Consider the following 288,358-nt stretch of genomic DNA (forward strand, 5'->3'; position numbering starts at 1 on the left):
ATAGCTTACCCACACCGGTAGAGGTTACAATGCTTTAGGTGCTCCCTCCATTTCGCCCTCTTGTGGTTATTCGCATGCAGTCTGATGCGTTGGTTAATGTCTGTTATTTCTCTCACAAGAGTTGCGGTATCCGCTGGAAATTGTGGCTGGATTTCCGCCATTCTTCCGGCGGTAATAAAACGAGTCGAAGCGATTTCGATGACCTTGCGGAATACGCGCTCCCCTTGATGGGTATCAGACGGGATTGGGAGGGCAGCGAAGCGATTGTCGGTGAACGTTTTGTAATCTTGCCATTTTCCCTTTTTGAAGTTGATGAAAGCGTATAATTAATATATAAAGATAATATATACGTATGAAAGAAGTATAATTTTGTTCTTTTGTGAAAACTGTTGCCTGCTCGTAACGCATACACCATTGTAAATTTTACCAAGTAGCGCAACTAACAGCTGATCGGTGAAATTCGCACATTCACACGCACAGTTCTCGACTCGGTTTCAAAAAAAAACTTTAGATTATTTAGCTTAAATTTTAAAGGGAGATAAACCTTACCAATTGATGTATATATAGAATATATAAGGCATATTTGTGGTTTTTAAAAGATGATTTTTATTTATATTAAATTTTTTATCATTTTTTTTTCAACTTTAATTTAACAATTTCATGCGTTTTTAAAGCATTTTCGTGCATTGAAATACAACCATGTGCATATACGTTTTGACATTATATTTCATAATCGTTCGTATTTGCCATTCTCATTGTTTCTAAATTCGTAAACAATAACTAGAATTATTAGGTGTAATTTTTGTAAAAAATTAATTATTTATGTAAAATTTGTGGAATTGTGGTGGTCAAGAGGATTTTATTCAAAAATACTTTGCCTTATATCTTAATGTCGAAGTACGTGATGTGGAAAGTCGGGATATAGGGCGTGATATGCACTTTTATCAATCGTGTTCGGAAGCCTTGTGGGTAAAAATCTAGTTGAGGGGTCGACTGCTAATACGTGTCATAAAATATCGAAAAAGGTGTCAAAAGACGCGTATGAATCTCGACAACAATTATCCGAAGGCGGAAAATAAAATTTGTATCTCTGTCCGGAGATATTTGCAGTTGAAGTTGGCGATTTTCATGTGGTTGTTGAAATTTGGTGGGTAAAAGTCTAGTTGAGGGGTCGACTGCTAATACGCTACCAAAAATATCGAGAGAGGTGTCAAAAGACGCGTATTAATCTCGAGAACAATAATCCGAAGGCGGAAAACAAAAATTTTATCTATGTCCGGAGATATTTGCAGTTGAAGTTGACGATTTTCATGTTGTCGTTGTTTGTACCCACAAAAAAAGTGTGCATCACCGTGGTGGTAGCCACGGTTATACCACACACCCGGACTTGGCATGGCGTAGCCCAGGGTTATTTTTTGTTCTGCGCAAAAATACTATGGTTCCCACCCCCGGTTTCGGAGGTACCCGCGGGTCTTTTTTCGGTTTTTCGTTAATATCTTTTGAACGAGTTAAAATATATATTTTCCGCCTTCGGATTTTAATACTGATGTCAAGACACGTCGTTTGACAACTCTCGATATTTTTGGTAGCGTATTAGCAGTCGACCCCTTAACTAGACTATTACCATTTCGGATACCCACAAAAAAAATTGTGAACATAAGTCTTTTGCGCGGATATAGTTTTGATCTCCAAAACAAGCAGTATACATAAACATATATTTTTAAGTAATTTACTGTCTAATTAATTTTGTTATTTTACTCAACAGCAAGGGTATCCTCTACAACAACCAGGTGGTTACATGGGTCAAATGATGCCATCAACACAACCTGGACAGGCGCCAATGCCCAGTCAGCCATCCATGCCGGGTCAACCCCCAATACCCGCACGTCCTGGTTATAATGTATGCTGATACAACTAATATATTTCAAATATTGCTGATGATTATTTTTGTATTATTTTCTTTAGCTACCACCTGCACCTGGTACTGGTATATATCAACAGCCGCAACAGTATGATCAAGCCCAACGCTGTTTAGATCCCGATCAAATGCCAAATCCGATAAGCGTTATCATTGAAAATAAAAATTGCGCTGGTTGTGCTCTTATTACTAATCAACATGGTTTATTACCACCATTGGTGATCACAAAATATGTGGTACAAGATCAGGATAACTCCTCGCCACGTTACGTTAGGTATTGATATTCGAAATTAATGTTTTGTTTGGTAATTACATTAATCTTTCTCGTTTGCAGGTCCTCTTTGTATAGCTTACCTGCAACAACTGATTTATTAAAAACAACAGCTTCTCACCAATGGCACGCACGGTGAATATGAGACACTCATATCCAACATCAATGCCTCGCAATCAATTGTGGACGATGTACGCACTACATTGGGTCCACCCAGTATGGACAAGCATATTGTTTATTCCAGTTGTAAGGCGACAATTTCAAATGATGGTGCAACCATTATGAAACTATTGTATATTGTGCATCCAGTCGTAAAACTCTAGTCGACATCGCCAAATCTCAAGATGCTGGGGTAAGTTTTTTGTTATATTAGAATGTGTAGAATAAAAATGTTTCTCTTATCAGGTCGGCGATGGCACCACTTCAGTAATACTTTAAGTAGGTGAAATCTTAAAACAAGTTAAGCCATATGTTGAGGAAGGCATGCATGCACGTATCATCATTAAAGCTATATGCAAAGCATTACAATTATGCATGACCAAAATATGACATGGCTCTACATGTCGAAGCGCCAATCAAAGGAACAACAATGTGCTTTATTGGAAAAATGAGCTGCCACAGCAATGTCCTCCAAACTTATTCATCAACATCTTTTCTAAAATGGTTGTGAACGCTGTACCTTCTTTTGATGGACCCAAAGTCGCACAAAATATATAAAATCGTATTATTAAATATAGAATTGGAATTGAAGACTGAGCGTGACAATGCTGAAGTACGTGTTTATAATGTTCAAGAGTATCAGAAAATTGTTGATGCTGAATGGCGTATTCTGTACAATAAGCTAGCTAAGTAAGGCGCGATTGTTGTGTTATCTAACCTACCAATTGGTGATGTTGCTACACAGCATTTTGCCGATTGCGATATGTTCTGTGCTGTTCGTGTACCAGAACAAGATTTGAAACATTTTTTTTGCCGCAACATACATATTTTTCATAAAAGTTACTTCTTTATGCAACGCGTTGCCCACATGAAATTATAATAACTGTTGCTTTATGAAAGTTGAAAGATTTTTGTACTGTTTATTATATAAATTTAATGTTAACATTCCATAAATATGTTCAAATATACTATAAATAAATATTTTTGTAATTACATACATATATAGGAATAACGATGTGTAAAACTAACAATATGTTATTTATACATTAATGTAAGCAGTTAATAAATAGTTTCTACAATCAATCAAGGTTTTTTTTTCCTTATTTAAGTTATTATTTAACTATTTTTAATCCCTATATGTATATAGTCACAAAACTTATAAAAAATCTTAATATTGCTTTTCCACACCACCTATAAGCATATTTGCCAACTTTTAACCATGGCTATTTTGTTTGTGTTTAAAGTGTTCATTTTTTTTATATTACAGTGTTAATATTTTATGATTTGCACATTTTAAACAAAAAGTTGACAAGTATGCCTATGAGGTTGCAATATAGGCGCGTTACCGATTTTTTTTGGGTGTTCGGTTCCCCTGGAGGCCTATTTTCACCCATATAAAATATATACATTTATATACAATATTTACAAGTTAAAATAAACTTAAATAATAATAAAACATAAATACATGTTGAAACAAAACATTGCACAAATACTTCAGGTACTTTCAAAACAATTATATATACTTAATAAATACTTATAGAATATAGTCAATAACTTAAAATCATTTTAGAATTCATCTAAAGTGGAACTCAACTATAATACCTACATAAGACAAAGGCCCGTTTCGCAAAAATACAAGTCTTGGAAAAAAATTCAATTGAAAATTAAAAAATTAAAATTTTATTTCAGAAAAAATTAACAAAAGTTATTAAGACCATTTTCTTGTGAAACAGTCCCATGGTGGGGATAGCAGGCCTATGCTAAAAAAAAGTACACGAAACCGCATATTGAATAGAAAATAGAAGCCACAGTTCACAATTCAAATAGAAAAAAATAAACAATATGTGAAAGCAGAATGTGTTGATACCACAAAAAAAGAAAATAAACAGCGATTACCGATGTGTCATACACAAAAACTTTATATTTTTAAATTGAGGTTGCGTTGCATCTTTATTAAATACGTTTAACAAAAAAAAAGTTCTTATCCGAATAAAAAGACACTTAATAGCATCGCAATTGCAATTTTCGCAACAAGAGTATGGGCTTACCCCTGACATTTTATCAAAAAGAATTTGAGAAAAGCCCACTCTATGGCAAGTGGAGTCGAAGTTCTCTGAAAATATTTGTTCTATGCTGTCAATGAAGTTTATAAAATTGGAAGGTGGTTTAACTAGGTGACAGTTACTATATTGTTTTTCTTTAGTAAAAAAAAAATCTTTTTCTGTGACTTCGACTTCGAATGTAGGCAAAATAGTTAAACATGTATGCAGTTTGGCATATTTATGATACAAATAGCCACAAAAGTAAACAAACGCGTTCCGATGAAGAAAACTGCTTTCATCAATATCGATATTGATTTCTATTTGAATATCATGAAGTGTGGGAAGGGAAGGTCTAGGTAGACTCTGAAAAGTTTGCCACGAAGTATCCTGAACCAACCTATCGTTTCGAACTCGTTGAAGGACGCTATTAGAAACAAGTTCTAAGCTATCAGGTAAGGCCTCGCAGTTACCCTTGTTAACGCAATCAAGATATCCCACGCTCCAGGTCTGCCTAAATAGATAGGTGAAACGTTGCGGAGTTATTCTCGAATCATATCCCCCTCCTCTACGAATTTGGCCGAAGAAGTTTTCTATTTTATCCTGGGTGAGTTTCCTAGTCATGAGATGCGTAAAGCCCTTTTGGGACCAAAAACGCCAAAGGCGCTTCAAACTATTAATATTATTAACCCACCCGTCTAAAAAGGAAAATGAATTCGTTACATCTTTCCCGTTCCTGAAAACTTTAATTGACTTTATAAAAACTTCGGCTTCTTCGAGAAAACTAAGTTGTTCCGCAGTTGCTTGAAAAGGTTCTTTAAAGTTTCCTATTGCTCCAAATCTATAACTATTAAAAATATTGAACAATTTATCAAAAAACAGGACAAACTCGGCCGTGTTGAAAAACGATGGAGACTTAGAAGTTTTTAACGACCCAGAGCTATATAGGGCAAACATAGCACTTGGAACAGAATTGCTAAAAACCTGCGAAGCTAATTTTACACTCATTTTTTGAAAACTATTTGGTCTCAGGTGGGCGGGAGTCAATTTATGAGTGCATTTTATACTTGAAGTGGAGCAAAGTCCCCATAGCTATACTGACAATAAATACAGTGAAACAAATTTCAGTAATAGAAAGTCTAGAACAGGGCTCTAATGCTAATATGCATCCAAAAATACCGGCAGGTGTCAAAAAACGGGTCTTGATATCAATATTAATAATCCGAAGGCGGAAAATAAAAATTTTAACTCATTCAAAATATACTAACGAAAACCCCAAAAATGACACCTGATACCTACGAAACTGGGGGTGGAATCCCTGTATTTTTGCACAGCCTTTCTGCGTTGGCGACCTTAGGCCACGCTTATAGAAAAATTATTTCAGTGCTTAACGTGAAAATTGTCAACTTCACTTAACTTTCTCGATATTTTTGGATGCGTATTAGCGGTCCCCCCTTGTTCTGAACTCTTACCCAAATTCTACACTATTACCTATAATTATGGTAATTCTATACGACAGCATGACACTGCTAATACGCGTCCAAAAATATAGAGGTGTCAAACGACGCGTCTTGACATTAGTATTAATAATCCGAAACCGGAAAATAAAAATTTTAACTCGTTCAAAAGATATTAACGAAAAACCGGAATGACCCACGAGTCCCTCCGAAACCGGGGGTGAAATCCATAGTATTTTTGCGCAGAACACCTTTTTGCATTGTCGGGCTTCGGCCGCGCTTATAAAAAATTACCCTGGGTCGGTCCAACACCGGTTTGGAGACCAAAAATGTATTCGCGCAAATCACTTATGTTCACCTTTTTTTTTGTGGGTAAACATTACAACAACCACTTGAAAATCGCCAACTTAAACTGCAAATATCTCCGGACAGAGATACAATTTTTATTTTCCGCCTTCGGATTATTGTTGTCGAGATTTATACACGTCGTTTGACACCTCTCTCGATATTTTTGGTAGCGTATTAGCAGTCGACCCCTCAACTAGACTATTACCCAGAAGCCACTCACTTACCTAGACATTTCTTCTTCCGCAGGAAACTCGTGAAGGGTGGTTCCCAAAGGACAGCCCCGGACGCATCTTCGATATGGCATTATGCTGAAAAAAAGTATAATAAATATATGTTTCTATACAAGTATATTTAATATTCTATACTTACATTGTATAAACAATAAGTTGTTGTGCAACGACAGTCCAATGGATCTCTGTAAGAAAAAAACGATTAGTAATTGCACTATTAAATAAAATGGAACGACAAATACCCTCATTTAATCTGAAAATATAAAGAAATAATAATAGGTTAATAATATAATGTTTTCAAATAATATAACATGAAAATTTAGAAATACTTTACCGGCAGTTGGATGAATAATTAAATTTTGTCCGTCCATGACTTGTCAAATGCATGTTGCATGGTTGCATTTTTTCAGAACTAAATTTTTTTTAAATAATGAAATAGTAGTATGCAAGCGACTGCAATAGTAGTAGACATGTACATAAATATTTCCAACAAGCATTTCTGTAAATGTTTTTCAAAATAGCTTATAGAAAACTTGCTTTGTAAAACGATATAAGTGCGTTTTCAGTATTAAATATTTTTTACCTTCTTTCAGAAAACGTTTTGTGAGCGTTGGACACAAAAGTATATAAATAATTGAATTCTGAAAGCGAATTGTAAATGATTACAAAAAACGCGAAATAACTATTTGTCAATGTATTTTAACTTTGAAGGTTTCAAATAATTTTGAAAAACGTTTGTACATGGCAGCGAATGGCTGCTTTAAACCGCTCCTTGAGTTGTCCAAGAACTCGTTGGAATTGCAGCCATACTTCCTTTAATGAATATATGAAATTAAGAATTTATGTTTGTATATACATATATCAGGCATTTATCATTTCGTTACGATAATTAACGTTAATAAACGAAACAAAGTCATTTCGTTTCGTTTATTAACGTTAAGAACGTCAAATTAACGAAATGATTTTGTTTCGTTTTCTGCCATATCAAAACGAAATCAAATCGTTTATGTTGATTATTAATTTCAAACTATGCTGGCAATGCTATATTATCCATTTTGATGGCGGAGTCATTAAAGGTGAAAGCATTATCCAAGCTGATTGCAACTTTTCTTATGAATTTTGACAGTACGAACATTTTTCGGAGTATTTTTAACATTACCACCAACGAATTACACAAACAAATTGCATAGAGTTTGTATGTATGTCCGCTCGCTGTTACCGCCTTACGGCTTCACCATGGCTATAGCATTGCCAGCACAATTCAGACATAAAGTATCACGTTTTGGCAACGTTTTTAACGTTAACGAAAACTTTTCGTTTCGGTTAAAACGTGATACAATTTATCTTGATAATTTCTTTATCGATAATATTTCGAAGTGTTTCAACGGAAACGGTGGAAATTATTTGATAAACGATTAGCTTAACGTTAAGGTGCATCCTTGACTTATATTATTGTATGTACATATATAATATTGAAATTATTAAGTGAAATAAAAAATTAAAAATGACCTTTAAGGCGACGTTTGCGTTGTTTTGGCGCTTGCGTTGCATCTACATCTTACTTTGAACAGATGCGCTTTAATTATTATGTTTCCAATCCATAAGCAACGCAACGGCAACGTCAAAGCAGCATACAAATAATTAAAAAACTGAAGTTTTTCTAGTTGTCCATAAATTCTTGAATTTTCATTCATTTTCTGAAAAATATCCCAGCTTCTATCGCCGTTCAACTAAATAAAAACATAATTTTGTATTCATGTATCTTTTGTGATCGATCTGCAGAGCCTGCAGAACATATCCTACTGGAATGCGACGCAATCTGATAAGGGCACAACAGACCAATGGTCGCAGTGCAATCCTCAATAAATTTTCGATCTATCTATGGCAGGGAAACTCTTAACGTGCTTTATTTCAAAATGACACTTTATTTGACAAATAACTAGACGATTTCTTTCAAACAAATAGCTTGTTAGCGTTAACCGAAGATGGTAAAAACGGCCCCTGGAATTTTCACCTTATATAGCGAGAAAGTTAAGATGTAATGCATAGGTATAAAATGCTTGCATGCATTAAATCATTTTTATTATATAAAAGTAGTATGACATTGAGATTTTAGTTCTGCTATTTTTAACATAAAATAAGAAGTAAAAAACATGATTAATGACGTGTTTCATTTATTTTCATGAGGAATAAATCGTAAAAATAAAAATCATGTTATTGTAAAGATTATGCGAAGCCCCATAGGTAAAATGAGTAATAAAATGAACATTGGTTTGTATATTACATTTTTAAAATGAAAATATTCTGCTAAAAAAGATATAGAATGAGCATTGGTTTGTACATTACATTTTTAAAATGAAAATCTCCTGCTAAAAAAGGAGCAAAACCTAACTACATTTTTTTATTTTCGTACTTAACTACACTCCTTTTGTGATTCAGGATTTCGGGCAAATTTTCAAAAAACTCCGAACATCAATTCCTTCATTATATGACATTCGACTGCCTAGTCCACTGCCTTCCACTCTATTCGCAACATAAGCTCAATTTAAGCTGCCAAACTATATAGTAAACAATGGCATACACATTTACACATTTGGCGAAAATAAATATCAGCTGACATTTGTTTACAAATGCGCATCATTCATTGTGGCGCTGTTAAGGCCCCATTACTGATACTTATCATAGACTTGACTTGACTTGGCGTAAACTTGGCAACTTAGCCTTGATTATACTCCACTTAGCGCATACAATCTGGCATCATAATCAATAAATATCAATTTTTATGACAAAATGTCAAAAGGAAATGAAAACAAACAAATGGCATCTCAAAATGTAAGCGTCACTTAGAACTTACATAGAAAATCAAAATTCAACAGACTTCTAAAGCCCCCATTACTGATACTTAGCCACGATTATACTCCACTTGGCGCATACAATCTGGCATCATAATCTGCGTTGAAATTTATTTTTAAATAAATGTCAATTTGTATGACAAAATGTCAAAATTAAATGGAAACAAACAAATCGCATCTCAAAATGTAAACGTCACTTAGAACTTACATAGAAAATCAAAATTCAACAGACTTCTAAGTCGAGTTAATGTTGCCAAGTTTTGAGTAATCAGTAACATGCAATGTTCATTTAACAGAACTGTAAGTGACAGTTCTCAAGTCAAGTCAAGTATATGCTAAGTATCAGTAATGGAGCCTTAAGTCAAGTTAAGTGTTGCTAAGTTTTGAGTAAACAGTAACATGCTATGTTGATTTAACAGAACTGTAAATGACAGTTCTCAAGCCCAGTCAAGTCTATGATAAGTATCAGTATACCCTGCAAAAATTGTTGGATTACGTGTTCCATTTTCTTCATGTTGGAGTACTCTAACAATACTCCTTTGCAATGCGTTTGCGGACCACCATCAGCCGATCATTGCTCGTTTTTTAACGACAGTTATCACAACACGATGACGATCGAACAGCGTTGCCAAAAGTAAAATATTGCATGCAAATAACTAATAATAAAATTTTACTTTTGCAACTCTGATAAAATGCAACAGCGCACTGGTTTTATTTATACCCTGCAAAAATTGTTGGATTACGTGTTCCATTTTCTTCATGTTGGAGTACTCTAACAATACTCCTTTGCAATGCGTTTGCGGACCACCATCAGCCGATCATTGCTCGTTTTTTAACGACCGTGATCACAACACGATGACGATCGAACAGAGTTACTAAAGTTAAATATTGCATACAAATAACTGATAATAAAATTTTACTTTGCAACTCTGATAAAATGCAACAGCGCACTGGTTTTATGCATACATACTATAGTATAGAGAAATATTAGTTTCTTTATTCACGCAAATGCTAAATAATATAAGAATATTCGTAGTATAAAATATAAAAGTTGTATTGCTCCTCTTCATTTACTTTCATTTTAAATTAAATTCACTTCGATAATTCTTTCCGAAACAATTCCTCTTTAGTACTTTGGCATATGATCCTCTGTGGGTGCTCCATGGAGTACTACAGTGAAAGCACTTTGGAAAGTATTCTCACGTATGTACTCTATGGAATACTCACAAACAAAGCGAGAGTGGGATCACCTACTCCCCTCCTAGGACATCCCAATGTTAATTGGAGCACATTTTTTGTATGAATACAGATAAGATTTGGAGCAGTCCTATACTTCCAAAGGAGTATTCCTTACATTATTTATAGAGTACTCGCGTTTTTTGAAGGGTAAACGGCACTCTATTCATTACCACGAGTTTATGTGGTACAACACTGGAATTCATCTTATCAGCTGATTGTGAATTCCTTACGAACATTTAAAATGCCTAAAGCTGGAGACATTGGTGCTTTATCGGTAACCGTATCGGTAACCTTATAACAGCTGATTCGACCAACATTATGAGAATCAATACAATCGATTATTGTTGCCGCTAAAGTCGTAACCGTATCGTAGCCAACCAATTGGGTTTTGGTTTACCGTCGTAACGATAAACAGCTGATTACGTTAGGGATACGGATACAGCGATACGACATACGGCACCAATGACTCCGGCTTAAAGCAATTTGTTATAATCCGTAAAAATCAACGGCACTCGCAAGTATAGCTGGAGACATTGGTGCTTTATCGGTAACCGTATCGGTAACCTTTTAACAGCTGATTCGACCAACCTTATGAGAATCAATGCAGTCGATTATTGGTGCCGCTAAGGTCGTAACCGTATCGTAGCCAACCAATTGGGTTTTGGTTTACCGTCGTAACGATAAACAGCTGATTACGTTAGGGATACGGATACAGCGATACGACATACGGCACCAATGACTCCAGCTTATATCGCTGAAGCATAGTGTACAAGTACAAGTGTGTTGACTTATCTGTCAAGCATTCTGACAGGCACTCGCTGGATTCGGAATGACAGCGAATTCAAAATGGATACCATTACAGAATGCTCCGAATGATTGAAAAATTGAAAAAGTCCATACGATTGGTAGTCAAAAATGTTGTCGTTGAGACCAAAAATGCGACTCTAGACCTGAGATTTCCATCAGGTGAGCGAGGCTGTTTGTAGTTTTGACGTTTATCGCTTAGTGAACACACTTGGTATAGGTACACTATGCGCTGAAGAAGCAACATGGTGTTTGTGTAAAATGTAAAATTTCGTGTAATTATTACATTTTCGGTTAATGTAGTATTTTTGTGCAAAGAAAAAAAATGTTTTGTGGAACTTAAAAGAGTTATGTGTTAAAAAAATAAACGTTCGTTTATGATTAAGAAAATTTACTACTCTCGTTTATTAAAAATGCAATTTTGTGCAATATAAAAAGATTATAATGTCATGATTAATAAAGGGAAAAGGAAAAAAAGTAAAATTAATACATATGTGACATTAAATATAAATTGAAAAGGTATAAACTAACTGGACAAAATTAATATAAATTCAATAAAATATGACAATGGAAATGATGAAGATTCATTACACATATACATAACTGTGATAAAATTTGAGTGCAAATAACGGAACATACATATGTACATATAATCAGATTTTGCATAAAATTGGAACATAAAAGTATGCAAGAAACGGTACATGTAACGGGGTAGAGATTACCTCATATACAATTTATTTTTACAATTTTACGAGCAAGCAATAAATATTTGGATTTTTTGAGGAACGTATGGCTTAAAGCCCCGCACGGAATCGAAAATGATTTTGAATTAGAAGGCACCTTTTTCACACTACTAGACTGATAATTATTTACTGAATTTGGCGAATAAAAATATGTATATATGTACATATATAATCAGATTTTGCATAAAATTGGAACATAAAAGTATGCAAGAAACGGTACATGTAACGAGGTAGAGATTACCTCATATACAATTTACAAAGTTACATACAAAATCACTGAGGACATATAACGGAATATAAAACATCTGTATTTTTTAATGTACAGTCTTGTACACATGATGAATTATACCTGACATATAAATGGTGGTGAGGAGAATTATGGTAAAGGCGAAAAAGTTGTATAAAGAATTATGAAAAAGATAAACAAATTAAAGTGGACAAAAAATACAAATAAACTCAATTTTTACGACCATAATTGCATGATAAAATGATGTGACAAAGTGGAAAGTATGACACCTTTTATGAAGAATATACATCTGAAAAAATAAGTTTAAGTAAATATTGGCAAAAAAAGCATAAAATAATAACTATAACAAGCGCATTGAAGTGTAAATATTAGTAAATAAGCATAGCATAACAATTATAATAAGCGCATTATAATACCTTGTCTAACCTGTTTTCAACTTTACAATTAAACAAATTTCTACGATTGGAGCTACAACGTTACAATTAAAAAATTAATAATCCACATAAAGAAAACAAGTCACCACTGGAAATTACACAAAAGCTGAATTATTTAACAAACAACATGACACAAGATGACTATTTTAATATTATTACAATGGGAGGATGCCTGAAGCCTCTGGCTTGGGCATGATGGGGGTATCACTTGCTGGATGGGAGTGAAATTATGATACATACATACATAAAAATATAATTCACGATGAATTGCAAATTTTAAAAAGCACATGGTCATATATTTAGCAATTATAAGGAGAAAAATTGTGCTACGGGTGTTTACTTTGTGACATATGTATGTTAGCTGCTTATGCACGTCTAAATGTTGCAAGTATATTACCCTTATACGTTTGTTAACCTGGCGATTTAAGAGGCAATTTAAAGGTCCTCTTGCCATTTATTGGAATTGAAAGATTAAATTCCCAAAACTGGAAAAAATAAAATAAAAATCAACGGTTATATAAAGGAATTCGGGTCAAATATACTTACGACTGATGGAAAAATATTAATTTGTGCTTACTGTGGAATTAAAGTAAATCACGACAAGAAACACCACATTCAACAACACCTACAAACGGAAAAGCACAAAACAGCTGTATCATTGAAACTTTCTACGAAGGTGGAACCTGTTACCTCATTTTTAAATACACCGGATTCAAACGAATTTTTCCGAGATATCACCAAAATGATGGTAGCCTGCGATATACCATTATTCAAAGCTAACCATACGGAATTCAAATCGTTTATGGCAAAATATGCCCAGAAGAAGGTTCCTTATCAATCAACTATGCGAACACATTATTTAAAGGAAGTTCACGAAAATGTTTTGGAAGAAATTCGGTCGAATATTGGAGATAGCAGTATTTTTGTATCAATAGATGAGTCTATTGACAAAGCCGCCAGATATGTCTGCAATGTTGTTGTTGGTCCTTTGCGTCAAGGTGGTCGAGGTTATCTCCTATCCTCCGAAGTAATTCCAAAAGTGCCTCAGAAATTGCTAAGCTTTTTGATAATTCCTTGAAGCTGATATTTGTAACAGATGCCGCACCATATATGAAAAAAGCGTAGTAGGGATTTAGTTATTTTACCCACGAATAATCCATATTACATGTATTGCTCACGGAGTTCACAGGATATGCGAAAAACTTCGAAACCAATACGCAAACGTTGACTCCTTAATCGCTAATATAAAAAAAGCATTTTCAAAAAGCCCCTCAAGAATTCGTTTTTTTAAAGAAAATCAACCGGATCTCCCTCTACCTCCTCAACCTGTAAGTTGTAAATATTTAAAATATATATGCATATATTGTGATTAAAAAAAATTTTGCTTTCAAGGGTCTTAACGCGCTGGGGAACTTGGCTTGAGGCAGCATCTTATTTTGCAAAATACTTCAACGAGATCAAAGAAATAGTTGAAGGTCTTGATGACGATGCGTCCTGCATTATTTTTGCGAAAAAATTGTTTGCAAATAAGGGCATCCGAGAGGAGTTGGCTTATATCCAGGCAAATTTTGGTTTCCTATTAAGCGAGGGAAATGCTTCAGAAAAGAGGTATTGTGTTATTCTTATACCTGTGTTTACTCGTATATATAAAGTTTCTAATTTATTGGTTTGTATTTACATAGGTGAACCTATTAGCAATCCATTGGCAATTCTCAACAACATAGAAAACAATTTAAAACAGGCCAAGGGACCAGTAGCTAAAATTATATTAGAAAAATTTTATAAAATATTCCAATCGAATCAAGGCCTGCAAGTTATAAAAAAAGTTGCCGCAATTGTGAATGGCGAAAAGTTTGTGGAATTACCAGAAAATATAGCTATAAATGAAGTTGAGGTTTTGAATTGGGCACCATTGGTATCTGTAGATGTTGAGAGGACAGTTAATTCCTTCAAAGATATGCTTCGGGATAATCGCATGAGATTACTGCCCGAAAATTTCAAAATGCATTTAGTAGCATTGTGCTACTATGAAACCACCATATGCGAAAGCAATCAACCAGTTTAAATATGTAAATATTTTTGAATATATATGCATACATGTATTTACAATGTACATTGTACATATCGAGTATTGTCGGATTGTACACCCATACTTAAATATGTACCAAACAAGACTAAAAAATAAATGCCTTTTTTTTGCCTTTTTTTAAAACTAAATTTGCCTATTTCTCAGGTTTTAGCGCCTATAAATCCTATCCCTGTTCATAACACACAATATTCCACTTCTGAAACAGTTTATAAATTTTTGTGTAGAAATTAAATCGAACGTCACTTTTCCAACAGATGTACATGACAAACAGGCTTAACTTAAAAATAATAAAACAGTAACAAAATTTTAAATAGTATTTTGTGTAAAATAACTGTAATGTATCGTTTAGGTATATTTTCAAAATACATTTCAACGCATAATTTGACCAAATTTTGTAATTTTCAACTAAAAATGTGAGGCATATGACGCTACCTACAAAACTTACAAGACAGCTTATTTTATATGTAAAATTTTCATAATCAATAGAAATCATCATCGTATTCAGCGGCGTTTGATTTTTGATTTTTGACTTGATCTTGATTGCGATACATGTAAGCAACTTGTTGAGCAGATGTAGCATCCTCTGCCGATTTATCCTCTCTTATGCGTATAAAGCGAGGAAATCTCAACGATATACCTTTCTCTGGATCAATAACACCAATACCAGCCTTGTGTACAGGGCTTAATGAAAGATCTGCACATTTTACTTCCCACACTTGTATCGCCTCGAACCACGTATCTGGCGCTAGTGCGTTATCAAACCTATAATAGGATTTTGGTGCTGGTATTATGTGCTCTTTGAAGAATTTGGCATGTGCATTTAGATCCTCATCGCTAAGACCTTGAGATAATTTTATGAAATATGTATATTAAAAATATTACAGGAAATTATTATCATTACCTGTGCCAATTTTACAAATACTTTGATATTCTTCATTTTCCTCGTCATAACACGCAAGCAGAAAACCACCATATACTCCTGTGCGCTTGCCTTTTCCTATGTAGCCACCGATAACTACAAGATCTAGAGAGTCGCCAACGCCTGTCAAATAATCCTTTTTCAGTTTTAACCATTTATGTGATCGTTTCGCAATTTCATAAGAAGCGTCATTATCCAGCGACTTGATCATAAGACCCTCACAATTTCCTAAAATCAAAGCATGTCTTACATATTTTACATAAAGTGGAAACAATCTTGCAACTAACCTTTAATCGAACTTTCCAAAAATACTTGTATTTCATCAGGATCGTTAGTGTCAAGCGATGTGGCAAATTGGAACTCTCCCTCGATTTCGTTAAAATTGTCCTTTAATAATTGCCTCCGTTCAATGAAATCCTTAGATGTTAGTGCTTCGCCATTTAGATACAACAAATCAAAAGCATAAACGCAGACTTGTACTTTAATCTCCTCTAAATCAACATTTTTCCGTTTCCTAGTACTGAGTACTTGGAAAGGTAGGATTTGCTTTTGCTCAATATCCCAAGCAACAACTTCGCTATCAACAATGTATGAGTGTACGCTCTCCTTTTTGAACTTTTTAATTCCATTTATTATATCAGGATATTTTGTTGTATTATTTTCTTGATTACGCGAGTATATATTTACACATCCATCTTTATTGCCATGTATTTGGGCACGTTCACCATCATATTTCCATTCACATGTAATGTTGCCCTTCAAACGGTCCATCACCTCAGATACACCACGCGTAGGATGGGCCAACATTGGTTTCAATGGTACTCCAGGTTCCATTGTACAATACTTTAGCATATCATCAATACCATGAGTGAGAAGGGTGGAGATAATTTTGTCGAAATTCGGGCATTGGCTGCAGTGTAAAATGATGTAAAATATATATGTATGCTAATATTTATATAAGTAAATTTATATAAGTAAACGGCTGATTGACTGTGTTGTATCTTATAAGAATGTACTCTGATAACAGCAAAAGAAAGGTGGAATAATTTTCCATGTAAAGCCTTAAACTCAATAGGCCTCGTGTCCTTTCTCGCCAAGACTATACAATGGAAGACCACTCAGCATAAGTAAGTGGAACTCCTAACAGCCAAGTTCCTGCTAACGGTTAGCGAGAAAAATAATAATATCTATTGATAGTCGTAAGTAAGACCAACTGAACCTTAATCAGGTTATGCTACGCCTCACATTTTTAGAAATTTCACGCGCCCAATGCTTTTATTTAATTGTCTGATCAACGCCCTAGATTGATGAGGAGTGTGATGACTAGTACCTAGGACCTACCTAATTATTTTCTATCTTTTAGTATTATTATTACTTAATGTAAGTATTGCTTTCAATAAAACCGTTTAACTTAAAAAAATTTTTTTTATTTATTTTATTATACTGAAATTTCACTAGCAAAATTTGAATTTTTGCGCTCCAAAGTTTTCTGACGTCACCTCTAACGGGAAATGAATTTTTGTAATGAAATTTCACTAACAAAATTTAAACTTATGTGCTCCAAAGTATTTTGACATCTCTTCTAACGGGACTAGAATTTTTATACTGAAATTTCACCAGCAAAATTTGAATTTAAGTGCTCCAAAGTATTCTGACGTCACTTCTAACGGGAAATGAATTTTTGTAATGAAATTTCACTAACAAAATTTGAACTTCTGTGCTCCAAAGTATTTTGACGTCTCTTCTAACGGGACTAGAATTTTTATACTGAAATTTCACTAGCAAAATTTGAATTTATGTGCTCCAAAGTATTCCGACCTCTACCGGGAAAAGAATTTTTGTAATGAAATTTCACTAAAAAAAATTTGAACTTATGTGCTCCAAAGTATTCTGACGTCTCTTCTAACGGGACTAGAATTTTTATACTCAAATTTCACTAGCCAAGTTTGAACTTATGTGCTCCAAAGTATTTTGATGTCACTTCTACCGGGAAATTAATTGTTTACTAAAATTTCACTAACAAAATTTGAACTTATGTGCTCCAAAGTATTTTGACGTCTCTTCTAACAGGACTTGAATTTTTATACTGAAATTTCACTATCAAAATTTGAATGTTTGTGCTCCAAAGTATTCTGACGTCACTTCTAACAGGAAATGAATTTTTGTAATGAAATTTCACTAACAAAATTTGAACTTATGTGCGCCAAAGTATTTTGACGTCTCTTCTAACGGGACTAGAATTTTTATACTGAAATTTCACTAGCAAAATTTGAATTTTTGTACTCCAAAGTATTCTGACGTCACTTCTAACGGGAAATGAATTTTTGTAATGAAATTTCACTAACAAGATTTGAACTTATGTGCTCCAAAGTATTTTGACGTCTCTTCTAACGGGACTAGAATTTTTATACTGAAATTTCACTAGCAAAATTTGAATTTTTGTACTCCAAAGTATTCTGACGTCACTTCTAACGGGAAATGAATTTTTGTAATGAAAATTCACTAACAAAATTTGAACTTATGTGCTCCAAAGTATTTTGACGTCTACCGGGAAATGAATTTTTGTAATGAAATTTCACTAAAAAAAATTTGAACTTATGTGCTCCAAAGTATTTTGACGTCTCTTCTAACGGGACTAGAATTTTTATACTGAAATTTCACTAGCAAAATTTGAATTTTTGTACTCCAAAGTATTCTGACGTCACTTCTAACGGGAAATGAATTTTTGTAATGAAATTTCACTAACAAAATTTGAACTTATGTGCTCCAAAGTATTTTGACGTTTCTTTTAACGGGACTTGAATTTTTATACTGAAATTACACTACCAAAATTTGAATTTATGTGCTCCAAAGTATTCTGACGTCACTTCTAAAGGGAAATGAATTTTTTTAATGAAATGTCACTAACAAAATTTGAACTTATGTGCTCCAAAGTATTTGACGTCACTTCTAGCGGGAAATGAATTTTTTACAGAAATTTCAATAACAAAATTTGAACTTATGTGCTCCAAAGTATTTTGATGTCACTTCTACCGGACTGTATCTAATACTTGTTCAAAGAGCCAAATCGGACAGACAAGTACGATTTTTTTGAATATCTCATTTTTTGCGACACCTAGCCTGAATTTTTTTTACTAAAGCGGTTTCTATTTCTGTATGTCAAATATGATTTCCAAATATGAGCCAAATCGGACCATAAATACGATTTTTGTGAATATCTCGATCCTTGCACCACCTAGCGGCGATTTTTTCATAGGTCGCTTTCTATTCATGTATGTATAATGTGTTCCAAATATGAGCCAAATCGGACCACAAATACGATTTTTGTGAATATCTCGACCCATGCGCCGCCTAGCGGCGATTTTTTCTTATTATTGCATTGTCATCGGGTTCTGAACTATATTCCAAGTTTCAAGCTTGTAGCTTATCGGAAAGTCACTTAAATTTTAATTACAAAATTCGCGCTGGCCGTGCAGCCTGTCAAGTCAACCTAAATAAAACCGTTTAAAAAGGCTATGGGCACCGTACGCTACTTGACTGCTGTATATACGACGACTAGCAGAGTTTAATTGCGAAGGTGAAAAAGATAGCATGCCATTGCATGTAAGACGCAATCAACAGAGCAATCGCAACTTCCGCGAAGACGATAAAAAATTTAAACATTATCTGGCTTAACTTGCTAGATTATGTTACGCGAATGTATGAAGACACTCCGCCCCAGATTTGTGTATCAAAGCAATAGTCGTATTGGTTTAGCAGCTGCAGAAACAACAACCTAACTTTGTGCTACGTGTATGTCATAATAACAATAAATTGTGTTTTAGATCTTACCAGTAAGCCGTTTTAAGTATAAAAGTAATATCCTCGATATCTTTTTTTTTATCACCTTCAGATTGTTTCTTCTTTTTCGTTTTCTCATCATATGCTCTGCTATGCACTAATGCTGTGGCCAATGCTTGAAATAAACTTTTTTCTGCAATACCTATTCTCATTTTTCCAATTAATGATCGTATAATATAACGTGCCTCAGAATATCGCGATGCTACGAAAAGATCATGTATAATAGGTGATTTAGCTTTACCAGAACTTTTTGCAATTGTTCGCAATTTTTGATACACATTTTGCACCGTCAGTGGCTTTGGTGTAAACATCATGCGTTGCGAAACTCTTGAACGTTCAGCAACAATACCCAAGTCGCCGATTTCTTGAGTTTGTGTTTTTATAAATTTTAGCTCACGTCCGGTGGATACAGCTATAACTTTCATTAGTGTAGTTTCAGCGACACCCAGCTCAACTCCTGTAAATAAGTAATCAAATTTATTAAATGAAGTAATTCCGTAGTCATCGAAAAATGATTTATTTCCAATTTTATCATAATTCAGTTATTTGGTTTAATCTGTTTACGGTTTTGAAGAGGTTATCTACTCACCATATGATTATAAAAAACATTTCTGAAGACGAGATCTACAAACCCCCAGCGTATTAGGGGGTTTGGAATATACCCACGGCAGGTATACTTGTCGTAAGAGGCGACTAAAATACGGGAATGATTCAAGGGGTCGCAAGCGCAGTTTATAATTACCGTGATTGTCGGGCTTGTGCCTTAATGGTGCTTGTTACCTACCGGATCTAGGACCATCAACATCGATAACACTCTTTATCGCTACAACAACAACAACAACAACGAGCTCTATCAATGTTTACTTCCTTGGGAAATCTTTCATTCGATTTGTTATTAACTTGACGTGGAGATAGTAAACTTGGAGCATACTTCAGAATCCATTGAAAATTTAACATAAAATGAAATAATGTTTCACTAGATGGCGCAAGGATCGTGACATTTAAAAAAAATATTGTCCAAGCAAGTTTTAAGTAAATTCCCGGTGAGGTAGAGACTTGAAACTTTAAACACAGCTTGGACCCCTATTTAAATGCAATAAAATATGTTATTGAAGAATCATATGCGATTGGGAATATTTTTATGGTTGTTGTAGCAGTGCTTATGATTATGATCGGTTTTTATAACCTAGGAAGCCGAAGATTTGAACAAACCTTAGGCCACTATTTGTTTCTAATATTCAGGATAAAAAAATCTTTTAGATGGGCAGAGAGAGAGAAAGGTCGGTCGATTTTTATTTAACTTCTTAATGCGCTTGAGACTTGAAACCCTACAAAATATTTAAGTAGCAATGCAACAAAAGTAGGAAAGAAACCTGGGCATCCCAACAGACGACTGATTGATGAGGCCATACCTCCCTGGGGCTTAAGGAGTCATCTCCGTAAGCATTATGTGGTAATATGGCACCTAAAAACACAGCCGTATGGTGCAAAAAAGCACAAGCAGGTCCTCAGTGATATCCACAAACAGGCGTTGTTGTTGTTGTTGTAGCGATTAGGTTACTCCCCGAAGGCTTTGGGGAGTGTTATCGATGTGATGGTCCTTTGTCGGATACAGATCCGATACGCTCCGGTAACAGCACCATTAAGGTGCTGGCCCGACCATCTCGGGAACGATTTATATGGCCACATTAAACCTTCAGGCCATCCCTCCCTCCCCACCCCCAAGTTCCCTGAGGAGCTTGGGGTCGCCAGAGCCTCGTCTGTTAGTGAAACGGGATTCGCCGCTCGAAGGTGAGGTTGACAATTGGGTTGGAGAAGCTATATATTGCGCTACACAACCCCTTGAATCCCCACAAACAGGCGTCGGACCTATTTGCTACGAATTGCCCGGCGAATCCAGTTCTTAAAGATAAATACCCAGAACTTGGTGAAGAGGAACGCACTCTCCCCAGGGATACGCGCGTCACTCTAGCTGAACTTCGATCTGGGTACTGTAACAGAATCAACCCCGACACACATGATGTATGTCCTGCTTGCAGTGTCCCCACATGGCACCAACCATCCCTTCAATTGTAATGTGGAACCAACGCCCTAACACCCCTCTCATTATGGTCTACCCCTGTTGAAGCTGCAAGTTTCCTTGGACTCCCGTTAGAAGCGGTTCGATAGAACTCTAGAATTGCTGGTTAATACAACTTTCTTATCTGTACGATAAATACAAATTTTTGGTTAGTGGTTTTTATAAAAGCTTTCAAAACCTGACTTTGTGGAGAGAGCAATTTTTTTCAATATAGGTTGTTATAGTATGTTATTAGAAAGGAAATTTTCATGCACTAGATATTGTCTATACAAACCTTCATATGCTGGCGCCAATTGATTTATACTTAAATAGATACAGTAAAGTAAATCATCGGGGTTCAACAATAACACCGAAGATAAAAAGTTCGCAAGTATTTCTACCATCGCGTAGCGGCCTTTGGTATCCTCGATCAGTTCAAAAGTTCTAGCCAAAGCCAAATAAGGTGTACTGTAGGAGCCAAAGTAAATTTAGAACATGTAAAAACCTTACAGATTTTAATAATGTGCTATATCTTACTTTTGATTATCATTCCAGTATGCATCTTTAATGGGATGATACTTTACCGCTGCAGGATTATACTCTGCGCCGCACTGGTTTGATTCTACCGAAATTTTTTTGACATTTGTAACAGCGTCCTTATTTGTGGTATGTTCTCTTTGTTGCTGTTGTTCCTTATCTTGGCACTCTGTCACCTCCTTTTTATCATCCTGCGTTTTGAATATTGCTGCTATTTTTGGTATTTCGTGTTTTAATGGACTTGAACTCGGCTTGCTTTTGGGAGATTCTATAGATTTTGTTGGCGTCTCTTTTGTCTTTTTACTCGCGCCATTAAGCTTTGGACCTCTCTTTATCTCGTTTTTTGGCGACACATCAGATTTTCTCTTGACCTTTTTGTCAGGTTCGCCATTTTTTGCTTTTGATTGCGGGCTTTCCTGTCTTAAATCGAAGTTTACTTATTGCTTAGGGAATATTAAATGCGCTTTAATCGCCTTATTACCTGCTACGTTTCGCGCTCACTGCATCCTCCGTATTTCCACCAGCTGCTGGTTTGAAAAATGACCTAAAAACAGATGTTTTTGAGCAATTAACATTTAAAAGTTTATTTCCTATACAGCTAATAACTAACGTTATGGATCGTTGAGCCATTTTATGGATTTAAAGTCTATTTATTATTTCCTTGCAAACAAATTCTTGTACTTGCAAATTTGTCGGTAAAACTGTTAGATGAAAAGTACCAGCGATGCAGGGTGGTCGACAAATATGGGTTTAGTGCGTAGGTACACTGAAAAAAAGTCATTATGCCGAAAAATGTGAGGGTACACCAAAGTTGGGTATTCACCCTTATCGCGAAGTTCACGCGGAAGTGTTCGCCTTCACTTCTTTTGTTCGGGTGAACTTTTTCCGCCTATCGGCAATTTCGGGCGAACAAATGATTACTTCGATCAGCTGATGCTCTATTGTGAATTGGCAGTGAACAAATAATTTACTTACAATTGTGTAAATTTTGTAACTAAGCATATATTTCCTTCAAATACAAAAAAATAGAAATAAAATAATGTTTAATATTGCACTTAGGTTGGTATTGATTCAGCGCGAGGAGAATATAAATGTGAAAGCGATTCAGAGGCAATTAAGGGACAGTGTTAACCCTTTGGAGCTAAGTGGATCACTGTAAGCTAAAAATTACTAGTTTTAACACTTTGGAATAACAAGTTAAATTTTTTTTAATTAGCTTTCGCTAGTATTAAACAAGCTGACATTTTAATATTTGCTAGATATTCTTACCAACTCTTTGCCACCATTGAAGCAAAAATTTGGAGTTCCACCAATTGTAAAGTTGAGTACATGTCTTCGTTTTTTCGCATGGGGAAAAGGCGTTGGAAAGGACCACGAAGTGGGTCTTAACCAATCTTGTTTCAGTGAGGTGCTCAACATTTTGGAACCGTTGCTTTGTCCACAATGGATAACTAACTTGGCCAACTGATACGTTGTCATAAAAATAGAATTTACATACTTAGCAATACAGGAATTTCGCTTTTTTCCACTCAGCTTCCGATTGGGCATTATATATTGATTTATTTCTAACTAGAGGACAGAGCTGTAAAAGTGTGCAATCATTTGAAATTTTAAATCATTGATTTAAGAATGCTGTTTCTTCATTCTTTCATTCCTTGTTAAGGAATGTGGCTTAAAAGTCAACCCATTCTTCATTCAGTAATGGGACAAAAAGAATGCACTCTTGAACTCTTCGAAGAAAGAATGAAGTAATTGAATGAAACACAAACATTTGTCAACACGGAATAGGCATTCAAATGAATACAGCTTTTGCTGAGTGTGCACACACTTTTCTAGTACCAATCAATTATGAAAAATGTCGTACAAGCACAAAACCCGCTCAAATATCACATGGTTGCATTTAATTAAAGCCACTTCAAAATATCTACACAAAAATTAAGTTTTTGTCCGTGATGACCAGTTTTTTCCATATTTAAATTACAATAAAGTACGAAGAAGTTAACTGGAAAAGTTTTCATATTGAAATTTTCCTAAACATTTAATAATAAAAAAAGCAAATTACAAATATTTCAACATCTCTGTTCCGAAAATTGTCATCGTTCTAAATGAGTGTTGCCAATATGCCATATCAAAGGCTTGCATTAAAAAGTACTAGCCTTCATTTGCACGTCCTCAATTGGTGATTAAACAATTGAAGAAAAGGCAAGACGTTATAAAAGCTCTTAAGTTCCTCCATATATTCTTCCTTGTGGTATATGGTCAAATATTGTATCTATACTGGTTTGTGAGTTTGCAAATTACAATAGCAATATCTTATTGTCTAAGAAAAATATTTTTCTAAACACAATAGTTTGTAATTACAGCCATTTAATGTAGGCTCTATAGGTAGTTGTAGCCTTTTTGAGAGCAAGGAAATTAACTTTGAATACAAATCTGATCAAGTAAGATAGAATTCAACCAAAACAATTCTTCAATCTTTTACCAATGCCGTGCTATAAAAAAACTTTAGTCCGATGGAGCCAGTCAATCTCTTTGTGGGGACGGAAATGAATAACCTCTAAAGTTTCTCCCAATGGAACATTTTTTTTTTGGCACAAATGAAGGAAAGGTGGGGAAAGGTGAATAGAAAAAGCCTGAATCACCGTAGGACGATGCCATGGAAATAGACATAGTTTATCGAAATTCTCGGAATTAGGAAGCTCCAATGAAATCGCCGATGGGCCTATGCACTTAGATGTATTTAAGTGACTTAAACTCAAGTATCTGTTTTTGTTGTATTATCGACAAAAAATATCCACAATTTACTCTTTTTGTTCAATGCACAATGTGTTCATTTACAAAATCCATTTTACAACCATAGCAAGTAGTAACATTTTGACATATAGCAAGAAAGCAATAGATTGTCTTGGCGAAGTTTCAGCCAAATTCGACTATATCTTCATGTCTTTTGAATACTTTATATAATCAAGAACCCTATGGTTTTATGTAAGCGAGTTATCCGCGATATTTACCTAAAAAGGAAACCAATCAACTCACAAGAGCCTAACATTTTTTGATCTCACTCGATTAATTAAAAAAAAATCAACCCAATTGCAAAGTATACAAAATCTGCTATGAAGTACTATTTCTTGTATGTCTTATGTTCGGACACCATGAAGATGAATTACCGTCGCAATATACCAGTAAATGCTTCTTTCTTTTCAGTTGCTCTTAAACAAACATAATAATTCATATTCAATATTTATAAGCCGGTGTTAAGCTCATGAATTCTTAAATATTAATTAATTTTGTTATTGACCAATTTTACGCCTTTTTTGCAACAACTCCTAAATTCATTTAACATATCTGATGGCAATGAAAGTATACAAAAAATTACCTTGGGGAAAAAGTATTTAGTACTGAATGAAAAAAAAGTGTGCATTCATTTCAAGTTTACATTCATTAAAGATTGGGAATGGTTCCTACATTCACACTCTATATTGAATTATATTTTACCATTCAATAACACACACACACTTTAGCTTTGAGTTAAAGTATTTTAAGCCATTCAGGAATGTAGATTTATAATATGCAACCAAAAAATCACAAATTTTTAAAAGAATGCTGAGAGAATACACACTCAATTGATTCAATCTTTTTACTATCTCTGCTACTCGCTGACTGTGAGTTTTAAAGTGTACACAAGAAATTGTGTTAACTTTGAAATTCTGATTCTGTGAAGCAAAACTGTGAATAAAAAAACTCACTGATAAAAACTTTGTGAGTTTTCTTGGCAGCCGGTGTACACTATTGTGACATTGAAAACTCATACGCACTGTTGCAGAATGCCTTTTTTGTTTTCATGGTGTTTGATGAATATTTTTTCACTGACATAAGATTTTTTACATTCAGCGCTTATTCAGCAAAACAATGTGCACAATAATTTACAGAATCACATGAGAATTTCAAGTGTAAATGGTTTGTGCAAATGAGTTTTCAATGAATGTACATTTTCTGTTTTTCACAGTTAGAGAATTGACCCCCCTGGATTAGCTATTACTTTTTAGTAAATATCGTTATCATTTCAGCACCACCCTGTGACAATACATCGTTTATCGGTTTGACTTCATATCGAAATGCTTCCATGTTTAGATTCCATCACTATTGTAAATTTTTACAATGTCCATCCCTAATAAAGGCATAAGGTTTCCAAATTTGTTCTATCGTTTTGTTTCCTTATCCGTTTTGCACAATACACTACAATAAAATGGGCTACAGAAAGAAACCCAAACCAGCTGCGCGTGATAAAACGTTGAATAAAGCAGGTATAAATCTTAAATTCAAGCGGAAAGCAAAAGATATGCTAGAGCAACACCGAAAACAGGCGCTATTGGAAAAATCGTACAGAGAAAAGGAAGAAACCAGAATTGATGATGTCGAAGGCAAGATTTTAGAGTTTGCTGAGAATGAGATGGACGAGGAAGGAAATGTATTTGATGAACTTATGGATACGCTTTCGATAAAAGGTAAGCTTGGTTTAATATAATGCTCAATAAAAACGTACCTACTCACCAGGGAAGAGACACATGCAGCATGACTTTTCAGATGATGATGATTCAAACGATGATCAATTAGACAGCTCAGGCAGTGATCACCTTGAAGAAGTGATTGGCGATGATGGCGAATTAGTGGGTGTCGATGAAGTTGAAACGGAACAAAGGGATGATACGTTTGCTCAACATTTCGATTTTGAATTGCCGCTGGAAAGTGTTGATAATATATGGACCACACAGACAAATATTGAAAAAGTCGTACTTAGTTGGAGTCAATTGGGCATAATGAAAATGCAAGTACCAAAAATTGGATGCACCAAGCAGCCATCAAATGAAGTGGATTGGAAAAGTATCCATAAACGACTAAACTCGATTAGTTTACGTACAATGGGCATTCGAGCAGCAATAGTTGATAATTTTGCTAAAGATATTACACCGTTTCGCTTAGAGGCTTTCCAAATTATGAATAATTATAAAGATTTCTGCCATCCCAATGTCCCTAGGGATCAAGTTGGTGATTTGCGTTACTGCTATACAACACATGTATTAAATCATATGTTAAAAACTCGTAATAGGATATTAAAACATAATGAGAAATTAAAGACAACACCAAATCTGACCATACCGGACAATTATAGAGATCAAGGATTAGCGCGAGCCAAAGTGCTCATAGTATTACCATTTCGAAAGTGTGCCTTTCAAACGGTGACAAATATGGGTCGATTATTGTACGGAAAAAACATGGGTATGTAGTTGCATGTAATCAAATGATGCTGAAATATTGATTTTTATTTGTACAAGCATATCCCAATCTCCCTATGGTCCGCCCTGTTGAAACTGCCAGTTTTCTTGGACCTCCGTTAAAGGACTTTGATGATGATGGTCGCCCCATTGAATTGGGCGAAGCACTGTTAACACAACAGCAACAGGAAAGTGATAGGTGAAAAAACAGAACGGATTTAAGTATTTGAATTTAAATAACATAGTGACAATAGTGCTACAGTTAACCATTGCAGCAATAGTAATTTTGAAAATTTCAATTAAAGATAAATATAGTTTCATTACCATCTAAGCGGGACCGAAATGAACTTAGTCATAACGCCTTCTTAAGCAACTGGGGAACATATCAGAGCCATAACACACTTTTTTCTTCTTTTTTTTTTAACAGAAATCGTTCAGTAATCATTGTATACTATAGGCTGGATTGGTTGCAATCAACTACTAGTCAGAATTCGATCAGACTAGACCGTAGATCTATACATGGTTTCCTGTCAATGTGATAGAGGTAACAAAACTGCCGATGAGTTGGCAAAGGAGGGTGAAGCACTCGATGAATATAAGGTAGACGTCCCGATCCGCTTGTAGGGAGCTCAAGAGGGGTTTTTGTTTTTTTTTTTTATATTTACAAATACCTCATCTCAAAACTTACCTGAGATGGTCGGGTTAACACCTTAATGGTACTAGTTACCGAAACCCTCCGAATCTATATCCGGCAAAGGATAAAGACCGCTAATACCCCGGGAGAGTATCTAAAACAACAATACCAGCTTGGGAAAAATTAAAAGGAGGCACACTAGGTAGGTGAGGTTGACAATTGGGATGGAGAAGCTAGAAACTGCGCTGTCAACCCTTAGAAAGGGTTGCGCTACACAACCCCTTGTTGTTGTTATAGCAGTGATTCGCCCCGCGACCGATCACAAATTGTCATCAATGTCCTCTAACGGGAGTCCAAGGAAACTTGCAGTTACAACACGGGTGGACCATAGTAAGAGGTGTGTTACTCGCCCGATCATTTCGGGAACGATTTAATGGGACCACATTGTTCTCTCCTGGTTCGGTACTTTCCGGTAACTAATACCTTATCGGGAAGAATTTGATATGACGCTAAATCTTCTAGGTCATCCCACCTCCCTGCTTCGTTCCTTTGAGCTTATCATCGAATAGTTTTTTTCAGCCCAGTCTTATTTCATGATTTAATAATCGGGGATTGCCCGTATTGCTTTTTTTTTAAATGTATGAAAACATTCAACGCCTTGATTTACATATCTTTGAACATATTGGCATCAAAATTCCTAAAAGGCAATAAATAAACCTGCCTGCTTTTTGCTATATACGGCAGTGTACACTATGATTATACGGTCATAGTATGGTTATAAGCAGTTATGGTATGTAACCAATAATCGGTTACATGGATTTCCCTAAGTGAAATTACCATACGAAAAGCATCGCTCAAATACTGGGGTAAGTATGATTATTCTGACTGCAACAGCACAACCACTTACTGAAGATTTGATGGTAGAGTGACATTTCCTTGTTGGACTTGACAACGGATCCCTACGATGCTTTAAACCAAGTTGACTGAGATTTTTTAGCGAACCACGAATTTGTAAGCCAGATCCACCTACTGTGTTTTTTTAGCGCTTGTACACTTTATTTTTAAATTTTTAGGCAGCTTTACTGAATTTTCGAGGAGTCTTTGGCCGAGTGCTTTTGTATGGTCCCACTGAACTTTTGTTGTTACCAACGTGATCCAAAATTTTACGCAAGTAATTAAAGTTATATAATTAACCTTAAATAATTTTTTTTCCAGATGGCAAAATTATGAATTTCGCTCGATTTACCGACGAATATACTGGTGATAGTCTACGTTTTCCCAAAAACAAACCAAAACCAGAAGATTATGTTGAAACTTTTAAAGGCAATATTGACGATAATTTTAAAATTGGTATTTCGGTCACCAAGAAGAGCTTAAAACTTTACACTGACTTCAATGCTTCAGATATAATAATCGCATCGCCGTTGGGTTTGCGTTTAGGCATGGCTTCAAATAGTAACGAATCTGGTGCTTTTGATTTTCTCAACTCAATAGAAATCGTTATACTCGATAAAGCAGAAATGTTCTTGGCACAGAATTGGGAAAACTTACTTCATATAATCGAACATTTGCATTTGCAGCCACAATCATTAAGTAATGTCAATCTACAACGCGTACGCCCTTGGTGTTTAAATGGTTTATGTCGCTTCTATAGACAAACCATTCTACTTTCATCACACGAACTGCCTGAAATACGATCGCTCTTCCTCAACAAATGTGTTAATTATAGCGGCAAGATAACTGTATCGAATCCAATCCTTCAAGGTGACATAAAAAATGTATTCGTTGCTACGCCACAAATATTTCACTTAATGGATGCCACAAGTTTGGATACAGTTTTCGATGCCCGTTTTCGTTATTTCATTAAAGAAATTTTGCCGCGCTATCGAAAGCCTTCATTTGCACATTGTATGATATATGTGCCAAGTTATTTTGATTATGTACGTTTGCGTAACTATTTGAAAACGGAATCAATCAGCTTTGCACAAATTTGTGAATATACTAAAAGAGACAAAGTGGCGCGTGCGCGTGATATGTTTTTTCATAGTGGTGTACATTTTCTACTTTATTCAGAACGTTATCATTTCTACCAGCGTACACGCATAAAGGGCATTCGACATTTGATAATGTATCAACCACCAATGTGGCCGCAATTATATTCGGAAATGGTTAACATGATGAATGATTGTAATCAGAATTCTGCTGATGGCTTAGATGATGAAATGAGCATAACTGTTATATATACCAAGTACGACATAATGCAGCTGAATGCAATTCTTGGCACAGAGTCGGCGGCAAAATTGCAAAGATCTGACAAAATTATACACAGCTTTACAGTTACAAACAAATAATTACATTACAAGATGGAAAATAAGTTTTTTTTTTTGGTTTGTGTCTCAGAATAAATTAGATTTAGGCTATGTAAGCTATTGTAAAAGCAATACCCAACTTATTTGAGCTAAAGAAATACATAAAATTTTTCGTAAAATAAATACTGAGTGTGATGGCACCCTGTGCATTCACATTTTAAATTGTAGTCAATCATATGCGCAACATTGTTACCTTTCAGTGCGAATATAAATACCACCACAACAAAAGAAGACCAGAAAGTCTAAGCCAACAGCCAACACAGAGACAACACAATTTGGAAACACAGCAACCGCCAAAGAAAGAAACTGTCATACATATATACACTTAAATTGTTATTGTTTTGTGAACCGTTTTTTTTTCTTATACATTTCAATAAACTAAAATTGCAATAACATCATCTTTCCAAAATAACTGTTCTCCAAATTATTGTGATTGGCTGTTGGATATCGTGCGAGTTACGGAATTTTGTAAAACGGAAAATTTTTTTGGCTAAAGTCGCGTACAGTTGCCGCGAAATAGAAAAATTTTGTAATTTTGCTAAAATAGATATCGTGCCGTCAAAAGAAAATTGAGTGATTGTTTAAAAATTGTCGTACGTGCCCGTAAAAAATATAATTGTTGTCCACCGCAATTAATACTTATAAAATAATTGGTCTTATTGTCGTCCGAAATTTTGTGTAATAAAATTTAATCGCACCGTCTAACACAATATATGAGCAACATGCCGGGAGGCAATGGGTATAATTTGCGGAGCCAGGATAGTACTCAACATGATCCAGAGGAGAATACGGAGGGAGCCGTAGGAGCATCACAAATTCATCTTGCCTCAATTGTAGAGAGTCTGAATGCACTTACCAATGCAGTATCAGAGCTGAGGGTGGCGACTGAAGAAAGCCAGCGGGATATTGAGCGTTTGCGAAGCAATATAGAACGGGAGGCGCAACAAGTACCACAACCTCATCTTATAGAAGCAACGCAGCAAAGTTCACCAGTGTCACTACCAGAGCCACCGACACAAGATACAGTCTTGGCAAGCAATGAATCGGTGACAAAATTATATGACCTGCCAAGTTTTTTGGCAATCCTGCCACTGTTCTTAGCGAATTTCAAGGACACAACGCAGGCATTTCGCTACATGCGCTTGCATAAATGCCTAGTTGGTCGTGCCAAGGAAACTGCATCCATGCTAATATATCCTAATGATGTGCCAAATGCCATAGCAGAGTTAGAATTTCATTTTGGGCGCCCAGATATTTTAGTAAGAAGCCAAATAAGTAAAGTACAGCAGTTTTCCAGTATCAGCGAGAATAAGGTAGATCAAATTATAGCATCACTAAAACAAGAAACATCTTCGGATTTTTAACATCGGTAAACATCATATTTCAAATACCACACTATTGGAGCAGCTGGTCATGAAATTGCCACCCAGTAAACAATATGAGTGGACACGCCATGCCATCAATATAAGGCCATATGCAACGGTGAATGATTTTTCATTATGGTTAAGCGAACTTGCCAGGGTGGTATGTCTCATTCCGCCGTCAAACACGACCACTAGAAGTCATCAGCCAGTGCCTCAACAACAATCGTCGCGTCGAATAATGCACGTTGGAAGAGAAAAACAAGTAGAACGCGGAGAGGGTATCAAGTGCTACGTATGTGAGGGCGCTCACGTAATCTCCAGCTGTGAATCTTTCAAAAACATGAGCGTGCACGATCGTTGGGAAAAAGTAAAGCTTTGCTTCTTGTGTCTACGTAAGGGTCATAGCACAGTCAAATGCCGTTCAAAAAGAATGTGTGACGTTGATGGTTGCCGCCGATACCATCATCGCAGCCTGCACGAAAATTCGAGTTTGTCTCAAAATACAGCTGCTACATGCAATACAGGTGAGTCCCAGCCAGTGCTAATGGGGCCGAACGGTAGTGTAGACGTTTTCGCCCTGGTGGATGAGGGATCAGCCGTATCCTTGATAGAAGATAACTTAGCTAAACGTTTGGGTCTCAAAGGTCGGAGACAGCCACTAACGCTTCAATGGTATGGCGAAAACTGCACAACCGAGGAGTTATCGAAGGTAAATCTGGAAATAAGAGGCAAAAATTCCGCATCAACATATAATATTCGAAACGTGTGCACCCTGCGTAGCCTTGATTTGCCAGCGCAATCATTTTCGAAAGCCGATTTTGCCCACTTAGAGTTCCTGCCATTAGAAAATTATAGTCGTGTCAAGCCGTCGTTGTTGTTGGGTCTTGATAACACCTCGCTAAGTGTTCCGTCCGCAACTGTTCAAGCCAGCGAAAATAGCCCTGTAGCCATTAAGACGAAATTAGGTTGGATAGCCTACGGTTCAACCAGTTCACTGCCACAAGCACCAGTTGTATTGCATATCCGTGAGCGAAAATGTCTAACATCACTAAACGCATTGGTAACCGAATACTTTGCCGCCGACAACTTCGGAATAGGTGAGTCAATAAATCAAATTGAATCTGAGGAAGATCAGATAGCGCGCCAGATGCTACACAACAACACGACGTTTGGGCAAGCGTTTTGAGAGCGGACTACTATGGCGAAATTCACCACCAGCACTTCCGGACAGTTACGACATGGCGTACAAGCGCTTGCTGGGCATAGAACGCAGGATGAAGGCCGATTCCCGTTTTGCCGCCAAATACAAAGAGGAGATCGACAAATATTTGCGCATGGACTATGCCCGAAAGCTGTCTGATGAAGAAGTACGTATGAACTTGAAATTTAATTTTTATTTACCGCATTTTGCAGTTAATAACCCACACAAGCCAGGGAAAATGAGAGTTGTGTTCGATGCAGCTGCCCTAGTAAATGGCGTATCGTTGAACTCGTGCCTTCTTAAAGGGCCCGAACATGCCAAACCATTACTGAACATTTTATTCAAATTTCGTGAAGGGGCAGTTGCAGCCGCAGCCGACATTCGTGAGATGTTCTCGCAAGTACTCATTAACAAGCGAGATCAACAGGCGCAACGATGTTTATGGCGTGATGGGAACGCAAATCAGCCAGTCGAGCACTTTGTTATGCAGTCTATGGTTTTCGGAGCCATATGCTCACCATGTATAGCGGAATTTGTCAAAAATAAAAATGCCGAATATTTCCGTCAGCAGTATCCAGAAGCCGCTACAGCCATCGTCGAAAGCCATTATGTTGACGATTTCGTTGCCAGTTTCAAGAACGAACAAGACGCTGAGCGGATTTGCAATGACATCGTTTACATCCATTCCGAAGGGGTTTTCAATTACGCGGATTTGTATCAAACGTCAAACGTCCCGCAAGATAACCTGAATGCAGAGCCACACATACCACAGTCTATAAGTCTAGAAAACGGAGTCAGCTATGAAAAGGTATTGGGAATGCGCTGGAACACCATGACAGATTCATTTGAGTTTATGCTTAATTTTCACCGAGTTTCAAAAGCCGTTTTAGAAGATCGTGCTCCAAGCAAGCGTGAACTCCTCAGTATAGTAATGTCGGTGTTTGACCCATTTGGCATTATCGCCGATTTTGTTTTTTTTTTTTTTGCCAAAATGCTAGTACAAGAAGTGTGGAGACATTCTATCGAGTGGGACGAAGCGATTCCGAGCAGCCTGAATCACAAATGGTTTATGTGGTGGAGCGAACTAAAACACGTTAATATTGTTAAAGTTAAACGATGGTATTCACCGCAGCTTCAATCTACAACTTCCATACAGTTGCACGTAGTGGTGGATGCCAGTCAATCAGCATTCGCAGCGGCTGCGTACTTTCGAATCGCTAGTAGTGATGGTTGTGATATCACATTTGTCGCGGGAAAAACCAAAGGCGCCCCAGAAGTTATTATCCGTACCGAGATTGGAATTGCAAGCCGCAGTGTTAGGCGTCCGAGTTGCGAATTTGGTCACCCAAGGTCACAACGTCCAAGTAAATCAAACATATTTTTGGTCGGATTCGTAAATCGTACTACACTGGGTCAACTCGAAAGAACGAAAATTTAAGCCATACATTGGTCATCGCATAGCAGAGATTTTAGCATCAACTAAACCTTCACAATGGCGTTGGATTCAGACCGATAACAATAGCACAGACGTCGCCACTCGTCCAAAGTGGCCACCAAAGATTGAGGAGCGTGGGCCATGGTTGTGCGTGGGCCCGAGTTTCTGCTACATTCAGTTGAGGATTGGCCAGCCACATCTTGCACACATATGCCCGAGCTACCCGAGGAGGAGATTAAGCCAAACCTACATATACAAGCCAAGGTAACTCGTTGTTTACTAAAATTTAATCGTGTTTCTTCATATTTAAAGATGAAACGGGTAATGGCATGGGTTCTGCGAGCTGCCGACATATTTTTGAAACTACGTAGCACCTATCAGACATGTGATGGAGGCGGTCTGCAGTCAGAGCTAAGCGCCGCCGAACTTAATAAAGCAGAGATATACATAGTCAAAGCCGTTCAGCGCGAAGTTTACGCAGAAGAAGTATCAGCCCTATTGAAAGACGAGCAACTCCATAGAGAAAGCAGTATTCGTTCATTAACGCCGTATCTAGACAACGATCAGATCATGCGAATCCAAGGTCGCCTGGACGCAGCTACGGTTTTGCCAGTAGAGACCAGAACACCAATTTTAATGCCATCCAAACACATCGTCTCCGAACTCATAATGCGTCAGTATCACGAGCGACTACACCTTCAGAATTTCGCATTGACATTGTACGAAGCCCGCCAAAAGTTTTGGTTTACTCATGCCAAGTCGCTGCTGAAGTCCGTGCAACGTACATGCTTAACGTGCCACATAGACAGAGCTAAACCAGCATCGCCTCTGATGGGTCAGTTGCCTGAGAAGGCATTCCAATAAAAATCAGAGCCGATAACGGCACGAATTTTGTGGGCGCTCAACGGGAGCTAAAGGAAGCTGATCGCATGTTAAATTTCGAGCGCATATCAGATGAAGCCACCAGCCGCAATATCGATTGGAAATTTAATTGCCCTTCCACCCCAAGTTCAGGGGGTTGTTGGGAGCGCCTTATAGTTGTAAAAGAATGCTGCTAAAGACACTTCGTGAGGAGGCACCGAAGGAAGACACACTTCGAAGCGTGTTGATCGAAGCTGAAAATATTTTAAATTCGAGGCCACTTACCGACGTGCCTTTATCATCGGAAGAGGACGACCCAATCACTCCTAACCCTTTCCTTATGGGATGCCCCAATTCCATGCAAACAGCGCAGCCAGCCGACCAAACATTTGCCTTAGATAACAATGGCGTATCGCACAAAATCTGAAAGATCGCATTTGGAAGCAATGGGTGAGACATTATTTGCCCCAATTACTTGTGAGGCCTAAGTGGCAAGACAAGGTTAAACCAATCGCCATCGACGATTTGGTTCTCGTCTGCGACGATCTTCAGCCGCGAAGCCAGTGGAAGAAGGGACGAGTTACCAAAGTCTTTCCCGCTAAGGATAGGCAAATCCGCCTCGTTGAGAATTAAACAACTAACGGAGTACTGCGTCGGCCGGTGTCAAGACCTGCCATCCTCAGAATAAATGGTGAATCGCTATGCGATTCACGGTGGGGTGGGGTGTGATGGCACCCTGTGCATTCACATTTTAAATTGTAGTCAATCATATGCGCAACATTGTTACCTTTCAGTGCGAATATAAATACCACCACAACAAAAGAGCAGAAAGTCTAAGCCAACAGCCAACATAGAGACAACACAATTTGGAAACACAGCAACCGCCAAAGAAAGAAACTGTCATACATATATACACTTAAATTGTTATTGTTTTGTGAACCGTTTTTTATACTCAGTTGAGCAGAGCTCACAGAGTATATTAAGTTTGATTGGATAACGGTTGGTTGTACATATATAAAGGAATCGAGATAGATATAGACTTCCATATATCAAAATAATCAGGATCGAAAAAAAATTTGATTGAGCCATGTCCGTCCGTCCGTCCGTTAACACGATAACTTGAGTAAATTTTGAGGTATCTTGATGAAATTTGGTATGTAGGTTCCTGAGCACTCATCTCAGATCGCTATTTAAAATGAACGATATCGGACTATAACCACGCCCACTTTTTCGATATCGAAAATTTCGAAAAACCGAAAAAGTGCGATAATTCATTACAAAAGACCGATAAAGCGACGAAACTTGGTAGATGAGTTGAACTTATGACGCAAAATATAAAATTAGTAAAATTTTGGACAATGGGCGTGGCACCGCCCACGTTTTAAAGAAGGTAATTTAAAACTTTTGCAAGCTGTAATTTGGCAGTCGTTGAAGATATCATGATGAAATTTGGCAGGAACGTTACTCTTATTACTGGATGTACGCTTAATAAATATTAGCAAAATCGGAGAAGGACCACGCCCACTTTAAAAAAAAAATTTTTTTAAAGTAAAATTTTAACAAAAAATTTAATATCTTTACAGTATATAAGTAAATTTTGTCAAGATTCAACTCCAGTATTGATATGGTGCAACAAAATACAAAAATAAAAGAAAATTTAAAAATGGGCGTGGCTCCGCCCTTTTTCATTTAATTTGTCTAGGATACTTTTAATGCCATAAATCGAACAAAAATTAACCAATCCTTTTGAAATTTGGTAGGGGCATAGATTTTATGGCGCTAACTGTTTTCAGTGAAAATGGGCGAAATCGGTTGATGCCACGCCCAGTTTTTATACACAGTCGTCCGTCTGTCCTTCCGCATGGCCGTTAACACGATAACTTGAGCAAAAATCGATATATCTTTACTAAACTCAGTTCACGTACTTATCTGAACCCACTTTACCTTGGTATGAAAAATGAACGAAATCCGACTATGACCACGCCCACTTTTTCGATATCGAAAATTGCGAAAAATGAAAAAAATGCAATAATTCTATACCAAATACGAAAAAAGGGATGAAACATGGTAAGGTAATTGGATTGTTTTATTGACGCGAAATATAACTTTAGAAAAAACTTTATAAAATGGTTGTGACACCTACCATATTAAGTAGAAGAAAATGAAAAAGTTCTGCAGGGCGAAATAAAACACCCTTAAAATCTTGCCAGGTATTACATATATAAATAAATTAGCGGTATCCAACCGATAATGTTCTGGGTCACCCTAGTCCACATTTTGGTCGATATCTGGAAAACGCCTTCACATATACAACTACCACCACTCCCTTTTAAAACTCTCATTAATACCTTTAATTTGATACCCAAATCGTACAAACTCATTCTAGAGTCACCCCTGGTCCACCTTTATGGCGATATCTCGAAAAGGCGTCCACCTATAGAACTAAGCCCCACACCCTTTTAAAATACTCATTAACACCTTTCTTTTGATACCCATATTGTACAAACAAATTCTAGGGTCACCCCTGCTCCACCTATATGGCGATATCTCGAAACGGCGTCCACCTATGGAACTAAGGAATACTCCCTTTTAAAATACTAATTATCACCTTTCTTTTGATGCCCATATTGTACAAACAAATTCTAGGGTCACCCCTGGTCCACCTTTATGGCGATATCTCGAAAATGCGACCACCTATACAACAACCACCACTCCCTTTTAAAACCCTCATTAATACCTTTTATTTGATACCCATATTGTACAAACATATTCTAGAGTCACCCCTGGTCCACCTTTGTGGCGATATTCCGAAAAGGTGTCCACCTATAGAACTAAGCCCCACACCCTTTTAAAATACTCATTAACACCTTTCTTTTGATACCCATATTGTACAAACAAATTCTAGGGTCACCCCTGGTCCACCTTTATGGCGATATCTCGAAACGGCGTCCACCTATGGAACTAAGGATTACTCCCTTTTAAAATACTCATTAACACCTTTCTTTTGATACCCATATCGTACAAACAAATTCTAGGGTCACCCCTGGTCCACCTTTATGGCGATATCTCGAAACGGCGTCCACCTATGGAACTGTGGATTACTCCCTTTTAAAATACTCATTAATACCTTTAATTTGATATCCATATCGTACAAACGCATTCTAGAGTCACCCCTGGTCCACATTTATGGCGATATTTCGAAAAGGCGACCACCTATAGAACTAAGGCCCACTCCCTTTTAAAATACTCATTAACACCATTCGTTTGATGCCCATATTGTACAAACAAATTCTAGGGTCACCCCTGGTCCACCTTTATGGCGATATCTCGAAACGGCGTCCACCTATGGAACTAAGGATTACTCCCTTTTAAAATACTCATTAACACCTTTCATTTGATACCCATATCGTACAAACGCATTCTAGAGTCACCCCTGATCCACCTTTATGACGATATCTCGAAACGGCGTCCACCTATAGAACTAAGGCCCACTCCCTTTTAAAATACTCATTAACACCTTTCGTTTGATGCCCATATTGTGCAAACGCATTCTAGAGTCACCCCTGGTCCATCTTTACGGCGATATCTCGAAAAGGCGTCCATCTATAGAACTTAGGTCCACGCCCTTTTAAAATACTCATTAATACCTTTCATTTGATACCCATATCGTACAAACGCATTCTAGGGTCAACCCTGATCCACCTTTATGGCTATATCCCTAAATGGCGTCCACCTATAGAACTATGGTCCACTCCCTCATAAAATACTCTTTAATGCCTTTCATTTGATACACATGTCATACAAACACATTCCAGGGTTTCCCTCGGTTCATTTTCCTACATGGTTATTTTCCCTTATGTTGTCACCATAGCTCTCAACTGAGTATGTAATGTTCGGTTACACCCGAACTTAACCTTCCTTACTTGTTTTCTTATACATTTCATTAAACTAAAATTGCAATAACATCACTGAGCAAGTAATAAAATTACAATCACGATTAACTTAAAGAATGCGCGAATACTTGCAATACAAAGAGGAAAGTGCACGGTTCAGACTCATATTGGTTCAAGGAGTGTCACGCGGTCAGCACACATTAAAATTGTCAGTGATTGCTTTCAATGCTAAATTAAATAACATTTCCTCCAAAGAAATTTGGGCGAAAAGCAGATTGGAAAGATATCGACGCACCGCTACCTAGCAATTTGCACACAATGATCGAGGAAAAAAGAACAAGAGCCTTTTAGCAGCTCACTTTTCAGTGTAGTCGTGTGTTATTGAATAATAGTTGAGCTTATTCACTGTTGTTGTTGTTGTTGTAGCGATAAGGAAACTCCCCGAAGGCCTTGGGGAGTGTTATCGATGCTTAATAGTCCTTTGCCGGATGCAGATCCGGTAGCAAGCCCGACCATCTCGGGAACGATTTGTTATGACCACATGCGACCTTCTAAGCCATACCGTCCTCCCACCGCCGAGATCTATGAGGAGTTCGGGGTCGCCAGAGCCTCTGCTGTTAATGAAACAGAATTCGCCACGGATGGGTGAGGTTGGCAATTGGTTTGGAGAAGCTATATATTGCGCTAGCAACCGCCTAAAAGGGTTGCGGTACACAACCCCTTGAATCTATTTAGTATTTTAGTCGCCTCTTACGACAGGCATATCTACCGCGGCACAGTGTTTCGTGTAGAACAAGCTAGCTGGACAAAATTATTTTATGAGATTTTCCGTTTCATATGCAGTCATTTATTACAACTACGTCATTTTTTCAGCCATATCTTTTTTTTTATTTTTTTCCAAAATTTTACTTCATATGCATATGACATTTGCTTATTTCATATACAGTAACTCATGTGAATAAGTGACATAGATCCAAAAAAATTTAAAGGACTTAAGAATATTACTTTGTTGTACTTAAATTGAATGGACTACAAATCTCAATACTCTAAAAAATTCTAAGAATTCCGAAAAAAAATTAAAATTTTTTATGAAAATTCGTCGAATTTTTCAAACATTTTTTAAATATAATTTATTTTTTGTTATCGATCGTGACAAATTTTCTTATGTGAAATTAGTTAAAATAAATTTGCGAAAGCGAAAATTGTAAGAATTGTCCAAAAAGGGGTGTCTACTTATTTATGTGAGTGACTGTACATATGTACATACATATTTTGTATTTGTTTGAGTATTTATCCTGGTATACAATTTTTACAAAATTATTTTACAGTACCAGCCAGGAATGTAAAAGTGAATTACAATAATAATAATAACAATGTAAATAATTAAATTAATTATGTGAAAATCACTTATTACAAAAACTTTAAAGTAAAGTATCATACAAAGTAGAAAAGACAACAGATTTAAACTAAATAAAACCCGATCCAACAAAAAGTTGTAGGGTAGGTTATCTTTTATAATTATGTTATTATTCGGTATCATCACTTTCATTCGATGAGTCACTTGTGGAATAGTCATGAGCATCAGCAACACTACTGTGAAAGCTTGAAACAACTGGGGTATTTATTGACTCCTCAACATTATCGGGGGACAGTAAATTTAAGACTTCTGAAGTCAGACTTTTAAATTTTTTCTTATGTATCTCCCTAAAACTGTTAACTAAAGGATCCGATGTTATAAGCCACATATTCATAAGATCTCTATTCGTGGCTTCACGCGACTGCTTTTGTGTGTTAACATCCCTGAATCGTCTCAAATCTTTTTTTCCGGCTTCCTGGACTTCCTGTGCTTCCTCAGAAAGTTGACCAATAGGTAAAATTGCTGATTTTATAATATCAGTACTATGCACTAAGATTTTATGAACTGTAACAGGCATATTAATCTATGATTAGTTTTTTAGTCTCGACCGCACATTTTTCAAATCTTTGGATATCGGTTGTTTCTTTAGAAAAAATAAATTTAATTGGACGACAATACATGGTAGAAGAAGGTCGAGGATTCTGCCAAACAATGTTACCTTTTTCATCCTGTAATTGAAGAGGAAAAACTCATCAGTGTCAGAGCTGCATGTAAACTTTTGCTTATATGTGCTATGGCCAGAGCTTCCATCGCAACCCTACTTGCTGATTACAGTATACGTCAAGTTTGTAGGTAATAAACTAACAAAAACTTCTTGATTTGCTAAAACTAAACGCTCAACAGTTTTATCTAATACGGACTGGACTTTAATTTCCGCACGTGTTTCACTCACATCAATTTCATTTGGATAGCATTCTGCCTTAGCTTTTCTTAGACTATAAAATGATGGATAAACCTTATGGCCTGCCTTGATGCTCCACTTCCGAGTCGTTCTGTACCCATGAGTCGTCGACTTGCTATCTACGTAGTATGCTAAAGCTTCTACATTGCTCAAGCATCTTGCGTCTGGCTCACATGTCATCTTTTTGCCGGATATTTGAGTGGTTTCCTGTGGTTTTTTTTATAATGTTAGCAACATTTCTGTTGCCGGACATACGCGTTGATACTTCTGCCGCATAAAGTAACTCACCAGGACTTCTAGATTGCAAGAGGTCATCAACTCGACGCCGTTTGGTTTTTTCACTGCAGCTAACAAAGTCCTTTCGTCTTCCGGGGCCGGGGTTGCCTGAAGAAGTGGTTGGTTTGTCTGATGCCAACTTTGAATCCAGCGTTATTGTAAATGTGAAATCTGGACACAAAAGCCACTCCGAGTTTTTATTCAAAAATCGCTCCTTATGTCTTCCAGAAGTGTTCCACTTTTGATCCAGCTTCGACGAATATGCCGACATTTGTAGGCTTAAACTTTTTATCGAATACTCGGCTGATTCGCTTAAATCGTACTTAAGTACAACAAAACTCAATAATTCTTTATATCTGGTTTCCTTCGAATGTTGAACCCAAATGTCAAAAAACTCCGTTCTAACTAAACTAAACTGCTTTGTGTTGTTGATTTTCCGACAGGGTGAATGGTTGATGATTGTTGTGCTGGCATCTTAAGTGTCGTTGATGGTTCTGATTTGTGATCAGTTGTGCAGTATTTATATTACATTCAGGTATTGGCGTAGATGCTACCAAATGGGGTTGTTTTGTGTAGCGTTCCTGTGTGGTTTTACCTGCATTAGGATTGCTTTGTATGTACCTGTTTTTATGCCTTGGTGACTGGTGCGGTAGGTTGTGGCAGGTTGAAGTCAGTGATCTTCACCTTTTTGCTTTTGGTGTGCTCTTGTTGACCATGCGCATTTTTTTTGTGTGTTTTATGGCTACGTGTTTGTTCCCTGTACCTGGGAATTGGTTTTGCCGTTTGTAGATCAGCTTTAAAGGTTCAAATATCTCGTCGGAGCTGGTACGTACATACATCCTATTTTATATGTAGAGATAACTAAATCTACAAAAAAAAAAAATTAAAAATAGATGTGCAAAGAATTCGCAATGGTTTTTTCTTTCGACTATTAAAGAATACTTGCGACTATAACATATTGTTACGAATATTAGCAAAACTAAGGAGTGCTGCCAGCTCTAAGCCGATCTAAGCAGTAACGTGAATGCACATCAATAATTCAATCATTATGTATCTACATAAACGAATCAATAATTGCGTCTACACATATGTACACATTCCGACGAGCAACATTTACATACAAGGCAGCGAGAGATGAGATGTCACACACCGATGAATTTACTTATACGCTTATGTGTTTGCGGGAGACTGTAAACTACAAACACATGCATATACCTTATCTGAGTTGTCACAAGAGAGAGCAATAATTTGTGCACGTAGTTGTGGCTGGCGATTTTGTAGCCGAAACAACTAGTAACTTCTGGAAATCGAAGAGCCTAGAAGTATGCAGCGTAAACTATAAAAGCGATGCAGGCGAGTAAGAAGTAATTCAGTTTGATTTGAATTGTCAAGCAGTTACGAGTAAGACGATATCTAGCGAGCAATAGCACTATTATTTTGAAAGTCAGTTTCCTTTAAGATATGAGTTTGGTTATTAAGCTATTCGTTGCACAGTTTGAGTGTTATTGTGAAGTATTTTAATAAAGGCCATTTTTCCGTTATTCAATATTGGAGTTATTTATTCAACAGTTTAGCGATACGATCCTAGCAAAAGGGCAAATAAGAGGATTTGCAAATAAAAGTTCGTTACAATTGGTGTCAGAAGAGGAATTGTTGAATAAATTCTAGAGGACAACAAGGACATGGCAAAGTTAAGTGAATTGAAGATCCCGCAACTGAAGAAGGAGTTGGAGAGCCGTGGATTGAATACAAGCGGCGTTAAACTCGAACTTCAGGCACGGCTACGAGAAGCAATGGAAGCAGAAGGAATTGATGTGGAAGAGCATGTCTTTCATCTTGATGGCGAGGAGACAACAAAAATTGAAGAGAAGAACGAAACATCGCAGACGGTTACCAGTACAGACTTGAACATGATTTTAGCTGCAATATCTGCTCAAACATCGACAGTGTCATCTCAACTGGCAGAACAGCAGACATATATGGAATCGCAGGAGAACCGTATAACATCCAAGATGGAAGAACAGAAGACATATATGGCATCACAACTAGAATCGCAGGAGACACGCATAACATCCAAGATTGAAGCACAAGAAACGCGTATGTCAGAAATGTCGACACAGATTACATCGAAGATTGAAGCACAGGAAACGCGTATGTCAGAAATGTCGACACAGATTACATCGAAGATTGAAGCACAAGAAACGCGTATGGCAGAAATGTCGACACAGATTACATCAAAAATGGAGACACAACTGAAAGCACAAGAGGCACGCATAACAGTACAACTCGAAGCACAAGAGGCGCGTATATCATCAAAACTCGAAGCACGTATGGACGAGAAAATAACGCAGTTTGAGGAAAAAATCGAAGCCGAGGTGGATGCTTTGAGAGGTCGTATACAAGAGTTGCAATTAAACCGCCCAGCTGTTTCAGCAAGCAATACAAAGGTAAAAACACCATCCTTTGACGGTTCTGTTCCTTTCCAGGTCTTTAAGCTACAGTTTGAGAAGACCGCAGCAGTGAACAACTGGAATGCGGAAGATAAAGTTGCTGCACTATTCGTGGCATTGAAGGGGCCAGCAGCGGAAATTCTACAGACGATTCCCGAAGGAGAGCGGAACAATTATGAAGCATTGATGGCTGCTGTAGAACGACGTTATGGAAGCGAGCATAGGAAACAAATATTCCAAATTGAGTTGCAAAACCGTCACCAAAGAGCGAATGAGACTTTGCAGGAGTTTGCCTCGGATGTTGAAAGGTTAGCTCATCTCGCAAATGAGGACGCACCCGTGGAATACACTGAAAGGGTAAAGATTCAGAGCTTTATAAATGGCATACGGGACGTCGAAACAAAGCGAGCTACATACGCAAACCCAAAGCCAACATTCGCAGAAACGGTGTCACAAGCTCTGATTCAAGAAACAGCGTCGCTTCTGTGTAAGCCAGTTTTCAAAGCACGCCGTGTGGAAGTAGAAAGGCCAGAGTGGGTAGACGCAATATTGGAGGCACTGAAAGGATCGCAAAAGCGAAGTGAAAAAGTTATCAAATGCTTCAAATGCGGGAAGTCCGCTCACATAGCACGTCATTGCGATCTTGGTCTTAATAGTTCCAACAATGTGGGTGGCCGTAAACGCAAAGCTGGAGGAGATGAGCAAGAGCGAGTAAGAGGTAGAGAGCTAGATCCAGCTATTGAATGCCCTGTGATATCTGTGTCGCAAATTGGAAGGAAATCAAGCAGTCTTACCGTCAGAGGGAATGTGGATGGCAAAGAACGAATACTGACTGTAGATACGGGCGCATCTCATTCCTTGATCCGATCTGACTTGGTCAACAGGAGAGTAAAACCGTTACCTGGAGCAAAGTTGCGTACGGTCACTGGCGAGTATAACCAAGTTCAGGGAGAAGTGATATGTGAAGTATTGATTGGGAAGGTCATGGTCCTACACAAATTTGTTGTGGCGGAGATTGTTGATGAAGTTATATTGGGAGTAGATTTCTTGGTTGACCATGACATCAAGATCGATATGCAGAGAAGGGTGATGCGTTATGAGAACCAAGATGTGCCACTTAACTTTAGTTTGGAAAAAGGGTTCAGCAGTAATCGGGTACTGGTGGAGAAGACTCGACGAAGGCCACGGAAGTCGAAGGCAAAGGTTGATAGATCGAATGGGCCAAATAAATCAAAATCAAAAGTACCTGCGAGAGAAACACTGGCATTGACAAAACCTAAAAGACGCAGGAAAATGAAGCAACGAATTTTCGAGAAGGAATGCGAGGGTAGTTTCAATCCAGAGCGCACTACTGTGGGGAAACGTGGGAACGATACTGATTATGCAAAGCAAATCCGTCCAGCGCAAGCTCTACGAAGTAGTTCATCGGCCAAACAACAGAGTGTAAAGGAACGAACCAGGGTATTGAGTGGTACGATGAAACACAGGTACCATGAGAACAATAATTCGAAAAGTTTCTTGGCGGGAGATTTGGTACTGTTATACAACCCTCACCGGCGGAAAGTTGTTCCATCCAAATTTCGGTGCAGTTGGGAAGGCCCGTACAAGATTGTGAAGAAGCTCAGTGATACCATCTACCGCATACAAAGCATTGAGATACCACGGAGTAGAAGAGTGGTACATTTGGCGATGCTAGCAGCGTTTAGATCGAGAGATTTGTCTGATCGGGACGATCAGACTTAGGTGGAGGGCAGTGTTACGAATATTAGCAAAACTAAGGAGTGCTGCCAGCTCTAAGCCGATCTAAGCAGTAACGTGAATGCACATCAATAATTCAATCATTATGTATCTACATAAACGAATCAATAATTGCGTCTACACATATGTACACATTCCGACGAGCAACATTTACATACAAGGCAGCGAGAGATGAGATGTCACACACCGATGAATTTACTTATACGCTTGTGTTTGCGGGAGACTGTAAACTACAAACACATGCATATACCTTATCTGAGTTGTCACAAGAGAGAGCAATAATTTGTGCACGTAGTTGTGGCTGGCGATTTTGTAGCCGAAACAACTAGTAACTTCTGGAAATCGAAGAGCCTAGAAGTATGCAGCGTAAACTATAAAAGCGATGCAGGCGAGTAAGAAGTAATTCAGTTTGATTTGAATTGTCAAGCAGTTACGAGTAAGACGATATCTAGCGAGCAATAGCACTATTATTTTGAAAGTCAGTTTCCTTTAAGATATGAGTTTGGTTATTAAGCTATTCGTTGCACAGTTTGAGTGTTATTGTGAAGTATTTTAATAAAGGCCATTTTTCCGTTATTCAATATTGGAGTTATTTATTCAACAGTTTAGCGATACGATCCTAGCAAAAGGGCAAATAAGAGGATTTGCAAATAAAAGTTCGTTACAATTGGTGTCAGAAGAGGAATTGTTGAATAAATTCTAGAGGACAACAAGGACATGGCAAAGTTAAGTGAATTGAAGATCCCGCAACTGAAGAAGGAGTTGGAGAGCCGTGGATTGAATACAAGCGGCGTTAAACTCGAACTTCAGGCACGGCTACGAGAAGCAATGGAAGCAGAAGGAATTGATGTGGAAGAGCATGTCTTTCATCTTGATGGCGAGGAGACAACAAAAATTGAAGAGAAGAACGAAACATCGCAGACGGTTACCAGTACAGACTTGAACATGATTTTAGCTGCAATATCTGCTCAAACATCGACAGTGTCATCTCAACTGGCAGAACAGCAGACATATATGGAATCGCAGGAGAACCGTATAACATCCAAGATGGAAGAACAGAAGACATATATGGCATCACAACTAGAATCGCAGGAGACACGCATAACATCCAAGATTGAAGCACAAGAAACGCGTATGTCAGAAATGTCGACACAGATTACATCGAAGATTGAAGCACAGGAAACGCGTATGTCAGAAATGTCGACACAGATTACATCGAAGATTGAAGCACAAGAAACGCGTATGGCAGAAATGTCGACACAGATTACATCAAAAATGGAGACACAACTGAAAGCACAAGAGGCACGCATAACAGTACAACTCGAAGCACAAGAGGCGCGTATATCATCAAAACTCGAAGCACGTATGGACGAGAAAATAACGCAGTTTGAGGAAAAAATCGAAGCCGAGGTGGATGCTTTGAGAGGTCGTATACAAGAGTTGCAATTAAACCGCCCAGCTGTTTCAGCAAGCAATACAAAGGTAAAAACACCATCCTTTGACGGTTCTGTTCCTTTCCAGGTCTTTAAGCTACAGTTTGAGAAGACCGCAGCAGTGAACAACTGGAATGCGGAAGATAAAGTTGCTGCACTATTCGTGGCATTGAAGGGGCCAGCAGCGGAAATTCTACAGACGATTCCCGAAGGAGAGCGGAACAATTATGAAGCATTGATGGCTGCTGTAGAACGACGTTATGGAAGCGAGCATAGGAAACAAATATTCCAAATTGAGTTGCAAAACCGTCACCAAAGAGCGAATGAGACTTTGCAGGAGTTTGCCTCGGATGTTGAAAGGTTAGCTCATCTCGCAAATGAGGACGCACCCGTGGAATACACTGAAAGGGTAAAGATTCAGAGCTTTATAAATGGCATACGGGACGTCGAAACAAAGCGAGCTACATACGCAAACCCAAAGCCAACATTCGCAGAAACGGTGTCACAAGCTCTGATTCAAGAAACAGCGTCGCTTCTGTGTAAGCCAGTTTTCAAAGCACGCCGTGTGGAAGTAGAAAGGCCAGAGTGGGTAGACGCAATATTGGAGGCACTGAAAGGATCGCAAAAGCGAAGTGAAAAAGTTATCAAATGCTTCAAATGCGGGAAGTCCGGTCACATAGCACGTCATTGCGATCTTGGTCTTAATAGTTCCAACAATGTGGGTGGCCGTAAACGCAAAGCTGGAGGAGATGAGCTAGAGCGAGTAAGAGGTAGAGAGCTAGATCCAGCTATTGAATGCCCTGTGATATCTGTGTCGCAAATTGGAAGGAAATCAAGCAGTCTTACCGTCAGAGGGAATGTGGATGGCAAAGAACGAATACTGACTGTAGATACGGGCGCATCTCATTCCTTGATCCGATCTGACTTGGTCAACAGGAGAGTAAAACCGTTACCTGGAGCAAAGTTGCGTACGGTCACTGGCGAGTATAACCAAGTTCAGGGAGAAGTGATATGTGAAGTATTGATTGGGAAGGTCATGGTCCTACACAAATTTGTTGTGGCGGAGATTGTTGATGAAGTTATATTGGGAGTAGATTTCTTGGTTGACCATGACATCAAGATCGATATGCAGAGAAGGGTGATGCGTTATGAGAACCAAGATGTGCCACTTAACTTTAGTTTGGAAAAAGGGTTCAGCAGTAATCGGGTACTGGTGGAGAAGACTCGACGAAGGCCACGGAAGTCGAAGGCAAAGGTTGATAGATCGAATGGGCCAAATAAATCAAAATCAAAAGTACCTGCGAGAGAAACACTGGCATTGACAAAACCTAAAAGACGCAGGAAAATGAAGCAACGAATTTTCGAGAAGGAATGCGAGGGTAGTTTCAATCCAGAGCGCACTACTGTGGGGAAACGTGGGAACGATACTGATTATGCAAAGCAAATCCGTCCAGCGCAAGCTCTACGAAGTAGTTCATCGGCCAAACAACAGAGTGTAAAGGAACGAACCAGGGTATTGAGTGGTACGATGAAACACAGGTACCATGAGAACAATAATTCGAAAAGTTTCTTGGCGGGAGATTTGGTACTGTTATACAACCCTCACCGGCGGAAAGTTGTTCCATCCAAATTTCGGTGCAGTTGGGAAGGCCCGTACAAGATTGTGAAGAAGCTCAGTGATACCATCTACCGCATACAAAGCATTGAGATACCACGGAGTAGAAGAGTGGTACATTTGGCGATGCTAGCAGCGTTTAGATCGAGAGATTTGTCTGATCGGGACGATCAGACTTAGGTGGAGGGCAGTGTTACGAATATTAGCAAAACTAAGGAGTGCTGCCAGCTCTAAGCCGATCTAAGCAGTAACGTGAATGCACATCAATAATTCAATCATTATGTATCTACATAAACGAATCAATAATTGCGTCTACACATATGTACACATTCCGACGAGCAACATTTACATACAAGGCAGCGAGAGATGAGATGTCACACACCGATGAATTTACTTATACGCTTATGTGTTTGCGGGAGACTGTAAACTACAAACACATGCATATACCTTATCTGAGTTGTCACAAGAGAGAGCAATAATTTGTGCACGTAGTTGTGGCTGGCGATTTTGTAGCCGAAACAACTAGTAACTTCTGGAAATCGAAGAGCCTAGAAGTATGCAGCGTAAACTATAAAAGCGATGCAGGCGAGTAAGAAGTAATTCAGTTTGATTTGAATTGTCAAGCAGTTACGAGTAAGACGATATCTAGCGAGCAATAGCACTATTATTTTGAAAGTCAGTTTCCTTTAAGATATGAGTTTGGTTATTAAGCTATTCGTTGCACAGTTTGAGTGTTATTGTGAAGTATTTTAATAAAGGCCATTTTTCCGTTATTCAATATTGGAGTTATTTATTCAACAGTTTAGCGATACGATCCTAGCAAAAGGGCAAATAAGAGGATTTGCAAATAAAAGTTCGTTACAATATGTAAAATTTAGCCCGGATGTCCGCGGATGTATGTAACTTTTTTGTCCCTAAAGTTAAAAATATAAAGACAAAATACCTTTCCTTCTTAATAACGGAATGCTACATATATTGAAAATACTCTAATTGCGAAAGAATTACTATTAAAAAATTTTACTTACCTTCGAGCTTAGAATCCATTAAAAAAAATTATATAAAAGTGTTCACTTAAAAGAAATATGAAGCTTAATATTCAACAAGAATTTTGCAAATTAATCAATGCATTTTACGGCCACTCCTGATTTCTTACTTCAATTACTCAATATATATGAACAAAAATATAAAAAAAAAAAGCAAAAATCCCGCTATTTTGTTTGTTTTCTTTCATTTCTCATTACACTTTTCTTGGAATAAGAACTTTGTTTTTGTCCAGCTAGCTTGTTCTACACGAAACACTGTGCGCGGGTGTATTCTACCCCCCACGCTTGGTGAGAGCTTATTCACTCTAAATGGTAGGTATTTGCGTCGCGTCTTCACTGCAAAATTAGGGCATTTGACAATTGAAAATATGCCGTAGGTTTCAAAATGTTCTTAGGCGCAAAACATAGCTACATAGCGTCACATGAAGCAATTAATTACACAGCGTTTATTGATTTGCCATATCGTCCATAGCCGTTAGGGGCATTTGCATCGTTTCCAATTAAAAATATATCGCTTTCGAAATCGGTTAGCGAAATGTTGGCTGCCCTATAAATATTATCATCGTGTCGTACCTAGTGCCTACCCATTTATTGAAGTATGCTCAGGATCTGTACCTGTTCTATTAATATTGGATGATTGTCATTTTGACGTCGCTATCACATTATTTAACAACAGTTAAATAAGGGAATTAACTCAGCCTATACTGCACTTAGGTTTAAGATTTGCTACAGTGCCATAATTTAATTAATTTTATTAGTTCTAATCCAATATTATTTCCCACGGTGCTTTCACCGTAAACCGAATTGTAGGTTATATTTCGTATGCCAATTAATATACATCCTCTTTTACTCGGTTGCTGTCTGCTTTATGCCCGATAGTTCATGAATGAGGAGCTGGAAATGTAAAGAAAATAAATAAAAATTACACAAAAGAATGAATTAAAATTTGGACTCAATAAATATTAATTTTCTTTCTAAAATCATGACACAAGCTTTTGACTTACCCCCCAAACATAGGCTTTGGTGCATTTGTTGGATTATTTGTGGTTTGTGCCAAATTACCAAAAGATAAACCTGTATCCGCTGAGCCCAAAGCTTCAAAAATATTACTGCCTTGAGCGGTAGGAGAGCCAAATGAGCCTGCAGTGGGTGTAGTAAATGAACCAAATCCTTTGGGGCTTCCAAAAGAAGGTGCACCTCCAAAGCTGGGTTGAGCGCCAAAAGCTGGTGGACTACCAAAAGTCGGTGCACTTCCAAAGACGGGGCGCGAAAATGCTCCTCCTGCTTGTGGCTGTTGTGTAGGCGAACCAAACCCAGTGCTAGCAACTGATGTAGCTCCCTGTGAGAATGAACTAAATGGCGAAGTGGCCGGGGCGCCAAAACCGCTCGCTGGCGAACCGAATACATTTGATTGTTGCTGTTGGTGTGCATCACCTGCAGAGCCAGCACTGCCAAATATGGATCCTCCTGGAGCCACTGTCGGTTTAGCGGCCGAGCCAAAAGCTGAGCCCACAAAACTAAAACCAGCTGCTGTTGGTGATGTTGTCTCTGGTTTGCTAGCAGCGACTGCTGCTGCGAAAATGCTACCACTCGACTGACCCAAAGCCGATTGACCGAAAATGGAACCACCGCCCCCTGCCGCTGTCGATGTTGGTGAACCAAAAATATTTACATTTTCCGGAGGTTTAGCAGCAGCAACCCCCGCAAATAAAGACCCGCCACTGTTTTCTCCACTCTTAGCAGCAACATTTCCAAAGATGGAGCCACTAGTGTTCTCAGCTGGTTTAATATTAGCTGCACTGGCGAAAATCGATGTTGTTGCATTACCCATTTTAGCGGCTGTGTTACCAAATATGGAACCAGCAGAAGAATTGGGGCTTGTGGGAATGACTCCTGTAGCACCACCACCAAATATGCCACCAGGGGGACAGGCAAATCCGCTACCGGCGTTACCAAAAATATTTCCTCCGCTAGGCGGGGCTGTGCTACCCAATGACATGCTGCCAAATGCTGCTTCATTAGTTGTGATTGGTTGTGTAACATTATCTGATTTTACTGCTAGAGTTGGTTGTTGGCTTGAATTGCCAAATAATGAATCACCAGGTGCTTTAGTAGCGTCAATAGTTGAAAATAATGGGCTTGTAGTGTTGCTGGTGGGTTCTGCGGATGCAGTTGAGGGTACGGCTGTTGCTGCTGTTGGTGATGGCGTTGCTTCTACAGCTTTGGGGGTTAATGCTGGTGTTGCTGCCGCAGCAGTGGGTGTTGCAGCTTCAGCCGTTGGGGTTGCAGCGCCTGTTGATATTACGGCGGCAGGTGTTGGTGCGGAAGTTGAGCTTGTACTTGATGTTGCTGTCGATGTAGTTGTTTCAGCTTTTACTGTAGCATTTACACTGTTTGCACTATCGGCGGTGTTCGACGGTGCTTGATTTTGGGATGATGGCACTTGCTTAAATATGGTTGAGTTACTAAATGAAAAAGCAGGCGTGCCAACGCCACTGCCACTTAAGGAAACGGTCGTAGACATTGTTATTGGCGTTGCTGTTGTTGTGCTAGATGTCAAAGAGTTGCTGCTGCTGACAGCTGTGCTGCCAAAGGCAGGCACATTTATGCTGGTAGCCCCGAAAGGCGAAAATTGTGCCGTTGACGTTGTTACACCTTTACCACAGAATGGTAATGGCGATGATGCGGTAGTTGTTGCGGCAACAGTGCTACCTTTTGACTCTGACATTGACTGAAAAGCGCCCCGTGGATTATTTTCATCGTTTGATGTAAAAGAAAATACGTTTTCTTCTTTAGGCTTTTCGGCTTCTAAAAGAGAGTTAAAAAGAAAATTGTTAGACAAGGAGTGGAAAATAAATATAACATTGTTAATCCACACCAAAACGCAACATTTACGAAATTAAAAACAAAAAAAATCATTGATTTATGAAATGCAACCAAGCATTTGTTACGTTGATTTGAAGCTTAAGTGAAACAATTACTCTATAGTTTCAATTAACGTAAAGATTTCCACTACCTTTTGTTAAGATAGTAATGTCGGTTATCTGGAGATTATATAATTGTTCCAAACATTTTATTTTTTCTCATTTGTATGTGGACTAAAACGTAACATACCACTTTCATCTTTAATAGCTTTTTATGGCTAAAGCACCATGTTAATTTAAAACACAATTATTCAATTAGTTTTATGCTTATTAAGGCGGTTTACCACCATACATAACAAAAACAACTTTTTGGGATCAACCATAAAATAAACTTGGCCAATTTTCTCGAAATTACGTTCATTTTGGTATGGACCTCCACACTTGTTTTTGTATACCTTTTGCTGTTGGTTTACAGATATTCAGAGATTTTAAAACTATATCATCTGCAGTCCTTTGATTTTGCATTGTGTCACTATTGCTGGTGCTAGAAATATGTGCCGGCTCCACATAAGTGGGGTTTGCTTGCGTATAGCCTTTTTGCGCTTGCGTGTCTTCAGAGGCATTTTTTTCCAGGCTAAAACTAGCAAAAAAATAGATTGGTAAAATGTATATTAAAATATTTACCCTGCTTACGAACCTTGTATCTGCGAATGGGCCTACATTTTTCTGCTCATGTTGTTTATTAAAAACGTTTGGTTGCATTGTGGTCGAGCTAATTGCAATTGGTAAACCTGTTGGTTTTTGTGCAGTATCAGCTTTTGCAGCAATATTTAAATCTGTTGGTGAATTAAAAGTATTTCCAAAACTAAATGTTTTTTGAATGGGATTCGGTTGATCCACAGTATTATTTGATTGAGGATTGAATATATTAATTGCATTTACTGTCGGTTGTCCGAAACCAACGAAGCCCTTTGAAGCTACATTAAATATATTAGACTGCGCAGATTTGGCCATTTCTGCTCCATCACTTTTTGCTGTGAATGAAAAATTTGCTGCAGGGCCTGAAGGAGCTTTCTCTTCCGCTTGGTTTTTCGAAAACTGTGCTTTATTAGATGTTGAAACCATATTTGGCTTAACATCTGCAACATCAGTTTTAGCAGTATTAGTATTTGTGCCAAATTTCAAGAGCTCTGGTGGGCGTTCACCGCTTTTGGTTCCAGCAAATATGTTAGCACCTGAAAAGAGTGTTGTTTGGGGTGGTGATTGTCGCTGTGTGACATCTTTTGGTAATTGAAAGTTTTGTTGTAAGCTACCAAAAGGCGTAGTAGCTGGAATTGGTTGATGATGACGCTGTTGCGGAGGCAAGTGACGAAATTGGTTTTGAAACTGTGTTTCAGTCATTTGTTTAGGTTGCGGCTGTTTTGGTTTTAATGTGGGGTTCGACTTCTCTTTCTCAACTGCTTTACTTGCCTTATCTTGAATCTCTTTTCTTTTGATTAATTGCTTTGTTTCTAAAATAACCTCAGATGTTAACTCAACACGATTTGGACGCTGAGGTTTTATTATCGTTATTTTTCCTTGCTGCCTGGTAAAGTTTCGCAATGCATTTAACTTGTTCTCTGATAATTTATTGCTTTTCGCATCCGTCATATTGTTTATGCTCATCGATAAAATTGAATCAGCCAATGACATCATGGCGCTAAATTGAAATTTGTTTAAGAAATAATAGTGATAGTGAAAGAGCTTAAGTACCGAATACACAGTCACCAGTAATAATGCTAAAATTTGTAAATAAAGAAGTTGGTTGGAAATGGTTCAGTGAAAAAAAAAAATTCTCGTCAATAGATTGTGAAGGCACGCTAAATTATTTGTGGTAAAAAAAGAACTGCAGCACCACTTCGTGTTTGGTTGTATTCCGGAAAATGGTCTGCCATATCAGCAACTCTCCCGCTTTTAAAGAGCTATGCATTACGAGTATATTCTAGGAACCTTACTTAAACCGCTGGCCGTTCGTTTTCACGTTGGCATTATCTACATCAACCTAGGCATTCAAGACGCAGCTTCTATGCAAGGCATGACAAAAACTGTTGGCACAATAGCAGAAAAAGTACATTCATTTGGAATGTGGATACAACGACTCAGTAAATTCTTGATGGTCCAGACCTGTTGAAACTATGAAAGCGTTTTGTTTTCGTTACTGCAACTACTTAAAAACAATAAGAAAATAAGTCGAATGGACTACCGGTTGTTGTTGTTGTTGTTGTAGCGATAAGGACACTCCCCGGAGGACTTGTGGAGTGTTATCGATGTTGATGGTCCTTTGCCGGATGCAGATCCGCCACATTCCGGTACCAAGCCCGACCATCTCGGGAACGAGTCTATCGTTCGTTATCATATCGTATCGCTAGCCTCGCGAAACCTGACATTGTCACCGACCAAATCATCGACGACCTTATTTACAACATGGACGCTCCAAATGTCGACCATATTGAACATCCACGGCGATGGCACTACGCTACCGACTGTCTTACACCCCAAAATCTTGGGTGTGACGTTCGATGAGGATCTACATTTTGGAGAGCATGCAGCCGCTATTGTACTGAAAATTCAGAGACGTAATAAAGTCCTTAAATCTCTTGCTGGCAGTACTTTGGGTAAAGATAAAGAAACCTTATTACCACATACAAAGTAATTGATCGGCCGATTGCATGATACGCGTCCCCGATATGGTCGCCAAGCCTGAAGACTACTCACTGGAAGAAGATACAGGCCTGCAAAAATACCGCCCTCAGAACCGCTACGGGCTGTCTTCTTATGTCCCCAGAACATCATCTACACAATGAGGCGAGAGTGCTCCCCTTAGAGTCAGAAATGAAATGCTGAACAAACAGTTTCTGTTGAATACCCAGAAACCTGGGTATCCCAACATACATCTGATTGATGAGGCTACACCTCCCAGGGGCTTAAGGGGTCATCTCCGTAAGCATTATGAGGAAATACGGCACCTGAGAATACAGTCGTATGAATATAAAAAGCACAAGCAGGTCCTCAATGAAATCCACAAACAGACGTAGGACCTCTATGCCAAGAATTGCCGGGTGAATCCAGTACTTAAAGAACAATACCCAAAACTAGCAGAGGAGTAACGCACTCTCCCTAGGTCGCAACTATTGGATGAGGTGAAGCACTGCTACAACAACAACAACAATCTCGGGAACGATTTGGTATGACCACATGTGACCTTCTAGGCCATACCGCCGTCCCACCCCCTAGATCCATGAGGAGTTCGAGGTCGCCAGAGCCTTGGAAGTTATTAAAAAATCGATTGCTAGATTTGTATTGAAAATGCGGATAAAAATTCAACCCACCTAATATAAAAGGAAATAATAGTGATAGTTCAAAATATTCAAACTACCATTTAATTGTTGTTAAACTATGCCCAACTACTTTTAACTTACCCATCTGATTTAAAACTTTGCGTGCCATCTTTACGCCAATCATTGCTTAATCTACCACAACCCAGTTCTCTTTGTTTAATAATAGATTTTATGTAATGCAATTTTGTTTGCTGTTGTGTAATAAGATTTTTCAATTTTGTCATTTGTTGATAAATGCCATCTAAGCATGGTATACGCATATGATATTTCGAATTGCGGCGTACCATATCTTGATAACAGGACCATTGCGAGTCTATTTGTTGTTCAAGATTTTTCATCATACTTTGATTAATGACAAGATAATTTTGCAATCCCTTCAATTGACGCTGACTAATACAGTCGTATAATGTTAAATATTTTATGCCAACTTCACTGTAATATACAAATGAAATACATACACAGTTGAATATGTCGAGCATACAAAAACTGCGGTACAAAAAATCTTACTCTGGATTTTTATACATTTCTAATTTTGATCTACACTCATTTAACATTTCATATGATTCTGTAAGCGAGTTACGCAAGTCTTGAACATCCATAATAAAATCACGTTCATTTGCTTGTTCAATAATTTCTTGTAAGTTTATCAAACGTTTACTATAACCTTTCATGGTGCTAACATCGTCATTCTAAAAACATCAAAACAAGAATGAAAGCTCAAAGTAAGAATATTTATATTGTCATAAAGTGTTACTCTACTCACTAGTACGAGTTTTGACTTTTGGCCCAATTGTTTAATTTCTTTTTCTAAGGCTGCAATTTGCATGAAGATCATTTGTTGTATTACACTATTTGTTTCGTTTAAATTAAGTAGTTGTGATTTTGATTTTCCTGCAGTATCCTGTGCCTGCTGAGATTTTTGCTGCATTTGTTGTTGTTGTATTGATGGTGGCGCGAATTCAGGTGATACAGTATATAAAGGCTTGAAAACCTCGGTCGGCTGTGCCGGTTTTGAAGTAACTGCAGCCACGCTTGTGTGTGCTGTAGGTTTGGCTAAACAAAAATTTATATTTATATATAACATTTCAAGTTCTATGCTGTCCTTAATTTAAAACTAACTTATTAAATTACGCTGTGTATCATTTGAGGTAGTTACCACTCCGAAACTCAAACTTTGTGGTTTTTGTTCCCATCCAGCTGAAAATAAAGCTTTGTTTGCTGGTGCGGCAGATGCCGGTATACTCTGATTGGTTACATTCGTTTGAATGTTACTTTGTGGCGGTGGAGTATGGAATGGTGGGGGTGGTGGTGGCGTCTCAATTGTTGGTAGCGGTGAATGTTCACTGCTCTCCTGGAATAGAATATTAAAAATTGATAAAATCAATTCGAAACAAGAGCAACATTTTAAAGAGCATTGTCTAAGGTATGAAGCATTTAAATGCGAATAAAGAAAACAAAAACAATTACAACATATTTCAATGTTCTATCACCTAGCCAAGACTATCTTGTAACATAACAAGACGGGATTTCGATTTTACCAACAGAGCAAACCAAATATTTTGTTTGTTTTTGAAAGTGTTATATCTTACCCCACGTTATTGCTTCACGCAATTCAATACACATTTACTACTCGACAAAATTTACAAGTAACATTTTACTTTGACGTACTACTGCTGATAAAAAATCCAAAAATGCAGGATGATTCAGTTTCTTATGATAAGAACTCACCTCTACACTTTGAGCAGAGTTAGACTTCGTTAAGCTTTTTTCATCCAAGCGACTGAACTTTGCTATAGCATAGTTTTTTGACGCTGGTGGTGAGCAGATATTCAAAGCGCTTGGTGTTAAATTCAAAAAGTTAAAACATAGTAAATGCCCATTTGTTGAAAGTACATGAATTACGGGCATCGTTTGCAATTTTCTTTCGCCTACAGTTAACTCGTGAGTTGGAGAGGTGTCTAAAGCTAAACCAATTGGATAAGTTTCATCGCTAGCTTCAGTGAGTGGCATTTCAATACGTGCTTCATCCAATAGCATATAATGTACCCATTGTGGTTGATCACTACTATCCTTAGTACCCAAAAGACCAATTTCAACGCCATTTGCAGATGTTACTAATAGTAAATTCCATTGTGCAATGTGCATAAATGTAATTTGTTGTTTTCTTGGTTCGGAGCCACTATAGCACACATCATTGTAATTAATATAGACAGGTGTACCACCTTTAGGTGCATTTACTATATACATATTCGGCAGTGTACCCTCACCATGTTGCAAAAAGCTTACAACAAACTGAAAAGTCGATAACCAGTGTAATGATATAGTATCAAATGGACCAGGATGTACATCCGGCGGGCAAATAATGATTTTTGCAGGTGTAAGATCGGGTTTAAATTGTTGTAACTTTCCATTTGGATGACCGAGCACGATTTGCTTGCCTTTTGGCGACCAGCAGCCACATTGTATTTGTTGATTTTTTATTGAACGCATTTCCATTGCACCACCATCTTTGAGGGTATATAATACAAAGCTACCATTACTTAGCAATACTCCAATCACTGCCGGTAATACTGGATTCCACAAGAGCTGCAAAGCATACACATTCTGATCGGGTAAACGTATACTATATAAAATCTTTATATCCTGCAATGAAGAAAATTTATTTAAAGAGCTCGTACTATTAGCAACACGGACTTACAGATGTAGCAAATGATGGTACATGATACATTTCTAAAACTCCATAACCTTGTACAGTATAATTAACAGCCAACATTGAACCATCTGCATTACATGCTATTGTATTTGGTACGTTAGCTAATTTGGTGGTCCGGTAATGTACCTGTTGGCCCTTAGACTTGGCATATATAACATCCGGTAGTATAAGAGCTTTTGCATAAAATAAACAGATCGATCGATATGTAATCTCATGTAGTACATCAGAACACTTACCATGCATCTCAGGTGCATTTGGATTACCCACAAAGAGTAGGCCATGATTGCTGGCGCATGCCAATAAGTTGATATGGTCACGCAACTTACCATTATCATTAAAAACTTTGTGCTTGCTTTGTAACTTAAATTGTATATCCTAATCAGAATGAAGATTAATTAATGACCTTGTGGTTTGTATGTCAATTCATGCAGATTTCATTTACAGGTAATGAGCTTAAAATATACTTACAGTAACATCTACGGAAGCGGGACATTGTTGCGCCATATCCGAAAGCAACGAAATTGGGGTAAGACACAATGACAAGAAAATTTATGAAATTTGCGAAAGTTTGTAAAAATCAAAATATTTCAGGACACTACACACATTTCCCGCTAGAGTAGCAAAATTATCGAATGCTTTAATTTTCTATTTTTCGATAACACAATCGACGGGTAGATTCGTCTTCCAAACATTAAGCGCCAAATACACGACACGAACATTTCCGCGAACATTCCCGTTATGTCATGTTTCTGCGACGTTTTCTGTCGTGTATGGTGGTGTTTGCCTGTTCGCGCAAATGTTCGCCAAAAATCAAAATATTTTAATTTTTGGCGAACATTTTCGCGAACTGTTCGTGCGTGTATGGCGAAATAGCTCATAATCATAGTAATTTCTGAACGGAACAGACGTGCGCGGAAAAGTAAAATGGACAATAAAAAATTTCTAAGTGAATTTATTGAAATGTATAAATCTTTGCCATCATTGTGACAAGTAAAAAGCAAAGATTATTGTAATAGAATTAAAAAGAATAATGATTATGCGACTTTAATCGAAAAATTAAAAGAAGTAGATCCTGATGCCACAAAGGATACAGTTATAAAAAAAATAAGTAGTCTCTCATTATTGTATCCCGTTTCGTTATGAGTGGCAAAATTTTACTGAAGTGGTCAAATGTTGCCTTGCTCATACGAACGGAATTTTTAAAATCATTTTGTGACGTGAATTCCAGTTCTTTAATAAGCTCACTTTGTCCAAGAACTGCTCGTTTTTTAAACCATTCTTTGCACCAAATTCTTTTTTTGCGATCTTCTCTCTTTTTGTACGCTTAATTGCCACAGCGAGCAATATTGCTGCAGCACAATTGTTGTCCGTATCCATCGATGTCTGAAAGAGAACTAATGTTCGGCCAAAAGTTCGTATGGTGTATGGCCAAAGCTGCGAACAAGATTGCGGAATGTTCGCGGAAATGTTCGTGTCGTGTATTTGGCGCTTTAGTTACTGGTATATAATTATAACTACAGATGCGCGTGTGTAGCTCTCATATGTACGTGTATTTGTGAGCGACACTTCCACAATTATAATTGCATGCTTTTGGGAGCATCTCAGATAAGATATCTGCATGTGTTTGTGCGTTGCTTCTCCGCTGCGTGTACGTACATATGTGTAGACATAATGATTGAATTATTGAGTGCATACAAGTCACTGCTTAGTATCGGCTTAGAGATGACAGTACCCCTTAGTGTTTCTAATATTCGTAACAGTATGTATGGGAGTTAAGCCGGAGTCATTGGTGCCGTATGTCGTATCGCTGTATCCGTATCCCTAACGTAATCAGCTGTTTATCGTTACGACCGTAAACCAAAACCCAATTGGTTGGCTACGATACGGTTACGACCTTAGCGGCACCAATAATCGATTGCATTGATTCTCATAAGATAGGTCGAATCAGCTGTTATAAGGTTACCGATACGGTTACCGATAAAGCACCAATGTCTCCAGCTTTAAGGGCGAATTAATGGTGAATTATAACCAGATAAAACAGCTGATCACACCTACCTTATGGAAATCAATGTAATCGAGTTAGCGTTATGGTATGGCACCATTAATCGATTACATTGATTTCCATAATGTATGTTCGATCAGCTGTTTTATATGGTTATGGCTTTATGGTTATAAGTCACCATTAATTCGCCCTTTAGGCTGTTATTCCTTATGACGCAATTTTTTGGCGATGGAGTTTAAACGTTAGCGAAGGTTGGAATTTGGGTGCAGTATAACGATACAAGGTGGCAGCACGGGATAGCCGATTATAAACTTTTTATTAGATTTGATATATCAACTTCTTGCGGAGTGCGATTTTGACATTTGTCCATCGAATTTACAAAAACAAAGTACACGAAACTTTTATTTATATTTGTAGGTATATCACTATGCTGCCACCTTGTGTCGTTCCGCCATGGGTACAACATATGTTTTGTAGGTATTTGCCGCCAGATGGGTCTCTAAAAATCCAAATTAAACTTCCTTAAAGCGCCAAATAGACGACACGAACATTTCCGCGAACATTCCGCAATCTTGTTCGCAGCTTTGGCCATACACCATACGAACTTTTGGCCGAACATTAGTTCTCTTTCAGACAGCGATGAATACGGACAACAATTGTGCTGCAGCAATTTTGCTCGCTGTGGCAATTAAAAAAATTAAAAAAAGAGAGAAGATCGCAAAAAAAGAATTTGGTGCAAAGAATGGTTTAAAAAACGAGCATTTCTTGGACAAAGTGAGCTTATTAAAGAACTGGAATTCACGTCACAAAATGATTTTAAAAATTCCGTTGGTATGAGCAAGGCAACATTTGACCACTTCAGTAAAATTTTGCCACTCATAACGAAACGGAATACAATAATGAGAGACTACTTATTTTTTTTATAACTGTATCCTTAATCATTATTCTTTTTAATTCTATTACAATAATCTTTGCTTTTTACTTGCCACAATGATGGCAAAGATTTATACATTTCAATAAATTCACTCAGAAATTTTTTATTGTCCATTTTACTTTTCCGCGCACGTCTGTTCCGTTCAGAAATTACTAAGATTATGAGCTATTTCAACATACACGCACGAACAGTTCACGCAAATGTTCGCCAAAAATAAAAATATTTTGATTTTTGGCGAACATTTGCGCGAACTGGCAAACACCACCATACACGACAGAAAAGGTCGAAGAAACATGACATAACGGGAATGTTCGCGGAAATGTTCGTGTCGTGTATTTGGCGCTTAAGTAAATTCTGGAAGCGCCTAGAAGATGCAACGAGGAAATCACACAGTATAAAAGCAGCAACAGTAGAGGCGCGACAATCAGTTTCATTTAAGCAAGCTATTGGTTGTGAAGTATCAGTGTTATTGTGAAGTACTTTAATAAAGGACATTTTGCATTATTAAATATTGGAGCTATTTATTTAGTGATTCGAACTTAGCAGAAGGTTGCAAATAACAGGATTTGCAGTAAATTCGTTACAATATGATGGTTATCCCTTATTACCACATAATATTAAGGCCCGGTTTTTCAGTAGTTTGTTAAGCTAAGCTTAAACTAAGTTTGCTTAAACTCTAGTCAAATTTAAACTCCAGAGCAGTTTTTCAGTCACAGTTTAAGGCTATTTTGTACGGGAACATTGTTTTTTTATTGTCTAGATAATTTGTATATACGGCAACAGCTGGATTTTGCTTACCCAATAAACATGGGCAAAATATTTCTTCAGCCTTAGAGAAATATATATCTAATTCTGGAGCTGATATACAACATCATGCTCTAATTATTCTTAAACCAGATAGTTATCAAGTTGATATCCAACTTCATTCTCCAATCACTATCCAAGTTGTGAGAAATTTTGTAAAAGAATAGTTCTCGAGTTTACCTCCAACGTCATTCTCAAATTATTTTCCGACCTTTGAGAGATTTTTAGAAATGCACAGCTTTCAAATGCATATCTAACACATTTCTCCAGCTTATATCCTACTTTGGATATCGAACTGAGGTGGGTTGCAAAAAAATCTTCCACGAGGTGGTACCACCAAAGCTGTTTATTGTGAAAAATAAATACCTTGTTGATAGCAGTAAAAAAGCGATATTAATTAAAAATAATTTATACATATTTTGTTTTATTTTCGTGAAAATATTGTATCATTATAATCTTACATTTGAGTCAAGTGAGAGAACCACACATAGATACGAGTTGGGAACTATCTTTTTTCAACTTACATAGTTAATGGCATTTTTCGCTTTATAAAAATTTCCTGATTTGCTGAGAAAGTTATGACTCTCAAGTTGAGTCACTCTTTCGAAAAAACTTTTGAGATTTTGAAGTATGCCTTATTCCTCGTGTTCCAATGAAGCGTGAACCAGATACGGATAGAGATTTAACATGCAAATGTAACAACAATGTGAACCATATGGATATCTAAGGCCGAGCTTCTCTTCCAATTTGCGTCGTGCTCCTCTTGATTTTCCATACAAATTGGCCGGACCTACATGTTTTATGCCGACTTCGAACGAACGCAAATAACTGATAGTTTAATACTGTTTTCACACAGACGGCTTATTGAATAATAAAGGCAGTTTTCTACATTAAGACGCTTATTGAGCTCAATCTTCCCTACAAAATTCGAATATATTATTATTTCTTTAGTAGCTAATCGAATGCCTAATGAAGTCAAAAGCACAATGCAACTCTGTTGGCAGCCTTCCGCTTCCGTTTCCGCTTCTTAGTTTTTGGTGTGTTCAGTGCTTAAAAATGTCATTTGTCAAAGCAAATGTCATTGTCTGCATGGCGGAACGATACAAGGTGGCCGCATCGAACAGCTGATTATAACCTTTTTTATTTGATTTGATATATCAACTACCGGCGCAGTACGATTTTGACATTTGTCCATCGAATTTACAAGTACATGGAATTTTGTTTGTTTGTAGGTATGTCACCATGCTCCCACCTTGTATCGTTCCGCCATGATTGTCTGTCTCATCCTTCATACTAATCGAGCAGTTACTTCTGTGTGAAAGCAAAAAATTACGATTTCATTAGCAGGTGAAATGAGATCATTAAGTTTCTGTGTGAAAACAGTATAACCCTGTCAGATCGGCCGGTTAAGCTTAGCTTAAACTTCAGTTGAAATATACTGAAAAACTGCAGAATAAGTTTAAGCGTAATTTAACTGACAAACTGCGTTGAACTTGTACTGAAAAGCCGGGCCTAAATGTTGCATGATTTTCTGCGCACTTGATCATTGTGAATCAAACTAAGTGTGATATCTTCTGCATAGACGTCAAAATTCCAAAGTGATTGGATCACCTGATTTGTAATTGACTATTGCTGTCTCGTTTTGATGAAAAACTGGTCTGTAGTTTAACTGGAGTTTAAATTTGACTAGAGTTTAAGCAAACTTAGTTTAAGCTAAGCTTAACCAACTACTGAAAAACCGGGCCTTAATATTATGTGGTAATAAGGGATAACCATCATATTGTAACGAATTTACTGCAAATCCTGTTATTTGCAACCTTCTGCTAAGTTCGAATCACTAAATAAATAACTACAATATTTAATATTGCAAAATGGCCTTTATTAAAGTACTTCACAATAACACTGATACTTCACAACCAATAGCTTGCTTAAATGAAACTGATTGTCGCGCCTCTACTGTTGCTGCTTTTATACTGTGTGATTTCCTCGTTGCATCTTCTAGGCGCTTCCAGAATTTACTTACTCTTTCTATCACCCGCTGAAGATAGTCGGCCCTATGCGCCGCCATATTGAACACCTCGTCAAAACGCTAAAAAGTAGCCATATTGAACATCCTGTCAGACAGTTGACAGATAAGATATCACACTTAGTTTGATTCACAATGTACTTGATACTGTTTTAGAGATTTTTAGCGATGGAGATTTAAAGTTAGCAAGAATGTTGGAATTAGGGTGCAGATATACGTAAAAATATTAGTAGATACTTTTGGCAAAGCGGATAAATATAATAACAGTCTGCTACGAGTGGCGAGTAACTCGCTGGATATTAAAAAAGTTGATGCCAACCCTGCAAAAATTGTTGGATTACGTGTTCCATTTTTTCATGTTGGAGTACTGTAACAATACTCCTTTGCAATGCGTTTGCGGACCACCATCAGCCGATCATTGTTTGTGTTTTAACGACCGTGTTCACGTCACGATGATGATCGAACAGAGTTGCCAAAAGTAAAATATTGCATACAAATAACTGATAATAAAATTTTACTATGGAAACTGTGATAAAATGCAACCGCGCAACTGGTTTTATGTATACATACTATAGTATAGAGATATATTCAAAGAGGAATTGTGTCGGAAAGAATTATCGGAGTGAATTTAATTTAAGAGACAAACAATTTTATTGGTGAAAAATAAAATAAATAAAATAATTATAACCAAATATATAAAGGTAAAATATAGAATACACCGCACGTCACAAAAGACGTATTCAGAAAATGGAGAGGGAAAAGTTTGCGCGTAGATTGAAAAATGGAGAAGATGCTCCAAATTGAAACTCCAAATTATGCCGCAGGATCAGAGGTTATGGAATTGGTCAGCTCTCCTAACATAGCACCAGAAGGAAATTATTTTTCATCTTCGGAATTTAGTTTGGATGCAAAAAGACGAAAATTAATGATCTTATGCTATTTAGCATTTGCGTGAATAAAGAAAGTAATATGATTTTTTTTATAAATTTTATGTTTTATTTTGGGTGGCTTCTTCTGTAGCGATGGTTTTAAAAGTACTATTCCATAGCTACTCCAAGGAGTAATGTTTTGAGAGCAGTTTCGCAAGTAATCTCTTGTCGGTACTCCATGGAGTAATATTTCAGGAGCAGTTTAGAGAGTATTGTTCGGCAGATACTCCATAGAGTAGTTTTTCTGGAGTACTTTAGCATATGATCCTCTGTGGGTACTCCATGGAGTACAACACTGAAAGTACTTTGGAAAGTACTACATGGAATACTCAAGCGAGAGTGGGATAACCTACTCCTCTCCTAGGTCATCGCAATGTTAATTGGAGCACATTTTTTGAAGGGTAATGTTTTCTAAGAGGGACATTTTTAATTGTCTCGCATTTATCCATGACGTTAGGCACCTTGGCGGCCACCGTGGTGTGATGGTAGCGTGCTCCGCCTATCACACCGTATGCCCTGGGTTCAACTCCCGGGCAAAGCAACATCAAAATTTTAGAAATAAGATTTTTCAATTAGAAGAAAATTTTTCTAAGCGGGGTCGCCCCTCGGCAGTGTCTGGCAAGCGCTCCGATTGTATTTCTGCCATGAAAAGCTCTCAGTGAAAACTCATCTGCCTTGCAGATGCCGTTCGGAGTCGGCATAAAACATGTAGGTCCCGTCCGGCCAATTTGTAGGGAAAAATCAAGAGGAGCACGACGCAAATTGGAAGAGAAGCTCGGCCTTAGATCTCTTCGGAGGTTATCGCGCCTTACATTTATTTTTTTATTTTTGTAGGCACCTTGTGCAACTGTGTTTTTGGAAAGATAATTAATTAAATACAGTCGGAAAAATAAACACAAATACCCCATGAAAATGTATAGAAGACATTTTATGCACATTTCGCCAAAAAAAAAAAAAACCAGCGACTACCTCGAAGAAAACATTTAGCAAATGGCTACAAAGTAACGAGTGACGTCTGTTATTGTATTTATTCTCTTTACTGTTGGATCCAATATCGTATCGGATATGGAAAACTTTGCTTCTGTCAAAAGACAATCCAAAAAAAAAAAAACAAAAAAACTACCCCGGACCGCTCCAAAACACAAAACTCTGCATTGTGAAATATCTTTTTAAACAATTTTAGGCAATTCACATCAACTCCTAATAGGTGGCCAAAAATATCGGAGCGGAAAAAAATGTTCACTCCGTGAGGAGATAATTAATCAAGTTGAAGCTGACAATCTTCATGTGGTTGTTGTAATTTTGTTGTACACATGGAGAAAAATTGTGTTCAAAGGGATTTGACACCGACTTAAGTTGAAACCAGGCATGCTTAACCAACGAACCGATATCATTTCGTTACGATAATTAACGTTAATAAACGAAACAAAGTCATTTCGTTTCGTTTATTAACGTTAAAAACGTCAAATTAACGAAATGATTTTGTTTCGTTTTCTGCCATATCCCAACGAAATCAAATCGTTTATGTTGATTATTAATTTCAAACTATGCTGGCAAAGCTGATTGATGGCGGAGTCATTAAAGGTGAAAGCATTAGCCGAGCTGATTGCAACTTTTCTCATGAATTTTGACAGTACGAACATTTCTCAGAGTATTTTTGACATTACCACCAACGAATTACACAAACAAATTACATGGAGTTTGTGTGTGTATGTCCGCTCATTGTTACCACCTTACGGCTTCACCATGGCTATAGCATTGCCAGCACAATTCAAACATAAAGTATCACGGTTTTGTTAACGTTTTTAACGTTAACGAAAGCTTTTCGTTTCGGTTAAAAACGAGATACAATTTATCTTGATAATTACTTTATCGATAATATTTCGAAGTGTTTCAACGGAAACGGTGGAAATTTTTTGATAAACGATTAGCTTAACGTTAAGGTGCATCCCTGGTTTAAACCCACACCATTGGTGAACCGGTAAACTTTTTATAAGAACCGTCGAACGCCGCCAATGCAGTAAGGTGTTTTGCGCAGAGCTACTACGGATTTAACCTCGGATTCGAAGAGACCCAGGGTCATTTTTTGGGTTTTCGTTAATATCTTTTGAACGACACTCCTCCCGATATTTTTTGAAAAAGATACAGATGAAGGAAAGATATTGAAGTACTGCTGATATAATTGATTTAATATTTGTCAGCAATTTGTCACTATTATTATTTCTATCACGTATATATATGTACACTAGGGTGGAGTGAATTAATTTTTTTTCGAAATAGCTTTTGGCTGACCTCCAGAAACTTGCCTTTCTAGACCAGAAATAAGGTTGAAAATTTTTATTTCACTCATCGTATGTTTAGAGGTGCCCCAACGCAACTAAACTTTGAAAAATACGGAAGGTATATTTTTTTTGTCGTTGATTTACTTTCGCTTGTTATTATTGTGCTCACTGATTTCAAAGCCTACTGATTTTCATGGCTTCCTATGTGCCTGTAAAACTCTTACTTATACACTTGATTAGAAACATACTATTATCAACAAAAAACTGTAAAACACCATTTAAAATTTGTCGTTTTTAGTATTAATATGTAATTTTACTAAAGTTATGTATATTAAAAAATAAATAAAGTAAATATGTAAATAATGTGCTGTAACGTACACCTAGTGTGAATCCGCCCCTTTTCGCAATCAAGGTGGATTGCCCCCAGCTAGCTCAGTGTGAGGGGTCGGGGCCCTTAACCCTTGTCAACCTTGATGCGGGGCGGATGTTACAATCATTTCCTCTTCATGTAGAGATACACACACCTCGCAGGAAGCCCACCCTACCTTGGACCCCTCGATTATTTCGGCTTTAAGCAGGTCCCCTTTTCCTTCCGCTCCGCTTGACTCCTTTTACCTACCCTAGTGCCATCTTCCCCCTCCCCAACCGATTAAATTTTAGCTAGCCATTCCAATTTCTTTCAATTCACTGTAACATTTTTTATTTAAATAAAAAATAATAAATAAATGTAAGGCGCGATAACCTCCGAAGAGATCTAAGGCCGAGCTTCTCTTCCAATTTGCGCCGTGCTCCTCTTAATTTTTCCCCACAAATTGGCCGGACGGGACCTACATGTTTTATGCCGACTCCGAACGGCATCTGCAAGGCAGATGAGTTTTCACTGAGTGCTTTTCATGGCAGAAATACACCCGGAGCGCTTGCCAAACACTGCCGAGGGGCGACCCCGCTTAGACAAATTTTTCTTCTAATTAAAAAACCTTATTTCTAAAATTTTGATGTTGCTTTGCCCGGGGTGCGAACCCAGGGTATACGGTGTGGTAGGCGGAGCACGTTACCATCACACCACGGTGGCGGCCTATACAATGGTATGGATACAAAAAACGAATCTTACGGCTATCGAGCCAAATAGCAATGTTCAAAAAAAAAATGATTTATATCAAGACAAAAAAACCTATATCCTGCTAGGATCAATACATGTATATATGTGAATATCCACAGTTACCACATAAAAAGAAAATGTATAATTATTCACAGGTTCAACAAAAACCACAAAAAAAAGACACACGGAATAAAAATTTAAACCGTTTTCCAAAAAAAATTGATTGCGGAACGGTATATGTATGTACATATATATATATATATATATAGATAAACATACGTACTTTCAAAACTTAAAACGACACATATGTATTTTTAGAAAAAAAATCGTTTTACGACACTGTACCAAAAATGTTTGCATTCGATTACATCCAACAAAGTTTAAAAATGTATATACAAACAAAAACTATTTATGGAAATTTTAACAAAATGTCGGATCGCAAAGTGAATGCACCGTTAAAAGTAAATTTTTGTTCGTAAGTTTTTGGACCTTGGATGAAAATTTACAGGACGTGATAATTTACACAAAAAAACCATTATACAAACATATGAATTCGATACATATTTATATACGGAAGTTCTGTTTATATAAATCAAAAAAGTCAGCTGGCAACCCTGCTCGTGTTAATCTGCAAACAATACGTCTGCCGAAAATAATCAACAAATTGTGTAAATAAATACAATTTAAAGTAAATACAAGGGTAAATTCCATACGAATTAAATATAGTGTCCTGTACTGTGATACATGTTATAAAAAGCGTGTATTGACATTTTTCCGGCAGAAAATGTAAGTTTTTTAACTTCGTTATATACATACATAACTCTGTAATAACGCCAAATAAATTCGCTTAAGAGAATAGCGACCATGGCGGAACGATACAAGGTGGCAGCATGGTGACATACCTACAAACATAAATAAAAGTTCCTTGTGCTTTGTTTTTGTAAATTCGATGGACAAATGTCAAAATCGTACTGCACCGGAAGTTGATGTATCAAATCAAATAAAAAAAGTTCATAATTAGCTGTCCCATGCTGCCACCTTGTATCGTTCCGTCATGATAGCGACGTAAGCAAGTGCGCAAATACTTTTTATTCGTACAGTGTTCAGGGTTGCCACCCAGCTAACATATATTAAGGTGACCAGGTGCGTCAAAGTTGTTTTCGATATTGGATCTGGTGTCTTCGCTTGGGTAATATGCCAAACATTACTCCTCCCGCAGTAAAACGTCGTCTGAGCAAGGGCTCCCCCGCCGCGAAAACACAAAAAGTTGATGGGGCTGCAGCTATCACCCTCTCAGCAGTGTACAACACCCTGAAGGAATTCGAGTCGAAGGTGCATCAACAGACTGCCCAGTTGCGGCTTTTGGTAGAGGGCGTCTCGCAAAGATTAGATGAAGTGGGGAAACAAATAAATAAACGTATCGAAGAGGAGATCTCGTTACTAACTACCACTCTGTCTGCCTCATCCACGCATATTTCTTTGCTGACGGAGAGATTAGAAAAGTCTGAGTCCGAAATAGAAAATCTCAAAAAAGAGTTGGCAAAAGGACTTCAGCAAAAACTGACTGTTGATATCGCTGCTGATGCTGTCGCTTTTGATGTCCCGTACAAGGAGGGCGAAAACCTAAAAAGTATTTTTAACGTGGTGTGCATGTCCATTGATTTTCAGTCACCGCAAATAAGGAACATTTTCCGCACGAGACCCTCACGTGCAGGCAACAACGGTGCGATTGTGATCAAGTTCCATTCGCCGCTGGATCGCAATCGTACTCTTCGTGCGTTTGGGGAGCACCATAGGCGTATGAAAAGCGCTGTTTCTCCCCCCTTGGTATCCAGGGAAAATTCCACGTATACGAGAGCCTTACCAAGGAAAATAGGCTTTTGCTACAAGTGGCTATCCAATTAAGGCGGCAGGGAAATCTGCAGGCGGCATTCACGCTCCGTGGATGCGGCTACGTTAGGCATGGACTTGATACATCCGCACAGCCAACAAAAGTTACTAGTGAGGCTGATCTGGATCGATTTCGCCAACCTTAAGTTCATATGCTTATTCATTGTTTTTTGTTATGTAAAGAGTGCGCAAACATTAATTTATTTTTTTTTTCTTTTTCTTCGGCTTTGGCTATACCTTACTTTAAAGTTGCTTTTAATTCGATTGTACTCGGTGTTTGGAGATAGTAGAAACGCGAATAGCATTGCGAATAATAGCCTAGCTTTGCTTAATGTCCTATGTAGGCACCATAAAGGTTTCAACGTGGTGCACTTTAATGCTCGTAGTTTAAATGGTGAAAAGATGGATGTAGTCAGAGCGATATTTGAACAATCTAGTGTTGATATCATTTGAGTTTCCGAGACCGGACCGTTTCATCCATGTCTTCAAATTGCCAAACAAATAGGAAGAGATCTCGTTCAAATTTCTCATAGCTGCAAATCGTTCAGTAGTGCCAGTGATTACCGAATCACCGATCATCAAGAATGTATTGTTCTTAAAATCAGACTCTGGATCATCCGTAATCATCTCATTTCCATTATCTTCAAAACGTCTTTTGGGTTTTCTTTTTCGAATGTCCGGAAACTTTGGCGAGATGTTCAATTGAATAGCAACTGTTTTGCATTCGTTTAAAATTGTCTCCCATTGGTTCCTGATCAACTTCAAATCAGCTTATAAGGCATCTGGATTTCGTGGTGCCACCATAAAATCAGAAAACAAAAATTCAGAAACGCATTTTTTCCGAAAACATTAGTCAGAACCCTTTTTGAGAAAAACAAAATTCAGAGGTAAAAACTCAGAAGTCAAATCTCAGAAATAAAATTTCAGAAGTGAAAATTCAGAAGTCAAATTTCAGAAGGCAAAATTGAGAAAGTAATCAGACGATAGAAAAAACATAAAATTTTTCTCAAAATTCAGAAACATTTATTTATTTGAAAGGAATTATGTATAAAGAAAAAGTAGTAAAATCTAAAATTTTAAATTGTGTGCAATAGCAAGCATGTAATTAATTAAATCTTTTCGCGTTTATCTATTTCAAATGAATTTAAAATATTAAAAAAACGAAGTCTTTATATTTTATCTTGCGTTTCCGATATGGCTAGCTTCCAGCTGAAAATTGCTGCAGTTTTGTTTCTGTTATTGCATGTTCGTTTTTTATTTTATTTATGAAATTAAATATGTTAGGGTGTGTCCCAAACGCACTTCGAATGACGTTGTGCCACCTTTATATATAATTATTTGTACGGAATTCACCCAATTTGGTGATATTATATAACGCCTTCTTTCGACGTCGCCGTGTTCCAGGCAGAAAAAAATTTCAGAAGTCAAAACTCAGAAAGTAATCAGACAGCAAAAAAACATAAAATTTTGCGCAAAATTTGACTTCTGAATATTGATTTCTGAATTTTTGTTTCCGGATTTTATGGGGGGAAACAGATGTCGAACCTCAAAATCTATGGTGGCGTCTCTAGCTTGGAGTACGACGTTTCTTTCATTAATGGTAGTCAGTATTTTGAACCAAATTGAGGACAGCAAGATACAATCGAACTTGTTGATGTACTTGAGAATGCCGGAAATATCTCTGTATGATTGTGCAGTCAAATTTAGCTTAAGTAATGCGTTTAGTGTTCCTGTTATTCCTGGAACATAGTTTGCGAATGGTCTATTTGCCTCAATTCTAGCCGACCACCTAGTGTCTGAAAGACTGGGAAGAGAGCTCGGCACATTTTTTTTGAGGATGTCCCCAGTAATTGCAGCCGTACAACAACATGTAGCATCAAGACCACATAAATTTAGACTGTGGTTTGGACAAGGCGAGTAATCAGCATTCGAGTTTTTGTCGAGAATGTCACGTAGTGCTCCTTTGTAAGCTCCTTTCACATTGGCGCCGTTATCGTACCCTTGTGCACGACAATCTTTTAATAGGATTTCATGTTTATCTAGAGCAGGGATGGGCCTATTTACGGCTCCTAAATCAGTTTCATTGCCGGCGAGTGCTAGGTGAGACGTTTGTGTGTTTTGGCGAGTAAAAAAATACATTGGAAATATCATACGCTCAATCTCAAACGATATTCATCGCAAGAAGGTTGCGGAAACACTAAAAAACTGAAATGAAAATATTCTCTCTCAACTTCGAAAACCAACTCCCAAACTGTGTTGCAATAGTACGAAAACAAAAACATACACTTTTTGGCAAGAAATACGAAAAACGGAATAACCATAGACTGAAGTCGATTTAATATTAAGCAGCGCATTATTGAGATTCATTTCGCCTTCACATACATTTATTCATTTGCAATATATACATAAAAGTATTTAAAAAAGTATTTTTTAAAGTAGTAGCATTAGAGAAAGTAGTAGTAGAAAAACGTACTAATGCACGTTTCGTATACAATCGTGGGAAAACGAAACCCTTTTCAGACTTGTTGGCAGTGTTGCCGTGAGCCTAGAAAGAAATGTATTAGTTTACAAATAAAAAAAGGTACCAAACGCAAAAACAACGACTAATTTTACCAGTTTTATTATAAACATAACTGCTTTCATTTATAAATTTCAAATTATGGAGAAATTTTCAAATTTCTTCAGTTCACATACACATATCGTTAAATCCACACTGCAAAATTGTTGGAGCAAGTATTGCATGTGTGTTTAATTTACGGCGACCATTTTTCTAATTTTAAAACTTGCTTTGCTTATGATTTGAATCATAAAGGAAATTTTAAAATTACAACTGAAAATTCAGTTCGAGATTACATATTTGTGGCCTTTAGTGCGAGCGAAGCCGCCGGTAAATAAAGGCTAGTTTATCCTAAAACGCTTAATAATTTGAACAAAATAAGAGCGATGGCAGCTCTATTTTCCAGATATGTATAATGCCAAATACTCTCTCTTTATCAATCTTATGTGTGTTTGTATATTATTCTCTTCCTGTGTTCTTCGCCCCACATACCTGCACTTGATCGTCCCTCTCCGTGCACTTAAATGTGCAAAGCGTGCCCGTATGAGCAAAAGGCTCATACGAGCCGTTTTGCCCATCGGTGATCTAGAGTATGGCAAATTAGATCAACGATTTTCTGACCAGTTTTTTGGTTACAATCAACGAAAACCAAAACCCGTTCTTGAATTGTAAAATTTTTTGCTTTCAAATTGAAATGGCAAAACGAACGTAGTCTGTTCAACGTGACCAGCATCAGGCGTAGCATCAACGATATTGGCAAAATTCTTGGATTTCTTGCGTTGATCTAATATAGTTTCCCTTACGTGTTTTGCACAAATTTATATAAAATCGTTCTGAATATCTGGGGAAAGATAGTGAACTTGTAAACGTTTGTGCTGCTGTTGTGAGATCCTAACTTTCTTCGAATGATCTCTAGGTATTGGATATAATAGCTTATGAGTACGATTTCGGATGCATGTAAACATACATTTTTGTTTGATGTTTTTATTGTCTCCTCACTGTTCGAAGGCCCAGGCAAAAATCATTATCAATAGGCGAATCGGATGCGGAACCTGAATGGTTTTGAGCCAGCTGCCAAATGAAATATTTATTCTTAAATTTTAAGGAAAAGAACTTTTCAAATTATTTTCCACACTTCACTATAATATAAAAATGAAATGCAGATAATTGTTGATTTTGAAATTCGGCTTAAAAATTGCACATGGAACAACTAAAGACTCTCCTGAATTAAAAAAAAACACTAAATCGCGGGCCCTCTCAGAAACCCCGGGTCCGGTCAAATGAAAGATATTTTTAAACACGCTTATATTAGCTTCACTTCTATGTATGCTTTTTTGTAACTCTCTAGGCTAGGCGCGCAAGGGAGAGTTAGACCCAACCAACGGCAATTATTGAAGTGGTTAAATAACTCGCTACAAAACGACTTGTGCTTAATAGCGGAGACACGAACCTCTGTGCTACGGTGCTAGGTGCTATCAACATCAAATATCTAAGTGGATTGTAGATACTAAAACGGCACCGTATTTGCTTGTTTTTTAGTTTTTTTAAACTTTATTTATATTACATTACCTGTTTAGTGACACATAAATTTTCGAAATTGGTTTCATAATTTCGAATATATTTTCTATTTAAAAAAATGTTACATTTACCATTTGACGTGGAATAACCCCCACAGTTTTCATTTGCACCAAAAAATATATATATTAGCCATGTTTTTTTTTTTTTACACGCGTATACGTTTACTTTTGCGCGTAAAAAACGCTTATCCTCGCTTAGATAATGCTTAGGAGACCCATCTAGCGGCAGTGGTTAAATAACTAGGTACAACACAGGGTGTACCGAAAAGCGGGGACACAACACTCTGATGGCCTCAGGGTGTGCCGAAAAGCGGAGACACCACTCTCTGATGGCCATAGGGTATAACATATAGCTGAATCAGTTGTGATAAATAGTTGACGCGCATAGAATACATTGAATTAGTGCAGAGGGTGAAACATAGACCCATATTTCAGTTACATCTGAGTATAATGCGTATTGAAATTTAGTAGTACTAATTTTATGCGTAGCAATTTCAGAGGTGTATTTAAAGTTTGACGCTTAGCAGTCCATATAAAGTTTAAGCGTAAACGTATATGGGCGAATCCCATATAAGGTCTACCACGAACTAAAAATGCAAAGTGGTCAGATTTTATTTTCGTTCATTTGCTATGAAAGCTGAATATGTATATGGAATGGATTAGAAATAATATTTAGTTTTCCATAATCCTAGACAGAGAACTGTTACATTAAAAAGGCCTTTTTCGGATTATTTATTTTACCCGTTTTCTGACAAGTGTATTACTTTCAAATGCAAAGTAGGCATGTGCACTTCTGTCAAAAAATAAAAATGATTTTTTCCCGAGCAGTCTAATTAACTATTTTGTTGGTGATTAAAATTTGTCGAGTCCGTTACCGTAAGTACAAAAATTCAGTTAAATAGTTTCAGTATAAAATATGTATGAAAATTTTAGTTTTTGATGGAAACAATAATGCAGGCAGAGAGTTCCAAAAAAATGAAGAAGTAGCGGAAAAAGATGAAAGAAAATGACAATAAGTGGCAGCAATATGAACGCAACGAAGTAGAAAGAAAACGGAAGCTTCGAAAGAAACAAAAGGAAAAACTAAAAATAAATCAAAGTTCGGCTTGACGAAAAGTGAAAGAAGGATCGCTTGCGGCAGCAAACAGTGCTTCAAAAAAAGAAAAAAAATTTATTATGAATGTGAAGAACCGAGCATACACATGTAAGCAAACGAAAAAAGAAGAGGCTGCGTTACCAAAAAACCTAAGAAAAAATAGCAGTTTTAAAGAATTTATGCAATAAGTATATCACTAAAAAGGGTTGTCATGGGAACAAGGAGAAGTTAGCACACAATCAGAAACAGTTTGAACTTATAAAAGCGTTTTTGATAAAAGACGGAATTAGCGTACAAGCTGCTGGTAAAAAGGACACAGTGCTGAGGAAAGGTGAAATATTTGCAAAACATTTTATGCTTATGACGTTAGGAGAAGCAAACGAAGCATTAAAAACTGAGTTTCCCTCTGAAAACGTAAGCAGGACATTTTTTTTTTAAATCCCGACCTTCATACGTCCTGGTAGCTAACAAGTTCCACATAATATGTGTGGATGTAAGCACCACGCTAATTTTAGTTTTTTACTAGAAGGCTGCCAACGTTTTTTACCAAATATTTCTAAGAACTCTGATGAATTCCTTTCAACAGTTTGTTGTAACGTGAAGAGTGTATGACCAATGATTGTGCGAATTTTGCGTACGTGATATCAATCATGATATAACTCCCATAGGTTTATAAAAAATTATGAAAGGGGGGGGGGGGGGGGGATCACTTGACGGCAAATGAAACTATTGCTCCACTAACAGATTTGATACGTGATCTTCAAATTCAATTGCCAGCTTTTAAACTGCATTTTTATATTAAACGGTTCCAACAGAAGTATTTTGAAAGTAGAAAAGCTAATTTAACACCAAATACAGTAAGTAGTCTTGCAAATTGACTTTGCTGAAAACTATCGCTTGTCCTGCCAAAACGAAATTCAAGAAGCGCATTTTAGTTATAAGTCAAGTCACTATCTTCACATGTGTTGCTTGGCTTTTCGATGAAACCAAATCCTTTGCAATCATAAGTGACAAATTAAGCCACAATAAATATGATGTTTATTGTTTCATTTCAAAGATCATGCATATCATAAAAAAGGAGCACAAAGAAATTGAAACAGAGTATATATTCTCAAGCGGAAGTGCGAGTCAGCTCAAAAATAAATCCATTATATTAAATATTCCAGTTCTTGCTAGTGACTTTACCTGCAAAACTTTCGAGTGGAATTTCTTCGCCACTTCACATGGCAACTATATTAAAGCCGGTCGAACAGCTTTATCTTTAAAAAAGAAGATTAAAGTACAGTAGAACAAAAACATTTAGGTCATTTAGTTTTAATTTCTTTTGAATATTTGCTGCACTTGAAATGCTATTTCCATTAATTTTTTTATTAGATTAATTTCAATAAAAAATAAAAAAATGAAATTAGCCGATTTACCATATGTTATTTATTGAGATGACCAGCGTGGTATATAGGTAATGTATTGACCTTTCATACAGAGGATCCAGGTGCAAGCCACGGTACAAGCAACATAAAATATACTTCACCAGTTTTTCTAAACGCAGTCAGCATATAACTTGTAGGCCCCATCAATTTGCAGGAAAGATTAAAAAGCACACCACAAATTGGAAGAGAAGCTTTGCCAAAGACTCCTTGGAGGTATATCGCGTAAAAGATTTATTATTATTAATCGACAAAAAATTTTCGCGTCCTTTATGTCGCGTCCGTATCCGTACTCTAGCTCATATCCGACGTTCTAAAACAAAATTTGAAATTTCGTAAATCTGCAACTGAGGGGTCTTCTTCGACCTTTAATCTCTAATTTAAGGAATATAAATTTTCGTCTTAGATTCGCTATGTTTTATATAATTTGAAGTGCATTAAAGAATTACTTCTATTTCATGTCGCGTCCGAACCACATTATAAACGGATTTATATAAATAGTTAATAGTGTTAAAAGTCCCGAACAATTTTATGGAATAAAGCTTTCTGGCAGTTCTTTACAAGCATTATAAATTGCAACAAGTCCGCTGCTTGTATTCCAATTAAACCAGTATTAAATGCGTACGAATGTCGCGTCCGTTACCCATGACTTGCCCATATAGATGTAAAAAAAAAAACACAGCTAATAATGGTGATGTCAACAACATAACCTCACTTTTTCGGTAGCTGTATTTTCCAGTATTCACTAGTAAACCAAAAGTATTAAATTTTGATTGCTTCATTTTTCGTACAAAATTGAACAAAAAAATTGTTTTTGCAAAAGATTTTCCATATTCTTTTGGGGAGCACAAAGTTACGTTAATTTTTTTGGCTAAACAATTCTAGTAGCGGCTTATAGAGTTATAATATTTCTAAACGTATAGTAAAATCTACCACGATCATAGTAGAACTCAAAGGCAGATGATAGACAACCCCTATAAAATACGCATGCCGAACTTGTCAGAATAAGTGAAAACGTCAACGGGATGAGAACACCTGAATATTTATTTCATCATGCCACAAACGACACTAGTGAACCTAATATACATTTTTTCGTTTTGACAAATGTATGTATTCTGCACTTATACCTAAAAGTTTTCATAAAAATTCTTGAAACCCAAAGGTGTTATACTGACTTCTAAGGAATATGCTATGGGCCGATTTCACCATATCCACTTAACGGTAGCTGTCACTTTATCTGGCAGTCTTTGAACGATTTCTGTCAAATAAAGCGGCAGTTAGCGTTAGCAGAAGATGGCTAAAACGGCTCTAAGTCACTCTGTAGGTTTGAGGGATGGATTCACAAAACATCTTTATATTACACCAAAGATGGAAGTAAAGTTCGCGAAATTTGTTTGGAATGTTTTCAAGGGGCTCCTTTCAACTTTTCCATTATTTGATTGGGAGAAATGAAATATTATTCATAAAAACTTCTTCATTGTTCTTGGAAAGTAAAATGAGGTTTTTTGTTATTCTTTCGCCTAGAACATACAGGCGCGGATCTACGGGGGTGAAATAGGGGACACCTCTGCCTCCAAATGTGGAGAATTTATACATGAATACCGCTTTTATAAAAATAAAACAAAATTTATGAAACTTTTTGATACCATATCCTCAATTTTTGGCGTTGATTTCGAGCGCATTATTTCACTGCATCAGAATTACGAAGGTTACGTCCTTAGAGGAAATGACAACGTTTCGGTCAAAGGAACGGAATGACTGGATCTTCAGAGTATCACATTGTCCACAACTAAGGAATATGGAAACAAAACGTTGACATCAATGAGATGACAGGCGATTTGGAACAATATAATAAACATGCGGATGAGTATATTGTGACGAATATTAGCATAACTAAGCTGCTACTAAATAAATGCGCAACAACAATAAAGCAAGCTGCCACTCTTGTGTACCTAAACAAATCAATCATCATTTACACACATACATACAAGGCAATGAAGGGATACTCACAAACACAGTAATCATCAGCCGAAGTAGTTACTCATACATATACCCGCATATGGTTATAAGATAAACATAAACTACAAATATACATGTATATAGAAATTACCAAGTAGGAGATACAACTATTCTAGAAAGTGGAACGTTTAGACCTTAGTAGAAATACGCAGACGAGGCCACAGAGAGTATAAAAGCAGCGTAGCTGAGGCATGACTAATCAGTTTGATTTAAATACGCTGTTGTGAAGTACATGACATTGAAGTATAATTGTACTACTCCCAAGTATACTAAATAAAGACCATATTGCAATACTGAATATTGGAGTGATTTATTCAACAGTTTAGCGATTCGAACGTTAGCAGAAGGTTTGGAATAAGCGGAATTTCTCAAAATTCGTTACAATATGGAAAACAAATACTACGAAATTTGGGATTGACCCGACCATGCGACAAGAGGTAAGCCCATTAAGCAGAAAAGGTGAATGATGTAAAAATATATAGCGCCAGGTTTTATAACAACGATACTTAAAAAAATCAGAACTTATAGATTTACCTGATGACAAAAAAGAAGCTTTTGCTTATAAGATCGAAATTTTAAACATTAAGTACTGTTTGTTGCCCTGAAAACATGAAAAACAACATGAAATATTACCAGCCTTATGTTTAAAGCCAACAGACGTTGTTGCGACTTTCTCTATTTATCCACCATGCCTCCTTCATTCATCATCTCGGGCGCACCCTCTCTCTTCTTTTATTTTTCCCCCGTCTACCATAATCGACCAACTCAATTTCCCTATCCCTTTAATTCTACTGCAAATCTACCTTTTTCTCCTTCTCTTGTATCTCTTACTGTTATCTAAGCCTCGCTCTAACTGTTACTCCTAATCTTATCCTAATGTTGTTCTTACTCTGTCTGCTAATCTTTCACCTATGTGGTTTTCTCTTTTCTATCGATTTCCTTGTCCCAAAATCGAGTTTGGCTTTTACGCAGATTTCATTACTACAGTATTGTGACGAATATTAGCATCACTATGCTGTTAGTAAATAATCACAACAACAAATACAGTAAGCAGCCAAACTTATGTACATGCACACACATAACCAGCAGCTCGAAGTGAAGAGATATCTCATACACACACATGTAGTCATCAGCCGAAGTTCTTACCCACATATACACGCGCATATAGCTCAATTACCAAGTAGGAGATACAATAGTTATAAAAGGTGAAACGTCTAGACCTTAGGAGAAATATAAAGCAGATATATCAGCTTGATTTAAAGTATAATTGTGAAGTACTACTCCCAAAGTAGTATAATAAAGACCATTTTGCAATACCGAATATTGGTGTTATTTATTCAACGGTTCAGCGATTCGAACGTTAGTAGAAGGTGCATAATTAGCAGGAAATCCCTAAAATTCGTTACAGTATTAAAAAATTAGCAAATTTGTTCCAAGAATTTTCCCTCTACTTCCTTAAAACTTATGGTCGGGTAAAAGTTGTTAAGTTTTTGTAGTTTTACTACTGACTTCAACACTATGAACACATTCAGTCTATGTGAGATGTTTATTGACTTCACCCGTCCGTTTTATTGCATCATGCTCATTTCAATAAAGTTTTCGAAAATTCAATTTTAAAATTTTATGTGTTTTTTTAGAGTGCACGCTCTTATAATAAATTACATTACATTGTTTAGATCTGCTGCTAGAATTATCTTCTCCAGTATAAGGTTAACGATTGGGGAGTCGCATTGCATGCAGCCGCGTTTGGTTTCGAAAGGCTAGAAGAGTTATTTTCATATCCTTAAGGAGATGGTGGTGTTATCCAATGGCAATGCTTTTGTAGGGAACTCGAGTAGCAGTATCATCATCATCATTAATTAGCGCTTAGCCGCCTAAGCGATTTTGGACGTTTCGTAACAAATCACGCCAGCTATTCCTGTTCGCGAAAACTGACGCCAGTTGGGAGCACCAAGGGAGGTCAAGCTTGCCTCCACCTACCTCTCGAAACTTATTGGAGACTCCCCCTTCCTCTGCTTCCAAACTGCTGTGTCGACTAAAATTCTTTCTTGGCCGAACCGTCTTCGATTCGCATAACATCTTCTAGCCAGCGAAGTCTTTGGGTTTTTATTCGCTGTACTATATTCATATCTGCCTAAAGCTTATACAGCCCATCATTATACCTTCTTCGATACTCGCCATCGGCATCACGGGCAGGATCATACGTCTTCCGGAGAACTTTTCTCCAGAATACTCCGAGAGATTTTTGTGCGTCGAGATAAGACTTTACTTTTCGGATTTCAGTGACCCGTATACGCTAAAGTTTTTATATTCCGCGTTTGTGCGATCCAAACTTGAGTACGCTTGTTTCATCTGGTCGCCGTATTATTCCTGCCAAGTTGCAAGAATTTAACGAATCCAAAAAGTATTCGTACATTTTGCATTACGCAGTCTGCGCTTCTCGGATCCTATTCCGACTTATAAAGCTCGTCGCTTATTGATTAACTTAAAATCATTGCAGAACAGGAGGACAATTTTATCGCTGTCGTTCGTTTTCGATTTGTTACGTGGGGTTGTTGATTGCCCTGTGCTCCTCTAGAGGATTTTCATTAATATTCCGGCTAGAGCTCTTCGTGCTTCTAAGTTTTTTCATATTGGTGTTCTTAGGGCTCTTTATGCGCGGAATGCTCCAATTACTAGAGCCTTAACATTGTTAACTACTTAACACTTAGTAGTTAACATTGTTAACTACTTTACACTTTTATAATTAGCCTATAAGATTCTTTTTTAATTGGCTTAAATAAATAAATAAATAAATTTGCCTACTCAGTCCAAATTAGCATTTGTTGACAAGAGTAATTCTCCGTTTGATTTCTAATTTGACATTATTTTTGCTGCAAATTCTGGTTCCCAAATAGACGTGGCGTGGTTATTAATGCAACGTTTCTTTATTGAATTGCAAGTACTTCATCTTGTCCTCATTTACCGCAATACCCAACTTAATTACGTCTTTATCTTTTCCAGAGAAGGCAGAACATACGATGCGTTTGCTAAGGACATTAAATCAATATCACTAGATAACACCAGTACTTGTACGCTCTTACAATAGCTCTGCTGCTAGAATTACCTTCTCTAGCATTATGTTAAAGAATTCGCACGAATGGGAGTCGCCTTGCCTGAAGCCTCGTTTGGTCTCGAATATCTCGGAGAGGTCGTTACGGAACACCCGTTACGTCACTTGGCAGAGCCTTATTATTTTTGCAGGGAATTAAAATTCAGACATGGCTGCGTACGAGCAATTTCTTTTAGCGCTGTCAAAGGCTGCTTTGAAGAAACACAAAAAGATTATGAGTGTCGATTTTCTTATCGTGAGTCCTCTCCAGGATCTTGTGTGTCGTGAAGATTTGATCGATAGTAGACTTACCAGTTCTGAAGCTGTACTGATAAGGTAGCAGTATACAGAAAGTAATAAAAGTAGTAGGTAGGTATAATGGCTGCGACCCTGGTCGCCCAAGTAGCTAATGAAAAAGCCGTTTTGATGACATAAAACTCGTCTGAACCTACTGAGTACTACATGGATATGTTATACAACCAGCCTGAGTTGTTTATAAAATCAAGAATGTTTGTCATCCCTATTTCCGCAAATCTTCCAAGATCTTCCAAAAAAGGGCTCCTGAATGATCTTAAACGGGTTCTTGCTAGAGCCGGGCATTTACACAGAAAGTGCTCGTCCTCATGTCCTTACAACTTCTGCAGTGGTCGTTGTGCGGAAAACCCATCTTTTCCGCATGCGTGCCTAAAGCCCAGTGACCAATGCAGACCGCTATAAGTCTATGGGTGTCGGCCCTGGATCTCCCCAGCAGATACCTTGTTTTTCTTTCGTTGTAGTCCGGCCAAATGGCTTTTGAAACCGCACAACCCGCGGTGCTCTTCCGTTTTTGTTGGGCTTGGTTCACATAAAAATCTCGAATATCTCCCTTGGCCACCCCAGGGGTATACCTACTCCGACACTGGTTACTAAAAATAGTAAATACCAATAAATTCAAATCCACTTTTGTTGAGAAGATTTTTTGGTAAAATCTATCTTTTCCCCTTCGAACGGAAGGGTTAATGCGCGTTTATCGTGAAAACGAGCAGTCCCGAATTGACTTCAAACGGATTTTAAACGCGCACTAAAAAACCGGGCTTTGGCATCAACACGGACTATATGGTAAAAAGCTTTTTTTATGACACTTTAGTTTACCCTGAACTTCTTTTAGGAGCACCGTGTATGATCATCATCAATGCAATACCATCCTCATAATATGAAGGAATGTTTGAAAATTGTATACGATTTCATTTAGCTTTGTATGTTTTGCAAAAAAATTATATTACACATAATAAATTATTGTAGGTTTGTGTGTATGTGTTTGTATTAGTATGTGTGAAAAGTGTGAAATGAAAAACTTTCTCTAAATTGTTTGTTGTTTTATTTCTGTTAACAAATTGCATAACAACTCCGTGATTATCCTTTTTTCGTTAATTAATGGCAAACACAGACTTCCCCCGATAATATATACACAAACACTTGTATGCAAACAAAGTTTAATGAAGCATATTTAACAGTGGCTTGTTAGCTGAGTTGTATTTGATTGTATGTATGGATCTATGTGGTATTGTTGTTGTTACTTTTGCGGGAGCGAGAAAAAAGGTAAGATTTAATTTGCGATAGCAATAAAAGTAAATAATGCAGTATGTGTGTGCGTGGAAGTTTATTCCCAGCAGGGAAACTCCAAGCAGGACACAAAACAGCTAGTGTTGTTAATATCAGACTAGTCCGAAAAAGTCAAAATTTGAACCAAAAAAAGTTTTAAGCTAATCCTTCTTTTTACCCGCACCAGGGCTCAAACTACTGAACTCCCCCAAGAGCCATTTTAATAAATTGCACTTATCCTCACTGAATTACCATTGCTTTGTTGGAACTAGTTTTGATTTGTGTCCAAAACATGATAATTGAAGTACCGTTGTACCCATGTCAAAAATACCAACTCATAAAATAAAATAAATAAATGTACGGCGCAATAATCTCCGAAGAGATTTTAAGCTGAGCTCTTCCAATTTGAGTCGTGCTCCTTTTTAAGTTTTCCTACAAATTGGCGGGACGGTACCTACTCGTTTTATGCCGACTCCGAACGACATCTGCAAGGCAGATGAGTTTTCACCAAGAGCTTGTCATGGCAGAAATATACTCGGGGTTCTTGCCAAACACTGCCGAGGTGCGACCTCGCTTAGAAACCATATGAAATGGTTACAATGTTAACGATATTGACGTTATGGCCATTCTGATTTTCTAAAATGTTCGTAAAGTTAATTGATATAGGGCGAACGGGCTACATGGTCTCGCGCCTGAGCTTTGACGGACATATTGGGGCCACAATAGAAACGGAGGTTGCGGATATGGCAGAACATATTATGCCTGTGTATACCGATGGTTCCAAATTAACGGTAGATGTCGGGTCTGCCGTTTACTGTGTCGATCCAGAAATAAGTAGATTCTGCAAGCTGCCAGATCACGACAGCAGACGGCATATATTTCAAGCAGAAATTGTAGCCGTGAAGAAAGCAGCGGAAATTCCGGAGGAAGCGTGCTTTAGCTGCTGTCGCGTAAATATGTGTATATGTTGATAGTCAGGTAGCGAGTAAGGTAATAATCTCACACAGTAGTTCATCAAAAAGTGGTCTGGAATGTAAAGAAGCATTGAAGTGACTTATTTCGGGCCGGACCATACATCTTTACTGGGTTGTCATAAATAGATAGAGGGTAGCGAAAAGTGGCTGATAAGTTGGCAAAAGAGGGTACAGTACTTGATGAATCAACGGTGGACGTCCAAATCCATTTTGGAGAAATCAAAAGGAAACAGGAGTTGCATATGATTCATCAAGCAGGAAACGCATGGACATAAGCGTGTGGCTGCAAAATTTCTAAGATCATGTGCAAATCCTACGACGTGAGACTCACAATTTGTTTATATCTCTAAAGATAATAACAGGACACTGCCTTCTGGCATCACATGCTTATAGGTTAGGCTTCGTCAGTACCAGCAGGTGTAGGAAGTGCGAGCTGCAGGAAGAAACTGTTGAGCACGTGCTGTGTTAAAGCTGTAGCAACTAGGGGCGTCGGAGTTGCATGATCTCGAGGCAGTTATTAAACTTCTAGTTTTACTTTATAACATAAGCCCTGTTACCTAATTGAGGTTTTTCCGTTTGGACGTCAAACAAATTCCGATAAAACTATGGAGGACACATTCAGTCTATGTGAGATCTTTATTGACCGGCCAGTTAAACCTAACCTAACTCATAGCTTCTTAAGTAGTCATAAGGTTAATTACTTTGTTTCGCATATCTACGTGAATAGAGAAATTATTGCTTCTTAGATCGAGCTAAGATGTCTGGAAACACAGGGTGAAAGATGTCAAATTTATGAGTTTAAAGATTCGAGTATATAAATAGCTTCCGCAATAGTACGCGGCTCTGCCTTTTCTATATTCTGGATTCATTGTAGTGAAAACGCGAACTTAAATCCGGCCCGATGAGTTTTTATCTGCAATAAGAACGACTTCACCGTGATGTGGGGTATTGTGCTCCACTTACTACACCGAAGGTTCTGGGTTCAAGTCCGGTTAAAGCAACATACAACACATTTTAGAAAAAGGTATTTCTGAACGGGGTCGCCCCTCGCAGTGTAGTATTTCTCCGAATGTAGTATTTCTGCATTGAATAACTTCTCAGTGAAAATTCAATTGCCTTGCAGCTGCCGTTCGGAGTCCCGCCAATTTCTAGAAAAATATAAAAGAGGATCACCACGCAAATTGGAAGAGAATCTCGGCCAAATGGCCATTAGAAGTAGCCATAAAGAAAAATGATCTTATGAGCATTTGAAGCAAATTTGAGCAAGTTGCCATTATGTTCGTTGTGCTTCTGTCTACTCTAAACGGCCATATACCCCACTTACTCAAGCTGAGTATAGAACCATTTGGCATCCGGTAACTTTTTTGGACTCTGCAAAATTAGTTGGGATATATGTACATACACATAAGGTATAAGATATTCTATGCAGCACAATTATAAAAACTTTGGGGTGTGTTTCCTTGAAAGAAAAATACCAGTTCTGACAAGTTGAGATTGATACTAGATGTGAGATGGTTTAAAACTAGTTGAGTTTTAACTGTAGGAATATCTTCTGTATGTTTGTATGTTCGCTGCTTATGCATATTTCAGTTGCGTGCAGTCCTACGAAACAAGTAGCGCCTCCCATAAAATATAGATAAAATTTTGAAAAATTTGGTATGAACGAATTGCCTGCACGCTACCTTCAACTAATATCCGTAGGGCGAAAGTTTGTATGTTTGTGTGATTAAACGCTTGGTTGTTCAATAGCTGGTTAAGTTTTAAGTTTATGTTTTTTGGATGTTGATGAAATGGAAGTGAACGACTGGGAGCAGGTGGAGAGGTCGTAGCGATTGTGTGGGAGAGAGAAAATGGATAGGAAAGAGGAGAAAGAGGGAGTGGAAGAGACCCTCTACGCGACCTTCAACTGGGGTGAGCAGGTCTAGGAGCAAAAAAACAACAAGAACGAACTCAAAGCTGTTGGCCAATACCAGGCAACCTACAGAAAAACACTGAGACTGGCTCTGAGACTGGCTATATATAATTAAATTGTCCTCGATGACGAAGATGTCTACATACGAAAGATTTTGCAGTTTGACTGGACAAGTAGATTGTGATCTAGATGGCTTCATAAACTGTTCTAAGCCGAAAGCAGCGGTTGCCGAGATAGTTTTACTACAATCATTTGTGGTGTTGATCAACCACAGCTACCTTCCTAAACAGTTGATCCCAGATCAACAGAGCTCCTTGAGACGACGACGTCATACCAAAATCAATAAATGATAGTCTTACAGGACTGACGGACTTTTACTCTACATAAGCCATATACGACCCTCGAACAATGGCACCAACAGTCCCTTGCATTTAGGATATCCTTATTTGATTTCAATGCGGAATATTCTGTATTAAAGATATAGAGCCGATAAAAAAAATGATAACTCGTCGATAACGAATCGGCGAAATATTGGTATCAAAGTGATAATAAATCAAAACAAGCCAATAGCAAATGGTCCCGAAATAGTTCGAAGATGGCCCCGAAAAAGTTTCTAAATGATTCTGAAAACAGTCCCGAAATAATGCCGAAGAGGTATCGAAGTAAAGCCGAGATGACACCGCAGACATTCGAAATGACCACAGAGTAGTATCCACATCGTTACGAAAGGTTTAAAACCTGCTCCAGAATAGTACGGAAGTTAAAAACTAAAATGAACAGCATAAAACTATTCCAAAAAGATCACCAACTAATCACTTAAGGGTCCAGGCATCATGTGAATGTATAAAAACGTTACGGCGGAGGAAAAGGTTGACCAGTCCCAGTATCTGTAATAATGGATGCCTTGACTCACATTAAGAAAGTTTTTATGGACTTCACATAAAATAGCATAAGAAATTGACTTGTAGGTCCCGCCACGTCAATTTGTAGGCAAAATGAAAAGCAACGCGACGCAAATTTATTTCTATTTGTCTGTGGTAAGTCTATGTCTATGTTATGTCTATGTATGTCGTACTATATTTCGTTAATTTATTTTCTTTACGCAATGTTATGTAATGCAATATTAGGCAGCCTTGAAATGTCATATGTAAAACTACGTTAAGTTACGTTATGTTATCTAATATTGTGCCATTATATTTTACTTTTAGTATTCACAGCCGTAGCTGCCAACGAAAATGTGAACCGTACTATGGCCTTAGCCATTACCATAGTCGCGGCCGAAACTATTAGCGTAAACGTCCTTGAGTCCAGCCTCAAACGGGTTGTAGCATAACGAAGCTTCTGTTAGAGGCATTGGTTCCACATAACAATTAAAAGGATGGTTGGTGTCATGTGTCATATCTCGATACATATCAGGAACACCGGAGTCTGGACAAATGAGTTCAACCTGTTCCAGGTCGAAGTAGAGCCAGAATGACTCGCGCCTCCCCAGGAAGTTTGATTTCCTCTTTTGCATGTTTGGTTATTTGACTCTGATAACGGATGTGACTCAGCAAAGCAGTTTGCCGAGTCTGCGCTGGTAAGGCTGAGGGTCTCGTTGTGCTTCTCCAGATTACACGGCTGAGCTATAAAATGCTGAATCGCATCATAGCTCTTACGGAGATATCCTTTTATGCCCCTTTGGGGAGGACTTGAATCAAACAGTTGTCTGTCAGGGGGTCCAGGTTTGTGATAATTCTCTAGAAGCTGCCTTTTTACCATTTCATTACAATTCTGAGCGCAGTTTTCTGGCAACCTTCTCCAGTGTAGTATGAGTCTTTTAAACGACTTGAAGGGTATTTCGCGTGATTTCACAGACATGGATGTCAGATATATGTTTCATTAGCTCCTTTCATGACATGGATAGCACCCTAGATCACCGGAATTATCCAACCTGTCCTTTTCCTTCATCTCTCTCTCTTCTTTTACTTCTACTTTCCCATCCCCAACTTTTTCCCTTTTCGCTTTTCTCGATGTGAACATCTTTCCTCACGGCATGTATGTGGTATGCTTTATAGGGGATATAGTTGAATGGAAATGCAGGCGTAGTGTGTGGTATTAGTATGTTATATGGAGTACTAGAGAATATATAAGCGTAGACGTAGTGTGCGTAGAGAAGGTACTCGTCACTACGCTGTAGCGAAATATGAGAACTAGGTACGTGGTAGAGTTGATATGAGCGAAATCATACAGCGACTCAAGGCAAGTACGTCTACCAAGTAGCGGAACTAACAGCTGATCGGTGAAATTCGCACATTCACACGCACAGTTCTCGACTCAATTTCAAAAAAAAAACTTTAGATTATTTAGCTTAAATTTTAAAGTGAGATAAACCTTACCAATTGATGTATAAATAGAATATATAAGGCGTATTTGTTGTTATTAAAAGAAGCTTTTTATTTATATTAAAGTTTTTAACATTTTTTTTTTAACTTTAATTTAACAATTTCATGCGATTTTAAAGCATTTTCGTGCATTGAAATACAACCATTTGCATATACGTTTTGACATTATATTTCATACTCGTTCGTGTTTGCCATTCTCATTGTTTCTAAATTCGTAAACAAGGACTGCAGTTATTCGGTGTGATTTTTCGAAAAAATTTATTATTTTTGTGAAATTTTACACTTAATCTGTGGTATTGTGGTGGTCAAAAAGGTTTTATGCAAAAATACTTTGGCTTACAACGCGACAATGTATTTCGTAATGTCGAAGTACTTATACCCTGCAAAAATTGCGAGTACTCCATGCATGCATGTATGGATAATCGCTACGGACCAAGCGAGTGCTCCAAAATTAACCACAATTCATACAAAAAATATGGTCCAATTAACATTGCGATGTCCTAGGCTGGACCACATACTCGCGTTCCGCATTATATCAGAGTAATCCATGGAGTACCCACAGTCCAATAAACATCGTGTAGTGATTACAATCGTTAAAAACGAGCAATGATCGGCTTACAATATGTTCGTGTAGAAACATGAGTTGGTCCATTGCTGCATTACAGTGGAGTATAATGGTATGTACTCCAGTGGCCCACATGATCCAACGATTTTTGCAGGGTATGTGTATGTATTTGATGTGGAAGCTTGCATTTGAGAACACGGTTGCCACCTCAGACCATTTGGACAAAAAATTGCCCTTTTGAACCCCATATGGTCCGCTGGTCCCTTTTTCTCAATTTTGGTTCTTGTTCGGCACGGATTTGGTACTTTTATTTCTTTTTCACTGAAACAAAAATTCAAAATACGGCTAATAAAATTTTCGGCATATCTGTTACCCACACATAATTTTCAATTTACTTCTGTAAACCCATTATGTACATGTAGCTTAAGTTATTAGAAGTTAAGCAACAATATTGTAAATATTGTAAAACTATCGATATGAAAATAGAGGGCAACCTTGAAAATAAATATGGTGGCCAGCACTTCCGGTAAACCTAAAGACTGGAAAAGTCGTGTTTCAACTTAATCATTAAACATCGTATAAAATAATTGAAATACTAACCCATTTACACTTCAATGGAATTCTCTCCACGAAAATTGCTCTATCTGATCTGTAGCAGAACAATGACATTCCACCCGGTAGATAATTTAGGCAAGGCATTAAAAAGGGAAGTGTTGAATGTTCGGGCAAACACATTGTCATTAATTTTAGTGGTTAGATATTTCGATCAGTCTTCAGTTATTACACAGTTGAAACTTTTAAGACGCTTGAATTTTAGTCTGAGTTCCAACTCACACTTACTGAATCTAGGCTCGGTATGAAGTTTAAACTGTTAGGGAAAAAGTAAACATCTATAAAAATAGCATTAACACCACTGCTTACTTTTATTTACGATTTACTGAGTTTGCCACAACGCCAATTTTTTAACCGTGCTTTAATAAAACCTAACTGCGCTATGCATTTTATTCCATTGAAATCAAGCAAAACTAGGTTCACAACGTTTGGTTGGTGAAAGACATAGACTAATCCTAGAAATGTGAACATATAATACCTAAAGGTACACTTTATTTTTGCTTGTGCAGTTTGAATTAAAACCAAGTTTCTACTTGTTAAAATTTTATATATTAAACCATTGAAACATCCCAACAGTTTGTGTACCAATAAAAAACCTAAAATTTGGTCCTTTTTTTTGAGATCCGGTCTTTTTTCGATGCATTTTGGTCCTAAATGAAAACATGGTGTGGCAACCGTGTTTGAGAACGCATGTGATAAGGTTGCATTTTTCAGAACTAATTTTTTTTAAATAATGAAATAGTAGTATGGAAGCGACAGCCATGCTAGTAGACATGAATGTGAATATTAGCAAAGTTTAAAAAACAAAGCATTTTTTCTTTGAAAATAATCTAAGGGAAGATGCAAACGAGGCGCATCTTCATAGACGCGTATTAGGTACATCATAAGAAATCTTGAGGCGTAGAAAATCGTAGCTGCTTTCCATATTTTGTACGCGTCTACGAAACTATGTTTGTGTATATTGCCTAAGTTTATCTTCTTACGAGATCCAACATTTTTAATTAATAATGATAAATAACAAATGAAGCAACTAAGCTTAAGGTGACCTTTGAGTCGTTTTGGCACCTGCGTTGCGTCTACATCTGACTTTGAACACACGCGCTTTAATTGCTTCAATTTATAAGCAACGCACCGCCAACGTCAAAATAAAACACAAATAATTAAAAACTTTGGGTTCTTCTTGAAGTTTCCTGGATTTCTTGAAAAATATAAGAATTTCTATCGCCGTTCAACTAAATAAAAAACATAATTTTGTTTTCATGTCGATTTCGTGATCGATCGGGAGAGACGGTGGAATTTATCCTCCTGGAACGCGACGCAATCTGATGAGGGCACAATAGATCAACGGTCGCAGTGCAATCCCCAATAAATTTTCTATCTATCTTCATGTTATAAAAATAGTTGTATTTCATTTTTCCTCATGTAACAGCGGAACTTTTAACGTCCGTTATTTTAAAGTAACCCTTAATTACCGAATTACTTTCAAATAAAGTGTTTGTTAGCGTTCACCGAAGATGGTGAAAACGGCCCCTGGAATTGTTATCTTATATAGCCAAAGAAAGTTATGCATAAGCAAAATTTAGTCAGCAAAAACGAATAGTTAGAGAAAATTTAAAATATAATGCATATGTTTAAAATGCATGCAATTTATGAAATCATTTTTATTATTTAAAATTAGTTTGACATATCAGATTTGTCAATATGATTTTAGTCCTGCTACTTTTAACATATTTATAATATTTAATAAGAACATTTAAGAAGTAAGAAATATGATCAATGCTTACATTAATATGTGTTTCATTTATTTTCATTGAGGAATAAGTTCGTAAAAATAAAAAGCACGTTTTTATAAAGTGCATATGAAGCTCCATAGATAAAATGAGTAGTAGAAGGAACATTGCTTTATATATTACATTTTTAAAATGAAAATCTCCTGCTAAAAAAGGAGCAAAACGTAACTACATTTTTTACATGACTCAGGATTTCGGGCAAATTTTGAAAAAACTCCGAACATAAATTCCTTCATTCTACGACATTCGACTGCCTAGTCCACTGCCTTCCACTCTATTCGCAACATAAGCTCTATTTAAGCTGCCAAACTATATAGTAAACAATGCACGTCACCTTCATACATATAAATTAAATCTGTGAGGATTTACATACACAATTTTGATGAATGTGGAGGAAGAGATGTATGCGTTGCTGGTTTGTTGGCAATAAAACGTCAGAGATACAATACACAGAGTGTTTACAAAAACAAAACACATTGCGAGGTATTCAGGTCTAAGTTTCATTCTTTTCAGGGTTTTGTTGTTTGTAACCCCTTTATACATTATTTGGTAAGATTTATATGAAATAATAAAGTGCAAGCAAAGAAAAAAACTAATTAAAATAAAATTCAAAAGAATAAAATAAAATAAAATAAAATAAATTATATAAAACAAAGTAATAAAATGGACTAGATTAAATTGAAATAAGGTATAGTATAACCAAGCAAAATAAAATAAAGTAAAATAAAATAAAATTAATAATATAAAATAAAATTATACAAAATAAAATAAGTTGAAATAAAACAAAAAAAACAATATAGTGAAATAAAATAATTAATAAAAATAAAAAAAAAAATTAAATAAAATAAGATTAAATAAATTAAAGTAAAAAAACTAAATTAAATTAAATAAAGTCCCATTTTTAGTCGACGTGTTATCAGTTTGTTATCGAACAGTTATCGATTTATCAACAAAAAGGTATCGATATGTTGTCAAATTGTTATGGATATGTTGTCGGTTTTCTACCAATATTTAATGGGAGTGTTATCAAAGCGTGCAATTGCTGGCGTACGCTGATGACATTGATATCATGGGCCTCAACACCCGCGCCGTAAGTTCTTTTTATTCCAAGCTGAAAAAAGAAGCAGTTAATATTGGTTTGATGGTGAATGAGGACAAAATAAAGTACCTTCTTTCATCGAGCAAAGAGTCAGCGCATTTGTGTCTTGGCAACCTCGCTTATGTTGACAGCCATAGTTTCTAAATAGTAAAAGACTTCGTTTATTTGGGAACCAGCATTAACACAAACAACAACTTCAGCTCTGATATCTATCGAAGGAGTCTTGCTAAATGCCACTTTGGTCTAGGTAGGTAAATGAAAAGTAAAGTCCTCCCTCGCTAACGAAAATCATGCTCTACAAGTCACCCGTCCTGCTATATGGGTTATGACAACATTACATTAAGCGGCTCTGGGAGGAAAGTTCTTCGAAGGATTCACGAACCTTTACGCGTTGGTGACGGCGATTACCGAACAAGATTTAATGATGACCTGTACTAGTTTTACAAAGACGTCAACATAGTCCAGCGAACTAAAATGCAGCGGCTACGCTGGCAAGGTCATGTTATGCGAATGAAAAATGACGCTCCGCTTATTTTTTTTAACGGAACCCGCCTATCGAAGCGGAGGAAGAGGGCGGCCTCCACTCCGCTGGAAGAACCAGGTGCAAAACGTTTCAAATTCCCTTGGTGTGACCAATTGGCGCCAGTTAGCAAAGCGAAGAAGCGACTGGCACTCCTTGTTGGACGGCCATAACCGTTTAAACGGATGCAAGTTATCGAAATGTCATAGATTGGTTATCAAAAGTTATTGGTATTGATATGTTATCACAAGTATATCAATTTGTTTCCGGAAACTTATAGATTTGTTATCAAATTGTTATCGTAATGTTTTGTTGTTATGAAACATATACCGATAAATGTTCACACACGTGTGACATATCGATCAACATATAACAAGAAACCCATAAGAAGACTATGAAAAGCTGATAACAAATCGATAGCAAGCTGATAACAAATCGAAAACTCGGCGATAATAATTCACCATCAATAATAAACAATTACTGATAAGAAGCCAATGCAAGCTCTTCTCAAAAGACCGAAATTATTTGTTTCTCTGTCGTGGACTAGCTTCATCCCCTGGGCGAGCTTTAGTTCACTTAAAAACTTGAGTTTCCTAGACGTCTACCTGCATTTTTACGCAACGATCTTCACGTGTACTTCGTACTCACGTCCTTATTTCTTTATCTTTCAAATTCTCTTTATTCGTTGCTCTAATTTGATTTATGTGCACTCACTAAATGTTTACCTTGTTCTCAAATCACGCTCATATCACATTTGCAATATACAACTTGCAGTGACCAAAAAGTTTACACTTCCCGAATCCTGTTTCTGAGGTAAAATATTTCAAACATTCCATTATTGAAATCCAATTGACCCGATGTAGAGTGCAAGGTAAACTTACAACTTTCACCCCTATTTTAGTAGCTTCAATGGTTAACACCCACAAAATTTGTTTTATGCCGTTGTATGTATGTATGTGCTTGCGCACGTGTATGTGAGACATTATCACAAAAACTCTCTTATGATATGTACATCACAGTAATTGTTTTACTACTTCCACGTATACAAGTTTGGCTAATAAATATTTTGTATTAACCTAGCCAGAGCACTTATTCATAACCAATTTCCAAAATAATCTTGCCAAACAGATTTTATTAAGCGAAGATGGTGATAATAATAAAATTAAATTATCATAAGCCAAGGTATTTACATACAATAAATGTAAAAATAAATAATCAATGGTTTTCATAAAAATTAATTCAAAAAAAAAAAAATTGTGCAAAAAATTGTATTCAAATGTTTGTGAAATATAACAGTGATTTTGAGCATAAAATGAACCCTCAGACGAGTTTCTTTTTAAATACAGAAAATTATTTGCGGACATTTGATAGAATTTCTATAGAAAATAATAAAATTACAAACGGTGCGGCAACTTTGTGCCATTGGAAAAGCAGTGAAAAATGTCGTACTGAAGCGCTTAAGCAAGAAACGGCGGCCGTGAGTTCGAAGTCAGAAATAAGTGGATCACTTTTATATTTTGGATATAATTCTGATGATTATGAACGGGGCTTAGGTGAGTGGAATGAATGTATGTAGGCCTACGTTAATGCTAACTATTTCTTTTATATTACGTAATGGGAAATGAGATGCCGTTGGAAGCCTGCGAAATAAACAGGAAATTTCGCTTGGGCTATGCCTGTTGTCTGATTCAGCGCTCTTCACGGATTGCACCAAGAGGTGTGGCTGCTGACGAAATTTTGTCTTGGAGCAATTAGCTCGTTATAGGTTAGGTTAGGTTAGGTGGTAGCTGCCCTAATAAGGGGAGATCACTTGGACAACATGAAGGTCCGTTGTGATACCACATGCAATAAAATAACAGTAACGTAGATAGAGCTACTTAGAGAATCGTTGGGTAGCAACGATAAAGCTCCGATTGATACCGATCTCAACTTTTGATAAATCCTCGGGAGATCCAGGCTAGTCGCGACCGAAATACTTTCGCCTAGTTCTGGGAAAAGCGGAGCAATGAAGCATAAAGTGATTTGGTGATTCCACCTCATCATCCTCCATACAGCTGCAGTAGGATGGAGTTTCCAGTATATTGAGACGTACGTGACCATTGATAGGTGAGCTTTAGTGAACCCAATTTTTTCACCAGACCTCATCCACTTTCGGTCAGAAAGATCTTGCTACCCTGCAAGACGTGGTGTACGCCCAACGTTTGCTGAAATGACTCGAGGCCCGGCTATGGAGGATCTCGTTATATAAATGTGTACATAATTTGCGCTCCCGTCTTCTGGGAATGAACAAAGTTTGGGACCGTCTCTTAAAAATTTCTGGCACAATGCAAATGCAAGCCTCGGATGGTAACTCCCTCTTCTGATGACAACCTGGCAAACGTCTTAACCCTTTCGACCCTCCAGGGACACTATTGTCCCACGAAAAGTTTGTAAGTTCCTAAATCTCTAATAAGTTATTTAAATTGGCGCAAAAAAGTCCCAAACATTAGTTTATGGGGTAATTTATATTTTACCATTATAAACATGCACGTTATTATGCGATTTTTTTATTTTTCTCATTAATTTGTCGACAGTTCTCAAAGAAACTCGTGCTAGTTGTGTTCTTGTGCTTAAAATAATTGTTCAAAATCGTTTATTCGGAACCGGCATATTATTACGGGAAGTTACAAAATATATATTTATGTTGTTTATTTTCAAAGATTTTGGATATTTATTTACTTTGGGACGCTTATGTCCCTGCAGTATTTTTTGATGGGACATTAATGTCCCAGTAGGTAGTTTTCGACCCTATATATGTTTAATGTTAATTTCTTTTAGGAACTTTAAATGGCAACAAAACTAAGTGAAAATGAAATCGCAAATATTCTGGAAGACGACCAGAACGATTTTAGTAATACATTTTAGTAGTAATCAGGTACTGATTTTAGTAGTGGAAGCGATAGCCTTTACGATCCCTTAGAAGGTAACAGTGACATTGAAGTTTATTCAGGTGACTCAGAACAAGGCTACTCGGGTGAGGATGTTAACCGTAATGATCAACATGAGACAGCAGTTGTACCTAATGTCACTAGTCCCGAAGTTATTATTTGGAGGTCTCCTAGTGCCTCTTTCCTACCAAGAAAATTGGTCACCAATAGCCGTAATTGCAAACTCACAGAGAGCATGTCATGCCTTGCAACACCATCTAATATATATCGTAAAATCTTTCCAAAAAGTTTGTCACAATATATTGCACAGTGCACAAATGAAAGGATAGATATAATGCGTAAATCAAAGGCTAAGCGGCAAAGAATACCTTGTACAGATGCTGGTGAAGTTGATATAGTGATTGGATGCGTTTTTGAAATCGCATTTATATTGATCGCAGGTCAACCAAATGGTGGAAGAAAGTTTTTTATCGCGTTGTAATGATGGGTGCTGAGAAAGCGTGGGTTATTCACTCGGAGGTGCATCCAAAAAAACTTCCTTTATAGACTTTATAGTACAACTTGCTGAGTCCTTTGTTGCAAATGGTAGAAAGGCCACCGCTCGCAAAGATCTCGTCGGCAGGGAAGGCGATCAAACAGCTTGAGGAATAAGAAAAACGTTGACGAACATTTGCCGATCTAAGGAACTACGAGACGTCGATGTGCCTCATGTGCCCAGAGGAAATTTGAGAAAAGTACGAAAACTATTTGCAAAACTTTTAATTTGGCTTTTTGTAAAAACTGTTTCGCTTCTGCTCATTCATAAAATATTTTCTGCTCTTTGCATATAATTTTGAAATGCTATGTATGAACTTATGTACAAAATGAAATATTTTACTTTTTTATACTAAATTTAATAAAAAACTACATAAATAGTACTTTTATTGTTTAAAAAAATGTTATGCATACATGCGTAATAAATACGTATGGGACATATATGTCCCATTATAAAACCCTAATGGGACTCATAAGTCCCGCCCTTAAATATCATTGTAGACAAAAAATACCGTGATCATCATGCTACCACATATTTACTGACCTATTTCAACTTTAAATATTGAAAAATTATGTTTCCATATACACTCTACAAAAGTCGGATCGAAAGGGTTAAAGACTATGATTTGAGGGAATGTACCTCGATTTTACAGACTTATTTATGTCGGCTGATACCTTCGTGAATACAAAGTAAACATTATCTCTCTACAAGAAGTGCTAAATATGCGGCAAGGTGTGCAATGAATACATAACTCCAATGTTCTGCATGTGCGCACACTATAAAATCAATTTCGGCTCAGACCAGCCTCTGTAGTGCAAAAAAATACGCACAAAGATACAAGGAAAGTACCGAGAAGCTGCTCATACTCGTAGAACAGACAACTGATAATTTCTGTGCTCTTGCGCTATACTCACACTTCTCACTCATTATGAGCCGAATCTGCTGACACACTTTTTACTTAATATGTACCGCCGCTGCTTACTTTGTAGGCTTGATCCGAAAAAAACAAATGATACAATGAGGAGTGCCGCACCGCCTCGAATATAAGGCATCTGTATACATAGAAAGGTAGCGTACGTGTGCAGCAAACCGCTGAGAGCGTTACGAATCATCGTGAGATCAAAATGCGTCAAAAACTTTAGATTCCAGCTACGTTGGATGACATAAGATTTCAAAACAGTATATACTTATCTGCTTTGCTAATTAGTGAGGGGTGTGATGAGTCCGATACCCAGGTACCTGACGATGGAAAACAAAACCCGCTATCCGAAAAAGGAAAGAGTTATTAATTCTTATGAAAAATATTGTCATATTGGAACATGAGTATGGTCTACACAAACCATGCGAAAAGCGATCCTGCAATCCACTCGTACTCGGGATCAGTCTGCTTCAGGTCTCTGACAATAGTCCCAATGCGCCCTACCTTATCCCAGCGAAAGAGGGTCGGACTTACAGACAATTCTCAACGATCTGATTCTAATCAAGGCAGAGATGGCAGTTTAAAGCCAAAACCTACTTCAGCTTCATATCTGATCGTAAAGGTTTAGAGGGCTGTAACAGAGAAATAAGACGGAACTTTTCAACAGTACTTTGGACTGGGTAATTCTTCAATTACTTCTTCAATATTTTACAATATCATAACTCAAGTACGCTCTTAGTGTCGGTTACCAGATCGCCATTAGATAATATGTTAGATGTGAGCATATTTCTCACTCGATATTTTCCACCACTGAGGATTTTTTATGTTGCCATCGGCCCGGTAGATTAACTAGACCGATTCGGAATGCGTCCCTGCCTTAGGAATGGCAGATGGCCTAGCACATTCAATGTGTTTATATTAAATCGTTCTGTAAATGATCGGGCTAGTACCTTAATGGTGCTTGTTACCGGAACGTACCAGATCTATATTCGGCAGAGGACCATCAACATCGATACCACTCCGCAAAACCTCAACAGATGCAAAAAAACATCAGCCTGTTCACATTGATCGATGTTACATCGTGTAGGCTGAATAATTTTACTACAATCGAGTGTGGCTAATACATACTAGTGAAATTCTTGCAGGAAGAAACGGTTGAGCACGTTCTGTGTTCATGTCCTTCAAGGCTCCAGCTATTAGGGGGGCAGATTTGCCAGATCTCGAGGCAGCAATTAAGCTGGTTCCTAGAAAACTGCTAGTATTTGCCAAGAGGTCGGAGTTATTCCTGGCACCTGATTGGGGTTCTTCCGGTTGGTCGTCAAACAAATTCTGGTAACACTATGGAAATATTCAGTCTATGTGAGGTCTTTATTGACCGGCCAGTTCAACCTAACCTAACCTAAGTAGAGTTCAACCTTGTCCCTTTGTTCGATAACATACGTATAATTTTGCTACTTATCTAAGCTTAAGCGGCCGAAGTGTCAGGGTTCAACTGTAGTCAAATTTAACTAGAGTTTAAACTTATTGAGACTCCTACGCCTGGCGAAGTCTAAGTTGGCGATATATTGAGAACTTCGCCATTCTTTCGCTCAGGTTATATTGTCACAGGATCCTGAACTATAGTTTGAGTTCCAAGCGTCTAAAGCAACAAAAAGTTATTTAAAAGTTAATCGCCAGCTTTCGAATTTTCCTAATATCTCCATCCTAAGCAAAGCGGAGATTTCCAGTTAAAATAAGAATGCAAAGATCTCAAGATTCCGAATTTCTTTCGAACTTTCTAAATATTGCGATCTTTGATCAAGTCAAGTTTAAGTTTCTAGCAGATATGAAAGGTAGGGTACGGTTAAATTAGAAACCTATGAGCAGAGCGTCGAACATTGACGAAAATCCGTATAACGCTATTGAAGCTGCGAAACTTGCTATCCTCAAAAGTCTATATCAGATCTACGTTCAAACATTAAGGCTGACCTTTTAATAAATTGATTTCGATAATAAAAAAATAATCAAAAAACACAAAAGAAAGTGAAAGAAGTGATAAAAGGTAGTGAGATAGAATCTACAAAGCTATACATAATAGTATAAAGGCACAACAACAATAAAGCAAGCTGCCACTCTTGTGTACATGAACAAATCAATCATCATTTACACACATCCATACATACAAGGCAACGAAGAGATAACTCACAAACACATGGCAGCCGAAGTAGTTACTCGCGCATTCACACACATATGACTATGACAAACGCATAAACTACAAATATGCATGTATATAGCTGGTGACCAAGCAGGAGATTCTAGAAGGTGAAACGTCTAGATCTTTGGAGAATTATGCTGACGAGCCAACAGAGAGTATAAAAGCAGCGCAAGCTGAGGAATAACTAATCAGTTATGATTTAAACACGCTATTGGTTGTGAACTATAATTGTGAAGTGCTACTCCCAAAGTAATCTAAATAAAGACCAGTTTGCAATACTGAATATTAGAGTGATTTATTGAACAGTTTAACGATTCGAACGATAGCAGAAGGTTTCAAATAAACGGAATATACCCTAAATTCGTAACAATATGCTATAAAGAGGGACCCAATGCACAGTAGAAGTTTTTGTAAAGTTTTACAGTCTCAAAAAAAAAAACATTTTCGAATTAAACACATAGGAGCAATTCTCTAGGTATAGGAAATGAAGTATATCTGGAAAATATTCCAAGTTTTCTAGATCAAATATACGAGTACAACTCTCAGGAAACGCACCATTAACACAAGTAATATCCTTTCGATCTTATCCTGTATTCAGCGTCAAAAGTTGAATATAAAATGTATGTTTTATGCATTCAAAAAGTTTACAAAACTGCCAAGTGGGCCTTAGTTCTATAGGTGGACGCCTTTTCGAGATATCGCCATAAAGGTGGACCAGGGGTGACTCTGTAATGTGTTTGTACGATATGGGTATCAAATGAAAGGTATTAGTGATGGTTTTAAAAAGGAGTGGCCTTAGTTGTATATGTGAAGGCGTTTTCGAGATATCGGCCAAAATGTGGACCAGGGTGACCCAGAACATCATCTGTCGGGTAGCGCTAATTTATTTATATATCTAATGCCACGAACAGTATTCCTGCCATGATTCCAAGGGCTTTTGATTTCGCCCTGCAGAACTTTTTCATTTTCTTCTACTTAATATGGCAGGTGTCACACCCATTTTACAAAGTATTCTCTAAAGTTATATTTTGCATCAATAAAACAATCCAATTACCATGTTTCATCCCTTTTTTCGTATTTGGTATAGAATTATGGCATTTTTTCATTTTTCGTAATTTTCGATATCGAAAAAGTGGGCGTGGTCATAGTCTGATTTCGACCAGAAAAAGTGAGGTCAGATACCTAAGTACGTGAACTAAGTTTAGTAAAGATATATCGATTTTTTCTCAAGTTATCGTGTTAACGGCCGAGCGGAAGGACAGACGGTCGACTGTGTATAAAAACTGGACGTGGCTTCAACCGATTTCGTCTATTTTCACAGAAAACAGTTATCATCATAGCATCTATGCCCGTACCAAATTTCAAAAGGATTGGGGATTTGTTCAACTTATGGCATTAAAAGTATTCTAGACAAATTAAATGAAAAAGGGCGGAGCCACGCCCATTTTGAAATTTTCTTTTATTTTTGTATTTTGTTGCACCATATCATTGCTGGAGTTGAATTTTGACATAATTTGCCTATATACTGTCCAGATATTCAATTTTTTGTTAAAATTTGACTTAAATAGTTTTTTTTTTTTAAGTGGGCGTGTTCGTCATCCAATTTTGCTAATTTTTATTTGTCACGCATATAGTAATAGGAGTAACGTTCCTGCCAAATTTCATTACGATATCTTCAACGACTGCCAAATTACAGCTTGCAAAACTTTTAAATTACCTTATTTTAGAAGTGGGCGGTGCCACGCCCATTGTCCAAAATTTTACTAGTTTTCTATTCTGCGTCAAAAGGTCAACCCACCTACCAAGTTTCATCGCGTTATGCGTCTTTGGTAATGAATTATCGCAATTTTTCGGTTTTTCGAAATTTTCGATATCGAAAAAGTGGGCGTGTTTGTAGTCCGATTTCGTTCATTTTTAATAGAGATGAGTGCCCAGGAACCTACATACCAAATGTCATTAAGATACCGCAACATTTACTCAAGAAATCGTGTTTACGGACAGACGGACGGACGGACGGACATGGCTAAATGAATTTCTTTTTTCGCCCAGATCATTATGATATATAGAAGTCTATATCTATCTCGATTAGTTTATGCCGTTACGGGGTACCGTTATGCGAACAAAGTTAATATACTCTGTGAGCTCTGCTCAGCTGAGTATAAAAAACAAAAAACATCTGTCATCTACGAATTTAAAAACTGCTTCTATCCTAAAATATTTTCCTGTAAAAATATTAGATGACATATGAATTATAGGTTGCCATACCTGAAACACTGTATTGTTTGAAGATTTAACTTAAATCTTCTGCGTTTCGGGGTTTAATCTTGCATGATAAAACTTGCAAAATTTAACGTATAATCGTTTCAGATGTCTAAAGCTCGAATTAAGCTCAAATAGATATATACTATTATAGTCAGAAAATAAGGATCTTCCTTTATCTAATCTATTACACCGGTCAAATTAAAAGTACGGCGCTGAGCAGCTCGGCTTAGTACTATCACTCTCAGTGACAAGCTCATGCAGCTTGAAGAGAAACTATGATATATGTTTGCCAAGCTCCCAGTACTTGTTATATTGCAGATGCACTAGAAGTATGTTCTTGAACCGACGTTGGATTCAAGACCTGCACAGAATAGCTTGTTGAATGTTGACGTAAAGCGACCCTAAGTCTTACATAGGAGCTGTTTCTATTCCTTACATAATCAACACATATTAATAGCCGTGTTTTTTTTTTACATCCGTATACGTTTACGTTTGCGCGTAACAAAAACGCTTATCCTTGCTTAGATAATGCTTAGGAGACTCATCTAGCGGCAGTGGTTAAACAACTAGCTACAGCACAGGGTGCACCGAAAAGCGGAGAAGCAATCCTCTGATGGCCATAGTGTATAACATATAGCTGAATCAGTTGCGATGAATTGTGGACATGCACCATTTTAAGAGGTGATACATAGAATTAGTGTAGAGGTGAAACATAGACACACACTTCAGTCACATCTGAGTGTAAAGCGTATAGAAATTTAGTAGTACTAAGTATGCGCAGCAATTTCAGAGGTGTATTTAAAGCAGGCATGCTTAACCAACGAAACGATATCATTTCGTTACGATAATCAACGTTAATAAACGAAACGAAGTCATTTCGTTTCGTTTATTAACGTTAAGATCGTCAAATTAACGAAATGATTTCGTTTCGTTTTCTGCCATATCAAAACGAAATCAAATCGTTTATGTTGATTATTAATTTCAAACTATGCTGGCAAAGCTGATTGATGGCGGAGTCATTAAAGGTGAAAGCATTATCCAAGCTGATTGCAACTTTTCTCATGAATTTTGACAGTACGAACATTTCTCAGAGTATTTTTGACATTACCACCAACGAATTACACAAACAAATTACATAGAGTTTGTGTGTGTATGTGCGCTCGTTGTTGCCACCTTACGGCTTCACCATGGCTATAGCATTGCCAGCACAATTCAAACATAAAGTATCACGTTTCTGTTAACGTTTTTAACGCTAACGAAAGCTTTTCGTTTCGGTTAAAAACGAGAGACAATTTATCTTGATAATTTCTTTATCGATAATATTTCGAAGTGTTTCAACGGAAACGGTGGAAATTTTTTGATAAACGATTAGCTTAACGTTAAGGTGCATCCCTGATTTAAAGTTTGACGTTTAGCAGTCCATATAAATGTAAAAAAAAAAAACACAGTATAGTTGTTTTTTTTTTTTTTGATTATTAGTTTAATGGCTAAAGCTTAATCTTAAGTAAAACACCAGGTTATCCCTCCATTGGTGTTAATCCATAACACCAGATTATATATTCAGAAGTTTGCTGTCTTTAAATTGCTGTACAATTGCTCCACCAACACACAGGTAATACACTAAGGCCAGAACCATTGCGTAGATTTCTGCGTAATTGAGGTTATTATATATTTAGATATATTCTGATTTAATAGTTTGCTCCAAGTACGATACATTTTTAGGTTTTTAATTAAATTTTTTGTTATTTCGATTCCCGCACTATCCGCCATTTTATTCTCTACCGCATGAATAGCGTCCTTTTATAGCACGTGGTTGAGTTGTGGGGAAAAACGAACTTGACGCGACGACGTTGACAAACGAAGTGAAGTATAGTTTTTGGGACGCTTATTTTTTTAGGGTATGTTAAAGGGCCCATTACTGATACTCAGCTTAGACTTGACTTGAGACCTGTCACTTACAGTTCTGTTAAATTAACATTGCATGTTACTGATTACTCAAAACTTAGCAACACTTAACCTGACTTAGAAGTCTGTTGAATTTTGATTTTCTATGTAAGTTCTAAGTGACGTTTACATTTTGAGATACCATTTGTTTGTTTCCATTTCATTTTAACATTTTGTCATACTAATTGACATTTATTGATTATGATGCCCGATTGTATGCGCTAAGTGGAGTATAGATAATCGTGGATAAGTTGCCAAGTTTACGCCAAGTCAAGTCAAGTCTATGCTAAGTATCAGTAATGGGCCCTTAACGCTGTTTTAAAGGAAATGTCAAAAACACAGTTTATGACAAATGAGACAATGGCAGAGAAGAAGTGGAACTGCCTCTCTATCATAGCGCAACCATACAGGTGACAGCCGGGAATCAGCTGATTGGTATTTTTTTATGTTATTTGACACTTCGAATTCCGACGATTTTAAATTAAACAAGTAAGGGTGTCTAAGTTCGGGTGTAACCGAACGTTATATACTCAGCTCGAGCTTCAATTGTACAGTTCATTTCAGATAAATAATTTTTCTACACCTTTTAAACTTCTTTTATGTGAAAGAGGCCCTGGTCTTTCACCAATCCCGTCCTTTTTTACTAGAAATATTTCCTGCTATAGGGAAATATGTTTACCCAATTTTATTACGATATGTTAATTTTTCTTCGAGTTCTGGCTCACGAAACAGTTTCAGTTTTTAGTCATAAAGGAACGGTGCCACGCCAATTTTCAAAAATTTTAGTTTTTTTCCTATTTCTTGTTAAAATTCCACTTTGGAAAAGAAATATCTTTGATAAAAAGGTCTTTTTTTCAGATATATAGCTTATTTTATTCGTTCACGACCCCTTTACAAATTTTTAATATAAAAGTGGGCGTGGTCCTTAACCGATTTCGTAAATTTTTCTCTGCAAAATAAGTTATTATAGGTTTAACGGTTTTTGATTTATGATTAATAATATTTGTAAAATTGATTTTATTACAAGTGGAATTTTTGTTTTGCATTATAAAACCCTTCCACCTACTAAATTTCATTAGGTTAACGGTATGTGTTTTGGAATTATCTCATTTTTTCCATTTTTCAAATTTTTCGATATCAAAAGAGTGGGCGTGGTTATCGTCCGATTTCGCTCATTTTCTTTTCCAATCTATTCTGGGTCCAGATAAGCCCATACACGTATTAGGTGAAGATATCTCAATATTGACGGACGGACGGACATGGTTTAATCAAATTTTTTTCGATACTGATGATTTTAATATATGGAAGTCTATATCTATCTTGATTCCTTTATATCTGTACAACCAACCGTTATGTTGTCAAATATACTCTGTGTGCAATGCACGCTGAGTATAAAATTTTCACAGTTTTAAATTCAATCCACAAAATCAATCCCATATCAAAACCCAACTCAAAACACTCTTTTTTATGAAAGATTTTGCAGTTTGATTTTAAACCCATTTTGGTTTGGTCATAAATGTAGTTCAAACAAGTTTTGAATTTCTGTAAGTAGGCTCGTGCGAACTGCCCCATTGGTTGTGAAGAATTTTCGTGTTATCTTTTCTCGCAAACCAAGGCCCATATCGTGTTATACGATCACAGATGAAAAACCAATTTCACTCAAACGATATATATGAATCTGTCTGGGTTTTTGTAAAAATCATAATATATAATGCATCTAATCAGTAACTGTAGCCATTATTTCACGTATTACCTCAATCCCAATTACCATTTCAGTACTATTTTCGATTCGAAAAATGGAATTCGATAACAGATCGTATAACACGATACGGGCCAAGCTGAGTAGTTGTGTTTATTTGATGAAATATACTGTCGGATTATTAATATCAATATATATTTTTAAAGAATAAAATGACCCACGAAAAGCTCCAAGAGAAAATATCGTTGCCTCAAATGCAATAAAATCAAGTGTAGTATCGTTACATACGATCATTGATTGCCAACCATACCCCTGCAAAAATCTGGAGTACTCCATGCATGCATGTATGGAGTACTCGCTACGAACCAACCGAGTGCTCCAAAATTAACCACAATTCATACATAAAATATGGTCCAATTAACATAGCGATGTCCTAGGACTGGACCATATACTCCAGCTCCGCATTACATCAAAGTAATCCTTGGAGCACCCACAGTCCAATAAACATCGTGTAGTGATTAAAATAAAAATAAATGTAAGGCGCGATAACCTCCTAAGAGATCTAAGCCGAGCTTCTCTTCCAATTTGCGTCGTGCTCCTCTTGATTTTCCCTACAAATTGGCCGGACGGGACCTACATGTTTTATGCCGACTCCGAATGATATCTGCAAGGCAGATGTGTTTTCACTGAGAGCTTTTCATGGTAGAAATACACCCGGAGCGCTTGCTAAACACTGCCGAGGGGCGACCCCGCTTAGAAAAATTGTCTTCTAATTGAAAAACCTTATTTCTAAAATTTTGATGTTGCTTTGCCGGGGTTGTGAACCCAGGGCATACGGTGTGGTAGGCGGAGCACGCTACCATCACACCACGGTGGCCGCACGGTTGTAATCACTACACGACGTTTATTGGACTGGACTATTGGGTACTCCATGGATTACTATCATGTAATGCGGAGCTGGAGTATATCGTCCAGTCCTAGGACATCGTAATGTTAATTGGAACTGTAAGAATAATAATATAAGATAGTCTATGGGACGTGAGCTTAAGTGCATTTGACAGGCGCAGGTAGTGGCAACGCGCATGTCAAGTGCACTGCAGCCCACGTCAAAAATACAATAGATAGACACAGAAGAATTTTACACTTAACCCGAGCAGACGTGTTTCGGTAAACTATTGTTTTAAATAAAGTTTTGCTGTGAAATATATACGTAAAAAAAAGTGCATTTTTAATTGTGCAAGGAATGGCGGAGATTCCCGCCAAGTTACTCGTTTTCGCGTAAGTTAACCAAGATAGCATCGGTTTGGAGGCGGCGCCCTCCACGGCGAAGGCAGGAAGGCCCAATTATTGCAGCTTCAGCTTTACTTGTTGCGGCAGGTAATAGCTGACACCACATGGCGACCGTGAAGGTAAGTGGTGGTGTGTGTGAATTTTTGAACACCATGTTATAAGTGGCAGTGGGTGAGAAGAATTGAAAATTATAATAAAATAAATCTCATAACTGCGACTAAATTAAACGGAAATAATGTAAAATCTTTTAAATATTAAAAACGTTCTTAAACCTACAATTAAATAAATTGGAAATAATGCAAAACTAAGTATTGGGAGAAAAGAAAATGTTTAATACAAGAAACTAATTCTACGAATAATTTAAACAGAGGTAATACAAAAACTATGAAATAATAAAATCAACAAAAACATACAAATAAAAAGAAACAGAGGTAATATAAAGTAAAAATAGAAAATTTTTGCGTAAATCCATAACGGCATATGAACCCACGCCACTAGTTAACGGCATAATATTCGCCATTTTCCACCACCACCACCACTAACGAACATCAGCAGCATCAACGCTCAATCTACGAATATCGGCGGCAGCATCAACATCAACAGCAGCGACAAATACCTACCATCAACGGCAGCAGACGTAGCGGCAAAATAAGTATATATGGGGTATTCCATCCCATTTCGACCAATTTTGAACCCGACCCCTTTAGAATTGGCTGAAAGTTTTTCTTCTTTTCTAGCTTACGAAAGACGTTTTTCAGAAGTTTTTCAAATTTTTTCATCCAACTCAAAAAAAGTTATGAATTTAAAAAAAAACACCGTTTTTGTTTTCAAAATGCTATAACTTTTTCAAAAATTGACCGTTTGGGATCTTTTTTTTTTTTTAAATTTGTTTTTAAATGTACTTTTCGGAAAAAATTCAAACAAATTTTTGAAGTTTTTCTTTGTTGTAATTTTTCCGTTTTTCGAGATTTTTCGAATTTCGCCCTTTTGCTATATATTCACTTATTTGCTTTTAGCAACAATATATGTACATATTATATGCGTGTACCTATACACTTTATAAAAATTACCATTTGTCCAAATATAGACTTTGCACATGTAGTTTATTGTGCATTTCTGCAAATAATTTCGGGGTTATGTGTGGCACCAATTTCATTTTGCCCAGTTTGTGTCAAGGGAAAACAATTTTTGGTAATTTTTTTTTTGTAGATTTTAGTAATATATGTTGAACGCAAAAAGAAAAACCTTCAAAATTCTATTCAAATTTGAAAGGATATGTAAATGTTTTATATAATTTCTAGTATATTATGCGCACGTAACGCGTTTAATCGAAAAAACATTTTTTAATTTGAGTATACATATAGTAAATATTAAAACCCATATGAAAGTAATTTATTGAATATATGGGGTATTCCATCCCATTTCCACCAATTTTGAACTCGATCCCTTTAGAATTGGCTGAAAACTTTCTTCTTTTTCTAGCTTACGAAAGACGTTTTTCAGAAGTTTTTCAAATTTTTTCATCCAACTCAAAAAAAGTTATGAATTTTTAAAAAAACACCGTTTTTGTGTTCAAAATGTTATAACTTTTTCAATAATTGACCGTTTGGGATCTTTTTTTTTTAAATTTGTTTTTAAATGTACTTTTCGGAAAAAATTCAAAAACATTTTTAAAGTTTTTTTTTTGTAACTTTTCATTTTTTCGAGATTTTTCGAATTTCGCCCTTTTTTTCTCATAAAAAACTTCAATCAATTCTGCAATCATCCCAACTAATCCCGGAGTGGGCCGAGAATTTTTTTTTTTTATTTAATTGAAAAAAAAAATTAAAAATTTTTTTTATTTTTTCCGAAAAGTACATTTAAAAACATATTAAAAAAAATAAAATGATCCCAAACGGTCAATTTTTGAAAAAGTTATAGCATTTTGAAAAAAACACCGTTTCCAACTCAAAATAAGTTTTAAATATTTTTTTTCAATTAAATAAAAAAAAAAATTCTCGGCCCACTCCGGAATTAGTGGGGATGATTACAGAGTTGATTGAAGTTTTTTATGAGAAAAAAAAAAGAAAAGGGAGACATTTTTTTGAATTTTTTCCGAAAAGTACATTTAAAAACAAATTTGTTAAAAAAAAAAGATCCCAAACGGTCAATTTTTTAAAAAGTTATAGCATTTTAAAAACAAAAACGGTGTTTTTTAAATTCATAACTTTTTTTGAGTTGGATGAAAAAATTTGAAAAACTTCTGAAAAACGTCTTTCGTAAGCTAGAAAAAGAAGAAAAACTTTCAGCCAATTCTAAAGGGGTCGGGTTTAAAATTGGTGGAAATGGGATGGAATACCCCATATATTCAATAAATTACTTTCATATGGGTTTTAATATTTACTATATGCATACTCAAATTAAAAAATGTTTTTTCGATTAAACTCGTTACGTGCGCATAATATATTGGAAATTATATAAAACATTTACATATCCTTTCAAATTTGAATAGAATTTTGAAGGTTTTTCTTTTTGCGTTCAACATATATTACTAAAACCTACAAAAAAAAAATCACAAACAATTTTTTTCCGTTGACACAAACTGGGCAAAATGAAATTGGTGCCACACATAACCCCGAAATTATTTGCAGTAATGCACAATAAACTACATGTGCAAAGTCTATAATTGGAAAAATGGAAATTTTTATAAAGTGTATAGGTACACGCATATAATATGTACATATATTGTTGCTAAAAGCAAATAAGTGAATATATAGCATTTTTGAAAAACGTATGCATATTCATAAATACATTTTATAAAAATTTAATACATTTAAAAATTACCTAATTCTTACAAAATTTGATACGTTTGAAATACGTTAAAATACCAAAAAAAAAAAAAACCAAAACGAATGATATAAAATTTTGCTGTGAAACGGTGCGGCCGACACATCAAATGATGAACATTTAATACATTTTCATAATTACTTAACATTTTGCTGTGAAACGGTGCGGCCGACACGTTAAACAATGAATATATATTTTTGCTGAAAACGGTGCTTCCGTAAAAACTCAAATTAATGCTTTTTTAGTGCAACGGTGCGGCCGGCACGTAAAATTTAATGATTTTTTTTGTGCAACGGTGCGGCCGTCACGTTAAATAATATTGTAATAAATACTAAATTACAATAAACATATCACGTTTAAAATTAATATTGTTTTGGAAAATTGGAAAAATAGATCAGTCTTCTCTCTTGTATACCGTATAAGGTAGCACACCCGGTACAAAAACAAAATTTTTACAAACCCAAAACTTAGTTGACGGTTCATCTGGAATACAATTCAATCCACTTTCAAGCAAGTCTAACTTCAAATAACCCTAACAAATTTATGCCAAAATTCAATACACAGTTCAAGTAAAGCGGTTTTAAATTAGATTATAAAATCATTTTAAATTTCTTTTCAATTAAAATTTTTTTCACATTCACATCACAAACTTGCCATTTCTCTCATTCAACTTATGTGATGAAACCATTTCAAATTCCCATTCGATTTAAATTTGTTCAAATTCATGTCTGAAACCTGCAGCAATAATTCAATTTAGGTTAATATAATTTAGGTTACAAAACCATTTGAAATCTCTCTTCCATTCAAATTGTTCATATTCATAACTCAAACAATTTAGGTTATAGAACCATTCCAAATTTCTTTTTCATTCGAATTCGTTCATATTCATACCTCAAACTGGCAACTTTTTCATAATCCGATTTAGATTATAAAATCATTTCAACCTTCTTTTTCATTAAAATTTGTTAATATCCAAGCATACAAAGCTGCAAGTGTAAGAGCTTTTCTTCTGCTAATGTCAAATTTCGAAACAAAGTTCAAAGAATTGAGAGAAAATTTCTTTAAAATTAAAAAACGCGTTTTACATACAGGTAGTTCTTTACCGACAAGTCAAGAGAAGTTAGATGAATATAAAAATTCTTTAATTGAGGCATATAATAACATTTTAGTAGAGGTAAATGGGCATTTTGAAAACCGACCAAGGCCAATTGCTGTGAATAAAAGTTGATCACGTTGTAGGGAAGAATTAATTAAATGCTTTACAAAACTCAACTGCACAGTTAAAGTACCAACGAACTACAGCGACTTAGTCCAAGATATCATTTTTATATCAGATATTGATCGGGAAGAAAAAGAATCCTTCGACGCATACGAAATCGATTCTGAAGAAGAAGAAGAATTCTCTGACTCAGCAAAGCCGGAAACTCTCAACAGTCGTATCGGCGAACAAAGTTGGTCTTTACCGCATACTGAAAATATTTCATTTCTGTGGTTTCGATAACCCAGTCGTTACATCAAACAATTCTGTAGAGCTTTTAACAACTTCCTCAAATTCCAACCAATCTCGTTCTAATTTTCTAGAACCAACAATAATGGCTACACCAGGGCAAAAGAGACAGTTTATTGGGTCGTGGGCGCCCTTATTCAGGGAAAACTATAACGGTGACCCCTTAGCGCTAGACTCCTTCATAGATAAAATCGAACTAGTAGAAGGCTGTATAGATCTAGATCTTATGCCAACTTTCATTTCACTTGTTAAATCGAAGCTCGAAGGGAAAGCAAGAGAAGCAATTCCGACAAATATAACATCTATCCAAGAAATTAAAGATGCGCTTAAAAGTCGAATAAAGCCAGACAACTCAAAAGTCGTTGCAGGGAAACTAGCTTCACTAAAAGTTACAAACAATAATTTAACCGAGTTTGCTAAACGCGTAGAGGAATTATCTGATGCTTTAGAGAGGTCTCTAATTATTGAGGGCATATCAAAAGCCAAAGCGCACGAGATGGCAGTCGAACAGTCAGTAAACGTTTGTAGGCTAAATACGCGCTCAGACTTAGTCAAAGCAATTCTGGCATCAATCTTTTTTAGTGACGCAAAAGACGTAGTAGCAAAAATGATAGTCGAACAAAACAATCAGGCTACAGAAAGACAGGTATTAGCGTTTCGATCAAGGTTTAACAATCAAACCAACTTTCGCAAGAACAATAGAGGCAATAACTACTACAACAACAATAATAGATACAACAACAATAGTAATTTCAATAGGTTCAATAACAATAATAATTTCAATAGGTACAACAACAATAATAACGGTAGATACAATAATAACAATCAAAATAGGCAAAACAACAACTACAGGCAAAACAGCGACAATAGAAACAATAGTAATTCGCGTAACACTAGCAACAGTCAAAATAGGTTAGAAAACAGAACCAATATTAACGCCGGAAGTTCAAATGCGGGAAATAATGCAAACGTTCGCTCTTTAAACTTGGCGCCCCTCAGCAGCGAACACTGAGGGACGAGGAGATAAGCGAATAAATACTAAAAATGTTTTCTGTCTGAATCTAAATTACTCGGATTTTGTCGAAATTTATATAACCGGATCTAACAAATTATGTACATTTTTACTAGATACACAAGCTGATATTTCTCTGATTAAAGTTTCAAGCTTCAATAAGCAAATTGCAATTAATTCTGACGATATAGTTAATATCACTGGTGTAACATCAAACTCAGTTCCTACCTTAGGTAAAATAAACATAGACCTAAATTTTTCTAATAATCTAGTCGAAAATAGCTTACATGTGGTAAACGATAACTTCAATATCCCATCAGACGGTATACTGGGAAAAGATTTTCTTCATTATAACAAATGTGTAATAAATTATTCAAATGGTAGCATCTCATTCTGGGCAAATAAAGAAAAAGTCATTATGCCAATCCTACACGGAACGGAAAGAGATATGTGTATTATACCAACAAGATGCGAAGTTTTTCGAATTTTCGATTTAGGTCACTCAACAACTCCACTTTTCTTTGAATCTCAAGAAATACAAAAAGGCGTTTTTACCACAAGACGCATTACCAACCCCAATAACCCAGTCATAAAATTAATCAATACCACAAGTGATGTACAATTCGTACACAAAAATTCTATTAAGACAGAAAATCTATCAAATTATCACGTATATGTAATCGACAAAACACAGTCAGATGAGAAGCGAATTAATGAAATAACTTCAATCTTAAAAAATCAAATTCCCAAAGATGCACCATCTGAACTTTTAGATTTATGCATACAGTAATGCCGACATATTCGCGCTTGACAACGATAAGATGACGTTAAAAAATTTTTATGAGCAGAAATTGCGGTTAACTGACAACGAACCAGTGTATATAAAGAATTATCGTCTACCCTATTCTCAGCGGGAAGAAATTAACAAACAGGTTACAAAATTACTAAATAATGATTTAATCGAAGAAAGCTATTCCTACCACAACAGTCCATTAGCACGAATCGATGATATTTTAGACAATCTTGGCAGAGCCAAATTTTTCTCTACCTTAGACCTTTTTTCTGGATTTCACCAAATACCATTACACGTAAACTCATGCGATATAACCTCGTTTTCTACTGATCGCGGAGCGTATCGGTGGAAGGTATTGCCATTTGGTTTGAACATCGCACCAAACTCGTTTTCAAGAATGATGACCATCGCATTTTCAGGAATTCCACCTAATGTAGCTTTTCTTTATGTAGACGACATTATAGTCATTGGCTGTAGCGAATCCCATCACATTAAAAATTTGTCTAAAGTATTCAATACTTGTAGATCATTCAACCATAAACTCAACCCAAATAAATGTAATTTTCTAAGACCGGAAGTAACATTCCTAGGACACAAATGCTCAGCTGAAGGTATATCACCAGACGATTCAAAAATAGATGCAATTCGTAACTATACTAAGCCAACAGACAAAGACGCTGTAAGACGGTTTGTAGCTTTTGCTAACTACTACAGACGCTTTATTCCAAACTTTGCATCTCTGGCAGCACCTTTGAATAGACTGAACAGAAAAAGAGTAGAATTTAACTGGGACAGTGCATGTGATAAAGCATTTGATGCATTAAGAGCATCCCTAATGTCACCAAAGCTATTACAATACCCAGATTTTTCCAAACAGTTTATCATTACAGTAGATGCATCTAAAACGGGGTGTGGAGCAATACTCAGCAAAGAACACCAAGGCAGCGATTTACCCATATGTTATGCGTCAAAATCTTTTAATGAGGAAGAACAAAAGAAAGCCATCATTGAGTTGGAATTATTAGCGATTTATTTCGCCATTAAACAATTCAGACCATACGTTTATGGAAATCACTATTGTAAAGTCAGATCACAGGCATTTAGTCTATTTATTTACTGTGAAAGACCCATCTTCAAAACTTTCTAGTATCAGATTTGAGTTGGCAGAATACAATTTCACAATAGAGTACATAAAGGGAAAATCAAATGTAGGAGCTGATGAACTTTCTCGTATAACCATTGGCGAAATAAAAGAATCAACCAAAAATATACTTGCAGTTCAGACTAGGGCCATGAAAAAAGATAAATGTACTTCTATCGAAAATATAGACTTATGTTAAAATATGCAAACATTAAATGTTTATGATAAATTCACTCATAACTTTTCAAAAAAAATTCCTCGTATCAGACAGAAATATCTCATGATAAAAACAAAAAATTGTTTAAAGCATAAAAGAACAATTTTACTTGATTTTGAATTTTCTAACGAAATAAAGAATTTCGATACTTTACTTTCGAGGCTAGAAACAGAAGCCGGAAAACTTAATATTACGAAAATAGAATGGCCAAAGAATGATTTAATTTTCAAATTCATTACAATTACACATTTAAAAGACAGAGGAAATAAGATTTTACAATTTTAAAAAATTATTTTAATGGATCCAATTGAAACAATCACTGATCAGGAACAAAAATCAAATGTATTAGCAATTTATCACAATGATCCCATCACTGGAGGTCACTGTGGAACGAAAAACTATATGCCAAATTACGAAACAAATTTTACTGTAAAAACATGACAAAAGACATAGCTAGTTATGTTAGGAAATGCTAAAAATCTCTTTTGAACAAAGTCAAAATAGGAAATAAAGAAGAACTTGTTCTAACTCCTACTCCTAATAAACCTTTCTATATTGTTGTAATTGACACAATAGGCCCATTTCCAGAATCGAGATATGGTAATAAGTTCGCACTTACCATAATTTGCGATCTGACAAAATACTTAGTTACAATATCAATGCCGGATAAAAGTGCAAAAACAATCGCGTCAGCACTATTCGAAAGCTTTATTTTAACATATGGTGCTATGAAATCCATTAAATCTGATTTAGGCACTGAATTTAAAAATGAAATCATTGCAAATTTAACCAGCTTATTAAATATTAATCACAACTTTTCTACACCATACCATCATGTAACTGTAGGAACGGTCGAACGAAACCATAGAGTTTTTAATGAGTACCTACGTGCGTACTTAAATGATTCTTTTCATGATTGGGATACATATTTGAAATATTTTACGTTTTGGCATAACACAACGCCAAATACGGTATTCGACAATAAACTTACTCCTTTTGAACTAGTTTTCAGTAAAAAGGTTATCTTGGCATCGGAATTGAAGAACGAAACAATCGAACCAATTTACAATATCGAAGATTATTCAAAAGAAGTAAAGTATAAAATGCAAAAATGTCACTCCTTGGCAAAAGAATTAGTAGATAAACACAAAATAAGAAATAAGGATGCCTACGACAAAAATGCACAACCCATTATAATAAACATAAATGATATGGCTTTAGTTCAAAAAGAACCGCGTGAAAAACATATATCAGGGCCCCTATTTAGTATGAAATATAGACGGTGTAAATGTAACCATTTTTGATAATGAAAGCAAAAAATACAAAACGGTACATAAAAACCGCGTAAGAGGAGTACCTAGATAGATATAATCAATTGTACCCAATTTTTATTTGAGACAGCCAAAAATTAAAATTTTAGCAAATTTAAACAAAAAGACATCATACTGTTAAACCATACTTAATTTAAGTAAATGAAACAAACAAAATGTATGTATAAGCTAGTATACAAAATTTATAAAAATGAAATTTTTAATTACCAAAAACTGTACACAAAAATAAAATAAAGTTTACCAATAACTATTAGTTTATATTTAGTTCATTATGTACACAAAATATTTTACAAGCAGCCATTAAGGTAAAAAAAAAATAACAAAAATATATATACACCTTTTGTCATACATAGCCAAAAAAAAACAAAACAAAGAAAAAAAAAAAACAAAAATTCTTCATAATCGAATTGTATCATACAAAAACATAAAACAAAAGAAACAAGTAAATACAAATTTAACGATAGGGAGTTTAAAAGTCCAAAATAACTCTTGTTTAACCATACAAATCGTAAAATTGCTTCGAATGAACGAATCTCAAAAAGGAAGGTGCACCCTAATATTTTCGTTCATCCGAACCGATTTATATGCTAAAGAAGAATATGGCAATTGTGATCGATCAAATTGCCACATTCTTCTTTTTCAAAGGAAGGATGATGTAAGGATAATAATATAAGCCAGTCATGGGACGTGAGCTTAAGTGCATTTGACAGGCGCAGGTAGTTGGCAACGCGCATGTCAAGTGCACTGCAGCCCACGTCAAAAATACAATAGATAGACACAGAACTTAACCCGACGTGTTTCGGTAAACTATTGTTTTAAATAAAGTTTTGCTGTGAAATATATACTTAAAAAAAGTGCATTTTTAATTGTTCCCGCCAATTTACTCGTTTTCGCGTAAGTTAACCAAGATAGGATCGGTTTGGAAGCGGCGCCCTCCACGGCGAAGGCAGGAAGGCCCAATTATTGCAGCTTCAGCTTTACTCGTTGCGGCAGGTAATAGCTGACACCACAGAACATATTTTTTATATGAATTGTGGTTAATTTTGGAGCACTGGTTGGTTCTTAGCGAGTACTCCATACATGCATGCATGGAGTACTCGCGATTTTTGCAGGGCAGTGATCGGCTTACAATGTGTTCGTGTAGAAACATGAGTTGGTCCATTGCTGCATTACAGTCGAGTATAAAGGTAAGTACTCCAGTATGAAACAAGTGGACCACATAATCCAACGATTTTTGCAGGGACGAAAGCAAGTTATGTGACAAGTCAGTCCTATAGGATAAATAATTAATTTGGAATTGATATTGCTTTTAAGGACAAAACATTGATTGCATGATCTTTTAAAGTCACAGTATAAATGTAGAACTGCATTATAAAATACGTACGATTAGTGACGTGTAGTGGAAAATCACTCCAGTGAAGTTTCGTAAGGATTAGGAAATTAGTTTTGTGCAAGTTTGTTCCTTGTAACCAAGACGTTCACAGCTCCAGGTTTTCAAAGTTTTTCCTTCATAAACAAGTTTTAAAAACAGCAAATATTCTAAACATCTTTTGATATTTGACCCTATCTTAAGCGAATTATTAAGTTTTGAAAGAAATTAATTAATTATTGGTGAACTGGTAGGCTAGCAGTGGCGTAACTATAGCATCTGGGGCCCGTGAAAAACTCTTTTGATGGAACCTTATCAATAAAAATCGTCGCCTTGAAATCAATTTAATTTTAATAAACTTCAGATTCAGCGTACTCAATTACACGTTGTATATGTCCCTCTAATGGCCATAGGCCTCGTCTCTTCGGCAAGAGAGAATGGACTGCAGTCCATGCTAGCCTAATGGCGAGTCCTGAATGCATTTACTGTTTGAGATTGTTAACTATGTTTGCAGATTGCACACCAAAGTCAACGGATCGTCCGACAGGATCCGCAGATTGTGACACCAACTGTCCGACTGGGTCTGCACCTGATTGGTGCTGCTATTTTATCGATTTTTATTGCTAGATATATCGAATAAGATCTCATTTTGTCTTATCACTAATTTTATTATTAATAAAGTTTGTTCATTGAAAGTGGTAGTGAACCACACTATCTGGAAATCATCGTTTTTCTTTAACTCAAGAACAACCCTCAAGTAATTTATCTTCTCACAGGAGTGGACACCCATCAAGTAAGTTTCTCAAACATTTTTCTGGTGCCGAAACCCGGGAATCTGGCGGAACAACCTTGGTTCGCGTGGCGTGAGCGGCTTTCATTGCATATATAACCAACAACAACCAATACAAGCCACAGTTATACGAACGGTGAAGTTAACGGAAGCCCCATTCACGCCGTACTGGAGTGAACTCGGTTTTGGTTTAAAAACTTTTGATTTTATATCGCGAATGAAAAAAATTTGCTTCGGCTTCGCGCCATATATAGGACATGATTGGCAAGAATTAGTCCCTGTAATAATGTTTAATACTTTTCCATCTATAAATGTCAGGTGCAAATCATAAAAAACGTTTATAACATTATTGGCGGTCTCACATTTATATGGGCTCAGATTTTGAATTTTAAAATCTAAAAATTTTGTTCTCATTTAAAATAAGATCTTTAGTTTCCTTAGCAAAATGAATTTTTAAAGGTCTACAAAACCTGATTGATTGTGGAGTTTGGTTCTCCACAAAGTTCTTCCCAATTTATCATTTAATTGGAGCGGAATAACCGTACTTACAAATACTGTTTGGTCAAAACTTTCAGGTTCTTCTTCACCAAATCGCTGTTTATATAGACTTTGTCCCGATGTGCCTTCAAACCCGTAGCTGAGAATGAGTGTAAGATTTTTTGTTTCACTAAAATTTTGTAGTACGCTTTCTTGCTGTATGGTCGAGTAAATTTTGTAAGCTTACTTCTGCAGTAGTTTCGGTTACGATAATTTCTTTAGGTCTAGACTTTGTTTTAGCATTCAAAACACTATTATAACGTGGGAATATGTTGCAGCTCTTTTATAAGTTTACAGATCTAATACTGTTGTATTGCTTTTTTGTGAACGAGTTTTCAATTATGAAAGCAAAAGCTTGATCCACTGTTAGAGGGATTGCAGTTTTTGACTCCAACTTATCTTTCATATTTGATGCGTCCAAAGTATTTAAAGTCTGATTTAAAACAAACGCAGTATTCTATCCTTTGGCTTTTTTGCTGACACTGTAGCAGCTTGAACCAAAGTGAAGTACTGTGCTTCCTGGATAAGTCCGTAGTAAATTTTAATTTCAGTCTCGATCCTCCCTCCTCTTATGTTAGAGACGGCCGTCCGAATTTTTTTTTTTTAATTTTTGGTTCATCTATTGTGATAGTTATGCTTGTTACAAACCAATCTGAGTTTAAGCTTTTGAATCTGTCCATATGTCTGCCGCATTTTCAAGTACATTTTTCACATACTTTACGAAACATTTTGTTTTTTGTGTAAATTCTCTTTGTTAACATATCGCCATTGATTTTTTCTAAAACCCAATGAATCAATTCAGTGGGATTCTTATTCTTTTCCACCCAAATTTACAACAGATGTTGACGTAAAAGCTGAACTTGCTCTGCAATAAACAAATTTTTGATAAATTGCGCAAATATGCGCAAGAAATATTATTACCACGTAAAAAAAGAAACTTCAACAGATAATTGAGCATCAATAGTTTGAGTCCCCAGCAGTATCCCTCCTAGTATTGCTCCACATAAAAAAAAAACTTCTACTGTTAACTTTTCACAGAAAGCTACACGACTTAAAGCTTATTTTAAGGAAATCATTGAATAAATATGTAAAAATCTTCACAACACACAAATCTTTATACCTTTTGCTGAATTATCCATACTTGACTTTTAATTTTAAACTTGGCGTTTTGATGCAAATTCCAATGAAAACTGATCTTTATTTCGATACAAACCACCGAAGTTATATTTTTCAAAAACATCTGGTTTTGTAGCGTTGACAGATGTATACGCTGAACAAAACAAACATTTTGTGCACATTTCCAGTATAAATGAACATCTAGCTAAACAGGCACATTATTAAATTTGAAAATAACTCTAGTACAAATTTTGACTTTATGCCAAAAAACTGCGATTTAAACCAATGTGCACCGCAAGATGAAGCAACTACATCAACAACTATCGAAAACCCAATGATTCATATACCCAAGCATGATGTTACTGTTTTTGGTGTGTCTATTGATTTAACTGATCTTAATTTACCAACCCATCTGGATATCTTGAGATATTATTTTTACTTAAGCGAACGTGCTAAAACAGAACAAAAAAAGTTTTCCCATAAATCATTCACTATTCAAGTACAAGATAAGTTGATTGGAATTTGGGAAAAACTTGGTATGGAAATAATGCTGAAAAAAGGGTATTTAATAAATTGAACAAATTGCTTGACAAGTATCAAGAGCAAATCAAGAGAAGAAACAACACCTAACTATTTACAGAGTATGTAAAATCTCTGGAAACAATTTTTTACTTGTGAAACTCTTCCGGTAAGTTATTGTTATCACTCATTTATTATAATTGTCAACCATTTTTAATTATTAAAATTGAGTTGCAAAATATGCCCCCTGCTCCAGAAAAAATTGAATTTTCCACCGATTCGAAGTACTTATACGACATGGCCCATGCAATTTCTAGCGGCGTGGTTCCGGTGGATCTGGCTAACATCAAACCAGGGAAAATTGTACATTCTCGGTGGCTCACCAAGGCCGCTAGATTATTGCGATTATATGTGACAACGGGAAATCCAGATGCAAATTTAAGAATTCTGGTTGAATTTATAATTAAATGTTATGTGCCAATGTACTATATCAAGTATTACAGCTCTGTCGTGTACGGCAGTGCATTATTTTTCAAGTTCATTGGTTGGTCACGATTTCTAGAACCTCGTTTCCGCAAAATTGTCAATCAAGTAATTAAAGATAATTCATATTATGCGCATTCGGAAAATATCTTGTTATCAATGTTGTTTGATGATAGCAAAGAAAAGCGCGACTGTGCCATCAAGAAAATTCTACGCTATCGAACCGATGTTGACGAGCCAATGGAACTTAGAGTTTATAAAAAACCAGATATAAACTTTAATTGTACAAGTTATACGGAAATGATCAATTTGAATGATATAAATATCGTATTTGAACCACCATTCACGCGAAGCATTCCGTACGATACATTGAAAGAATATTTAAATCAAGATGATCCACCGTTTGATGATCCAAAAATTCCATCACACATACAAGGAACGGAACGACATGTTCAATTGCTAGCTAGCGTTTCCAATCGGGTTATACCGGAAAATGTAGAGGCTGTTATGGCGACGACATTAGAGAGCCGTGCTAAATTGCCCAGACTTGAAAATAAAAAAGACTTCAAACAATAATTTATTTTAGTTTCTTTTCTATAACTCGCTTAAATTAATTTTTTCATTTACATATGTTTTGACTAATTAAATTTCTTAAGAGAAAAAATTATTATTATAAATAAATAATAAATATTATTATAAATAAATAAATAAAAATAAAGAAAAAACAGCCATTCAGCTGATTTTTTCATGTAAAGTGCAAAACCGGTATGGTGAACCCCCGGGGGGGTTCCAGGAGGTGTGCCACTGGCATCGGTGGGTCGGGCCTCCAAAGTTAGTGGGGGTCGGTCATATATTTGGACTCGATTGGAGCACTCTAAATGGGACAAAGTGGGATTTTTCAAAATTTGCCCCTACCCAAAAATTCGACCCAAATTGGGGGACATCAGAATTCGTTTTAGAGGTATGGTTCCTTCGGCAAAGTTTCTTATTTTGATCCCTAGAATACGATTTTCACAGAGCAATGAACGATTTTTAATCCGACCCGCCCTAGAGTGCATACTTCAGGAAAGCTGCAAGTCACAAAATGATTTTTATACATTCCATGAAAATGAAGGAGTATATTAAGTTTGTCACGAATTTCAAAATTGTAAGTCCTTAAAGGAGAAGAGAGAGACCAACCAATAAGTTTACCGAAATGATCAGGATGAAGAGCTACCCCAGTGGGTGAGTCGGTTAGAATATACCCGCAGTAGGTATGCCTGCCTTAAGAGGCGACTAAAATGCCAAATGGATCCAAGGGATTGTGTAGCGCAACCCTTTCAAGGGGTTGCCAGTGCGATATATAGCTTCTCCGATCCAATTGTCAGCCTCACCTATCCCTGGCGAATCCTGTTTCATTAAGAACCGAGGCTCTGGTAACCCCTAACTCCTTACGGATCTAGGGGGTGGGAGGGCGGTATGGCTTAGAAGGTCGCATGTGAGATGGTCGGGCTTGGTACTGGAACGTACCGGATTTGCATCCGGCGAAGGACCATCAACATCGATAACACTCCCCAAGGCATTCGGGGAGTGTTTTTTTCGCTACAACAACAACAACAACAAGAGCTGAATTGATTTAGCCATGTCCGTCTGTCTGCTTGTATGCAAACTAGTCTCTCAATTTTTGAGATGCCGTAATAAAATTTGGTGAGCAGTTATATTTTGGTTTCCGATTAGACATTTGTCGTAACCGATCGGATCGGACCACTATAGCATATATCCCCGACACAAACGATTTTTCTGAAAAGAGGATTTTTGTCATATCTTCCACAATTTATCAGATTGAAACTTCAAATTTTACCAAATGCTTACGTATATAGCAGATCGGTGGTATATAAAGTATATACCCCATATAAACTGTAATTTCTGCACCCATTTTAACGGTTAGAAGCTGCAAATTTTGATCCGATTTTACGTTTACTGCATATGTTGTTGAGATAAGTGATTCATGGTCAAAGCTACGTATTTCATACCGACCACAACAAACGTGAAACTTTGCATCCTCACACAAACTACCTATCTATTTATTATTTTAAATTTATCTTAAAAACCGCTTAGATATGTACATCTGTTCGCTATATATTTCATATCTTATACAGCCGATTATTTGGATATTACGAATGGGATAAGATTATTGTTCAGCCCCATTCATGAATGCTATGAAGTCTGAAGACAGTTTCGTCCTTACTTGTTTATTATTAATAAATCAGCAAGGTCTCTAATATACGACGTATTTTCTATTTCCTTGTCTTTCTCTGTCTTTTTTTATAAATCTCAGCAAACTCTAGAGCTTTTTTTAATAGATCAGTGTTTGTTATTTAAAACTTTTATGGTGGAAGGCTGCAAAACCCTGGGTTTTAGAAACCATTTCATTCACTGGAATGAAAGGCCATTTCTGTTGGTTTATAACAGGCATGCTTAACCAACGAAACGATATCATTTCGTTACGATAATCAACGTTAATAAACGAAACGAAGTCATTTCGTTTCGTTTATTAACATTAAGATCGTCAAATTAACGAAATGATTTCGTTTCGTTTTCTGCCATATCAAAACGAAATCAAATCGTTTATGTTGATTATTAATTTCAAACTATGCTGGCAAAGCTGATTGATGGCGGAGTCATTAAAGGTGAAAGCATTATCCAAGCTGATTGCAACTTTTCTCATGAATTTTGACAGTACGAACATTTCTCAGAGTATTTTTGACATTACCACCAACGAATTACACAAACAAATTACATAGAGTTTGTGTGTGTATGTGCGCTCGTTGTTGCCACCTTACGGCTTCACCATGGCTACAACATTGCCAGCACAATTCAAACATAAAGTATCACGTTTTCGTTAACGTTTTTAACGTTAACGAAAGCTTTTCGTTTCGGTTAAAAACGAGATACAATTTATCTTGATAATTTCTTTATCGATAATAATCCGAAGTGTTTAACCGGAAACGGTGGAAATTTTTTGATAAACGATTAGCTTAACGTTAAGGTGCATCCCTGGTTTATAATGATGTTCAATACTCGATAAAATATGTTTACTTTGAACAAACTTATCGGATCCTGGAGAAGCCCATTTTCGCAAATCTCATCGATATTGCGTTTTACCATGCTCTGGCGAGCTCTGGGCTTCAACGAACCAACATTTTAAAGCAAAAACAAAGATGAAGATTCGCTTTCTTTATTAGATACACAACTTGATAAAACATTCTATCTTTTGATCCTTGATAGTAAAATAATAAAATTATTGAATGCTTTAAACAAATTTTGCATATCAATAACCATCATACATATCAAAAAGCAGAACATAAAAAAATATACTTTTCGAATAAAATAAGATACTTAGGTACAATGTAAAAAAATATTTATGAGCTCGCGGCCTCTTGGCCTGGGGCCTTCTTGGGTCGGGTGCCGTGGCATTTTGCTAGCCCTGCCACCCTATTGTTACGCCACTGTAGGCTAGGCTCAAATATGTACTTCAACCAAAAACAAATTGCCAAGATACGGTATGATTATCACTAAGGCTTTATGCTATGGCGTCAGAATACATCAGACTACATATATTGATTTCCATAAGGTTGATTGCATCAGCTATTTCATACGTAGTTTGTCAGGGCCTTAAAGTAGTTATTCCGCAATTTTCTTTTATCTCATGTTCTATTCATTAAAGAGGGAACTTTAAAGCTAGGAATAAAGTTTGATCTCACAACCTAAGACCTTTGCATGTGTCACACTTTCATTGCATACAATAAAAAAATGTTGTTTTTTCTTTTTGAAATCGCAATTATAAACATTTATTTACAGATAACACAAAAAGAAATATCGTCATTTCGACTGCTGATTGAAATATCACCATATCTCAGCTAGCGTTTCGAAAAGGCTCTATCTTAGCATAAATTCTATATGTTTTGACGTGCGCTGCAGCGTTTATGAAAGAAGGGTTCTTAAATGGGGCGTTCAGCCGAGTTAGGGTGATTTTCCAATCAGGAGTCGATTTATAACAACGCCCTGCAATTATAATTTCATTGCATATTTAAAAAATTTTTCAACTCTTGGATTACTTAAAATTGTAAAAACACTCGGATAGTCGGGGTTCGAACAACCCAGATTATGTGATGCCACCGCACAAAGTTGTCCATTCATAACGCCCGGTCCACCAGCATCTTCAACGCACGCATCAGATCTACCTTTCGCAGCACAAATCATTGATGCTGTTATTGTTCTCTGTGCCATCTTATAACGATTCCAACATGTGGACTTTGAAAGTGTGGTCAAGACAGTAGATTGGAGTGTATTAAAAAGTTTCATAAATTTTGTTTTTATTTTTATAAAAGCGGTATTCATGTATAAATTGCCATGCATCGTGAAATGCCAAAATTTTGTGCCTCTGCATTTTCATGCTCAAGAAAAATGCAAAATTTTTCTTGAATGTTTGCTTTTGATCTACGTACAGCGCTTAATAATACCAAAATGTAAGCTTTCGATTTCAAAGTATTTTCGAAAGTATGTATGTATTCTGTTTTTAAATACTTTCAGGGCCGCGGAGAGGGATGATTGTTTTTGACACAATTTTATAAGCGCTATTTGTCAAAAATGCTTCAACTAACTTGAAATCACATTTTGTTTCGACTTCCCAACGACTTAAGTGGTCGCCATTTCCTTCAATTCACACTCCATACTACTCTAAAAAAACAAAGAAAAAAACAAGCGTGATTGGCTCGCTTGGAGTGCAACAAAAGAAGCGCTTTTCTGTTTTCCATGCCAGCTTTTCAGCAGAATTTCCGAAAATACCCGATCAGTTTTAACAAAATCTTCAGGTTATTCTAAAGATAAAGGTTGGAAGAGGTTACACGACAAAATTCCTGAACATGAAAATATTCAAAATCGTAAAACTTGCTATATAGAGTGGCGCCAATATGAAATGAGAATTCGAAATGCAAGTTCAGTGGATTTTCTCTTAGCGGAAACCCTTAAAAATGAAGCAGCTCGCTGGAGAGATACTTCGCAGATTTCTTGATGTTGTTTTATTTCTTGGAGAAAAAGGACTGTCATTTCGAGGGGATAATTCATTGATCAGAAATCCAAAAAATGAAAACTTTCTTGGTATTTTGGAACTGATCAGCAATTATGACCCCCTATTGCATGAACATTTGGAGAAGGTGAGGGAATCTCAAACGAAAAAGAATCGTCTCCAAGCACATTATTTGTCTGATGGAATACAAAATGAGTTCATAGAAATCTGTGCAAGTCAAGAAATTAGAAAGATAGAAGGCGAGAGAGAGTCCGTCAAGTATTATACAGTAATAGTGGATGCAACCCCTGATTCGGCGTATATTGAGCAGACTGTTTTTATATTGCATTATTTATTATTAGACAGGGACTCCGGAAAATGGAAAATCCAAGAACGCTTCTTAGAGTTGGTCGATTGTAACGCAAAAACAGGAGAAGATATCGCTAAGCTGATGCGCAGCACTCTAAAAAAGCACAATATTCCACAGGATGACTGCCGTGGATAAGGGTATGATAATTGCAGTAATATGAGCGGTCATTACAAAGGAGCGCAGAGTCATATCCTGAGAGATAACTCCCTGGCAGTATTTGCCCGTTGTGCTTGTCATAGTTTAAATTTATGTGGAGTGCAAGCTGCTGAATGTTGTGCAGAAGTCATCACATTTCTCGGTATTATGCAGAAATTGTATAATATCTTTAGCGCAAGCCCTCAGAGATGGGGAATTCTCAAGGAAAAAACTAATTGCTCCTTGCACAGTATGTCACAAACACGATGGCCTGCTCGTGTGGATAGTGTGAAACCTTTCGCAACTCACATTCCCCAAGAAAGCTATTGATGAAATCAAGCTTTTGAATCTGAGTTCAGAAACAGTAACGGATTCGAAAGGTATTGAAGCATATATAGGGAAATTTGAGTATATCCTCTTAGCCTCCATTTGGCTCAAAGTGTTGACGGCAATCAACCATCGAAATCTGGTACTGAAAGCTAGGAATGCCACACTAGACGTGGAAACAGAAAATATACGTAGCCTGATTGATGAGTTGAAGAAGTTCAGGCATCAATGGTCGATCGTACTTCAAGAATGTAAGGTTCTGGCAGGGAGTATAGGAGTTGTGAATACCTTCGCAGAGAAAAGAAGAAAAGAAGGAAGATAATAAAGCGCCAGTTCGATGAATTACCTGGCGAATCACCTGAGTGTGATTCCGAAACTCAATTCAAACAGCAAGTTTTTTACATTCTTTTGTACTGTTTGATTGGTAACATGACAAGACGTTTCGAAGCCGTAAATGACATTGCGATTAAATTTAGCTTTTTGTGGAAGTATCAAGATCTGACGGAAGAAGAGCTCAGAGAAGAGGCAGCGGCATTCTGCACGATTTATGGTATCGATATTTCTACGGATCTAATAGATGAAATCATTCATTTCAAAGCCATCCACTTAGCAAATTTGGGATGTAATTCGCTGCCACCATTTCACCTTCTGAACAAATTTCATGACTTGAAGATGGAAGTATTATTTTCGAACATCTGCATAGCATTCAGAATATTTTGCACACTTCCAGTCAGTGTGGCTGAAGGGGAGCGTTCTTTTAGTCTATTGTCTCGCGTGACAAATTTTTTACGTTCTACTATGAGCCATAATTCGCTTGACAAGCCTTGGAACATTGGCGTTGGAGTCCAGCCTTGCTCACAGTAATTTCCATATTCGCAGACCAAAAAGCACGGAAGGTTTTCCTTGGCTGATTCAAGCTCTTAAAATGTACGTATTTAGAAAAAGTTAATGTAACCAATCAAACAATGAAATCTAGTAAATTTTATTTTATATGAAATAAAACTGACAATGAGAATTGAAAAATTTATGTATGTTATGTTATTTTTTTACTGGATTTAATTTATTTTTCACATTATTATTGTCGAGGTCAATACGCGTCTTTTGACACCTCTCTCGATATTTTTGGCAGCGTAGTAGCAGTCGACCTCTCAACTAGACTTTTACCGACAATTCAAACACCAATTTGCTTGTAATTAAAAACTCTTTAAGAGCACATTTTATTTTTCTGTGAAATAAATTTCTATTTTTAAAATTGTTGCAAAAACCGTGCAAAAAAAATTGTTCTTGAGCACATTTTTACACGCAAGGAAAAGCACATGCGCAAAATTTTACTCTATATGATATTCCGTTGAGAAAAATATGGCCCGCAGTATTGATGCTATATATTTTCATTTCCACACCTTGGACTTAAAGATTTTCCATACAAAATTTTATTTTTCAAATACTTTAAGTATTGAACATTTGAATATTTTTTTTCTTTGGATATTTCATTTTTGCTCTGTAAAGTATTTGGAAAATAAAATTCCTCGACCTTTTTTTTTTTTTTGTTCGCACGATTTTAAACCTGCATAAAAGGAAACATGGGCATCAGACTGAGCGAATATTAGTATCGTTCCATTGAATCATCGAACTCTGAATCAGGTTTAAATCTCATTAGAACGATCAGAATCAGTATTCTGAGAGTTGGCAGCACTCAACGGATGTGTACACATGACAGGGTGTCTGTTATTTTCAACATTTTTTTTCGAATCGCTCCATAAAATTTTACTAAAAAAGCAAAAACAAATTATCAAACTCATAACATAGCATAGAATTAGTGTAGAGGTGAAACATAGACACACATTTCAGTTACATCTGAGTATAATGCGTATTGAAATTTAGTAGTACTAATTTTATGCGCAGCAATTTAGAGGTGTATTTAAACTTTGACGCTTAGCAGTCCATATAAAGTTTAAGGGTAAACGTATATAGATGTAAAAAAAAACACAGCTAATATAACAAAGTGACAAGCAGAATGCCAAACAAAAGTATAGTTTTTGGGACGCGTATTTTTTAAGGATATGTTAACGCTGTTTCAAAGGAAATCTCAAAAACACTGTTCATGTCAAATGAAGCAATGGCAGAGAAGAAGAGGAACTGCCTCTCTATCATAGCGGAACCATACAGGTGACCGGGAATCAGCTGATTGGCATTTTTTTATGTTATTTGACACTTCGACTTCCCACGATTTTAAATTAAACAAGTAAGGGTGTCTAAGTTCGGGTGTACCTGAACGTTATATACTCAGCTCGAGCTTCAATTGTACAGTTCATTCAGATAAATTATTTTTCTACCCCTTTTCAGCAATCCCGTCCTTTTTTACTAGGAATATTTCCTGCTATAAGGAAATTATATTTACCCAATTTTATTACGATATGTTAATTTTTCTTCGAGTTCTGGCTCACGAAACATAGAAAATTTCTTAGTCATAAAGGGACGATGCCACGCCAATTTTAAAAAATTTGAGTTTTTCCTATTTCTTGCTATAATTCCACTTTGGAAAAGAAATATCTTTGATAAAAACTCTTTTTTGCAGATACATAGCTTATTTTATTCGCCCACGACCCCTTTACAAATTTTTAATATAAAAGTGGGCGTGGTCCTTAACCGATTTCGTTAATTTTTCTTAAAATTTGTCTCTGCCAACATAAGTTATGATAGGTTTAACAGTTTTTGATTTATGATTAATAATATTTGTAAAATTGATTTTATCACAAGTGGAATTTTTGTTTTGCATTATAAAACCCTTCCACCTACTAAATTTCATTAGCTTAACGGTATGTGTTTTAGAATTATCTCATTTTTTTCATTTTTCAAATTTTTCGATATCAAAAGAGTGGGCGTGGTTATCGTCCGATTTCGCTCATTTTCTTTTCCAATTTATTCTGGGTCCAGATAAGCCCTTACACGTATTAGGTGAAGATATCTCAATAGTGACGGACGGACGGACATGGTTTAATCAAATTTTTTTTTTCGATACTGATGATTTTAATATATGGAAGTCTATATCTATCTTAATTCCTTTATATCTGTACAACCAGCTGTTATGTTACCAAATATACTCTGTGTGAAATGCACGCTGAGTATAAAATTTTCACACTTTTAAATTCAATCCACAAAATCAATCCCATATCAAAACCCAAATCAAAACACTCTTTTTCATGAAAGATTTTGCAGTTTGATTTTAAACCAATTTTGGGTTGGTCATAAATGTAGTTCAAACAGGTTTTGAATTTCTGTAAGTAGGCTCGTGCGAACTGCCCCATTGGTTGTGAACAATTTTCGTGTTATCTTTTCTCCCATATCGTGTTATACGATCACGGATGAAAAACTAATTTCACTCAAACGATATATATGAATCTGTCTGGCTTTTTGTAAAAATCATAATACATAATGCATCTAATCAGTACCTGTATCCACTATTTCACGTATTACCTCAATCCCAATTACCATTCAGTACTATTTTCGATTCGAAAAATGGAATTCGATCAGAACAGATCGTATAACACGATACGGGCCAAGCTGAGTAGTTGTGTTTATTTGATCAAATAGGCTGTCGTATTATTAATATCAATATCAGACCAATTCTAAATATTCAATTTCAATATCAGACCAATTCTAAATATTCTCGCGGAATTTTGTTCTCGCGGATTTTTTTATTCCGCGGAAAAATTCCTCCAATTCTGTTCTCCTAGGGAGAACAATAATTGGGGAATAGGAATTTCGAATTTTCGTAGTCAGCTGTTTTGTCAATTGAAATTTCGTTGCGCATTTCTTATTTTGTTTAAAAAATTGAAAAGTTTAATTATTGTTGCAAATTTGTTGGAAATTAAGAAATAAAATATAAACATTGCACAGTATTTATTACATTTCATGTGGTATTCACTGAAATGAGTAATGAATTGGTGCCACAGCAACATCAACAGCGGAACATAAGAAGAAGACGGCCGCATAACACAAATCTGCCGGAGTTGCCTGCTTTCATTCAGCAAAGCAATTTTCTGGCGGCCAAGTTGAGTTGAATTCGTCCTTCATCATATGCCAAAATCTATTTAAGCCTTATTAAAAAATACTTGCGCAATTTCTGGATGGCTGCATCAAATTTGTATACCAAGAGCTCTACCGTTGCTTATGATATACTTTTCAATTTAAAATAAAGAATATTGTGGTTGTAGTTGTTGTTGTATTAGAAGTGAGAATATTGTGGTAGAATATAAATACATCTTTTAGCACAAATTTGTACAAATAAGTGTTCTTTCTTAAAATAACCAATTTCCTTTAACTATTTTGATGCATTCCCTTTAATTTAACAAGTGAAAAAACTCCTATGAAATGGCAGAGAAGTCTCCCTCTCCCTCACATTCATAATACTTACTTTTCTCCCATAACTGGTTTCCGCTTTTTCGAACATTGTTCAGAATAGGAGGAAAGGGAGAAGTGAAAAAACTCACAAGGAATTTTTATTTAGAATACGAGGATTGGGAGAAGGGAGAAAACTCGCACGGAATTTTCGTTTAGAATTGGGCTATATATATTTTTAAAGAATAAAATTACCCACGAAAAGCTCCAAGATAAAATATCGTTGCCTCAAATGCAATAAAATCAAGTGTAGTATCGTTACATACGATCATTGATTGCCAACCATACCCCTGCAAAAATCGCGAGTACTCCATGCATACATGTATGGAGTACTCGCTATGAACCAACCGAGTGCTCTAAAATTAACTACAATTCATACATAAAATATGGTCCGATTAACATAGCGATGTCGTAGGATGGGACCATATACTCCAGCTCCGCATTACATCAGAGTAATCCATGGAACACCCACATTCCAATAAACATCGTGTAGTGATTACAATCGTTAAAAACGAGCACCCTGCAAAAATCTTTGGATCATGTGGTCCACTGGAGTACTTACCATTATACTCCAATATAATACAGCAATAGACCAACTCATGTTTCTACACGAACATATTGTAAGCCGATCACTGCCCTGCAAAAATCGCGAGTACTCCATGCATGCATGTATGGAGTACTCGCTATGAACCAACCGAGTGCTCCAAAATTAACGACAATTCATACATAAAATATGGTCCAATTAACATTGCGATGTCCTAGGACTGGACGATATACTCCAGCTCCGCATTACATCATAGTAATCCATGTATTACCCAATAGTACAGTCCAATAAACATCGTGTAGTGATTACAATCGTTAAAAACGAGCACCCTGCAAACATTTTTGGATCATGTGGTCCACTGGAGTACTTACCATTACACTCCACTGTAATCCAGCAATAGACCAACTCATGTTTCTACATGAACATATTGTAAGCCGATCATTGCTCGTTTTTAACGATTGCAAACACTACACGATGTTTATTGGACTGTACTATTGGGTAATACATGGATTACTATGATGTAATGCGGAGCTGGAGTATGTCGTCCAGTCCTAGGACATCGCAATGTTAATTGGACCATATTTTATGTATGAATTGTCGTTAATTTTGGAGCACTCGGTTGGTTCATAGCGAGTACTCCATACATGCATGCATGGAGTACTCGCGATTTTTGCAGGGCTTCCAATATGTTCGTGTAGAAACATGAGTTGGTCCCTTTGCTGCATTACAGTGGAGTATAATGGTAAGTACTCCAGTATGACACAAGTGGACCACATAATCCAACGATTTTTGCAGGGACGAAAGCAATTTATGTGACAAGTCAGTCCTATAGAATAAATAATTAATTTAAAATTGATATTGCTTTTAAGGACAAAACATTGATTGCATGATCTTTTAAAGTCACAGTATAAATGTAGAACTGCATTATAAAATACGTACGATTAGTGACGTGTAGTGGAAAATCACTCCAGTGAAGTTTCGTAAGGATTAGGAAATCAGTTTTGTGCAAGTTTGTTCCTTGTAACCAAGACGTTCAGAGCTCCAGGTTTTCAAAGTTTTCCTTCATAAAAAAGTTTTAAAAACAGCAAATATTCTAAACATCTTTTGATATTTGACCTTATTTCAAGCGAATTATTAAGTTTTGAAAGAAATTAATTAATTATTGATGAACTGCTAGGCTAGCAGTGGCGTAACTATAGCATCTGGGGCCCGTGGCAAACTCTTTTGATGGAACCCTATCAATAAAAATCGTCGCCTTGTAATCAATTTAATTTTAATAAACATCAGATTCAGCGTACTCAATTACACGTTGTATATGTCTCACTAATGGCCATATGCCTCGTCTCCTCGGCAAGAGAGAATGGACTGCCTTCCATGCCAGCCCAATGGAGAGTCCTGAATGCATTTACAATGAAATAAAAATAACAATTTAATTTCATTATTATGAAAAATGTTTTTTTCGAGATTTCTGATCCGCAAAAGTGTCTATAACATCATAAAAGTATAAAGTTCGGACCATAGAATTTTCAATAGACCGAATAGCCAAGTTACATAACCTGTCCTGTCTCATAGAGTTTCTTTAGAATTTTTTTATAAATTTTAGTTTTGAAAATGATCGTTCAATACTAGCTGTAGTCACAGGAATTGTAAGAAATAGTTAGAAGTAACTAGCTTTACCAGGCGCACGTTGTAACGCCCGAGATCGAATGGATGGTGCGTTATTTTTATACTCAGTCGGTTGGTTGTACAGGTATAAAGGAATCTAGATAGATATAGACTTCCATATATCAAAATCATCAGGATCGAAAAAAAATTTGATTGAGCCATGTCCGTCCGTCCGTCCGTCCGCCCGTTAACACGATAACTTGTGTAAATTTTGAGGTATCTTGATGAAATTTGGTATGTAGGTTCCTGAGCACTACTCTCAGATTGCTATTTAAAATGAACGATATCGGACTATAACCACGCCCACTTTTCGGTATTGAAAATTTCGAAAAACCGAAAAAGTGCAATAATTCACTACCAAAGACAGATAAAGCGATGAAGCTTGGTAGGTGAGTTGAACTTATGATGCAGAATAGAAAAGTAGTAAAGTTTTGGACAATGGGCGTGGCACCGCCCACTTTTAAAAGAAGGTAATTTAAAATTTTTGCAAGCTGTAATTTGGGAGTCGTTGAAGATATCATGATGAAATTTGGCAGAAACGTTACTCCTATTACTATATCTACGCTTAATAAAAATTTGCAAAATCGGAGAAGGACCACGCCCACTTAAAAAAAAAAATTTTTTAAAGTAAAATTTTAACCAAAAATTTAATATCTTTACAGTATATAAGTAAATTATGTCAACATTCAACTCCAGTAATGATATGGTGCAACAGAATACAAAAATAAAAGAAAATTTCAAAATGGGTGTGGCTCCGCCCTTTTCCATTTAATTTGTCTAGGATACTTTTAATGCCATAAGTCGAACAAAAATTTACAAATCCTTTTTAAATTTGGTAGGGGCATAGATTTTATGACGCTAACTGTTTTCTGTGAAATTGGGCGAAATCGGTTGAAGCGGCGCCCAGTTTTTATACACAGTCGTCCGTCTGTCCTTCCGCATGGCCGTTAACACGATAACTTGGGCAAAAATCGACATATCTTTACTGAACTTAGTTCACGTACTTACCTGAACTCACTTTATCTTGGTATAAAAAATGAACGAAATCCAACTATGACCACGCCCACTTTTTCGATATCGAAAATTACGAAAAATTAAAAAAATGCCATAATTCTATACCAAATACGAAAAAAGGGATGAAACATGGTAATTGGATTGGTTTATAGACGCGAAATATAACTTTAGAAAAAACTTTGCAAAATGGTTGTGACACCTACCATATTGAGTAGAAGAAAATGAAAAAGTTCTGCAAGGCGAAATAAAAAACCCTTGAAATCTTGGCAGGTATTACATATATAAATAAATTAGCGGTATCCAGCAGATGATGCTCTGGGACACCCTGGTCCACATTTTGGTCGATATCTGGAAAACGCCTTCACATATACAACTACCACCACTCCCTTTTAAAACCCTCATTAATACCTTAATTTGATACCCATATCGTACAAACATATTCTAGAGTCACCCCTGGTCCACCTTTATGGCGATATTTCGAAACGGCGTCCACCTATAGAACTAAGGCCCACTCCCTTTTAAAATACTCATTAACACCTTTCGTTTGATACCCATATTGTACAAACGCATTCTAGAATCACCCCTGGTCCACCTTTATGGCTATATCTCGAAAAGGCGACCACCACCTATAACAACTACCACCACTCCCTTTTAAAACCCTCATGAATACCTTTAATTTTATACCCATATCGTACAAACAAATTCTAGGGTCACCCCTGGTCCACCTTTATGGCGATATCTCGAAACGGCGTCCACCTATGGAACTAAGGATCACTCCCTTTTAAAATACTCATTAACACCTTTCTTTTGATACCCATATTGTACAAACAAATTCTAGGGTCACCCCTGGTCCACCTTTATGGAGATATCTCGAAACGGCGTCCACCTAAGGAACGAAGGATTACTCCCTTTTAAAATACTCATTAACACCTTTCATTTGATACCCATATCGTACAAACAAATTCTAGAGTCTGATCCACCTTTATGGCGATATCCCTAAATGGCGTCCACTTATAGAACTTTGGCCCACTCCCTCATAAAATACTCTTTAATGCCTTTCATTTGATACACATGTCATACAAACACATTCCAGGGTTTCCCTCGGTACATTTTCCTACATTGTTATTTTCCCTTATCTTGTCACCATAGCTCTCAACTGAGTATGTAATGTTCGGTTACACCCGAAATTAACCTTCCTTACTTGTTTCTGTTTTGTTTGTTGATAATTTAATTTATCGTTCTGTAAACTGAATTGAATTTTGTACGCATATTTGGTGAAATTTTCTGTTAAAACGTTTTATTCTTGTATCTTATTGTATCTTATTTTATATTATTGTACAGCTTTTACCGCTGATGATTGTTGCTTTGATTACATTCCGAAGAAGCATGACTCGTGAGCCAATTTTCAAAGTTGATATATGCGCAGGCATTCCTTTTGGTTCTAAGGAGTATAGAAATTCATTTGGATAATTCACAATTTTATCTTCATCTGTAACTGTGTCGATCGATTTATATTTCGTCACTTCACCAGGAAATTGGTTTTGAAAGCGATCAGTGATTTTGTTAATATGATCATTTTTGGGAGCTAAGATAGTTCTTTCGCATAGCCAAAAAACAAAAACATTTAAATTTAAAATTCTTAATTCTGAAATATGAAAAACTTTCGTCTTGATCGAAGGAACCTCGAGCCAAAATTTGGTGATGATCGAAGTATAGCAAACACGTTTTCATAGGGAACACACACACAGAATTTTATTTTTTAGAAGATGTAGATAGACTGAAGCTAAACAATTTTTTTTAACAGCGGCAGATTACTAAACGTCCCAAAGGCATAACCGCTAAACTTAACAATGCAGTCAAACTTTAGGTGTTAAAATAACTTAAGTTTGTACGGCAGCCATAGTTTTTCCCCATTCCACATTTTACTGGAGGTTTTAGGACATGACGTCACATAGCTCCTTACCAATTTTAATTATCTTACCATTACGACATCCAGATATATGCAGTATAATATATTCCATTTGTATGGGAGGTGCCACGCCCCCTTATTCCCAATTTCATATTTTCTTGGTGGTGTTAAAGATTGACCTCAAATAAATCCTTACTGAATTTCAATCTAGAAGCTGCAAATTTCATCAAATATTTACGTTTACTGCATATATTGTTGAGATAAGTGATTCATGGTCAAAGCTACATATTTCATGCCGACCACAAACCGCGTGAAACTTTGCATCCTCACACAAACTACCTATTTGTTATTTTAAATTTATCTTAAAAATCGCTAAGATATGTACATCTGTTCACTATATATTTCATATCTTATACAGCCGATTATTTGGATATTACGAATGGGATAAGAATATTGTTCAGCCTCATTCATGAAAACTATGAAGTCTGAAGACAGTATCGTCCTTACTTGTTTGTTATTAATAAATCAGGAAGGTCTCTAATATACGACGATTTTTCTATTTCCTTGTCTTTCTCTGTCTTTTTTTATATATCTCAGCAAATTCTAGAGCTATTTTTAATAGATCAGTGTGTGTTATTTAAAACTTTTAAGGTGGAAGGCTGCAAAACACAGGATTTTGAAACAATTTCATTCATTGGAATAAAACGCTATTTCTGTTGGTTTATAATGATGTTCAATACTCGATAAAATATGTTCACTTTGAACAAACTTTTCGGATCCTGGAGAAGCCCATCTTCGCAAAGCTCATCGATATTGCGTTTTACCATGCTTTGGCGAGCTCTGGGCTTCAACGAACCCAAATTTTAAAGCAAAAACAAAGTTGAAGATTCGCTCTCTTTATTAGATACACAACTTGATAAAACATTCTATCTTTTGATACTATGCCCAAAAAAATTATAAAATTGTTGAATTGTTTCAAACAAATTTTGCATATCAATAACCATCATACATATCAAAAAGTAGAACTTAAAAAAATATACTTTTCGAATAAAATAAAATACTTGGGTACAATGTAAAAAAATATTTTTGAGCTCGGGGCCTTCTTGGGTCGGGGGCCCGTGGCATTTTGCCAGCCCTTCCACCCTATTGTTACGCCACTGTAGGCTAGGCTCAGCTATGTACTTCAACCAAAAACAAATTGCCTAGCTACGGTATGGTTAGCACTAAGGTGTTATGCTATGGCGTCAGAATACATCAAATTAAATATGTATTGATTTCCATAAGGTTGATTGCATCAGCTATTTTATACGGAGTTTGCCAGGGCCTTAAAGTACTTATTCCGCAATTTTCTTTTTATCTCATGTTCTATTCATTAAAGAGGGAACTTTAAAGCTAAGAATAAAGTTTGATCTCACAAGAAAAGGCCTTTGCATGTGTCACACTTTCATTGCGTACAATAAAAAATGTTTTTTGTTTTTTTTTTAAATCGCAATTAAAAACATATATTTATAGATAACACAAAAATAAATATCGTTATTTCGACTGCTGATTGAAATATCACCATATCTCAGCTACCGTTTCGAAAAAGCTTTATCTTAGCATAAATTCTATATGTTTTGACGTGCGCTGCAGCGTTTATCAAAGAGAGTTCTGAAATGGGCCGAGTTAGGGTGATTTTCCAATCAGGAGTCGATTTATAACAACGCCCTGCAATTATAATTTCATTGCATATTTAAAAAATTTTTCAACTCTTGGATTACTTAAAATTGTAAAAACACTCGGATAGTCGGGGTTCGAACAACCCAGATTATGTGATGCCACCGCACAAAGTTGTCCACCAGCATCTTCAACGCAAGCATCAGATCTACCTTTCGCAGCACAAATCATTGATGTTGTTATTGTTCTCTGTGCGATCTTATAACGATTCCAACATGTGGACTTTGAAAGTGTGGTTAAGACAGTAGATTGGAGTGTATTCGAAGTCTCCCCATTTTGTGGAGTTGTCCAACCCCATCCACTAATTCTCATATCCATGCCCGCTTTTAACTCAGTTTCGCAAAATTGTATTGTTTGTACTGTATCACTTTCGTAAAACGATACATGCAATATCATCAAAGCTATATTCAAATCTTTTGCTACGGGATTATAATTCCGTGGAACCTCTATCCTGTCCACACGGCTAGTTTGTGCAACCGAGGGTATTTCACATAAATCCGTTACACCAGCTGCAACAATAAATTTGCTCTTATGTAAATTTGCCACGCAATTTGCAGCAGTAACCACCTTCTTCAAAGTGGCCAATGACCCGACGCAACGATTTTTGCCGTTATAGTGTATTGACACCAAATGTGGACTAAACTCTATGGGCCAAGGAATGCCCCCTACAATGCGAAATTCTGAACTCGTATAATTCGAAATTCAGCTAAATATCAAAAACAGGACCGCGAAGTAATGACGTAAATTCATTTTATTACTATTTTCACCGCTTTTTAAGTATAAACTTCACCGATATCAATTTTGTGGGCGCTATTTATACATAAATGGGTCGTGTGAATAAACAATAAGCAAAAACATTTCCTTCTAGAATTTGAACAATAGTTAATAGTTTAAGTTAAAGCAATTTATACAAAAGAAATTTTTTTCATACTCGACATATTATAGCTTGAGTAAATTTTTGGTTTGAGTGCCTAATTAAAATTTCAATGGCCTTAATGATGAAAAATACAAAATATTTACACAGCTTTTTATAATGAAATTTCTATAGAAATTTCTTACTATATTAGCTTTATATTTTTATGAAAAGAACAAAGCGTAAACTTAATTAGGTTTATCTGTTTCCAAACTGCTAATATGCTCGCACGCTTTCAAGCGTCTAATTAAAACTTTAATGGCCTTAATGATGAAAAATACAAAATATTTACACAGCTTTTTAAAATGACATTTCTATAGAAATTTCTTACTATATTAGCTTTATATTTGTATGAAAAGAACAAAGCGTAAACTTAATTAGGTTTATCTGTTTCCAAACTGCTATTATGCTCGCACGCTTTCAAGCGCCTAATTAAAATTTTAATGGCCTTAATGATGAAAAATACAAAATATTTACACAGCTTTTTAAAATGACATTTCTATAGAAATTTCTTACTATATTAGCTTTATATTTTTATGAAAAGAACAAAGCGTAAACTTAATTAGGTTTATCTGTTTCCAAACTGCTATTATGCTCGCACGCTTTCAAGCGCCTAATTAAAATTTTAATGGCCTTAATGATGAAAAATACAAAATATTTACACAGCTTTTTAAAATGACATTTCTATAGAAATTTCTTACTATATTATCTTTATACTTTTATGAAAAGAAAAAAAGCGTAAAATTAATTAGTTTTATGAGTTAATCGGGGATTTCCCGTATTGCTTTAAATGTATGGAAACATTTATTTCAAGCAATTTTTAATTTTATAATCAGAGCTGTAAAAAGATTGAATCAATTGAGTGTGCATTCTCTCAGCATTCTTTTAAAAATTTGTGATTTTTTGGTTGCATATTATAAATCTCCATTGCTGAATGGCTTAAAATACTTTAACTCAAAGCTAAAGTGTGTGTGTTATTGAATGGTAAAATATAATGCAATATATAGTGTGAATGTAGGAACCATTCCCACTCTTTATTGAATGTATACTTCAGTACTAATTTTCTTATATCAGAGTTGATATTTTTATACTTCAGTAGTTATACAGGTATGTTAAAGGAATGCTTTCTTTAAAAGATTATAAATCTATGTGATCAAATATGTAATTTTTTAATCGAAACGGCGTATGTTCCGTCTGGCGTCCCATCATGTTCGTTTCCATGAACATGCGTGTATTTTTGACAGTTCATGTACGCTGTGGCATTGTGGCCAGACGATGATTCCTGTACTAAGCAAAATATGTATTTGTATACCAGATACTCAATTTTGTAAATGTTGATTGAGGTATCACAATGAAAACCATTTAATTGTGATAAAAAAGAGAAAATCGCCCGACATGTAAACACGTCATCAAATATTTCATCTGGTAATCAAATGTAATTGCAATTTGAGGTAAATGTAGGGGTATATAACATTGAAGTTGTTATGACGCTTATAAAAAATTAACAAAGTTTAGAATATATCAACAGCAAAACCATATTAAAAAGAATTGACTTTCATTAAGAGAAGCTTTTCAAAATTTTCGTCAGAAAGGGATCCACGGCGCGGCGCATTCAATATAGTTGCTGCTGAAAACAATCTCTCTACTGATGCTGATGAGGGCAAAGGAGTATTAAATTTCATATAGCACCTTTTCAGCTCTGGATACTTATAAAGAATTTCTTTACTAGTTCTGGGATCTGCTATTTAAATGGAATATTCATTAAAAGTTTTTCCAGTTTTCAAACATGAAAACTTTTAAATAGGTTCTTGGTTTCTCTATTTACGTTACCAGGACTTCGTCATGCACAGTCGACACGTCCACTGAGGTAATTCTCAACGGAAATCCTAGGAAATTTCTGTGCCAACAGATGTTTCTGTTTAGCTTTTAAAAAGATAATTTTTGTGGTGATCCACATGTAAAGCACGCGTTGACCAGAAAAGGGGTTAACCTGAATCTTTCATCTGAAGTTGGTATCATTCTGTCCCAAAAACCAGCTGCACTGTGGAGCCAATTTTATATTTTACAAGTTTTAAATACATAGAGAAAAATAGTATATTACTATTGCATTTGCAAACCCACATACCAGTATAGAGATACAGTATTTGACCATATACCGCTAAAAATAATACATGAAGGAACTTGTACTAAGACTTTTTATAATGAATTGCCTTTTCTTCAATTGTTTAATCACCAATTGAGGACCTTCAAATGTAGTCGGACCACAAATACGATTTCTTTTAATATCTCAATCCCTGCGCCACATATCGGAGTTTTTTTCTTATTATTGCATTGTCATCGGGTTCTGAACTATATTCCAAGTTTCAAGCTTCTAGCTTATCGGAAAGTTACTTAAATTTTAATTACACAAGTAAGGAAGGCTAAGTTCGGGTGTAACCCGAACATTACATACTCAGCTGAGAGCTTTGGAGACAAAATAAGGGAAAATAACCATGTAGGAAAATGATCCTAGGGTAACCCTGGAATGTGTTTGTATGACATGGGTATCAAATGGAAGGTATTAAAGAGTATTTTAAAAGGGAGTGGGTCATAGTTCTATAGGTGGACGCCTTTTCGAGATATCGCCATAATGGTGGACCAGGGGTGACTCTATAATGCGTTTGTACGATATGGGTATCAAATTAAAGGAATTAATGAGGGTTTTAAAAGGGAGTGTCCCTTAGTTGTATATGTGAAGGCGTTTTCGATATATCGCCCAAAATGTGGACCAGGGTGACCCAGAACATCGTCTGTCGGGTACCGCTAATTTATTCATATATGCAATACCACGAAGAGCATTCCTGCCATGATTCCAAGGGCTTTTGATTTCACCCTGCAGAACTTTTTCATTTTCTTCTACTTAATATGGTAGGTGTCACACCCATTTTACAAAGCTTTCTTTAAGTTATATTTTACCCCAATAAACCAATCCAATTACCATGTTTCATCACTTTTTTCGCATTTGGTATAGAATGATGTCATTTTTATAATTTTTCGAAATTTTCGATATCGAAAAGTGGGCGTGGTCATAGTTGGATTTAGCCCATTTTTAATACCAAGATAAAGTGAGTTCACGTAAGTACGTGAACTAAGTTAGTAAAGATATATCGATTTTTGTTCAAGTCATCGTGTTAACGGCCTAGCGGAAGGACAGACGGTCGACTGTGTATAAAAATTGGGCGTGGCTTCAACCGATTTCGGCCGTTTTCACAGAAAACAGTTATCATTATAGAAGCAATGCCCCTACCAAATTTCACAAGGATTGGTAAATTTTTATTCGACTTATGGCATTAAAAGTATTCTAGACAAATTAAATGAAAAAGGGCGGAGCCACGCCCATTTTGAAATTTTCTTTTATTTTTGTATTTTGTTGCACCATATCATTCCTGGAGTTGAATTTTGACATAATTTACTTATATACTGTAAAGTTATTAAATTTTTTGTTAAAATTTTACTTTTACATTTTTTTTAAAGTGAGCGTGTTCGTAATCCGATTTTCCAATTTTAATTTGTCGCACACATAGTAATAGGTAACGTTCCTGCCAAATTTCATCACGATATCTTCAACGACTGCCAAATTAAAGCTTGCAAAACTTTTAAATTACCTTCTTTTAAAAGTGGGCGATGCCACGTCAAGGTCAACCAACCTACCAAGTTTCATCGCTTATCCGAATTATCGCACTTTTTCGGTTTTTCGAAATTTTCGATATCGAGTGGGCGTGGTTATAGTCCGATTTCGTTCATTTTAAATAGTTATCTGAGATGAGTGCCCAGGAACTTACATACCAAATTTCATTAAGATACCTCAAGATCTACTCAAGTCATCGTGTTTACGGACAGACGGACGGACGGACGGACATGTCTAAATGAATTTCTTTTTTCGCCCAGATCATTTTGATATATAGAAGTCTATATCTATCTCGATTAGTTTATGCCGTTACGGGGTACCGTTATGCGAACAAAATTTATATACTCTGTGAGCTCTGCTCAGCTGAGTATAAAAAAAAAAACAAAGTACATAGCATTTGTTTTTGCATGTATGTCGCCGTGCTGCCACCTTGTATGGTTCTGCCATGCTCTCTGTATATGTATCGTGGTTGAGACCAAAATTTCACCCATCTTGCCTATTTAATCATTAAAATATTTCAAATCCTTCTCATATTTTTACAGAATGGCCTTCGAACAGTTATAATCCCATACCATTTTACAAAGATAAACAAAAACAACGACGTGTTAGAACGACATTTACGTCCAAACAACTCAAGGAGCTGGAAAAGATTTTCCAAGAAACACATTATCCTGATATTTATACACGCGAGGAGATCGCAATGAAAATAGAGCTTACAGAAGCACGTGTACAGGTAAGCTGGATTTTTATTAACAGAAAGAAAAAAAAAAAAACATCCTCAACCTTTGCGCCGTTTTTTCAAAATCCCGTGATCAGTTTGTCGAAATTTATTTAACCGTCTAGCGATCAAAAGCGCCAGTAAACGTTGATCGGATATTGAAAAATCTTCTCTTCGCATTGATACAAATGTACATTCATGCTTGAAAGTGAAATAAAGACGAGGGGGGAGGGTTCTATCACGGTTTCAATCATGTTGTTTAATCATACGGTTGGTACAAAAGCCCAACTCAAAATACAGAACTTTCAAACAAGAATTTCACTACAATGCCGCTTTTACTTGTTGCTGCCCTGCAGAAAAAAATTATCAATTGCTTAAAAAAGCTAACTAATAGCTGACCTTTTTATGGGACTCCGAAAAGTAACTCACTTTTAGTTAACTACAAAAAGTCAGCTACTAGCTACTTGGAGAGACATGCAGCGTTGCCATGGCAACAACCAGGTGTCACCTTTGTCCATGCTTAAAAGATTGACGGGTTTCGATAAAATTTGAAAGGGGATGGAACAGTATCGTATACTCTTTGACCATTACATGACTACTTCGTCACCCTTTCTTGAACATTTCGGAATGACTTAAGAATTATTTCGATATTATATCGGAACCAATTCGGAATAATTTCAAGATAGCTTCCGCCTATTTTAGATATTATTTGCGCACAGCTAATTTCAAAGCTATTTTGGAACCATTTCGGAACAGTTACAGTACGATATGGGTATCAAAATAAAGGGGTTAATGGGTATTTTAAAAGGGAGTGGCCCATAGTTCTATAGGTGGACGCCTTTTCGAGATATCGCCATAAAGGTAGACCAGGGGTGACTCTAGAATACGTTTGCACAATATGGGTATCAAACGAAACATGTTAATGAGTATTTTAAAAGGGCGTGGGGCTTAGTTTTATAGGTGGACGCCTTTTCGAGATATCGCCATAAAGGTGGACCAGGGGTGACTCTAGAATGTGTTTGTACGATATGGGTATCAAATTAAAGGTATTAATGAGGGTTTTAAAAGGGAGTGGTGGTAGTCGTATATGTGAAGGCGTTTTCCAGATATCGACCAAAATGTGGACCAGGGTGACCCAGAACATCATCTGTTGGATACCGCTAATTTATTTATATATGTAATACCACGAACAGTATTCCTGCCAAGATTTCAAGGGTTTTTTATTTCACCTTGCAGATCTTTTTCATTTTCTTCTATTTAATATGGCAGGTGTCACACCGATTTTACAAAGTTTTTTTCTGAAGTTATATTTTGCGTCAATAAACCAATCCAATTACCATGTTTCATCCCTTTTTTCGTATTTGGTATAGAATTATGGCATTTTTTCATTTTTCGTAATTTTCGATATCGAAAAAGTGGGCGTAGTCATAGTCGGATTTCGGCCATTTTTTATACCAATACAAAGTGAGTTCAGATAAGTACGTGAACTGAGTTTAGTAAAGATATATCGATTTTTGCTCAAGTTATCGTGTTAACGGCCGAGCGGAAGGACAGACGGTCGACTGTGTATAAAAACTAGGCGTGGCTTCAACTGATTTCTCCTCTTTTCACAAAAATAAGTTACCGTCCTAGAATCTAAGCCCCTACCAAATTTCACAAGGATTGGTAAATTTTTGTTCGACTTATGGCATTAAAAGTATCCTAGACAAATTAAATGAAAAACGGCGGAGCCACGCCCATTTTGAAATTTTCTTTTATTTTTGTATTTTGTTGCACCATATCATTACTGGAGTTGAATGTTGACATAATTTACTTATATACTGTAAAGATGTTAAATTTTTTGTTAAAATTTGACTTAAAAAAAATATTTTTTTTAAAAGTGGGCGTGGTCGTTCTCCGATTTTGCTAATTTTTATTAAGCATACATATAGTATAGGGCGGCCACCGTGGTGTGATGGTAGCGTGCTCCGCCTATCACACCGTATGCCCTGGGTTCAACTCCCGGGCAAAGCAACATCAAAATTTTAGAAATAAGATTTTTCAATTAGAAGAAAATTTTTCTAAGCTGGGTCGCCCCTCGGCAGTGTCTGGCAAGCGCTCCGATTGTATTTCTGCCATGAAAAGCTCTCAGTGAAAACTCATCTGCCTTGCAGATGCCGTTCGGAGTCGGCATAAAACATGTAGGTCCCGTCCGGGCAATTTGTAGGGAAAAATCAAGAGGAGCACGACGCAAATTGGAAGAGAAGCTCGGCCTTAGATCTCTTCGGAGGTTATCGCGCCTTACATTTATTTTTTTTATTTTATACATATAGTAATAGGGGTAACGTTCCTGTCAAACTTCATCATGATATCTTCAACGACTGCCAAATTACAGCTTGCAAAACTTTTAAATTACCTTCTTTTAAAAGTGGGCGGTGCCACGCCCATTGTCCACAATTTTACTAATTTTCTATTCTACATCATAAGTTCAACTCACCTACCAAGTTTCATCGCTTTATCCGTCTTTGGCAATGAATTATCGCACTTTTTCGATTTTTCGAAATTTTCGATATCGAAAAAGTGGGCGTGGTTATAGTCCGATATCGTTCATTTTAAATAGTGATCTGAGATGAGTGCTCAGGAACCTACACACCAAATTTCATCAAGACACTTCAAAATTTACTCAAGTTATCGTGTTAACGGGCGGGCGGACGGACGGACGGACATGGCTCAATCAAATTTTTTTCGATCCTGATGATTTTGATATATGGACGTCTATATCTATCTCGATTCCTTTATACCTGTATAACCAACCGTTATCCAATCAAAGTTAATATACTCTGTGAGCTCTGTTCAACTGAGTATAATGAAAAGAGGCGAGTTCGATTCACGAACAACTATGAACGGTGTAACTTTTTTTAAATGGATTGATAACAAGCCCATACTGTTGGCTTTCAACTTCCATGGCACTGAGAAAAGTACTGTCCAGAGAAGAGATCGTAAAGTTCAGGCAATACGAGTTCAATGTCCAGCTGCAATTAAGGATTATAATTCATTCATGGGTGGCGTAGATCATGCGTATGAGTTGCATTGTGCATACGGTATAAGCAGGCGATTTAAAAAATTGTGGCATAGATTGTTTTGGGGGCTCTTGGAAATAGTTTTCGTTAATTCCTACATTATATATTGCCAAAGCCAAGATAAAATTACTCTTCTAGAGCATAGACGCTCCGTTGCACATGACGCAAAAACATTGGCCAATATTTGGAGAAAGTCGAGGAAGATGTGAAATGTGCAGTATAAAAAAAATTCAGTCAAAACCGTATTCGAAATGTCAACACTGCGGAATATTTTTGTGCTGTAATGACAAAAAAAAACTGTTTTTCCGAGTACCATGGCAATAAAGCATACAAATATGAACTCTTCAAGCCCGACGGTACATTTTTTATACTACAATGTCCTTGAAATATTTTGTTTATTCTTTTTTTTTTTTGGTTGATATTACATGCCTTTGAATAAAAATATTCTAAAACACATAACATAAAAGCCTTTTTTCTTGGTTTGGTCAACAAGGGGTTACACAAAGCGGAGCGGTGACTCCTGTGTGTTTTCGAATAGGGTGCCATGATGGTTAAATGTTTTAAAGGCGGCCAATCATCTCAAACAAAAGATGCACTTGCATACGAATCCGACCTCTGGTAATTGCGTTTTATTTTGATAAAGTTTTTATTTCACTTAAATCTTTTAATTTCGCTTCAAGGAGAATATAGTAGACATCATCCCATGCAAAATTATTTTGTTATACGTACATATTCCAAACGTCTGATTTAAGATCCCTAAGGAATTTAGATCCTGTTTATGCTTCTTTTTTAATTATGAGATGGAATCATTTTTCACTTTTCCAAACTCACAAATCATCTCGCATTTTCAAGTTGTCTGTCTGTACATGGAAGTTCTGGTGTAGTTGGATGTAAGTAGTAGATATGTATGCATGTATGTATGTATTTATGTTCAAGTACCTCACCACTGGCAGTCACGTGCCGTCATCTGAAAATAAGTCACAGCCAATTAAATAGGGGAGAATTACAGATGAACTTACATATCTCCGGCGTTTAGAAAATGTTTACTGTAAATAAAATTATTGTTTAAGGGTGTGAAATTTGGAGGGGGTTAAAACGCACTGCTTTGTTTTCAATTAAGTGCTTGGTCATGCCCCCAAATATTATGTTGTATGTGCGAGTAATTACGCTTAAAACACGATATTTATTCCACAAGCAAGAGGTTAATTCTTGAGATCCATTTTTTTTAGTTTCTTCACTACTTTTATACTCAGCTGAGCAGAGCTCACAGAGTATATTAATTTTGTTCGCATAACGCTAATCCGTAACAAAAGATAGAAATTCATTGTCCGTCTGTCGTAAACATGATAACTTCAGTAAATTTTGAGGTAAATTAATGAAATTTGGTATGTAAGTTCCTGGGCACTAATCTCAGATCGCTATTTAAAATGAACGAAATCGGACTATTACCACGCCCACTTTTTCGATATCGAAAATTTCAAAAAAACGAAAAAGTGCGATAATTCATTACCAAAGACGGATAAAGCGATGAAACTTGGTAGGTGGTTTGACCTTATGACGCACAATAGAAAATTAGTACAAATTTGGGCAATGGGTGTGTCACCGCCCACTTTTAAAAGAAGGTAATTTAAAAGTTTTGCAAGCTGTATTTTGTAGAGCTGGATTCGATACGATTTTTTAAGAATCCATTTTTTCGATTCGAAAATTGATTTAATCAATTAAATCGAACCAAAGAAAGTTTATTTAAATTTTGTTTATTCTTTGTAACAGTGTACTTGCTTATGTACTTAACCATTTACACGATTTTTCCCGACAAATAAAACTGGACAGTTCCTCTATCTCGTTTCGTTGCCTGCCGACAAAATTGGAAGCATCAAGAAATGCCACACGGGTCTTCACTTGATCCTTTCATCGGAGTGAGATAATTAGTATAGTCTTTACCGAAATGTTATACTTTTCGCGTTTTTTTGAATCTTTTATTTCAAAATGTAGGCAACCTTGGGAACATTAACCAATACACTTTGTTGTTTAATACTTATTATTACAATATGTATAATGTGCTCGCTTCGTTTGCGGCATTAGAATCGATTTATGTTCAGCGTCATATAAAAAGGAAGTATTTATTACATACGTAAGGCAACATGTTCTTAGTTTACGTTTTGCAGCTTTTTAATCAATGAGGTATACGGAACTTCAATTGACAACATACGACAATTTATGTCATGGTTTGCGTAGTTTCAGTTATAAACTTTATGGAAGTATTTTCTTAGCTTATGAAAATAAAAAGAATAAGGAATTCAATAGACGAAATTTCGTAAAAATTGCAACTTCTGTTTTCGTGTTTGTTGCTGTCTATGTAATAAAAAGTATTCATTTTATATATTTGTTAAAGGTGTGTTTTTTAATGTTACTTGTGAAGGCAAAACGTACCGAGGATCCAAGCATTGTGTAAAAGATCTGAATCCTTTATCTTCGACAATCCTAGAGGGTTGCATATCTGTGGCAATCATTCTAATCAAAGCACAATCCAGTCGTTTTTTCGCTCATCTACAGACTGAGACTTCCTTATGTTGTTGTAATTAGGTTTAAAAAAGGATTCTATAGGAGCTGTTGATGAAGACATTTCCATCAAAGTTGGATGTGATTTAACAAATTGGTTGTATATCCACCTGTTTTGCATTTTTTTCCGCACAACAGATCTGCGAATATTTGGATTACTTATAAGATTGAATTCCCCTTCAGGGCCAATTTCACATCTAAAAATGTGGTATTAATTAGTTTTCATTTCGTACTGAACACAATAGCCGTGTTCTTTTTTATACGCGTATACGTTTACGTTTGCGCGTAAAAAAAACGCTTATCCTCGCTTAGATAATGCTTAGGATACCGATCTGGCGGCAGTGGTTAAACAACTAGCTACAGCACAGGGTACACCGAAAAGCGGAGACGCAACCCTCTGATGGCCATAGTGTATAACATATAGCTGAATCAGTTTGCGATGAATTGTGGACACGCGCCATTTTAAGAGGTGATACATAGAATTAGTGTAGAGGTGAAACATAGACACACATTTCAGTTACATCTGAGTGTAATGCGTATTGAAATTTAGTAGTAAAAATAGTATGCGCAGCAATTTCAGAGGTGTATTTAAAGTTTGACGCTTAGCAGTCCATATAAAGTTTAAGCGTAAACGTCTATAGATGTAAAAAAAAAAACACAGCTAATATCATACCACAAAATAGATAAACCCATGTTCAATATATTGCTTGCCAGAAGTGCGAAGAAATTTCTTCATCATTCTCCTTTATCTCGAAGCCACCAACACAATAAAGCTAAATTTATAAAAACAAAAATTACAGAATATGTATTTCCTCTAGCGTCCGTAAAGTATATAGTGATGAAAACTTCGATGCCTACAGAATCGAACGATTAAAAAAAATCGATTCCACATTTCTAAAAGAAATCGATTAAATCGATTAAGAATCGAATCGAAATCCAGCTCTAGTATTTTGGCAGTCGTTGAAGATATCATGATGAAATTTGGCAGGAACGTTACTCCTATTACTATATGTGTGCTAAATAAAAATTAGCAAAATCGGATGGCGAACACGCCCATTTTTTTTTTTAATTTTAAATGTCAAATTTTAACAAAAAATTTTATAACTTTACAGTATCTAAGTAAATTGTGTCAACATTTAACTCCAGTAATGTTATGGTGCAACAAAATACAAAAATAAAAGAAAATTTCAAAATGGGCGTGGCTCCGCCCTTTTTTATTTAATTTATCTAGAATACTTTTAATACCATAAGTCGAACAAAAATTTACCAATCCTAATTAAATTTGGTAAGGGCATAGCTTCTATTACGATAACTGTTTCCTGTGAAAATGGGCGAAATCGGTTGAAGCCACGCCCAGTTTTATACACAGTCGACCGTCTGTCCTTCCTCTTGGCCGTTAACACTATAACTTGAGCAAAAATCGATATATCTTTACTAAACTTAGTTCACGTACTTATCTGAACTCGCTTGATCTTGGTATTAAAAATGGGCGAAATCCGACCATGACAGCGCCCACTTTTTCGATATCGAAATTTTCGAAAAATGCCATAATTCTATACCAAATACGAAAAAAGGGATGAAATATGGTGATTGGATTGGTTTTTTGACGCAAAATATAACTTTAGAAAAAACTTTGTAAAATGAGCGTGACACCTACTATATTAAGTGGAAGAAAACGAAAAAGTTCTGCAGGGCGAAATCAAAAGCCCTTGGAATCTTGGCAGGAATACTGCTCGTGGTATTGCATATATAAATAAATTAGCTGTACCCGACTGATGATGATCTGGGTCACCCTGGTCCACATTTTGGTCGATAACTCGAAAACGGCTTCACATATACAACTAAGGGCCACTCCCTTTAAAAACCCTCATTAATACCTTTAATTTGATACCCATATCGTACAAACACATTCTAGAGTCACCCCTGGTGCGCCTTTATGGCGATATCTCGGAAAGGGGTCCACCTATAGAACTATGGCCCACTCCCTTCTAAAATACTCTTTAATACCTTCCATTTGATACCCATGCCATACAAACACATTCCAGGGTTACCCTAGGTTCATTTTCCTACATGCTGCTATTCCCTTATTTTGTCTCCAAAGCTCTCAGCTGAGTATGTAATGTTCGGTTACACCCGAACTTAGCGCATATTACCAGAATGTCGAAAAACCATGCGCACAGAAATCTGAGTCGTCTTGTTTGCAGTCCTAGACATTGGCAGAGAAAGTGGTGCATCGATTCCTCAGCTTGATAGCTTCTGAAGAGGGAGCTTTTTTGTACATATGTACAACCGTCGGAGCATTGGTGCAATAGCGCCATGACCTGTTATGGTACCCGTAAGTACTCTCATTGCACATTAGTGTAGGTTGAGAAGGAAGCTAGTTCCTTTCGTTTTCAAACATGGCCATAAGGATCTTGAGACTTCACAACCATCCCGCTACTTAATATGAGCAAAATCTGACGTAACCAAGCCCACTTTTTATATACATATCTACAATTTTGGAAACCACAAAAACTTGATTATTCAGTAATTATTGCACTTACAACAGCCAAATTACATACGTAGGCCGGACGGTTGATTACTAAGTAAAATATCTGGAAATTTTCTAAAAGTAAGCGTGACACCGCCGACATATGAAAAAATAATTTTCACAAATATTATTGATCATAAATCAATAACCGTTTAAGCTATAATCACAAAATTCCTCAACCAGTTTTTTCTTATCTATATATATGTTTAAAGAGAGTGCATTTTTGTATGCAGCTTATGGACTCTGGAACTACTCCGGTGATTTTATTCACACTTACAGGATAGCTTCACAGCTACCCGGAGAGTGTTCCTGTAAAGTTTCCTTCGGCGAAGTGGATCACGGACCGATCTATTCGAACATGTTCTATTCATGTTTCGATGAGTATGAAGCTCTTTGCCTAGATTGGTATTTACGACACTTTTTTCGTTGAAATGGACCAGGGACCGAGTGGGACTGTCACCATGAATGGGACTGGGACTAGCGCTAGTACTAGGTCTGGGAGTGGAACTGGGAATAAGGGATGGAGAAAAATAAGAAGAAATGAGTTCTCACAGAGGCGTTTTTTATGGTAAAAAATACTCGCAGTGTACCACAGCCAAATTATTGCCTACACCGTTAAGAAAAACTTTTTTTAATTGAAAAAACTTTTTTCAAAATTGTGGATATTGCTTTGCCGGAGACTTTAACCCCGCACCTTCGTTGTTGTTACAGGAGTTTCTCTCGTACTTAAAACCTTCCGTCTGTCGCCGAAGTTTTTGTTAAATTTTGCGTTATTCCTGGTGTCTGGCAGCTCAAGCTCCTCGCACCCACACATTTCTGCCTCTGCTTTCCTTTTCAATTGACACACACTTCTTATTGCGTTCACTTTCAACTTCAACAGCGCAGACAGTGTCTTTTCTTTCGGTTGTAATGCGGCATTCTTCATTTTTTTCTCGGCGGCGGTGCGAAGTGCTTTAGAGATATGATCCCACTGCTAGCTTTCCTCGTGTTTTTTGTTCTTAGGTTTTAGCCGCGCAGAGACGAGCGCATATTTTGGCCGCGAGGAGATAGTAATCCGAGTCCTCGGACAATGCGCACATCTAAGACACTGGAGGCGTGTCGTCCGTTTATCAGAACGTGATCGAGCTGGTTGCGTGTGTTTCGATCGGGGGACAGCCATGTAGCTTGATGTATATTTTTATGCATGTACCTAGTGCTGGATATGGCCATGTTTCGAGCAACGGAGTTGTCGATCAGCCGCAGTCCATTAGGAAAGGCTTCATTATGTAGGGGCAATTGGGTTGTTTTTAAACACAAGAATAAAATAATACACGATTCACACAAAACTTCTTTCATTATCCTATAGTCATGAGAAAAATACATATGATATATAGCTTCAGTCAAATCTTCAGAGTACGAATCAAATTTAAATTTCAGTGTTAAATTGCTCGAACATAATGTGCGTCATGTTTTGTACATCGAAAAGATTCCTTGCGCCCGTCCATTGCGAATTTAGTAATAACAAGTAAAGGTGTCTAAGTTCGGATGTAACTGACCATTATATACTCAGCGTGAGCTTCAATTGTACATTTTCTTTCAGATAAATTACTTTTCTACATGACACGTGGCACCGCCCGTTTAAAAAAAATGTCTCCCCATTTCCTCTTACAATAAAACTTGATAAGTGAAATATCATTGATTCAAAACTATTTTTTGCTAAGTTATAGCTTATTATTCTAGTCTACGACCCTTTTAAACTTGTTTTATATCCAAGTTGCCGTGGTCTTTAACCGACTCCGTCCATTTTTACTAGAAATATTTTCTACTATAGGGAAAATTTGTGTACCGAATTTTATTACGATGCGTTAATTTTTCTTCGAGTTATGGCTCCCGAAACATACAAACCTGCTTAGTCATAAAAGGGGCGGTGCCACACCCATTTTCAAAAATTTTAGTGTTTTCCAATTTAACGTTATAACTCAATTTAGAAAGTAAAATTCTATTGATACAAAGCTCTTTTTCGCTAAGATATAGCTTATTATTTTCGTCTACGACCCTTTTAAAACTCTTTTATATAAAAGTGGGCGTGTTCCTTAACTGATTTCGTAAATTTTTCTGCAAAGTATTTCTTTTAGTAAAGGCAACCTCTCTGCCGAATTTTGTTACGATAGGTTTAACCAATTGTGATTTATGATTAATAATATTTGTAAAATTGATTTTATCACAAGTGGGTGGTGCCACTCCCATTTAAAAAAATGTTTTAAAATTTTTATCAAGAGTCTCAAAATCAGTCCACACGGAAAATTTCAACATTCTAGGTGTATTATTTACTAAATAATCAGGTTTTTTGTGTTTTCCAAAATGTTATATATATTGTAACGAATTTACTGCAAATCCTCTTATTTGCACTTTTGCTAAGTCCGATCACTAAACTGTTGAATAAATAACTCCAATATTTAATAATGCAAAATGGCCTTTATTAAAGTAATTCACAATAAAGAACTCTACTATTTTCAAATAATACTGCTATTGCTCGCTAGATAGCATCTTAATCGAAACTGCCTGTAGCGCCTCTACCTCTGGTGTTTTTATACTCTGTGATTTCCTCGTGGCATCTTCTAGGCGCTTCCAGAATTTACTTAGTTACCGCCATATAATTATAACTACAGATGTACGTATATAGCTTCCCATATGCGTGTATTTGTGAGCGACACAATTACAATTGCATACTTTTGGGAGCATCTTATTGATTCGTTTGTGTAGATACATAATGATTGATTTATGGATGTGCATGCAAGTCACTGTTCAGCATCGGCTTAGAGATGGCAGTACCCCTTAGTGGTGATAATATTCGTAACACTGCTCTCTCGATCTAAACGCTGCCAGCCTTTCCAAATGGACCACTTTCATTTTGGTTCGTGGTTTACCGATGGTTTGTATGCGGTACACTACATCGTTGATCCGTTTTACAACTTTGTATGGACCTTCCCAATTACACTGCAATTTCGGGGACAAACCTTTTTTTCGTTTTGGGTTGTATAACAGCACCAAATCTCCTTCCTGAAAGCCTTCCGAATTAATTGCTTTATCGTATCTGGCTTTCATCTTGTCACTCATAATCTTTGTTTGTTGCCTTATCAGATCGTGTATTTCTCTCAGCTCTTCTTCCAAATGACCAGTGGATTTCTTGACTTTTCTCTCCGCATCGGCATCTATCCCAAACTTCAAATCAGCTGGCAGTCGAAGAACATTTCCAAAAATTACTTTTGCAGGGGTTTGACCCGTTGTCTCATGCACTGCTGATCGGTAAGCCATCAAGAATAATGGTATGCGGGTATCCCACTCTTTATGGAACTTGTCCACTACTTTCCTTAACTGCTCCTCCAATGTTCTATTGAATCGTTCCACCATACCATCGGACTGAGGATGCAATGCAGTTGTCCGTGTTTTTCGAATGCCCAATAATTTACACATTTCCTGGAACACAGCTGATTCGAAATTCCTGCCTTGGTCAGAATGTAACTCCATTGGTACACCATACCTTGCAACCCAATTGTTTATAAACACTTCTGCTACAGTTTCCGCTTCTTGATTTGGGATTGGGTATACCTCTAGCCATTTGCTGAAATAATCCATAACCACCAGTACATATTTGTTTCCGCAGTTGCTAGTAGGAAATGGACCTGCGACATCCATAGCGATCCTTTCAAATGGCGCACCTTAGTTATATTGCTTCATCTGGCCATGACTTCGGGTTTTGGGCCCTTTCGCTCTGCTGCAATTCTCGCAGTTCGCAATCCACTCAGTGACCGACTGACGGCAACCAACCAATAGAATCTCTGTTTAATCTTCTCGAGCGTCTTCGTGATTCCAAGATGACCTCCGCTTGGACCATTATGCAGCTCGCTGAGCACGTCAGGAATCCTCTTTCTGGGAACAACTATCAGTGTCTTTTTTCTTTGACCATCCTCACTCTCCCATACTCGATGCGAGCAACTGGATATCAATTCTAAACTGTTCCACTGAGCCCAATATGACTTCGCAATGGGACTCTCTGCTGACATCTCTTCTCTGTTTGGTCTTTCGTTTCGTTCGAGCCTCTGTATAACCCGTGACAGATCTGTATCTTCTAGTTGACACTTTCTTAGCTGTTCCTTGTCCCATTTATCTGAACATGTTATAGTCATTAGCCGGACATCTATAATGTCTTCTTTAGCCTCGGCCTTTGAACAGTGCTTGCATTCCAAACTGCATGGTCTTCGTGAAATTGTATCAGCATTTCCATGGGTACTACCTTTTCGATGCTCAATGGAAAAGTCATAGCTTTGTAGTCGCTCGATCCACCGTGCCAATTGTCCTTCCGGATTACGGAACTGCAGAAGCCATTTCAACGCTACGTAGAGGTATTTGTGGAAATGTTTAATGCACTCTACCAATGCCAACAGCTCTCTCCGTGTAACGCAATAGTTCCTCTCTGGTTTTCCAATTGAACGGCTGTAATATGCGACTACCTTCTCCTGTCCATCGACCAGTTGTGATAAAACGCCTCCTATAGCATATCCGCTCGAATTTGTATCTAGAATAAACTTTGCTCCTGGAATCAGATATGCCAACATTGGGGCAGTGCACAAACGCTCTTTCAATGTTTGGAAAGCTACTTCTTGCTGCTTCTTACATTCAAAAGCTTTATTTTTTCTTGTTAGCTCGTGGAGACTATGGGCTACGCTGGCAAAATTTGGTACAAATCGGCGGTAATATGTGCACAGACCAAGGAAACTTCTAAATTCATGCAGATTCTGCGGTCTTGGCCTATCCTTTACTGCCTCTATCTTTTCATTCGCTGTACGGATACCTTCTGTCGTTACCTTGTGACCCAAATAATTTACTTCCTTTTTAAACAGCGCACTTAGTTTCAGACCAGCGCCAGCTATTCTCTGGAAAACTTCCTCCAAGTTTTTAAGATGTTCATCGAAGTTCTTGCCCAATACGATGAGGTCGTCTAGGTATACCAAGCATGTTTTCCAATGCATCTTAAAAGTAGCTGGTGTATTACAAAGTCCAAAAGGTATTACTGTAAATTGCCAAAGACCATCTCCGACGCTAAAGGCTGTTTTTTCTTTGCCTTCCTCCTTCACCTCCACTTCCCAGTAGCCACTTTTCAAGTCCAGTGTGGAAAACCATTTCATACCAGAGAGCGAGTCCAGAGTGTCGTCAATTCTTGGCAATGGGTAGCTATCCTTTTTCGTGACGTCGTTCAACTTGCGGTAGTCCACGCAAAATCTCATTTTCCCATCCTTCTTCTTCACAAGTACCACCGGTGCGCTCCATGGACTAGCTGATGGTTCGATGACGCCGCTGTCGCTCATTTCTTGTATGATTTGACTCAAAACTTCCCGCTTCGCCAGTGGAACACTACGTGGAGCTTGACGTATCGGCCTCGCGTCTCCAGTGTCAATTTGAAGTGGTCAAATATGTTTGCGTACTTTAATAGCAGTTGCTTCGCCTTTCTCTGATAATCTTGATGTAGCCCCTCCGTCCATGCCGTGATGTCATTTGAAAGATCAGTCTTGCTAGTTGAAACGTGTTCCTGGAGCTCACAATTAATAACTACTTCAGCCTCTTGGCATCTTCCCAAATATAGCTCCTTTTTTCAGTTTGAGTGGTGACTTGAACTCATTGAGTACTCTTACCGGAATACGTCCATCTTGTTTTGTCATAGCCAGGGTTTTTCCTACAAGTATGTTCGGTGTTCATTTATTAGCTGCTTCGACAACCCACAATTTGTTTGTCCCACAATCTCCATCAACCTTTGCCCAGATGACTGCTTCTGATTTTTGTGGCATTTGCTGACTCTCTACCACCAGCATTCGTTTACTGCTGTAACCTCTCCCGTAGCCGAAATTAAGTGGCACATCCATGATCTTATATCTCATCGTCTTGCTTTGCATGTCGATCTTGATGCCTTGGTCGATTAAGAAGTCCACTCCAATTATGATTTCATCAACAATCTCTGCCACTATAAAATTGTGTACTACCGTGACGTTCCCAATTGCGACTTCACATGGTACTTCTCCTAGAACCGTGGTGTCTTCTCCAGCGGCTGTACGCAATTTTGCTCCATGCAATGGTCTTATTATCTTGTTGACTAAATCCGTTCGAATGATGGAATGAGATGCCCCCGTATCTACAGTCAGTAAACTTCCTTTCCATCCAAATGTCCTCCGAGAGTAAGATTGTTTGACCTTCTTCCAATTTGTGAGATAGAGATTATGGGGCATTCAATTGAGGGAGCCAGCTGTCGCCCCTTGCGGCTGACTTGGCTTTGGGTTTGTGTATGTGGCTCGCTTCGTTTCGACGCCCCGTATGCCATTTATAAAGCTCTGAATTTTTACCCTTTAGGTGTATTCCACGGGCGCGTCGGCATTCGCCAAATGTGCAAGCCTTTCGACATCTGACGCAAACTCCTGCAAAGTCTCATTAGCTTTTTGGTAGCGGTTTTGCAACTCTATTTGGTGTATCTGCTTCCTGTGTTCGCTTCCGTATCGCCTCTCTAGAGCGCTCATCAATGTTTCGTAGTTGTTCCGCTCTCCCTCGGGAATAGTGTGTAGGATTTCAGCAGCAGATCCTTTCAATGCCACGAATAGTGCAGCAACTTTATCTTCAGCACTCCAGTTGTTCACTGCTGCGGTCTTCTAAAACTGAATCTTAAACACCTGGAAAGGAACAGAACCGTCAAAGGATGGTGTTTTTACCTTTGGATTGCTTGCTGAAATAGCTGGGCGATTTAGTTGTAACTGCTCCCAACGACCTTTTAAATCATCTACTTCTGCCTGAAATTAAGCCATCTTTGCATCCTGCGCTTCCAGTTTTGATGATAACTGTTCCAAAATTTCTGCCGACATTTCATATATACGTGCCTATTGCGCTTCCAATTGAGATGCCATATATGTTTTTTGGTCTTCCAGTTGAGATGACACTTGCGACGTCATTTCTGAAATACGTGCCTCCTGTGATTCCAGTTGGGATGCTATATATGTCTTCTGTTCTTCCAGTTGAGATTCCATCTTGGATGTAATCTGTGTCGACATTTCTGGCATACGCGTTTCTTGTGCTTCAATCTTCGATGTTATTCGTGTCTCTTGGGATTCCATCTGTGATGACATATACGTTTTCTGTTCTTCCAGTTGAGATGACACTGTCGATGTTTGAGCAGATATTGCAGCAAAAATCATGTTCAAGTCTGTGCTCGTAACTGTCTGCAATGTTTCGTTTTTCTCTTCATTTTTTGTTGTTGTCTCGTCCCCATCAGGATAAAAGACATACTCGTCCACATCGATTCCTTGCGATTCCATTACCTCTCGTAGCCGTACTTGAAGTTCGATCTTATTGCCGGTTGTATTCAATCAACGGTTCTCCAACTCCTTTTTCAGTTGCCGGATCCTCAATTCACTCAACTTTGCCATGTCCAAGTTGTATTCCCAATCTTCGGAATTTATTCAAGAATTCCTCTTCTGACACCAATTGTAACGAATTTACTGCAAATCCTCTTATTTGCCCTTTTGCTAAGTTCGATCAATAAACTGCTGAATAAATAACTCCAATATTTAATAATGTAAAATGGCCTTTATTAAAATACTTGACAATAAAGAACTCTACTATTTTCAAATAATTCTGCTATTGCTCGCTAGATAGCGTCTTAATCGAAACTGCCTGTAGCGCCTCTACCGCTGGTGCTTTTATATTCTGTGATTTCCTCGTGGCATCTTCTAGGCGCTTTCAGAATTTACTTAGTTACCGCCTTATAATTATAACTACAGATGCACGTATATATCTTCTCATATGCGTGTATTTTTGGGCGGCACTTCCACAATTACAATTGCATACTTTTGGGAGCATCTCAGATAAGATATATGCATGTGTTTGTGCACTGTTTCTCCCTGCGTGTACGTACATATGTGTAGACATAATTTATTGATTCGTTTGTGTAGATACATAATGATTGATTTATGGATGTTCATGCAAGTCACTGTTTAGCATCGGCTTAGAAATGGCAGTACCCCTTAGTGTTGCTAATATTCGTAACAATATAAATAGCGGGCGTGGTCATCATCCGAGTTCGCCTATTTTCAATACCAATCTATCCTGGGTCCAGATAAACTCGTGTACCAAATTTGGCGAAGATATCTCAATATTTACTCAAGTTATCGTGTTAACGGACAGACGGACGGACGGATGGACGGACGGACATGGCTCAATCAAATTTATTTTCGACACTTAAGATTTTGATATATGGAAGTCTATATCTATCTCGATTCCTTTACACCTGTACAACCAACCGTTATCCAATCAAAGTTAATATACTCTGTGTGCAAAGCACGCTTTTCAAAATCACAGAAAAACAAGCCATAATCGGATTCGCAGGGTTTTTCTTGTCTTACTTCTAATTTGGTAAAATCCGGGACATTTCATCAAAATCCGGTACGTGTCCTGGATTTCCGGGACGCATGGTCACCCTATCCATCGCATTTCTGTTATGGCGGTGTTGTCGGCTTCTGCTTTCACGAGGACATCAACCAGACGGGCATCTGCACCAGCCCCATTAAGGTAACGGACATTCCAGGGGCATGCCCTCAAATCATATCACTTCAAACGCTTGTAGGGGTCGTCAGGGGTCATCAGTAAAGGGTTGTCCTCTTATACATGGCCTCAATTGTTTTTTATTGGAGTGGCGGGTCCCAAAACCAGCGCAAATCCCTCTCAGCGGGGAAGAAAGTATTACTTGCCGCTTGATCCAAGACAGACGCACCTAGTTACCGCCAGCTAGCCCTAAAATAGAATGTATCAATGTGGAGTAGCCAAGTTGGCGCCTTCTAACATTAGCCCACCAGTAGCACCTAAGAGTATACTTCTCGCAAAGAAATTCGGTTTCTTCGGTAGCGCCTAGCGACTTTTTTGATATCCTACTTAAATCAACCGAAAAAAAAAGTTTGTGTTAGCATTGCTCTATTCGTCATTCAATCTTTGTACAAAATCAGTAGATTACCACGCCTATCTTCTGTATAAAAATTTCAAAAAACATATATAGGACGATTGACTTCGATGTTTCTCGAAATGTTTTCATGTCCAGCTCCAAGTTTAAACATTAAAGGATCCATAAAGCTGCATGTTTGTCAACCGATAGGAAAATGCGTCACAGGGTGTAGGAAAAATGTAAACTGGTATTAAAAATTCGACGAAATATGGTTGAATTTAAGCCGGGGTCAAATATCTGTCACAACGATAAGGGCTACCTGGAAACCAATTTCAGACAGTGCTCATATTCTAGAGGGAAGTCTTCTATGTACTCTTAAACGGAGGCAGCATTAAAGCACCCAGCGAAGGTGATATTGTTCCACCCGCTCTTGACAATAATTGCTACTGGAGCATTCCACGGTTGCTACGGGAAAAATCGTACACATTTTAGTTCATTTTTAGATCATAACTAAAGAAAAATCTAAATTTTTCAGACAAAGTATTTAGGGACTAGTATTGTGTGATACATATCTCAATACAAATAGAAACCTGCTCTTGAAATATATGTAAATGTGTGTGAAAAATCACAAAAAGACATCTGTTTGTACGTCAGTCAGCTGAAACTTGAGCGAAAAAATTAATATTAAAAAAAAATAATAATAAATTTGCTAGTAGTTGTATCAAGGTTTGTTAAAATAACGAAAAAAATTAAATACATTTATTCGAAAAAAAAAAAAATGTTTAAAAATCAATTGTTTTTACGGGACACGTGTGAAATTCAGTTTACAAATTTCGATTTTCCTTTATACTATATAGCGTAGCGTGCTCCGCCTACCACACCGAAAATCCTAGGTTGAAGTATCGGGCAAAGCAATATCAAAAATATAGCAAACAACTTTCCCAGTGAAAATTCATTTGTGTTGCAAATTTATTTATTTATTTTATTTATTTATTTATTTCTTACAGCTTATACTAAGCCTAGCTTACACCTATATATAGTAATTAATATATAATCTTATTAAAGTAATTTATATGCATCTATTGACTGCCCAAATGGAGTGAGAGATGGGTAGCAGATGAATGACACCAAGGCAAGGATTTTGCCAGTTGTATCTGAAGCTGTTAACGTATTTAAAGTGCGAAGGCAAAATCTGAACGGCGATGCACTTATTATGTTGAGTGATGCGTTACCTTCGGCTACTTTTTGCGTACGTGGGAAAGCTTCCTAGTGCCAGTGTAGAGTAATCGGGATGTATGCAATGCTATTGATGATTCGAAAGTTTGCCCATCTTGCACTAGAATGGCAGTGTTCTACAGTAATTGCACAATTTGTGTTCAAATTCCCTTATGTTACTAGATTTAACATAATTTGGTAATTCATTGTCGAATTTTAATCCTTTATAGTACAAATTACATTTGTCTGCCTCTGTAGGTAGAGTAAAATCATTTCTTCTTCTTGTATTCACGGAATGAACATTTCTTACATATTTTATGTTACTTTTCAAATAATCAGGCAAGTTGCCTTCTATTATGTTTCTAATAAACTTCATCGTATGATAAAAGAGTACCTGTTTAATGCTTAGCCAATTTAGAGTGGCGAGCATATCTCTGATAAGTGTATCAAATCGCATAGCTCGGTTCTGTTGCTTTTGCAATTTGTAAATTTGGTTATCTCTCATAATGAAGAATAACGTTGGACAATATATGAAGCAAATGTCGTTGGGAGTTTGTGTAAAACATAAAGGTCCGGCTCTGGTAATTTGTTGGAAAAATTAAAAGCAGCATGACGCGAGTTGGAAGAGAATCTCGGCCTTGGATCTCTTCGGAGGTATATCGCGCCTTATATTTTAACAATGTTTTTTTACATGGAAATTTACTCCAGTTTACTTATATCACATACATATTCCAAGTACAGGCTTAGTCTATTTTCAGAATTGAACATTGTGTATTTTTTTTAGTTAATTAATATCATAAAATAAAAAATGTTTGCTAAAAATTATTGAAAACTATTTGGTTGTAAATTTTTTTTTTAACTTTTTTTTTCAAGCTAATACTAGATTTTAATTTCTCCTCCTTGGTACGTTGAGGTGTGATATATTTAAAATATATTGGCATCGGCAATTAATGAGGAGAAGAATTTGAAAATCGGCGAAAGTTAACGATTTTCCATGGATTTCTCATGCTATAGACTTTGTCATTGTACTCTAAGCCAGATATTCGTTAGATTAATGTGAAAATGTGCTAAGTCACTTTTTACGAATTTTACAGGAGACGAAAAAATATGAATAGTTTTTGGAATAACCTTTTTTTCAAAACTGTGAATGAAGATACCTTAGTTGCAATACTTTTGCGTGTGGAAAATTTGAAAAAGATAAATAAAAATCATGTATGCTAACCCAGCAGCTCATTTATGACTTAGCACAATTTCCGCACTCAAAACAAATTTTATCTCCAGACTTAGCACTTTTTACTCAATATGTTTCCCCATCAGTCCTCCCCTTTAATGCTTGAAGTATAACACTAAACCTATGTATTTCATAAAAAAATACTATTTATTTGTCAAACTATTTCTAACGGTTGTGATCTGAACTCTTTTGTCGGATGGTGCACAGACAATAATTTATTATACTCAGTTGAGCAGAGCTCACAGAGTATATTAATTTTGATTGGATAACGGTTGGTTGTACATATATAAAGGAATCGAGATAGATATAGACTTCCATATATCAAATAATAATCAGGATCGAAAAAAATTTGATTGAGCCATGTCCGTCCGTCCGTCCGTTAACACGATAACTTGAGTAAATTTTGAGGTATCTTGATGAAATTTGGTATGTAGGTTCCTGAGCACTCATCTCAGATCGCTATTTAAAATGAACTATATCGGACTATAACCACGCCCACTTTTTCGATATCGAAAATTTCGAAAATCCGAAAAAGTGCGATAATTCATTACCAAAGACAGATAAAGCGACGAAACTTGGTAGATGAGTTGAATTTATTTATTTATTTTATTTATTTATTTATTTATTTATTTAAGTTCAGTCTACAGAATTTAATTCTTACAGACTAGATATAATACGCAGTTAATCAATTAAAAATAGTGTATAATTTTAATTTAAATATACTTATACTATCATTAAACTCAATAACGCTTGCATAGGTATTGCATAATCTAACGCTCCTAGCAATCGGCTCGTTCATGGCGTAATTAGTAGAGTGGAATGTGTCTACCAATAAGCGATTATTTCTTAAGTTACGAGGCGGGTCATATAAATTGACCAAATTAGATAAGTCGTCACAGTGTATGTTATTATTAATGACATTATAAATAAAAAGTATTGAGAAGTATATTCTCCTATCATATAGGGACTGCAAGCCCATTAGTTTCCGTCTACCAATATAAGAAGGAAGATTACCTTGCCACGGTAACTTTCTTAGAGCAAATTTCGTGAAAACTTTTTGAACTCTTTCGATTTTGTTTGAGTGGGTTTCATAGTATGGGCACCATATTAGAGAACAATACTCTAGTCTGCTTCGAACAAGAGATATGTAAAGAGCTTTTAAAGTGCAAGGATCTCTGAAATCCATTGAATTTCTTCTTATGAACCCTATCATAGAAAAAGCTTTTGATACTATTAAGTCAATGTGTTGAGAAAATGTTAGCTTTGAGTCGAAAATAACACCCAAATCTTTCATTTTGGTACTTCTAGCTAGAGCACAATTGTCTATATTGTAACTAAATATTATGTTGTTAGACTTCCTAGAGAAGGTGACAACACAGCATTTATTGATGTTCAGTTTGAGACAATTCAAAGTGCACCACTGATTCAGTGAATTGAGATCGACTTGTAACTTATGGCTATCACTTGCATCACGAACGGTACAAAAAAGTTTGACGTCATCCGCGAACATTAGGCACTTAGCGAATTTAAAGCAATTCGGTAGGTCGTTAATAAATAAAAGAAATAGCAGTGGTCCGCAGTGAGTACCCTGAGGTATACCTGACCACGCGTCGATAAATAGTCTTGAGGTTGTATTCCCTAGCTTAATAAATAGTTTCCTGTTTGACAGAAAACTAGCGAAGAAATTAATGAGAATGCCACTAACTCCGTAACTTCGTAACTTCTGCAAAAGTATGGTATGACATACCTTATCGAAGGCTTTGGAGAAGTCTGTGTAAATCACATCAAGTTGTGCCTGCTTTCCGAACGCACCCACTATACTATTCGATAATAGGGTCAAATTCGAACAGGTTGATCTTCCAGGAAAGAAGCCGTGTTGATCTTTAGAGATAAAATCCCGAACATGGTCAAATAACTTTGATTGGATTATGTAGTCGAACAATTTGGCCAGTGTCCCCTGTATAAATTTATGACGCAGAATAGAAAACTAGTAAAATTTTGAAATATGTGTACGCCTATATATATATGTACGCCTAATAAAAATTAGCAAAATCGGAGAAGGACCACGCCCACTTTTAAAAAAAAATTTTTTTTAAAGTCAAATTTTAACAAAAAACTTAATATCTTCACAGTATATAAGTGAATTATGTCAACATTCAACTTGAGTAATGATATGGTGCAACAAAATACAAAAATAAAAGAAAATTTCAAAATGGGCGTGGCGCCGCCCTTTTTCATTTAATTTGTCTAGGATACTTTTAACGCCATAAGTCGAACAAAAATTAACCAATCCTTTTGAAATTTGGTAGGGGTATAGATTTTATGATGTTAACTGTTTTCTGTGAAAACGGGCGAAATCGGTTGATGCCACGCCCAGTTTTTATACACAGTCTTTCGTCTGTCCTTCCGCATGGCCGTTAACACGATCACTTGAGCAAAAATCGACATATCTTTAATGAACTTAGTTCACGTACTTACTTGAGCTCACTTTATCTTGGTATGAAAAATGAACGAAATCCGACAATGACCAGGCCCACTTTTTCGATATCGAAAATTACGAAAAATTAAAAAAATGCTATAATTCTATACCAAATACGAAAAAAGGGATGAAACACGGTGAGGTAATTGGATTGGTTTATTGACGCGAAATATAACTTTAGAAAAAACTTTAGAAATGGTTGTGACACCTACCATATTAAGTAGAAGAAAATGAAAAAGTTCTGCAGGGCGAAATAAAAAACCCTTAAAATCGTGGCAGGTATTACATATATAAATAAATTAGCGGTGTCCAACATATGATATTCTGGGTCACCCTGGTCCACATTTTGGCCGATATCTGGAAAACGTCTTCACATATACAACTACCACCACTCCCTTTTGAAACTCTCATTAATACCTTTAATTTGATACCCATATCGTACAAACACATTCTAGAGTCACCCCTGGTCCACCTTTATGGCGATATCTCGAAAAGGCGAACACCTATAGAACGAAGGCCCACTCCCTTTTAAAAATACTCATTAACACCTTTCATTTGATACCCATATCGTACAAACAAAGTCTAGAGTCACCCCTGATCCACCTCTATAGCGATATCTCGAAAAGGCGAACACCTATAGAACGAAGGCCCACTCCCTTTTAAAAATACTCATTAACACCTTTCATTTGATACCCATATCGTACAAACAAAGTCTAGAGTCACCCCTGGTCCATCTTTATGGCGATATCTCGAAAAGGCGAACACCTATAGAACTAAGGCCCCCTCCCTTTTAATATACTCATTAACACCTTTCGTTTGATACCCATATTGCACAAACGAATTCTAGAGTCACCCCTGGTCCACCTGTATGGCGGTATCTCGAAACGGCGTCCACCTATGGAACTAAGGATTACTCCCTTTTAAAATACTCATTAACACCTTTCTTTTGATACCCATATTGTACAAACAAATTCTAGGGTCACCCCTGCTCCACCTTTATGGCGATATCTCGAAACGGCGTACACCTATGGAACTAAGGATTACTCCCTTTTAAAATACTCATTAGCACCTTTCATTTGATACCCATATCGTACAAACAAAATCTAGAGTCACCCCTGGTCCATCTTTATGGCGATATCTCGAAAAGGCGAACACCTATAGAACTAAGGCCCCCTCCCTTTTAATATACTCATTAATACCTTTCGTTTGATACCCATATTGCACAAACGAATTCTAGAGTCACCCCTGGTCCACCTGTATGGCGGTATCTCGAAACGGCGTCCACCTATGGAACTAAGGATTACTCCCTTTTAAAATACTCATTAACACCTTTCTTTTGGTACCCATATTGTACAAACAAATTCTAGGGTCACCCCTGGTCCACCTTTATGGCGATATCTCGAAAATGCGACCACCTATACAACAACCACCACTCCCTTTTAAAACCCTAATTAATACCTTTAATTTGATACCCATATCATACAAACACATTCTAGAGTCACCCCTGGTCCACCTTTATGGCGATATTTCGAAACGGCGTCCACCTATAGAACTAAGGCCCACTCCCTTTCAAAATACTCATTAACACCTTTCGTTTGATGTCCATATTGTACAAACAAATTCTAGGGTCACCCCTGGTCCACCTTTATGGCGATATCTCGAAACGGCGCCCACCTATGGAACTAAGGATTACTCCCTTTTAAAATACTCATTAACACCTTTCTTTTGATATCCATATTGTACAAACAAATTCTAGGGTCACCCATGGTCCACCTTTATAGCGATATCTCGAAACGGCGTCCACCTATGGAACTAAGGATTACTCCCTTTTAAAATACTTATTAACACCTTTCTTTTGATATCCATATTGTACAAACAAATTCTAGGGTCACCCATGGTCCACCTTTATAGCGATATCTCGAAACGGCGTCCACCTATGGAACTAAGGATTACTCCCTTTTAAAATACTCATTAACACCATTCGTTTGATACCCATATTGTACAAACAAATTCTAGAGTCAACCCTGATCCACCTTTATGGCGATATCCCTAAATGGCGTCCACCTATAGAACTATGGCCCACTCCCTCATAAAATATTCTTTAGTGCCTTTCATTTGATAGACATGTCATACAAACACATTCCACGGTTTCCCTCGGTTCATTTTCCTACATGGTTATTTTCCCTTATGTTGTCACCATAGCTCTCAACTGAGTATGTAATGTTCGGTTACACCCGAACTTAACCTTCCTTACTTGTTTTTAAATTGAAACAAATGCTGTGTTGTGTCTTATTCCATAAAGACAACTGCCACATACTTTATCTACAAACTAAATGCTAAATCTCTTAATCGTTGTCAAGAGAGTAAAGACTTGGGTGTAATTTTTGACTTCAAACTCTCTTTTTCTAGTTACATTGATTTCATTGTTTCAAAATGTGTTGCAATGGTTGGGTTCAGTAGACGTAACACCAGTGACTTTAAGGACCCTATGATGTTGACGGCACTTTATATATCCTTGGTCAGAAGTGGTATTGAATATTGCTCAATAATATGGAATCCTTTCTATGAATCTAACTCCTACAAAATTGAGAAAGTTCAACAAATTTTTGCAAAAATTGCTTACGTATACTTCAGTGGCCAGACGGCCTACCATCATATATCAGCAGGCACAAATTGCGTGGTCTTCAGGATTTGCATGACAGAAGAACTTTTTTCTCATTAATGCTTGCCTGGAATGTAATAAACTTTAGCACGAATTGCTCTGATTTATCTAATTTGTTCATTCCATATATTCCACTGCGTGATCTTCGGCATAATAGATTATTTATCGAAATAACTCATAAAACGAAGTATGCTATGAATGAACCTATACCTAGGACTATACATCTAGCAAATCCACCCAGTAGTGTTCTTAATTTTAATAACAACTGATATAAGTTTAAGCTTGAATTGTTTTCTATTTTTAACTAGTCTGTAAGAAAGCATGTAAGAATTGAAGTAGATTATGGTCAGCGCAAAGCATTTATCAAACACCAAAGGCATGTCTCAATTGCGTGAATCCAATTTCAAGGGGTTGTGTTCGCAACCCTCTCAAGGGGTTTCCAGCGCAATATATATATAGCTTCTCCAACCCAATTGTCAACCTCACCTAACCGTGGCGAATCCTGTTTCATTGACAGCCGAGGCTCTGGCGACCCCAAGTTCCTCATGGAACTAGGGGGTGGGGAGGGCGGGATGGCCTAGAAGGTTTAATGTGGTCATATAAATCTTTCCCGAGATGGTCGGGCTAGTACCTTAATAGAGCTTGGTTACCGGAACGTACCGGATCTATATCCGGCAAAGGACCATCAACATCGGTAACACTTTCCAAAGCCTTCGGGGAGTGTCTTCATTGTTAATACAACAACAACAACAAAGCATGTACTTTTAGACTGAATGAATTAAATAAATAAATAAAATGCGCGCACAAAGAAGTGACTCGTAATTCAGATTGATATTATTGACAGGTTGACTTAGCACATTCTTTGTAACAGCTGACGACTTAGCACATTTACACATCATTGCCCACAGCACGTAAAAATGAAAAATGAAAATATTTTTTTTGTGATCGATATTTTTTGCATTCAGTTTTAAAACTGCATTAAAAAAAACTTCTCAAAAAAAGTGACTTAGCACATTTTCACATTAAGCTAACGTATTAATTCGCCATACGTTAGCAAAATATATGAAATAAATACTCAGAAAAAAGAAGAACTTTCTCAGAAGATAAACATTGTAGGGATTTCTCGCAATAGGCAAAGAAATTTTTTCCTCAATTTATTATATAACTTTTTATAATAATAAAGAAAATTTCCATGCATATTAGATACGGTTTTCTTTTATTTCAAGAAAATTGTTATTGTTTTGAGAAGAAATTCCTATGACGAAAAATCATTCCCATTTGGAAAAAAAATTTTTTTGAGTGTAATTGATATCTCTGTTACAGATTTACCGAGCTTCGATGGCTCTTGGGGGATACGCTCCCCCAGTTCTCTTCCCCCCGTGGATCCGCCCCTGAACCGATGAATTTTTTAAAAATAAGGCTAAAATTTTTACCGTGTATTGTTTGTCAAAAAGGCTAATCGAAATTATGTTCTTATTACGCAAATTTATTACTTTTCTTTCAGGTTTGGTTCCAAAACAGACGCGCTAAATTTCGAAAACAAGAACGACAAACCAACATTGTTTGTACAAAAGCAAACGAAATGTCACAAAAACAAATACAACATCCATTCGGATCAAGTGCTAAATGTCTTTCACCATTCATGATGTCCACATTACTTTCAACGGAAACAAGTTCGAAATCTTTGCAATTAATAAAATAATAACATTAATTGAATATTATTATTTTAATACAAACATGTATATAATTGAACATTTACATAATTGAATATAATATAATTTCAGACTTTTGTAAACTTGCGTCAAATGCATAAATATAATATTTTAAAGATGTGCAATATGTACATATGTAACTACACATAACAAAGTATGTAATGTGTGTGGAAATGACTTTAGCATGGAAAGCGTAAGAATACTGTAGCGAATTTCAGGAATTCTTCCATTCTAGTTAGAATCGCTGACCTGTCGAATAAATAACTCAAATATTCAATATAGCAAAATGATCTTTATTGCCAACTCTACTGTAGTAGTAGTACTTCACAATTACAATACTCGCGTATTTCACTAAAAGCGTGTTGAAATCAAACTGATTCATGATTTCTCAGCTTCCGCTCCTTTTATACTCTCTGTTCGCATATTGCCTATGGTCTAAACTTTTCAGGAACAGCCTCCTAGAACAGTTTTTTTTATATATTTCGTGTTTCTGTACTCCTATTCGCGTTTGTCTTCTTGGTATATTCGTGTGAGCGAGTAATAAGAACATGTGTTTAGATTTTGTTCACATCAGCGGCCGGAAAAATTAAAATGTAAGTGTATTAGTGAAAGCGAGAGCATGAGCAACCCAGCGGAAAACTAAAATTAAAATTACAACATGGAGAGGATCCATTTGTACCAAACATTTTTGAAAAATTTCAGTTTTGATTCAGAAATAGTTTGAAATATTCTTAAGTCCCTCAAATATGGCAAAAACAGAGACGATCGTTCGCTTAAAAAATCATATATCCGACACTTATACATTTGACGTAACCGGGGAAATACAAAATGTTTAAAAAATATGTAGCTGATTTAAAAAACAAAAGGATACATTCATGTCAATTTTTATTACTATTTCGCTAAGTTTTTAAAGAAGTTAAATTTTTATTTTTTTTTGGGCAGAAATAAAGGGAGTGCAGAATGAAATTGTTACAACTTTTGTTAAAATAATTTAAAAAACCCTTATTGTATTGAAAAGTTATTTAATATAACACACTCAAAAAGGTAAAAACCCAAACCTAGACATGTTTGGAAGATGAGCTGTCCGCCGAAAGGCCGTCATACCCGTTGCGTTATCCCATAGTAATATTTCTCACAGAAAACCTTATCATTTTTGCGACAGCCGTGCGCAGTGTTTATTCGTTGCTGTCTCCATAGTACAGGTTTACAAGTATGATATGTATGAGAAGGAAACAATTCCTTTCTCTTTCTAACACACTGCCGTTTGACACTTCGGTCAGTGTCAAACTATTGTGGAACACAGTGCAACCTGAGTTTGACACTCAACGAAGTGTCAAAATTACCAGGGTTGCTGTTGTGGAAAGCGACGCAGGGAAACAAAAAAGGAGCGGAATATCAGATATGGGTTGCTGTGATGGTAAATTTTTTTGAACGAATTTAGTATGAAAATGAGGCGCACGTATATGGGTTCTACAGAAAATTATACAAAAGTCTTGAATTGGAGTATCCGACGACGCGTAGTTATTCCAGTATTAACAATAAAAACAAGGGTGCTAAGTTCTTCTGCCCGTTCAAAAGTTCTCCGCGAAGAACAGTTTGAAACCGAGGTCGACTGCAATAACCCGTCCAAAAATGTGGAAAGAGAATGGAAAAGACGCGTTTTGTCCTGTTATCAATAGTCCAAAGGCGAAAAAGTATTCGAATTATTGAAAGCGAGGCAAAAACGCGTCTATTAATACTTCCCCCAACAGTTTGGTCATGTTTTAGCAATAGTTCCCGGTAATAAAGTATCACAATTTGTTAATTAACATTGTCCAAAACATATGGATTTTAAAGAGAGATGTAATTAAGTGCTCGTTTGAAAGTAAATAAGGATATTTCTTTGTAATTTTACAATAAAAATTTTGCCCAGTCTTCGTTAGCAGCTACTAAACTTTTCTTGGACCTAAGAAGTACAGCGGTGCCAAATAGCATCCACAAAAAAACCGAACAAGAACAAGCATTTTATCAGGTGAGCGTGGCTGTGTCTGTACGTGCTGCTACATATCCTACTTGTAGACCTGTACTATGCACCAATGTCTGCAGCTTTACACAGCCACCGATTTTGATCGCCCGATGCCGGTCGTAATCGTCCGATAAAAATAAACACATGTATTTATATGAGCGTGGGTACATTTCAACCGATCACCGAATATTTTTCGGCCGTTGTCGTTTTTCACTGCCGATAAATTCGGGCGTGTTTAATTTTATCTCGATAAATTACGTACATTTATTGTGAAAAATTAATTATTTGTGCGAGGGACTGAAAAATTTATTAATTGTGTGCAAAACAGGCACCGGTTATGGGATAAGCACATATGTATCTATATCTTCTATCTATAAATCTTATAAAATAAAGTCACTAAATGCCATGTATGCACATAACTTCACACAGAATGCTCCGATTTTAAAACGGTTTTTTGCATTTGAAAGCTTAGCTACGTGAGATGGTGCAGTTAATATAATTTGAAGGTATATATTATAGGGGCGTGGAAAATTGCCAAAATGTAGTAAAAACTCACAAAATTTTTGTTTACACAGCTATAACTCATAAACGGAAGGATGGATTTGAAAAATTCTACTTTTTAGTAAAACTTTGAAATATTTACCTTCGTTCTGCATCAAAAAAATACTTGATTCCTTTCTTATATCAGCCAAATTGTTTAAACAAAAGTAACATTTTTACCAAAAAATTCGTGTGTGTGATTGTTTGGTGTCAACTGTGCGCGCTTATTGCTTTTGAGTGAGGCATGATGCGACACATATGTACGTACATATGTACATAGCATTCGCTGCGTTAAGCGGCGACGATATACGCCACGTCGGGCGATGACATTTTTCAAATTACGCCCAGACATTTCGTCTACTTAAAACACAATTCCGGGCGAAATTGACGCTGTTTATTCAAAGTGGCCATTATTTAAAAATAAAGATGAAAACAATTAAAACTTTTTTAATTCTCTGCTTTAATACTTGACTGCTAAAACACGCCCAAAATATTAAGAAATTAACAAAACAAAACAAAAATGTTAAGAAATTAAATTAAAAATTATATGTAAAGAAAAAAAAATTGTTTTTGGATATTATGTTTTCTTTTTTTATACTTAAAAATTGAACAGCAGCAACCCTTGGGATGTTTGTTGTCATCGCCCGGTGGTGACGCACAGTGGCGCCTCTGCCGTTAAAGCATGGCAAAAATTAAAAAAATCATGAAAGCGTTCGCTAAATCTAATACATGTTTCTAGAGAATTTTCCAGGGATCAAGAATATACAACTGTTTTTTCACAGAAAATTATAGTTTACCAGGTAGAGCCGCTCAAAGTTGACCAATTTTCAACATTGGGAAAAATTTGAAATTTTTCTTCTTTTTCGTTGTATTTAAAATGGTTTTGTGAGTAAATAAGGCGGCCGGTTGTTGTTTTCTTGTATAGGAATTAAAGATAATTTAATTTAGGATTGAAACAAAGAAAAGTTGTTTTTTTTTTGTTAAAAGTTGGCGGATATACCTGTTTTTCGAAATGCCTATTTTTAGGCCCTTTTTAGAACTTTAAAGGAAAAAAAAATGTTAAAATATGTGCTCCGTCGAATTAACACTAGTTATTTGTGAAATATTCAGTTACCTAAATTCATAAAGTCTACCTGCGTCCAGCTGCAACTTCACTTTTTACATCAAATAAAGTTAAACAACCTTGGGCATAAATACGCGCCTGAGCAGGTATATATAATCCAGTACGGCCGTAAGGTCGTTTTTGTTATTGGAACTTGTTAACAACATACATTTTTTTAGTTACAAATTGTATACCTGAATTTCATTTTAATAATTTGAGTAGGTATATAAAGCTATCCATCATACAATGTACATTATCATTCGTCTTTTGGAGATTACGGAACTAATTATTCTGTTTACTTAAATAAAGTGAATAGTATTTTTAAATATAGTTCACAGTTTAATATATAGTCAGATACACTCGAAGCCATTTCTAATATGTATCTAGAAAACTCGAAACTATTTGCGGTGTTTAAATCTACAAAGTCAAGACGGGACTTCGTTTAGGCTATTATGAGAGAATTAGCGAGTGAAACAAGCATTAAAGAAAAGTAAGGCCTGGAAGAAAAAATTGGTTTACAATACATTATGATAGAAAGAAAATGGAAGGACGTCTATCGTAACAATTCAAAATTTCTAAGTAAGCATGAAAAGTGGCTAGCTGACAAAACTTTTTTGGACGAAGAAACGCCTAGCACGTCAACCAATCCAACTAGAGGGAGACCAACAAAACCCATAGAAGAGTGTTCTACCTACACAAGGAAAAGGAAGCTGTCTGATACCACAAAAGCTGTGGCCATGACTCGTCTTTCAGAAGCACTGGCTATTAAATATAAAAAAGACGAAGAAAACGTGAAGTCGCATATAACAGAAGCAGTTGCGGTAGCAAGCCCAGTGCGATTGATTAGGATCAAAAACAGCATTCCCACACCACCAAATGCGCTACCTAGGAAATACACTCCCGAAGAAGCTTTGGCGCTGTTTATAGATCTCGGTTTAACGAAGAAAAAATATATTATATTGCGTAAGTCATTATTGCAACGTAATGCCGATATTTTACCTGGATGCAAAAAAAATACTCAAGCCAAGAAAGAAGCAGTTCCTCTAAGTCCCAAAATAACCGAAGTGTCAGCTGAAATAGGGTCACCCATGGTCAGAAGGGAGAAAGTTCAACAAATTTTTGCAAAAATTGCTTACGTATACTTCAGTGGCCAGACGGCCTACCATCATATATCAGCAGGCACAAATTGCGTGGTCTTCAGGATTTGCATGACAGAAGAACTTTTTTCTCATTAATGCTTGCCTGGAATGTAATAAACTTTAGCACGAATTGCTCTGATTTATCTAATTTGTTCATTCCATATATTCCACTGCGTGATCTACGGCATAATAGATTATTTATAGAAATAACTCATAAAACGAAGTATGCTATGAATGAACCTATACCTAGGACTATACATCTAGCAAATCCACCCAGTAGTGTTCTTAATTTTAATAACAACTGATATAAGTTTAAGCTTGAATTGTTTTCTATTTTTAACTAGTCTGTAAGAAAGCATGTAAGAATTGAAGTAGATTATGGTCAGCGCAAAGCATTTATCAAACACCAAAGGCATCTCTCGGCGGCCACCGTGGTGTGATGGTAGCGTGCTCCGCCTATCACACCGTATGCCCTGGGTTCAACTCCCGGGCAAAGCAACATCAAAATTTTAGAAATAAGATTTTTCAATTAGAAGAAAATTTTTCTAAGCGGGGTCGCCCCTCGGCAGTGTCTGGCAAGCGCTCCGATTGTATTTCTGCCATGAAAAGCTCTCAGTGAAAACTCATCTGCCTTGCAGATGCCGTTCGGAGTCGGCATAAAACATGTAGGTCCCGTCCGGCCAATTTGTAGGGAAAAATCAAGAGGAGCACGACGCAAATTGGAAGAGAAGCTCGGCCTTAGATCTCTTCGGAGGTTATCGCGCCTTACATTTATTTATTTTAAAGGCATGTCTCAATTGCGTGAATCCAATTTCAAGGGGTTGTGTTCGCAACCCTCTCAAGGGGTTTCCAGCGCAATATATATATAGCTTCTCCAACCCAATTGTCAACCTCACCTAACCGTGGCGAATCCTGTTTCATTGACAGCCGAGGCTCTGGCGACCCCAAGTTCCTCATGGAACTAGGGGGTGGGGAGGGCGGCATGGCCTAGAAGGTTTAATGTGGTCATATAAATCTTTCCCGAGATGGTCGGGCTAGTACCTTAATAGAGCTTGGTTACCGGAACGTACCGGATCTATATCCGGCAAAGGACCATCAACATCGGTAACACTTTCCAAAGCCTTCGGAGAGTGTCTTCATTGTTAATACAACAACAACAACAAAGCATGTACTTTTAGACTGAATGAATTAAATAAATAAATAAAATGCGCGCACAAAGAAATGACTCGTAATTCAGATTGATATTATTGACAGGTTGACTTAGCACATTCTTTGTAACAGCTGACGACTTAGCACATTTACACATCATTGCCCACAGCACGTAAAAATGAAAATATTTTTTTTTGTGATCGATATTTTTTGCATTCAGTTTTAAAACTGCATTAAAAAAAAACTTATCAAAAAAGGTGACTTAGCACATTTTCACATTAAGCTAACGTATTAATTCGCCATACGTTAGCAAAATATATGAAATAAATACTCAGAAAAAAGAACAACTTTCTCAGAAGATAAAAATTGTAGGGATTTCTCGCAATAGGCAAAGAAATTTTTTCCTCAATTTATTATATAACTTTTTATAATAATAAAGAAAACTTCCATGCATATTAGATACGGTTTTCTTTTATTTCAAGAAAATTGTTATTGTTTTGAGAAGAAATTCCTATGACGAAAAATCATTCCCATTTGGAAAAAAAATTTTTTTGAGTGTAATTGATATCTGTGTTACAGATTTACCGAGATTCGATGGCTCTTGGGGGATACGCTCCCACAGTTCTCTTCCCCCCGTGGATCCGCCCCTGAACCGATGAATTTTTTAAAAATAAGGCTAAAATTTTTACCGTGTATTGTTTGTCAAAAAGGCTAATCGAAATTATTATGCTAATTCTTATTACGCAAATTTATTACTTTTCTTTCAGGTTTGGTTCCAAAACAGACGCGCTAAATTTCGAAAACAAGAACGACAAACCAACATTGTTTGTACAAAAGCAAACGAAATGTCACAAAAACAAATATCTACAACATCCATTCGGATCAAGTGCTAAATGTCTTTCACCATTCATGATGTCCACATTACTTTCAACGGAAACAAGTTCGAAATCTTTGCAATTAATAAAATAATAACATTAATTGAATATTATTATTTTAATACAAACATGTATATAATTGAACATTTACATAATTGAATATAATATAATTTCAGACTTTTGTAAACTTGCGTCAAATGCATAAATATAATATTTTAAAGATGTGCAATATGTACATATGTAACTACACATAACAAAGTATGTAATTATGTGGAAATGACTTTAGCATGGAAAGTGTAAGAATACTGTAGCGAATTTCAGGAATTCTTCCATTCTAGTTAGAATCGCTGAACTGTCGAATAAATAACTCAAATATTCAATATAGCAAAATGATCTTTATTGCCAACTCTACTGTAGTAGTAGGACTTCATAATTACAATACTCGCGTATTTCACTAAAAGCGTGTTGAAATCAAACTGATTCATGATTTCTCAGCTTCCGCTCCTTTTATACTCTCTGTTCGCATATTGCCTATGGTCTAGACTTTTCAGGAACAGCCTCCTAGAACAGTTTTTTTTATATATTTCGTGTTTCTGTACTCCTATTCGCGTTTGTCTTCTTGGTATATTCGTGTGAGCGAGTAATAAGAACATGTGTTTAGATTTTGTTCACATCAGCGGCCGGAAAAATTAAAATGTAAGTGTATTAGTGAAAGCGAGAGCATGAGCAACCCAGCGGAAAACTAAAATTAAAATTACAACATGGAGAGGATCCATTTGTATCAAACATTTTTGAAAAATTTCAGTTTTGATTCAGAAATAGTTTGAAATATTCTTAAGTCCCTCAAATATGGCAAAAATAGAGACGATCGTTCGCTTAAAAAATCATATATCCGAGACTTATACATTTGACGTAACTGGGGAAATACAAAATGTTTAAAAAATATGTAGCTGATTTAAAAAACAAAAGGATACATTCATGCCAATTTTTATTACTATTTCGCTAAGTTTTTAAAGAAGTTAAATTTTTATTTTTTTTTTGGCAGAAATAAAGGGAGTGCAGAATGAAATTGTTACAACTTTTGTTAAAATAATTTAAAAAACCCTTATTGTATTGAAAAGTTATTTAATATAGCACACTCAAAAAGGTAAAAACCCAAACCTAGACATGTTTGGAAGATGAGCTGTCCGCCGAAAGGCCGTCATACCCGTTGCGTTATCCCATAGTAATATTTCTCACAGAAAACCTTATCATTTTTGCGACAGCCGTGCGCAGTGTTTATTCGTTGCTGTCTCCATAGTACAGGTTTACAAGATTGATATGTATGAGAAGGAAACAATTCCTTTCTCTTTCTAACACACTGCCGTTTGACACTTCGGTCAGTGTCAAACTATTGTGGAACTCAGTGCAACCTGAGTTTGACACTCAACGAAGTGTCAAAATTACCAGGGTTGCTGTTGTGGAAAGCGACGCAGGGAAACAAAAAAGGAGCGGAATATCAGATATGGGTTGCTGTGATGGTAAATTTTTTTGAACGAATTTAGTATGAAAATGAGGTGCACGTATATGGGTTCTACAGAAAATTATACAAAAGTCTTGAATTGGGGTATCCGACGACGCGTAGTTATTCCAGTATTAACAATACAAACAAGGGTGCTAAGTTCTTCTACCCGTTCAAAAGTTCTCCGCGAAGAACAGTTTGAAACCGAGGTCGACTGCAATAACCCGTCCAAAAATGTGGAAAGAGAATTGAAAAGACGCGTTTTGTCCTGTTATCAATAGTCCAAAGGCGAAAAAGTATTCGAATTATTGGAAGCGAGGCAAAAACGCGTCTATTAATACTTCCCCCAACAGTTTGGTCATGTTTTAGCAATAGTTCCCGGTAATAAAGTATCACAATTTGTTAATTAACATTGTCCAAAACATATGGATTTTAAAGAGAGATGTAATTAAGTGCTCGTTTGAAAGTAAATAAGGATATTTCTTTGTAATTTTACAATAAAAATTTTACCCAGTCTTCGTTAGCAGCTACTAAACTTTTCTTGGACCTAAGAAGTACAGCGGTGCCAAATAGCATCCACAAAAAAACCGAACAAGAACAAGCATTTTATCAGGTGAGCGTGGCTGTGTCTGTACGTGCTGCTACATATCCTACTTGTAGACCTGTACTATGCACCAATGTCTGCAGCTTTACACAGCCACCGATTTTGATCGCCCGATGCCGGTCGTAATCGTCCGATAAAAATAAACACATGTATTTATATGAGCGTGTGTACATTTCAACCGATCACCGAATATTTTTCGGCCGTTGTCGTTTTTCACTGCCGATAAATTCGGGCGTGTTTAATTTTATCTCGATAAATTACGTACATTTATTGTGAAAAATTAAGTATTTGTGCGAGGGACTGAAAAATTTATTAATTGTGTGCAAAACAGGCACCGGTTATGGGATAAGCACATATGTATCTATATCTTCTATCTATAAATATTGTAAAATAAAGTCACTAAATGCCATGTATGCACATAACTTCACACAGAATGCTCCGATTTTAAAACGGTTTTTTGCATTTGAAAGCTTAGCTACGTCAGATGGTGCAGTTAATATAATTTGAAGGTATATATTATAGGGGCGTGTAAAATTGCCAAAATGTAGTAAAAACTCACAAAATTTTTGTTTACACAGCTATAACTCATAAACGGAAGGATGGATTTGCAAAAATTCTACTTTTTAGTAAAACTTTGAAATATTTACCTTCGTTCTGCATCAAAAAAATACTTGATTCCTTTCTTATATCAGCCAAAGTTTAAACAAAAGTAACATTTTTACCAAAAAATTCGTGTGTGTGATTGTTCGGTGTCAACTGTGCGCGCTTATTGCTTTTGAGTGAGGCATGATGCGACACATATGTACGTACATATGTACATAGCATTCGCTGCGTTAAGCGGCGACGATATACGCCACGTCGGGCGATGACATTTTTCAAATTACGCCCAGACATTTCGTCTACTTAAAACACAATGCCGGGCGAAATTGACGCTGTTTATTCAAAGTGGCCATTATTTAAAAATAAAGATGAAAACAATTAAAACTTTTTTAATTCTCTGCTTTAGCACTTGACTGCTAAAACACGCCCAAAATGTTAAGAAATTAACAAAACAAAACAAAAATGTTAAGAAATTGAATTAAAAATTATATGTAAAGAAAAAAAAAATGTTTTTGGATATTATGTTTTCTTTTTTTATACCTAAAAAATTGAACAGCAGCAACCCTTGGGATGTTTGTTGTCATCGCCCGGTGGCGACGCACAGTGGCGCCTCTGCCGTTAAAGCATGGCAAAAATTAAAAAAATCATGAAAGCGTTCGCTAAATCTAATACATGTTTCTAATAGAGAATTTTACAGGGATCAAGAATATACAACTGTTTTTGACCAATTTTCAACATTGGGAAAAATTTGAAATTTTTCTTCTTTTTCGTTGTATTTAAAATGGTTTTGTGAGTAAATAAGGCGGCCGGTTGTTGTTTTCTTGTATAGGAATTAAAGATAATTTAATTTAGGATTGAAACAAAAAAAAGTTGTTTTTTTTTTGTTTGTTAAAAGTTGGCGGATATACCTGTTTTTCGAAATGCCTATTTTTAGGCCCTTTTTAGAACTTTGAAGAAAAAAAAATGTTAAAATATGTGCTCCGTCGAATTAACAGTAGTTATTTGTGAAATATTCAGTTACCTAAATTCATAGTCTACCTGCGTCCAGCTGCAACTTCACTTTTTACATCAAATAAAGTTAAACAACCTTGGGCATAAATACGCGCCTGAGCAGGTATATATAATCCAGTACGGCCGTAAGGTCGTTTTTGTTATTGGAACTTGTTAACAACATACATTTTTTTAGTTACAAATTGTATACCTGAATTTCATTTTAATAATTTGAGTAGGTATATAAAGCTATCCATCATACAATGCACATTATCATTCGTCTTTTGGAGATTACGGAACTAATTATTCTGTTTACTTAAATAAAGTGAATAGTATTTTTAAATATAGTTCACAGTTTAATATTTAGTCAGATACACTCGAAGCCATTTCTAATATGTATCTAGAAAACTCGAAACTATTTGCGGTGTTTAAATCTACAAAGTCAAGACGGGACTTCGTTGAGGCTATTATGAGAGAATTAGCGAGTGAAACAAGCATTAAAGAAAAGTAAGGCCTGGAAGAAAAAATTGGTTTACAATACATTATGATAGAAAGAAAATGGAAGGACGTCTATCGTAACAATTCAAAATTTCTAAGTAAGCATGAAAAGTGGCTAGCTGACAAAACTTTTTTGGACGAAGAAACGCCTAGCACGTCAACCAATCCAACTAGAGGGAGACCAACAAAACCCATAGAAGAGTGTTCTACCTACACAAGGAAAAGGAAGCTGTCTGATACCACAAAAGCTGTGGCCATGACTCGTCTTTCAGAAGCACTGGCTATTAAATATAAAAAAGACGAAGAAAACGTGAAGTCGCATATAACAGAAGCAGTTGTGGTAGCAAGTCCAGTGCGATTGATGAGGATCAAAAACAGCATTCCCACACCACCAAATGCGCTACCTAGGAAATACACTCCCGAAGAAGCTTTGGCGCTGTTTATAGATCTCGGTTTAACGAAGAAAAAATATATTATATTGCGTAAGTCATTATTGCAACGTAATGCCGATATTTTACCTTGATGCAAAAAAAATACTCAAGCCAAGAAAGAAGCAGTTCCTCTAAGTCCCAAAATAACCGAAGTGTCAGCTGAAATTGAGCTACAAAACCTAATGGATCATACGTCTACACGACTCCTTCAAAGTTTTACTGAAGAAAAGTTGAAATTACTGCCAAAGGAGCTAGCATTGATAACTAAGTGGGGCTGTGATGGATCATCAGGACAAGCACATATGTATAAACAAAGAATAAATGTAGACGATGAAACAATTACAGCTAGTAATATGTTTATGGCTTCTATTGTTCCATTACGACTAAAAGATGAAGCTTCAGAATATTGGAAAAATCCACGTCCGTCATCAACTATATTGTGCCGCCCGATATCATTTAAATACGAGAAGGAGTCTTCGGAACTCATAAAAGCTACAGTGAGTGATATAAAAAATCAAATTGCCAAATTAAAACCAACAATAATTGAAATTGAAGAGGGGAATGTCATTACAATAAAGCATTTTCTTCTAACAATGGTCGATGGAAAAGTTTTGAACTTAATAACAAATACGACATCTACAATGAAATGTCAAATTTGTAAGAAGAGCAAAAAGGACTTTGAAAATCTTGATGATTCAATAACTGACGAACTAAATTATGAGTATGGAATATCCCCTTTGCATGCTAGGATAAGATGTATGGAATTTGTTTTGAAGCTGGCTTATACACTACCACAACAAGGAGAAGTTGTAAGGAGAAACAAAACAGGAGAAAAAAATAATTCAGGATGCATTCTATAAAGAAATTGGCCTTAGAGTTGACTGTCCAAAGTATGGATACGGAAATACAAATTATGGTAACTCCTCAAGAAGATTTTTTGAAAACGATGAAGTGACTGCTCGCATAACAGGAGTTGATAGAGATATTGTGAAAAGATTGGGAGTAATTTTAAATATTTTAAACTGCCATGAACCAGTTGATGGACCCAAATTTGGAGAATATGCATGTAAAACCACAGAGTTGCTGCATCAAAAGTATCCTGAGAAGAAACTTGCACCAACGGTACATAAAATTTTAGCAGATGGAAAAGATTTAATAGAGTACCAATGCTTACCATTAGGAGAATTGAAAAGGCTCAAGAATCTAAGAACAAGGACTACAAAAGATATAGATGTATGAACATCTGCAAAGTATCACGAGTTAGAAAAAACGAAGACCTTTTCAACATGTTAGCTATCTCTTCTGATCCAGTCATAGCATCTATGAGGTATGTAAGAACACAAAAAGATCTTACAGATATGTTAGATATATGTCCCAGTGACGATGACTATGTTAAGATAAAATAAATTTCTCACTTCTTATCACAACAATGAAAAAGAGATTTACTAATCAATTTTGTTACTTTATTGAAAAATAAGATATCTCTGTACAAGTTAATTTTTTATTTCAAATAAAAGAATTAATTAATTTAGTAATTTATAAATATATACTTTTCGTTATTGCATTTCTCTAAAGTTTATCAAATTTATTTTAAAGCTTAGGCATTTCACCTTCAAACGAGTATTAAATTTTTATAGAAATCAATACGTCTATCGAGTTTGGTACAAATTGGTAAAGCGGTTACTAAGATCAAACTTTTTAGCATAAATGGGCAGTGCCACTCCCCTTTTCCAAAATTCGTTGGCTGTTTAATCTTTAGCTCAAATAAAATTTCATTGAACCACTTTCAATAACTTTTAGTTATTAATAAAATACATATTTGGCTTGTAAATTAAAAAAAAAAAAACATGTAAAATTTTACGATGGATTTTGAAGCACCTTGTTATTGTGGCACCAAAACAGACATTTGAGTTTTATAAGAGTATTGCCATTTAAAAGAAACAATACGTCTATCGATTTTGGTAGTTATTCATTACGTGACTACGTAGATACAACTTTTTATCATAAGTGGGCAGTGCCACGCTATCTTATCAAAATCATTAGTTTATCCTATTTAGTGCTTAAATACGTCATTATAAGACAAATCGCATTTTATTTTTTTTATTTTTTACTAAAAACATTTTGTTTTTGCATTTTTCTAAAAATTCGAATTTTTTTGAAGCACCCTGTATCTGTGACACTCTGAGCTTTCACACAATAAAACTTCAAATAATTAGCTTTCATTTGCATTTTAAATTTTTAAAATATCTTCATTGGTTCAAAAGTTATGATTTTTGCAAAGAAAAAACTCAAAAGGCGCCACTGTGCGACGGTAGAAATAAATCTATCGTCGCAAAATGACGTCGCGTAAATTTCGCTCTTGGTGTTCATTGTGTCCACCTTCATGTAATTATGTTGATTCTATTTTTGACAAGCCGACGTTCGTCGCGTTTATTTCGCGGCGTGTCGAAAAGAATTATCGGAGTGAATTTAATTTAAAATGAAAGTAAATGAAGAGGGGCAGTACAACTTTTATATTTTAAACTACGAATATTCTTATGTTATTTAGCATTTGCGTGAATAAAGAAACTAATATTTCTCTATACTATAGTATGTATACATAAAACCAATGCGCGGTTGCATTTTATCAGATTTGTCATAGTAAAATTTTATTATCAGTTATTTGTATGCAATATTTTACTTTTGTCAACTCGGTTCGATCGTCATCGTGTCGTGATCTTACTTACTTACTTAATTGGCGCTTAACCGTCTAAACGGTTATGGCCGTCCAACAAGGCGCGCCAGTCGCTCCGCCAACCGGCGCCAATTGGTCACACCAAGGCAGTTTAAATCGTTTTCCACCTGGTCCTTCCAACGGAGTGGGGGCCGCCCTCTACCTCTGCTTCCATAGGCGGGTTCCGATAGAAACACTTTCTTGGCCGGAGCATCATCTTTCATTCGCATAACATGGCCTAGCCAGCGCAGCCGCTGCGTTTTATTTCGCTGGACTATGTTGATGTCTGCGTATAGCTCGTACAGCTCATCATTAAATCTTCTTCGGTACTCGCCATCGCCAACGCGTAGAGGTCCATAAATCTTTCGAAGAACTTTTCTCTCGAACACTCCCAAAGCCGCTTCATCTGCTGTTGTCATGGTCCATGCTTCTGCCCCATATAGCAGGACGGGTACGATAAGTGACTTGTAGAGTATGATTTTCGTTCGCCGAGAGAGGACTTTACTTTTCAATTGCCTACCTAGTCCAAAGTAGCATTTATTGGCAAGATTGATTCTTCGCTGGATTTCAGTGCTGATGTTGTTGCTAGTGTTGATGCTGGTTCCCAAATAAACGAAGTCTTTTACTATTTCGAAACTATGGCTGCCAACAGTAGCGTGGTTGCCAAGGCGCATATGCGCTGACTCTTTGCTCAATGACAGCAGGTACTTCGTTTTGTCCTCATTCACCATCAAACCCATATTTACCGCTTCTTTTTCCAGCTTGGAGTAAGCAGAACTAACAGCGCGGGTGTTTAGGCCGATGATATCAATGTCATCAGCATATGCCAGTAATTGCACGCTTTTATAGTATATTGTTCCAGTGCGGTTAAGTTCTGCAGCTAGTATAATTTTCTCCAGCATCAAATTAAAGAAATCGCACGATAGGGGGTCACCCTGTCTGAAACCTCGTTTAGTTTCGAACGGCTCGGAGAGGTCCTTCCCAATTCTGACTGAGCTGATGGTGTTGCTCAACGTCATTTTGCACAGCCGTATAAGTTTTGCGGGGAAACCAAAGTCGTGATCACGGTCGTTAAAAAGGAGGAATGATCGGCTGATGGTGGTCCGCAAACACATTGCAAAGGAGTATTGTTAGAGTACTTCAACATGAAGAAAATGGAACACGTAATCCAACAATTTTTGCAGGGTTTATAGGCTTGTATGAATGTACATTTGTATGTATTTTCATATCATATCAGCTTGACATAGGTATGTACATACATATTTATGCAACATAAATGGTTAATTGTTAATGCAACATAAATGGTTAAGATTGCATACATCTATTGAAAAATAATCTGACGTAAAAAATATTAAACATTTCCTTAAAATTCTTCAAAAAAGTTTTATTTTTTGGTATTTTTCCATGTATCAAATCACTACATATTATAAAACAAAGTCGCTTTTACTGCCCCATGTCCCTTTGAATGCTTAAAGCCGGAGTCATTGGTGCCGTATGTCGTATCGCTGTATCCGTATCCCTAACGTAATCAGCTGTTTATCGTTACGACGGTAAACCAAAACCCAATTGGTTGGTTACGATACGGTTACGACCTTAGGTTACCGATACGGTTACCGATAAAGCACCAATGTCTCCAGCTTAAACCTTTAAAACTACGCAACGGATTTTCATGCGCTTCTTTTAATAGAGAGAGTGATTGAAGTTTGTAGATTGTATAATAACATCCATTAAATAGTGGAGAAATACTGTTATTTTTGAAGTTTCTAATGTGATGTATATATGTACATATGTATATAAGAGAAAGTGGTGTTAGTTACACTATTTATAACTCAAGAACGGATGAACAGATTTGGCTGAAAATTGGTGGAGGGGTAGCTTAGAACCAGGAGACAGACATAGGATAATTTTTATCCCGTTCTGGATAGGGTCTTGAGATCAAAACGTGGACTTGGGTAATCCTGAGATATGTTTGTGAAATGTGGGCATCAAATGGAAGCTGTTTATGAGTACTTTGATACGGGGTATTTTTCGTACCCGTGGGTGACTCGGTTATCGAGATATAGGCCAATATGTGGACCCGGGTACACCTAGAATGTGTTTTTAGAATATGGATAACAAATGAAAGCTGTTGATGAGTACTTTAGCACAGGGTAGTATTCATACCTATTGGTGATTAGGGTCTCGAGATTGAGGCCAAAACGTGGACCCGGATACCCCTAGAAAGTGCTTATACAAGAAGGATAACAAATGAAAGCTGTTGATTAGTGCTTTAGTACAGGGTAATTTTCATATCTATTTGTGACTAGAGTCTTGAGGTATAGGCCGAAACGTGGATCAGGTTAACACTAGGATGTGTTTTTACATTATGGGTATCAAATTGAAGCTGTTGATCAGTGCTTTAGTGCAAGGTAGTTTTCATACCTATAGGTGACTAGGGTTTCGAGATATAGGCCAAAACGTGGACCAGGGTAACACTAGGATGTGTTTTTACATTATGGGTATCAAATTGAAGCTGATGATGTGTGCTTTAGTAGAGAATAATTTATACCGCTGGGTGACTAGGGTCTCGAGATATAGGCCAAAACGTGGACCCGGATACCCCTAGAATGTGTGTGTAATATGGATATCAAATGAAAGCTGTTGCTCAGAGCTTTAAAGTAATTTTCATTGTGATATTCGATTTAGTCGCATCAACCTGGCAAAACTGATAAATATGCATGCGAAGCCGAAAAAAGCATGAATAGATAATACCCACATACCTATTTACATACGTCCTATTCGATTTGCCTGAAATTTGGTATATAAATTTGCCTATATTAGTATTTACGATCCTGTTTTCGGGGAAGTAGAACAGAGACGGGCTGGGAATGAGATTAGGACTAGGATACGGACTGAGACTCGGAGTGGGACTGGAACTCGGAATGGGACTGGAACAAAATACAGACCACCCTCTGGGACGGGCAATAAGGGATGAAGAAGAATGGGAAAAACTTGAGGGAAGAGAAAAGAGGGAAGGATAAGGAGACTGAGAAAGAGATATAGTGAGACGAAAATAGAGATAGATGAAGCGAAAAAGACAGAGGGAGGAGTGAATAAAATGATTAAGAAGAAGTGAAGAGGGGAGGGCAGAGTTAGAGAGAAAAAGCTTATTAAAATGTATGCAGATAGATCAAATTTAGAGCAGAACAACGTCTGACGGGTCTGCTAGTAAAAGCATGAACGCAAGCATATTCTTGCGAAAAAGTAAAATGTAAGAAAAAAAGCTGCCGGCCGATAATCGGTTGCAATTTTAACACCAGCCCGGCCGATTTCATCAGCTGATTGCAATTTTTCGGTTTATCGGTGGCTGTGTAAGCGTACCCTAAGAATATGTGTTAAGCAAGTCTGGCTCAATTGGGCTATGGCGAGCCGACCACTGGTTTACATATATGTGTAATAGCGTCTGAGCTCTTATACACTGAACAGTTTTTAATATTGATGCGCTTAACGCAATCTTATGCAAAATGAGTAGATTGCACCTATTTTTATGGAGAACGGCAAATCGAGCGACACTGGTGCCATCTGACATGAAAAAGTAGCCAACTCCCAACTTTTGTTGCAAGCAAAGTATAAGAGGAGAATTCGACATTTGCTTTCGGACTTTGCAAGTGAAATTATTTTTCTCACCCGCGGGGACTTTTCTAATATTTTTCACAGCTAAAAACTGCAATTTAAGAAATGAATGTGAATGGGCAAGGGTAAATAACCTTTAATTGCTAAGCCTGAAGTTCCTTTATATTTACAAACGCAACATCTTGCGTGATTGCGGCGCTGTTACTGGCATGCATAAGATTGCGTTGAACGCATCTATATGAAAAACTCCATTGTGGCTCGGCCTTAAGTCTGATCGTCCCGATCAGACAATTTTCCCGATATAAACGCTGCCAGCCTTTCCAAATGAACAACTTTTATTTTGTTTCATGGTTTGTCAACGGCCTTCCCAGTTCCGCGGAAATTTTGGTAACAAACCCTTCTTTCGTTGTGGGTTGTTAAACATCTCCTTCCAGAAACCCTTCTGAATTACTTGTTTTGTCGTATCCAGCTTTCATCTTGCCACTCGTAATCCTGGTTCGTTGTCTTACAAGATCGTGTATTCCTCTCATTTCTTCTTCCAAGACATCAGTGAATTTCCTGCCATTTCTTTCCGCATCGGCATTTATCCCAAATTCCAAGTCAGCTGGCAGTCGAAGGCCATTGCCAAAAATTACCTTTTTGGGAGTTTGGCCCGTGGTTTCACGCACTGCCGATTGGTAAGCCATCAAGAATAAGTGTGTATCCCACTCTTCATGAAACTTGTCCACTACTTTCTATCGTTCCACTATACCATCGGACTGAGGATGCAATACAGTTGTCAGAGTTTTTCAAATGCCCAATGTCTTACATATTTTTTGGAAGACAGCTGATTTAAAATTCCTGACTTGGTCAGAATGTAACTCTATTGGTACACCCTGCCTAGCAACCCAATTGTTTGTAAACACTTCTGCTACTGCTTCCGCTTCCTGATTTGGAATTTAGTATACCTCTGGTCATTTGCTGAAATAATTTATACACACCAGTAGGTATTTGTTTCCGCGGTTGCTAGTAGGAAATGGACCTGCGACACCAATGGCAATCCTTTCAAATGGTACACCTGAAACATATTGCTTCATTTGGCCATAACTTCGGGTTTGGGTCTTTTTGCTCTGCTGCCAGCCTCGAAGTTGGCAATCCACTCAGTGACCAACTGACGTCAACCAACTCAATAGAATCTCTGCTTAGTTTTCTCGATCGTATTCGTGAGTCCAAGATGACCTCAACCTGGACCGTGAGAACTGTAGGAATCCTTTTCCTTGGAATAACTATCACTTTCTTCTTACATTGACCATCTCACTCTCGAGCCTTTGCATAACATGTGACGGATCTGTATCTTCTAGCTGTGATTTCCTTAGTTGTTTCATGTCCCATTCATCCGTACACGTTATGATCATAAGCCTGACATCTAACATGTCTTCCTTAGCCTCAGCCTTCGAACAGTGTTTTCATTCCAAATTACATGGCTTTCGTGACATTGCATCAGTATTGCCATGGGTATTACCTTTTCAATGCTCAATGGAAAATCCATAGCCATGTATTCGCTCGATCCACCGTGTCAATTGACCTTCTGGATTACGGAACTGCTGCGTTATCTGTCATGATGCGGAATCGTTGCCCGTAGAGGTACTTGTGAAAATGTTTAATGCACTCTATAAATGCGAACAGCTCCCTCCATGGAATAGTTCCTCTCTGCTTTTCCAATTGATCGGCTGTAATATGCAACTACCTTCTTCTGCCCATCGACCAGTGAACGCCTCATATAGCATATCCACTTGCATCTGTATCTAGAATAAACGTTGCTCCTGGAAACGGATATGCTTACATTGGGTCAGTGCCAAACGCTCTTTCAATGTTTGGAAAGCCACTTCTTGCTTCTACTTCCATTCACAAGCTTTATTTTTTTCTTGTAAGCTCATGGGCTACGCTGGCGAAGTTTGGTACAAATCGGCGGTAGTATGTGCACATCCTAGGGAAACTTCTTAACTCATGCAGAGTCTGTGGTCTTAGCCAATCCTTTCCTGTTTCTATAATTTTATTCGCGGTGCAAATGCGCTCTATCGGTAAATATTCGATTGTAACGGTCCTTGGTGCACATATTAAATGAAATTTTGAATGTTTGTGTTAACAAAAACAATACGCATATTCGTAAATAAAAAATTAAGATATCGATAACATTGTCGCTTTGTTCTGTTTGCGGAATTTGCCAAGATATAGCAGCCATTCGGTGCTTTACTCCTAGTTCTGACGAAAGGCGACGCCGATATGAAAAGAGCTGTGATCTGACGTTAAGCAACTCTTCCCATATTTGCGAAAAGCATATCAGTTCTTAAGAAAAGTGCTTTTAAGATGGCGTGTTTGTTCCCCAGTACCGCGCCTGCACATTGTCAGTCGCAAGTGTCTGAACGGTCAAAAGTATATCTAGATGACCTCCATTCGTAAATAAAGAGCCATTGCAAAGAGATGCGCAGCCACAGCCTGAGTAAGTATAGTACCTAGGTCATTTTCTACTATCCTGTATATACATACATATCGCACACCTAGATTAAAAGGAAGCTAACTCAAAAATGTGAAGTATTAATGACCCCTATTATGGTTGTCAATAGTGAAAAAATTAGTGTCGATGCTCATGAACTTGTATCGGCGGTGTCAAAGTCGATAACTATCGAAAGATGTTGATGCTTTTTTGGTATCGGCTAAAACAATCTTGAAGTTGTTTGGTGACTACAAGTGCAGCAATACGAAATTCGGCTATTTAAAATTGGTAAAATAAGCTTTACTTATTCTTATAAATACAAGTTATTTATTTATTTTTAATTAAATTTCAGGAAATGGTAAAAATAACCAACAACAACCAATTCACGGAGCTTGTTGCAGAATTGGAAAAGAATCCAAGGGGTGTAACAGGGGTGCAGTTCCAACAAATTTTAAATAAGTTCTTTGTATTTCAGCAATTATAGTACTCACTTCCTATCAGGCAAATTTAAAATGTCAGTCATTTGGCGCATCTTTAGAGAAATAACACCTCCTTGCACTCATCATCACTCGAAATTTCACTGTCCGAAACGAAAAACATTTTAAATCTAAAATTTTACACTAATTACCAAATAACCACTGAACAAATTGTAAATAAGCAATTGTCCAAAGTATAGCCGTCATGGTCTTACTATAAAACTATCGATAACACATCAACGTCAATACATTGTTTTAGTAAATACCCATTTCCCATTGACGTGACGTTGATGTCGATACGACGTGATTTCGATGACGAAGCGATGGTTGACGTCGACAACCACTAAATAGCGACGGAAAGGCTTTGTACAAAATAAAAATGCATTGGAGATATGGTGGAGGCACTTTTATTGGGTTTTCTGAACATTCCGATATTTGGAGTTGATCACGGTTCTGATCTAGTTGTGCGTATGTAGTTTGTGGACTCCGAACCACGGCGCCGAATTTGTTCAAACTTTAATTTGATACAAACAGACGAAGTCCAACATACATAGCTACATCGTCTTGTCTTCAATAAGTACCCCTTTATCTATCTAAGCAAATTTGTGAAATTTATTCACACCGGGACTATTGAAGTGAATGCAGTTGTAGAGCAGAAATATACCTTCTCCGAATCCTCTAATACTTAGCAGTTCTTTTACTTCTTAATTACCTCCAAATAAGCATTGCTAGCAGGAGTTGACATTGAGCATCTCCCTACGGCTCTGTAATGTAGGCAACTGTAATAGTTTTAACCGGCTGCAGTACGGTGGAAGATCCCTTGACGTGTCCCAAGGCAAGAGTTTCAAAGCAAAAAGCAAAAACTGTTTTTGGACCGATTCCAGTTAATCGCAGTGAATTTGATAACGTGGGCTCCAGATTATCGAAGCATATTCCAATATTGGCCTCACCAATGATGTAAACAGAGTTTTAGTAACGTACGGATCGTTAAATTCCTTAGACCACCTTTTCGCGAACGCCAAAGTATCTTTAGCCCTTTTAACGCAAGTTTCTATATGTAAGCTAAAGTCAAGCTTAGGGTCCAATGTAACACCTAGGTCAGTGAAGTTGGTGACTTGCTTAATAACATAATATCCAATCACATACTCATGGGAATTAAAGGTTTTCCGTGTAAAACACATGAACTTACACTTCGGAAGGTTTAGTGACATGAGGTTAGCATTACACCATACAACTAGGCTGTTCAGATCTAACTGAAGAAGTGCTCTATCCTCTGGTGAGCGGATAGGCATAATAAGTTTTACGTCGTCCGCATACATCAACGGCTTACAGTGCTTCAAAGCACTTGGTAGGTCGTTAATGAATAGTAGGAATAACAATGGCCCAGATTACATGTGTTTGTGCGTATCTCTCCGTTGCCTTGTATGTATGTGAGTAAATGATGATTGATATGTTTACGTACATAAGAGTGACAGCTTGCTTTATTGTTGTTGTGCCTTTATTTAATAACCTTAGTGGTGTGAGTATCACTTAGTGATGCTTATATTCGTCGCAATATGTATATAGTACCCGGAAATATGCATAGATCACAAAGGGCCAAAGCGCTTGTTTACAATTTTTTGAAGTAAGGACTCCTACAAAACCAAAATATCTCAGTTGTCACTTCTATCTTGTTTAATTTGCCTTGGTCCAAAATAGCATTTATATTGTCAAGAGTGATTCTGCGCTGGATTTTAAGGCTACATTTACTTACTTATTATTAAAGTAACGTATACGACACGTAGCACCCATTTGAATTTTTGAATTTTACGATCTGTCGTGCACTGATTTGATAAAAGGATCTATTAGAAATGTGGGGTCCTCCGCCTCCTGGGAAAATTTACTCTCGGCATGAGGGCTCTACTGTTGTGTGGGTTTAATGGGTAAGCTTGCTACATGTTGAGGAAAGCAACGGATTACTCGCTGTCGCAGTCTCGCTGCTCTTGCCATTTGTAATCAGATGTCATCCAACAACAGTTTCAAGGAGAGATTATGATAATACCTTTCATGAAAATGAAATGGTATATTAAGTTTGTTACGAATCTCAAAGTTGTAAGTCTTTAAAGGAGAAGAGATAGACCCACAAATAAGTATGCCGAAATGATCAGGATGACGAGCTAAGTGGATTTAGCCATGCCGGGCTGTCCTTCTGCTTGAACGCAACCTAGTCCCTTAAGTTTTGAGATATCTTGGTGAAATTTGGTGAGCTGGTATATTTGGGTGTCCGATTAATTTTTGTCGGAACCAACCGGATTGGACTCCTGTGGCATATACCCCCATACAACCGATTTTTCGAAAAAGAGGGTTTTTGTCATTTATTCCTCTTTTCAACAGCAAGAAGATTGAAATTTCACCACAGGATGATTGCTTATAAAGCAAACGCCGTTGTCTGAAAAAATTTTCAAGATCAGTGATATATATAATATATATCCCTTACAACCGATTGTTCAGATAAGGAAATTACGTAATTTCTTCCTCATTTTAACCGCCATAAGCTTCAAACTTTTCTTAATGCTCCCAAATACGGCATAAGTATACATATTAAACGGTAAATGAGGTAAACGCAACTGCCCAGCACTAAGCTGAGCACGGCAGCGCTTTCTGGGTCCCCATTTCTTGATAATCTGAGTCATGACGTCATGGAGCTCGTAGCGTTCGTCCGGTTCTCAAAATGGTTCGAAGAGGAAAGGTAACGGTGTATTTTCGTGGTATCACAACGGGCCTAATACTACTGGCCTAAGCATGCCCTAGGGCAGCCACCTCAACCTAACCTAATCTAACCTATGTATGCATATTATTGCCTGAAGAACTCGTTAAGGTCGGTCAGATATACATATATTATATATCACACAAAACCGATTGTTCAGATAAAAGGTTTAACGCAATTTCTTCCTCATTTTAGCAGCTAGAAGCTTGAAATTTCACAATACATATATTATATATCACACAAAACCGATTGTTCAGATAAAAGGTTTAACGCAATTTCTTCCTCATTTTAGCAGCTAGAAGCTTGAAATTTCACAAGATGACACAAATATCATACGTTATTGTCTGAAAAAATCGTCCAGATCGGGCGCATTTGTAGTATATATCGCATACAACTAATTGTTCAGATGTTATGAGTTTTTGAAACTTCCACACATTATTCAGCTCCATTCATGAAAGGTATGAGGTCTTCAGCACCAGGGATGCACCTTAACGTTAAGCTAATCGTTTATCAAAAAATTTCCACCGTTTCCATTGAAACACTTCGAAATATTATCGATAAAGAAATTATCAAGATAAATTGTGTCTCGTTTTTAACCGAAACAAAAAGCTATCGTTAACGTTAAAAACGTTAACAAAAACGTGATACTTTATGTTTGAATTGTGCTGGCAATGCTATAGCCATGGGGAAGCCGTAGGGTGGTAACAGCGTGCGGACATACACACAAACTCCATGTAATTTGTTTGTGTAGTTCGTTGGTGGTAATGTCAAAATTACTCTGAGTAATGTTCGTACTGTCAAAGTTCATGAGAAAAGTTGCAATCAGCTTGGCTAATGCTTTCACCTTTAATGACTCCGCCATCAATCAGCCTTGCCAGCATAGTTTGAAATTAATAATCAACATAAAAGATTTGATTTCGTTTTGATATGGCAGAAAACGAAACAAAATCATTTCGTTAATTTGACGTTCTTAACGTTAATAAACGAAACGAAATGACTTTGTTTCGTTTATTAACGTTAATTATCGTAACGAAATGATATCGGTTCGTTGGTTAAGCATGCCTGTTCGGCACAGCCGAAGAGAGTAATTTAATACTTGTAATTCCTGTTATTAGTCTTCGATGCACTGTAACCTTTAGTTTGGCTGATACTATCGTTGCTGTGAGTATACGCAATTTAGCTTGCTATTGCTTTGGGACTTCAATCCAGTTCCGGCCGAACTGCTTTGCTTATGGTTTCCCAGTGTATGCCTTTGTGAGTCCACAGAAGGACTTTGGAGCATAGAATGCTGATAAAGCACCCTGCTTGACTATGTAGTCTGCTGTTTATTACCTTCGTGCACCTGATGCCCGAGAGCCCATCCTAACAAACCCATGTTTTTCGCTCCCAGACATTTATGACTCCAATGTATTCATCCACTATCATAGAAGAAATTATGTGAGACTGCAAGGCATGTAAGGCTGTCTGTCTGACATGAATGAGGAACTCTTCAAGGATAAGCTTATTCGGAGACATTATCTACAGCAAACTTCTATTGCATGGATATCTGCCTGAAAAATATTGCGATGACGTCCCATTGGTAATAATTTCCTGAAGTTCGTCCCATAGATGCCACCTACCGTTTTTTCGTCATCAAATTTTGATCTGTCAGGAAACCAGGCCTCTGAGTCAGCATCAGTATATGGATGCCCTGTTTCCTAAAAAGCTCTGTCCATAGTGGACACCTCAAAAGTTTCATAAGATTCTCAGCGAAGGGGCCATTTCATCACGTAGTGGCAATGCGAGATTTCCTACTCTTATATTGTCTATTGGAATAAGGAAGGGAGGTATTCCCACTATGGCACTAAGTGCATCAGCCTGGGACGTTCTCGTCGCATCCAATGCCAATACAATACTTTTCTTTGCGTGGTGCTCGGCCACCAAAATTACATAAGTGACTGATGGTTTCAAAACAGTATAAAATGTACAATATACCATTTTGGGAGATATCGCCCATGTTTAGTAGAGTGCAGGAGAAGAAAGCTTTCTTTAAGGTAGCATGTAGATGAGCAACCCACGCAAGGGTTGTATTCAGTGCTTCCATTGAGCGAAGGACCTTGGTGCCACCCAGAGATGGTTCTGGAATGGATAATTTTTTTCTTCGGGTAAAAGGCACCAGATCCGTTTTGTTAGCATTGATGGACAATAATTTTGAATCACACCACCTTTCTATGATGCGCAGGGCTTGTTGCATGAGATTGGATATTGTTGCATTCCTATGATGCAGATTACTAAGTCATCTTTATACCCTTGTAGGAATAAAGTCTGCTATATGGCAGTCATACAGTCAGTGTAAGTTGCCTACATCTGACAGCATGAGAGATACGAAATAAGCATTGCATACTTATTATTATATTATAATTTTGTGGTGGCTTAAAAAAACAACACAAGCAATTTTACGATCTGCAATTGTGTCGCAGTGATACCTTCATTAAAACGGTTGAATAAAAACCCCCACACAACTATGTTTACGGCATGCAAATGCATCACAGTGATGCCTTGGTTTTAAAAGGGGGTTGTAAAAACGCTAATTTCTAATAATTTCTTTTAATTTCTTTTCTATTACTAAGTTAAATTAATTTTTTTACATATGTTCTGACTAAATAAATTTCTAAAGACAAAAATAAACTCCAAAAAAAACATAGACATTTCAAAGTGGGATTTTTCCCCAAAGGGGGAAGGGGGGGGGGGGGGGGAAACATCAGAATTCGTTTTAGAGTTATGGTTCCTTCGGCAAAGTTTCTTATTTTGATCCCTAGAATATGATTTTCACAGAGCAATGGGCGATTTTTTTGCCTCCCCACAAATCGACCCAGTCTATTGTAGGTATAAAGGAATCGAGATAGATATAGACTTCCATATATCAAAATCATCAGTATCGAAAAAAAATTTGATTGAGCCTTGTCCGTCCGTCCGTTAACACGATAACTTAAGTAACTCTTGAGGTATCTTGACGAAATTTGGTATGTAGGTTCCTGGGCACTCATCTCAGATCGCTATAATCGGACCATAACCACGCCCACTTTATCGATATCGAAAATTTCGAAAAACCGAAAAAATGCGATAATTCATTATCAAAGACGGCTAAAGCGATGAAACTTGGTAGGTGGGTTCACGTTATGACGCAGAATAGAAAATCAGTAAAATTTTGGACAGTGGGCGTGGCACCGCCCACTTTTAAAAGAAGGTAATTTAAAAGTTTTGCAAGCTGTAATTTGGCAGTCGTTGAAGATATCATGATGAAATTTGGCAGGAACGTTACCGCTATTACTATATGTATGCCTATTAAAATTGGCAAAATCGGAGAACGACCGCGCCCACTTAAAAAAAATTTTTTTAAGTCAAATTTTAACAAAAAATTCAATATCTTTTCAGTATATAAGTAAATTATGCCAACATTCAACTCCAGTAATGATATGGTGCAACAAAATACAAAAATAAAAGAAAATTTCAAAATGGGCGTGGCTCCGCCGTTTTTCATTTAATTTGTCTAGGATACTTTTAATGCCATAAGTCGAACAAAAATGTACCAATCCTTGTGAAATTTGGAAGGGGCTTAGATTCTAGGACGATAACTATTTTCTGTGAAACAGGGCGAAATCGGTTGAAGCCACGCCCAGTTTTTATACACAGTTGACCGTCTGTCCTTCCGATCGGCCGTTAACACGATAAATTGAGCAAAAATCGATATATCTTTACTAAACTCAGTTCACGTACTTATCTGAACTCACTTTGTATTGGTATAAAAAATGGCCGATATCCGACTATGAACACGCCCACTTTCTCGATATCGAAAATTACGAAACATGAAAAAAATGCCATAATTCTATACGAAATACGAAAAAGGGGATGAAACATGGTAGTTGGATTGGTTTATTGACGCAAAATATAGGTTTAGAAAAAAAATTTGTAAAATGGGTGTGACACCTATCATATTAAGTAGAAGAAAATGAAAAAGGTCTGCAGGGCGAATCAAAAGCCCTTGGAATCTTGGCAGGAATACTGTCCGTGGTATTACATATATAAATAAAGTAGCGGCATGCGACAGATGATGTTCTGGGTCACCCTGGTCCACATTTTCGTCGGTATCTCGAAAACGCCTTCACATATGCAACTACCACCACTCCCTTTTAAAACCCTCATTAATACCTTATACAATACAAATACAAATTTGATACCCATATCGTACAAACACATTACGGAGTCACCCCTGGTCCACCTTTATGGCGATATCTCGAAAACGCGTCCACCTATAGAACTAAGGCCCACTCCCTTTTAAAATACTCATTAACACCTTTCATTTGACACCCATATCGTACAACAAACATTCAAGAGTCACCCCTGGTCCACCTTTATGGTGATATCTCGAAAAGGCATTCACCTATAGAACTAAGGCCCACTCCCTTTTAAAATACTCATTAACACTTTCGTTTCATATCCATAATGTACAAACGCATTCTAGAGTCACCCCTGGTCCACCTTTATGGCGATATCTCGAAAAGGCATTCACCTATAGAACTAAGGCCCACTCGCTTATAAAATACTCATTAACACCTTTCGTTTGATACCCATATTGTACAAACGCATTCTAGAGTCACCCCTGGCCCACCTTTATGGTGATATCTCGAAAAGGCATTCACCAATAGAACTAAGGCCCACTCCCTTTTAAAATACTCATTAGCACCTTTCATTTGATACCCATATCGTACAAACAAATTCTAGAGTCACCCCTGGTCCACCATTATGGCGATATCTCGAAAAGCGTCCACCTATAGAACTAAGGCCCACGCCCTTTTAAAATACAAAATATCGTACAAACAAATTCTAGAGTCAGCCCTGGTCCACCTTTATGGCGATATCCCTAAATGGCGTCCACCTATAGAACTAAGGCCCACTCCCTCTTAAAATACTCCTTAATACGTGCCATTTGATACACATGTCATACAAACACATTCCAGGATTACCCTAGGTTCATTTTCATACATGGTGATTTTCCCTTATTTTGTCTCCATAGCTCTCCACTGAGTATGTAATGTTCGGTTACACCCGAACTTAGCCTACCCTACTTGTTACTGCTAGTTTTAGTAAAAGAGTTGGAATTAGGATAATGATACACTTTCCGACATCGTTTTGTATTTTTTATTTTATTTCTTATTTTGCTATTTTTCTCAATTTCACTTTATTTTGGACGATACATTTTTTTCCGAATATATAACAACTTCAAAAAACAAAAACAGCTTATTTACAAGACGTATTCACATCAAAATTTATTTTATTTTTTATTTATAAAATTGAATGAAAATTTACAAAATACTCATTGTGATGAAAAAAAATGTATATAAAAGAGAATTGGAATTATTATACATATGTCCCGAGGGTATAAAAAATATTGCAGGTTCTGACAATGAGAAATAATCTGCAAACAAAGTAAAATTCAGGTCACTTTCCGTCTTCAAAGTACAATTATGTATACTTTTATTATTATTATTATTATTTATGTATAAGTATGCATGTTTTTGTATGTTTATGTATGTGTGTGTATGTATACATGTGTATGTGTGTGTTTTCATATGAAATAATATGTTGGAAACATAAATGGGCACTTTGCATTATTGATAATAAGGCGGTGCAAAAAATTGATTTTCACATAAAAGGCAGCTTGATTTGAATTACCAGTAAAATTTGCGCTGAAAACTGCAGAGTTTGGAGTAAAAATAAATTGCCGTCAAAATATATGTTTTAGAGCTTATACGAATTGATTTTCTTATTAATAATGCATTATCTAACGAAAACTCTTTTAGTAGTTTTTTTTTTCAGCGAGCAAATAAATTCTTCTGTAATTTAAAAATGCTTTAGGCTCATTCCATTTCAAGACACCCGGTCCGCGCAGGACATGATTTTTGATTTCGATGAAATTTTAATATATTGTTCATTGGTCAAAATAATGAAACACGTGTTTTTTTTTTGTCTCAATTTTTTTTTTTCGGTTTTATCGGCAATTGAATTCGATAAAATGCAATTGATATTTTATTCACCTATTTTTTAAACTGTCAATAACTTTGTCAAAAATTAACCGTTTCTCATGTTTTTTCTTTGAAATGTTCGTTATTACTTTTAATTTTATATAAAGATATAAACAATTGCATATACATAGGTTAAAAAAATTATTTTTTTAGTATTTAGTAAAAATTTATGACTTTTTTTTCAAAAATTAATATTTCAAATAACTGTTATTGTTTTTTGTTTAAACTTTTTCTATATCGAGTGAGCAGTTTATGTTTCAACTTGGGTAAATATTCATTAGCCAAAACTCGTTGTTTTCGATATACGAATTTTTGAATATTAAACGTTTTTTTTTTGAAAGACACTTTTTATGAACAATTAGAACGCACATACGAGCGCTGCCCCCGTCATGATATAAAAGTCGTGCTTGGCGACTTTAACGCCAGGGTGGGCAAATAAGGTGTTTTTGGCCCTACAGTCGGTAAGTTCAGCCTACACCATGAAACTTCTCCTAACGGACTGAGGCTGATTGACTTTGCCGATGCTCGAAACATGGTCATATCCAGCACAAGGTTCATGCATAAAAAGATACATCAAGCTACATGGCTGTCTCCTGATCGAAATACTCGCAATCAGATCGAACACGTTGTGATAAACGGACGGCATGCCTCCAGTGTTTTAGATGTGCGCACGATCCGAGGACCTAACATCGACTCGGACCATTATCTCGTTGCAGCCAAAATACGCACCCGCCTCAACGCGGCTAAAACCAAGGAACAAAAAACGCAAGGAAAGCTAGACGTCGAAAAGCTTCAATCACAACAGACTGCCAATGATTTCGCAACTCGACTCTCACACCTGCTCTCTGAGAGCACGACTCATCCTGAAGGAATACAGGAGCAGTGGGAGCATATCTCCAAAGCACTTCGTACTGCCGCCGAGGAAAAAATTGGTTACCGGCGTCCACGAAAAAACAACTGGTACGATGAAGAATGCCGCGTTGCAACAGAAAGAAAAGACGCTGCCTGAAGGGCTACGTTAAAAGCGAGCGTGACAAGAGGAGTGTGTGAACGCTATCGTGAGTTGAAAAGGGAAGCGAGACGCCTTTTCAGGAAGAAAAAAGCAGAAGCAGAAAGGCGTGAGTGCGAGGAGCTTGAGCTGCGAGCCACCAGGAATAACGCCCGAAAATTTTACCAAAAAATACGGCGACAGAAGGAAGGTTTTAAGACCGGGCGAACTCCTGTAGGAATGAAAACGGCGATATTGTAACTATTGTCCAGAGAGTGCTTAGATCAGGCATGCTTAACGAACGAAACGATATCATTTCGTTACGATAATCAACGCTAATAAACGGAACGAAGTCACTTAATTTGACGTTCTTAACGTTAAGAAGTGACTTCGTTTCGTTTATTAGCGTTGATTATCGTAACGAAATGATATCGTTTCGTTCGTTAAGCATGCCTGGCTTAGATTATGGAGGGAATACTTCTCTGCTCTTCTAAATGGAGGCAGCAATTCACCGCGCAGAGATGAAGAACCCGATCCCGCAATCGATGATGATGGAATATATGTCCCCCCGCCCGATTATGACGAAGTTAGAATAGCAATAACCAGGTTGAAAAACAACAAGGCCGTGGGTGCTGATGGATTGCCTGCGGAGCTATTCAAGTACGGCGGCGAGGAGTTGGTAAGGCGCATGCAGCAGCTTCTTAGCAAAATATGGGCGGACGAGTGCATGCCGGACGGTTGGAATCTAAGTGTTCTTTGCCCAGTGCACAAGATGGGTTTGATGGTGAATGAGGACAAAACGAAGTACCTGCTTTCATCCAGCAAAGGGTCAGCGCATAAGCGCTTGGAAAACACGCTACTGTTGGCAACCATAATTTCGAAATTGTAAAAGACTTCGTTTATTTGGGAACCAGCATCAACACTAGCAACAACATCAGCACTGAAATCCAGCGAAGAATCAATCTTGCCAATAAATGCTACTTTGGACTAGGTAGGCAATTGAAAAGTAAAGTCCTCTCTCGGCGAACGAAAATCATACTCTACAAGTCACTTATCGTACCCGTCCTGCTATATGGGGCAGAAGCATGGACCATGACAACAGCAGATGAAGCGGCTTTGGGAGTGTTCGAGAGAAAAGTTCTTCGAAAGATTTATGGACCTCTACGCGTTGGCGATGGCGAGTACCGAAGAAGATTTAATGATGAGCTGTACGAGCTATACGCAGACATCAACATAGTCCAGCGAATTAAAACGCAGCGGCTGCGCTGGCTAGGCCATGTTATGCGAATGAAAGATGATGCTCCGGCCAAGAAAGTGTCTCTATCGGAACCCGCCTATGGAAGCAGAGGTAGAGGGCGGCCCCCACTCCGTTGGAAGGACCAGGTGGAAAACGATTTAAACTCCCGTGGTGTGACCAATTGGCGTCGGTTGGCGGAACGAAGGAGCGACTGGCGCGCCTAGTTGGACGGCCATAACCGTTTAGACGGTTAAGCGCCAATTAAGTAAGTAAGTAAGTAAACTTTTTTCGCCGTATATTGATGCAATACATATCAGCATACAAGGCGATCAATGCCAAATGATTAAAATTAATTAAAATATCACATTTATTATTGAAAACATTCATTTGTTGTTATTTTTCAGAATATGGCAAAATATTTCACTAAACCTCCAATACCGTCACAGGAGCCTTTGCCATGTCCTGTTACAAAATCTCTGTAATTCTGAAAAATAAATAGAAAAGTTTAAACAAAAAACAATAACCGTTATTTGAAATATTAATTAAAAAAAAAAAAGTCATACTAAAAAAATTATTTTTTTAACTATATGAAATTGTTTATAAATTTATATAAAATTAAAAGTAATAACGAACATTTCAAAGAAAAAATCATGAGAATCGGTTAGTTTTTGACAAAGTTATTGAGAGTTCAAAAAATAGGTGAATAAAATATCAATTGCATTTAATCGAATTCAATTGCCGATAAATACGAAAAAAAAAATTTTTGAGGCAAAAAAAAACATGTTTTTCAATATTTTGATCAAAGAACAACATATTAAAATTTCATCGAAATCAAAAATCATGTCCTGCGCGGACCGGGTGTCTTGAAATGGAATGAGCCTCTAATAATTTACTATTGCGTAATTAAAAAACAATATTATTCAATAAAAATTTGGGAAAATTTTATCAATGAATCAATCATCAAAAATCGATTTTATTTATTTTATGTTTATGCAATTCACAAGGTCTTTTATTGTCTTATGGAATATTTTTTTAAACACCACCCTTAAATACGTCCGTAAAGAGGCATCAGCAAAAAGCATTAAAAATCGAAAATTTATGCAACCGTCAATACTATCCACCTTTTTTTTCGTTGTTTTTTCCACATTTTGTTTACAAAATTTTTTGAAATGTTAAAAATTAATAAATAACACGCCCGATATACATAGGCTGCTGAATTGTTTTTTTTTAAAACAGTTTTATATGAGAAAGAACAACAAAGCACACATGACAAATTTAAAATCATAGCTCATCCATTGCATACGACTTGTTTATTAAACTAAAAAAATGTTAATTACTTTAAAAATCAATCATAAAAATTTTTTTATTATATAAAAAAATGCAAATTGCTTAAAAAAATTGATCAATGAATGGATCATCAAAAATATTTTTTCCCAAAGAGTTTATTGAATTAAAAAAATGAAAATAAAAACATCTTTAAAAATGTTTTCATACATTAAGCAATAGGGCACTCCCCACTTAAAAATGAAAACGATTGATTTGAAAGCATTCCCTTTTATCAAAAAAAAAAAAAAAATTATATAAAACAGGTAATTTTTATTGGTATTACAGTTTTACAATAAGCAAAAAAACGTTGCTGATCATGCAAAAAAAAACCGCTACAAAAATACTGATTTATTTACTTTTTTTTTGGAAAGCGGCAAAGTTTTACAGGCACTATAAAACTTTTCAGGCATCTTTAAAACTTTTCTCGAATTGCTAATCAAATTGCATATTTTCTTGTGAAGTTTGCTCGGTAAGCAGTAAAATTTTCCTGTAATGCAAATTAAATTGCATTATTGGAGAAACATTTTGTTTAGTACAATTTCGCTGGTATCCCGAACATACAACTGAAGTTATCCTTCAAAATGTAGACATGAGTGCTTTTTCCAGAAAGCATTAAAATTTTGCTGGTAATGCAAATTCGCTAGTAGTGCAAATTAAATTCTATTGCTAGAGAAAAATTACTTTAACTCAAGTTGGGTTTTTATAAAGCCACAAAACTGATATTTCAATTGAAATTGCATTATCAGAATAAAGTTTCCTGTCATATATATTTACTGGCAGTGGATTTTTTTTTGGTAGGCACTGAAATTTCAACTCTATGCCAATTAAACTGCGTGATCAGGAAAACAGAAACTTTAACTTTACAACTCATTTAGCGAAAAGTCATGCATAACTAAGTAAAATAAAAAAAATAAATGTAAGGCGCGAAAACCTCCGAAGAGATCTAAGGCCGAGCTTCTCTTCCAATTTGCGTTGTACTCCTTTTTAATTTTTCCTACAAATTTGCGGGACGGGACCTACTTGTTTTATGCCGACTCCGAACGGCATCTGCGAGGCAGATGAGTTTCCACTGAGAGCTTTTCATGGCAGAAATACACTCGCAGTGCTTGCCAACCACCGCCGAGGGGCGACCCCGCTTAGAAAAAAATTCTTCTAATTAAAAAAACTTGTTTCTAAAATTTTTGATGTTGCTTTTCCCGGGGCGTGAACCATGAATCTTCGGTGTGGTAGGCGGAGCACGCTACCATCAGACCACGGCGGCCGCCGTGTTGGCTTAAAATTTTGTATAGTAATGCATATCGAATTGCATTATGAAGATAAGAATATTTTGTGCCAAATTTGTTTTTTAAAAACATTTTGCTGCAATTAATTTAATGTATTTTTTATATTTTCAGAAAGTTGGCTGATATTTTAAAATATCTTGCAATTTCAGGAATAATTTCTCATATACCATAAACTAATTTATAAAAAGAAATATGCAAAACTTTATTTTTTTTGTAAAAACTTTTAGGAAACTTTTAAATTTTGCTGGTAACTTAAGTAGTTTATACTTGCAAGAAAACATATATATTTGTATTTTAGTAGCTGTTTGAATTGAGTGCACATTTTTGTCCAAGAGAGCAACATTTTACTCCCAATGCATTGAAAATGTGCTGGTAATGCAATTAAAATTGCATTATCATTAAAAGAAAATTGTCAATTTCTAGTTACTGCCTTTTTTGTCTAGAACAAAAACTTCTTCTAATGAATTGAAAATGTTCTGGTAATGCAATTGAAGTTGCGTTATCCGGTAAACTAAAAATATATTTTGACTGCACTGAAAGAAAAAAACTGGTAAAATCAACCAAATTACGGGTCAAGACAACCAATGTTTTTTTGGCTCTTTTTATTTATCGCAAAACAACTTCGCACACCTTGTTGATTCTCAATTGAGTGGTTTAACTGTCAAATCTTCAAAAAAAAAACTTAAAAAAAGGTTCATCAAATGTGAGCCACAGCTCTGTTAAAAAAATGTATATACACACACAAAAAAAAAAATTTCTGAAGATTTTAAAGTTGCTTTTCCTAGATTTTAAACCCAAGATATACGGTTGGTAGGCATAGCGCGTTACCATCACACCACGTTGGCCACCGAAGTAGCTTTGCTAATTAACAATTATTAATGTCACCCTAAAAAAACTAATGAAACCTGCTAAAATATTACCGTGGCTGTTGATATGACAGAGACGTCTGTGGCACGATAGTCATAAAAATAAGTTGTGAGCGCCGTAAGCGTAAGTTTATATTTAAAATTAGCATTTGACAGTTGTTTGCTGGAAATAAGCAATAACATCAGTTCTTTTAACAGAAAACTCAGTTAGATTGATTTAGAATCTGTAATTTTTACAGAACATTGTTAACTGGAGACCAAAAGTTTTTCTTCTGTTGAAGTAACTAAACAAACTGATTATTTTGACAAAAAAAAAAAATCGGTTGAATTAACATGCGTTAAAGTAAGTTTACTGAAAAACTGTAAAACCAAGAACAACAAACTTGATTTGATGATTTTATAGATTCATTTTTTTCCGTGTGCTGCATCAATTTACTGCATTTTTTGTTCTAAGAAGCAACACACTTTTACTTCAAATACAAACTAATTTTACTGGTTTACTGATACACAAATATTTTACTGCAGTATGCCCACATATGATTGGCATTTATGTAGAAAAAATTTTATAATAATAATTTAAGCTTTGCTTTGCATTCTTTATTCGTGTAAATTTTTTGTTAGTAGCAAATTATTATGATGCCCTGACAAATGCCTTACTAACTCTTGTACTGATTCGAAATACATAGAACAAAAACAGCAACTATAACGATTTTCGGTTTCTGCACCATTTGTTGTTGTTATAACATTACGATGTACCGAACACAAATGTTTCAATAGATGGGCCTTTTGTTTAAACATAGCAACACATAAACGACAAGCGAATGGTTTTTCGCCCGTATGCACCCGTAAATGCGTTTTCAAATTCCATGACATACCAAATTGTTTGCCACAATATTCGCAACGATATTCGCGTGTCGTATTATGTGTGCCACATATATTTGAATTTGAATTGGTTGATGGATCTCGAACACTACCTGGTGTATCACGATTACCTGCATCGATGCCGCCACTGCCACCACCACCACCGCCACCACCACCCCCACCTCCACCTCCACCAGCGCCATTTCCACCGCTCAATTGTTGTTGTATACTAGTTAGACCGGATTGTAAATTTGAGAATGTTGTTATGGCGGGATTTTGTGGTGTTTGCCATTGATATGGAAATGCTGGTGATATATGTAATGCTGCTGTAGCGTCGGGACTTTGTGGTCTTGGTCTTTGATTTTCCATAGATTTACGATTTTTCGCTAATACTTCGGAGTTACCTAATAAACCTTCTTCGAGTGGTGATAATAATTTTCGATCAGACATATATGGTGAAATGGGTGAAGTGGCAGTTTTCGCTGAACGTAATTCATCGATTAGGGTATGTTGATATGATGATGCGAAAGGTTGATTATGATTGGAGGAATGATGAAAGCCTGGTCTTCTTTTTCGATGTGGTGTTACAACATAATTCTCTGGTGAATTATTCAAATCGGGGTCTTGTAATGATTTTGTCACATCTTTATCGGTATCAAAAAAGAATCCTTTACGTTTTATACTTTCGTTGCCATTGTATGGTGAATTATCTGTGTTGAAAATGTTATTCTTATCCGTATATGATGATAGTTTTCTTGTACTAATTTCTTGCTTACATCTTAAACCCAATGATAAATTTACGGGATTCAGGGAAGGTATATTTTTATTATTTGTTTGCGCATCGGCATATTCATCTTGTTCGCTGGGTGTGGGACTGTCTTCTTTTAAATCTTTTCGTTGTTGCTGTTGTTGTATATTATCATCTAATGAACACTTAGGGCTGCCCGGATCGTCTTTAAGATTATCTGAATCTTTAGAACCATCCGAACGGTTTCTTAACTCATCACTGCCATCTAAATAAGGGCTATAGGAATGCTCGAGTTTGGTTGAACAATACATACTATGTGGTGGAGGTGGTGGTGGTGGCGATTGTTGTTGTTGTTTGCAATTGCCATTCGAATCGCTATTCAAACGTTCATGCAAATTACTACACTTACTACTTAGAATTGCCGAATCAGTTGTTTTCCAATTATCCGATTTTATTTGCAGCAACAATAAGAGGTCATGCAAATAACTAACATCGCGCGATGTTATGCAAGTTTGTCCGGAATATAGAAAATCCAAAAGGAATTTAAAATATGTTGCATTTACATCTGGAAAGTAAACTGTTGTAGCACAGTCTGAAAGTTGCGTGTCTTCCAAGAGAGTTCTGAAAATGTAAAAGAAAAATTTGAAATAAGATTATTTGAAAAGGTTGTGAACAAATTTTATTTTAACATTCTAAAGCTCAATTCTTGAGTATAAGGCCAGATTTTTCAGTACAAGTTCAACTCAGTTTGTCAGTTAAACTACGCTGAAATTTATTTTGTAGTTTTTAAGTATACTTTAACTTTTTACAGAACATTGTTAACTTGAGACCAAAAGTTTTTCTTCTTTTGAAGTAACTGAACAAACTAATTATCTTGACAAAAAAAACTCGGTTGAATACACAGGCCGACAAAATGCGACCGATTCTTTGACCATAAACCAGACCATACTTTCCTAAAGGTTTTCGATGCGCTGAATTCAAATCTGGACGCAGAATTGCTCTATCACGTCAGGATTTTAAGATATCCTAACCTAAATGTGCAAAAAACACCGTTTTTGCCTATTTTTGAGGTTATATATACACGACAGATTTTTTTTTAAAGCACACATAGCATCTTAAAGAAGAAGTCTTTCTCTTACGAATGGCGTTGAGTTTGCTCAAATATCTTTTTTTTCGCTAAGATAGAGCAATTATCGTAAGACTTATCGAAAGAGGTATGTGTTATACTGCATCATACCTCAGTGGGTTTTCAGCTATAGGAAAATTGGCAAATATATAAACTTGAAATTGCTCTATCTTAGCGAAAAAAAAAGATATTTGAGCAAACTCAACGCCATTCGTAAGAGAAAGACTTCTTCTTTAAGATGCTATGTGTGCTTTAAAAAAAAATCTGTCGTGTATATATAACCTCAAAAATAGGCAAAAACGGTGTTTTTTGCACATTTAGGTTAGGATATCTTAAAATCCTGACGTGATAGAGCAATTCTGCGTCCAGATTTGAATTCAGCGCATCGAAAACCTTTAGGAAAGTATGGTCTGGTTTATGGTCACATATGATTGGTATTTAAGTTTAAGCTGCGCTTAAGCGGCCGATCCAGCAGGGTTAAACTCTAGTTAACCTATCAGTTATTTACGTTCGTTCGCAATGGCGTCGAATATACCCAACAAGCATTTGGGCTTGAGTACCGTAAGAGCTCATGTTGATAACTAGGCTCGAAACAGTGGCTCAACTGGAGAATCATAGCGTACACAGCCAAAAAGGGAATTTTTTCTAAAGCAAAAGATGCTGTTGCTTAAGTTGAAAAAAAAAAGATAATTTCCAAGTTGTAATCTAGTGAGGTTCTCTAATTGTACTTAAATGTAAAATTGCAATACTACAGTATTTTACCGAAAATAAAATAAAACGTGTATAATTGGCATATATTCCAAACAATAAACAGCTGTTGGTTTAGGTAGTACCACCTTGGAGAAGATTTTTTTCAACTCCATCTCAGCTCGATATACAATATGGGGTATCAACTGGAGAAGATAGAGCAATTTTCAGGCCAGGTTTCGATTCATCGCATCAAAATACTTCGAAAATATATAGTCCGGTTTTGGGGTCTGAGATGCTGTCGGCCTGTGTAATTAGAGAATGATGTTGGATATCAGCGCCAGAATTAGATATATTTTTATCTAAGGGCGGAGAAATATTTTTTCCATGTTTGTTGGTAAACAAAATCCAGCTGTTGCCTTGTCTACAAATTATCTAGATAATAAAAACCAATGTTGCCATACAAAGAAGCCTATGCCCAAAGACGGCCTTAAGCTGTGACTGAAAAACTGCTCTGTAGTTTAACTGGAGTTTAAATTTAACTAGAGTTTAAGCAAACTTAGTTTAAGCTAAGCTAAACCAACTACTGAAAAAACGGAATGTTTGAAAAAACGTTCACAATAACAAATACCCTGGATCACCCGTTAAATCGCTATTCTATTACTTACATAAATCACTTGCTCAATACATTTTTGTAGACGACTAGCTCATTACATTATTTAAATGTTTGCTGAAGTGGCTATTCTATTCACTAGATTAGGCAATTTATGGCGCTGGAATTAATTTACCCCGAGTAAATAAACAAATCTTTCTACCGTTATCTGGTCATTCGTGACAGCCAGTTTTCCTGTCAGTCTCTTTTGACAGTTAGGTATGTCAATGAAGGAATAGTAAGATTCTTCACTTGTAGGAATTTACGATGGTTAAAATTGACTAGAGTTCAACGGCCATATTTAAATTTCCCCTTAATTTTTTCGTCTTCCACTGGGAATTGCAATACAAAGGTAAAACGTCAAACCACGTTTGTGTTCGTTTCATAAAAAAGTAAATTCCAAAAATGCAAAAAATTAATATTTTCTGACCTGCTAAGCTTGGAAAGGCTAGATGACTGCCCTGCGAATCAGCTGATCTGGGACACTTGACCATTGGTTGCCATAATGTTTTAGTACAAGCTTTAGAATATATGTACACGAGCCGTCTCTTATCAAATATCAACAGAAATAAGCTGTTCTATCAATCAATTAAAATTGCGCTGCCATGGCGCCATAGCGCATGGTAGCAACTGCCGGCAATGCAGTGCAAATATTCACAATAGTGCCATAGTACAAATAGATTTCTTTGCGTGCTCACAATCGTTTATTTTTAATAAATTATTTTAATAAAATATAGCTAAACAAAAGCACTTAGATATTTTATGCAAGTTTTCTCGTGCAGGGTCACTCCTAGCTTAGGCCTGGCCCAGTTTGGAAACTTGTATCTCTTAGTAAACAAGACCATATCGATATTCTCCGCATTGGCGGTCAACCTGACATTAGATGCCCAAGCATGTATATCCCGAAGCGACCGATCCATGAAAGAGCTAATTGTTGGAAGCCACTTTCCACTTATGACAACTGCAACGTCAGCTGCGTACACCGTAAGTTTGACGGGGTCCTCACCGAACCGACTGAGCTGTTGGTGATATTCACAGCCCCGGCAATATCTAAGAACCCTCCTAATGCATACTATGTTTATAGCCTTCCTTTGCAGTGCCGTGTCTGCCGACTTGCCCGTATGTGCATGCACGTTGGACTTTATGCCTCTCAGATGTTCTGAGCAGAAATTATGCTGAACTAATAGGTCTGTAGTGTTTGGGATTGTATCCCAAAATGACTGATATCCCCTGCCTTGGGTAGAAACACTACGCGAACCGTTCTCCATGATACAGTCTAATGTATCCATCGAATATTATTTGAAGCCATTCCCCGATCAATCTACTCGAGATTTTTAGCATGGCAGGGAATATACCATCTGGGCCCAGCGATTTCCTTAGAAAAAGTCTTCACTGCCCATTCGATCCTGGTATCAGTAACCAAGCCCAGCTCTACCCTCCTTGTGATCGAAGTGTGATTGTTTTCTGCTGACTCTTCTGCATCATCTGCCGATGTGAAATGAACATCGAGAAGTCGCAACGTAGTTTGTATATTTTACACAGGGACTTGAAATAACAAAAACTGTTCATAGCAAAAGCAGTTCCGCCTGATTAGTGAAGCTAATTGGACCTACAACACCACGTTGTGCAGTAGAGTAGAACTTTTGGGATAGGAATTTTGGTTCATCCGAAGTAAAAAGTAATTTGAATGTTGCATATTTAGAAATATTCATACACACTTTAATTTCGATATCCCTTATCTACTTAAGAAACTGGATTGGTCGAATTTTTGACCTTGCGCGATACTTGCATAAATAAATATATATACATAGCAAAATAATATTAGTCTTTGTTTGGACGTAAATGGATTGATTATGTTTTTATATAAAAAAAATTTGACATTTATTAGAATTTAAGCAAAAAGTAGGTATTGCAATTTGTAGAATTTTCATGAAAATGAAATGGTATATTAACTCTGTCACGAGTCTCAAAATTGTAAGTCCTTAAAGAAAAATAGATAGACCCACCATTAAGTATACTGAAATGATCAGGATGAAGAGCTGAATTGATTTAGCCATGTCCGTCTGTTCGTCTGTCTGTTTGTATGCAAACTATTCCCTCAATTTTTGAGATGTGTGTGTATTTCGGTGTCCGATTAGACATTTGTCGGAACCGGCCGAGTCGGACCACCATAGCATATATCCTCCACACAACCAATTTTTTAGAAAAAGAGGATTTTTGTCATATCTTCCTCAATTTATCAGATTGAAGCTTCAAACTTCGCCATATGCTTTCGTATATTGCACATATTGTCGTCTGAAAAAATGGATGAGATTGGTCGTATATATAGCATATATTGCCCACAACCGACTGTTCAGATAAGAAACTTTTCGTAATTACTGGTCCAATTTATGGGCTAGAGGCTTCAAATTTCAACGAATACCTACGTATATAGCATACATTATTGTCTGAAAAAATCGTAGAGATCGGTGATATATATAGTATATATCTCATACAACCGATTGTCCAGTTAAGAAACTTTTCGCAATTTCTGCCCCATTTGAACAGCTGGAAGCTTCAAATTTCACCTTAATGCTTACGTATATATTATTCATTGTTGTATGAAAAACTTGTATAGATCGGTGTTATATATATTATATATGCCATACAACCGATTGTTCAGATAAGAAGCTTTTCCTAATTTCTAACCCATTTTAACAGCTAGAAACTTCAAATTTCATCAAATACCTACGTTTACGTTATATATTGTTGAGATAAGTGATTCATTGTCATAGCTATTTCATGGAGACCACAAAAAACGTGAAACTTTGCATCCTCATACAAACTACCTATCTATTTTTATTTTATGTTTATTTTAAAAATCGCTTATATATGTATTTCATGTCTTATACAGCCTATTATTTGGATATTACGAATGGGCTAAGATTATTGTTCAACCCCATTCATGAAAGGTATAAAGTCTTCGGCACAGCCGAAAACAGTCCCGTCCTTACTTGTTTTAAGTAACTTATCGCTGTTTGCGCCCGAAAAACCGGAATCGAAATCAAATCGAATTTAGAACTTATGGCAGCACTTGTTAGATTTATTCCGAATTTTACAACTTCAATTTCAGTATTTTTGACCGCGCTTGTCATCCAGCACATTTTCCGTTATTCCATTTAAATAATTACTAACAGACCACGTTTTTTTTTGATGTATAGAGTACCTTTGCGGCGGCGAATCTTGCTTTGTAGGACGAAAAGGCAACTTAAAGCGCACGCTAATGTACACATACATACAAACTTTATATCACATTTTACCTTATGAGTGGGCTTGCAGCAGCCAATACAAGTTTATGCGCATGTAGCTTAACTCTATTTTCACAAACTATTGTTAAATCGGCTGGGTGTTCTCCACGGAATGCAGCTCCAATTTCTTTGAGTATACACTCTCCATGCTTGCTGTATTGCAACATCAGCATTCTAGGAAACTTTGGTGAACACACATGGAAAAAAGCATAAGAAGGAGAAAAAAACCACAGAAAAAAAATTATTTTTTATTTTGTAACAATGAATAATAAATTTTTACGAAATATTGCACAGTCATAAGTAATACGTATGTATGTATGCATGTATGTATGTATATAAATATGCATATTAGTAATATTAAGTTTATTAATCATTTTAATATTTTTTATGCGGTGAGCTACTTCTTATGATAACTTTATTTATTTACACAAAAATATAACAATACATACTTTATTTTACAATTTCAAAATTTCGTTCGGTGTATTATAAGACAAAGTTTTATTATAAATTAAGGAAAGACTAGCAATTTTTTCATTTTTCCAGCGCTAAGCTGCATGCACTTTTTCCAATCCGCACGCATGCGCAAACTACGCGCTCACAATTCAAAAACTATTTACATTCGCTTGTACAACAAAGAGCATACAATTTCGTATTTCTTTATGTTTAACAATTTTGCTATTGTTGATATGCAAATGTTTCGTGTTTTGCTGTTTTCGTAGTTAAATTTTAATTTTTTATTTTTATTTTATTTTTGATTATTTGCACAATTAAAACCAGTATTTATACATTCACTAAAATTTTTCCAACTTTTTTTTTAGTTTTTTTTTAGCTTCGTTGTTGCTTAACTTGCTAGCCTTTCTACTTTTGACTCTCTACTGCTTTTGAACCCTTCACTTGATACGGACATTTCAAAACTGAATGTATGGAAATTTCTTGCTTACACTCATACATACATATGGACATCTCTCTAGCTATCTTAAGTTGTAAGTGTGTGTGTGCATCTGCGATAGTGTTTGTAGCTCTCTCTGTGATTTAGCAATCATCATCATTAACATTGATGAAAAGAAGTGATCCAACATTTGCGACCTTGAACACACCAACATTCTACATTAATGAAGTGTGATTTTTTTTTTATCCAGTATTTATGGCACTTTCCAACTAAGGCAAATTGCCATTTGCTGTTGTTATACTTTCTACCTAGTAGGTAATAAATGTATGTATGTATCAAATATGCTTAAACGTATTGGCTTTACTAAATTGCTGGCTGGCTGGTGGCGCAGCAGCGTTGGCTTACGACGTTCGAGGTTCCACGATCACAAGCTGTGTGGAGAACGGCGGATATATGAAAAAGTTGCGCTATAACTACCGTTGTTGTTATTGTTGTGGTTAAAGTAGTGAAGGCTTTTTAACTTTATATTGTAGGTTTATGAAAGTGTATACATGTGTGTATGTATGTATGTATTTATATACCAATGGGTGTATAAACGTCTGTCTATACCCTGCAGTGAAACTTCCAACTAGTCAGAAATAGTATCAACCAATTTTCAATTAGTATCTTTTCCCAGTTAGAGAACTAGTCCATAATGGACCACATCGGTATCGAGCACAAAACAAAAGCTTTGGAGTATACTAAAATGTTCTCAGAGTATGAGCAAAGCTATGCATGCAGTTGTCAAATCTTCACAATACGCCAGATCAAGGAGGCGATTCATTATATTCTTGTCGACTTTAAATCTGCCTGACAGCGCGGAAATAAGTTATTTTTATGCTGCTATGTCTGAATTTAAGTTCCTTGCAAAGTTAATAGGACTCTGCTAAACGACAATGAGCAACACTACCAGCTCCGTTAGGATTGGGAAATATCTCTACGAGCCATTCGCAATCAAAGCAGGCTGCAGACAACGCGACTTCCTCTCGTGCGATATCCTTAACTTAACGCTGTAGATGAAAAATTAGAAAAACGTTTTTCTAAGCGGTGTTACCCCTACTCCGTGATTTGGCAAACATTTCGAGTGTGTTTCTGCCATGAATTTCTCATTTAAAATTCGGCCCTGCTAATATGTAGGGGAAATTAAAGAGAGGAGAGAGTTCTGCCTATTGTAGATTCGATGAAGAGGCAAAAAATGAGTCTTGCATTAAATTAGAACAAGTACTTAATTGTTATCCAAGAAAGAATCAGCGCATTCGCGCCTTGGCAGCCACGTCACTGTTGACAGATATTACTTCGAGACTCTAGAGCCATTCGTCTATCTGGGAACCAGCATTAACAGCGAAACCAATTTCAACTTAGAAATCAAACGGTGGATCGGATGAAATTAGCACTAGTACCGTCTCTTAACGAGATAGTTCTGCACTAGTTAGGAACTAGTGCGATTCGCTGCAGGGATAGGAAAAAGCAACTATGTGAAAACGACGTCAGAACTAAAAGGGCCCTAAGAAAGAATTATAGATAATGAAATAATGAGACGTATTTTCAAGAAATCGGATGTCAAAAAATAATCAATAAAAAACAAGTTTGCCTGTTTTTAAATAAGATTTTTGCATCGAGATCTTTCGCAATTTAACTCCTCCGAGTATATTGATGGTGCATAGTTGAAGACCAGAAAAAAATTACCCTTTTAACTGCCCTGTTGTGTTTTTTGTAACGGTGCTTCGCCCCATCCAGAAGTTGCGTCTCCTGTTGTTGTTGTTGTTGTAGTGTTAAGGACACTCTTCGAAGGCCTTGGGGAGTGTTATCGATATTGATGGTCCTTTGCCGGACGCAGATCTGGTACGTTCCAGTAACAAGCACCATTAAGGTACTAGCGCGACTATCGCGGGAAGGCTTTAGTATGACCACATGAAACCTTCACTGATATTTTAGTCGCCTCTTCGACAGGCATACCTGTCGCGGGTATATTTTAAGCCCCCTAACCCTCTGGAGGAAGGTGGGACTCGTCATAAATTGTCATCAATATGCTCTAACGGGAGTCAAATAAAACTTGCAGTTTCAACAGTTGTGGACCAGAGAGAAAGGTGTGATAGAGGTGTTGGTTCCATATTTGAACTGAAAAGATGATTCGTGTCATATGGGGACACGTTGCAAGAAGGACATACATTTACATGTTACAGTATCCAGATCGAAGTTGAGCAGAGTGACGCACGTCTCTCGGGGAATGTTGCTTTACTCTATTGCCAGTTCAGGGTATTTGACCTTAAGAACGGGGTTCGCGGGGCAATTCCGACGCCTTTTTGTGGATATCACCTTTTGGATGGGACCTTTTTGTGCTTTTCTTTTGCATACGGCTATGCTGTCAGGTACCATATTTCCTAATAATGCTTGCGATGATGACTTCTTAAGTCCCTGGGAGACGAGGCCCCTTCAATCAGATGTCTGTTGGAATGCCCAGGTTTCTGGGTATTCAACAGAAACTGTTAGTTCACCCTTTAATTTCTCTCCCTAATAGGGAGTACTCTCGCCTGACTGTGAAGATGATGTGGTGGGGACATTAAAAGACAGCCCGTAGCAGTGCTTTGACAGGCCTATACTTTTTTCCAGTGAGGTGTCTTTAGACTCGGTGGCCGTATCGGTGACGCTCAGCATGCAAGCGGCTGGCCAATCGCTTTGTAAGTGGTAATATGCGTCTTTTTATATTTATTTTATTACCTACGGCTCTTTACTTCAGGCACAATTGCGAATGCATGTTCGCCAAAATGTAGATCCTGATCGAACGTCACACCCAGTATCAGGGATAAAGTAATATATTTTATTACATTAACCTGCCCTCAGGACTGCAGTGAACCATTATCGACTATTGGTGAGGGGTCCCTGGTTTGCTTGCGTAGTCTGCTAGTTTATTAACTCTTTGCCGGATGGGAAAAAACTTCGTTCAGGTACTAACACCTTGGGTCGGCAACAGCAGAATGTGATAAGTAGAATTTATTACGGCAACGCTCCTAGGTCTCTCATCCCCTTCCGCCGGAAGAAATTTGGATGCATAAAAGCCTCGAATTGGTTTTGTTCAACTTTTGTAGAAGGATTCGCATTGTGGATGAATTGAATAAACCTTCTTGGTGTATGAAACTCATTTCATTGCCACCGACCAAGTTAGTTCAGAGTTTAAGTTTTTACGTTCTATGCCATTTTTTGTTTGTTTGTTTGCTATATGCGTCGCATTTCCTTCTCTTGCCAAAAATATCAGCAGCTTTTAAGGTCCAAAAACTATGTAACTAGCCATGTAGTGCTTAAAATTACTTGCAGCCGTAAGATAGCTTTCATTTATATACATATGTAGTTGGTTTAACTGCTAGGCTCATGTGTATGTATGTATTGTGGTTAGTAGATACAAACATATTGAACAATGCAACATGAAAGTTTTATATAATTTGGAAATTTCAGCCACTCTCTTACATACAAATAAACGAATGGCCATGGATTGCAAGCTTTAGAGCATGAACTCATACTATACAGTAAATTATCACATAAGTTGTATCATTAGGGTGTGCCACATTTAGAAGTAATTGTATACGCAGCTGTAATTGTAATTGTATAAGCTGCAGTAGAGTTGAACTGATCCGCCTAGAGATTAGCTTCGATTTAAATATTCGCTTGCGATTCCTCCCATTGCCGAATTCAATTGTTAAAACTGAACACGAACGTTCTGACAGTTCTGCAGTGCTCCTGTCTCCACTTTGCACCCAAGGGTATAAATTAACACACGAAAACGCCAGATACTAAAGATCTATGCTTACTGTTAAGTTGTTTACGTTAGATATAATGTCCTGGTCTACCACATCGTATATCCCAAGTCTTAGGAATAGTTGAGAAGCTATTTTGAGAGTATTTCTTTTAGCCAGAAAGGACCTTGTATGCCGATTTTTGTCGAGGTATCTTGATTGTTGTTCGAGCTTACTGCACATGGATAGTCACACGAAACTTTGCTACATACATATATGGTGCTTTAGATCTATGTTTCTTGATTCTTATATGCTGTTATAAATTACCTCAAGTTAAGTGCAGAAAAAAATAACTCAGCTGATTTTAAAAAGGCTGAAATTGGGCAAAATTAAAAAAAATTTAAATATCATTTCCTTGACTCATATTTTAGCATCGAATTGTTCTGTTGTGACTTAACTTATCGTAACTGGCTGTTACTTAAATTAGAAAATTTTGATCATGATAAAGGTTTTCACGTTATAAACAAACTGTCAAAATACGAAAAAAGGCTACCCAATCCTGAGGGTGATAACTCGAAAGGGAGCAATGCGGGCAAGTGCATCGCTTGCGTGACCCTATACCAATCAATAAAAACTGTAACGCAGGGAGCAAGAGAAGCCAGTTTTAACCTGTATATAATGTATCGCATGATGCTTGTTTACAGGTCTCAGCTGCTGTCTTTGGGTTCGGCCCCCTAGTGGGAGATTCGCGGAGGCTGTGGTTTCATCTCGCATGTTGGCTTTCTCCTTAATGCGGGTGAGTTCACTTTCGGGGAAGTTGACAATAAAGCATACTTAACGAAGCTATGCAGTCTCCTATTCCCTGAAATTGGCAAGAAAGCATTCACTTTGGATTAATGCTGTCACTTCAGCATTCCTCTTTTCAGAGTAATGTGGTCTTCTTCGTTGGAAAGTTGGCAATAAAACTTTCCATTTGTTCGGCCACAAGGGTAAAGCCGCCTCTTTACTTATTCTAATCTTAGCATAAATATTTCAAATATTCTTTTGCGGAAGCTCAAAGATAAGGTGTAAAACATCCCTTAAGTACTTTTTGCTGTATGTAACTGCTGATAAGCAGGTGCCTATCGTTTGTGAATAACAGATGATAAAAAAGAGTTGCGCAAAACAGCTCAAAAGAAAGAAGAAGTCCAGTTTTATACCCACATCAAATATTTTTTTTCATATCTCTGAAACTGAATTCGTGACAACGCAAAATGTAAAGCTCGGTACCTGGTACCTCGGTGAAATCTTTCCCCAATTTAATTCGCCATTTTTGGCGAAAATTATAAAGAATGGATATTGTCAACATATATGTACATTGGAAAGATTATATATGAAATATACTATAAATTAAGAAAATATTTCAAATACTACAACAACAAAAATGCTATATAACCTCAAATGTTTAAAACACGAAAATCTCAGAACGTAAATTTCAAAGAAGACCCCTTTTCACACGCAACTCCTGAATTGTAAGAGTTTGTACCCACTCTTCTTTTTGTAATGTTTTGAAACTGGGTTGGGTTATTCTGAACGGTTGGCAACGGATCTAGAGTAAATGTGATTAGTAGTGAAGATGTATCTTGTATCTTATCGCTTGGTCAAGGATCCGATAATTTTAACAAATTACATTGAGGTATTTATTCTACATCAAGTGCACATTTCTATTCGATCTGCCGGAAAGGTTGTAATTACATCCCTTAATTGTGATGCAGGATATCCTGATGCTCAGAAAAGGTTGTTCACAACCCTTAACACTTGTATTTGACTTGTGGAATTTTATCATTCACTGGCTTGGGACGCCCCCAAGCATAGGAAGTGATGCAGCGAATAATTTATGCTTCGAATAGAGTGGTAATGGAACTCATGGTGGAGTTGCCTCGCAACTGGATGCCATTATCCATAAAATGTTAGGGAACTTTGATAGACTACGTACCTTACCAAGGAAAGACCTACAACCCATCACAAGCAAATTTTGTACCAATGATTCGGCTATGAAGTGTTGTTTGGGTATACGGAACATAGAGCCGATAATTGTACCACTGATCATGCAATTAGATCCGTGTAAGGTTGAGCCTTAAGGAAGGTACTCACGTTGAAAGCATACTGCTAGTTGTGCTGCTGTGATGAGATCTGTGTTTCCGAATAATGGTAAGCGGTATAGTGGACTGCAAATTCGAAATTTTTCCAGTTTTTTCACCTCGCGAATGTGGCAAATGTCCGGATTTTGGATATCCACGTAGATGGGGTGGTATCACTGTACCGACTGTCCTAAACACAAAAATACTGGCTGTGACTTTTGGCTAGCATGCAGCCGCATTGGTTCCTTAAGTTCAGAGCCGTAAAAAAATCCCCAAACCTTCAATCTAAAAGTACCTCAACACCATCCACAAAAATTCGTCAAATTACTATGCCAACAAATTTCCGGTGAACCACATTTGTTATGAACTAGTTGACAGGGTGAAAAAAGGAAACGATTGAGGGTCGTCTAGAAGGGCCGGTTAAGTATTATCCTACCGACTGCGCCATTATTATAATTTTTGAGACGCCCTTCGTATGGGATAATTTCCTGAATGGGTGAATTGGTTCACTAAAATCGGTCTGGGAGCATTTATTGGGACGGACGGCTATCCTATTTGGGGCTACTTCCGGTCGTCGCGAGGACTCTTCCTGAGACCCTCGCTCGCTTTCGGGTTTTCCGGATTACACTTACTACATTCTGGCTGGTAAACGTTGGGTGTTCCACATCCGTAGCAAAACACAGTCCGATGTTCGAGGCAGTCAAAGTACCGATGGCCTTCGCCTTGGCAAATACAGCAAATTTGTTTCGTCTTAGATGCTTGCTTCGAGATTTCGTCGATTTCCGGTTCAGCTGCGATTTCGGTGTCCTCACATGGTAGTTCACTAACATAACGGCGAGTCGGTTGTCGAAGATTCCCTACTGGCATCGGATTAGCAACCCTACTGATTTCGCCAGCAAGACTTTCTCCCTTGAGACAGAGTCTACGCAGATCCGCTAGCGAGCTCATTTGAACATATAGAAGCTGCTGTCTTATCCGAGGTCGCAAGTTGTGTTGGAGGATTTCCACCAGTTCGGCTTCAGGTAGAGGGGACTGCAAAGGTTCTGCTATCTTCAGAACGGCATTACGGAATTTGTCAAAAGTTTCGGTCGTCCTCGTTTTCTGCTACGTAGCATCTCTTTAATTTCAAAATCCGTACGATGCTGCTGGAAATTAGTACGTAAGGCTTCACAAACGGATGACCATGTGACCTGTTCATGTTATGAAAATTATATTGAATTCATCGATTGTAACTTTGCCAGGTACGCCAGTACACATTCTCAAAGACAAATACCCTAAACTCGCAGTTGAGAAAAGAAACCTCTTCAGGGCGAGGCGCGTTACTCCAGTTCAACTTCGATCTATATACTGTTAAACTCTTATTTATACAGAATCAACTTCGACATACCCAATGTATGTACCGCTTCTAATGTGTCCCCACATAAAACCAACCATCTTTTCAAATGTAATGTAAAACCAACGCCTCTAACACCCTTATCTCTTTGGGCCAACCCTTTTGAAACAGAGAGTTTCCCCGAAGTCAAATTAGAAGATATTGATGACATTTGTTACTGATCGCATCTATTTTATTTAAATCATAGAGCTCTTCTAGCACTGTAAAAGCACAGTCACGTATACAAATCACTGTTACTCAGAAGGCACAGTCACAAATCACGTTGGTTCTCAAAAATCACGGGCTATACCAACTCCGTTTAGGACTTAACAACGTAAAATCAACTACACTGTCCAGCGATAAATAAGAAAAAGAAGAAGAAATGAAGCTTCTATGAATGTTATGTAAACTTTGAATCACCCTAATGTATGCATGTTTATGTTTGTATGTATATGCACAGTGACTGGTAAATGAGCGTTGGCCGTCTGAATCTTTTCCTTCACAAAGTCTTTGACAGTCGATTTGTTTGTTGTATGTACATATGCACGATCACTAGAAAACTTTTTGTCGTTTCTAAAAAGCGTTAAAACTGTTTAAGTGTAAGTTTGGCTTTTGGTGCGAGCTTAAGACTTTTCTGCAAGTTTATTTAGTTGAAAAACTGCTTGCATACAAAAGCGTTTTTTGTTTTTGTAATTTACAAATGTACGTGGGTAGGCAATCACATATATGTATGTAAATACAAATATACAAAAACAATATTTGGTCATACATACAAACATACATACAAATACATACATATCTGCATTATGAAAAATGTTATACATATGTAGCTTCTAGAGTGTTTTTGTTGCTATTGCACAACAAACAATTTGTATGAATTCTAATCCGTAAAAGCTGTTTGCATAAATAAATAAGTAAAAGAGAATGTATGCAGATATGTAAGCACATAAATGTTAAAAAATGATTTAAAAGCTTCGACTATTTGCTCCAGCGTCAACATCGACATCAAAAATGCATTTAACTCAGTAAGCTTGGAAGTAGTTCTCAAAGCTTTGTGGGCCAACGCATTACCAACATATCTCACCAATCTATTTCATTGACGAAACGATTATTTGTGAGACCGATATCCACGAGGGAGTGTTCGATGCCAGCTCTATTCAGTTTCATGTTGTGCAGCACTGGAATGATGGTGCTTGCGCAAAGCTGTGGAAAAACCATCAAGCTGAATGATTGATAGAAACACGGCGGAAATTGGTAGAGAAGCTCGGGCTAAAGCCGGAGTCATTGGTGCCGTATGTCGTATCGCTGTATCCGTATCCCTAACGTAATCAGCTGTTCATCGTTACGACGGTAAACCAAAACTCAATTGGTTGGCTACGATACGGTTACGACCTTAGCGGCACCAATAATCGATTGCATTGATTCTCATAAGATTGGTCGAATCAGCTGTTAAAAGGTTACCGATACGGATACCGATAAAGCACCAATGTCTCCAGCTTAAATCATCTCGTATGTAAATCGCACCATTAATTTTTTTATGACATCATTTCTCTCTTTGCCCAGTCCACAAGGGGGCATCCTGCTAACTGCGCCACCTATCGCAGATCATCCTTCTTAATATCGCATATAAGGTCCTGCCAAGTGTATTGATCGAAAGCCAACCGTGAATCGGCTGATTCGATCTTGCGGCTTCAGACCTGGTAAATCGTCCAATGCTCAGACGGCGCATTATACCAAATGTTGGAAAAAACTTGAGAAAAAAGAATTGACACATATTACCTCTTCGTCGATTTTAAAGCCGCCTTCGACAGCACGGAACCCCCCCCCCCCCCCCCCCCCCCCCCCCCCAGCGGGTCAGGGGATTAGAATATACCCGCGGTAGGTATGCCTGTCGTAAGAGGCGACTAAAACACCAGATTCAAGGGGTTGTGTACGGCAAAGTTTTCAGGTTGCCAGCGCAATATATAGCTCCCCCAAACCCAATTGTCAACCTCACCTATCCGTGGCGAATCCTGTTTCATTAACAGCCGAGGCTCTGGCGACCCCAAGCTCCTCATGGAACTTGGTGGTGGGGAGGGAGGTATGGCCTGAAGGTTTAAAGTGGCCATATAAATCGTTCTCGAGATGGTCGGACTAGTACCTTAAAGGTGCAGTGTTACCGGAGCGTATCGGATCTGTATACGGCAAAGAACCACCACATCGATAACACTCCCAAAAGCCTTCGGGGAGTAACCTTATTGCTACAACAACAACAATAACACGAAAAAGAGCTGCCTATATGGCATTATGTTTGAATTTGGTTTCGTCGCAAAACTTATGCGGCTGTGCAAATTGACGTTGAGCAACACCATGAGCTCAGTCAGAATTGGGAAGGACTTCTCCGAGCCGTTCGAAACTAAACGAGGTTTCAGACAGGGAGATGCCCTATCATACGATTTCTTTAATTTTATGCTGGAGAAAATTGCACTATTCTATAAATTGCATGGGCAATTACTGGCGTATGCTGATGACATTGATATCGTCAGCCTGAACATCATCATCAACAACATCAGCTCTGAAATCCAGCGAATCACTCTTGCAAAAAAATGCTACTTTGGGCCAAGTAGGCAATTGAAAAGTGAAGTCCTCTCTCTGCAAGCGAAATTCATGATCTACAAGTCACTTACCGTACCCTTCCCGCTAAGTGGTGCAGAAGCATGGACCATGACAGCATCAGATGAAATGGCTCTGGGAGTGGTCAAGAAAAAAGTTCTTCAGTTACGGACCTCTACGCGTTGGCGACGGCGAGTACCAAAGAAGATTTAATGATGTATGAGCTTTACGCAGACATCAGCATAGCCCAGCGTATTTAAATGCAAACGCTACGCCGGCTAGGACATGTTATGCGAATGAAAGATGATGCTTCAGCTAGGAAAGGAAGATGTGGCCAACTCCGCTGGAAGGGCTAGGTGGAAAACGATTTAAATTCCCTTTGTGTGACTAATTGGGGCCAGTTAGCAGAGCGAAGAAGCGACTGGGCCGCCTTGTTGGACGGCCATAACCGTTTAAATGGTTAAGCGCCAATTAAGTAAGTTTTTTCGGTCTTAATAAGCTCTGTAATTTCTTTTGATTTCCTAAGCAGCTCTGCAGTCTTTTTTACATAGGCATCTTTTCATAATAGCGGGATACAATTGAGAGCTACAACTGGTTTAGTAGACAAAACTATATGAAAACGACTTCAGAGCTCAAAATAATAGTCGAGGGAAATTAGTGGCATTTCAATTATCAAAATAATGACACATAAATTTTTTAAATAGGATGTCAAATAACCCAGTTACATTCAAAAAACCTTTTCTACTGTATTCGCAAGGATCAACAAAAATCAGAGAACCTCTCAACATAAGCATGTAATGTAGGGACGTATTTTTGCAGCTGTTTTTTTAGCCCGGTCTAATGTACATGTACTCAGGTTCTGCCGCCCCAAGCTTCTTACGGAGGAAGGAGAAGAGATCGCCTAGAAGATTATATGTATGTAGAATAAAATAATAAAATATTCTGCAAAGGACAGTAAACATTGGCAACCTTATCTAAAATCTTAGGGGAGTGTCTTTTCCCGATGCTATAACAACATATGCTGCAGAAAATAGTGCAAGTAGCCGAACGATCGTATATCTTCGTACTAGGTTCAAATGACATATATAATAAGCTAAACCTAACAACTGAGATACAAATTAAAAAAGCCCAGGGGCTATTCCTAAGGCAAACGGTATTACGTACTGTGATAATAAAGTTTTACCCGCCAAGCCTGCGCTAACTTGTTCAGACCATTACGTCGCACTACAACTATTGGTATACATATCAGGGTAAGAACCATACAGAATTTTTGCTTTTCACGCTAATGATTAGGGTAGTTATGGAAAAACACTCTGTCCCAATATTGTACCTCCGCTTACTTATCTAACGTATTCATATTCGGCAAAAATTCGGTCGTGACAAGGATGACGTTGTCTTAAGACCTGCCTGCGACCTACTGCTACAAATTGCGTGGTATGGTCTATATTTTCCACAATATATTTAGACCGACAATTTGTTACTACGTGAACGTTGGGTATGTCACACCTATCCACAATTGTATGGATAGAGAGGACAACCGACTTCCAACTCTACAAGGCACACTGGTGGGTAAGTGGGTGTGGTGAGTCCCTTCTGACTGCAATACGCGTTAATGTCTCATGTGCTAATTTACTTACTTAATGATATTGTACGACGAATGTTGAGGGTTTTAAAGCCCTGCTGGGAATCCCGTCCTCTATATACACCCTGCTTACTTTAAATATTCGAGTTCTGGGGGGCCCTCATAAAAATGTAAGTAAGTTTCCTAACCTCTACCGTACCGCCCAAAAGACTAGAACTGATACTTTACAATCACAATCCCAATTCCATCCCTGTCACATAATTTCCAAAAATCCAGTGTCCCGTGAGTACATTAACCTATTTTGACGAATATTAGTGTCACTAAGCTGATACTAAGTAAATAAAGCCACAACAACAATAAGCAAGCTGCCATTCCTGTGTACATCAAATCAATCATCATTTACCGACATACATACAAGGCAACGAAGAGATAACTCACACACAGATGTAGTCATCATATAAACTACAAATAGGTATACATATATGTAGCTCAATTACCAAGCAGGAGATACAGCACTTATAGAAAGCGAAACGTCTAGACTTAAATAGAAATATGCGAATGAAGCAACGGAGAGTATAAAAGCAGCGCAAGCTGAGTCGTCAGTAATCAGTTTGATTTAAACGCTCAATTAGTTGAGAAGTATAAGAGTTATTGTGAAGTGCCTTGGTCTTTGCATTACTGAATATTGGAGTCATTTATTTGACAATTTAGCGATTCGAACGTTTGCAGAAGGTTGGAAATAAGCGGAATTTCTCTAAATTCGTTATAATATCTAAATATGTCCATTCTGTTAGTTATAAAAATGTCAGAAGATCGTATTTCGTTGTATGACGGTCCGATATTTCTAAAAACTGTACAGACATATTGTTGGCCTCATTAAGTCAGTGGTGAAAGATATGACGCTTGATGAATTACAAGTGTGTAGGGACCTCCTTCCGTCAAAAGATAATCAACGCCTTGCTATACATCGCTCTGGATACGATGCTCCCGAAAATTAGATCAGTCTTTGTCGAATCGCCAATCACTACATTTGTTGAGGAGTAAGTACATGAACAAGCTTGTGTAAGCTTTCTCCAAAATGCTTAACAGCAACCAACAAATTTGGTTAACCACCAAAATATAGCTTGCTCGGGGCTCTCTGATGGATCAAGCTCTTCGGAGTGTGCATCTGGAGTCGGGTTAACCGCTGAGGCGGAAAAACCGAATACGCATTATTTACAAAAAAATAAAAGGTCCCTAATTGTACTAAGCCTTAGCTTGGTGGGGTTAACCCTACAAGAAAAGTGCAGCACAAAGTATCTATGAATTATATTACTGTGGCGGCCGCCGTGGTGTGGTGGTAGCGTGCTCCGCCTACAGCACCGAAGAATCCTGATCCCATTTAAAAAAAAAAAAAAGTTTTTTTCAATTAGAAGAAACATTTTCTAAGCGGTGTGGCCCCTCGCCAGTGATTTGGCAAACACTCCGAGTGTATTTCTGCCATGAAAAGCTTCTCAGTGAAAACTCATCTACCTTGAAGATGCTGTTCGGAGTCGGCATAAGGCGCGCTCCTTTGCAAGATAGACTCGGCCTAAAATCTCTTCAGAGGTTATCGCGCCTTACATTTATTTATTTTTTTCTAGATAGTAAGTTGTCGTGCGAGTTCCATGTGGAAGCGAGTGTGAAGAAAGCCTCCGTGGCACTCTATGCATGCAAGAGGATGTTAGGATGCACGTGGGCCCTATCGCCCAAACTCTTTACGGCAATTATCAAGCCCATACTTTACTAGTTTGGTGGACAGCCATACAAAAATTAAATTTACCAAACAACTTGAGGGGGTATACAGATTATCAATGATAACCATAACGTAAGCACTGAAAGCTACCCCGACAGCAGCGTTGCACGCCATGCTACACATCCGAAGATCAAACCTAAAGAGATCTTAGGCTCACAATATAGCCGAAGGGTTAGCGCATATATGTGCAAATGACAAAACATACTATATACGTGTATAACAATGTTTCAAAATTACCGGAAGGGGTGGGGTCTGCTGCTTACTGTGTCAATCCAGAAATAAGTAGATCCTACAGGCTGTCAGATCACTGCAGGGTATGTCATTCAGGCGGAAATTGTAGCCGTGACGAAAAGGGCGATGAGTTTGCAAAGAAGGATGCAACACTCGATTAATCGACGGTAGGAGAAATCAAAAGGAGTTGCATATGGCCCATCAAGTAGGAAAGGTGTGAACAGAAATACAAATTTGTAAGCTCATGTGCAAAACCTACGACGTAAGACTCACAAAGTTGCACATATATCTAAATAAACAAAACTTAAGGCTCACGATGGGCATGCTAACTGGACACTGCCTTCTAATGTCATATGCTTATAGGTTATACCTCGTCAGTAACAGCAGATGTAGGAAGTGTGAGCTGCAGGAGGAAATGTGTGAGGAATTTCTGTGTTCGTGTTCTCAAGGCAGCAATTAAGGTCCTAGGAAACTTTGGCAAGAGAACGGAGTTATTCTATAACACAAGTCCTGGTGCCTAATTGGGGTTTTTCTGTTGGTCGTCAAACAAATTCTGGTAACACTATGAACACATTCAGTCTATGTGAGGTCTTTATTGACCGGCTAGTTTAACCTAACATAGTCCGAAAAGTATACGAACTGGACTCTAAATACAACCTAAGGTTGGCCCCGAACAATGATCCCTATTTCGCTCTACCACCCAACAGGGCCCATTCCCTCACCCCAATATTTTAAACTGTATCCAAGGCAACAAACAGTGTTAGTAATCGTGGGTATTGAGCTACATACGTGTCTGACTCTCGATGTAGCTTTGGTATGGTCACAACTGTTACTTATTGGTAAGAGGCCTACGTACTCGTACTTATGTAGATCTAGTATGTAAAAATAAATGTATGCATAGATATTGCGACGTACATAAGCAGGGCCGGATTAACAAGTAGGCAGTTTCCTGAAATCGGGGGCCCCCGAAAAATGAAAAAAACTTCTAAATTTTCTTACAAACATAAAATTCTAGAAAGCGAAAGAAAAATATAATCAGAACTGAAAATAAATTTTACTCAAATAAATAAAACTCAATTGACCGCATTCAAAAGGCGACGACCGACGAACTAGACAAGGTTCCTAAAAAGGACATTTCCGACTCATTTGACAAATTGTATGAGCGTGCAAAGAAGTGTATCGAAGTGAAACGAGAGTGTATTGAATAATAAAAAAGAATTATCTCAAAATATACACTGGTTCTATTTATTTTGAAACAATTGGAACAGAGGGTGCAGAAGCCTTCAAGCGGAAATTTCAACTAGAATGAGTGAATGATTAATGATGGATGACAAATAAATTAATGTATTTTAACGAATTTGGGCATTTCTAGATATTTTGCACCTTCTGCTAACGTTCGTATCGATGAAATGTCGAATAAATAACTCCAATGTTCAGTATTTTAATATGGTCTTTATTTTGTCTACTTTGGGACTAGTAAAATTATATTCAATATGCGTACTTCACAAAAGCGTGGTTAAATCAAACAGATCATACATTTTAAAAGAGGTTACTTCGGCTAGGTAGTTTGGCTTGTCTGTCGATTCGACTCCTGATGTATCGCATGTTGATCAATTGTCTATTATTTTAAGACATTTTTCTCCGAACGATTTTCAACCAGTCGAAAGGTTTATAACTTTTCTTCAGTTGGAAGGTTATACTGGTGAAAGTCTAACGAATCAAACTTTAAAGTTTCTTACTGAAGACTGTGGCTTAGATATTCAAAATTGTAGAGGACAATAATATGACAACGCATTAAACATGTCCGGAAAGTATAATGGTATGCAAGCAAGAATATTGATTTTGAATGAGAATGCGATCTATGTTCCCTGTTTCGCGCATTCTCTTTATTTGGTTGGAGAGGTTGGAACTGTGAAGTTGTGCAGTAGATGTTTTCGCCATTATGCAGACATTAGCTGTATTTCGTTGCAAACTATTACAATTAAAACACTAGCTAGCTTACCGAATTGCATGGAAAGCAACAATAAAAAGTAATCGAGTTGAGTTGGCCAAGCGGTTTCAACTGAAACCGCTTAGGTAATTATCGACCTGATTGATAGTGCTGTATAGTGTTGCATATTCAAAAATAGGGCACTATTGTAAACAAGCGAATGAAATGAACATACGAATGTGCAGATAAACAAAAATAACAAAATAACAGCGTGGCGGCAGGGTGACATACATACAAACAAACACACGCATTTCATGTATTTTGTTTTTGTAATTCTCTGTTTGAGTGTCAAAAACATACTGCGCTAGAAGTAGAAATGTCAAAGCAGCTAAAAAAAGTAACCATCTGTATGGTTTTGCCATAATGAAACTGTTTAGCTAGTTGAAGCGTTTTTTTCAAGCTCGCTTGCAAAAAAAAAAAAACACTTATTATATAATTTTTTACTGCTTCCACCTATCGTTGGGGCGTATTAAAAAATGGGAAGCACATTCGAATGCTACGAATGCAGTTTACGATTCATTTGATATCATATTAGAGGCTCTAGAAATCATTGCTGATGATGAATCACAAAATACTGATACTCGTTATGAGGCGACGCGTATCGCGAATAAAATGAAAAAATTCGAATTTGTTTACATGTTGATTTTATGGAAGTCTATTTTGACTACTATGCGATCAGTGAGTAAGTCATTGCAAAGTGAAAAAGCAGATTTGCATACGTGTGCTTTTTTGTACGGATCGTTAGAAGAGAGGTTAGTTTCATTCCGAGAAAAGTTCACGTTGATTTCCAGGAAAAAACAAAACAATCATTACCCGGTGTAGGTTATACAGAAATCGTAAAACGTACTCGTCGTAGAAAAAAACAACACAATGACGCAAATGCTCCAGAAGTAGAATTTTTGCCTCGCGATGATTTTAGGACAAAAGGTTTCCTCGAAATCATCGACAATCTTCACAGTGAAATCAAACGACGTGCGAAAGTGTAAATGGAAGTTTCAGAAAGATCTGCATTTCTTATCAACTTTTCTCTAAGTGATGGAGACCTCCACGAAGCTATAAATAACTTAGTTCGCTTTTATTCTAGAGATTTGGAAGAATTTTTCATTGAAATTAAACAATTCTAAAGTTACGTGAACTCCAGATACACTGATGCACAAAAAACTCATAGTCTTTTGTATAAAATTCTAATGGAAGATCAATTAGCCGATGTATTTCCTAGCACAGAAATAGCTCTTCGGATTTTTTTAACATTAATGATCACAAATTGTTCTAACGAACTATCCTTCTCGCAATTAAAAATAATCAAAGCTGCTAAAAGAGCTACATACAACGCGACAAGAGCGACTCGAGATATTAGGTATACTTTGCATTTTGTCAGATTTATTGAACAAAATCGATATTGATGATATAATTGATGAATTTGCCGAAAACAAATGTAGAAAACGATATGTTTAAAATGTAGATAGTAATTTTATTGATATTAGCTGTGTTTTTTTACATCTATAGACTTTTACGCTTAAAATTTATATGGACAGCTAAACGTCAAAATTTAAATACACCTCTGAAATTGCTGCGCATAAAATTAGTACTACTAAATTTCAATACGCATTATACTCAGATGTAACTGAAATATGTGTCTATGTTTCACCTCAGCCCTAATTTTATGTATCATTCTAAAAATGGTGGCTATCCACTATTCATCGCAACCGATTCAGCTATATGTTACACACTATGGGCGTCAGAGGGTTGTGTCTCCGGTTTTCGGTACACCCTGTGCTGTAACTAGTTATTTAACCTCTGCCGCTGAGTCTCCTAAGCATTATCTAAGCGAGGATAAACGTTTTTTTTACGCGGAAACATTTGTATTTTATTTATTTGCATTTTATTTGAAAATTTGTTCCTATCACAACAATTTTGAAAAATTATTTTATTTATTACATTGTGACAATAAAATATTTATGAAAGATATAAGTTTGTATTTTTTAATCGAAAAAAGAAGGGAAGAAGGGAACGGGCGTGAAAAAGGGCCCCCAAATTGATGGTTGCCTATGGCCCCGTTGAGTGTTAATCCGGCCCTGTACATAAGCATACACATATGGCAACTTACATACATAAGTATGTATGTATATACATATTATTTATACTAACAGCATATGTTACAGTAAAATTTAAGCAAAAAAATTAGAATGGGTAAGTGAAAGCAATTGACCTATTTAAGTTTATTTTATAATTGTAATAGGCATTGCAAACTTTAAACTTTTACTAATTTCTCAATATATTAATTAAATTTAAAAATACGAAAACACAACCAAAATTAAGTTGTACATTTGTTTCTGCGTTTGCATAAGCTCAGTGCTTTTACTACATATGTATGTACATATGTATATGAAAGTGCGCTATTACCGAAGCACTCTAATGTGAGAGCATAACATTTTTTGTACATATGTACATACACTTGTACGTACTATACCGACCTATACGATCATTTATATATACATATCTATACTCTGCTGGATATGTTTGCACAAACATATGTACCTAGCATATAACAACATTCACCTATATACAAGTAGATTCCTTACTAAAAAGCAAGTAGATAGTAGGTATGACGTTATAAAGAAATATCCCTTTCACAAAAATTCATCGTTTACTTAGTGTTATTAACACACAAAAGAAAAAGCATAAAAGCAAAAAGCAAAAGCGGAAGAGTTGTATGGACCGGTGTGCGGAATGAAGTACATACATATATACGGTAAAAGCGCCAGTAACCGGGCGATTAACTTTTCTTTTGCTATTTTGAGCAAATTTTGGCAAATTATTGGACAATATGCAAGTAAATAAAATTACTGGAGGATGGAGCCGTGTGTAGAAGTCCACGTAAGTGGGGAAATCTTCTGATCGCCATGCACCAGGGAATGGCCAGGGAGACTCGTTTGCATGCACTTCAAGCAGCTCACTACTTTCTGTCGCTTGCGGCAAAGTATACATTGTGTAGCCACTGAGAATCCGTTTATTTTTCTTCTTAATTGGCGCTTAACCGTTTAAACAGTTATGGACGTCCAATAAGGCTAGCCAGTCGCTTATTCTGCGGGTTAACTGGCGCCAATGGGTCACATAAAGGGAATTTAAGTCGTTTTCCACCTGGTCCTTCCAGCGGAGTGGGGGCCGTCATCTTCCACTGCTTCGGAATCTTCTGCGGGTTAATTGCCGCCAATGGGTCACATAAAGGGTATTTAAATCGTTTTCCACCTGCTCCTTTCAGCGGAGTGGAAGACTGCTTCCATAGGCGGGTTCCGATAAAAATACTTTCTTAGTCGAAGCGTCATCCTTCATTAGCATAACATGGTTAGCCAGCGTATTCGCTGAGTTTTAATTCGCTGGAGATTGTACAGCTCATTATAACATCCGTTTGGTAGTGAGCTAACTTGAGAAGGCAACAACCTAGCCAGACCACTCCGTCACAATCGGTTTAAGAAATTGGTAGGGGACTTCATCAGCAAGGAAACAGAGACAAATAAAAATTGTGACATTCACATGGCCATGCAAATAAGCGCAGTTTCAGTGTTGCATTTTTGGTGGGAGAGGGACTGCGCTGCCTAGTACTATCATTCATATATGTGGACGAATGTAAGGCCGTTTCGATATAACTACTACCCACACAGTAGTCGGTGTAAAAGTATCGACTTCAAATTTTCTTGGTATCGGACCAAAAGTATTGATACCTACTTGTATTTCAGTAGTATCGTGTCATTACTAGTTACAAAATTGCAAATTTGTGAATTGCAAAAATTTTGTATTTAACAAAAGTGTATTGAAATGTACTGACTTTTTAGGGAAACATAATCTATGCGACAGTACCAGTAGGGGTATAAAAAGAAAGCTTCCGATACTGCCCGTTCAGCCATACACATATACAATTGGTCTTTCCATAGGACAATCTCAAAGAAAAGGGCTCACTCCAGCATATGCTCAAAACTGGCTACAGTCACATATCCTTTGCGACACATCCCGGATTCATCCTAAACAGGAGCGTATCAATTACTCAACACGAATAACGCATCCGGTATTTTTGTAACTATTCCTCTGACGTTTCCTCCAAAATCTATTTTAAGATTTTCTACATTTGCAAAAAAAATATTGCATTCCCCTCATAAAGTGGCTTCTGGAAAAATCTAGCATTTGGAAACCGCCTAGGCAGTTTTCGCCATTGCGCTAGAAGTCAATCCCAAAGTCTTCTGCTTCCAAATACGGGTGCCGATTGCAATTTTTTCTGAGTCTTATTCAGGATTTGACGTATCGTAAAGATCTAGTTGGTAGTGGATTTACTAGGTCTGAAGCCGTACTGATAAGGTCCAATCAGTTGGGCTTCCATTTTTCTCGTACAGAAATGCAATGAAAAATTACAGATCTTGAGAATATTGAGTTCCGCTCATAAACCAGCTGGAAAAATATTGCCTGTACATTTAACAAGACTTAACGAAATTTAAAATAAAATTAGGAAATGTGAGGTAATTGTGCAACTTATGGGAGCACATAAAACTGGGCCTACTTTTTTTTGGTTTGGTATTCAAGATTAAGAATTCGGAAATGTTGACCCTTAGACATTTTATTTTTACCTTCACTATAATACATTTTTTTTTATAAAAGCGCAACTCATTAATGCTCGCAAATCCCTCGCAAATATCGTAAGAGGTTCCATGATTATGAGGCAATTGTGATTTAGAGTGAGTTGGTTTATAGGTTAGGTTACGTTAAAGTGGCTGCCGACGAAAAATCGTTGCTTGGGGCTCCCATGCGTTTGCCCTGTATTCCCATCAGAGCCGTTAGTATCCCGATCAGTGGACCTAAGGAGAGGGTTGAGGAATGAGGAACCTAGTTCGATTCTCATTTATGCGAGGCCAGGTTTGTTTGGACACCTCACCTGGGTTTCAGTGTCCATCTGCAATTTGCCTTCTTAGTGAAAAATTTTGTTAGCCACTATTTGCACGCATCAAGAGGGGGAGCAATGTCCTTCAGCTGGCTGAGCTCTGTCTGTTACCTGGAACCCATACAACAACTCTCTCGCACTGCGAGTCAAGTTCGTTTAGGGTGTGTCTTCATTCTATTGCTATTTTCGATGAAGTGGTCTTGCCTTGGAGGGTTTTTATTGCCGTTTGACTGTCTGAGTAAATTGCTACTGATGTGGGATTCTTAGATAGCAGCCAATAGGCTGCCTCCATTGCAGTTAATTTCGCCTGGAAGACGCTACAGTGTTTTGGCAGCCCTATGTTTAGGGTAAGTGAAAGACCCTTTGAATAGATTCCACCCACGTTAACATTGAGCTTGGAGCCATCCGTGAAGATGGAAGTGTACCTACTCTGGGTCTAGGTTAGTGGCGTTATCCCATACTTGCCTCTGGGATTCGGATTGAGAGCTTGTTGCCTATCCTCTCTATAGATTTTGTGTAATCTAGTTGACGTAAGTTTTCGGGGATAGTTGGCTTATAAGTAACTGATTAATTTTAACAAGTTTTACTAAGCTTTTTAATACGAGTTAGCATAGAGTACTTTTTGATAGATATATTGATATCGATTACTTTTCTCGATATTTTTGTATGGGTACATGAATGGAGTACAAAGTGGTATCGGAACAACACTTTATCCGGTGTTTACACACTCACCCTACCCTACAGAGATGTGATATGAGCCAACATGCAGAATTCACCTTTTCCGTGCCATTTAAACCAGCCAGACACACACGCACATGCATACAAACGAATGGATCTATAAAATAAGTTTTAGCCTTAGCTACGATCGTACTATAACGAAATATTTTATCGTTTTTCTTAAGATGAAATAAAATAAAATTAACGAAAGGGTTAAACAGAAATGAACAAAAAGCCATACATACATACATATGTATGTGTACATGTACGTATTTATGCCTAATACTAAGTACAAACTACATGTGTATGTATTAATTATTTGTATAATACATGTATGTATACATAACTGTAATAAATTTATATCTGAAGTTTAAAAAAAGCCACGCTACGAAAAAAAAACATGTCTTGGAGTTTCAATACACAAAAAGGGAAATGAAAATCGTAGTTGTAGTTTTTCAGTACATGTACGTACATATGTATGTATGTATGTATGTATGTTTATGCATATGTACATATGTATGTTGTACAATAAAATATTTCTCCTTGTACATTACAAAAACACCATAAATTACACTCCCTTTCACAAAAAGCTCCATTGGTGTTGACTGTTCATCGTTCATCGTTCGTCGTTTGCTGTTTCTGTTACTTGCCAGTTTACTATATTGTCCAATGTACGTAAATATGTATGCATGTATGTATGTATGTACCAGAGGTACTAAATATCTATTGAAACTTTTTAAAGCTTCTTACTGACCTAAAAAATTCATGTGCATGTATGTGTGCGTGAGAGATAATGGCAATGTGTTGGAGTGAAAACGCTGCATGCCAGCAAGCAACCAAGCTGTTTTATTGTTTTCGTTGTTGTTGTTTATTTTTTTATTTTTTTTGTTGCTGTATACTTCAACTCGTCCGTCGTCGTTGTCGACATCGATGGCCGACTTTTTCCGCTCGAAATTCAACATTTTCCACAGACAACAAACGCCATCACTTTCGAGTTTCGAATTTTAACCAACGAACCAACCAACAACTGCCGTATTGTAAAAAGCAAAAAAAAAATAAAAAATTAAAAACAAAAAGCACACGAATGTGAGATTGCATTAGTTGCAAAAACAAATATGCATATACATTTGTGTACGTATATATATATAAATATACACTGGTGGCGAGAACAATAAAGAGATCGAACAATCTAGGGCAGAGCCGGCCACACAAATACTAAAACAATTGCATAAGTGTGTGTAAAAATTGAGTGGCAACTCACCACAGTGTGCTAAAAGAAAATGTGGACTGTAAAGTTCGAAATTAAAAAGGACTCTGGTTATTTGATTTCAAGCTAATCCTAACAATACTTACTTATATTCATATAACTAAGAACGCGGAGGTCGAGCTAGCCAGATAAAACTTTTTTATAAAAGAAGGTATGGTGTTTCTTCAATGCAAAATTTACTTAAAAAATCACTTTTTCATCAAGAAAGAACTATAAAACAAAGTAAATGTAAAGATAGAAATATATATTTTCAAAACATAAAGTTATTCAATAAAAAAAAATGTACAAAAATTAATAAAACTAAGTAGAACGTCTAAAAAGTTTCTTATATTAAATTGTCAATATTTATTAATAATTAATTAATTATTAATATTTAAATTGTCAATATTAATATGTATGTTCAAAGGAACTTAATAATACTAACTAAAACGTATTAAAAGTCACTTTAACATTGCAGCATATTGTTTTTATTATGTGCCCAAAAAGTAGCATGGACTTTTCCTTTTGCATTCACTGTTGATTTTAGTGAGTGACCAGCGAAAGCAAACGATCTTGATCGCGCATCGTTAGTGTCTGTGTGAAAATACGAACTCAAATTGCACAATGTGCAACTTTGGGCCGGCTCTGATCAAGGGCAACATCTAATAAGTAACACCAACTCAGACGAGCCGTTTAGCAACCACGGCGTATACAAGCTAACCTGCGGATTCCAGCACATAGGACAAACAGGACGGCAAATAAGAACGAGGTTCAGAGAGGTTAGAGATTACAACAAAAAAACACGGAATCCAAACATTATACCAGAGTCTAACTTCGCGAATCACATGGTCGAAAATGAATGTTCCCCAGCAAACATCAATAAAACAGTTCGGGTTCTTCACATACAAGCAAAAGGCCGTCGTCTCAACGTACTCGAAAACATGGAAATCTACAAACAGAAAACATTCAACGGTAGCATAATAAACGAACAGATAAACACAATTTCCGACACAATATTCGAGCCTTTAAAACTTGTTTACAAGAAACAAAGTAATCAAACAGGTACAAAAGACAAACACACAACAACAAATAAACACAAAACAAAAAAAACCCACAAAGAAGGCCAAAACGACTAGAATTACTGACTTTTACTTGCCTCAGTCAGCCTCGATCAATAAGAACTACCCTCGTTTCAGAATGAACACATAGCACATACAAATAAATATATACAAGCATCACTTTTAACAACACCTGCACATGTACCTACGATCTATAAATACAACACAAACGACAACAACAGATCAGAAAGAAAAGCGACATAATGGCACAACGCCGAAACCGGTTTGTCTGGAAACCAAATTTGTTAAAAGGGATATGTCCCATCCCTAGGAACGAGATTATTAGCTGTCACATTTTCACGTTTCTCTTTTATTTCATGCTTCCAGCTAAAGATGATAACCTATAGATGGTGTCAGGTCTAGGAAACAAATCGGCATAATTAGAATATGTTCATAATTGCGGATTATCGAAGGAAAAACTTTATAGTGAAAATCTGGCTATTCAACTGCCGATTAGGAGTTATGTACGAAAATTAAGCTAATCTGAATTTATGTAAACTAGGTTTGTTGTCATTTTAGCAGTGCTTCGGCCCATCCAATAGGTGCTTTCACTCACAAATTGTCATAAAAAGCATCTAACGGGAGTCCGAGGAAACTTGCTGTTTCAACAGGGTTGGACCAAAGAGATATGAGGGTTAGAGGCGTTGGTTTCACATTGCAATGGTAAGTATTGTTGCTGTCATGTGGGTATACGTTAAAAGAATGACATACATTGGGTATGTCGGGGTTAATTCTAGATAAGTAAGAGTTAACCCTATTACGGTATCCAGATCAAAGTTGAGCTAGAGTAACGCGCGGCTCGCTGGGGAGGGTGCTTTCCTCAACTGCGAGTTAAGGGCATTTGTCTTTGAGAACGGGATTCACCGGGCAGTTGTTGACAAAAGAAAATTGACGACTTTTGGAGATGTCTCTGAATGCCTTTTGTGCTCCTTTTTTTATACGGCTGACCTCTTCTTATGTGCTGAATTTCTTCATAGTGCTTATGGAGATGACTTATTAAGTTCCTGGGAGGCGGAGCTTCGGGATATTCAGCAGAAACTATTTTTTAAGCATTTAATTTCTCTCCTTCATGGGGAGTATTCTCGCTTCACTGTGTAGATGATGTTTTGAAGACATTCCGTTGCGGCGACGATATTGGGGACGCGTAGTCGAGTGCCAAATTTCGCGAGGAGAAAAACTGGAAAGACTACGTAGTAGTCGTTAATTTAATAGAATAGCTCATCAATGGATGGGCAAAGACCTGTTGCCAATATTGTGCAGTTACGACGTAGGACATATTGGTGATTCCTTCTGGTGGGGAAGAGAGTTTCGATGCGTGACATCCGTTGTTTAGTTCGTCTGGGTTATGATATTATGTTCCTGAACTACACCGATGGGTGGAAGGGTAGACCTTCCAAGTCTTGAAGTAACGTGCTGCGATTAACTGTGCTAAAGGCTTTTGATAAGTCTAGCGCTACGAGTACTGTTCTTTGGTGGGCTTTTTGGTTCAATTTGCAATTTATTCGTATGTCGATGGCGGTGGTGGTGTTTTGTTATTTTCGAAAGCCGAGCTGATGATTGGCAAGTAGCAGATTTGCAGTGAAGTAACGGACGGCCTCGAGTGTCTAGGCTACCGGCGACAGGGGAGATATCGGGTGATATGACTCTCCTACATGAGCTGGTTTTCTAGAACTTTGGATGGAGGTACGAAAAAAAGCTCAAAACCCAAACTATTATTATTATTATGTATTTAGAGAAAAAAAAAACCCAAACTAATTTTGATTCTTATAAGCAAAAAAAAACACAAAAAATAAAACTCAAAGTGATATGATTATTTTTTATATATAAAATATAACTCAAAATTGACTTTCAAATTTTATCTGAAATGTCCCAATTTGTCTGTAAGAAATAAATAAATAAATAAATGTAAGGCGCGATAATCTTCGAAGAGATTTAAGGCCGAACTTCTCTTCCAATTTACGTTGTGCTCCTCTTAATTTCTCCTACAAATTGGCGAGACGGGACCTACTTGTTTTATGGCGACTCCGAACGGCATCTGCAAAGCAGATGAGTTTTCACTGACAGCTTTTCACTCAAAGTGCTTGCCAAACACTGCCGAGGGGCGACGCTGCTAAGAAAAATTATCTTCTAATTGAAAAAAATTGTTTCTAAAATTTTGATTTTGCTTTGCCCGGGGAGTGAACCCGGGATCTTCGGTGTGGTAAGCTGAGCACGCTGCCATCACACCACGGCGGCCGCATAAGAAATACTTATATGAAATAAGAAAGAATAAAGAAGTTTATTCAGTTTTGTCTCTACAGCTATTGGTCGTACAGCACTTGCTCACAAAAATGTTTTCATTAGTGAATAACAACTTTTAATATCAAAAAATCAAATTTGTAAAACTAGGATTTATATGCAAAAAAACAAATAATGGCTATTATGTTTTCTTTTTTGATACTTTAAAGCAGGCATGCTTAACCAACGAAACGATATCATTTCGTTACGATAATCAACGTTATTAACGTTAAGATCGTCAAATTAACGAAATGATTTCGTTTCGTTTTCTGCCATATCAAAACGAAATCAAATCGTTTATGTTGATTATTAATTTCAAACTATGCTGGCAAAGCTGATTGATGGCGGAGTCATTAAAGGTGAAAGCATTAGCCAAGCTGATTGCAACTTTTCTCATGAATTTTGACAGTACAAACATTTCTCAGAGTATTTTTGACATTACCACCAACGAATTACACAAACAAATTACATAGAGTTTGTGTGTGTATGTGCGCTCGTTGTTGCCACCTTACGGCTTCACCATGGCTATAGCATTGCCAGCACAATTCAAACATAAAGTATCACGTTTTTGTTAACGTTTTTAACGTTAACGAAAGCTTTTCGTTTCGGTTAAAAACGAGATACAATTTATCTTGATAATTTCTTTATCGATAATATTTCGAAGTGTTTCAACGGAAACGGTGGAAATTTTTTGATAAACGATTAGCTTAACGTTAAGGTGCATCCCTGCTTTAAAGAAATAATGAACAGCAGCAACCATTGTGTATCGTCATCGGCGGCCGGTGACTATAGAAATAAATCTATCGTCACAAAATGCTGTGGCGTAAAATTTGCCCTTCGCTTTCATTGTGTTTACCTTCATTTAATTACGGGGATTCTATTTTTGACAAGCAAAGTTTGTCGCGTTTATTTCCCGTCGGCAGGGCATTGTCTTTACAGCTTAAGTTTATCAAGAACATTACTAGGTGCGTTCATATAACAGAATTTTAAACGTTGTAAATGTATATGCTTTAATGAGTACCCCTATTATAAAGTGAAGTCATTCACATAACCTTACTTTTTCGGCAGCTCGATTTGCCAGTATTTACATGTATCACAAAAATCATAAAATTTGATTTCTTCTTTTTCGTACAAATTTCTTAAGAGAAATTAGTTGTATACAAAATTTTTTCTGTATTCTATTGGGGAATATAAAGTTACCTTAATCTTTTTATCAATCAAATTCTGGTAAGTGCTTCCATTGTGTATCTTATAACTTAAAACGAGCAATTCTTGTATATTTGTATAGCCGAACGATCTCGGGAACGGCTCAACCGATTTAAATGAAATTTGGCACAGAGATAATGTATCACCTTCTAAGACATTCTACCTAGGTGTTGCCACTCAAAATGTTTCACAAGGTTGCCACTTATTCGAAATTAAAAAAAAATTGCATGAGATATGCCGATATGAGTATCAAACGAAATGTATTTCACTCCGCATTGCAATAGGGACATTTTTTGAGCAGGGTTGCCATTTATGGTTGCCACCTATTCGAAATTAAAAAAAAATTGCATGAGATATGCCGATATGGGTATCAAACGGAAGGTATTTCACTCCACATTACAATAGGGACATTTTTGAGAACGGTTGCCATTTAGAGATTCCACCTATTCGAAATTTAAAGAAAATTGCATGAGATATGCCAATATGGGTATCAAAGGAAAGGTATTTCACTCCGCATAACAATAGGGACATTTTTGAGTAGGGTTGCCTTTTAGGGTTGGGGTAGTTAGACGAAATAGTACTGTACTTACTCATAATCTATTAAAGCTTTAAAGGAGAAAATTAAAGTTAAAAATCTTCCAAAAAAGTCTTACACATGATTCGACTTAATTTTCTTAATTTCACACACGCTAATAAAATTGAAATGCATTATCAAGGCACCGTGGCAAATTCTAGCCAAATATATTTAAATGCATATTTTTGGCAAATAAAATGAATAATTGCAATTTCTCAGAGATTACTATTAGAAAGATTTCTAACCATAGTAAAAAGATATCTCACCATGGTAATTTTCTACCGTTGAACACTAGAGGCATATGTTCAATTTGAAAACGACATCTAACCATTTAACTACTTACCAGCAGACGGCGCTTATTGAAGTAAGTTGACATTTAATTAAACTAACTGATAGTTATCATTCGCCAAATTTACAAGTTTTTGGAATGTAATAAAATTGTGAGACTATCTTAGTGTATAACTAAAAAAATTTTTGAAATTATTAATTCCGCGCATGAAGATACTCGAGAAACGTTGCCAGCACAATGAAACGTTGCCGAGCAAAGCTCGGTCGCCCAAGATGGAGATTCGGGCTATTGGCGAGCTTTACGCAAATTTGGTCGTAGTGATTTTGTTTAGCTATATTTTATTAAAATAATTTGTTAAAAATAAACGATTGTGAGCACACAAAGAAATCTATTTGTACTATAGCACTATTGTGAATATTTGCACTGCATTACCAGCAGTTACTCCAATACGCCAGATGGCAGCGCAAGCTGTATGTTTTAATTGAGTGATAGAACAGCTGATTTCTGTTGATATTTCATAAGAGACTTTTATATTGGTTGCGCAAGATGCGCACGGGTTCGGCTCGTATTATATAAACCAAAATTCAAAATCACGCTTACCAGTAAACTTTATATCATAGGAGAGCAGCATTAAACAAAAACACAATACTTTTTTTTAAAATGTGTTTTTTATTTGCCACCAGTGTATATACGCACATATAAATATACTTATAGAAAATTTCGTTATATTCACAAACGTGAATAACGTCTGTATATTTTGTAAATATGTATGTCTGTGCAAGTAGTGGTAAATTTATTTGTTTTATTGTTGTTTTTTTTTTTTTTTTTGGAAACTACTTACAACGCATTGTTTAATCTCTTCAAAAAAGCAAGAAGCCTTCAAACTCTTGCCTACTCCCAGTACGACTCAAAACTTTGTATTTGTGTAGTTAAATATTTATATAAGTATATTAGCATGGCTGTATTTTTTTCAGGCATGCTTAACGAACGAAACGATATCATTTCGTTACGATAATCAACGTTAATAAACGACACGAAGTCACTTCGTTTCGTTTATTAACGTTAAGATCGTCAAATTAACGTTAATTTCGCGTTCTTAACGTTAATAAACGAAACGAAATGACTTCGTTTCGTTTATTAAGGTTGATTATCGTAACGAAATGATATTGTTTCGTTCGTTAAGCATGCCTGATTTTTTTATACAGACTGTAATTTTGACATGTACATATATGTGTATATAAGTATATTTTCATAAAGTGCATATCTAATTTTTTTTATTGGATTCATACGAGTTTACAAATATAAACGAAATCCATTCACCATAGATAATAAAACTTCTTCTCACACATAATACAGTGGCGCAGAGAAAACAGCGCTGCTCTTTCGTTAGAATTTTTTTATCTTGAATTTTTTTTAACTTTTTTAAATACCGTAGTTCATTGGGGAGGGGCTGTAGTTTTATAAACAATGTTGTATGCTTGTATTTAAAAAAAAAAAATAAAAATGCAAGGAGCAATAGCCTCCGTAGAGATTTAAGGCCGAGCTTCTCTTCCAATTTGCGTCAAGCTCCTTTGAATATTTCCTATAAATTGGCGAAACGGCACCTGCATGTCTTACGCAAACTCCGAACGGCATTTGCAAGACAGATGAGTTTTCTCTGAGAAGCTTCTCATGGCAGAAATACACTCGCAGTGTTTGCCAAATCACTACCGGGGGCCCGATTAGAGTAACTTTTTAAAATTGAAAAAAAAAAATTCTAAATGACGTCCCAGTGGCCTCTTTCCGGTGTCCTTTTTTTGTATTTTTCAGCAGTGCTTCTCAGCATTATCTTCTCATAATATTATAAACAACAAAGCTAATGAGAACAATGTGCTTGACTCAATATTTTAACTTTTTTTACTTCTGATATAATTTAAGTTTTTAATAATTTCTAAATTTAAAATATTTTTTTATAATTTTTTTTAATAAGTACTTTTATTTTTTTTATCTTTAATAATGGAGGTCAGTTACAATTGTTGCAATCTTATATATATAAATTTTAATATGCCTGCTCTTTATATTGGTTTGTTTTTTGTCAAGATAACAAATTTGTTTAGTTATTTCAACAGAAGAGAAACTGTTAATCTGGAAATAACTATACCCTGTAAAAATTACAGATTTTCAACCAACCTGAGTTTTCTGTTAAAAGCACAAATTTTATTGGTCATACAGCGAACAACGCTCATCTTGTGTTTTTTTTATGACTATCGTGACACAGAAATGTCTGTCATATAAACCGCAACTGCTATTATAATATTGACGGAAGTATGTTATTTTAACAGTTTTCATTCGTATCCTTATGCGTGGTTTTTCAGTGCGAGTTTAAACTCCAGTTAAATTTGATTAAAGTTTAACCTTGCCAGTTTGTTCGATAGCATAAAATTTAGCTGCTCATCTCGGCTTAAGCGGCCATAACTCTTGGCAAAATTTTTTAACATTATTGTTGTTTCGAAAATGATTCTTAAACGTGTTTTATTTGGATTATTTTTAAATCAAATCTTTTCTATAATTGTTTTTTTTATATATATATTTTTTTTAGGTAAAAGAGTCTATTTTTAGTTTTTTTTAGTAACACCAGAGCTTTGTGAAACTACCTTTTCGTAAATTTTTTTAACAGTGTTTTTGTTACGAATTTTTTTTAACGTGTTTCTTTGTATTTTTAAAAAAAATTTTTTTTTATAATTAATTTTTGTTAAAATTGTTTAAAATTTTTTTTAGGTAATAGCGCCTGCTTTTTAATTTTTTTAAGCCATACCAGAGATTTGCGAAAACATTATTAGCTTCTTGTAAATTTTTCAACAGCGTCGTTGTTTCGAAAATTTTTCTTAAAGTGTTTTTTGGGGTTTCTTAAAATAATTAAAAAAAAAATGTTTTTTAATTTTAAGTATATTTATATTTTTTTAGGTAGGTGTTTTCATTTTTTTTAGTTATACCAGAGCTTTGTGAAAACAGTACTACCTATTCGTAAATTTTTGTAACAGTGTTTTTGTTTCAAAATTTTTTCAAGGTGTTTCTATGGATTTTTTTTAATAATTTTTTTTTTTATAATTTATTTTTGTTTAAATTCTTTTTTAATTTGTTTAGGTAATAGAGCCTATTTTTAATTTTTTAATCCATACCAGAGCTTTGTGAAAACATTATTAGCTTCTTGTAAATTTTTCAACAGCGTCGTTGTTTCGAAAATTTTTCTTAGTGTTTTTGGGGTTTTTTTACATAATATTAAAAAAAAGTTTTTTAATTTTTAGTATATTTATAGTTTTTTTCATTTTTTTAGTTATACCAGAGCTTTGTGAAAACAGTACTACCTTTTTATAAATTTTGTCAACAGTGTTATTGTTTCGAAAATTTGTTTAAACGAGTTTTTATGGATTTTTTTTTTAATTTTTCTTTCCACAATTTCTTATGCATAGTTAACTAATAGCATGTTTGTAATACAAAAGTACAAATATTTTATATGTATGTATGTATGTATTTACATATCTATTGTTGTATGCTTACGATGGCTTTGGGCTCTGGCTACAACAGCAGCTATCCGTAGCTAAAAGCAAATATACATATGTACATATGTACATGCATACATACATAGTTATGTTTAATATCTATGGATTTGGATATGTATGTATATCGTCGTGCAACATTAAAAGTGTGTAAATTTGTTGGAAATATGCTTGGCTTGAAGGTCACTAAACAAGCCTTTCTAATAGATTAATGGCCATTATTGTAGAGCGTAATTTCTAGGCGTCTTTAACATGATCATAAAAACGTAAATATGTATGTATATATATGAATTTATATGTATGAGTGCTATAAAGTGTTTTTATGCGAGTTAACTGTGCATTGTAATTATTTCTTGAAATTTCCCTTTGTGTTCTTTAATGTAGTTTTGCATAATGTTGGTATTACTGTATTGTATGTATGGTAAATACAGCTGTGGACACATAAATGACACAAAATATTATATGAGGTCAATTTGGGTATTCCAATGCGCTATCCAGCTCTGGATCACGATCAAATCTCACTGAAACGATATGGGTCGTTTTATGAGAGTTGACCGCACTCAAGTCACGTGTACACATAATAGGGTGCCTGTTATTTACAGACTTTTCCTGAATCGCCCCTAAAATTTTAATGCAAAATTAAAAAAAAAAATTATAAAATAACAACAACTGCTTTTATTTCTTTAAACCATGCCAACACAGCGATTTATTTTCCGTGTAAAATTATATAGAATTTTTTATTAAGAATAAAGTGGACTATTATTACTTAAAAACCGGGGTCGGCAGTTAAAACATGTCCAAATATGTCGGAAAATGTATCAAAAGACGCGTTTTGAACCTAGTAACAGTCCCTCGAAGGCTGATATTGAAAACTTTACTTCTGTCAGGAGCTATGTCCAAAAAAATTGCATATTTTGTTGTGGTTCTCGCATTTTTCATTTTGTTGCAGATGGAAAATATTTCCTTTTTCTAGCATGGTTTAAAGCGAATATAGCGTAATTATTTTATGCGGCCCCCTTTCCACTGAAAGGGTTAGGTGGAAACCCATTTTAATTCCTTGGTGTTACCAATTGGCGCCAGTAATCTGAGCGAAGAAGCGACTGGTGTCCCTTGTTGGACGGCCATAGCCGTTTAAAAGGTTAAGCACAAAATGTGGTCAGGTAAACACACAAAAATTGTGGAAAGAAGGGTCATATGAAAAATGCAGCATGATAACTTCCAAACAATGACGAAAGGCAAAAATCGGAAGCCAAGGCCACGAAATACCGATGCGTTAACGGAGGCTGTCATTATAAGGATAGTTAAAAATTACTCATACTAGTCAGTCATTGGGCGCAGAAATATCCTCTAATAAGTTTGTTAGAAGCAGTTAAACAAGGCAAGTTTGTGTGTTTGGACGCATTTTCATAAAAAAGTTTTTTTTTCTAGATTTTTGGAAGAACGTGCTGTGGTGTGACGACGAAGCGAATATCAACAGGGTAGAACCACACGGGAGCGTATTTGTGCATCGTTCGAAATGTCAAGAATCAATACGAGGTTCAAGCAGAAACAGTCAAACACGGCGGCGAAAATATCATGGTGTTAATGGCATATTCTCGGTTCGAAATCGGTCCACTCGTTGGAATTGATGATGAAATGGACAAGTGTCAGTACTTTGACATTTGTACTCACATGGAATCTTATGTCTTCGAAAATGTGCCCATTAAATGGTACTTTATGCAGGTAAGAGCTGGTTAAGTACGGATAAAAATCTCATCCAATCGAAGACATATGGAATGAAGTCAAGATAGAATTGGCAAAGAAAAAGTATGAAAATTCGTGTGATCTTTGGTCAGCCGTTCAGGAATCATGGTACGCCATACCTTACATCAAGTGCCCAAAGCTCGTAGAATGTAGGAGTCGGAGGTGAGAAGCAGTAATAAAAAACAAAGGTTACAGCACACAATTTTAACAGTTTGATGGTATGTAAAACAAACACGAGAAAAATAGTATTTTAAATAGATTTTCTTTTTTGGTGTTAAAACTAAATTTAATATAATACTATATCAAGTAGAGTCAAAAGGACTCGAAACTCAAAGTATCTATAATGAATTGACAACACGGACCAATAATGCACAAAGCCTCAAGCTTGTCAGAAGAGCTCTCAACCTGTAGCTTCGTTTCATGTTCCACAAACTTTGTGTAGCTAGACCTTATTTTACTGGGAAAAGCTTTCTGCGTAATGCCGTATTTACGTAAAATGCTTTGTTGCTTCGTTTGACAAATAAGTTCATTCATTATTCAGCTTGCTACATAAAGTTTGTGGGATGTAAAGCGGGGTAAAAAGTTAAATTATTCTCAACTTAAGCGGGAGTCATTGGTGCCGTATGTCGTATCGCTGTAGTCGTATCCCTTACGTAATCAGCTGTTTATCGTTACGACGGAAACCAAAACCCAATTGGTTGGCTACGATACGGTTACGACCTCAGCGGCACCAATAATCGATTGCATTGATTCCCATAAGGTTGGTCGAATCAGCTGTTATAAGGTTACCGATACGGTTACCGATAAAGCACCAATGTCTGCAGCTTTATGGAGCTGTCGAGGTGTCAAAGAGAAACAACCCGACAAGAGTTCTATGTAAATCCGGACTATATCTAGCAGAGGAATGATCAATTGCAGCTTTGATTGTACAGTTGCCAGCTACTTTTGAATAAACTAACTGCAAATTCTTCAGCCTAAAATTTCTTTCGATTCGAGGAGCAAACATAGAGAGCAGTGTATTTGGTCGGTTTGCTCTTTCCTTGTGTACGTCGAAATAGTCGATGACAAAAAGTATCGAGTGTAAGGTAATAGTATCGATTGTTGTTGCGATAAGGATTCGCCTCGGGTAGGTGAGGTTGAAAATTGGGTTGGAGATGCTATATTTTGCGCTAGCAACACTTTGGAAGGGTTACGCTACACAACCCCTTGAATCAATTTGGTATTTTAGTCGCCTTTTGCGACAGGTATACATGCCGCGGGTTATTCTAAGCCCCTGACCCGCAGGGGGAGGAGTATGGAATGTAAAAAGTATCGATATGGACAAGTTTGTATCGAAATTCTTGTGCCTTTTTATCACTGAAAGTGAGAAACAATCATATATATTATCTCTAATTGCTGTTTTTATGTACGGGTCGTAGTGCTTTTGTTTAGCTATATTTTTATTAAAATAATTTGTTAGAAATCTATTTGTATTATGGCACTATTGTGAATATTTGCACTGCATAACCGGCAGTTGCTCTAATACACTAGATGGCAGCGCAAGCTGTACGTTTTAATTCATTGATAGAACAGCTGATTCCTGTTGATATTTGATAAGAGACTTTTATATTGGTTGCGCAAGTTGCGCACGGGTTCGGCTCTTCTTTATATTAAAGCAAATGCTAGTTATTATTTTTATACCTTTCATGAACATGAAATGGTATACTAACTTTGGTCCGATGTTTGTAACGTTGAGAAATATAGAAGATAGACTCACCATTAAGTATACCGAATTGATCAGGGCGACGAACTGAGTTGATATAGCCATGTCCGTCTGACCGTCCGTCCGTTCGTCTATCCGTCTGTCTGTTTGAAAGCAAACTAGTCCCTAAAATTTGAGATATCTCAATGAAATTCGGCACAAGGATGTATTTTTGTATTATATTAGACATTTGTCAGATCCGGTAGGATCGGACCACTATAACAAATATCTCCCATACAACCGATCGTTCAGATAAGACGATTTTGGTCATTCCTGTCGCAATTTAGAAAGTATAAAAGTGAAACTCGGTGATATATATTCTATTGTATCATAGAAGATATCCTGAAAAAATCACTTTGATCGAAGCTATATATAGTTATATCCCATACAATCGATCGTTCAGATAGAAAGATTTTTGGCCATTTCTCCCTTAATTTAGAAAGTATAAACGTGAAACTAGGTGATATATATTTTAATATATCATAGAAGATTTTCTGAAAAAATCACTTTGATCGGAGCTATATATAGTATATATGCCATACAACCGATCGTTCAGATAGAAAGATTTTTGGCATTTTCTCCCTTCATTTCCAATATAAAAACGTTAAACTTGGTGATATTTATTCTAATATATCATAGAAGATTTCATGAAAAAATCATTTCGATCGGAGGTATATATAATATATATCCCATACAACTGATCGTTCAGATAGAAAGGTTTTTAGCCATTTCTCCCTTAATTTCCAACATAAAAACGTTAAACTTGGTGATGTTTATTCTAATATACATATCATAGAAGATTTCCTGAAAAAATCACTTTGATCGGAGCTATATGTATATAGTATATACCTATCCCATACAACCGATCGTTCAGATAGAAAGATTTTTGGCCATTTCTCCCTTAGTTTCTAAAATAAAAACGTGAAACTTGGGGATATATATCCTAATATATCATAGAAGATTTCCTGCAAAAATCATTTCGATCGGAGCTTTATATAATATATATCCCATACAACCGATCGTTCAGATAAGGGGGTTTTTTGCCATTTTTTATTTTATATTTATCTTAAAAATCGTTTAGGTATGTACATCTGTTCACTATATATTCCTTATCTTATACATCCGATTATTTGGAGATTACGAACGGGATAAGACTATTGTTCAACCCCATTCATGAAAGGTATGAAGTCTTCGGCACAGCCGAAGACAGTCCCGTTCGTACATGCTTTTAATTAACATTACTATAGCATGTCAAAGTATACTTTTAAAACGTGCCATTTACATGCCCATAGCTGTATATATGTATGAATGTGCTGCTTGCGCGTATATTTATTTGTATACGGATGTGTGTATTGAAGCATGCATTAACTTAGTAGTAAATTAGTAAAAAAAATCAAATTCGGTTTATTTTATTTAAAATAAACAAATTTACCTGTCGCATGAAGTGGCTATTGAAATGGTACTTTATTTATTCCGAACACAGTGGTGGTAAAATATTAAAACTTTTCCAAAAAATAATAATTTTTTTTAATTGCTTACTCGCTTATTTATGCACACATATGTAAATATGAATGAAATTATATATGTATGTACAGGTATTATATATTTATGTTTGTTTTTTTAATTAATATAGGTACATACATATTCATAGCGCTACAGATTCGTATGAAAATTTAGCGCACACTTAACACAGTTCCATAAGTTTTCAATGGGAACACTGCATACACATACACATGTACATAAGTTTGCATGAATATATGTATATGATATATGTGAAAACGCTTCAATATGCTATGAGCGATCGTATCTCAAATTCACTGCGTATGGACTTTCTTAAATTTCAACAAAATTCATTTTTTTGTTATTTGTGTTTGAGTATGCGTTTTCTCCTGGTTTTGTAAAATTCTTAGCGTAGCTTGTGTTATTTTTTTTTTATTTTATGTTAAGTTTGTTTACTTCATTTGCGCAATGTTCTCTCGTACGTGTTTTATCGTTTTTTTAGTTAGTTAATTTTATTGTTGTTATTGCTGCAATATGCTATTACGAAATAAAAAGCAGCACAGCATACAAAAAAAAACCAAAAACAAATTTTCAACTTAAAATTTTTAATCCGCGTTTGCAGAGTGAATCTTTCAGATGTGCTTTACTAACTACCATTTCACGTACTGAGGAGCACACATTTTCAACACCGAGTACGAGTAGTTTTACTAAAATGTGGTCGCCGATAGACATACAACAACAAAAAACTTATACAAGTTTATAATAAAATATACATATGCATTTCATATTGTTGTTGCTTTTTTTTTTGGTATATTGTATTGCAAGCCCACACCGTCCCTTTCACTTACTTGCAATTTTCATATACGAATAGTATCAGAAATGTGCGACTTGATTGTATGTCGTATCTCTTTCCTACCATTCTTCAACGATCGCGCATACACGAATGTTATGTGATCAAGAATTTCAACATATTTCATTGTGCTTTTCCATTTTATTCACACAAACGTACATATGTATACCAGTAAGTATATATTGTAGTAAAAGCTTTGCGCCACAACCCCCTACCCCACCCTTCCTTCGTGTTAATCATAAATTATTGTTTACTCAGAGCGCATACACAAGTGATGGAAAAGTATCCAAAATTGTACCTGATTTCAACTTCATGTTTTCAGTTGAATAGGTACTCAAATAAAAGTGTGACTTTTATTTTTTAAAGCGCGGTATCAACATCTTAAGAATAAGCTCAAGAAAAATTGCGTATATATTTCCTGTGTGTAAAATAATAGTTTAACGAGCCGTACCCGTGCGCTTCTTGCGCAACCAATCTAAAAGTCTCTTATCTACTATCAACAGAAATCGGCTGTTCTATTAACTTACAGGTTGCGCTGCCATCTAGCGTATAAAAGCAACTGCCGTCAATCAATTAAAACTTATAGCTCGCGCTGCCTTCTAGCGTACAATACAGCTTGCGCTATCATATAGCAACTGCCGGTAATGCAGCGCACATATTCACAATAGTGCCATAGTACAAATATATTTCTTTCTGTGCTCACAATCGTTTATTTTGAACAAGTTATTTTAATAAAATATAGCTAAATAAAAGCACTACGACCAAAATTGCCCAAAGCTCGCTAATAGCCCGAATCTCCATTTCTACAACTAAAACTTTATTTATAGATTTGGATTCCAAATAAGAACGAAAGAGGGACCAGTACATAAAAACAGCAATTAGAAATAATATATATGATACAATTTTTAGACACATCCTTTATCTCCCCGTTTTCTATGAAGCTCACTTGATATTGTTTTAGATATTTTTGGTGATTGAATTCTAGCGTAAGCGAAGGTTGGAATTTGCTGGCAGATTCAGCAATGCATCAGAAGAAACTTTGGTAAAATTAACATATTCGAAGTGAAAATGAACTTATGTGAAAAAGTCGAGGAGAATTTCCTAAGCAAGAGAAAAGCGCATATGTTCATATAGGATCGAAAATTCTATTTAAAAAAAAAAAACTCATAAATACAGTCACTGTTATTTCTGGTATTTAACTGACTGTGTTCTTACATTGTCGGGGCGTCAGAAGCCCCGTTTGCTAAAAACGTGGCGGAACGAGGAACAGATGACCACCGAAATTACTGCTAGTTTTTTAATATGATTTGACACTTCAACTTCCGGCGCAGTACGATTTCGACATAACTCTATCTTTTTGCAAAAACAAAACACATACATGGAATTTCTGGGTAGCAGAAAGCGTTCGAGTTCTCTTGAGAGGAGGGTACGTCTTGACAATCGCATTTCTCTTGAGTGTTTTTTCTCTTTTATTTTTGAGTTACAAATTACAGTTGATTTGACTACTCATATTTTAAGGCGCGTAATAATAGTTGAAACTAAAAAAATGCTCTTATTTATCATACCAGAAATAAAATCTTAAATCTGACTTTTACTTTTCATCCGTAAATTAGTTGAAAGTTGAGCTTAATTTTTTAAGTCGCAAATTAGTCCCAACAAATATCGTACACACATTTCTCCAACCTTAGAAAAATTTGTAGTTCTCAAGTTAATATTACATTTAAACAGCAACAATTGCGGCGCATTGCTTCATGCAAATCGCTTCTCATCCCATTCGCCCTGAAGCGGCAATCCACACATACCACCCACACACGCTTTTGACATTTTCTTACTAAAAGAAACCCGGCAAGAACCCGCTGTTTAAATGACGTATTATAAACTTAGTGCTGACCCAGAGTTATGTATAAGTGGCAGTTTTCACTAGTTTTTAAAGTCACACTGCCAATTCTACTAGAAAATGCTGTGTATTTTTCATATTTCTAACTTTTTTATACTATTGTTTAAAGAATTACGTCAGTGCTTTTTCTTGCAATGGATTTCCAATGACTAATTTGGAAGTACGCAATTGAGGCCACTGAAAATGTAATATCACGTACAACATCATTTACCAACTATTCTCCAAACGCGAAATGTATAGTTCAAGTTGATCCCTAACGTCGTTTTTCCATTACTGTCCAATCCTTGATATATTTTGAGAAACGCGTATTTCCAAAATCGTAACAAAAAAAAAAAAAAAAACAAGGTAAATCATGGGACTACATTTCAAAAAAACAAAACTAATAAAATATCCCCACTTAGAGATTTATTAGAGATGTAGGCCTATGCAAAAATTTAACTTCAAAAGTTGCAAGTTTTATCATACAAAATTAAGTTTCGAAACGTAGAAGATTCAATAAATTGTGCAATCATTACACAATTTCAATGTCATGTTTTTTTTCGATAGAAAAATATTTTGAAATAGGAGCCACTTTGGCGACCGCCATGGTGTGGCGTGCTCCGCTTTCCACACCGAAGATCCTGAGGTCAAGCCCCAAGTAAAGCAGCATTAAAAATTTAGAAACGGGTTTTTCCTTTAAAAAGAAATTATACACGGTGCCGCCCCTCTGCAGTGATTTGGCAAACATTTCTTGTGTATTTCTGCCATTAAAAACTTCCAAGTAAAAACTCATCTGCTGGCAGATGACGTTCAGAGTCGGCGTAAAACATGTAGGTCACTTCACGCCAATCTATAGGAAAAACTAAAAGGAGCACGACGCGAATTGGAAGATTAGATCCGCCTAAAATCTCTTCGGAGGTTAGCGCTCCTTGCATTTCTTTAATTTGGGTGCAATTTTTGAAATAATATATGACAGATATTTTTTGAATAGTTTCAAGTAAATACTTTTATTGCCAAACATGAGTCAAGGCGAATTCATTACCAGGTGGTGTTTCCAAGCAACGCCTTGGTTCAGCAAGGTGCCAGTTGTCGAAATCAATGCTTATTTTCTTTTGACTTCTCATCCTTTTGCACGTCGAATTGGGTTAAACTCCCTTTGCCATCATCTTGTATAGGTTCGCCTTGACCTTAGGTTAGGTTAGGTTGAGTGATAGCTTCCCTGATAGGGTAAGCTCACTTGGACAACATGAGGGTACGTTGTGATACCACATATAATAAACTAAAATAACGGTGACATAGATATAACTACTTAGAGAATCGTTGGGTAGCAACAATAAAGTTCCAAATGATACCGATCTCAACCATTCGATGCAATCGCAAGTGAGGTCAGGTACTCCCAGACCACCCTCGATCGCACTGTAGTTGAGCTGAAGGCCTTTATAGTCACTTGGCTATCAGGGTAGATGTTAATTTCCCTAACCGTAGTAGCACTGGATAGCATTTCATCCACCGCACCCTTAATCGCAGCAACTTCCGCTTGGAATACACTGCAGTGGTCAACCAACTAAACTTGCGGCTTACCTTTAGCTCTTGACAAAAGACCCCCTCCCGCCCCCCCCCCCCCCCCCCCCTCCAACCATTCCGTCCAACGTCAACTCATCTGTGAACAAGTTAACCGGTCCCATGCCCCAGATAATTCCTCTTCCCCATTCCTCCCTCGGTGGAATGACTGCGGTGAAGGTTGCATAATGAGCGGTTATCGCCTTGACCTTTATATTGTACAAAAATTTATCAAAATGGAATACTCAGATATGTAAGTATATTTTTCCTTAAAAAAATGTGGAAATGTATGGCTTTAATCCAAAACTGTACATTTTTTTGTGACTGAAAAACCTCAAAAAAATGTTAACTGTGATGTGCCTACTTTGTAATTTCTTCGAAGTGAAAAATTTAAATGACAAATAAAACAATGGTGACAGTGTAGGGTCAACTATGAGATTTAATAAATCTTTACAGTTAAAGCTACAAGGGGGGTATATTTTCAATATATTCATGACATAATAAATAACATATATTTTCCGTACTGAAATCTAACCTTTGAGTCCAATAAGAGAATCAAGAAGAATATATGTACATATGTATATCGGAATAACGTTTGAGTACAAGTCGAATTGTCGTTTCTCAAATTGAGAAACAGCTTCGCTATACAAAAAAGGTTTTGATGCTCAAGTTGAGCGTCTACTGAGATTTGAGAAGTATGATAGTTCATTAGTTGAGCTCTAATGTGACACAAGTTCAAATGTTTACTGCTTTATTAATGGGCGTTTTTTTCTTATTTATGCAAGACTTAGAAAAGAACCGCAGTAGTTTATTTAGAAGAAGCACAAGAAAATTTGGGTTTGAAAACTGATTTAACACAAATACTGCATTCATTTGCTAAATTTTTTTCCAGTACTTTTTCGATTAAGTAGACTATGGTTGTGTGCTTCCCAAATAAATGTTTTTCTATTTAAAGTCCAATATAAGAATTGAATTGTTCTCACTACTTTGAAAACTTGGCACCAAAAGTTGTGGCTGAAGCGATTTCGTCCTAAAGGCCTTTTCACATGAGTCGATTTCTTGACGTCCAACGTACCAGTTTTGGTTGAAGGTTAAATAACTGACTAGTGTAAAAGGGCTCTAAGCCACTATTTGGATACTTAAATATTTTTTTTTTCGATAATAAAAATCACCTTTTTGACATAATCTGACTATGAAATTGATTTCGCTGGTTTAGCTATATATTCCCTTTACAAAGCAGGAGACCTCAACTGCCAGACCTTCGTAATTTTATAAAAGCTGAAATTTCGTCAGCACATGCTTCCAAAAGAAGTAAGTATGTTGCTTAGTCATAGTTCCTTTAGCAGATTTTGTACAAAAAATTTGTAACAAAACAAACCTTACTTTCATTTTTTTTTCTTCGTAACGATGTAAGAAGTCACTAGCCTGATTGCCAAACATTTTTCGCAGTGGCCTTGTCCATCCCAACACTTTTAATCCGTCTAAGCTTGAAAGAACATTCAAGCAATTTTATAATGAAACTCGAATGCAAATTCTTGAAAAGAAGAACTTGAAGTTTTGGTTTCCGGAAACATTTTCAGCTTTTGATTCAAGGTTCGATTCGAGCTCAAGGCCAGAACAATAATTTTTTTCTAATAATAATTATTGTTAGTTTTTAATTTTTCTAAATTTTAAAAATTGTATTTTGTTTTTTCTACTTACTATTCCAAAAAAAAAATTAAAAAATAACAATAATTATCATTAGAAAAAATTATTGTTCTGGCCTAGAGCTCAAATCGAACCTTGAATCATTTATCAATAGGCCGATAAAAACAAAAACAATTTTCAGCTTTTATATAATGAAAAGATACATATTTGTGGTACAAAGGTGTCCGAAAGAAGAAGCGGAAAGTATGGGTTTGATGGTGAATGAGGACAAAACGAAGAACCTGCTTTTCATTGATCAAAGAGTCAGTGTAACTGCGCGTTTGCAGTCACGTCACTTTATTTATTTAGGAACCAGCATTAACGGCGAAGAATCACTCTTGCCAATAAATGTTACTTTGGACAAGGTAAGCAATTGAAAAGTAAAGTCCTCTATCGGCAAACAGAAATCATGATCTACAAGTCACTTATCGCACCCATCCTGTTAAATGATGTAGAAGCATGAATACTGACAACATCAAATGAATCGGCTCTGGGAGTGTTCGAAAGAAAAGTTCTTCGAAACATTTACAAACCTCTACGTGTTGGCAACGGCGATTATCGAAGAAAATTTAATGATGAGCTGTACGAGCTTTAAGCACATCAACATAGTTTAGTGAATTGAAACGCAGGGACTACGCTGGCTAGGCTATGTTTTTTTTTTTTATCAGAACCCGCCTATGGAAGCAGAGGAAGAGAGCTGACCTCCACTTCACTGGAAGAAACAGGTGGAAAACGATTTAAACTGCCTTGGTGTGACCAATTCGCGACAGTAACCCAGCGAAGAAGCGAACGGCATGCCTTGTTGGACGGCCATAACCGTTTGAACGGTTAAACGCCAATTAAGTAAGAACGAGCTTATTAGGTACGCTAAGAAGTTTTTATGTATCCAATTAGGTAGATTTCAATTTGAAATGCCATCACTATTGTATACTCAGAGCGTATGCAATAGTTTTGTTGGCCAGTGTTGCCAGGTTAGCCTTTTCGAGGCTAGATTTAGGTTTTTTTTTTGCCTTTAGCCTTGAAATTTTGTGTTTAGCTTCGTGACTTTTTTCTAGCCTTTTTTACTCCGAATTTATTTTTAAAAATTTCTGAAATAAAATAATTTCAATAGTTCCTGTGTACACCTAATACCTAATAATATGAGTTCTCTACAAAAGATTAATTCTTTTTCTGCTGAAAATTCGTTGAAAATTTCAATGCCAGATGTATTTTCTTACTTTGAGAAAGAGAAGTATAGTTATTCTTCAAGTCAAATAGCATTAATAGAGCTGCAGTGGCGAAAACTTATAACTATACAATGGAGAAATGTACACTCCGCCATGGAATTTTGGTCGGAAGTCCGAGAACATAAAAATGCATTAAACGAACCTCCTTTTTTAGAACTTGTCGAATTCATATTTAGTGTTTTAGTATTACCAATCAGTAACGCGGAGTTTGAAAGAGTTTTTAGTGGCATGAAAATTCTGAAAACTATATTAAGGAACAAACTAAAAATTAAAATGCTTAATGCGCTGCTTAATATTAGATGCTCGTTAAAACGCTTATCTAAATGTTGTAATGACTTTGAAATTACCTATGATCTCATATCTATGGTAAATAGCGAAACTTTATACCCCGACATAAGCTCTTCTGATTCTTCAGATGGGGAATATTTTATATAAATAATAAACACAAACTTTCATAAAACAGCGCTTATGCCCCACTGTAAAAGCACCGGGCATTCTCCTAAATTTGACAGAGCAACTATACTTGATCAAGAACAACACTACGGGACACGTTTTACATTGGAAATGCTTCACATAATCATTGTACCTACAAACATACGAATGAATTATAAAACGGACGTAGACCACAGCGCACATTTGTACAGGCATTTGTTAGAGAGCAAGCGACAACAGTAGACACATTAGACGGATCGGATATTTATCATGTATGTGATTTTTTGTTTACAAAAAAATTTTTATATTGTACATTGTTTTATATTGTGATGTTTTTATATTGTTAATAGTGTCCTGAGGATGGTTACCGAAGTGTAACCGAAATATATTGACAAAAAAGACGAAACGTTTGTGTTTTAATTTGGACCTTGAGCCAGCAAAAAACATATATTAAAAATAATTAGTTTGTAATATTTTTTTTATGTATATACACATCTGCAATCATTTAAAGTAATTCCATGTGCTAGTCAAAGAAAATGTGCCTGATATGTTTTGAAACAGGAAGTTATGCTTAAGTTATGTTTATAAGTTTTTATATACAAATGTGTAAACTAAAATATAAAAAAATTTTATGAATTAACCAAAAAATTTCTGGCCTTTTTTTAGCTTCTTTATTTTCTAAATTTAGCCTTTTCTAACCTTTTTTTTGCCAATCTAGCTTCTTTTTTTTGCATCACCTGGCAGCACTGTTGTTGGCCTCGTTAGCATTCGCTTGGTTCTCAACACACCAAGAGGAGCTTACTTAGCTTTCATTGCATTGGTTTCACCACTCTTGCTTAGTTTGAAGAATGAAGAATGAACAAATGCGTGGGTATTTGGTGGTGAGAGTTGTAGTTTTACAAATGCATAAACAAGCTCTTTTCACGGTTTGCTTTCCTGCCCTACAAAAGAAATATGTATGTATGTATGTCAGAATGTAGATATTTTTGTTTTGTGCTTCTTTTTATACTCAGTCGAGCAGAGCTCGCAGAGTATATTAAGTTTGATTGGATAACGGTTGGTTGTACATATATAAAGGAATCGAGATAGATATAGACTTCCATATATCAAAATAATCAGGATCGAAAAAAATTTGATTGAGCCATGTCCGTCCGTTAACACGATAACTTGAGTAAATTTTGAGGTATCGTGATGAAATTTGGTATGTAGGTTCCTGAGCACTCATCTCAGATCGCTATTTAAAATGAACGATATCGGACTATAACCATGCCCACTTTTTCGATATCGAAAATTTCGAAAAACTGAAAAAGTGCGATAATTCACTACAAAAGACAGCTAAAGCGACGAACCCTGGTAGATGAGTTGAACTTATGACGCAGAATAGAAAATTAGTAAAATTTTGGACAATGGGCGTGGCACCGCCCACTTTTAAAAGAAGGTAATTTAAAACTTTTGCAAGCTGTAATTTGGCAGTCGTTGAAGATAGCATAATGAAATTTGGCAGGAACATTACTCCTATTACTATATGTACGCTTAATAAAAATTAGCAAAATAGGAGAAGGACCACGCCCACTTTTAAAAAAAATTTTTTTTAAAGTAACATTTTAACAAAAAAATTTATATCTTTACAGTATATAAGTAAATTATGTCAACATTCAACTCCAGTAATGATATGGTGCAACAAAATACAAAAATAAAAGAAAATTTCAAAATGGGCGTGGCTCCGCCCTTTTTCGTTTAATTTGTCTAGGATACTTTTAACGCCATAAGTCAAACAAAAATTAACCAATCCTTTTGTAATTTGGTAGGGGCATAGATTTTATGACGATAACTGTTTTCTGTGAAAATGGGCGAAATCGGTTGATGCCACGCCCAGTTTTTATACACAATCGTCCGTCTGTCCTTCCGCATGGCCGTTAACACGATAACTTGAGCAAAAATCGACATTACTTTAATGAACTTGGTTCAAGTACTTACCTCAACTCACTTTATCTTGGTATGAAAAATGAACGAAATCCGACTATGACCACGCCCACTTTTTCGATATCGAAAATTACGAAAAATGAAAAAAATTCCATAATTCTATACCAAATACGAAAAAAGGGATGAAACATGGTAAGGTAATTGGATTGTTTTATTGACGCGAAATATAACTTTAGAAAAAACTTTATAAAATGGTTGTGAGACCTACCATATTAAGTAGAAGAAAATGAAAAAGTTCTGCAGGGCGAAATAAAAAACCCTTAAAATCTTGGCAGGTATTACATATATAAATAAATTAGCGGTATCCAACAGATGATGTTCTGGGTCACCCTGGTCCACATTTTGGTCGATATCTGGAAACCGCCTTCACACCACTCCCTTTTAAAATACTCATTAACACCTTTCATTTGATACCCATATCGTACAAACATATTCTAAAGTCACCCCTGGTCCACCTTTATGGCGATATCCCGAAAAGGCGAACACCTATAGAACGAAGGCCCACTCCCTTTTAAAAATACTCATTAGCACCTTTCATTTGATACCCATATCGTACAAACAAAGTCTAGAGTCACCCCTGGTCCACCTTTATTGCGATACCTCGAAAAGGCGTCCTCCTATAGAACTAAGGCCCACTCCCTTTTAAAATACTCATTAACTCCTTTCGTTTGATACCCATATTGCACAAACGAATTCTAGAGTCACCCTTGGCCCACCTTAATGGCGATATCCCGAAACGGCGTCCACACATGGAACTAAGGATTACTCCCTTTTAAAATACTCATTAACTCCTTTATTTTGATACTCATATTGTACAAACAAATTCTAGGCCACCCCTGTTCCACCTTTATGGCGATATCTCGAAACGGCGTCCACCTATGGAACTAAGGATTACTCCCTTTTAAAATACTCATTAACACATTTCTTTTGATACCCATATTATACAAACAAATTCTAGGGTCACCCCTGGTCCACCTTTATGGCGATATCTCGAAAATACGACCACCTATACAACAACAACAACTCCCTTTTAAACCCCTCATTAATACCTTTAATTTGATACCCATATCGTACAAACACATTCTAGAGTCACCACTGGTCCACCTTTATGGCGATATTTCGAAACGGCATCCACCTACAGAACTAAGGCCCACTCCCTTTTAAAATACTCATTAACACCTTTCTTTTGATACCCATATTGTACAAACAAATTCTAGGGTCACCACTGGTCCACCTTTATGGCGATATTTCGAAACGGCGTCCACCTATGGAACTAAGGAGTACTCCCTTTTAAAATATTAATTATGTTTATATAAAAGCTGGTGCAGGGAGGACGTGTTTCCATCCTTTCCAACGATCCGATAAAAGTGGCTCAATCTGCTGAGCTGCTAGCTTTTGTGTTGAGCGTAAATAACAAAACTGTGTAATGTTAAGTTTTGGAACAGGACAGTGTTGGAAATACGTTCTTTTCAACCTCCCATTAAAGTGTCACCCTGGTCCACATTTTGGCCGATATCTGGAAAACGCCTTCACACCACTCCCTTTTAAAATACTCATTAACACCTTTCATTTGATACCCATACCGTACAAACACATTCTAGAGTCACCCCTGGTCCACCCTTATGGCGATATTTCGAAACGGCGTCCACCTATAGAACTAAGGCCCACTCCCTTTTAAAATACTCATTAACACCTTTCGTTTGATGCCCATATTGTACAAACAAATTCTAGGGTCACCCCTGGTCCACCTTTATGGCGATATCTCGAAACGGCGTCCACCTATGGAACTAAGGATTACTCCCTTTTAAAATACTCATTAACACCTTTCGTTTGATGCCCATATTGTACAAACAAATTCTAAGGTCACCCCTGGTCCACCTTTATGGCGATATCTCGAAACGGCGTCCACCTATGGAACTAAGGATTACTCCCTTTTAAAATACTCATTAACACCTTTCATTTGATACCCATATCGTACAAACGCATTCTAGAGTCACCCCTGGTCCACCTTTATGGCGATATCTGGAAAAGGCGACCACCTATACAACAACCACCACTCCCTTTTAAAACCCTCATTAATACCTTTAATTTGATACCCATATCGTACAAACACATTCTAGAGTCACCACTGGTCCACCTTTATGGCGATATTTCGAAACGGCATCCACCTACAGAACTAAGGCCCACTCCCTTTTAAAATACTCATTAACACCTTTCTTTTGATACCCATATTGTACAAACAAATTCTAGGGTCACCACTGGTCCACCTTTATGGCGATATTTCGAAACGGCGTCCACCTATGGAACTAAGGATTACTCCCTTTTAAAATATTAATTATGTTTATATAAAAGCTGGTGCAGGGAGGACCTGTTTCCATCCTTTCCAACGATCCGATAAAAGTGGCTCAATCTGCTGAGCTGCTAGCTTTTGTGTTGAGCGTAAATAACAAAACTGTGTAATGTTAAGTTTTGGAACAGGACAGTGTTGGAAATACGTTCTTTTCAACCTCCCATTAAAGTGCCTTACAACTCTGAGATACGAGTCATTTGTGTTGATCGGAATCTATTGCATTCCGACAACGTAAATAATTAAACTATGTATTCATAAGTCTTGGAGTAGGGCAGGATTGCGAACACGTTCTTTCCAACCTCTCAATAAGATGACTCCAGGACTCGCCCGTTGGGATCGCCAGTTCCCGTGCTGATCGGAATCGCATGCATTCCGGCAGCCCAAATTTTAGAAATCCTATTAATATTAAAATGTACTTACAAATTGTAATAATCTAAGTTTTAGGCTTAAAACGCCTTAATAATAAATAATCATAATAATAATTCGGAAGAAGACAATTTGAAAGTATTCGAAACTTTTGAAGATATCGTATTTAAATTTGTTCCTGCCACTATACGAAAATAAAATACAATCTGTTGGCGATCACGCCCACTAAATAAATTTCGATATCGAAATTTCGAAATAATAAAATGCTGGTTGAGTTTATGACTAAAAATAGGTTTTTTGGAAAATTGGTGACACTGCCCCGAAGAAGAAAATTTAAAAGCCATTCAAGATATATTGAAACTTCGCATCTAGGTTGTTGTTATCATTATATATGTATACCAATTATGAAAATGAACGAAAGCGGTTGGTGACCATGCCCATTAAAAAAATGATATGTATTGAAATTTCGAAACATCCATGTTGAAATTGGGAAAAATTCGATAACTTATGACCAAAGACCGATAAAGGGATGGAACTTGATATGTTGGTTGACTATATGACGACAGATAGAAATTTAGTAAAATCTTGGAAAATGGGCATGTCACCGCCCACATTTATACGAAGAAAATTTTAAAGGTTTGCAAGTCATAAATCAAAGCTATTCAAGATCCTGTTAAAATTTGGCCTAGAGGTTTAGCTCAGGCCAAGGGGGTCACTGCTGGCGGACAGTGAACGGCCTATTAATTAGGTAAGCTGCGAATATCAAATAAGCAGCCCTCGACCAAGAGCGGCTGGTGAGGGGGGTTTGGCTTAAAAGGCCTAAAGCACCCTGAGAACCTCCAGTGGCAGGCGCGTAGATGCCGCCCTGAATTAAGCATCCACAGCCTAGTAGGGTAGAGGGGGGAGGCTTCGACAGGTTAAGAGAAAATGATTTTTTTAGAGAAACTAGAATGAGAAATAGATAACTCCTTTCATAATTACTGATGCCATGTATGTTTATGACACTTCGGATTTGTGGTTAATATTCCACATGCTTTTTTTTCTAAGTTATAATCAAATAACCAAAAACAAAAAATATGACGAAACCTCCCTTTTTCGGAGAGGCTTCGTCAGTCATCTGGGTGGCTTCGACATTGGGTGGAAGGTTTCGACATTTATCAAATATAGCAATTTAACCAGCAAAACAAAAAAGGATATTTGATGTTATTTATTTCAATACAGTAACAAATTTTTCGAACAAAAACATAAAAAATTTAAGCGAAAAATAAAGTATAACTGCACTTTTAACGAACATCGAAATTTGAAAAATCAAAGTTAAAAATAAAGTTGCTTTGCGCACTTGAAGTTCCTGGTGGATGTTCAGTTGCGGGCAATATACTTATTATATCCTGCTTTGAAACCAAGTGTCTGTCTTCTACAATCGGTTCATAGAAATATTGGGTTTTATTTTGATGTCTGAGGAATTTCGCGACGCACGTCGAATTTTCAACTTCCACGACTACACCAGTGTAAAAGAAATTTATTTTGTCAGTGAACATAATAACAAAAACAAAAACGATTCGTCTAGCCAAGTCATACGTCAATCCATGATGAAGATTTGAACATTTCTTGAAGTAAACCGTTAAGTCTTTTTCCTGGGCAGCTGTAAGTACTTGATTGGAAGAAAACTTGGACTGATAATCTTTAACAGTTCCCATATTTGTTTGCTCTTTTGAAATTCGAGATATTAGTGTTGTCCGCTTCATGTTATATTTCCGAGCAGCGCTTGATGGGGTTTCTTTTTTTTGTTTTATCTCCTCGATGGTTTTTTTCATTTTGTCTTCGTTGATCATCTTTTCAGGGAACTTTTTTTGTAGATATTTGGCATGTTGATGCCTGTAAAATATTACTTGCTAAGTAAAAACTTTGTCGAAGCCTCCCAAAACATATTGTCGAATCCTCCCCCGTGCAATTATTTCAGATTTTTCGCTCCAAAATATACATCTTAGTGTTATTGAAAAAGTCTTTAAAAGCAATAAATCTTAATTTTATTGCAATATTAATGGGCAGAAAACTCATGTCATATATTCTATATTGTACACTTTACAAGCGAATACTTACCAGCAATTTTTACATCAACACTTTTCAAAAATAAAAAATCTCGTCTGCATACTATCGCCGTTGAACAAGCACTGAATAGCTTTCATGACAGCGTCACACTCAATTTGGTTGCTGTTTATTGGTGGAATAAGAACAATGGCTGTAATAACGGCGGCCAAATTTGAAAAAGTCGAAGCCTCCCTCATGTCGAAGCCTCCCCCTTCTACCCTACGGGGTTGCTTCGAATACCTACCCAAGATAGGGAGGCAACTATACGACGTGGGATACACACTCAGGATGGTAAAGAGGTAATTTATTTGTAAACTTAAAGTGATTGTCACATTAAGACTGAGCCCAGTAAGGTCTTAATTAAGGTATACTGGAATCAACGACTCGGATATGTTTGTTAAGGGCTGGCGAATGTGGCATTTGGAAATCTCAGTACACGGCTTGATACACCGTCGAAATGACTTTCCGGTTCGTCTCCGTCCCGTTAAAACCCTGGCAGGCCTTGGGGTACGTTCAAAGTCCGTCATCATTAAGTTGGTGGTGCAGGTTCGGTTGAGATCCTCCCGATTAATACTGATCTGGCTCTGAACGCAGTCTTCATGAGGGACTGCGTCAACCTTCACGTGGCCTCCCTGCCTTCGCATTGACAACCACGGGATCTATATAGGTAACTGCACACTCGGACCAAGATAGCGGCCTCAAGTGTGGACCCAATTAAATAAATGATGAGCAACAACAATACTAAAATAAAAAACCAAACACAGGAGAATGAAATGGCGTTCAATCCATTCGTAGGAAGGAAGCTAGCTCGCTCTCCAGAAGGGCGTGGCTCATCGGCTGGGGGCCTTAACAATTCGTCGCAAGTGGTAACGAAACCCAAAGGAGCGGAGGCCGAAAGCAAGCAAGGAGCGTTGTCGCCGGGTGCTACACCGAAGCTTTGCAAAAAGAACTCTGACAGCAAGGCTTAGACGGGCTCACCATTATTAAGTGAGCTAATTAAGCAGGCGTCAGCTGCGTTAAATCAGCAAAACCCCCCTGGAGAAAAAAAGATGACCAAGCTAGGCAAGGCGATTGAGGACTTGATGCAGTCCTTCATAGGGCGTAATAATATACACGCGGAAATCAAGCGCTTGGCCTCCGTAATAAAAGTGCTGTACATCGAGTCGGCCCTAGAGATAAAAAATTTAGAACATAAATTGCGTGCAAGCGAATGTGCCAAGGATAGAAGTCCATCACCCCCAGGAAAGCGACCGAGGAATAATTCGTACTCGACCAAGGAGAACAACGTGGTAAAACCCACTACTACACTAAAATACGTCTTGCTAGGGATGGGTGGTCACAAACGACGGCAAGAAACGCAAGAGAAGACGGAGCGGAAAGAGGAAACTACAGCCCAAAAGACGGGAGAGTGGCAGTTAGCTAAAAAGAAGAGCAAGAAATAAGCACTTAAGGCTAGGCCGGATGCAATCATCATTTCCAAGGCGGGGGATGCGACGTACGCCGACATATTGCGTAAAGTGAGAAGATGCGACAAATTAAAATCCCTGGGTGATGACGTCAAAACCATTAGAAGAACGGCGAAAGGAGAGCTGTTACTAGAGCTGAAAAAATCGCAAGATGGGAAAACAAGCGCGTACCAAGCAGAAATTGAAGCGGTACTAAAGGACTCGGCTAAAGTTATAACAAAGTCCCAAATGGTTACACTACAGTGCAGAGATCTCGATGAGATTACTACGCCCGAGGAGATTTGCAACGCCCTCCACCAGCAATGCAACATCAAACTTCCAGATGTGGCTGCCATAAAAAGCATATGCACAGGGTACAGTGGCACGAAGTCGGCACTTATAAGACTTACAGCGGATGATGCCAAGGCGGTTCTTAATACGCAAAGAATCCGGGTAGGATGGGTTTCCTGCCGAATTAGAGAGCTCAAGCAAGAGAAACGCTGTTATAGGTGCTGGGGCTACGGGCATATAGCTCAGAAATGTAAGGAGACTGTAGATGGGTCAAGCCTATGCAGGAAATGCGGCCAGGAAGGTCATAAGGCTGCAAGTTGCGAAAACGCACCGAAATGCGCGCTATGTGGGGGACAACATTCAGCAGGCAGTATTGCAGCTCAATTTAAACCATTGCGAGCCAGCCCAAGAGCTATTATCCCAAACAGTCTATGAAGGAGGATATGACATAGTGGTACTCTCTGAACAATACAAAAATCGCCAGGAGCAGGGTTGGCTCTCAGATTCAGCAGGGAAAGCCGCAATTTGGGCACCAGGGAAATTTCTCCCACAGGAAATTATGACGCCAACGGTAGCAGGATTCACGTGGGCAAATATCAACGGTATATACGTCTTCATTTGGTATGCCCCTCCGAGCATGACCATCGCCGAGCTCGAAGACATGATATACGGGATCACCATTGAAGCTAGAGTTAAACACCCGCTTTTAGTGTCTGGAGACTTCAATGCATGGTCATCTGTGTGGGGAAGTAGACGAACCAACGAAAGAGGGAGAGTTCTCCTCGAAAGCCTTACTTCTTTGAGGCTAGAACTCCTAAATGAACCAGGGATATATACTTTCGATACAGGTACCAGACGATCCATTATAGATCTCACCTTCGCTAGCAGCGAAATAGCAAGACGAGCAAAATGGTCCATAAGCAACGTCTACACACATAGCGACCATAAAGCTATTAGCGTAGAGCTGCTCGAAACTCCACGAACGGTAGCAGCAAGACATCGACAAAGTAGGAAATGGAAACAGCACCTTTTCGACCCACAAATATTTGAGATTATCTGGAAGGACGCCATAGTACGAGAATCGCATGCGGAAGACCAGTCGGTTCAAATCACTAAGTTGCTATGTATGGCATGTGATGCTGCCATGCCCAGAAGTCGCGGAAAAGCACAGCGCACTCCGGTATATTGGTGTAATGACGAAATTGCGGAAGAGCGTAGAAAATGTCACAAAGCACGAAGTATAGCGCAGAGGGCACGCTCATCACCACGATATGCGGAGCTACACAGCACCTATGTCGCACAAAGAAAGGCACTTAAAAATGCCATAAAAAAGAGCAAGAAGTTATGCTTTAGGGAACTGCTGGATAATGTCGACCTAGATCCTTGGGGATCAGCCTACAGAACTGTGATGGCCAAAGTCAAAGGACCGATATCACAGTAACCTACGTGCCCGGTACTGATGAATATTATTGTTGAAACACTTTTCCCGGCGCAAAATCGCTGGACTTATCCAAGCGAGGATCTAGAAAGTACGAAAATTCCGCATCCTCATATAGGCCACTTTGTAAGCTGGATTCCCTAGGGAAGATTTTCGAGCGTATAATCAGTGAGCGCCTACAGCTGACTCTAGAGAGACCAGGTGGCTTATCGAATAGTCAATATGGATTTCGCAAATCAAGATCCACCGTAGATGCAATACAAACAGTCGTCAATATAGCTAGAGAAGCTATCTCTGGAGGCCTAAATAAAAGGAAGTTCTGTGCACTGATTATGTTGGACATCAAGAATGCTTTTAACACTGCGAACTGGATGCAGATAATGGCAGCGCTGCAAAGCTTCGGCACTCCAGCTTACTTACGCAGAATAATAGGCAGCTATCTTAAAGACAGAGTACTTCTTTTTGACACGGATCAAGGAGCAAAAGAGTACAAAATCACAGGAGGAGTCCCACAGGGATCTGTTCTCGATCCAACGCTTTGGAATGTAATGTATAACGGGGTGCTAAAGATTGATCTACCAGAAAACACGCAAATTGTGGGATATGCTGATGATATTGCAGTGGTAGTAGTGGCCAAGAAACTAGACCTGCTTCAAGCATTATGTAATGACGCCGTAGCAAGAATAAAGGAATGGCTGACCAATACGGGACTGGAGTTAGCTAGCCAAAATACGGAAGTGGTATTAGTAGGCTCCAAACGATCGGCGAACGAGTTAGTCTTAACTGTCGGTGATCACCGGATCACCTCAAGGGATTCCTTAAAATACTTAGGAGTGCACATTGACTCTAAGTTTACTTTCAAAGAGCACTTCAGAGCGGTGGGGGAGAAAATTACCAAAGTTAATGGATCACTTATGCGAATAATGCCTAACATTGGTGGTCCGAGCGAAGCTACACGTCAGCTATTGTCCACAGTAACCAGCTCAATAATATTATACGCAGCACCAGTGTGGTATGGATCTAAACAGACACATAAAAAATATATATTAGCAGCGTACCGACTTGCGTCTTTAAGAATAGCGAGTGCCCTTCGGACGGTGTCCGACGACGCGATCCTGGTTCTAACCCGGAAAATCCCAGTGCACTTACTGGCAAGCGAAATGGCCGATCTGTATAACACTAATATCGAGCGACCATCTGAAGAAGACAAGAAAAGAGCAAGGACACAAACAATAACTAAGTGGCAAGAACGGTGGGAGGCCTCGAGTAAAGGGCGTTGGACTTTCACACGAGTTTGGAACTAGCTCAATGGAATGAGCGGAAGCACGGCGAACTGAACTACCATCTCACGCAGATAATGAGTGGACATGGCGGTTTCAAAGAGTATTTATGGAAGCGTAGGATAGAGGAAGATCCTCATTGCCCAATGTGTACCACGGAGTTAGAAAACGCAGAACACGTCATGTTCCACTGCCCCCGTTTCCACGAAGAAAGACTCACCTTGCATGGAGTCTTTGGGGAGGAACCTACCACGAGAAATTTAGTATCACATATGTGCAACAGGAAAGAGTGCTGGACTGCAGTGAGCAAAATGGCATTTATAGTAATGACACGCCTGATGGATGCTGAGAGGGAGCGCAGAGAAATGCGCATGCGAACCAGTGGCGATTAAATGGACACTCAGAGCAAATAGCGGGAACCTGGACGCGGGGACAACAGTAGGCTCTTAAAAAATGAGAAATATGGAACGCCACCCTGAAGTAATGCGAAAGTGCTGCCGGGGTGGGCGACGGTTCCAGAACGGGACTGTTTTTTTAATATACGGACACACGGTTGCTGCGACGGCAGCAATTATGGTGCATTAGGCATTTTTCAGCCTACCCGCAAAAAAAAAAACAAAAAAAAAAGGTTATCCTTCCTTCATATGTATGTATATTTTGTGAAATAGAATAGAAATAAACACTTGGAAAATGAAATGGGAGTGGCACCCGCAACATTTCGAAGAATAAAATTTAAAAATTTTACTAGCCGTAAATCAAAACCATTGCGACCACGCCCACTTAAAAAAATGTTTCAAAGTCTAATGGTTACAAAATGTGTAAACCCCTTCCGGTAATAGCTGAATTATACTAATATTATCATATCAAAAGCGGAAAAAAAGCGACAGAGTTTAACGAGATTTCTTAACAACTTCTATTACAGTAAGGACGGTTTAACGTCCAGTTCAAGTTGACTAGAGTTTAAGCTGGCCACTTTGTTCGGAAACATCAAATTTTGCTGCTTGTCTCAGCTTAAGCGGCCGAAGTAGCAAGGTGAAACTCTAGTCAACTCTAACAGGAGTTTAAACTCGCCCTGAAAAATCAGACCTAAATGTTTTATATTGGGTTAAGGCAAACGATATTTGTTTAAGCTTATGTAGTGTGTTCCAGCTTTCATGTCATTTAATGTTTGTGACTCTCCACTTTAAATATATCCTTGATATATACATATATGGGAGCACTCTCTTGGCATAGCTGTGTTTTTTTACTCGCATATATATATGCACTTAAACTTCATATGGACTGCTTAGTGCATAACTTTATCTGCACTTACGATATTCTTGCGCATAAAATTAGTACTAGAAAGTGTATGTCTCCACTATTATCGACTTTCAGTTTTGGTATGCGTTATACACTATGACCGAAAAAGTGCATGTTTCCACTATTGCGCCATATACTACTACCAGTGCGCGGACTTTTAAAAAGAGAATGTTAGTACACGAAAAATTAAAATAGTGGTAGAAGTTGGTAGATTTTTTTTCCAAGAAAACAATAGCTACAATTTATATTTGTACAAAATAATTGATAATTTATTGTAAAACAAATAAAGCACATTTCATGGAAATAACAATTTAAAAAACAAGTAAACAAAACAAAAAAATACATGTAAAATTGCCTATATAATACTTGCTTTTTTCCTGTATTTCGAGCTTGATCAACTGACGAAAATTTACCGAAACGTCTAATTACAACAACAATTTTCCAATGTACCAAAAATACTGCCACAAAATAACTGACTTCGGCATATCGTTTACTTAAAAATTTCTTTATTTTCGTTCAAAATTATTCACAAAAAACTGATGAAAATAGCGCAGGAAAATATTTGCGTGCTCATTTACTACATTTATTTCATAAACAAATTTATTTCTTGTTTGAATTTGTGCACAAATTTTTCAAAATTAGTTAGTTTGGTTAGTGTCACCTCTTAATGTTATTTGGGCGTGCTCGGCAATTAAATACGTTTTCAATGCGAATATATTGAGAGGCCGCGGTACAATGACATTTTTCATATAGATACGTTTAACACAAGCTTATGCATTCCAATAATATCGCCACAATCAACCAAGATGTTGCGTTTGTAAATAAGAAGGAACTTCAGACTTGGCAATTGAAGTTTATTACGCCTACTGTGTCGTAATCGATTGTTATATTGGAGTTTTTAATTGCGAAAATGTTAGAAAATTTACAACCAGTGGGAAGAATAATTTCACTTGCAAAATGTGCCAACACCCTTAGCCAAAGCAAATGTCACATTCTTCTTCTTATGGTTTGCTTGGAACAAAATTTGGGAGATGGCTACTTTTCAATATCAGATGGCGCCAGTGTCGCTCATTCTACCGTTCTCCATAAAAATACGTTCAATCTACTCATAATGCATAAGCTTGTGTTAAACTCATCTATATGAAAAACTTCTTATGTGTCGGAGCTGGAAATGTTGGTAGATTTTTGGGCTTTGGTGGTAGAAGTGGTAGAAAATGAAAATGGGTCAAAAAGTTGGTAGATCTACCAATAAAGTGGTAAAGTCCGTGCACTGACTACTACTATTACGCTATCACCCCTATTATGAATTTTCATACGATAGACGATAAACGCTTGATAGACGATAAGATGAGATAAGAACGATAGATGTACTATTGTGAATGATAGCAGAGTTTTGTTTACAAATTTTTTGTGAATCTATACGAAACAGATAGCAAACAAATCGTAAATACTAACAATTTATTTGTCTTGTACGTAAAAGTGGGAAAAGTTTTTAAAGCTGTTATAATAAAATGTTTTATGCAACCTCTGTTACCTTTTATATAAAGTCAAATGAACAAATTGACGAAACTTGCATAGATTCCACAGAAAGAAGAAAATTGAGACATGCTTCCAATCTTCTTGAAATGAACTCTAAACTGTAAGTACTTGACATACTAAAAGTAAAAAAAGTTAATTAAACAAAATTTATGTCAGAGTATGTCTTAACAGAAATAGAAGACAGTTTGCGCGCCCGTAAAAATAGGCCATCCATCCCAAATATTTTGAAGGTTTGTGCCACTTTAAGGCTTCTTGCCCAGGGTGTTGCAACAGAGTGTTGGGAATGAGCCTGTAGTTGGATTATTTTCGATTATGTAATAATTGTATATTTACTTTTATTTAAATAGTTCCCAACGTATCGTGGAAAAATTTATCAACAATAACTAGCGTAGAAAATTGAACAGCGTATGCGATAGTTAGCGTATGGCAATACCACGATAAACGATAAACGCTAACGATTGGGTTTCACACGCTAGAATTTATTTCATAATACGGTAGAACAGATTGCAAGCGTTTATCGCGTATCGAACGAGTTCATAATAGGGGTGTATGCATTTGCTACATCATGGCAAATACGCAACCTCAAAAACCGTAGTTTTATTGCTTCTAGTGAAGAAAACTTTGCATATTTCTAGGGGCAACAGTGACGGGATGCCACTGTGTACATTACAACATTAAACAATTTACTTGTTTCAAAATCAAATTTTTTGTCAAATTGTCAAGCGCATAATCATAACTAATTGGCTCTGAATCGTCTAAGCGATTTTGGTAGTTTCAAAACAAGCCACGCTAGCTATTCCTGCTTCCCGATAACACCAATTGGGAGCACCAAGGGGGAATAAGTCTTCCTCCAACTGCCTCTGACATCTCTGTGGAGGTCTCCCCTTGCTTCCAAATGATGGTTGCGCTTGAAATGCGTTCTTCGCTGGAGTGTCTTCGAGCTTTAATTCGTTGCACTATCCTAACATCTGCGTAAAGCTCATATAGCTCATCATATTATCTCATTCCATTCTTAGAGTCGGCATACGGACAGGACCACAAATATTCCGGAGATCACTCTAAAAGAGCTATCTCATCTTCCCTCGACACTGTCCATGATTCCGAGCCATACATCAGGACAGGTATGATATGTGCTTTTTGTTCGTCGAGAGACGACTTTATCTCCTTTTCAATTGCGAACTCGGCCAAAGAGGGAGTTGTTCTACGTATGATTTGTACGCTGACATTGTTTTCGCTGTTAATGCTGGTTCCCAGATAGACGATGTCCTTCACAGTCTGGCATTTTCCGTCAACAGTAAGTGGCTACTAAGGCGCGAATGTGCCTACATTTATGGCAAAACCTACTCTATTTTTATTTTTCTTTTTTTCATAGAAGGCATAACGTTCGGCGGTTTTGTTTAGACCAGTCGTTTGATACCCATTTAGGCATATCCAATAAAATTAAAAAATGCAAATAGCTGGTAACTTGCAAAAAACATCCTAAGTGCTAAGTCTTAGGTTTAAGAGCTAAAAAGAGCTACGGTGTAACCTGCAAAAGAACTTTCATCTAAACAGGTGAAGTCGTTTTCGAGATAACAGCTGATAAGAACGAACTTGAAAAAACCAGCATTAAACTGAAATTCTATAGGCTGACCTGTATAGTACAAAGATAAAATACGGTGGCTTAAGTTAAAGGGGTTTAGTGGTTTAAGCATTGAATGTTCGATAATTTTTAGAAATCCCGGATACTAAGCTTAAAAGGAAACCGTACTTTGTGCTGATTAAAATAGGGTGAATTTTTGCATATTTTTACAAAAACAGCAAACTTCAAAACTTGATTTCCAACAGTTTTATTTTTTCACAGTCATGTTTCTGACGAGTGGGCTGCGATATACGGCGACCGCCGTGGTGTGGTGGTTGCGTCCTCGCCAACTGCACCGAAAATCCTGGGTATAAGTTACGGGAAAAGCAACATTAATCAAAAATTTGGGACCAAGTTTTTTTAATTAGAGAAAAAGTTTTCTTAAGGGGGATCGCCCCTCGGCAGTGATTTGGCAAGCACTCCGAGTGTACTTCTATCATAAAAGGCTTTTTAGTGGAAATGCCGTCCAGGGTCTGCGTGAAATATGTGTTTAGGTCCCGTCCCGCCACTTTATGGAAAAAGCACGACACAAATTGGAAGAAAAGCTCTGAGTAAATCTCTTCGGAGATATATCGCGCCTTGCATTTATTTATTTTATGTGATCCTGTTGGTTATAATCAAGTAGGTCACAATCAGCCCAATTCTAAATATTCCCTCGGAATTTTGATCTCGAGGATTTTTCTTTTTCTCGGGGGAAAGTTTCTCCAACTGTATTCTCCTTCGGAGGACAATTATTGGGAGATTGGAATTTTTAATTTTCAAAGTCAGCTGTGTTGACATTTCGTTTTGCAGTTCTGATTTGTAAAAGAGATTTAATGTCTCTTTGCTTTTCAGTTTTTCCTAAACAAAAAAATTATAATTGAATATTCAGTTATTATAAACCAGTGTTATGCCAATTTCACACAGAGCCTTAAGGAAATAATTAGTCAAGTTTTCAACATTAAAGCCCTTATTGAACCCAGTCTTCCATACAAAATACCAATTCCTACTTTTCTCATTATTGCTTTATTGAATGCCTAATGCAATGAAAAATCTACTTAGTCGGTGTTTCGGATTTTACTCTCAATGTAACAAAAATAAATTATTTTCAGCAATTCACGAAAAATATAAAAAAAAAACACGAAAAATATAAACATATTTGGCTGAGTGCGACATCTATGAGTAGTTGCGCATGCATTTTATTATACTCAGCTGAGCAAAGCTCACAGAGTATATTAATTTTGTTCGCATAAAGGTAATCCGTAATTGACCTTATGACGCAGAATAGAAAATTAGTAAAATTTTGGACAATACGCGTGGCACCGCCCACTTTTAAAAGAAGTTAATTTAAAAGTTTTGCAAGCTGTAATTTGGCAGTCGTTCAAGATATGATGAAATTTGGCAGGAACGTTACCCCTATTAATATATGTGTGCTAAATAAAAATTAGAAAAATCTGATGACGAGCACGGCCACTTTTAAAAATAAAAAAAATGTGTATGTCAAATTTTAACCAAAAATTTAATATGTTTACAGTATATAAGTAAATTATGTCAACATTAAACTCCAGTAATGATATGGTGCAACAAAATACAAAAATAAAAGAAAATTTAAAAATGGGCTTGGCGCCGTCCTTTTTCATTTAATTTGTCTAGAATACCTTTAATGCCATAAGTCGAATAAAAATTTACCAATCCTTGTGAAATTTGGTAGGGGCATAGATTCTATGACGACTATGACCACGCCCATTTTTTCCAAACCAAACATTCTAGAGTGACCCCTGGTCCACTTTTATGGCGATATCTCGAAAATGCGTCCACCTATAGAACTAAGGCCCACTCGCTTTTAAAATTCTCTTTAATACCTTCCATTTGATACCCATGTCATACGAACACATTCCAGGGTTACATTAGGTTCATTTTCCTACATGGTGATTTTCCCTTATTTTGCCTCCAAAGCTCTCAGCTGAGTATGTAATGTTCGGTTACACCCGAACTTAGCCTTCCTTACTTGTTTTGATTGCCTTTATAGTTAAGGAAGAAACGACTACTATCGATTTAAACTATTTTTTGAAAAGGCGTAATATTTTTTTTGGCTGCTGACAGATGTTCGCTCAGTGAAGGAAATGGCCCTGTGTGAAAAGGAAAAGTTAATTATTCATTAAATGAAATTGTGATTCGATGAAGTGTTGTGTGAAATTATTTTAAGAAAAAATTAAACACACCAAATATTAAGAAAAAATTAAACACACCATTAAAACATACAAACATATCTTCTTTAAAACATTCTGGAAGACTTTGAATCAAATTTACTAAGATACCTATCTGTTGGTTATTCATATGCTTTAATGTGTTAACTACTATGTACTCTTTACTTTAATTTTTAATTGAGTTTTCGTGTAACTTAAAATTTGTGAATAACTTCAAAAAAGAAAATTCTAATTAGTATGAAAATATCTGAACTCAAAAATAAACAAAATATAAATTTTTAAAAATAAAATAAATATTTGGTTAACCACCAAATATATAAGCACAAACTAGTGTTTTTAGGTAAGTAAACAGTTTACTTATAAAACAGTTTACTTATTCTACATTGCGGCGTTCCCTTCAATTTAACAAGTGAAAAAACTCCTTAAAGGTACCAGTGGAATTTCCCTTCCTTAACCAGTTCTCCCTTTTTCGAACAAAAATAAAAAAAAAAAACTATTAAGAATAAGAGGAAATTGGCAGTGAAAGACTCCCAAGGAGAGGGGAGAAGCGGATTTCTTTAGATTGGGCTGTATATCTAGCGTGCACAGTCATCCGCCTATAAGTATGCAACATTTAATTTTGCTTTCTGGCTTAGGTATGTATATACTTTGTAAATGAATACAGGTGAGGGCTTATAAATGTGGCAACTTAATTATTAAAGCGTTAACTGGCAAACTCCACCACTCTTCGCTGATAAAAAAACTCTTGAAAAGTAATATATAACAGCTAAAATTTTTGCATTTATTTACGAAAAATCATTTGTTGTAGCAATTTCTTAAGCTTTTTTGTTACATAATGTTCAAACGTTTCAATTCCCTTCTGAGTTTTTTAATTTAATTTATTTTGTTTGCATTTTAAACTTCATACATACATACCTACAATAAATATCCTTAATTTAAGCCCGGTTTTTTAGTACAAGTTCAACTCAGTTTGTCACTTAAGCTAGGCTTAAACTTATTCTGCAGTTTTTCAGTATACTTTAACTAAAGTTTAAGCTGAGCTCAAGCGGCCGATCTGGCAGGGTTAAACTCTAGTTAACCTATCAGTTATTTGCGTTTGTTCGCAATTGCGTCGAATATACCCAACAAGCATTTTGGCTTGAGTACCCATTAGCAGTATATTCCAAGCGGAAGCTGCTGCGATTAAGGATGCGGTGGATGAAATACTATCCAGTGCTACTACGGTTAGGGTAATTTAACATCTACTCTGATAGCCAAGCGGATATCAAGGTCTTGAGTTCAACTACAGTGCCATCGAGGTGGTATGGGAGTGCCTGACCTCGCTTGCGATTGCATCGAACTATTTTATAATTAAGATTATCTGGGTCCCGGGCCATAGTGATATCCTGGGTAACTGTCAAGCGGATCTCATGGCACGCAGCGGTACAACTGAACCGAATGAAGATGGCTGTAGGGATTTCGGGATTCCGCTGGCCACCTGTGGTTTGCTCCTCCATAGCTGGGTCTCGAGTCAGCTCAGCAAACGTTGGGCGGACACCACCTCTTGCAGGGTAGCAAATTCTTTCTGGCCGAAATTGGATGGCAGGAGGTCTGCCGAAATAATTGGGTTCACTAAGGATCACCTATCATTGGGGTTTTGACAGGGCACTGTTACATGGGTATCCATGCGGTACATCTCAATATACTTCATCTTGCTGTAGCTGTATGGAGGATATTTATTGTATGTGGTATCACAACGGACCTTCGTGTTGTCCAAGTCAGCTTTCCTTATCAGGACAGCTACCACCTAACCTAACCATTAGAGCTATCAACATGAGCAAGCATACATCTAAAATTTCAACAGCTGTTTCGAAACAGTGGCTCAGCTTGAGAATCATAGCGTTCTCAGCAAAAAAAGGAGTTTTTTTTAATGCAAAAAATGCTGTTACTTAAGTTGAAAACAAGATAGTTCCCAAATTGTACTCAAGTGTGTTTCTCTAGTTTGTTTCAAATGTAAGATTCCAATACTATGTGCAGTATTTTTACGAAAACAAAATAAAACATGCATAATTTATAATTATAACGCTTCATTACTGCCGCCAATCAGGTGTATATTTCTTACACTTTGGTAAAACCACCTTGGCGAAGATTTTTTTTTTTCAACTGCACCTCAACTCGATATACAATATAGGGTATCAACTGGAGAAATGTGCTTGATATTCATTTGAAGTTCTCAAATATTTATCAAAATCTGTCAAAGAATAGAATAGTTTGAGAATGACGTTGGAGATCATTTCGAGAACTAGAAATTTTACAAAATTTCTCAAAGCCTGGATAGGGATGGGGGAATGACGTTGGGTATCAACTTGAGAACTATCAGGTTTAAGGATAATTAGAGAATGATGTGAGATATCAACTCCACAGTTAGATATATATTTCTCTAAGGGCGGAGAAATATTTTTTCCATGTTTGTTGGGTAAACAAAACCCATCTGTTGCCGTATATACAAATTATCTAGATAGTAAAAATCAAACATTGCCGTACAAAATAACCTACCCCGAAGGCTGAAAACTGATCTGTAGTTTAACTGGATTTTAAATTATATCCCGAGATTTTGAGGGTGTTTTGGCAAATCTGCCAAAAAATTTGGAACCAGCGCGCCGAAATACATATAGAAATATGTGTCTAGTCCCATATACAAACCACTTTTTTAGTGCCAGTGTTATTAACGACACTTTAAAAATACCAATAAAAACTGTCAAAATAATCAATTTCCATAGCAGTGGCTGTTGATATGACAAATATTTATGTGGCACGATAGTCATAAGGTAAAAGGAATGAGAGAGTAGGTGATGTATTTGCATAATATTACAGTGTTTCGCTGTTGAAATGACCAACGAAATCAGTTCTTTTAACAGAAAAATCAATTAGATTGATTGAGAGTCTGTCATTTTTATAGAATATTGTTGGGTTGAGACTAACAGTTATTTTTCTGTTGAAATGACTATACAACCAATGCGATCAATTTTACTGAATAACTGTTAAATAAAGAACAACAAACCTGATTTGCAGGTTCGAATTCGAGCTCAAGGCCTGTAACAATAATTTTTATTGTGATTTGCAACAAACGGCGAAACGCTGGCAAAGTACAGTTGGTAAAGAGGAATAGAAGTAGCGATTTATCAGTCAGACAAATCAGCGCGGTATAGCTAAATTGTTAGCACAATGTGTGTGATGTGACTAGCTTCATTTCTTTTGGTTTCCGAACTGGCACTAATCGGAAGCAGAGCGGGGCAGTTGATATTCGCGCATGTGCCAATAGCTCAGAAATCCGAACTGAGCTGGTTATATAATCTTCGGTTTAATCCAAACTTAAACTTCCTTACTTGTTTCCTAAGAAATCACAATAAACAATCTCATTTGGAAAAAAGTACGAATTTTCTTAACTTTTAGTAAAAGTTTCGAAGTGCACACTTGGATCGAATACACTCGATACCTTTTAGTGACACAATCGATGCTTTGTTCCCAGTATTTTAAATTAGTACCGGTATCGGTAATTATTCTAAAAGTTCCATCAGAGGTCGTAAGTAAAGGGCCAATTAAACTTCCTTAACCCTAACGCCATAGTCGTAACCCTGCCCATATCCATAACCATCTCCATCCTGATCGATTAATGATGCCATAACCTTAAACAGCTGACATTTTCATAAAAATGAGGAAAATGCAAAATATTACAAACATATTCCATAAACAATAAGTCTCTTAGTCAAAACGTATCCAAAACAATAAATAAAATATCCAAAAAGTTAATAAATTCACCAACTCAAATATTTTTATACTCAGTTGAGCAGAGCTCACAGAGTATATTAAGTTTGATTGGATAACGGTTGGTTGTACATATATAAAGGAATCGAGATAGATATAGACTTCCATATATCAAAATAATCAGGATCGAAAAAATTTTGATTGAGCCATGTCCGTCCGTCCGTCCGTCCGTTAACACGATAACTTGAGTAAATTTTGAGGTATCTTGATGAAATTTTGTATGTTGGTTCCTGAGCACTCATCTCAGATCGCTATTTAAAATGAACGATATCGGACTATAACCACGCCCACTTTTTCGATATCGAAAATTTCGAAAAACCGAAAAAGTGCGATAATTCATTACAAAAGACCGATAAAGCGACGAAACTTGGTAGATGAGTTGAACTTATGACGCAAAATAGAAAATTACTAAAATTTTGGACAATGGGCGTGGCACCACCCACTTTTAAAAGAAGGTAATTTAAAAATTTTGCAAGCTGTAATTTGGCAGTCGTTGAAGATAGCATAATGAAATTTGGCAGGAACATTACTCCTATTACTATATGTACGCTTAATAAAAATTAGCAAAATAGGAGAAGGACCACGCCCACTTTTAAAAAAAAAATTTTTTAAAGTAAAATTTTAACAAAAAATTTAATATCTTTACACTATATAAGTAAATTATGTCAAGATTCAACTCCTGTAATGATATGGTGCAACAAAATACAAAAATAAAAGAAAATTTAAAAATGGGCGTGGCTCCGCCCTTTTTCATTTAATTTGTCTAGGATACTTTTAACGCCAAAAGTCGAACAAAAATTAACCAATCCTTTTGAAATTTGGTAGGGGCATAGATTTTATGGCGTTAACTGTTTTCTGTGAAAATGGGCGAAATCGGTTGATGTCACGCCCAGTTTTTATACACAGTCGTCCGTCTGTCCTTCCGCATGGCCGTTAACACGATAACTTGAGCAAAAATCGATATATCTTTACTAAACTCAGTTCACGTACTTATCTGAACTCACTTTATCTTGGTATGAAAAATGAACGAAATCCGACTATGACCACGCCCACTTTTTCGATATCGAAAATTACGAAAAATGAAAAAAATGCCATAATTCTATACCAAATACGAAAAAAGGGATGAAATATGGTAAGGTAATCGGATTGTTTTATTGACGCGAAATATAACTTTAGAAAAAAATTTATAAAATGGTTGTGACACCTACCATATTAAGTAGAAGAAAATGAAAAAGTTCTGCAGGGTGAAATAAAAAACCCTTAAAATCTTGGCAGGTATTACATATATAAATAAATTAGCGGTATCCAACAGATGATGTTCTGGGTCACCCTGGTCCACATTTTGGTCGATATCTGGAAAACGCCTTCACATATACAACTACCACCACTCCCTTTTAAAACTCTCATTAATACCTTTAATTTGATACCCATATCGTACAAACTCATTCTAGAGTCGCCCCTGGTCCACCTTTATGGCGATATTTCGAAAAGGCGAACACCTATAGAACGAAGGCCCACTCCCTTTTAAAAATACTCATTAACACCTTTCATTTGATACCCATATCGTACAAACAAAGTCTAGAGTCACCCCTGGTCCAGAAAGGCCCACTCCCTCTTAAAATACTCATTAACTCCTTTCGTTTTATACCCATATTGCACAAACGAATTCTAGAGTCACCCCTGGCCCACCTTTATGGCGATATCTCGAAACGGCGTCCACCTATGGAACTAAGGATTACTCCCTTTTAAAATACTCATTAACACCTTTCATTTGATACCCATATCGTACAAACGCATTCTAGAGTCACACCTGGTCCATCTTTATGGCGATATCTCGAAAAGGCGTCCACCTATAGAACTAAGGCCCACTCCCTCTTAAAATACTCATTAACTCCTTTCGTTTTATACCCATATTGCACAAACGAATTCTAGAGTCACCCCTGGTCCACCTTTATGGCGATATCTCGAAAAGAGGTCCACCTATAGAACTAAGCACCTCGCCCTTTTAAAATAATCATTAACACCTTTCATTTGATACCCATATCATACAAACAAATTCTAAAGTCACCCCTGGTCCACCTTTATGGCGATATCTCGAAAAGGCGAACACCTATAAAACGAAGGCCCACTCCCTTTTAAAAATACTCATTAACACCTTTCATTTGATACCGATATCGTACAAACAAAGTCTAGAGTCACCCCTGGTCCACCTTTATTGCGATACCTCGAAAATGCGTCCACCTATAGAACTAAGGCCCACTCCCTCTTAAAATACTCATTAACTCCTTTCGTTTGATACCCATATTGCACAAACGAATTCTAGAGTCACCCCTGGCCCACCTTTATGGCGATATCTCGAAACGGCGTCCACCTATGGAACTAAGGATTACTCCCTTTTAAAATGCTCATTAACACCTTTCATTTGATACCCATATCGTACAAACGCATTCTAGAGTCACCCCTGGTCCATCTTTACGGCGATATCTCGAAAAGGCGTCCATCTATAGAACTTAGGTCCACGCCCTTTTAAAATACTCATTAATACCTTTCATTTGATACCCATATCGTACAAACGCATTCTAGAGTCAACCCTGATCCACCTTTATGGCTATATCCCTAAATGGCGTCCACCTATAGAACTATGGCCCACTCCCTCCTAAAATACTCTTTAATGCCTTTCATTTGATACACATGTCATACAAACACATTCCAGGGTTTCCCTCGGTTCATTTTCCTACATGGTTATTTTCCTTATTTTGTCTCCATAGCTCTCAACTGAGTATGTCATGTTCGGTTACACCCGAACTTAACCTTCCTTACTTGTTATTAGTTATCTTAGCTGAAAAATACTAAAAGTTTATCCACATTTAAGCAACTCTCCATATTGTTCATAAAGTAAGAGCCCTCGACTTTCAAAGAATTTCTGCTGCATTAACCGAATTTCGGACCGGAGGAAGATAGGTTCCATCAACTACTAAGAGCTGCCAAAAGAACTATAGGTTGACTTAATTTTACATATTTTTTATCTTTATGTAGAATTATGTATAGTGTCAGTCAGAGCGTGCCAAAATTCCCAAAATAATGGAGATTTCCTGGCGTGAATGTATTACTGCTGCCAAATAGTAACACATTAACGCGATGTAGGGACTGAAATTCGCGAAGGCCTATATTTGGGGGTTCAAAAACCCCAACACCCCCCCCCCCCCCCCCCCAAATTTCCGAAAATTAAAAAATAAACGTCTGTACTAGAATAAATACTGTATTCACTTTTAAAACCCCTGTTAAGAAAATAGCATTACTAGCAATAAAATTAAATAATATTTCACACTGAGAGAAGTTATTGGTAGTCGCTCCTTTTAAAATATCGAATTTTGCATTATTTTCATGCTCAGTCATCTTATTTTCGTATGCTTCACCTGAGTAAAGCCACGTCAAAACCGCCAATGTAATTTCATTGATCTCTGGGACTTCAACAAAGACTGCAAAGATATTGTAACACTAAGGGGTACTGTCATCTCTAAGCGATGCTAAGCAGTGACTTGCATGCACATCCATAAATCAATCATTATGTATCTACATAAACGAATCACTAATTATGTCTACACATATGTAAGTACACGCAGGGAGAAGCATCGCACAAACAAATGCATATATCTTATCTGAGGTGCTTACAAGAGAGGGCAATAATTTGTGCAAGTATTACTCGCGCGCATATGAGAAGCAATAAACATAGTTGTGGCTGGTGATTTTGTAGCTGATAACTAACTAGTAAGTTCTGGAATGGAAAAGCCTAGAAGTTTGCAACGAGGAAATCAGATAGTATAAAAAGGCGACAGTAGAGGCGCGAGGGTTTTAGTTTCATTGAAGCTATCAATCAGTTTTGATTAAGCACGCAATCTGTCGGGCAATAGTAGAGTTATTTATTGTGAAGTACTTTAATAAAGGCCATTTGGCATTATTAAATATTGGAGTTATTTATTCAATAGTTTAGTGATTCGAACTTAGCAGAAGGTTGCAAATAAGAGGATTTGCAAGTAAATTGGTTACAATTGGTGTCAGAAAAGGAATTGTTGAATAAATTCCGAAGATTTTGAATACAACTTGGACATGGCAAAGTTCAGTGAATTAAAGATCCAGAAACTGAACAAGGAGTTGGAGAGCCGTGGATTGAATACGGCATTAAACTCGAACTTCAGTCACGATTTCGAGAGGCAATGGAAGCAGAAGGAATTAACGTGGAAGAGTATGTCTTTCCTCTTGATGGCGAGGAGACAACAAAAATTGAAGAGAAAAATGAAACATCGCAGACAGTTACGAGCACAGACTTGAACATGATATTGGCTGCAATATCTGCACAAACATCGACAGTAACATCAATGTCGTCGCAAATATCCTCTCAACTGGAAGAACCGAAGACATATTTGGCATCTCAACTGGAATCACAGGAGACACGTATAGCTTCTCAACTGGAATCGCAGGAGAACCGCATAACATCGAAGAATGAAGCACAAGAGGCACGAATATCCGAAATGTCGGCACAAATAGCAGCGCAGATCCCTGCACAACTGGAAGAGCAAGAAGGACGTATTTCTTCGAAGATGGAGGCGCAAGACACAAAAATTTTGCAACTTGAGAACAAAATCGATGCCGAGATTTAAACATTGCGAGGTCATATACAGGAGTTGCAACTAAATCGTCCAGTTGTTTCAGCAAGCAATACGAAGGTAAAAAGTCCATCTTTTGACGGCTCTGTTCCTTTCCAGGTGTTTAAGATTCAGTTTGAGAAGACCGCAGCAGTGAACAACTGAAATGGTGAAGATAAAGTTGCTGCACTGTTCATGGCATTGAAAGGGCCTGCAGCTGAGATTTTACAAACCATTCCAGAGGGCGAACGGACCTGTTATGAAGAATTGATGGGTGCTCTAGAGAGACGATACGGAACTGGGCATAGGAGACAGATATACCAAATGGAGTTACTGAACCGCTTCCAGAGGCCTGGTGAAACATTGCAAGAGTTTGCGTCGGATGTTGAAAGGCTGGCACATTTAGCGAATGCGGACGCACCCGTGGAATACACTGAAAGGGTAAGGATTCAGAGCTTTATAAATGGCATACGGGACGTCGAAACAAAGCGAGCTACATACGCAAACCCAAAGCCAACATTCGCAGAAACGGTGTCACAAGCTCTGATTCGGGAAACAGCGTCGCTTCTGTGTAAGCCAGTTTTCAAAGCACGCTGTGTGGAAGTAGAAAGGCCAGAGTGGGTAGACGCAATATTGGAGGCGCTGAAAGGATCGCAAAAGCGGACCGAAAAAGTTATCGAATGCTTCAAATGCGGGAAGCCCGGTCACATTTCACGTCATTACGATCTTGATCCTAGTGGTTTCAACAGCATGGGTGGTCTTAATGGCAAAGCTGGAGGGGATGAGCAAGAGCAAGTAAGATGTAGAGATGGAGAGCTAGCTCCAGCTATTGAATGTCCTGTAATATCTGTGTCGCAAATTGGTAGAAAATCGAGCAGTCTTACCGTCAGAGGGAATGTGGATGGCAAGGAACGTGTACTGACTGTAGATACGGGCGCATCTCATTCCTTAATTCGATCTGACTTGGTCAACAGGAGAGTAAAAACGTTACCTGGAGCAAGGTTGCGTACGGTCACTGGCGAGTATAACCAAGTCCAGGGAGAAGTGGTATGTGAAGTCTTGATTGGAAAGGTCACAGTTCTATACAAATTCGTTGTGGCGGAGATCGTTGATGAAGTCATATTTGGAGTGGACTTCTTGGTTGACCATGACATCAAGATCGATATGCAGAGAAGGGTGATGCGTTATAAGAACCAGGATATACCACTTAACTTCAGTTTGCAGAAAGGGTTCAGTAGTAATCGAGTACTGGTGGAGAAGACTCGACAAAGACAACGAAAGTCAAAGGCAAAGGTTGATAGATCGAATGGGCCAAATAAAGCAAAATCAAAAGTACCTGCGAGAGAAACACTGGCATTGACAAAACCTAATGGACGCACAAAAACGAAGCAACGAATTTCCCAGAAAAATGCGAGTGTAGTTTCAAGCCGGAGCGCACTACTGTTGTGAAACGTGGGAACGATACTGATTATGCGAAGTCAATCCGTCAAGCGCAAGCTCTATGAAGTAGTTCTTTGGCCAAACAACAGAGGGTGAGGGAACGGCCCAGGGTAATGAGTAGTAAGATCAAAAACTGGCATGACAAGAACTTTAATTCGGAAGGTTTCTTGGATGGAGATTTGGTACTGCTATACAACCCTCACCGGCGGAAAGGTGTTCCATCCAAATATCGGTGCAGTTGGGAAGGCCAGGACAGAGTTGTGAAGAGGATCAGTGATGTCATCTACCGCATACAAACAATTGGGAAACCACGAAATAGAAGGGTGGTTCATTTGGAGATGCTAGCAGCGTTTAGATCGAGAGATTTGTCTGATCGGGACGATCAGACTTAGGTAGAGGGCAGTGTACCGAATATTAGCAACACTAAGGGGTACTGTCATCTCTAAGCGATGCTAAGCAGTGACTTGCATGCACATCCATAAATCAATCATTATGTATCTACATAAACGAATAATTAATTATGTCTACACATATGTAAGTACACGCAGGGAGAAGCATCGCACAAATAAATGCATATATCTTATCTGAGGTGCTTACAAGAGAGGGCAATAATTTGTGCAGGTATTACTCGCGCGCATATGAGAAGCAATAAACATAATTGTGGCTGGTAGTTTTGGAAAAGCCTAGAAGTATGCAACGAGGAAATCAGAAAAAAGGCGACAGTAGAGGCGCGAGAGTTTTAGTTTCATTGAAGCTATCAATCAGTTTTGATTAAGCACGCAATCTGTCGGGCAATAGTAGAGTTATTTATTGTGAAGTATTTTAATAAAGGCCATTTTGCATTATTAAATATTGGAGTTATTTATTCAACAGTTTAGTGATTCGAACTTAGCAGAAGGTTGCAAATAAGAGGATTTGCAAGTAAATTCGTTACAATATGTAGGAAATGTCGATACAAAAATACACTTGAGCGATTTTTCGAGATTCCGCTTCGTTTGCAAGATACAGTTTTAAAAAAATAAGGAATATTTTAATGAAAAGTTATTAACTCACAGGCTTTTTGCAATAAATCTATAAATTTTTTTTTTGAGAGTAGGCAAATATTTTGTCTACAAAAAGATTTCACAGGCGAGTTATTAACTTTTCACTAAAATGTTCCATTAAAAAATGTTTTCTTGCAAACGAAGAGGAGTCTCGAAAAGTGTAATTTTGTATCGACATTACCTATACATTTTTGCTTCGTTGTTGAAATTCTAGAGATCAATTAAAAAAACATGTGCGGTTTTGACGCGGCTTTACCCACCTCTCAATAAAAATGCAATGAACGAAATCTCTCATCAAGTAAATCAAATGAAAATATGATCAAGAATATTTTTTTGTATTACGCCATAATAAAAAACATAGCAAAACTTTTTCAGGCTTTGTTTGACAATCCCAAAGGAGGAGCGACCAAGCTTAAATTTATCTAAGAAATACAATGGGCCAGGAGAGTATGAATGGGCTGGCTCTACTCAACATCCACTCTACTATTGAAGTACCTCATGAAGAAATCCTAAACAAAATGGCAAAACAAACAAGAAAAATAAATAGTTTTGTAGAAAGAAAGAAAAATTTCAAATAAATAAAAGTATAAATACCTATGTAATATGTAAAAATATAAATATGTGTATATGTTAATAGTAATATTGTTTTGTAGAAAGAAAGAAAAATTTCAAATAAATAAAAGTATAAATACCTATGTAATATGTAAACATATAAATATGTGTATATACAGACCGATTGTTAAGCAGAGTACTCTGGCAAAAGTATTCGATCATATATTGCATGGTAAACTATTCGATTACATCGGTAATGCTATAGTTGAGTGCCAGCATGAATTCTTTCCTGGAAGGTCCACCTCCACCGATTTAGCTTTACTCACCAATCAAATTGTAGGTGCTTTTGAGAGCCAAGAGCAACTTGATGTTATTTATACGGACTTCTCTAAACCGTTTGACAAGGTCGATCATTCTATACTGCTACACAAGCTGGCGATGTACGGAATCAATGGGAACCTGTTAAAATTCTTCTCAAGTTTTTTGGAAAACAGGATGCTATATGTGTCAATTGGAGCCGATAGGTCATCCTTGCTTATCAACGACTGGTCAGGAATCCCTCAGGGTACCCATTGCGTTCCTCTACTATTCCTAATTTTTATCAATGATCTGCCTCAGCAATTCAAGTTCGCTAAATGTCTAATGTTTGCAGACGACGTCAAGCTTTTTCAAAGAGTCCGTGATACTTCCGACCACTTAAACTTACAATCCGATCTCAATTCTTTTGCCGAATGGTGCTCAAACAATAACTTGCTCCTAAACACAAACAAATGTTGTGTTATTTCATATTCTAACAAGTAAGGAAGGTTAAGTTCGGGTGTAACCGAACATTACATACTCAGTTGAGAGCTATGGTGGCAACATAAGGGAAAATAACCATGTAGGAAAATGAACCGAGGGAAACCCTGGAATGTGTTTGTATGACATGTGTATCAAATGAAAGGCATTAAAGAGTATTTTATGAGGGAGTGGGCCATAGTTCTATAGGTGGACGCCATTTAGGGATATAGCCATAAAGGTGGATCAGGGTTGACTCTAGAATGCGTTTGTACGATATGGGTATCAAATTAAAGGTATTAATGAGGGTTTTAAAAGGGAGTGGTGGTTGTTGTATAGGTGGTCGCCTTTTCGA

General features: G+C 36.8%; 6 protein-coding genes and 2 long non-coding RNA genes across 17 annotated transcripts; 4 read left to right on the plus strand and 4 right to left on the minus strand.

Annotated features, from left to right (window-relative positions):
* The first annotated feature begins 434 nt into the window (after positions 1 to 434).
* LOC137246456 (protein transport protein Sec24D-like) lies at positions 435 to 3,431 on the plus strand. 4 transcript variants are annotated; one of them, XM_067777544.1, is made up of 5 exons: positions 435 to 969; positions 1,766 to 1,900; positions 1,966 to 2,192; positions 2,253 to 2,541; positions 2,595 to 3,431. In XM_067777544.1, the coding sequence occupies exons 1-4, from the start codon at positions 934 to 936 to the stop codon at positions 2,326 to 2,328; spliced, it is 474 nt and encodes a 157-aa protein (XP_067633645.1). In that variant the 5' UTR covers positions 435 to 933; the 3' UTR covers positions 2,329 to 2,541; positions 2,595 to 3,431. The 4 variants fall into 4 exon arrangements, with proteins under 4 accessions (XP_067633645.1, XP_067633647.1, XP_067633646.1 ...); XM_067777546.1 differs by having other exon boundaries at positions 438 to 965; XM_067777545.1 differs by having other exon boundaries at positions 439 to 1,147.
* A 2,569-nt stretch (positions 3,432 to 6,000) lies between these two features.
* On the minus strand, positions 6,001 to 8,968 carry LOC137246457 (uncharacterized). The gene is made up of 5 exons (XR_010951504.1): positions 8,836 to 8,968; positions 7,932 to 8,099; positions 6,757 to 6,921; positions 6,562 to 6,675; positions 6,001 to 6,500 (listed from the first exon to the last, which is right to left on the minus strand). It is a non-coding gene; the product is annotated as an uncharacterized lncRNA (long non-coding RNA).
* Positions 8,969 to 11,548: 2,580 nt separating this feature from the next.
* LOC137243955 (uncharacterized) lies at positions 11,549 to 17,163 on the plus strand. The gene is made up of 3 exons (XR_010950687.1): positions 11,549 to 14,069; positions 14,134 to 14,349; positions 14,424 to 17,163. It is a non-coding gene; the product is annotated as an uncharacterized lncRNA (long non-coding RNA).
* On the minus strand, positions 15,147 to 22,948 carry DNAlig1 (DNA ligase 1). 2 transcript variants are annotated; one of them, XM_067772329.1, is made up of 8 exons: positions 22,796 to 22,948; positions 22,667 to 22,729; positions 22,186 to 22,605; positions 21,944 to 22,116; positions 19,581 to 20,046; positions 16,037 to 16,659; positions 15,732 to 15,977; positions 15,147 to 15,671 (listed from the first exon to the last, which is right to left on the minus strand). In XM_067772329.1, the coding sequence occupies exons 1-8, from the start codon at positions 22,813 to 22,815 to the stop codon at positions 15,310 to 15,312; spliced, it is 2,373 nt and encodes a 790-aa protein (XP_067628430.1). In that variant the 5' UTR covers positions 22,816 to 22,948; the 3' UTR covers positions 15,147 to 15,309. The 2 variants fall into 2 exon arrangements, with proteins under 2 accessions (XP_067628430.1, XP_067628429.1); XM_067772328.1 differs by having other exon boundaries at positions 22,667 to 22,815.
* Positions 22,949 to 26,331: 3,383 nt separating this feature from the next.
* Positions 26,332 to 30,628, plus strand: LOC137243952 (U3 small nucleolar RNA-associated protein 25 homolog). Its single transcript, XM_067772330.1, has 3 exons — positions 26,332 to 26,690; positions 26,740 to 27,462; positions 29,308 to 30,628. Exons 1-3 carry the CDS (start codon positions 26,432 to 26,434, stop codon positions 30,441 to 30,443), a joined length of 2,118 nt encoding a protein of 705 aa, XP_067628431.1. The 5' UTR covers positions 26,332 to 26,431; the 3' UTR covers positions 30,444 to 30,628.
* A 20,202-nt stretch (positions 30,629 to 50,830) lies between these two features.
* On the minus strand, positions 50,831 to 59,709 carry Nup214 (nuclear pore complex protein Nup214). 2 transcript variants are annotated; one of them, XM_067772335.1, is made up of 12 exons: positions 59,531 to 59,709; positions 59,299 to 59,437; positions 59,048 to 59,235; positions 58,078 to 58,992; positions 57,469 to 57,700; positions 57,113 to 57,402; positions 56,857 to 57,038; positions 56,431 to 56,781; positions 53,670 to 54,671; positions 53,428 to 53,606; positions 51,113 to 52,916; positions 50,831 to 51,002 (listed from the first exon to the last, which is right to left on the minus strand). In XM_067772335.1, exons 1-12 carry the CDS (start codon positions 59,564 to 59,566, stop codon positions 50,975 to 50,977), a joined length of 5,346 nt encoding a protein of 1,781 aa, XP_067628436.1. In that variant the 5' UTR covers positions 59,567 to 59,709; the 3' UTR covers positions 50,831 to 50,974. The 2 variants fall into 2 exon arrangements, with proteins under 2 accessions (XP_067628436.1, XP_067628435.1); XM_067772334.1 differs by having other exon boundaries at positions 53,428 to 53,612.
* On the plus strand, positions 56,973 to 170,584 carry PHDP (Putative homeodomain protein). 3 transcript variants are annotated; one of them, XM_067772340.1, is made up of 3 exons: positions 56,973 to 57,071; positions 143,888 to 144,078; positions 170,253 to 170,584. In XM_067772340.1, exons 1-3 carry the CDS (start codon positions 57,059 to 57,061, stop codon positions 170,448 to 170,450), a joined length of 402 nt encoding a protein of 133 aa, XP_067628441.1. In that variant the 5' UTR covers positions 56,973 to 57,058; the 3' UTR covers positions 170,451 to 170,584. The 3 variants fall into 3 exon arrangements, 2 of the variants coding, with proteins under 2 accessions (XP_067628441.1, XP_067628440.1); XM_067772339.1 differs by lacking the exon at positions 56,973 to 57,071 and adding an exon at positions 95,368 to 95,782; XR_010950690.1 differs by lacking the exons at positions 56,973 to 57,071; positions 170,253 to 170,584 and adding an exon at positions 69,716 to 69,924 and having other exon boundaries at positions 143,888 to 144,025.
* A 30,771-nt stretch (positions 170,585 to 201,355) lies between these two features.
* ken (ken and barbie) lies at positions 201,356 to 251,140 on the minus strand. Of its 3 annotated transcripts, XM_067772336.1 has the most exons (4): positions 250,685 to 250,884; positions 250,161 to 250,270; positions 213,050 to 213,219; positions 201,356 to 207,906 (listed from the first exon to the last, which is right to left on the minus strand). In XM_067772336.1, the coding sequence occupies exons 2-4, from the start codon at positions 250,167 to 250,169 to the stop codon at positions 206,274 to 206,276; spliced, it is 1,812 nt and encodes a 603-aa protein (XP_067628437.1). In that variant the 5' UTR covers positions 250,170 to 250,270; positions 250,685 to 250,884; the 3' UTR covers positions 201,356 to 206,273. The 3 variants fall into 3 exon arrangements, with proteins under 3 accessions (XP_067628437.1, XP_067628439.1, XP_067628438.1); XM_067772338.1 differs by lacking the exons at positions 250,161 to 250,270; positions 250,685 to 250,884 and adding an exon at positions 251,077 to 251,140; XM_067772337.1 differs by lacking the exons at positions 250,161 to 250,270; positions 250,685 to 250,884 and adding an exon at positions 213,487 to 214,357.
* Between the last annotated feature and the right edge of the window lie 37,218 nt (positions 251,141 to 288,358).

This window comes from Eurosta solidaginis, chromosome 3 (assembly GCF_040869045.1).
Source record: "Eurosta solidaginis isolate ZX-2024a chromosome 3, ASM4086904v1, whole genome shotgun sequence".
NCBI classification, from domain to species: Eukaryota; Metazoa; Arthropoda; class Insecta; order Diptera; family Tephritidae; genus Eurosta; species Eurosta solidaginis.

What these genes read in the sequence shown, in the direction of transcription:
- LOC137246456 (XM_067777544.1), top strand. Translation starts at nt 934, where the DNA reads ATGCACTTTTATCAATCGTGTTCGGAAGCCTTGTGG. An exon ending in CCGCACGTCCTGGTTATAAT is followed by an intron (nt 1,901 to 1,965) that starts GTATGCTGATAC and finishes TATTTTCTTTAG; the next exon opens with CTACCACCTGCACCTGGTAC. An exon ending in TCCTCGCCACGTTACGTTAG is followed by an intron (nt 2,193 to 2,252) that starts GTATTGATATTC and finishes TCTCGTTTGCAG; the next exon opens with GTCCTCTTTGTATAGCTTAC.
- DNAlig1 (XM_067772328.1), bottom strand. Translation starts at nt 22,815, where the DNA reads ATGGCTCAACGATCCATAACGTTAGTTATTAGCTGTATAGGAAATAAA. An exon ending in TTTGGAAAGTTCGATTAAAG is followed by an intron (nt 15,978 to 16,036) that starts GTTAGTTGCAAG and finishes CTTTGATTTTAG; the next exon opens with GAAATTGTGAGGGTCTTATG. An exon ending in TATTTGTAAAATTGGCACAG is followed by an intron (nt 15,672 to 15,731) that starts GTAATGATAATA and finishes AATTATCTCAAG; the next exon opens with GTCTTAGCGATGAGGATCTA.
- LOC137243952 (XM_067772330.1), top strand. Translation starts at nt 26,432, where the DNA reads ATGGGCTACAGAAAGAAACCCAAACCAGCTGCGCGTGATAAAACGTTG. An exon ending in GGATACGCTTTCGATAAAAG is followed by an intron (nt 26,691 to 26,739) that starts GTAAGCTTGGTT and finishes CCTACTCACCAG; the next exon opens with GGAAGAGACACATGCAGCAT. An exon ending in ATTGTACGGAAAAAACATGG is followed by an intron (nt 27,463 to 29,307) that starts GTATGTAGTTGC and finishes TTTTTTTTCCAG; the next exon opens with ATGGCAAAATTATGAATTTC.
- Nup214 (XM_067772334.1), bottom strand. Translation starts at nt 59,566, where the DNA reads ATGGCGCAACAATGTCCCGCTTCCGTAGATGTTACT. An exon ending in AAATGCACCTGAGATGCATG is followed by an intron (nt 59,236 to 59,298) that starts GTAAGTGTTCTG and finishes TTTATGCAAAAG; the next exon opens with CTCTTATACTACCGGATGTT. An exon ending in ACTCTGCTCAAAGTGTAGAG is followed by an intron (nt 57,701 to 58,077) that starts GTGAGTTCTTAT and finishes ATTCTATTCCAG; the next exon opens with GAGAGCAGTGAACATTCACC.
- PHDP (XM_067772339.1), top strand. Translation starts at nt 95,506, where the DNA reads ATGTTTGTGAAATATAACAGTGATTTTGAGCATAAAATGAACCCTCAG. An exon ending in TGATTATGAACGGGGCTTAG is followed by an intron (nt 95,783 to 143,887) that starts GTGAGTGGAATG and finishes ATATTTTTACAG; the next exon opens with AATGGCCTTCGAACAGTTAT. An exon ending in TTACAGAAGCACGTGTACAG is followed by an intron (nt 144,079 to 170,252) that starts GTAAGCTGGATT and finishes CTTTTCTTTCAG; the next exon opens with GTTTGGTTCCAAAACAGACG.
- ken (XM_067772336.1), bottom strand. An exon ending in GCTGCAAGCCCACTCATAAG is followed by an intron (nt 207,907 to 213,049) that starts GTAAAATGTGAT and finishes TTACATTTTCAG; the next exon opens with AACTCTCTTGGAAGACACGC.